Below are 279796 nucleotides of genomic sequence, written 5' to 3' on the forward strand. Positions count from 1 at the left end.
TTCATTAGCACCGGTGACAGGTGACTCACGGTCTGCTTCCTGGCGACCGCACTTTTCCAGGCTTTACCTGGAAAAACGCCTGACTCATTATGGAGTTTTGGGATGCTTCTAAAAGCTCCCAAAACCAGTTTGGCCTTCACGCGGTGGGCCCTGACGCGCCCTTCACCCTCACAACAACCTCGTGGCGTGTGTGACCGCAGCACGCACGACACGCCTGTAGGAAAGAAAAACACGGACATGTGGCTTTAATGTGGGGGAGGCCTGCAGCACGGACCTCCCTGCTGCATGGAAACATTGAAAACACACCTCAGGATGGAACACACAGGCATGCGCGCACACACGCACACATTCCTCCAGCCAGGAAATCCCAGCTATGCACTGGGGCTGGTCTGCTGCTGCTGCATGCATGCGGCTGAGGTAGTGGGCCAAACCTCTGCAGGTCTGATAATGGCTCCAACATGGCTGCTTTCAGATCGGCATTGAACTGCTTGTGCGAGCCTTTTAAGGGAGAGCAGAGAGGGGCCGTCCCAGGCCCCCGGTGCACGTCGGCACCTAAACGGCTGCCAGACCGCTCCGACCGCATAAATCCGAGAGGTGACGCTGCAGATAAAAGCAAATGGATGCGGCAGTGAATCCCACACAGCAGGACTCTAAGTAGACGTTCTTTATGGTCTCCAGAGAAAACCCCGATAACAGGAAAAAGCAGAGACGGACGGAAGATTTAGTGGGGGGGGGGGGGTGCGTTGTTCCAAAAGTAAATATGGAGGATTACGGTCATAATTGGGCTGGATTGGGCGCAGAGATGGGTGATTCACGCCTCTCCGACCTGTCTGTGTGTGGAATCACAGAAAAGAGAGCGCTAACGTGCAGGCACATTAGCTGCCGCTGCTGTTAGCGACGGTGTGCACGGTGCCATTAAGACAAGGTCAGCGTGACCGCAGGTGATCGCAGATTAGCCTGCCTGCAATTAACTGGCTGCTTTCACAGGCAAGCATGGCGAGCACGAACGGCTCGGCTGGCCTCCGGATGGACATCTGACATGCAAAAGCTGTTGTGGACCGTGATTTCAGTAGTCAATTTTCAGGTGAGAGGTGTTTTCAGGTGCCATCAAATCTCATTTATTGTGTCTTTGGTCCTTTTCCCTTCGCCATAGCGTTATGCTAACGTGAACTGAACCTCTGCTGTACTACGGATGGTAATGGCAGGAGCTTTTTATTTATTTACTGTACTCTCTGATGGGAATGTTGCTGCACTCACCTTCAACACAGCTGGAATTTCTGTATCAGATAAAGACTTTATCCGAAACAGGTGAAGGATTTTTGCTTCTACGACTTTAGAGAAATACGGCTGAAGTCGAATGGATCCCACCTTTAACCCTCACAAATCTCAGAGTTAAAAACACGGCACGGGCACAAAAGCTGATCTGTCCCCGCTTTTATGCTTGGGATGTGTTTTATAGCGTATTTGTCCACTCTTTTGACAAAGCGATTTAGTGTGGTGTGTGTCTGAACTCGAGTCCTTGGAGTTTCTTTTCTGAGGAGTTTCCAGCCAGTAAGAAGCAGCCTGGTTTGTAAAGTCCCAGTTAGTTCCACGGCTCCAGTTTTCCCTCCCAGCTCAGTTGGTCGGAGAAGAACCAGGACCAGGTGAAGCCAATATTCACACATGTTTAAGTCATCCTCTGTAGGTGGTAAAGGTTCCTTTACACACACACACACACACACACACACACGGTGCAGATTTCTCTGTCCAGCTGGAGATTATTAGTTTTTCTCCCAGCCCACAGGAAGTCAGTCATCATTCCAGGCTGACAGGTACATGGAAGAATCTCACCGGCTCTGTTCTGTTCACAGATCGGCTCCGTAATACTTTACAGCATCCTGGCAGTCGCAGCAATCATCCGGCTGATTGGCTGCAGGGGGAAATCTCGTTTAATATACTCGTTTGTGCCAAGATGAGACCGACTTTACCCGGGTTTAACTGGTGGTTGCATCCGGGTGGGTGTGAAACAGGAGGAGCCGAAGCTGGAGAAACCCAGTCATTGGAGCTTTCGAGAAGTATTTCACCATCACACACCACTTTAACCATTAATGCGTTCAGTTGTGCTGACCGGAGAGCTTGGTTCTGACAGGTTCTGGCAGGTTCCGAGAGGTTCTGACTGAATCTTTATTTCTTAATCTTTCTTTTTTCTCCATTTCTCAGCCTGTGTGAGTCATGCAACAGTTAGAAATGTGAATTTCTACCGTCTTGGTTGTGAAATATTGCAGCATGTTTGGCCCAAGATTTCCTGTTTTAAATGCAATAAATCCCAGCCAGTGAAAAGTAAAACGAGTTATTTTAATTTTGATTTGGTTTTGTTTCTTTCCCGTCGGCCAAGCAGAAATTGCACATTTTAGAAATGAATGTTTAGCATAAAAAAACTGATTTTCTGCCCCATCTTTATAAAGTGAGGTGTGTGTGTGTGTGTGTGTGTGTGTGTGTGTGCGTGTGTGTGGGTGTGTGTGCACTCAATTGTGTCATCACACTACCATCCTGACACCACAGATGGCCTAATGAAAACAGCTGGTGAGTCGCACACACACACACACACACACACACACTCACACACACACACACACACACGCGGAAGGTCAGGTCTGTCTCTCTGTGTAAACATCAGTGCTGATACAGAAAATCTTGTTCAACTCATTAACCCCCCCCCAAGTGTTTGCATGAATGACATCATTAACGGGGATTCTTCAGCTCACGTGTTCACACATGCGCACGTTTGCCTGAGATGCTCCTCTGTCTCCTACCTGGACCGACGCTGAGCGAGCGCCCACCAGCAGCCCAGAGCAGATTAGAAACATCTGCTGCTGATGCAGGAGGGGAAGGGGGGGGATTGGATTTCATCCTTGAGTGGGGTCACACAGGAATATTGTGTTACCTCTATTTTCAGCGCACGTGCGCTCTCGGGCCTTCGCTATTGTCGGGTATTATATTCCAGAGTCCAGCTGGTGCCCAGTAAGAACCATCACCGGTTTAACCCACCGCAGCACTGTCCAGCTTTTCCCTCCCCAGTCAGGGATTAAACAAGGCTCCATCGCTGCGACTCTGCTCCCTGTTGCCCAACCACACGGCAGCCGTCATCAATCACCTGAGGAGCGGCCGGACGTGCACGTTCCAGGAGGGGACAAACTGAAGGACGGGCGGTGACGTGCAGCTTCCCGGGGAACGCCGGCGCGACCACCGCGCCGGGAAGTCACGCCTGTTAGCGCAGAAGCAGCCCCGATGTGGCATTTAAACCCGGAGGAGGGTGTGACGGCGTTCCCATCCACGTTCCCGCTCTTCCTGAGCGTCTTTAGACGGAGGCGATAAAGGTGAGGTGGCAACTATGATTTCCCCATTTCATTAAAAATGCCAGCGTGAGACGGGGCCTTAAAAGCACCGCCAGTGCAATTATCTGCAAATTAAGTGTGCTGTCATGCTATTATCACAACCTTTTCCTTCCGCCTGGCCGCAGCCACATTCATAATTTAATCTTTTATGCACTTCCCTGTTCTAGGTGTTGCCGGCGCTCCTGCCAAGGTAGGCAGAGAGGAGACCTCCTGCAGGGGGGGGGGGGGGGCTGACCTGCTTCTGGGTCAATTAGCCGCTAAAGGGCTCGTTCTTGTTGCCCTGTTTACATGTGGGTCAAGACAGAACCCGGAGCGGAGCTGCTGGGGGTTTGGCCCTGATTCAGTGCGACTGGGTGACCTCTGACCTTTGGACGGTGTCAACGGGGGCTGCAAGGCCTGTTTGGGTTTGTTGTTCCGTGTAGCTCACGGCGACAAACTGTTCGAGAGTTCGGTTTTCACGTCGGATTAAAGCGAAGCTGCCGGTCGTTTTGTGGCAGAAGTTAATTTCCACGGGGTGAAATATTGTGAAGCGACATCAGAGAAAAGGGGTTTTCAGCTATTACCCACGTTGAGGCAGAGCTGACAGGCTGTTGAGGGTTGGGTGTGTGGGGGGGGGGGGCAGTCTGAATATTAAATCTGGCTTTTATCACTTCGTAGGCGATGCGAGACTGATGTGAGATATGAAGCCTCTTTCATTGACCGTCAAGTGTCGGAGCGGATTTGGAGGTGATGGAGGAATAAAGCGCGAGGCGGTTTGATCTGTGCAAAGTGCAATTAGTGTCAAAACAGGGAGAGCGGAGCCGATCGGAGGGGGGGGGGGGCTCACCTGCGTGGTGGTGGAGATCCTGTACTTCACACGAGCCAGATTTGGATATCGCGGATTCTTGGATGTAGCAACAAACACTGAAGTTTACCAATTCCAGTTGCTCAACATCTGCCAAAGCCAAATGAAAGGACCAAACCAGCCCCGTCGCTGCACGGTCTTTGTTGACCTCCAGGGGGCGCTGGTGAAAACGACCCACGCTGGATGTCCAAGCTGCCTCAGGTTTGACAGCAGCCCTCATCGATCATCTGAAGGTCAAAGGTTACCTTCGTGCTGCACCTGACTGCTTTAATGCTTTTTCTTGCTAAAGTCACAGTTATGAAATGGGATGCTTTCGCCTTTGATCCTCATCGTAAGTGACATTGGGTGCTCTTGGGGAACGTGAGTCTGCAGTATTTAAATCATCCCAGTGGTTCTAACATCCATTTCATTAGTTTTTATCGTGGCTCTCTTTTCCCGTCTTCTCCCTTCCTCCTCCAGTTGTTGGTGGGGGGATGACGAGCGCCGCGTCTGACTTTCACCCTGAATAATGTCAGGCAGGATGACTCACTCGGATGTCTTCGCCATGACTTACCCTCCTCTCGCACACAGGGCGCTGCTCCTTTTCCCATCATGCACCGCGGCTGAGGCAGAGTGAGGTCATCTCTTCGGGGGGATGTCAGACCACGGGGGACGTGTCGGGAACAATATCGCCTTCTGTGGTCGACAAGGACCAACACGGACCGTCAGAGCCGTGCTGTAATTAGCCACAGTTCTTTTTAACTGCGTGAAACACGCGCGGACGGAAAAATAGCGGCAGTGTGTGTATTTTTTATAGGTCTGTTCAATGCAAGCCTGCGTGCATTAGCGCCTCCCACGCACACACCTGCAGGAAGTGAAAGCAGGTTAATGCTGCAGAACCTGGTCCAACACCTGGACCTTCCCAGATGCTGACACAAGGCTGCAGCAGGCTGGGGAAGCAGGCGGCGTCACAGGGCTAAACGCTGACGTCCTGTGGGAAACGGCTCAGGTCTCATTTCAATATCAGAGTGAGGATTCACATGTTGACTCCCGGGAGCGCGAAAAGCTCGGTTTTCAGTGCCGTATTTCTGAGAGGAACGGGTTTTATTTAAGTGCTCAGCAGCCATTTAACTCGTACCAGGAAGGAGGTCAGTCCATCAGTTCCCCTCTAACCTTGTTTGCTGTGTTGGCTGATGTCATGTGACTGTAGAAGGAGAGGAAAAGGCAAATGTGAGAGTTCCGTCACATCGTCGGCTCCATCAGCTGACCTGGAAGGCCACATCACCTGACGGGTCGGATGATTTTCCATTTAACTGCTGAAGCTCACACCCTGACCTGACAGCTCGTCCTGCTGCCTGTGTGAGCCACAACCTCCACTCAGCCGCCGCCCCAGCGCCTCCTTTTAAGCTGAGACTTAATTACAGTCATTTCTACCTTGTCCTGTTACCAGGACTTACTGGCAGCTACCTTTCTTTCATGTGTCCTGCTCATGAAGGCGCGTCTGTAGGAGCTTTGCTGTAGATGCTAAATCCTCAGGTCAACACACAGTGTCTCATAGATCAGGTCCCAGTTTTCTCATCATCTGTATGTTTTTACCATCAGATCTGCAGATGTATGACTGAAACATGGAGAATACAGGCACATGTGACGCTTTAACCTGCACCTCTTCGGGGATGCCACCATCATGACTGGTTTTTCTAAAACTGTGGTTCCAGAGTTGGTTTGGTCTGCCAGGAAAAGGACCATGCTAAGCTTGCTGTGACTCGGCAGCCATGACGTGTTTACTGCAGTGTACCTTTGTGCCACTGGGGAGAGCTATTTGTCCCAGTCCTCTAAGTCAGTGGTCCCGGATCCACGGCTACAGCCAGAGCAATATTTGGACCGATGACGGTCCAAGAACTCTTGCTTGTTTTCAAAAAGCTGCGCTGAGGTGTTGTCCAAATGCTTCTGCCTGTTTTCCTGAACCTCTTTGCTTTAAACTTGTTCCACAGCGGCCGAAAGCAGATGCGTAGGAGGAAGTTCTGTACAGCAGCGTGCCAACACTGGCTGCTGCCGCGTGCAGAGTTACCTACAGAGTGGATCAGGCACATAAATATAGACCTCACTTTGGTCTATTTTTGACTGAAGCTGCATCAAGCTGGGCAGATGGAGCCAGGCAGGAAGTCAGGCTGAGCAAAGGGGCCTTTCAGAATAGAATAACCTCAGCAGCGTGTTTCAGAAACACCAAGAAAGACCTTCAGTAGCTGATCCATAATCAATAAAATGAAGCTGCGTTGCACAGAGATGCCAAGAATATGCTGAGACGGGATAAATGGGAATAATCCTTCCTATGTGTAACCAGTCTATGCAAAAGGGTCTTAAATTCAAAAGAGGAGTGCACGAAGGAAGAGGAGCTTCTAGGTTAAAAATCGCCCTTTGTTGAGTGCGGTCTGTAGTTAGACTCTCTCCATCCTAGCGGGGCTCAAAGGACTGAGTAATGTGACTTCCATGTGTCTGGAGCTGCAGCGCTGCTGCAAATGAGGTCAGCCTCCAGGTATTGGCTTAAACAGGAGGCAGCGCCTCAGAACGCACACATGCAGAGTACTGTATGCCCACTGGCGTGGAGAGACACACACACACACACACACACACACACAGACATTGTGTCTGTACTCTGTGGAGATGAAGTGATGCACAATGACATCAGTTGCTCCTCTTCCTGCATGTGACTCATTAAGGCTGGCTGATAAAGGCTCGCCATTATCACTGCTGGGATGAGCAAACAGGCCATCACCTGAACTGGACGCGGCTCCATTGATCCCCATTGTGATGCGAAGGGTTGTTACCACAATTAGTTTGCCTTAATTTTACACCATATTCTCCAGAGGCTTGCTTACAACGCGTGTATAACTGGGTTTCTGCCTGGGTGCCTTGCTAGCAAACACTGGAAGATAACAAGACAGCATAACTTGATACAATTTTACAGCCCAAATCAATATTCACCTATTACCTGCTTTCCTGTTTAAACTGTCGGCACTGAAGAGCAAACACCTGATGAGTGGTCAGCCAGCTCACCCCTGCACGGCGTACCTGAGTGGAACCGAAAATGCCTCCGCAGACTTTGTCCCTTCAAACACGCCGCTTATCTCAGGTGACAGGATGTAAGGAAAACCTGAAGCTTGGGTCCAGCTGTCTCAATCGATGGCGAGTCAATAAAACAGTACTTTGTGTTACAGGACGCCCGATAAACATGCAGGACAAACACTGGAGGCTGCCATTACGGGGTTAAAACTGGAGTGCTTCAAAATAAATCCATGATTTAGGTGGTCATGAAAGCAGGCCGACTCTTCCTTTTTGTATTCATGATGCCATTCGGCTCCTCAGCCTTCAGAGCACATCATTAATGAGGAAGAATGACAGGAGGAGAAGGATGAATTCCACATGAGGACCCGCCATTATCAACTCCCCGGCCACTCATCCAGACGAGTGATTTGTGCCCACATTACTCATCCTGGCACAAAAGTACATTATTCATCTGCGAGGTGCCAAACTTATGGCACCGACAACGGCGGAGGTGGTTTCAAAAGTTCCCTTTGGGTTTGTCTGATAAGCCCGACAGACCTCGCCCTTCGTGCAGGGACATCTCCAGCAACAGTCTGAGGTGACGTTCACCTGCCTTTAAATAGGAAGGCCGGAGGGCGTGCTGGACAACAGGCCGTTTGGGGACCAACTCTTTGGTTGCACCAGCAAAATCGGGCTCAGATTTACCAAAGCCTCAACCCCACACCCACGTGTGCTCCACGCTTTGCTGCAGGAGCTTCGGCCTCGAAGGGGTTTGTCATGTAAAAGTGCTGGTGGCTGATTTTAAACAGAGACCCTTTCACCAGTTCTCGCGCCTTTTCACGTGGGCAGTCACCCATACGTCGTCTGAACCGAACTTAAGCGGATATTTGAAAGGGTTCCCCGCCCTCATCGGGGCAGATGGAGCAAAGAAGCAGCACCAGGAGCGTTTCAGAGTTCCATATGCTGCTAGAAGTGAGGCATCAATAATTTAGAGGTGGCCCTGCCTTTTAAACGAACCGCCAAATATCGAAGCCCCCGACAAACCTCCTGCCCGAGTTTGAAAGATGATCCCAGTGCTGGACTCAGACGCATGTTTTAATGCGCGTTTTAATGCGCGGTTGTCCATGATGCAGTCCTGCTTTGATTGCACGCGATCAAAGTTACATGTGTTCTTTGGTTTTTGACACCCAACAACGTCCCGCAGCGAACGCTCCCTCTGCTTGGAGCGACGTTCTTCCCCTCCAGGGATTAAATTTGTCCCCAGCGTGTAGATTCTCCAAGGTAGACCCCTACCTGACGCATCACAAAGGCAGGAGGCTGAGGAAGGGATGAAAAGGCATGTAGCCCGAGGGCTCGCCTCTTCAAAGGACAATGCTCGCACTTTATGGGCTGGCGGCTCATTCAGAGGGATTTTCCTGCAGAATCACAAATGGATTAACTAAACTGGTGGAAAAAAAAAGGACCACATATTCATGTCAATAGCAAATTAGCATTGGATAATGGAATCTATTTCCTCTCTCACATCACAGGCAGCGGATGCCTGTAGAGCCGCTGTAGGACAGAACTCCCTGAATGGGAGAGGTTCCTCCAGCCGTTCACATCCTGTCAGTGGGAGATCAGTTACAGGCGCTGCCGTTGGTGATGGGAAAGAGTTAAAACTGGATTGTTTAGCTAAGCCTGCCGCTGCAGCATCCACAGAGGACACATTCAACATCTGCTGGAGCCATTTTCACAACACACACAACCTTAGAGGAAGCGCCAGATTTAGGGTCCACTTTTACACATATGACATCTTATCTGCTCTAAATATGAAACAAGTTCCCTCAGCCACACGTTAAACGATGTGGCCCCTCACATGTCTGCGGCTGCTAAACCACCTTCCTACTCAAGGAAAGGGATGTGACCCAGTGGAGGCCTCAGACTTACTTATCAACCCACCTAAATCTGGATGACAGTGCCATTGTGGGGGCAAAAACCTGAGCATTAAATAAACTGACAAAGCATGACTTGATGAGTTCACCATTCTCCTCCATTAGAACTAATGGAGGATCATTTTCCAGAATATTGTAGAAGTGTTAGCGTTAGCATGTGAACAACCACCCAAAATGAAGGAAATGGGACCTGAAACGTCTGCCAAAGGCGACGGACAGGTTGTCCTCCACCACTGGAACGACGAAACCAGATCTAAATGCATGATTGGAACAAATGGAGGTGTGACTTATGGTAATTCACGGGAACGTGAGGACGCCCTCCACCCCTGTGACCTGAATCATGTGCTCACCATCATGGATTCATCTCACCAACAAAAGAGGAACCGCCCAGAACATAAAGCATGTCATCAGCCGCACTTCTCTCCGGTGAGTCTCGGTCCGCGTCCTCGGAGGAGGACATCCAGAGGAGCCCTCCCGGTGAGTCCGAAGTGGAAACCCGATCACGGGCATCTACAAGAATAGCTTGACGGAGCTATAAAGGTCATTCCTTTGACCTGCTGTGAACCGACATTGAACTTTCATCCCTGCTGAGGACAACGCCGTCGGTCGGGATGAAAATGATCAGATTTTAAAGCACCTCGTACCTCAACAGCCTTGTTTTCATCTGAGTTTCAGAGGATTGACACATAAAAGAGATGCAAACGGGGTTAGAATAGAATAAAACAATAAAATAGCTTTGCTTTCAGCCCTACAGATTAGCAATCACATGCAAAATAAACAGAGGTTTCTTACCGTTTTATTGAGGAAACATCCAAATAAACACATTTATGAGAATAATCTGACCCCTGAAAGCTACCCCGACGGCCAGAGCGTGCCCTGAGGAGTGTGCATGTGGACGACATGTGTTTAAAGAACCAGAAAGTAGAATCAGTCACATGGAACATTTGAGCTAAAATCAATAACCCTCTTTGTAATTACATTTATAATAACCAGAAGAATGAAATAAAAGGAAAATGTCCAACAGCCACACATCAAATATGTAATAAACTAGTGGGATTGTCCTGTTATACTCCACTGGTGACCATTCAGCTGCTTGTCAGGGACACTTTATTTTCCTTAAACTCCACCTTTTCCAGAATGTTCCACCTGTGGAGGGAATAATTGCTGTTTTACGTGAATATTTTCATGTTTCCTGCCCTCACAGGGGTCGGGACGGCGCTTCCCCTCCGAGAACACACCCACGTGCCTCCAGTAGGAGGGGCCACGTGCTGAGGTGTTTGAGAAGGTGATGCCGTAAACGCGCGCAGCCTGTCGTAAACCAGGTGTTTTTTTTAACGGAGGGGAGGAAGGTGATGTCGTAAAGCGGACAGGGGGGAACGGGAGGGGAGGGTGAGGCGGCAGAATGGGGGAGGCAGGAGGAGGAGGTGGAGGAGGGAGGTAACTTGCGAGCGGCTGCGCTTCAGACTCAGCGAGAGGATCATGGCGGATGGCCCCAGGTGTAAGCGCAGAAAACAGGCGAACCCGAAGCGGAGCAGCGGTAAGTCCCCAGCCGTCCGCGGCCGCCGCCGGGCGGCTTCCAGGCGACTTCATCGCTCGGTAAAGTCCCGTTGAAAGTGTCTGGAAGTGAGTTGGACCACGTTTCGAGGACTTTTGCGGAGTACTTGCGCCTTCATGTCCCAGTGTGCGGGTGTACCGTTATACCTGGCTGGCTGCTCTCTCCGCCTAGCGGCGCATGGGGCCGCCTGGATGGGTGAACCGTTATCCGCTGGTAATAAGAGCCCGAGGAGCGCTCTTTAGCCGCCTCGACTTTGAGTTTTCCCCACTCTTCCTGCCTTTCTTTCGCTACTTTTCTGCCACTTTCCCACACGAAGCAACACTTGACGGCAGGTTGCGGAGCTTTCGCACAACAACGTGGCCTCGTTGCGCGCAGTTTGGAGGATGTTTTTTTTTTTTTTTTTTTTTTTTAGGGCGAGGTTGTTGCGGGGTTAGTTTCGTGTTAAGTTGCAGCTCGCACGGCCCCGGTCGGTGCCTCGGCTCCCTCCCGTTCAGAATCATTCCGACTCTGGCTGTTTCTGTTGTCGGCCGGATGGGAAAGTGTGCGGATGCGGCGATAGATGCGGTTTTCTGCCCGGTTTGGTCGACTAACCGCCGCTGCTGCGGTGATGGCACAGAGATGGGATGTTTGTTTCATTCACCCCTCCCCGCATCAGCTCCCCAAACACACATGTTCGCCTCGTTAAGGTAAGAAGAGAAACTATATTTTTAATCCACTCGGGGTATTTTTATCCTCCGGCAGTTTTGCTCTCTCTTTTATTTTGTTCTTCCTCTTGCTTGCTGCGTGCACTGACTGTTGCTTTGGTGTGCGTTTAAAGTTGGATTTCGCACGTTTACACGTTTACGGGTGCATTTAAAGGCAGCACGGGTCACCTGACGACAGATGGTGGCGAGAAACGTCGGCGTAAAAGCGCCTTTATGAAAATAATGGCAGAATATAAGCGTGTGTTCGGCTGTGGGGGGTTTAATCGGGACGTTTTAGGCAGGAGAGGATGAAATAAATAGAGTATTTTGGTCGTAATAACTTTAAATTGGAGCCCCCGTCCCTCATTGGTCGGATACCTTACCTGTACTTCCCACCCTAATACGCAGCAGCCAATAAAAGGGTAAAAGCATAAAATTATATATTTCTGACTCCGTTATGGTGTGTGCGAGCCGAGGGTGGAAAGCACCTTTTTTTCCTCCTCCTGCTGACGCCACGACGGTGACTCTGCGCGCTCAGGAGCCATCATCAGCACCACCATCATCATCATCACCATCATCATCATCATGTTTACCTGAAGGCGGACAACCAGGATGACAAACGGCCCTGAAACAGACAGAAAATAACACCTGCGGCTCGCCAGCAGGATCTTTTCGCCGTTTGGTACCGCCTCCGCGCGTCCGGAGAACCGCTCCAAATGTCAACTTGTGCAGGTACCGATTTGATTTGCGGGCTAGTTTTTTTTTTTTTTTTCTTTCCCCACCGTGCGGGCTTCGCCTGGATGCTCGCCTCCCCAGGGCGGCTCGCCTGCCTTCATTCTCGCGGGAATTATCTCACCGACGCGCGTTCCTGACCCACTTTCGCGTCTTCTATGTCCCCTTTTATGTAATCTTTTTTTGTGTGTGCAGACTGGTTGATCAATCGAGCGCTGCGTACGTGCGCGTGTGCTGCGCACGGAAAGCGAGCGGTGCGCGAGGTGTTTTTCCACTGTAGCCAACCGTGCAGTGTAACTGCGCTCACAGCAGCCTGTTAAACCCTCCTTTTCCATCTATTGTGCTACGGTAATTCGTCTGAAAGCCTCCTGAGTGGCGTGCACGGGAGAATGGCGGTCGGTACCATCACCGCAGTGAAGGCGGGGCCGCTATTTTTCCTGGACCGGAGACAGCCAGGTACGCAAGGTGATGCAACACCTTTAAAGGTGCATTTTCACCCACTCGACGGCAGAATGTTAAACCTGTGCCCTCGCGGCGCATCCGATCGCCTGATTCGGATTAACGCCGCGTCTTCGCCCTCAGATGAGATTAAAAAACAAAAGCAGCGCGTCCTGGCGGCGCTGATCAAGATGGCACAAGGTACCTTTGGCTCACGCGCGCGCAGATGCGCCTGCGGTGTTGCAGCCTGCTTCAAATCAAAGGTGCGCCAGTCCTCCCTGACGCCCGGAGCCCCTCCAGCCCCTCTGCTCCACAAAAGGAGCTGATATGCGCCAAACATTAGCCCGTGCTAATGCGCCGTGACCTGCCATCGCCGTGATGTGGCTCACAGCTGCTACCATCGCTTACGATTACAAAGGCTTCCCATTGTGCTGAGATCTTTCACATTCTCAACCGCTCTGGCCACTTTGTGCCCCCCCCCCCCATTTACAGTGACAACAAGCGAGGGCCACTCTTACACCTCCCATAAGTGTTTTAGTAGCCAAGTGTAATTCCAGATAAACCCTCTTATTTCTTGCGACGCGAACAAGCTCAGAGCTGCAGAAGTTTTCTTTGAGTCATTGCAGTAGTTGTGATTTCCTCCTCGACTGAGACGGGTGAGTCACCGTGACGCTCAAATGGAATTATCCTCGGTAAATAAACCAACCTTCACCCGCAGGTTGCCTCTGTAAACACGCCGTTGTGCCGCCCAGGAGCAGAGCTGCATCCCAAGTACCTGAGGGTTCTGGTGGGTTTGAACCGCCACGCGTGGCAGGTGTGGGTCCGGCGTGTTGCTGCCGTAGCCTCAGCCCCCCCCCAGTCCGACAGTATGTGCCGGAGTGTGTGCGCAGCTCGGCTGAAATCCAACACTGCAATTTAGGGACTATAGGAATGCGGCCTGGTGTTAACATACCTTGACAGGATAAACAGTGGAGCCTACTCCCAGTACTCCCAGTCCCGGAGCGGGAGCGCTCACATTCACAGGCCTGCTCGCCTGAGAATGAGGCGTCATCGGCATCTGAGATGGATGAGGAGGAGGATCTCTGTTTTTAGCTGCTTTCTGGAGGTTTATCCAATTAATTGTTGCCTTTTCCATCACCCAACCTGCCTTTTGAGCATCACTGGTGTATATATTAACCATTTTCCGAGGATATTTGAGGATATTTTGGCGTTAGCATGCGCCTTTAAGCTACCTGGGCTCAGAAAGTGTATCATCGTGTATCGTGTCCATATGTGATGAGCGTGCTAATCAACCTTACGCAATCCCAGTCACTTTGGATGACCTTGATATTGATTCTTTACATGCAGATATTGTTTTCAGTCTGGAACTGGTTTGATTTTTATTTTTTTTGGCTGTGTGGTTTGATTAATTTAAGATTTGACGGTTTGGATTTTGTCATAATTACTGTCAGATGTTTGGATTGGTTGCGTTGACAGTTTTCAGTTTCGACGGTCTGAGTCAGTCTTGTACTCTCAGATGTGCATTGTTTACTCTCGCTGGCTGCATTTTCCTATGGGGGGGGGGGGTTTCCTGATAAGAAAGTGCTTTGAATACATTTTAAAGGAGAACTAGTGTCATTTTGGTGATCTTTGATCAGCAGGCTGGGGTTTGAAAAAGTGCTGTTTTTTCTCACCGTTTCCCATTTTCTGTCAGTTTTCAGGGGAGTATTACTTTTTTAAGAGGCCTCACTTGTCACACACACCTCCAGCCTTCCGCCGAGCTCGCATCTTCAAATAAATGCGTTTGTGGGGCGGCTGCGTGTTTTCTCTCCTCGACTTGTGCTCATCCTTCAGAACAAATTAACCTGTCTGTGTTTGTAACCTCTGAGATGATCTGGACATATGTGAGGAAAACCTGGCTCACCTGAGGCAAAGCTCATCCCGGTACACTCCTTTAGACTCATTACACATCTGATCCCACGCGTGTTACGATTATTATTATTAGCTGATCTTTTGTAGGCAGCTGCTGGTGGGAAACGGTCCTGTGCTGGTGGCAGGTAACAGCGGTTTCGGCTCCGCCAACACTTGCCATTTGCGATATTTCCTCATTGCAGTTGTGTGCCGTTTCCCTGGCACACACAGGCCTGTGGAATGACAAAGCACTACAGGATGTCTCTGGCAAGTCAGCATTAACCCCTCCTGTAGCCTTTTATGGGCCGGAGGGGGAGGGTGTACGTTCGAGGCTACCGGCGCTGCTTCTGCCACTAATTGAGTTGTGTGTTTGCGAACACATCCCTTTGCGTGGACGAGAGTGGGAGTGAGCAGCTCCTTTCCTTCGGGCCGTGCATAAAAACACAGGCCTGCTTGTTTTTGATTTGCATGCTCTGTTATGTGTGAATGAAAATCAGCAGTTCCCACTGGTGCCGTTGCCGTTGCCGTGCAGACGGCGATGGCGGCTGATAGCTGCGGCGTGACGGACCGGGCAGGAAGGAGCAAACGCTGTCCGTGTGCGTGACCCGGGCGGGATTGATTCGCTGGTTTACGTCTGACAAGCGCTGGTCTGTTTCCAGTTGGGGTGGACAGCCTTGAACTAATCGCATCACGCAGGCCGCGCTGCTCTTTAGCCGGCATGAATGTGAAATATGCGTGGCTTTAAAACAGTTAGCTCCCCGCGTCACCAGGGCCCCCTCCCCTTTAGACCCAACCTCCCTCCATGCAGAGGTCAGAGGTCAGTGGAGCAGCCCTGAAGCTCTGTGACCCCAGAAACCACATGTGAGAAGCTTGAGTTGTAGAAAAGATCTTTCTTTTTTTTTTTTGCCAGCCCTGCCATGTTGAAACAAGATTAGAGCAAAGGTAACTAATCTGAACCTACGTTGCCGTTTAAAATCGACGCCACGAAGGCTGCGTTTGCCGAGCGACGCCTACGCGCCGAACAAAGCCCAAACGTGGAACCAGGACTCAGATTTACCTCCAGCGCCTCGTGTGCGTATAAATCTCAACGGGTCTGCCAGCCCCGCGCGAGTCGCTTTCTCAAAGATGGCCTAAACCTTCTCACGAGGAACCTGCTTTGCTGTTTCTTTTCATCTCCCTCATTAAACCGCCTGAATATTCATGTTTCCCAGTGAATCCCCCAGCAGTTAAAACTCTAATCTTTGTATACTGCGGTGTCAACCGAGGCCGAGCACCCAAAGACAACCCGTCCCGTTTGTTATCTGCGTCAGAACCTCCAGATACGGGCCCGCGCCTGCATTTGCATGAGCTTTAATGCGTTTACATGAGTTTTTGTCCACAAATTTGTGCAAATGTGTGGGCGCTGTGCAGGCCCATGTGTGTCAAAAGAAAGAGTCCCATTCAAAGTCCTGCGAGTGTGTGTGGGAGAGGGGGAGCACTCTTTCACACTCAGCCGGTGGGAAACTCCTCTCCTTTTCCTTTGGAAGGCTCATTTGCATATCCTGCCATCCTCTATTCTCTTTTTTTCCTCCTGCCGCCCGGCAGCAGAGGAGAAACTGGGAGAATCCAGCCCAGGGCTGCTGCCTTCCGGCTCAGCACTGACCTAAAGATTTGGATGATCCATACGGCGCTGTACCCCTGATAGCCTCACTTTCTTGAAATTTGGGACAGACCTCAAAGAAAAGCAGCAAAAAGAAAAAAACAGAGCAGTTTGAATACTGTCCATCAGGCCTATTTTTGTGTAGTTCTCCCAGTTAAGATGTTTGGAATCTGCACCAGTGATTTAGGCAGTAAATCTCATCAAAATCTGCATGTTGCCAAATATGTTTAAAAAAACCCTCCTATTGGAAACGAAAACAAATTTCAGTTCCACACACATGTAAATGTAAAGCTGCACATTTGCATCGATCCCATGAAGCCGCAGGAAAAATGTCTAAACAGCTTCTGTCAGTTTGTGCTATAGCAAATCATTTTAAATGCCGTTTTTTGCATCTTTGAATTCATCTTTTTTTTAAATAAAAGGCTGCAGTGGGAGTGGGGGAGGTGGCCCAGGCTGACATAAATCTTGAGCAGTGGACAGGTGGGTTAGGAGGGGCCTGGCCTCAGTAAAGACCCCCCAGAGACCTCTGTGGGTAGAGCAGCAGCAGGACAGGTGGGAGTGCAGCAGAGAATTAGATTAGAAGCTCAGCACATGGATTTGGCCTCAGTCGCGTCGCTGCCTTCACCACTGTCGCCGGTATTTTGTCAGCTTGTGGTGTGAATGAAAGGAAAGGATGAGACGGGGAGAAAGCAGGCTGCTGCGTTTATACCCCGACCGCACCTCCTCTCGGAGGGACTGTCAGCCCTCACAAATCCCCCGTTTAGTCTTACAGATGTATGAACTCATCGTGAGTCGGTCCAGCTCGTCATAATCCTCAAACCTGTCGGTGTGTCGGTGGTAATCTTTGTACTTCCATCTATTCCAGTTGCCACACAGCAGCTCATCTCTCTGGGGTACGTTTCTGTTCCTTTCACCTAAAGTCTCAGGGGGACGGGTCGTGTTCACCCCACCCGAAGTGTGTGTGTGATACGGAAACAGTGATTCAGCGATTTGACCTGCATTTTTCAGGAATTGCTGCACTTGTGAAATGTGGATTGGAAAATCGGTGTGGAAAATAAAATGTGTGCTAAGACAAACAAGTGAAAACTCCTCACCAATGACACCAGCATGTCTTTATTGCCCTCTAGTGGCTGGCTGCAGTAATTCCACTGCGCAGACGTCTCCTCGTGCTAAAAAAGAAAGATAATAAAAAGCGAAAAATCCCGGATCTGTATTTTTCTTAATGTCTGAGTCATTATTGGACAGACGTCGTCTCGCCATTTTCCACCATTCAATCAAGACGGAGACGAAACACGTAGAATTTGAAGAGAGAATTTGATTAGCGTCTGGGTTAAGAGGCGGTTTTGCCCCTCCACCTTGTGCTTTCCAGGCTCGCTGGAGCCAGAGGAGGTGAAGAAAAGAAATGATTTGGAGGGTCGGAACAAAATCTGCCGGCCCATTCAGAATCCTCAGAAAGCTGCGATTGTACATTTAAATTTGTTGATGTTGGAGGACATTAGCGCTCCCCCTGTTTAATACATGCAACACATTCACGGATGAGTGGAAGAAAGTGCTGGAGAGGCTGAAAGAAAGGTTGTGTTGTTATTGAATTACAGGTGATGGTTGCTAATTGGGCCCTCCAGAGGTTGTGTGTGTGTGTGTTGGTTAAGTGTGTGTGTGGCTCTAGGGATGTGGAGCTGATGAAGCTGTTAGGGTAAAGTGTGGGGCCCAGCATAGTCTCTGAGTGCTGTGCTTCAGAGGCTGTCCTGTCCCTGTGGAGGAGCGCTAATGGAGGCCACCAAGCCCTGATGAATTACACCCATACGGGACGGAGGGAGAGACGACACCGCCCGAGGTGACGCTGCTGTAATTGAGGATGCTGCTGAGCCACATGAGCGTGTGGTTCTCGATCAGCTGTGGGCATCAAGCAACACGTTTGGACCAAAACTGTGACAGCGGCGGCATTATCGCCCACCGTGGCTCTTGGCTCGGTCTCAAAACCACGCCACGCTAGCTTTTTATAAGAACTAATTACATCGGTGACACGACAGCGACTGGACTATCGGGAGTCCCTGACAAAAGAAGTGCTTCAGGTCTAACGTCAGAGGCGGTGATTATTCTGGTCGTTGTTTTTAGTGATCGTGCTCTGTGGTGTTACCAGAGTTTTTATTCTGGCGTGGAAGAAAATAGGCTGGCTGTAGTGCTGAGCAGGGCAGTTCCACGTTGTAACAGTCAGTCAACTGGAAGAAAACAGCAACTTTCAGCAGATAGAAATCAATGAATTGCTCGTCCAACCTGCTGAATAACTGATAATCATAAGCTTTGTTGGATAAACAGTTTCATCTGCACCTCCCCAGTAGGACAGAGCAGGCAGATATCAACCCTGGAATCCAGCCGCTGATGCTACGCTACAGCTGCAATGGAAAATCTTAGCTATCCACACCGAGACCGAACCTCCAGTAAGTAGATTAAAAGTGATGGACAGACAGATGGATTTGGGAACAACTCTTAACTTTTATTATTCATGAAGTGGCAGCACGTCTCGTAAAATCCTGCAGTGTTTCCATTACTCTGACCACGTTGCTACATCAGCCCATACTGTAGTGTTCTCCTTTCTGCTGAGGGTTCGCCGCCTTCGCTGCCACGCGGGACGCCTCAGTCGCTTTGATCAAAGCCCGTCTGGCAACGGTCTCGCAGCTGCAGCGCCGCTGAGGTGTCACCCGTTCACCACAGACCCGAAGGCACAATGCTGCGGGGCTTCTCGTCGTTTTTGGTTGGTTTTTGCTGCTCAGACAGGATTTTCTATTTGTTTTTCCGGTTTATACATGAGAATCTGGCCGCCCGTGTGTGCGGGGAGGATATTGTTTGCTTTGCCACACTTCTTTATTACCGCAGCCACCATAAAAGTGTCAACTTGTGCCACTCTGCAGTGACTGTGCAGTATAAATTTAAATCTGCTGCAGGGAGGTAAAGGCATGTAGGACTTAATCTCACTGCTATAAGGTTGCTGTATGGACGCTCCCCACTCGGTTTAATACTAGTTTTCCTCTGTTTGGGACTTTCCTTCAGCTCCATGTCACTTGCTCAGCACACCTGATGCTGCACCTGATGGAACCATTTTGAAGATGTTGTAGTTGCCACCCCAAACCACTAGTTGGCAGTGTGTTTTGCATGATGCAGCACGTGCGCAGACGCCTCCTCCTTAAGAACAATAATGTGCAAAGCAAATTAAAATTGTCCGCTCGGCCTGATGACTATAGCCGTGGTGCACATGCACAGCTACTTCCTGTTTCAGAAAACTGTTGTTGTTTAGAAGCGTCGCCTGTTTTCAGGGACCGGAAATTTTAAGTGAACGAAAACCGAAACGTGGCAGACGTTTTTCACCTTCTGGGTCGGTTTGTGTTTCAGGTGAAGTGTTTCTGTGTCCCGTCGAGACGGGGGCTGAGCGCGGTGGGTAATGTCACCTTTCTGGGCTGAACCCGCTACCGACAGGTTACGTTGTGGTGCCGAGCTGGTAAAAAGGCAACACAGAGAAGGTAGACAGAGGCCCAAAGCCAAGCCATCAAAAGATCAGGTTAATTATTGTGTTCCAAGCATACCTGGAAACTAACAATTCCCATTTAATTATAGATTAGCAAGTGCATTTGGATAAATAATTATCTTCACCATTCGCTGCTTTTATAAAAAAAAAAGATTATTACATTTAGCCTGCAAACGGAGCTTAAATGTATTTCAAAGCCTGCTTGTGTGTGTTTGCTTGCATGTCTTGATTGTGTTGATGACTCAGTGTGTGTGTGTGTGTGTGTGTGTGTGTGTGTGTGTGTGTGTGTGAGCGTGTGTGCGTGTGTGTGTGTGTGTGTGTTTACATGCAGCCTGGCAGGTGTGCCGGGGTTTCAACCCCAATTATAAGTCTCACAACTACCGCCTGACAACGTTGCAGCAGACAGGCTCCAGCATACAAATGCCCCCCCCAGCTGTGTTGCATAAGCATGCACCCAGAGGAGCACTGTGCTGGGAACACTGGGAACACTGGGAAGAGCAGCTCTGGGAGTTTAACACCTACTTATATCTGTGCATTGTTGTCCAGGATTTGGTCGATGTTTTGGTAAAATGCCTTTGGAAGTTAAGGCCTGTCTGGGTATTCACCTTCCCCTCCTCCCCCTCCTGCATTGTGAGACGCACACCCACACCCACACACGCACGCGTGCGCGTATGTGTGTATCCCCGTAGACATTAAGGGAAATTGCTTTGCACACCTGCTGCAGGCAGGATGAAGTTTTTGTATTTTTCTTCACAAAACAGCTTTAAGTTGTTGATTTTTCATGTTTTCCTGAAGCACAACTGAAAAGAAAAAGTAGGCTAGCAGCTCATTACCCCCCCCCAACAGCCCATTTAAAGGGAGGTTCGTGCTGCTCAGACTTCTTTTTTGCCCAGACGGGTTTTAAATATTTGATTATTAAACAAAAAAGATCATTTGAGCGTTTTCAGAGGATCCTCCAAAGACGAACTCTCCAGGTTTGACTGCCAAACTAAAGAAAAAGTGAGTGCTGCCTTTGGTTGGAGGCTTTCCCCCTGAAAGCATATGGGCCATGTCTGTGCCACGCAGCCATGAAACCCTCCGCCGGGGCTGCCAGCGCTCTCATAATCGGGCACCGGAACAGTCTCGTCTTCCAGCTCGACTTGCCGACGAGCGTTCAAAAGCAGGCTAACTATAACCACCCCAAATTCAATCAGCAGGGGGAACAGGCGTCATTCTGAAGGGCAGAAATGCCAATCCAGCCAAGGCTGTGCACCAGCGAGCTGCCCGCAGACTCACGCCGGCTGCCGCCTGCTCCCGACATACAGTAGACGGCAGATTTGCCCCCGCGGAGCCAAAAACAAGGCGGTCTTGTGGAGTATTGTGATGTAAGCTGGTGGGTTGGCGTGAAGCAGCCTGCTGGGTTTTGAATCAAAGATAGGGAAGTCGGAGGCCGCCGCTCTGTCCGTCCTCCATCTGTGTCCCGATTTATGAAATTAGTCTGCCGACTGGATACACAGTCTCATTCATTAAGGCTTAAACTGTGAGGAAATCTGGACTTTGCCGTCACCCAGGTGGATTATTGAAAGGTTTGGTTCCCAAAGCTGTCGAACCAAAGAAATATGAGAGAAAATGTTGCTGGTTTCTTCGCGCTTTAGTTTACAGACGGAAGAGTCGATAATTAGGCACCAGCCTGGACAAGACCGATGCTAAATGCTCAGATTAGGTCTGACCTGCAGCCAGTTCGGGCTCAGCCTCCAGCGCGCACCTCAGAATGAGAGCAAACATTTGGAAGGATGCTAGCTAAGCTCGCAGCTGACCTCGGCGTGACCAGGCCGCCGACGTCAGCAGTGTTATTCGAGTGCAACTTTGTGATGACACCAGTTGCCTGTCTGTGACTGGGAATGTTTAGGGGCTGCTCGCGGTGATGCGTACCTCCCTCGGGGAGGGGGGGGGGGTTGTGTTTCAGAAGGCATGTTTTCCTTTTTTTACTTTTAGTACGCCCACAAAGTCGAATGAATCTTCGTGGCAGGAAAAGTCACTTCCTGGACAGTTTCCCAAGGAGTTTTTGGGAGGGGGTTTGAATACAAAGCAGATGAGAAGAAGAGCACAGCGAGTGTAGGATCGCTAATGCAGCAGCACCTGAGGGGCTTAAATCAGGCCAACGATCATGATAAGATGGAACTTTCCTTGATGCACATTTTAATAGAATGGAGAGATTAATTCTGCTGGCAGGCCTGAACCACGGAGAGGACAATTTTATTAAAAACAGGTCAAAGTTGGTCCAGGATTAGTGCTCGCTTTCTTTCTCCGCCCCAGCATCCTTTCATGGCTTCACTCCCAACAAGCACAGGCATACGGAGGTCTGACTGGGAGGATGTTAACCTCGTTACCCCCGTCAGACATCAGCCCCTCCCCCACCCACAGCAAAGATGGACACTGACAGGATGGAAAGCAGTGCTGCAGCAACTGTGCATGGAATGCCCCCAACTGCAGCTTCCTCCATTTCAGCCACTCTTTTCCCTTCTAATTAACAAGTCTCGCCGCAGGGCATCGCATTCGCGCGGGGGTCAAAGGTCACGATCGGCCCGAATTTGGGAAAATGTGATCCGCAGCGGAGGACAGGTTGGAAGTCTGGGTTCTCGCGGGATTGAACCCAGCTGTCCAGAAAGCCCAGCAGAGTAATCTGGGCTGTTTTATAACCGTAGAACACAAGGTTGTTCTGTGCTTCGGGGTATTTTACTGTCAGGAACCGCAATTTATGACCTAAACCCGCAGACGATAAGCAAAATAAATAGTGTTAACTTTCAGGTATAATTCCATTTGTGTTGTCCTGACTGACTCCAAGGCGACCTCGCAATTTTTTCTGTTTATCCCAGTTTGATCTGACAAAGTCCCTCAGCTGTTCTATTGGCTGCAATTAGACGGGTTGAATTTGGACTTGTGGGATGGAGAGAGGAGCTCCACACCAGCAGATGCAGGAAAGCCTGAACAGCACTCTGCCGACAGTGGAAAATAACTATAATTTAGAATAAAGCGTTGGCGGTTAACACCGAAAGACCTAATGCAGGCGGCGCGCGGCTGTTCTCCACCTCCGAGACCGGCTGAAAGTGGAACCGAGGTATCACATTTATTTAATTAAACCCCAGCAGGGCAGCAGCAGTCATATATAACGCTCACCATCTCGTTGCACACTGCTGCTGGGTCAGCTTTCATTTTTTCCTCTGTTTTTTTTCCAAACCCACACGGTATTGTTTCTGATTCCGAGGTGCAGCGCGGCGGCTGCGGCCCACTCGCATTCATGCGCATCAGGCCTGGAAAGTGCCCAGTGTAATCAGGCTTTTTCCCCTCGCCGAGAACTCGAGAGTTCTGAAGTCTTTTTGTTGGCGGGGGGAAGGCAGGCGGCTTGGCCCGGCACCAGCGTGGAAGATATCAACCTTTTTCACGGGCGCTTTCCTTGGTTTCGCAAGCTTTGATGATGTCGCGCAGCTGTGAAATGTCACGGAGGGAAGAGGTGGCGCCGTGAACCGACGTTAGCTGCTAAAGCTGGGAGCCCTGGCGGAGCTGATGGCGGAGCTGATGACGGCGCTTTAGCAGGTTGTGACACCAAAGCCACGATGAGGAGGAACGAGAATCACGGTTTTGGCCCAGATTTTCTCCCCCCCCGTAGCTGCCACATCTACAAAACAGTCCCATTTGCCTCGGAGGCTTCAGAAAAGTGTCATGCTTTTCATATCAGCCCGTTTGCCGCCTGTTTTGCTGACGTCGGGATAGCGCCGCGTCCGTCCGTATATGGCTGGGAAAGCGTTGCGTAAGCGCGTTTCACATGAAAACGTTGGCTAATGCCCTGACTTCCAGGTCCAGATGTGCCCCCTGTTTGACACGAGAGTGCTGTGCGTTCGTGTTTATGGAGCATTTAACAAATCCCCGTTTCCTGTTTGAGTTGGTATTGATATCCGTCATGCTGTTTCCAACTTGTGCTTCATAAAAGTCTGATTACTTTTAAATGAACGCGCCAGGATGCCAGACCTCTTAGATTGAGCTCATTAGCAGAGTGGCATCACCTGGTGGAGGACAGGAAAGGTTCCTGGCCACCTAAATCACATTAAGAGGCTCAAAACTGCATCATTTTACAGGAAAGTAGGATCTTTAGGAAGTAAATGAGAACAAATCTGCTGGTCAAGCTGGTTTTATACTTTTGCACCGGTTAAACTGGTAAAAACAAACTGGTGCGGCTCTCACATGAGACCAGGGAAGAGTGTGTTTCATCCCAGGTCAGTTTGATATGCATTGTTGGTTTCTCCTTTCCTACAGTGTGTCATGTGGAGGGAGGCCATGTGCTCAGAGAATCCTCCTCCCCCCTCAGCACAATGGTCTGGTTCCCTCCCCCCCCCCCATGCCGAGGTGGCCTCTGCAGTTTCTCAGTAGTGGCAGCAACCTTTCCAACCTCTTTAGCGCCGATTGGTGAAGCGCAGCCCTTAAGCTGGGCCGCTCTCCCTCCTCCTGGGCTTCTGCTCTTTCACTGAGGCGCTGTGCTTCAGTTTGGGGGGGGGTTGGCTCGTCTCTGTGGTGTTTACCGGCTGCTCGGCGCGTTAATCTGCTATCAATGTCATGTTTGTGCGGCTCAACTGTTTGATTTTGTGCCATCATCTCTCCGGTATGAGTCTCAGTTGCCCGAACGCCATTAAAAAAAAAAGGGTCGAATTTTAATTGCTAGCTTTCGCTGCTTCCGCTGACGGGGACGCCGTCGCTGTCGCATGTGGAGAAGCTGCACTCGCGACTTCATTTCGTACTAACCGAATTCGCCGCAGCTCAATAGCACAGTTGGCCTCCTTTGTGCGTGATCGCAACCCCGTAAAGACGAATCGTAACGGCGCCGAGCGCCGCCCTTTGTGTTTTTTATTATCATCAGATGCTTTAGGAAGTATTTGTGCGTTGGGTTTGACAGTGCAACCAAATGGTTTTCAAGATTTTATCATCATTAATGACTTTTTTCCCCATCTGCTTTAATGTGAACCTTCATTTCCTAGATGGGGGTATGGGGGGGGGCAAACTGGGTGATTTATCGACGTATTCGCTTCGCTAGCAAGCACAGGTAGGCAGGTGGGTAAAGTCCAGGTAAACAGTGAGGTGACAGACAGACCATGAGCACAAAGCCAGCAATCACAGGAACAAAGAGTCCCGGCTGGCGCTGAACCAGCAACCGATGAGAGAAATGAGCCGCAGGTGTGCAGACGCCCAGGTGAGGAGGTCCAGGTTATATGAAGGCACACGGCAACGGGCCTGCGGGGAACTGGAAGTGTGTGTCTCTGGGTTTTTTAAGAGGATTTTGGGGGGGAAGTGATGAGGTTTGATGCTACTTGATGTCTCAAACTGGGCCAGTAAAGCTTGAAGGCATTATCAAATAGTTCAGGGGCCAACAGGGGGCAGATCATGTCAATGAATGAGTGAATGACCCTTTAGCAGCTCTGTGTGGGGTAGCCTGTGCTGTGGGTGCAACGTGCCCTTAAAGGCACCCACAGGTGATGTGTGGCGCTTCCACAGGCCTGGATACGAAGCAGATGAGCACGTGCTTAGTTATTTAGAAAGCTGACAAGATTTAAAGGCACATGCCAAAGGGGAGAACTGCATGAAATGGAATTAGAGAAGGAAAGAAAATGCTAGTGCAGCAGTTCCTGCACACACACACACACACACACACACACACACACACACACACACACACACACACACACACACACACACACACACACACACACACACACACACACACCCTCTGCAACCCTGAGTAATGGCTGGGGTTTTAGGCAAATTGAATCAGTTGCTTCTCTCTCCATTGAGCTCTTGCTTACCTCCTGGCATTGAAACCCAAGCTATGGGATTGATTTTTGCCCTCTCACAGTCGGGCCGCTGCCACGTGCCCCGGGACGTGTTCCGGTTTGGACCGGAGCTGCCGAGGAGAGGCTGGGGGAAGCACCCTTGCTGTGCTTTACTCATCTTGTGCATGAACAGGGTGCATGAACACCAGGTCTGCGCTGGCAGTCAGTTCCTGTGTGACTGTTGCTCTGAATGTGAGGCGGTCTGCTGGGAGTACATCTTATGTAACGTCCCTACTCATCCGTCCCCACGGGTCCACATCAGAGACTTGTAGAAAATAGGGTCAGTCCAGCTCCATTTAATCGTTTATCCCTGCCGAGGCAGCCATGACGCAGCACTCTCTCTCTCTCTGTTTGTCAAAGCGTAATAGAGAGCAGCTCTGACAAGCAGAGCATTATATCCGTGATTAGCCCACGAGCATCCTACTCACTGCTGACTGAAAATAGTCCCGCAGAGGGGACGCCGGCTCCGTGACACGTGGTTTGAAGTCACTGTGGAACATAAAGGAAGGCAGCCTTCATCGGCACGCTGTAGAACGGAGCGTTGAGATGCACAAAAGTTCCGGAGTATGAAACACAACCGGGGCTACGGTCACAGCTCTCCTCTGCAGAGAGAAGGGAAACGCCCTGCTGGATTATTGAGCGTGTGTGTGTGTGTGTGTGTGTGTGTGTGTGTCTTTGAGAATGATCGTGCAGCCTGATTGACCACCTGTCTGCCTTGTTCTCCACACACAGCGACGGGCTTTTAGGTTTTTCAAAGTGGAATATGTGCAGTACTTTAGTCTTGGTTTTGCTCTAAACATCCAAGATTAGAATCACGACGTAGCTGTAATTGAGGTATCAGCTGACCTGAACCGAAGGCTCGGCTGAGACAGACTTTCACCCGAGGCTGAAGCGACGTGAGCGCCAGGCAGCTGGTCTGAGATCTGCCGTGAATTATTGGCGCCGTAATTCTGTTGCCTCGGCGTCAGCAGTTAATCAGCTGATAATCAAAAATGAATTCTTCTGGAGTCGGAAAAATGCAGGGAATTTTCGTGATTTAACTTATTAACTTCCCAGGAGATTCCAGTTGTTACGGGGGATCAAAGCATAATAATCCAACCTGTAAAACGCAGCATCCTGTTGTCAGAGCGCCGCCTGGATGGGCTGATTAGAGTGACTGCTTATTAAGCTGAGCAGGGACTGAACTGAGGTACATAAACAGGAAGTGACCAGTGAAACACCGTTCCCACGCCACATCCTGAAGGTAGAACTATGGGGGGCCTCAGCCGGGGTGTGTGTGTGTGTGTGTATTGTCTCCACTGCCTCCTAGGGCTGTTTGAGGGTTAACACCTGGTTTTAAGGTTTAGGTTGGTCTATTAGTTGCGATGGGAGGGTTAAGGTGAGGGACTGAAGAATGTGTTGTGTGGAAGTCCTCACAAAAATAGAAGTACAAATGTGTGCGTGTGTGTTTTTAAAAGTACCATGTTAGAATATGACCCAGTTGTTGTCATAGTGAGTTAAATCCTGCTGATCCTATACTTGTCAAACAAATACAGTGTGTGTGTGAGTGTGTGTGTGTGTGTGTGTGTGTGTGTGTGTGTGAGTGTGTGTGTGTGTGTGTGTGTGTGCTGTCAGGCAGGTAGCACTAAGCCGTTGTGGCAGCTGAATGTCAAAGATGCATCTAGTTGGCAGCTCATGTTTTACTGACCGTCGGGCTCGGAGGGACGTCGGAAAAACCCACAAAAGTCGACGCCGCTTCGGCTCCAAACTCAACAAACACAAAGCCCTTTTTTTTTTTTCTGTTGTGAGGAAAGGTCAGAGGTCAAAGGGGAAGGCAACTCACAAAGAAAATATCCAGGAGGTGGCAGGAACAGAGACTTTTCAAGGCTTTTCATATTCAAAGTGAGTTCCACACTTCCTGTCCTGCGTGAAACGAAGTGTCCTTCATTCATTTGATTTTCTGTGGTTTTTAATCACACGTGTTTGCACGTCTCGTGCGCTCTCCTTAGAGTGAAACAGGCTTTTTATTGTGCCGTCCCAGCGATAACGCCTCCCAGCCGCGCTTATTTATCTGTCGCGTGTGCAAATTGACACGTATAGAATGAATCCACACAGAAGCTGCCTCATTCTTTAAATAAAAAAGGCATTTTCAGCGCTGTTGAGGTTTTATTTGCAGCTTCGGGGGTTGAGGTTTAGGGTCAGCCTTAATGAGAGTCACCTCCGTGACTCCCCCGAACAGAGTCGGGGGGGAGTTTATGTAATAATCTGCTTTAATCCGCAGCGACGCGAGTGTTTATCTGCCTGTCCGATGAACTCCGGCACCAGACGGATGACGGCGTGGTGCAGAGGTGCACCTCCAATGGCTGATTTTCTTCAGCAGATCTAATAAACCTGAGATCAGAGCGAGCTGAGGGCGTTGCGTAACAGCCCGCGGTACCGCCGCCCCCCCCCCCCCCCCCCCCCGCCCGGCACCACTCATGACACACGGGCGTTGCAGATGACTGATCGACCGCGTCTTCCCGCCGAGTGCAAGGTTGAAAACGCCGTTTCTGACGTGGCAGGTGCTGCTTGATTTCCTCTTTTTCTCTCTGAGGTCATTCTCACCTCACGTGAGGCCACACGTTTCAGGTGTGGCGGCGCCCTCTGACTCACGCCTGGGTCGGTGGCGCTCGCAGCGAACAGGCCGCTTTGGGGAAATGATGTCAGGTGTCAGGTTTGAACCGCTTGTGGGACTTTTTGAAAAAGTTTTCAGAGGCCCCGGACGCGTGAAGTAAATTATTTTGTGAAATCCCACATTCGTCAGAGGCGCTGAGAGGGAATCTTATCACAGTTTCCACGTAACTTCACAAACTCGACTATTTCAGGCGTGTATTAGAAAGTGGAGCGGAAGAGTCAGAACTTTAAAATTTTCCCTCCTGGAGCACAAAGACTTCCTTTTAAACAATAATCACTTCTTTTGATACGGAGCGCTGAGAGATGTGCCTTTTAAAAGAGGATCCTCAATCTCACAGGGACTAACCTAGATTTCATAATCTTCTTACCAGAGACTTCAGGTAGGTAAACTAGGTGTGGGCAGACTCTCAAATTTACCTTTTTGGTAATCTGCTGCTCTTTCATAAAAGCTCAGATGCCGTCGGTGTCGTATTTTACCGCGTTATTGCGAGTATTTAGCTTTAAAATGAGAGTTTTCTGTGCGTCAGCGTTGGTAACAGGCTGACGGAGAGCGTCCATACGTGCTGGTGGTTGTGACGGTATGCTCCTACGAGGACGATGCAGTCTGCCTGCAAACACAAAGGAAGGAGAGGGGAAAAGGGGGGGAGGAAGACAACAAACCTCATTAGAGCTTGAGAATATTAAATTATCCATCTTTGCTCACTGGTGTGCAGCCTGTCTCACCCTCAGGTGTGTTCAAAACACACATTTTCCTGTCAAAGCACACGGGTTCACTCCGTTTCAGCAGCTTATGGTATATTTTGTTTTAATATAGGGCAGATCTGTGGTGGCCCCCTGGTGGCTGCATGGGGAACAACACGTTTGTGCTCCATGATGGAGTCTGTAAGCTTTAATCTGCTTTAAGTTTAAAGTAACAGTAGATTGGTTTCCTGGTGAATATTGCTAAAACCTGATTTTAAGACACTTCCTTCTGTCATGTGTGTGTGTGTGTGTGTGTGTGGGAGAGAGGAGGAGAGAGGTCCAATGGGGTCTGATTGAGCACCTGGGCTGAACAGGAAGCAGCTGGAGAGTCCTGATTACTGTGGACACGCACGTGCACACACACACACACACACACGCGCACACACACACACACACACACACACACACACACACACACACACGGCAGATGCCGTATCCTTGGAGGCAGTGGGAGAGACCCTGACCTATGGATTTCATAGCTGGCTACAGCAGGAGGGGCTTTCCTGCCTTTCTAGCTGTGGAGCGTGTGCTTATCCAGAGGTGGTTGGCGGTACTCCGGCAGGGCCACGCCCCTCCTGCTGTCTGCGCCGCTGCGTCTCAGCCCGACGTCACGTCCACTCCAGCCCAACTCCTCGTGTGGCTCAGTGCTGCAGGCTTTTACACTCGATACAGGTCTAGAAATCTAAAGCAGCGTTTCTATTTAAAGTAAGGATTCAATGATTAAGGTGGATTTTTAAAAGAAATACACCGAAACATCAAAAAGCTTAAGTATCTGGATGGGAGTCAATCAAAGCCCCCAATTATAAAGAAGATTTCACGTAAACGTGTAGTTGTGTCGCATAATCAGGACAAACCAGAGCACAGGTGAGAGCATTTCACTAGTCACCTGGCTGGTGATTAGGTAACAGTCAGATGAGGATGAGAAGGTGTCGCTCCCTTTAACAAGGAGCTCTACAGCTGCTCGCCATGGTAGTGGCAGACAGGCAGACAGACAGGCAGGCAGGCAGGCAGAGAGACAGGCAGAGAGACAGAGAGACAGGCAGACAGAGAGACAGACAGGCAGACAGACAGGCAGGCAGACAGACAGGCAGGCAGCTTTACCGATGTATACATCTGTGTTTGGTCTCTCTCTCACACACACATACACACACACACACACACACACACACACACACACACACACACACACACACACACACACACACACACACACACACAAAAACACAGTGGGTAATTGTCTGTTAGTGTATTGGCAGGGGTCCCACACTGCACAGCTGCACTGGGTCAATACACACACAGACACACACACTTGTACAGAGAGAGAGAGGGAGAGGGAGAGGGAGAGGGAGGGAGAGAGAGAGAGAGGGAGGGAGAGAGCCCAGTCTTGGTGTCTGATTAGTTTTGCTCTTCTTTCTTCATGTCTCCTCTTCGGCCATGCAAAGTTCTACCTGCGCCGTGTGTTCAGCTGCTCCTGGGATCAGTAAATGCCGCCGTGACCACGTCTGTCAGCTGACTCACACTCTTCAGCGTTGTCGCGTGCTCCCGAGGCGGCTGCTGCTCAGGTCTTCACGCCTCAAACATCCCCAACGCCGCTCGACGACTCCACAAGGACCTCGGAGGCACCGCCGGTGTTCCCTGAAAAGTGCCTCCGCAATGTTTCCCACAGCTCCAAAATGAGTTGAACTGGGAAAACTGTGGAAAAACTGTGGAAAAACTGGGTGGCTGCCTGATGTGTTGCAGGTATCAACGTCACTTCAGGCTAAGTTGCAGCGGCGCTGCAGCTGGACACGAGTCGCCGACGTGTCTGGAAGAGCCGATACTCTTCTGAAGCGAATATTCACTCATGACTCGTCTATTTTGGGCTTTTCCTCTTCCTCTCTCTGCCCAGCAGTCTACCTTTGACCCAGATACGGGGACATGTGGTCCATGTAGGGATGTGTTGTGGTTAGCCAGACGCGCGCGCTTCCTCTCCACGCTCACATGTCCTGATGTGGGTCTGCAGCAGCCAGGAAGCTGCTTCCAGGCTGTTCTGGCCGGTTTTCTGCTCATGCGTTTGCCTCGTTTTCATGCTTTTGTCCCGCTAATGCACACCGCTGCGTAGCTTCGCCTCGGGTTTGAGTACCGCCCTGTGATACGCGCATATTTCCTCTGCTATCAACCATCCAGCTGAGGAGGTGAAAGAGGTTTAGCGGTGCGGCTCCAGGCCGCCGCAGCACAACTGATATGTTTGATTAGCTGTTGCCTCCATCGCTCTGGAAACCCTCACAAGCTCCTCTGTGAGGAGAGCGCCGGTCCACCACTGTGACCTCTTGAAGTCCTCCTACAGAGGTATTTTACAGCAGAGTTTGCAGATAACCTCTCACCCAGCTCCTCTGTCTCGTATGCAAACGACTCCAAGTGGCACCTCGGCTTGTTTCGCTTTCAGCAGCGTCTCCAACAAAGGCCTCGCCAGCAGCACCGGCGTGCAGGCCTGCGCAGCAGCGGGCAGCTTTTTCAGTTTGATTTAGAGTTGTTTGCGTTCGTCCTTTTGCTTGTTTCTCCGTTCCTGAGAGATGCAGTGAGCAAAAATGTTGTTTCTGTCAGGAGATGGGAAACGCAGCCCGGAGTTGAATAAAACCTGATTCCTGCCGGTGAAGGAAGGCCTGGATCTGGGCCCTCGGGTCAGAGTTCAGGGGAAAATACCAGGCCAGAAAGTAGTTGGCGGTAATAATGAATTGACATGTTCTCCGCTGGAGACGTGGATGGCAGGAAGGGAGGAGGGCTATTGTCTAGACTGTTCTTTCCCTTTCTTAGTCTCTGCGCCCCAGATGGAGGATTAACAGTTCACTTGACGCATTGTTGTGATGATGTAGACAGGTCTCCCTTTGTGTCTCATTCCCCGTCAGGACGCACACACACACGCACACACACACACACACACACACAGACACACACACACACACACTCAGGGGAAAGTTGTTCCACAACATTAGTCTCATGCTCTGCTGGCTGCTCCCCCTACCGGCTGTTCACGGAACTGCACCCTGGAAGGAACGTTCAATTTTAGACATTTCTCTTTGATTCTGAAGAAAATCAAAGTATTTTATAGACTCATTCTACAGATCAGTTAATTTGAAATACTGATGTCTAAAAAGGGTTGATATGAAAAGAAGTCTAATCACATTATTACCTGCTTCAAAGAACGAATGAAACTGATTCGTTTTGAGAGATGTTGTGGTGCAGATCTGAGCAAGAAAACATTTTAAGGGTAATTAACTGATCATTTATTAATTTCTTTCCTTAACCGGGGGTTTAGATTGATACCAAACGTCTTTGTCTTCGTATTTAGCCGTTCGTGACTAACACTGATTCTATCAGCGCAGACGCGATAAGATACATCCTGTTCCAACATTTGGCAGAGTCTCCGCAGTCAGCAGGGAAGGTGTGTGTGTGTGTGTGTGTGTGTGTGTGTGTGTGTGTGTGTGTGTGTGTGTGTGTGTGTGTGTGTGTGTGTGTGTGTGTGTGTTTCGCAGCATCTTCGTTTTGTGCAGGAGTACATTTAACACACACGCAGAGCTGTCTGTTTGCAGGTGGTGTGTGTGTGTGTGTGTGTGTGTGTGTGTGTGTTCACACAGGCCCGCCACCACAATAACAACCCAAACTTTTCTCCTCATTAGGCGCCACAACACCTCCGCGTTCGTTTCCCTGCAGAGAGCGTCCAAACACACACATGCGTATGCATTAGCACAGACAAGACCGTGGACACACACACACACACACACACACGTGTCCACGGTGAAAGAAGCAATTAAAAAGCTAAACCCTTGTAGTCGCCCTCACTTCCATCCCTTTGTGTCTCTACCATGTGTGAGTTCGGCTCCGTTCAGCTGCTTTCACTGATAAACCGGTGTGTTTTCTGTGCCGCACGGAGGGGGCGAGGACATCTGCACGCTCGCCGCTGGGGCGTTGGGATGTTAGATGTCGTCTCAGGTCCTTTTATTTCCCCCTCTCTTGCTCAATCAGTAGTTTCCCTGTAGAAGCTCCGCGCTAATGTTCTCCTGTGCAGAGATGCTTTGATTAGAAGCTCCGGTCCTCCAGCAGAGGAGGTGAAGATCTGACACATTAGCATGTGTGAACAGAGCTGTTGCCTATTTTAGGGCTGAAGTGTCTCAGCTCGGTGGTCCTTCGTTATTATTTTCATTAAGATGTCGACCTGATGGATCCATCGTTTTCTTGTTTTGGCCTCTTCTTCTAGATTTCTGGCGAGGACGGCGTGACGCTATATTTCCCATTCAGGAGGCACGTTTACACGTTTCGCTGCTTTGCATGATTACAGCCGCGTCTTCTGCCGTCTGGAGTTGCCGTTAACTGCCTTTGTTTTGCCTCCTTGATGTAAATCCGACACTAATTACAGCAGCAGGACGCCGACCTCTCGCTCATCACAATTTAGAGGCTTCTAACAAGCTAGCTGCTGAACTCTGATGATGATGATTTCCCCCCTTTTGCAGTGACAAACTTCAACAATGGCTTGGAGGCCAGCTCAGACTCGGACGACGAGGACAAGCTGCACATTGTGGAGGAGGACAGCCTGCAGGAGCCTGAGGCTGCCGCCGCGGAGGGGCCCCCCCTGCAGGACAGCCACGCCGCCGCCACAGTATTGCCCCACAACGGCGTGAACGGAGGTACGAGGTCGCCGGCAGCCGCGTGACGTGTTGACTGGCAACAGCGTGACGTTTGCTCAGGTGTTCAGACTGTCTGCACAACCTGTTGTCAAGGAAAAGATGCATAGCAACCCAAGTGGGGGGGGGGGGGGGCAGTGTTGGCTGGAGGCACAGGGAGCTGGGAGGCGGGATCAGGTGGACATGAAGGCGGGACAACAGGACCAACGGCTTGGGTCAGGCAGCAGGTATCAGTCAGCCGGCTTCACTCCCGATGGTCACGTCCGTCGGCCATCAGCGGAACGCCGGTATTCCGGTGACAAACGTGGAGAAGCCGTTCCATCACGTCTGATTCCTGCGTGACGCGTCCCACTTCCTGCTGCTGATTAGTGTGTCCGTGCGTCTGTCTGCTCCCCCTTTGATCACATTAGCCGAGGCCTCCTCTTGGCCCGGGGGGAGCGCCCCCTCTCTCTCTCCGACAGATGTTGCGCTCCATCGCTCCTCGCCGATATTCTTCAGAACCTTCTATCCCAAAGGCTGAACGCCGTCTCACTCTGACACGCACACGCGTGCGCTTTGATAGGTGGCAGGAATGAGCTTCACCTCTGTCCTCGCACAGGTGTAAAGCCGCTGCTGCTCGGCTCTGTTTGATATTCCCAAAGAGCGGAGCTGCTAACGATCCCCGATGCTGCCTTTAGGCTGTGATTTATGGCGCCTCCACCTTCACGGCTTTACTGTGAGCATTAACATGCTAACGAGGGAAACGAGCCCCGCCTGGTGTGGGACGGAGGTGAGGTCGGCTCCTCCTCGTCCACGCCAGGCTCCTGGCAGAGGAACGCCGAGCCGTTCCACCCGTGCAGGACTCGTCACAGCTGCGCCTCAACTCATTTTTCGGTTTCCTGTGGTTCTTCCTCTTTCTCGGGGCTTCTGGGGCATCGCCAGCTGTGAGCGCCACCAGAAATAGATGTTTTTCTTTTTCCCGCGCGTTAATTTTGTTTTTCAGATGGTCTGAAGGAAGCTCTTTGAAGAGCATCGCCTTGGGGAGAAAAGCTTTGAGGCTCAGGCCCAGACAGACGAGCGGCTCGACGGGCGGCGCCAAAGCCGCGTCGTGGCCCCAACTGCAGGGCCCGATTGGTTTGTGTTCACTGTTTCAGTGGCGTTTTAATCCCCGATTCCTTCATCTCACAAGGCGGCGGTAGAGGTGAGCAGGAAGTGCTAAAACCATGGAGACGGCGAGAATGTGACACTGAGATAGGACTCGGCGGGCCCGTTTCATTGTTTCTGAATAAAGCCTTACATGGCGAGAGCAGCGCCGCTCTGTTTTCCTCCCCCTCCTCTTTTCTGTGCATTCACTCACTTCTCCTCTTTGTATTCCTCCTCATTCTGCCCTTTTCCTCCTCTACCTTTTGTCTGGCCTGATTCTGCTGCTCCTTCTTTATTCTCTGGCTCAGAACTCAGGTGAAGATGTTTGTAGGAAAGTTTCTCCCGACTGTTTGAAGCTCTGCAACTCTGGATATTATTAGATGTTAATTATCCACAGTGGGTTCTGCTGAGTTGGTAGTTGTTCAGAAAACCTGCCTGTTATTTCTCTTTTTGTTGTTTTTATAGAACTTTGGAGGCCTCCTGCTGCAGCTGCAGGTAGCTGAGAGCAGATGAAGCCTCGAGCAGCACGCTGGTGCTGTCCTTCCTCTTCATGGACATGTAGCTCATCCTTTCTTTGCTGGAGTTTGGCGGTCTCCACTTATCACACTTTGATTTTCAGTTACTCCAGGTGGGAATAATGAGGCGACACCAACGTTTGTGTCCTTTGGTAATGACCAAACGGAGCCGTCAGCAGGTTTTCCTGCTCTTCCTTAATTTGCATCCTTAGATTCCAACCATTCGCCCCTCTTAGGAAAACATGAACAAACCAGCAACCGGAGAAGTCCTGGCAGCTTCTGGACACAGGTCCTGGAAAAGTCTCAATCTTGCGGTGGAACCTTGCAGGAAAGGGACGGATTCTCGATATTTTTGGATTTTCTGATTTACTTTCCTCCTTTCTTGGGGAGCTGGAATGGAAAGCAGGCTTCTCTGGTGAGGGATCAGCGGTCAGTGTAACTCCCCCTGCAGTCTGGGCCCCAGCACAGCCTTATAAATACACCGCAGCCTCACTGTGACAGCTCCTGGCAGGATATTCAACTGCAGCGCTCTGGGTGTGTGTGTGTGTGTGTGTGTGTGTGTGTGTGTGTTGGGCTGGGGCGAACTTGGCAGGTGTGTGTAGCTGTACACCGAGAGTGTAAGCACGCATGTGTGTGTGTGGAGCTGCACACCCCATGGTTTCCTGTTTTCATTCCATCCTGATCTTCCACATGTGTGCGGAGTCCTGGTCATCATTATGACTTGGCTTTTTTGTGTGTGTGAGACATTAAGTGTAATTGGAGTGTGTGGTGGGAAAATATGCAGAGGTGTATGAGTGGAGGAGGAGGAGGAGGAGGAGGAGGGATGGAAACAAAGGACGGAGAGGAAGACTTTAAATGTTCTGGTGCTGCTGCCAGAAACCCCTTGTTTCATTCCAGTGAAATTACAACAACAACTGCACAAAGTGGTTACAAGAATATTCGCTCAGGCCAACTGGCAACCGGTGGTTTATCATGTAACGCAGCTGGATGGATGCTAAACAGAGGGAAGGGGAGAGAGGAGGCGATAACGCAGATAAACCAGCGGCGAGAGGAAGGAGCGGCGTGCAGCCGAGGCGAGCGCATCTCTGAGGTGGAAAGAGATTTGGAAGCCTTCTGGATGAGGTCATGGGAAGCTGAGATCGAGATCTGTGTGTTTAAAATGAGGCTTAACAGCACTCAGCCTGGGCCCGCCTCTTTATGGGCACACACACACACACACACACACTAACACACACACACACACACACAGCTGCACCTGTTGCTGACACAGCTCAGCAGGAAGGGGCGTGGCCTTTGGCACTGGTCCTGGCTGCAGTATAAATCTTCTCCCAGCTCCAGGTTGAGTTTCACCTCACTGCTCGGTCCAAATGGCTGTTTTTAGGCTCAGTGAGGTGTGTGTTTGTAGGGCTCTGTTTGGAATATCATTATGTAATAACAGGAGCTCATAAACAAACATCAAATGAGATCCTCATTCAAGCAGCCCAGTGGGGAATAACACGTTAATATTTATTTATAGCCCTGCTAAATAAGCTTCTAAGGCGCCTTAAACAGGCTTGTGCTGCCCTCTGGTGGTCATGCTTAAGAACAGCACCCCTGTTAAATCTTGACATTTTCTCCTAAAATTGTTCATTTCAGCTTGTCTGTGCCACAAACTGGAAGATTAAATGAACAATCTGAGTGTTTTTTAAACAGATCCAACAGTGTGAACTGTGCTCCTAAAACCTTGTAAACGCGTGTTTCCGTAGTTAAAGAAGAATGCGTCTCGGAGGATGAAGAGGAGGTGAAGGACACACTCGTGGAGGAGATTCTCCAGCAGGGAGACACAGCCATCATCTATCCCGAAGCTCCCGAGGATGAGCAGAGCCCAGCAGAGACGGGAGGCGCCGATGAAAACGGTAACCCGGACAACAGAACCACTCCCATCCGTCCGCTTCTGTCAGCATGGGCTGAACTCCTCCTCTCTGTCTCAGGAACCCCTGATTCCTTCTCCCAACTGCACACCTGCCCCTACTGCTCCCGGGGCTACAAGCGCAACGCCTCGCTGAAGGAGCACATAAAGTATCGGCACGAGACCAGCGAGGACAACTACAGCTGCTCGCACTGCAGCTACACCTTCACCTACCGCTCCCAGCTGGAGAGGCACATGAGCCACCACAAGGGCAGCAGGGAGCAGGTAACACCCGGGGGGGGGGGCAAAAGTGGGGGGCAACAACCCCCATTCTGCGTCTTCTCACTCTAACTCTGTTTCCAACTGTCGCAGCGTCAGATTTCTCAGTCGACGACGGGAGGAATCACCGAAACGGGGGGGACGCGGAAGTTCAAGTGCACCGAATGTTTCAAGGCCTTCAAGTATAAGCACCACCTGAAGGAGCATCTGCGCATCCACAGTGGTGAGCTGTTACCGCGGCGACCGCCACCCTCAGTCACACGCACGCCCCACAGGGCGACCGTTCGGTCGCACCTCAACTTTTGGGTAAATTTATTTGTTTTTGTGGGAGCCGGCGACTTAATTTGGCCTTTTTAAATGTACCAAATCACAACTAGATGCCAACTTTAACCCCCAAAAACTGCGTGGAAAGTGGGTAAAGAGGGTTTGCTCGGAGCACATGGTCCACTCCTGGGGACAAAGGGAGCCACTGGCCCCGCCCCCAGTGCTTCACACCTGGCTGCAGGGTCCACCTCAGGGCTCGCCTCATTGGTCAGTCAGACACTCCTGCGTTCTCCTTCTTCCTCTCCTGGGGAGCTCTAGTGGAGGAGGAGCCACTTACCTGCAGCTCCAGCGTCTGTAGCCTGCAGAGAAATGCTTAACTGGCCTCCAGCCACCACACGGTCTCCAGTCTGAGGCCTGAGATTTAGAGGAAATTAGCCAAAACATGGCGCGAGCTGTTCCGGCCAGTCTGCACCAGCGAGCTCTGACCAGTAAGAACTTCTCTTCTTCTTCTTCTTCTTCTTCTTCTTCTCCAGATTTACTGAACTTCCTCTCAGCCAGGTCGTCTTTACCTTTTTGTATTTGATATTTACAGTAGTTGGAAATTCCCGCTTGAGCCAGAAAGTGAGCAGATGTGTCTGACCTGCGGACCACGTCTGCTCCTGCCCTCGTGCACGTGCACATGGTGTGAGATTAGCAACCTTTAGCTTCAGTTACAACCACACACACGTGAATCGTTGATCCTAGTGTGGTGAAGTCCAGAATGAGACCAAGTCCCAGTTGGTCACCGCGTGTTTGTATCTGGACTTTGTGTTTATTGTTCTGGCGGCTCGGTCTCATGTGGCGACCCGGGTCAGGGGACCATCCAAGTCCTCTGGTTCTAAATGAACCAGTATTAAGAGACCAGAGTGGATGTTTGACCATTGTCATTCAGCCTCCATTCGACATGCGTACTGGTCCTGCTGGGACGCTGCAGCCTATTGTTCTGTGGAAAAGCCTTTTCAGGCCCCCTGAGGCCTTCACACCTGGGCGCAGAGCCCGCCCCTGCGCTCGCCTGATTGGTCGGGGCTGTGGGAGAAGCAGCAGCTTATCGGTGGCTCCGCGCTGCAGTCACATGATCCAGCTGATCATTAACCGGACGTGGGGGCGCTCAGAGAGGGGAGCTGTGATTCCGAGCTCGGCTGAGCTCTGCCGGAGGCCGACCCTCGCCCCCTCGAAAGATCTGATTAGATTCGCTGTGAAGTCGCTGTTAAATCGAGAATAACGCTCATTTTTTTGGCGTCTCGCCACAGGTGAGAAACCGTACGAGTGCTCCAACTGCAAGAAGCGCTTCTCCCACTCCGGCTCCTACAGCTCCCACATCAGCAGCAAGAAGTGCGTGGCGGCGGCGCCGGTCAGCCGCGCCCCTCGGACCCTGATCAAAACCACGGCGAACGCCGCCCAGGTGGCGCAGGTCCTGATCGCTCCCAGCCGCGGCGTCCTGAAGGAGAAGGCGGAGAGCAAGCCCCTGCAGGAGCAGCTCCCCGTCACCCAGATCAAAGCCGAACCTGTGGAATACGAGTGCAAGCCCACCATGGCGGCGGCGGCGGCCACCAGCGGCGGCAGAGTCGTCAACGGAGCCGCCACGCAGCCCGGCGTGGTTCCGGCCGCGGCCGTGCCTCAGGGCGTCGCCATGGTGGTGCCGACGGTGGGACTGATGTCGCCCATCAGCATCAACTTAAATGACTTGCAGAACGTGCTGAAGGTGGCGATGGACGGGAACGTCCTGCGGCAGGTGCTGGGCAGCGCCAACGGCGTGATGACGCCGGGGAAGCAGGGCATCGTGGTCCAGCAGGCCCAGCAGCAGATCATCAGCCTGCCGGCCTTCGTGGACCACGACGGCACCACGAAGATCATCATCAACTACAGCATCGGCCCCGCGGCCGCCACCACCGCCGTCACCCAGCCCACGCCGCTCGTTTCCAAAAACAACGCCGCTCCCACGGCGACGGCCGCGGCGGCGCCGACCCCCACCAGGACCGACCAGGCCGCCACCCCGGAGGCGGCCGACCTCAGCATCGTGAAGACGGAGCCGGAGTCGGTGCCGATCGCGAAGGTGGAGGGGGCGGCGGAAGCGGACGGCGCCCAGGTCCCGGACAGCAACAGCACCTGTTTGCTGTGCGACGACTGTCCGGAGAACCTGGAGGCGCTCCACCTCCTCCAGCACCACAAGGCCGCCAACGGCGAGGCCGTGGACTCCGCCGCTCTGGACCCGTCCTTCGCGGATCTGCTGAGCGAGGCGGGCGTGACCGTGGCGGAGCCGCCCGTGGACGACCTGCTCTCCCTCCTCAAGTCCTACTTCGCCTCCAACGCCAACCCCAACGAGGAGGAGCTGGCCAAGCTCTCCGAGTCCGTCAGTATTCCCATGGAAGTGGTCCGGAAGTGGTTCGTCAAGATGAACTCGCACAAGTACAACAGCGCCGCGGCGGGTCCGGCAAAGACGGGACCCACGACCTCCCTGGACGAACCGTCAGAGGCCGACGGGGGGAAGAACTCGCCCGGAAAAGCGTCCTCGGAACGCGGGAGTCCGGCCGCGGACGCCGCTCCTCTGAGTGCCGACGCCGAGGGCCTGGTCATCGTGAAGAGCGAGCCGGAAGAGGCAGAAATCAGCAACTCTCAGGCGGAGCCGCTGGACCTGTCCCTCCCCAAACATCTGGCAGCTCAGTTGGAGTTAAAGGAGGCCACATCTGCCCCCAAAGGGCAGGAGAAGCCGCTCAACCTGGCCTGCCTGAGGAAGGACGGCCAGACCATCTACGTCACCGCGCCGCAGGCGGGAAACCCCGTCAACATCGTGACGGCGGCGCAGCTGCCCACGCTGGTGGCCATCGCCGGCCAGGGCCCGGTGGGCTGCCTGAGCACCATCAACACCGGAACCAAGCGCACCATCCTCATCCCACAGCTCACCTACACCTACACCACCACCACCGGAGCCAAGACCGTGGTGCTGAACAGCCACAAGGTCGGTACACGCACGCCGCCGCGGGACGGGCGGGACCGGGACGGGCCGGGCCGGGACGGGCCGGGCTCACGGGTGTTCTCTGCTTTCGTAGGAGACGAGTCCGGACAGCGGCTCCGACGGCGTCGCCGTGGCGGAAGAGCAAAGCGAGTCGGAGCTGGCCATCATCAAGAAGAGGCGGCTGGAAAACGGCGTTTACCCCTGTGACCTTTGCTCCAAAGTCTTCCAGAAGGGCAGCTCCCTGCTCCGACACAAATACGAACACACAGGTTTGTGCGCGCACACACACACACACACACACACACACACGCGCCGGGGTGGGGGGGAGCTCAGGAACGCCTGGTCGAGCGGCGGCGTCGGCGTTCCTCTGACTCTCGCTTCTCGTCCGCAGGCAAGCGGCCGCACGAGTGCAGCATCTGCAAGAAGGCCTTCAAACACAAGCACCACCTGATCGAGCACTCGCGGCTGCACTCGGGCGAGAAGCCGTACCAGTGCGACAAGTGCGGCAAGCGCTTCTCCCACTCGGGCTCGTACTCGCAGCACATGAACCACCGCTACTCCTACTGCAAGAAGGACGGCCTGCACGCCGCCCCCAGCCCGGGGCCGCGCGGCGTCCCGCTGGAGCTCAGCAGCCCCGGCGCCGCGCCGCCCTCCGACAGCCCCACCGCCACCCCGCCCTCCCAACTGGACTCAGACGAGAGGGAGAGCGAGGAGGACGAGGACGAGGCCATCTGCATGGACGACATCCGCGTGGTCCAGGTGGACGACGGCGAGTGCGAGATCTACGAGGGCAACTTCGACGACGAGGAGGACGAGGAGGAGGCGGCGGGCGAGGAGGTGGCGAAGGGCGGCGAGGAGGGAGGGGAGATGGAGGAGGGAGAGGTGGTGGGCGAGGTGGTGGAAATCAAGCTGGGGGACGATCACGTGCAGGACGACGAGATGGACGGGGAGGCGGCGGCGAGCGCCGGCTGCGAGGCGGAGAGGGACAGCAGCGTCGGGGAGGGTCCGGACGCCGTCACGCCCACGGAGGAGGCGGAGACGGACGCCAAATGATGGAGGGAATCAAGACTGAACTGCAGGAAATCAAAGATCCTATCGGTCCACTACTGTGTACAAAACCCCGGGTGTGCCTGAACTCAAGAAAAAGGAAAAAAAAAAAAACTGACTTTTTTTTTTTCTTGTAGAAATGAAATATCAGTGTTAAAATTGTTTATAGAATGAGAGATTTTAAAAGCAGACGTCGCCCACGGTTACTGAGACATCCCAGGTTCTTTCCTTTGCTTTTCATTTGCTCAGTGTTACTAAACTCGTTCTCCTCTGGAAGCATTTTAACCTGTAAAGACGAGACATTTGTATACCTTTTTATTGCCAATGAAGTTTCCTAAATCAGTATTTTACTGCGTTCGACGAACAAAAACCTCTGCACTACAGTATTCCTGGTTTACCGACAGTATTCCTGGTTTACCTACGGATACATGCCTCATGCATTGTACGGTTGTCAGTGTTAACATTCGAGCTAGCCACATGTTGTCCGTGTTAGTGTTAGTTCTGTGCTAGCTAGCGTAACTTTTGTTTTCAGTTTGACTGTTAGCCTTAAGGAAAACAACGTATTCTGGGGGAAGTTTGTGGGTGGGTCGGGGAGGGAGGGGGGGGGGGTCCTGGGGGGAGGGGCTTCTGAACGCCATAACCAAATTAGTCCTATCAGGGAATGTGGAGTATCAACCTCAAAGCCAGCACCGGGCGGCTGCGTTTTGGAGCGAATGGGGCGGAGCCTCCTGGAGGAAAAAAAACAAACAAACAAACATGTGAAACTTAGGCTCCGCCCACATCAGCTCAGCCGCAGGCTCCAAAACACAGGCCGCCGTTCTTTACCAAGCTTCTCCTAATTTATCCGACTTGAGTTTCAGGTCAGCGTTTCAGTGTTTTTAGCTTATCGTGCGACTCTTTGTGAAGGAACAGGGTGGTTCCTGCTCCGGCCCGATGCCTCCAGCCTTATGCAAGACCTGTGTGCTGTTAAAGTGCCATTGAACAGTGTTATCATTTCACACATGTAGCCAGTATTATTTCTCCTTGACACCAAACCCACATTTACTAGTGTTTGTCCACTTGCACAGAACAGCCAACGCGTCACTTTGACTCAAACTGAGGACAATTCTGAGGCCTTTGAAGTGTTTTTAACCACAGAAACGATTTTCATCGGTCGAATCTGCGCAACTGTAAATCAAAGCTTAAAAAAAAAAAAAATCATCAAAGCAAAGCGACGAGCAAAAGTTTCGGCCAAAACGAGACGTTTCTGCGGCGTAACCGAGTTGTCGCTTGGGCTTTAACGAGTCGCTGAGAATCATCGTTAACATTGTGAACTTTAACCTGTGGAGATGCGAAAAAAGCCGCCGCCTCGAATCGTCCCCTCGTCCCTTCGACGGGCACCCATTCGGCTTTTGTCTGCTTTGATGTGGAAGATCAAAAGAATTCCAGAAACCGCTCAAAGTTTTCATTCTTAAGATTTTAAACGAAGATCAAGCGGGAGAGAGCGACGGAAGTCGGACGGTCGGCGGTAAATGTGCACTTGTTTTAAAACCAGTAAAAGGTGAGAAGCTGTCTCGCACTTCAGGTAACAAACGTTAGTGAATGTGGTGACCGAGTGATTTCAGTTGCTTTTACCGAACAGTGTTTTTAGTACTAGTGTGTGTTTTTGTTGTTGTTTTTTTTTTTTTTAACAATGGCAGTATTAGAATCCTTTTCACAAAAAAAAAACTGTTTAGTTTTTAGAAAACTTTTATATTTATGTGTCTTATTTTTATATTTTCTTTTACAGTTATTTATTACACATTGTAGTGTACATTATTGTAGTTTGAATTGATACAATAATATATTTTAGTATGAAAAATAATCTTCAAGTCAGACAAAAAAATGTGCTCCTGGGAGATGAAGTTTGTATCAACGCAAAAGAGAAAAAGAGAATTCCGATTTCTGTTTTGACCGAGGAAAAAAAAAACCCACGAATTAAGTGATGAAGGAAACTTACATGTGCATCCCAACTGCGTCGTTATGAAGCTACTGAAACCTGTGATGTTAAACGCATGACTCGTTATGAAGGATATTGCTATGGAAACGTGACTCCTCCCCTTTTTCTTTCATTTCGAAGCCAAATTTCGATCACCCCGCCACCGATTTCTGTTGTGTGCCAACTTGTTAACTTGTACTGTCGAAGGCTGCGAACGGCTCCTTTTTTGTCCTCACCTTTGTAAATTCACTGTCTTTTTTTTTTGTAATGTTTGTATTTTAGTTTTGCTCCATTTTTATGACTCCCATCAAAATAAAATATAAGACGGCGTCTCTGCGTCACATTTGTCTGCTTGTGCATTAAATAAAGATCTGAACATTCTGAGGTTAAAGCTAAAAAAACTACTTTAAAATCTAGATTTCAAGGAAAAACCTTCAATGTCAATAACAGGAGTTTTAGATCATAAATATGGGTAAAACCTGGTAATGTTGGACATTTTTAGGCTACTTTGAGCCACCAGGTGGCGCCAGAACGCCAAACATCTGAGACGCTTGCAGTTATTCCTGAATAATCGATTTCTGAGGCGCGATATTTAATCCAAACCGTGGAGAATCCAGGAAAAATCCAAATGGGGAATCAAAAATTCCAGCCGCTTACAACAAAGATGGATAATGCCCACAAAAATGTTTTTCAACAGCTTAAATTCAAATTAACCACAAAACGTGAGATATTTTACGTAAAAACAAACTTTATTAGAGTCAGGGCGACGTGACGAAAACAGTAAACCTAAATTTGAAGAAGGAAATTAAATTAAAATAAATTAAATTAATCTTTAATGATCTGCGCGATGGCAGTTGCCACTAGGTGGCAGTGTTGGGCCGTGTCAGGAATTAAATGGACGCTATTTCATCAGAAAAAACTTATTTTCTTTTAATTTAACCCTTTTACAGGTGTTCTGCTGTACTGCAACAACACTAAATAAAGGTCATTCATCTAAATTTGGATGCTTCTGCGTGGATTTGAAATGAAACAAACTGCGACTGCTGTTGAGAGCGTCAGATCCCGATTTATCATGGAGGAATTCCCGCTTTTCTTTCTTTCTTTTAATTACCTTCAGGAGTTCTATTTTCCAGGTGTGAATGACACTTGGAGGTTTGATTGTCGCGGCTCTTAGATGAAACACTTCTGGAGCTGATTTCAGGTGTTGGATGATGTCACAGTCGCCCTCAGGGGTGTCGGGGCGGCGGGCTACAGGAGCCGGAAGGTCACATTCAAAGGTCGCCTTTTCAGAGAGGATGGAGGCACCCACGCGGCTCAATCTGGGGGGGCAGGAACGTTCCAGCAGCAGAACCAGCAGCAGAACCAGCAGCAGCTTCAGCTCATCTTCAGCTCATAATGAAGCAGGGAGAGTCTGTGGAGCAAAGCGGAGCACAAACAGCATCACAGCCGCCACAACGGCTGTAATTAAAGCTCATTCCACGCCGCCGCCGCCGCCGCGGGCCGGGTCGGGTCGCACGCGCAGCCGTTTGTCACAATTAGCTGCCGGATCAGGCCTGTCAATCAAATTCAACCTCTGCCCGCAACAATCAGCAGCTCCGGAGTGATTTCACGTTGTTTGGTTGGAGTTTGGGCCGCCTGAAGGAGCCGAAACGGGAGGAAAACCGGCGCAGGGACAAACTGTTCGGAAAATTCTTCCAAATGTAGAAAAATAACACATTGGAAGAGCTCAGAACCCAATTTTTAGGGGTCGTTTTGTGATTTTTTCTTCACTCATCGAAACAGGAAGATGAGGCGCTCCCGTCTTCCTGCTTCCAGCATCGTTTCCTGTGTGTTGCGTCTGCGTCCAGGTCAAAGGTCAAGGGGAAACCCTTCCGACTGCACACGTCCTGTAGCGACAGGCGTTGCATCGGCGCCTTCGTGTTGATGCCAACGGGCTTTACGTCACGCAGCCAAAACCATCCCAGGTGGTCCCAGATGGGGCGGGACTGTTTTCGCTGGGACGTTGTCGAGGCTGAAATTGTCCCGTCGGCCTGGTCGGGTCCAGGTCAGGTCCAGGTCAGGTCCAGGTCGGGCAGGTCGGGCCGCCGCTCCCTCACTATCTCCTCCCTGAAACTTCCAGAACAAAGAAATGCTTTTTTTTTTTAAATCCCCATTTTCCTTCCTTTTGACAACTGACGCGTGCTGGAGATCGAGGTCAATAAAAGCTGAAGAACCCACGTGAGCACGTGGCTGACCTGTCATCCAGCAGCGGCCTGTAGGGGGCGCCAAAGTGCGAAGACCTTCCCTCTCCCGTTTATCTAAATATCTGAGCTCTGCTTAATCCAGCTTCAGTCCGGGTGTGTGTTGACTCCTCAGTCAGGATTTATGCTTAATGAACCGCAGATGTGATGTTAAAGAGTGAAAAGGGGCGGAGCCTTCAGCTCCCGGTGACAGGAAGTCCAGACGGACACAGATACTCGCCTGCAATCAGGTTAATATCGATCTGTAATCCTCAGAGCAAACAACAGATGTAGCAACATCTGAGGGAACGTCGGCCGAGCGGGTCAGAAGGGATGAACCAGGAGGAGTGAAGGTGTAGCTTTAGCCGGGTCCGGTCCTGAAAGGTGACACCCGCCCACCAGGACCTTCACTTGAATGTTCAAGGTCGTTTCAAAGCTCGCCGCTGGTCATTTGGGCGCCGCGTTCTCTTTAGACAGGACTGAGGATGTAAGTAAATACTTCTGAAGTAGCTGGCAAACATCGTTAAAAGGTAATTAGCTATTTTAGAAGATTCCTTTTTAAAAGTCCTTGTGAAGCGTCGTTAGCCGGTTCCTGCGGGAGCCATTAATCCAAATCTGGGGTCAAAGATGCATCTTGGAAAAAAAACGAGCGCGTCTTTCTTTAGTTTAGAGCTCATTAACAGACGAGCCGCCTGTTTTCCCGCCGCCTCGCTCCACCTCATTACGTCCCCCCGTCCCTCGTTCACGCCGCCTCCACCCAACTTCTTCATCGGGGCGTCCGTCCTCGCGTCCCTCTGATGGAGACGTGTGTGTTGGAATCATCAGTTTGCTGCTGCGCTCCGTCTGAAGCTGTTAAAGGGCACAGCAGGTGTGTGTGTGTGTGTGTGTGTGTGTGTGTGTGTCCTTTAAGCAGAGAAAAGAGTGGTTTTTTCACAGTTAAGTGTTGCTGCCTCAATCTGTCTTGTAAATGGAGAGAAGGTCAGGAGAGAAAAGAGGAATAAAAGTTGAGTTCAGCTCCTCCTCCTCCTCCTCTTCCTCCTCTTCCTCGGCTCCTCGTCCCTCGATAAACATTTTAGTCAAACTTAAACATCTGAACCTTGAAATCTCAAACCAATATTTTCCCTTGATGGATTCGGCTGCGCGCAGAATGTGTTGAAGAACCCGGAACGCTCCATTTAGCACAGCAGCTAAAAAGCCGAGAGACCTTTTTAAATTGACTCGAGTGTCACTTTTTACACACACACACACACACACATACACACACACAGAAGCGTGCACGTGCAAGTGGCCTGAAGGTTGAACTCAAAGATTTCCAGAAGGAAGTGACCTCAGAGGTGGAAAACTCTGGTCGATTCCTAAACCCATAATATCCTACCCTGACCTCCGCGACCCCCCTGACCTCCCGGTTCAGCCTCCTCTCTCGTCTTTTACCCTTCATCAGTGTGTCTGGCAGAAAAAAACTTGTGTTGTGGTCGGCTTTGACCTCGAACCGGCTGGTTCTAAACGCACCTGCGGGATTTGGCGCCCTCTTCTGGCAGGAATATCCAATCCGGAGCAACCGGAATTAAATCTATGGACATTTGAGTCCGGAATGATTTAAACGCCAGTTTTTATCAGCAAATTCTGGCTAGTTGGCACTTGTGACTGTGATTAAATCCGCTGCTCCTCGCTAGCTAAATTATACTGGAACCTCTTGTTGTTTTCTGGAGTTTGTCGTGTAACGTTTGTCCTAATAAGCTGCGTGAATGTACGCAGGTTGTATTGAAATGCTAACCGCGGCTAAGTGGGATGCTGTGGCTGAGTTTAATGGGTTTATTGCCTCCTTTTCAGCTCCGCCAGCTCCAGAATGTTGTGCAGGTTCAGTTAAAAAACTCATTCATTAACTTTCTCAACCTAGCCAACATGCTAATCCTACATACACTCCGTATTTTATCCTAAAATTAGCTCAACGAATCAAGCGCTAGCATGAAAGATGGAATATCGTGTGCTTCTTCTATTTATTTTTAGCATTTTCAGCCTTTATTTGCTGGCAACCACAGGTGGGAGGGGGGAAATGAGACATTTCCAAATGTCCGGAAGGGGTGTGAGAGTGTGTTATTTTAAGATTTCCAGTTTTTCTGCTCAGAATTGCTGTGTAAATGACAGGTAGCTGGAACAGCCTGGCAAACTCCTGAGCTCCAGCTCTCCCGTATAATTCCCCCTGTCATTCCCGGCCGTCTCCCCCTCCCTCCGTCCTTTTGTTCTCCCCCCAGAGGCTGCAGCTGGCTGATAACCAGCTTCAGTCGGAGACGACTCGGACGCGTCCATCAGCAGATGGACCAGCGTCCAACAGTGGCCACTCCCACTCCCTCCTTCTTCCATCTTCCTTCTCCTTGTGAATGAGTGAATCCTAACCCCGTCATCAGACAGGCACGTTGAGGTTCTGTCTCCAGGTGAAGCGACCCGAACGTCCCCCAGGGACTTCGGAGTGAGGCCGTAACCGGGACCGTGCTAAGCTAGCGTAAGCTAAGTATCAAATGACTGATGACGCGTGTGCGCGAGCCTCTGGGTTCAAGCTGAGTCATTCACGGAACCACAGGCCATCAGCAAATTGATGGAGTAACAAGCTGCGTTCCTTCAGGGAAGAGCCGGTCAATACAGGCTGCAAATACCGCACGATTAAAGCAGCAGCGGCAGCAGTTTGGGCTAAAAAAATAAATACTACAGCAGCGTCTGGTGGAAGGACAGAAAAATCCGATATTGGGGGCTGTGACGGAGCTTCGGGGGCTTCACGCTGAGCAGAGATTACCTGACAAAAGGTTGTGACGAGGAGCAACGAGGCTCCGGGGAAATCAGCCGGATGGAACCTTCTCACCTGAATCACCTCCTGATTACCATCATTTGGTCGCCCCGGTCGGGTGGGAGAAAAAAGGCAATTGAGAGGAGCATGGAGGCAAATTTTAAGAGGACGAGATCAAATCAGCTCTCTGAACCTTCAGACCAAAGAAACCTTGTTTTTAAAGAGGCGGAAGTTTTACAGCCGGAACATCAGAACGGCAAATGTTTCCTCGGAGGAATCCGTCTCCTCTGGGACCTTCTTACATCCTCGGCGGTTCCTCTACACAGAACCTAAACTGGATCCTGTACTTGTTTTGTCGAGACGGCTGAGGAGCGTTCCAGTGCTCGTCAACCCCCCCGAGACCCCCCAGAGCCCACACATCAGCCGCAGCAGCCCGACCAGGAGATCAGAGGAGGGTTCATTAGCAAACAGCTGAACCGTGACGAACACAGAAGAGGCAAAGCTGTTTTGTTTTCCTTCCCAGGTGATTCCTCGGGGATCTTTGCTGCCTGTTGCAAAGAAAATAGCGTCAGGAGAGCAGCCAGCGGCACTAATAACAGAGGAAATTGATTTTCTTTGTTTCATAAAACAAGACAATGGGGGGGAGGGGGGTTCAGGGAAAGTTGAAACTGTCAACTTCTGGGGCTGCATGATGGAAGGGGAGGGGTTAGGGGAGGGGCCAGAGGTGGGGCTGCAGGTGGGTCTACAAGTGGAGCTATAGGTGGAGCTAGAGGTAGAGGAGGGGATAGAGGTGGAGCTAGAGGTAGAGGTGGGGCTAGAGGTGGAGCTCGAGGTAGAGGTGGGGCTAGAGGTAGAGGTGGGGCTAAAGGTGGAGCTAGAGGTAGAGGAGGAGCTAGAGGTAGAGGTGGGGCTAGAGGTGGAGCTCGAGGTAGAGGTGGGGCTAGAGGTAGAGGTGGGGCTAGAGGTAGAGGAGGGGCTAGAGGTAGAGGTGGGGCTAGAGGTAGAGATGGGGCTAGAGGTAGAGGTGGGGCTAGAGGTAGAGGTGGGGCTAGAGGTGGAGGTGGGGCTAGAGGTGGAGGTGGGGCTAGAGGTAGAGGTGGGGCTAGAGGTAGAGGTGGGGCTAGAGGTGGAGGTGGGGCTAGAGGTGGAGGTGGGGCTAGAGGTAGAGGTGGGGCTAGAGGTAGAGGTGGGGCTAGAGGTGGAGCTCGAGGTAGAGGTGGGGCTAGAGGTAGAGGTGGGGCTAAAGGTGGAGCTAGAGGTAGAGGAGGAGCTAGAGGTAGAGGTGGGGCTAGAGGTGGAGCTCGAGGTAGAGGTGGGGCTAGAGGTAGAGGTGGGGCTAGAGGTAGAGGAGGGGCTAGAGGTAGAGGTGGGGCTAGAGGTAGAGATGGGGCTAGAGGTAGAGGTGGGGCTAGAGGTAGAGGTGGGGCTAGAGGTGGAGGTGGGGCTAGAGGTAGAGGTGGGGCTAGAGGTAGAGGTGGGGCTAGAGGTAGAGATGGGGCTAGAGGTAGAGGTGGGGCTAGAGGTGGAGCTACAGGTGAAGCAGGTCAGGCTGATTACTTAAGGCTGCAATCATCCAATCAGAGGCTCAGGGCGGCCAGACCGGCTGTATATGAGGCATTTCTGACTGCTGCTCCTGTTGGCTGGTGGTTGTCATGGTGGATGTTGTGCTTCTTCATTATTTCAGTCACTGTGAACCTTCACACGCTGTGACGAGCGCGCCGCACATGGCTCAGGTGTTGCTCTTGATGTTGACGATCCAGTTAGCACACGTAGCTGAAACAAGCTAACGTTTCAGGTGTCCCAGCCATAAATTGAAGCCCTTGAATCCTCCGTCTGCCTGGTGTGAAGGGAAACGCGGCGATGAGGTTCAGCTTCAGAGGATCACCACCACCACCACCACCACCACCACCACCACGTCCGTGTGGTGAGGTGTTGCTACGCGACGGTGGTCATTCTGTTTCTGGGGTCTCTTCAGGCTGAGCTGAAGGCCGTGATTAAAATAAACTCCTACAGGAGTCGAGCCCCTAACACTGTTGGTGACCTGCAGAGAGAAATGAGACGACCTGCAGCTGGAAAAGAAGAGTGCAAATGAGCCGGTTGGGCTGAGGATAAATTCTTTTCTCCATCTCCGAATGTCCAAAGTCATTTTCCCAAACCCTCTAAAGTTCAACAGCGATGCAGCCTGAGCTGATATTCTGGCCTTACTTCATTTTTTCCCCGATGTCTCGCTCCTTTTCTGCCTTTCTGAAGTTAAAAGTCTCTGAAAATTGAAAGCAACCGACCGGATGAAGGGGTCAGAGGTCAGGGCTGGGTATCCCCTGCAGCGCCTCTGATGTTCAGTACGAAATGAGTCCAATGTTAACAGAGAGTCCAGCGCTTCCTGACGCTAAGCACATGTTTGCTGTGCTAATCCTTAGCGACAGCGCTGTAGCCTAGCTGCAGGAACCACAAATGCACCTGGTAGATGCAGGAACAGTCAGAGGAAGCTGCCCTTTCCTGGAGATGCTGCTGTGCTCCTGCCCATCAATCAGCTTAATAATACCCATCCAATAATAACCATCCTTCCATTGCGGCCGCTGCTCTTTGACTGCTGCTTTTGTGGCAGGTCGGGTTAGATAAGAGAATCAATACCAGCAAAATTGCCTCTGTACACGTCCATCTTATCAGCCTGCATAACAAAAATCAGGTATCCCATCATTTCGTCCGCTCGGTCTGCATCCACCAGCCCAGATGAGGCCATGCTAACTGCTAACGCTACGAGCTTTGCTAAGTGTCACCATCAAAACGTTAGATTTAGCGGCACCTCGGGGTGATAATGCAGCTGGGGGGACTCAAACATCTGGAGAGGTGATAAACCGCTAACGGACAGAAGCTAATGCGTCGCCCACAACCGTGAAATGACTCCAGTACTCGTCAACGTCACTCTTCAAAAACATTTTATTACAATTATTTATCCTGTAGCCCAACAGCATGGGGGTGGGGGGTTGGGGGTGGGGTAGGGGAGTCTCTATGGCAGGTCACACACACTCACTGACATCATAGTTATCAACCAATCACATCGTTACGTTTACGTTACATCAGGAGTCTCAGACCAGCCGGAGCCAATGACCCCGGCTGCTTATGGGTGTGCACGTGCACGTGCCCGTGCGCCGCTGCTCTTGAGTCTGGGTGGTTGGGACCGGTGGTGGGCTGTCCTGCGTCCTTCAGGGTGTCCAGCAGAGGCAGCGGTTCACGCCGCCGACAGCAGAAGACGACGGCTTTGGTCGTTAAACTCCCACCTGTGTCGTCAACATCGTCCCTGTTTAAGATCAGTAAAAAGCATTTTGGACCCATTCCCGTGGATCTTCCTGTCTCACTGCGACAGGCGGCGGCGGCGGCGGGTGGCTGCTAGCATCGCTAACACGGTCAACTGTGCTGCTCGAAAAAGAGATTTCTCTGACTTTTCAGGCTAAAAATGAGAAAAGGGAAACTCAATTTTTTTTTTTCAAACTAAGAACCCGACATTTGAAACTGAAAATGGTCTAAAGTGACCGGCGCTGCGGTCGTGTCCCACTCCCCACTCGGCCGTCTCTTTAACTCCATTCAGTTTGCATATATATATATATACATATATATATTATTGAGAAACTCGATCGTTTACCCCGTTTTATAGTACAAATACTTAAGTGACGGAGAAATCTGCCCACCAGGGGGCGCACATCAATATTATAGCCACCCACTGAAAAATACTATTTGCAACATTTTCAACATTTTTCAGTATGACAAAGTGACGCTCGATACAAAGACGGTGAAACATTTACAGGTCTGTACAAAGTCCCCCCCCCCCCCCTCCCCCCGGGTCCGGCCCTGTCGGTGTTCAGTCGGTGAGACGGTGTGGAGCGGCACCACCCCGCCTCGGACACCTTCGGTTTTCATGGAGCCACTTCCTGTCAGCCGCGGCTCTGAGCCTGAGGTCCTGAGGCGTGACAGGAAGTCGTCTGCCTCCACCTTCTGCTCAGGAACCCCACCGCTAACCGAGTCGGCGCGTGTCGCTTATATAAAATACTCCTTCGGGTTTTCCTCGGAGGCGTCCTGGGACTCGGCCTGGCTGCTGAAGGGGAAATCCGGCCCGTCTTCCTGTTTGACCCCTTTCACTTCCTGGTTCCGGTAGGTCTCTTTTCTCCTGTAGAGGAACCTGCCAGCTATCGCCAGGCCCGCCACCATCAGGAAGATCGCCACGGCGATGACGCCTGCAGGGCAGAGAAGGTCCAGGTTTAATTCACTTCCACACGAAGCCTCTAAAACCATTTTCGCCTCTCTCAGCTGGATCCTCGGCTCCATTTTCACTGCTTTCATTTAATTTAGACTCCAAACTCAATTCAAACGCGCGATGAAGAGGTTGGCGGCAAAGGTTGGAATTAGCGAGCTGGTCCTGTAAAGGTTTAATTAGGGGACACAGTCGGGCTGCTTTAATGGCCAACCTGAAATGGCTTCTCAGACTCACCTTATCTGTCTTCACCGTCTCAGATTGAACTTTTACAAGCCTCCACTCTGTTGCTCAGCAGATTAAATTAAAGTTTTAAATGAGTTTCCGATGGACTCATCGGTTTTTACGGGCGCCCGGTGTCTGTTTACGCCGACGCCGTTTCCATTTAACCTTTTCAGACTTCACAAAGCGTCCTGGGTCAGTCTGAGACCACGTTTTTCACCTCGGCTCATACGATCGGCCAGATTCTGCAAATGTCACAGCGCGGAAACGGGTCCGAGCTGAGATAAGGCTCAAGAGGAGCTCCTCCAGCAGATCAACGGGGGGGGGGGGGGGAGTTCCAGTACCTCCAATCAGAGCCGAGTCGGTCCTGATGGCATTGACTAAAGGCTGACCTGAACCCGCTGAACCGGACTGGTCTACAGCGGAGAGAAAGGAGGAGAGGTGCAGAAGGGAGGAAGATTAAAGTCCAAAACATGCTCCACAGGGGGAAACAGGAAACAGCTTTAGAGACATTTGTGTCCATTCTGCATGAGAGCGGACAAGGTTAGCACATGCATGCTAAGCTACACCACGTTTAGCTGAGGGGAGCTTCTGTGGACCGCCTCCTACCTGTCAGCAGGTGGGTGTCCTCTGTGGCGGACGGGTTGGCTGAAGCCGAGCCGCAGCCGGACCGGAGCAGAGGTCCGGTGATGGTGACGGGGCTGGTGTCCGGGTGGAGCAGCGCCGCTTTCAGAGGGCTGATGGAGTTAAAGCGGACCACCGAGAGGCAGCCGGCAAAACCCAGAGAGCCCAGCCGGAGCAGGTCTGGGTCCAAGTCATCAGACCCTGAAGAGGGACACAGAACAACAGCCAGATGAGGGAGGTGGAGCATCTGTGGGGGTAGAAGACAGCAGGAAGGTCTACGGGCAAACGGCTGCCTCGGCGTCCGACCTTTAACCGGGTTTCTATGACATCACCAGGATCCTCTTATGTTGGAGCTCCGCCCCCAACACAAAAGCTGCTCGCGCTGCTCATACTCACCGTGGACTTTTCCTAAAACCAGGGACTTTATGGCGTTAAATTCCCCGTCAGACGTCAGGTTGAAGTCCTCTCTGGGGTTCTGGTCGATCTGAAACAACCCAGACGATTGTTCGGAGGGTAAATGTGCGGCGTTGGCGATCCCGTCCGTACCGAGACTCCTTTATGATTGCGTCCTTTCCTCGAAGCTAAACTACACCTTTTCAAGCAATGTAGCTTAGCCTTCCTCATGCTAACTAGCTGAGAATTGGAATGCATTAGCCGGTAAACCCTATTAAAGGAGCATTCTCTCAAACGGGGAGCGGCCCTCCCGCAACAGCCGGAAAAGTAGAGCAACAAAACCAGGTCTGTAAGTAGCCCAGAGTCAATTCAGGCGTAAGTGCCTCATTTTTCCGGTGGACGTGAGCTCGGAGGAGAGCACATTATCCGGTCCACACGCGAGAGCACGCCGGCCATCACCGAACGGCGAGTCGGCGCCCCGAGTTGCTGCAAATGATCGAATGATTCAAGGTGACGGCGAAATGGAACGCTCATTTTTCACCGGAGCCCGGCGGCGCAGGGAAAACAGGAAGACGCGCCCGTGTGGATCGAGGTCGCCTTCAGGAGCGAGGTCGCCTTCAGGGGCGAGGTCGCCTTCAGGAGCGAGGTCGCCTTCAGGGGCGAGGTCGCCTTCAGGAGCGAGGTCGCCTGTCACCTTCAGGAGCGAGGTCGCCTTCAGGATCGAGGTCGCCTTCAGGATCGAGGTCGCCTTCAGGAGCGAGGTCGCCTTCAGGAGCGAGGTCGCCTTCAGGGGCGAGGTCGCCTTCAGGAGCGAGGTCGCCTTCAGGGGCGAGGTCGCCTTCAGGAGCGAGGTCGCCTTCAGGAGCGAGGTCGCCTTTAGGAGCGAGGTCGCCTGTCACCTTCAGGGGCGAGGTCGCTTTCAGGGGCGAGGTCGCTTTCAGGAGCGAGGTCGCCTGTCACCTTCAGGGGCGAGGTCGCCTTCAGGAGCGAGGTCGCCTTCAGGAGCGAGGTCGCCTTTAGGAGCGAGGTCGCCTTCAAGGGCGAGGTCGCCTTCAGGGGCGAGGTCGCCTTCAGGGGCGAGGTCGCCTTCAGGGGCGAGGTCGCCTTCAGGAGCGAGGTCGCCTTCAGGAGCGAGGTCGCCTTTAGGAGCGAGGTCGCCTTCAAGAGCGAGGTCGCCTTCAGGGGCGAGGTCGCCTTCAGGGGCGAGGTCGCCTTCAGGAGCGAGGTCGCCTTCAGGAGCGAGGTCGCCTTCAAGAGCGAGGTCGCCTTCAGGGGCGAGGTGACCGCCACACTGGCGTCCGGTTACGTGACGTTAAGCTCGTGTATCGTCCGCTATTAACGTGATAAGACAAAACCGATGACGCAGATACGCAGACGACGCTCTGAGCTTCGTGACAAGGCTGCGGAAGACAAAGACTCGTTTCAGACAAGAAATTTAATCCTTTTAGACTTTTAGACTTTTGAAGGGAGCCACCGTGTGACCCGAACTTTGGTGTCCCAGGCTATTTTTAACGCTGCCATCTGAAAAATTCCGCGCTCTCTGCGTCCAAATCCAACCGTTTCTAATAATTATTTAAACTTTGCGATAAACCGGTCATCAACATCCTCCGAGAAGGAGAAAGAGAAACAGAGGAATGGAAATGTTCTGTTTGAACAGGCCTCTCTGCTCCTGCTAGAACTTTCTCCACAGACTCGTTTCGGTGATTCGCCTCATTTGCATTTTTTTGGTCGCAACTCCCCGAAATCCTGTTTTCCCCGCGGTTTTGAGGCCGGAGCCATCGGCTGGCAGCAGAACCCTGACAGATCTCGCTGCCAGGGCCCGAGCTGTCAATCAAACCTCACTGGTGCTGGCAGCCTTCCCTGCTGTCACGCTACTGGATCAGAACCAGAGTTTAGATGCAGATCTGCACAAACTCTGCAGCCAATCACAACACGGGAGAAGTTTTCCGGTGCAAGCTTCCAGTCTGTGTGTGTGTGTGTGTGTGTGTGTGTGTGTGTGTGTGTGTGTGTGTGTGTGTGTGTGTGTGTGTCACCTGCACAGACACAGACTCCGACAGCCTCCTGACGCTAACGCTGTGCAGCCGTCCGTTAGCCAGGTGTCTCACCCGGCTCCTCATCACCTCGGCGTCTCTGCTGCTGTCCAGCTTGTATCTCACCTCCAGCTTATCTTTAGACACAGAAACACACATTTTCCCCAGTTTAAACTTTCCTTTTGACGTCCGCCTCCGCTCATCTCTCCTGCGGCTGGTTCGGCGATGTTATCGGAAGTGCTAAAGCGCTCCATATTAGGAGGATTAGGGCCTGATTCCTTATCAATAACACATCGCCAGATCTAATGAATTTTGCTAATAATGAGTGGTTTAAGTGCAGATTTCATGAAAGCCGTCAAATCTAACCTTTAAAGATCGGAATCACGTTGTCCCTCAGAGCTGCAGTTAATCACAGCAGAACCTGACGTCTCATTCATGTCGTTTTGATTTCAAAGCTACTTTTACCAAGACCAAGTTTTTTTTTTTTGTTTAAATAAATGTATGTGTGTTCTTAAATAACAGCCCTCTGGTGGCAGACGACTTGTTTCTGTCTGAGCAGCGGAAAGAAGCGGAGAAACATTAATGAAAGGGGGAAAAACAGCTCTCAAGATTTAATTGGACACAGCAGCATAAGTGCTTTTACTTGACGGCTCCACGCCACAATGAAAGCATCAACGTCCCGCTGTCCATCAGCGTTCTGACTCATTACCAGCAGAAAAGAATCCATTTACAGCTAATCCAGCCACGATGTGCCACTTTTATTGGGCTCCTGAGTGCTGCAGGTGCGCTTCGGAATTCAAAATGCTTCCTCCTGCTCTTAAAAGTCGAATTCCCAACTTAATAATTCCAAATAAACTTAAATGCCGGGTTTTAGCAGGAACTTGAGCGTTTCAATAGCGGCCTCTAAAGACGTCCATCAGGCCTGAGTGAGAAGTTCTCCTCTTCCTCACCGTGTTTGTTGATGAGCACGGCGAGGAACTCTCTGTGGTACGAGCTGACGTAGAAGAGCACGGCTGGACTCTGGAACGTCCTGAAGCTCAGGGTCACGTTCTCTCCTCTCAGCGTCACGTCGGTGTAGATGGAGGACGGAACGGCGCTGCTGTTCCTGACCTGCTCGTACGGCTCTTTGAAGGTGTAGCTGACGGACGTCGCCGGCTTGAAGCTGGCTGAAACCTCTGGAGGCCGAGAACAGGTCAAAGGTCACGAGATGGAGCACAAATATCAGGAGTCAGAGCGAGACGGGGCCGTTACCATGGCGAGACAGACTTGGGAGGGAGACTCAGCAGTGATTGGCTGAAGTTTAAGCCAAGTGAAATCTCATTTTTGACCTTTAGCCTGTTGAACGTCTGGCAAAATGTCAGAAAAGACGCACAAACTACTGTTGCCTGTTCAAAAAGCTGCTAAATTCAGGGCTGAAGGAAAATCTGCAGAGCACAAACAGAAACTCAGCAGGATTAAAATGCTGTTGTAATTTGGGCCAAAGCTGCAGAGCCCCCCCCCCCCCCACACACACACACACATACACTTTATTGCTTTACTGGTCTTATTTATAGATTTCTTTGAGGCGGAACGCATCGACTTTTGCGCCTTGCACAAATGCCATTTGTTTCAATTTGAGCCATCCCTCTTGTTTGGCCCTAAAGCTAAATAATCCGTCAATATAAGCAGGAAGTGAGTAATTCTCTTCCCGGCAGAGCGAAATTCACATATTCACACTCTGCACTCGGAGATTCATAATGAATTGTCGGAGGTTGTGCAGCTCAATTCGAGATTCCCACAGCAGCTACACAGCCGGGAGGATAGGGAATGCTGCGGAATGTTCTCCAGGATGAACTGCTCTCTGATGCCCCCCTGCAGAGGGAGGTGAATTAGCATTGTCACGCTCGCCAACGCTTCCCCGTGTGCTGATACGGACGTGGCGGCCCTGATTTAAGAGGGCAGAGAGTCGTCTCAGTGAGGAACACAGACGCATTAAGAGTGCAATGAATGCAAGATCAAAGGAAGGACTCAAAGAGGCCCCGCAACATCAAACAGGCACGATTAGCACGGCAGCCTTTGATGTGGTAGCTAAGTGCCCGCTGACGAGTGTTTAGTGCGTTAAAAGGTTCAGAGGAGTTGGAACGTGTTAATAGCATGCTAGGAAGTCTTAACGCTGCACGTGCACGTGCACGTGCAGCTGCAGAACTTTGCAACAAGAAGCTCAGGATGTTTTTCATCCACTTTCCCCCTTTTAAAGAGCCAAAACCTTCAACTCGGGTCGAATCCATTAGCTTGAATACGGAGTGAAGGATGGAGCGAGGTGCCGACAGACCAGCAGCTGCAGCTCTAAAGAGCTCTGATACCTGTGTGGCAGAAGACGCCGGCGTGCGCCGAGAGCCCGCAGTCGCAGTGGAAGCCGTTGACTCGCTCCACGCAGCGGCCGTGGTTCTGGCAGAAGGAGCCGTAGCTGCTGCAGTGACCCGGGCAGCCGGGTTGGACCCCCGGTGTGATGCTCGCCCTCTCCTCCAGGTCCAGCGTGACCCCGTTCAGCTGCAGCGAGCGGATGCAGCCCCGGAAGCCCTTCTGCCTGGACGCGGTGCCTCCTGAAAACATGCAGGTCGCAATCAAGACGGCAACAGAAGCACGTTGACGTCAACCGGCCTCCTCTTCCCGACACCCTCGGCACCTCCTGACGGAGCGCCGCTGCACGTTGGATCCTCAGACAGCTCAGCTCCTTCATAGCAGCTCATCAACGCTGAGACTCGTGGTGAGCAGCAGCAGCAGCATCAGTAGTAGCAGCAGCAGCATCAGCAGCATCAGTAGTAGCAGCAGCAGCATCAGTAGTAGCAGCAGCATTAGCATTAGCAGCGACAGCAGCAGTAGTAGCAGCAGCTACAGCAGCAGTAGTAGTAGTAGTAGCAGCAGCAGCTACAGCATCAGTAGTAGCAGCAGCAGCTACAGCATCAGTAGTAGCAGCAGCAGCTACAGCATCAGTAGCAGCAGCAGCAGCTACAGCATCAGTAGTAGCAGCAGCAGCAGCTACAGCATCAGTAGTAGCAGCAGCAGCAGCTACAGCATCCGTAGTAGCAGCAGCAGCAGCTACAGCATCCGTAGTAGCAGCAGCAGCAGCAGCAGCTACAGCATCAGTAGTAGTAGTAGCAGCAGCAGCAGCTACAGCAGCAGCAGCAGCAGCTACAGCATCAGTAGTAGCAGCAGCAGCAGCAGCTACAGCATCAGTAGTAGTAGCAGTAGCAGCAGCTACAGCAGCAGCAGCAGCAGCAGCTACAGCATCAGTAGTAGTAGCAGCAGCAGCACAAACCCACTGGACATTGCTGCAGGAGTCCAAACACTGGTACCGTCACAGACGGCCTGATGTCCTTTTACAGGAACTGAGTGAGGAGGCGGAGGTGAACGGTCCAGAACCACAGAAGGAATCCAAAACAGAAGCGCGGGACCTGATCCAGCAGCACAGCCAGACGTTTGAATGTTAAACAGCAAAGACACCGCTGAGGTACAACGTTTCCAAAAGGCTTCATTGTAGTCAGACGCTCCAGAGTGCAGCAGAGCGCCCCCTGTGCTTCAGATGAAGCGTCGCCGGGACAACAAATGAAAGCTAATCTGAAAACGTCTGCAGGAACCACGGCTGAATGCAGCGGAATCCGCTGAGAGACGCTCTGCAGAACTAAACACAAAGATTGTGTTTTCTGATGCCCTCGCAACACCCAAATATCTCAGCGCGCCAGGCGGGCCGGAGAGTCGGCAGCTTATCTGTCTCCAGCAGGCTGACGCTGCTGCGCGTGGAATTTCATAAATATCGGCAATAATGAAGGAGAACATGAGAGAAATCTGCTCTTCATACTGGGGCCGCTAAACTGGGCCGCTAACGGCGTTCGCTGCTGTGCGGCGTCGCATTAGCAACAATTATTTAAGGTTGGCTGGTTGAGTAAATATGAAAACAGAAGACGGATTTGCTGTGGATGAATATTTTATAGTGTCTCGTAAATCTGTGTAGCTGCCATGAATAGAAGTAATAATGTGTCGGGAACGACTGCGCGGATTAGCAAACGTTTGCATTGTTCCACCACAACTGGCTGGATGGGGATCACGGCCTCGGCTGAAGGTCCGACGCAACCTGAGATTTCTGCCGAGTCACTGTTTTACGGTCAAAGTTCTGGAGCAGAAACGGGTTAAAAAATAATAATTAAAAAAAAAAAAAAGCGCAGCTGCCTCTCGGATGTGCAGACGGTTCTAATTCCGCTGCTCTTTTCCCAGTTAGCTAGTGATGAATCGCAGGTAAACTCTGACCTTGGCGCCGATTTTTGTCTGAGCAAATCCAGCCGATCAATAAACGCCGCTGCTGCTGTTTTCAGCCAAACCCGGTCAATATTTGCCGCTTTCGCCTCCCTCCAGATTATTTTGCTGCTACGAGTGGATGTAAACAACGTTTGTAGAGGAAAGCTCAGGGACGGTGCAGCACTTGACCTTTAGCGGCGCCTCTTTAACCCCACCGCTCCAGAATGGGACCGAGGGAGGAGATTAAATGGGGATCGCGTCGCTTCCACTTGGACATTAAAGACCATCCGTGATGGACGGTTGCTCCCGGCTGCACGCCGCATTTTTTAAACGTGACTGTTGTTCGACGGTCAGAAACCAACGACTCAGCGTTTTCATGCTAACCAGAGGCAGCGCAGCGCCCTGAGGGATCCTCACACATGTGCAGATATCCAGGAATGAAAGAGGATTTAAATCCTGATCACAACATCGGCTGAGTTTGACCGAAACGGACCTATGAACAGCTGGCTGTTGAGCTGCAGGTGGAAGTGTCCCTCGGCCGGAGCTTCCTGCGTGGCGGCGGGGAGGTCGTCCAGCTGAAGCGACGCCTCCTTGATGTTCCGCTCGGCCCGGACTCGGTGCCACCGGTTGTCGTTGAGCGGGACGCTGGAGTCCACGCGGACCTCCAGAGGCCCGTTGCCCACGTCGAAGGAGAAAAGCACCTGAGAGGAGGCTGGAAAATCGGAGGGAAGGAGGTGACGCACAAACATGTTTAGAGGAAGTGAAGGAGAAAATGTCTCCCGGTGATTTGGGCGGAAAAAAGTTTCATCTTCTTCAGCGAAATTTAAACAGTCTCAAATGAATAAAAAGGCACAGAAGATACAAAAGATGTTAGCGAGCGTTCAAATGTAGCCGTGGAGAACGTTGTTGTTAGCATGAGTGTGTTTCTTCCCAGATTTTACTGCTCATCTGAGGCCTTTTCTGTAAACAGCAGCTTTAACTGGACCTGGTTCCACCAAACGAGCCGGGAGGAGGAAGTTCATCAGGAACGTGATCTAATTACCCCTTAACGGCAAAAACAAGACAGCTCCCAACCAGCAGCGTAGCTACAGTTGTCACAGGATAATAAACAGAAGATGTTCTGTCCCGATCCCACGGATGACCTGGGAATGTGTGTGTGTGTGTGTGTGTGGGGGGGGGGGGGGGTCTAAAGGTTTTATTCTGGGCCCCAAACACACGACCATAACTCAGTGGGTGCCGGAATGTCTTCAGGAATTCAACCTGAACCTCTGTCACTTCCCATCGCACCTCCAGATTCCCAAAAGGGCGAAAGAGGCAGGAAAAATGGAAGTAAAATTGTTTCTATTTCCCGTTTCTGAGCGGCGCGGAGCCGAGCGGGGCTGCTGTTCTGCCACGGCGCCGACAAAAGACTGGAGGGGAAGCACCCAATCATCCGTCGGAAGGAGATATATAGGAGAAGATGTATTACTACAGGAGCGCGGAACAAGATGAAACAATATCTCAGCTACCCGCAGTAAGTCAATTTTGGGAAATTGTTCTCCAGCTCGCAGCGGTTCGGAGCGAAGGTGGAAACCTGCAACAGCGAGGCGGTATTCGGAGCAGGAAGGACCACAGCGTGAACGATTTCCCTGAGGAGAGAGGCAGTTAGGGCGCCACCGCTGGTCCCCCTGAAGCCCAGCTTCCTTCGAAATACTCCCGAGGACAACCGGAAAATAGTCGGGAAAAAGCTTAAAGAGGCGCCTCAACCTGAAGATGAGCGTCCGTCAGCGGGTCTCTACTCACAGCTCAGCTCGATCCGGATGAAGTCCTTGATTCCCAGGTTTTCCAGGAAGACCCCGGAGGAGGCCGTGGTTTTGAACAGGAAGGAGATGTCTGCGCTCAGCTCCCCGTGGAAGGTGGGGAAGTGCAGGTACGACGTCTCCCTGTCGAAAAACGCGGCGTTCCAGAAGTTTCCTGAGGGAAAAGGATGAAACGCGGTCGGTGTCAAGGAGGGACGGTTGCACAGGTGGGAATGCCGAACAGGAACAATAGAATTTGATCTCTGCTGCTGGGATAAAAGCCATAAGGTGGAAGATTCCTATCATTGTGTGTAACCAGGCAACTGGACAGCCGGCTGGACTTACTATCTCCATGACAACGGAGCGGGCCCACCCTGTAAGCTGCCTCTGAGCCGGGCCTCTGGATGTCACCCAGCAGCAGAGACCGGACCGGGAGGCTCTCCTTATGGGCGAGGGGACCCGAGTCCTGAGCCCTGCAGATAAAACGGGAGGAGCGGATGAGTGGAAAAGGGCCGTTGATGTAAACATTGTTTAGCTGTCAGACGGGAGCGGCAACGAGCCTCCCGCCGACGTTAGCGCCGCGCCGCTGCTATAGAAACGCCGGATAACCAGCCCGTCAGCTCCGGTGCCCAGAAAAATCAGGTTTAAAAATAAATCCAGGAGTGGAAGTGCTGGGACGGAGGTGCGTGCGCGGCTTTTTGTGAGTGTGATGAAAAATTAAAGAGCGGCGGCGGCGGCGGCATGTAAAAATAGTCGCTGCGGCACAACCGGCAACGGCGGACGGCAGGAAAGGAAGCAGAGGCAGGACGGGTCCATGGAGTCGGGGGACAAACGTCCACCTTCCCCTCAGGGACGCAATCTCAATCTTAACCCCCCCCCCCCCCCCCCCGACTGTGGATAAGGGGAAGGCAGAAGGATGGACTACCACTCTGCACGGTCGGCGTCGCAGTTGCAGTAGTGCTGCGGGTCCACGCAGTCGCCCTGCAGGCCGCAGGCGCACTGCTGGCTGCCCGGCTGAGCTCCGCCCCAGTAGGTCTGCACGCGACCCGGACCGGGACCCCCGACCCACCAGCTGAACGGAGAACCCTCTGAAACGCACAAGTGGAAAATGTAACTGGCCAGTCTACCAACACGGGCGCTCAGGTGCCCCCTCTGGTTACCTGGAGTGTTGAGGAGGCGGGACTTCCTGCAGTGATAGCTCAGCTCCTGCTGGCAGTGCTCTGATTGGCCGATAGCAGCCGCCAGCTGCTCCTCTCCCGCGGCGTAGTCAAAGTAGACGGAGCGCTGGTTGGCGCCCGGAGCCGCTCGTACTCTGGTGAGCTCCGTGTTGTTGTGCGGGACCTCCATCCACGTGTTCCCCTCTGCAGATCGACACTGGGATCAGGCTCAAACCGGACCTGTGGGGACGCTGTACACACGCTGTAAACATCAAACATGTAGGCGGGGGCGAGGGGAAACGGTGACGCCGGCGTCGCTCGTTGCCATTGTGCTAATGTGAATCCCGCGGCGCCGCGGCGGGGCGGCTCTGCGTGTGCGTCACCTGTCATGTTGCAGTAGACCAGCTGCGGCCCGATCGGCCCGCTGCCGTCCACGTCGATGTAGAAGTGTCCCGACGTGCTGCCGGCGTGTTTGTACGCCTCGCAGGAGCGCTCGTACGCAGCTGGGAGGGGAAATAACGAGATCAGCTCAGGCGGGAATCAACATCAGAGAGACAGGAGAGGAGCTGCGGGGGGGGACGAGATTAGAGGCGGCAGAATTCCGGACACACGCGTGACTCCGCGGATAATTCTCAGAGCGGGATCACTCATCACCGGGACGGAGACGACGTGCCCCCCCCTCCCCAAGAGCGCCTTATGAAATAAAGAAGCTTCCAGCTGGACTGAAACGAGCGCTGCAGCGTGTGAGGGACAGGAATTAAAAATGGATCATCAACTCTTCCTCTGCCTCGTTCTCCAGCGTGTCCGTCACGCAAACATCACAATTCTCCGCGGATCTTCTGCTCCCTCGGCTCCGGAGCCAAAGGGCGTCTTCATCTGATGGAAGAGGAGAAGCTGCTGTTTGTTTTAGAACCTGCCTCTTTTAAACTGACGCGGACACAAAAATGGTGTCCAAAACTGGCTTTGCTCTCTGAAACTTCATAAAGATCGGAATGATGTTATTTCTAGTTTAGGAGGAATAAACTCGTGCCGATTTCCATAATCTGAAGCTCCGACATCTTTTCCACACTTCATCCCACTTTACCTCTTTCTTTCCTAAATCTTTCGCTCTTCACCATAAATGTCCACTTTAATGCACCGGGACATCACCTGACAGGTGGTTTCTCATGACGATCACATGACGATCACATGACGAAAACTGGCACTAGCTTGATCTTAACATTTGGTCCAGAATGACTTCCCTTAACCTCGCTAAAGTGCTGCATTTCCGCCGCCTGGCGCCCGCTCGCCTCGTCTCCCCTCATCTTGACTCTACTTGACTCGACTCTTCTGCAGCGCGTTGCCAGGTGAAGCAGCCCACGCTGGCCGTGCACTCTGGAGACGAGTGGCGTCCCACTGTTCCCTCAGGAGGAGGAGGCAAACGCTCCGGCTTTACCATCCTGCTTAAATCAATCTGAAGGCTAATGGCTAATGAGGGGAATTTAGGAGCCGCCTCGGCCGCCAGCGTGTTACCATCGAGCACAGGTGACTCACATGAGCTCATGCGAGTGTCTGTGCCTGTGCAACCAGAGCCTCAGAAACGAAGCAACACTGAGGGAAAATCACACATTAATGCCAGACCCCTCCCCCAGCCCCGCCCCCGCGCCTGTCGGCGTTGACGGACAGGTGACTTACAGCTGTGGCAGGTGGCGCCGCTGTAGCCGCTGTCGGAGCAGTTGCAGTGGAAGCCGGTCCAGGACTGAGTGCAGCGGCCGCCGTGTTCGCAGGGACTGGGGGAACACCTGGGGGGGGGGGGGGGGGGGGGGGGGGGACAGGAAGTTAGCAAAGTTCATGTCAAAGTTTTCAAGGTTTGTTGTAATTCCTCGACGCGCCTCCTCCGCCGCAGCTTCCCCTCCTGTTGTCTCTCCGCTCCTGGAAAGAGACGGATGCATCGTTGGATCCTCTGTGTGCTCGGAGACGTGGGAAAAGGCTTTTATATGGCAGCTCATTTGGAAACGCTAGCGCGGGTCGTGCCAACAATCTTTCAAAGACTCCAACAAAAGAGTTCACTTTTACCACGACAAAGCATCAGAGACCTGTTTCCTATAAATATATTTCCCAGCAGCCGTTATCAGCGCAATACAAAACCGGATGATTTGGATCTCTGCTGAGGGAGGAGCGTGAGCAGAGGCGCGTTTTCATTATGCGGCCATTTGAAAACCGGTTTTCTCCGGTGTGAAATGAGGGTAAAAGCATCTAAAAGTCACATTCTGAAGGGCAGCGCGTGGGCGGCTGTTGAAGAGCAGCAGGAACCATTAAAAAAAGATGAAACACATCCCCCTATATTTAAATACCAACGCACCGACGTGCTCCTCCAACGCGATTCTTGTTTCATATGTTTGATTTTGCTTTATTTGCTGCTGCCTCGCTCCCTCTGACTCTTTAGCATCGAGGAGAAAACAGATGAGTTCACAGAAAACGCCGCTCAGATTAAAGCGCTGACTCGGCAGGCTGTAATCTGGCCGCAGCGTAATTTGAGCCTCATCCGTCTGTGAGCCGGGGATGAGCTGTGATGACCTCTGACCCCAGGAAACAGAGAGGATTCACAACAGTCTGCAAACACACGTTTTTACTATAACATGAGTTTTAATATGGATATCTGGGGTTCCGTGCCCTAACAAAACACACAAGTGCAGACATAGTGTGTTGAATGAACCGTGTGTGTGTGTGTGTGTGTGTGTGCGTACATGTGTGGGTGAGGTTCTGAAGAATAATAATAATGTGATGGATGAAGGAAAACATAAACATGTAAATAAATCTCTTTAATTTGGCAACAACATGCAGAATTGAGTCTTTGGGGCGTGTGTGTGTGTGTGTGTGTGTGTGTGTGTGAGTGTGTGTGCCCTGGAGGGTTGTTTATAATTGCTATAATTGCTTCATTATTTATTCTCTCATTTATTGTGACAGCACAATGGTGAAAAATCATTTCTCGCTCTCTCCGATATTCTTTTAATAATTCATCTTTGAGTCTGGGAAAATCCAGAAAGTTGCTAGTTGGAGGCAGAAATGAAAGTGCCTTTGAGCACCGCTGGGGGCTCACCTGTCGATGACTCCACACATGTCGAGCTGCAGGTTGCCGTAGGTCCCCAGCTGCTTCTGCTGGACCAGGATCAGGTTGACCTTTTGGTCGTCCAGAGTCAGCAGACTCATGCAGCCCTGGAAGACATGAAAGGGGTTCCTGCAGCCCTGCACGTCTCCCTCAGTGGGACAACCTGAATGGACACATCAGAGCCTTCATCTGAGCTTCGGAGGAGCTGTTTCTCTCTAATGAGGACAGTCGAGTGTACAAGTTTTCCTCTTTTACCACCAAAAAAGATGCTGCTTTCAATGGCGACAGGAAGTGAGTGGCTGGCGTGAGCGCTGCTCCTCTCCTCTTTATCCACCACGATGCTCAGGCGGCCTCGCCTGCTCTTCAGCTCCGCCTGATGCCACTGGCCGTCATTTAGAGCCCAACCTGAGAGCACAGCGGCACAAAAGTGGTGAAAAGTGGCGTGAGAGCCGAATTCCTCCTCTCTCTGTCACAGCAGGAGTTCAGCTGTTTAGATCCTCACCTGCACTGAGCTCCAGCAGAACCCTCCCAGCTTTGTGGATCTGCAGCCTCAGTCTGGCCTCGCTCAGGTAGAGCCAGACCACGCCCCCTTCCTGAGGCAGAGCAAAGGTGAGCAGAAGCCCCGCCCTGTTCCACGTCCTGAACTGGAACCCCACCGAAAAGCTTCCCGATGAGGACGCGGGCACCCCCGGCAGCTGGAGGAAGCTCTGGGGGCCGGGGAACGTCACGGCGACGGAGAGCGGCTCGTCACAAGAGAAGGTCACATTGCCCTGAGGGAGAGAGACACAGAGAGAGAGAGAGAGAGAGAGAGAGAGAGAGAGAGAGAGAGAGAGAGAGAGAGGGATGCAAATTAGATGAAGATGAGGAGGGACAGGAAAACTGATTACTGGATAAAACAACATAAAACATGAATATTAATCTGTTGCGGGGGCGTGACAATGTGACCTCTGTCGGGATGATCTCATCAGCGAGTCTCCTTCAGGAGGGCAGCGGCGCTTCAGGGATGGCGAGGGCAGAACGCCCCATCAGATTAGGACAGTAAACCAAAGTCGCTGCGCTCGGAGGGAGCAGAGATAAAGCCGGAGTGTAATGGGGAGCCCAGAGTGGGTCCTGACATCAGACCATTGTTTAGTGGCGGTAATAAGTCCTGTTGCAGCCGGGAGTTATTACAGTCTCCGCAGGAACGATCATTCTGGTCTCTACAAAGCTCCACGAGCAGGATGACATCCAACAGCCTTTTGTGGAGCAGCAGAAATGATGGACAGTCATTTTTGGGTTGGACAGTCGCTTCATACCCCAAATCCTCCTTTTCTCCTTTAATGCTCGGAGCTGCGTTCCCTCTCTGCTCAATCAAGCCACAATCGGGCAGTTCGGTCCTTCAGAGAAGCTCAGCAAACTTCCACTGCTGCATGTAAACAGCTCAAGGTCTCGGTGACCAAGATAAGGAGACGTTATCAGGGGTCCGAACAACGCCTGCGCTGCTCGTCCTGGTCTCATTCATCAAGGGAAGCACGCGGAGCAACAGCAGCGCCGGGAATTCAGGCCGACACACGGAATAATCAATGACATCATTTGAAATAAAATATCCCCCAGATGAAAGGGAAGATATTGGCCTGAGGTTGCATCTGCACCAGGTTATCACAAAGACACGAAAAGAAAGGCTCAACTGAACGGGAACAGAGCTGGAAAACCCAGGAGGACTTTTACAGAGAAACGGTGCCACATTCCGGGTTTCCGGACCGATCACCAGTCTCGGTTCTGTCCTCGGAGCAGCGACTGACTCACCGCAACGGCAACCTGGCGACTCTTCTGCTTGACGAGGTCGATCAGGCTGTGGCCGTTGTACAGCAGGTTCTCCAGGCAGCCGTGGAAGTTCCTCCCGGAGCGCCCTGGTGTCTCCGGACCGAGGCCCGGACCCCCGCCGACGTTCAGCTGCGCGTGGGCGAAACGCACACGGCCTCGTTTCAGCCACAGTGCTTGAAATTTCCCGCCGGCGTCACGTGTTTTACTCCACCTGCTGCACGTCCCAGTGGCCGAACTCCGCCGGCACGCGGACCTTCTCCGTGTGTTTGTCCACCGTCACGTTGAGGTGCGCGCCGCGCCGCTCCACCGCTACACGGTGCCAGTGCTGATCGTCCAGCAGGCTGCCCAGGGAGGCGAGGCGCCGGGGCTCCGCTGAGGAGGCCTGGCCTGCGACGACAAAGAGGAGAGGGAAGTTAGCCGCACGGCGCGGCGGCTAATGAGGACGCGAGAGCGTGACGTCAGCAGGCCGATAAAAGCTTCACTGCTGTGATGAATATTTGAATTCGTCGGTGTCCCACAGAGGTCAGCTGCCTCAGTGCTCGCACCACTGCAGGAACTGTGTGCCCAGAACCGGAGCCAAATATTTGATCATGTCTCATTCCGGAGAAGATAAAGATGAGCACATTATGGGATCCGTTTCCGCTGCGGAGAAACCGGGAGAAGCATCTGGAGAGAGTGGAATATGAAAAATGCAGTGGGTTTTCTTTAGGGAGCACGATTTCAACTTCAAACGGTCTGGAACAGCACGGACAAATGTATTTTTGATATTTCACCCCATTTCCTGTGAGCTGACTGCAGTCGGAGCCGGGACAGGAAAAAAAAAAACCAAAACCAGCCGGAAAGAGTTCGGAAGTTGAACCGATAATGCAGCATGTCCACGGAACACAGGCGCTCCGGTCGTTTGATGGCAGAGAAGAGGAGTGGGAAAGAGACTCAGAGAGGGCCCCAGACACGCTGGACAGATGATCAGAAGGAACCAATAAAGCTCTACGATGTGGAAAAACTATTATCGGAGCAACAAACGGTGTGTGTGTGTGGGGGGGGGGGTTGTAAAGTAGGACGTTCTCAGAACAACAAAAGCAGTTCCTTCCTAATGAGTGTGCAGATCAGCCAGAACAGGATGCAGATGAAAAGCCTCAAAAATGATGGAACTCCTGCTGCAGCAGCATCGTGGCGGCTCGCTGGGATTAAAGGGCCAGAGTTCATCGCTGGCCACAGTCATCAGCTCCAAACTCAATAACCACACTGCAAACACACTCTGCAAAGCAAATATTTGAGCTCCGCGACGACATGCTCGGATTTACGCTGCCAGGGAGGCAAATCTGCCGCCGCTTCCGTCAACGTTCTCGCTCAAACTCTTGTTTTTCTGTCACTTTTGATATTTTCAAATTGGGTTGAGCCCAAAATCCACTGACCCCGACTCATTTCCGGAGTAATGAGCTAATAAATATTCCATAACTGTGAATACAGAGCAGAGTTTTTACGACTGGCAGCAACGATGATGTTGCTTCCTTATTTCTAAAGAACTGGAGTGTGAGAGGACACACACACACACACACACACACACACACACACACACACACACACACACACGCACTCAGCAGCAGATGGGGTTTCATGATGGGAGCCCTGTGATGATTCAGCACACACACACCTACACACACACAGGTGCGGCAGTGAACAGGAAACATCCATCACCGCTGCAACAGGACAAAGATGAAGCCAAGTTCCCCGCGATTCCCAGCAGATGAATCCTTCCACACAAACCTTTGAAAGATGATAAAATATGTGTGTTTCTGGTGGATCTGCTGATCTCGGATGAGTTATTGCTCTGTTGTTCTGGAGGATCCAGGTTGGAGTGAGTGGAGCATGCTGAGCGCCTGGTTTTGGATGCTAACATAAGCTCCTTAATCCTGCTATTTCTGAAGGAATGTTTGATTGGGACCTGCGGCGTTCCCGCCGTCCTTTTGCAGATAATCCTGCTGTTTACAGATAACAAGCAGATGTGCTGAAGCATCCGCCGGGCGGCTTCTCTTTACCTTGTCTGAGCAGCAGCTGTAGCTTCCCCCTCTCCAGCTCCAGGCTGAGGCCCAGGCCGCCTGCTCCTCCCGCGTGCAGCAGCATCCCAGAATTCCTCACCGTCTTGAACTTCAAGGTGACGACATCTCTGAAGGTGCGCTTCAACGCGGGACTCGGCGAGTACGTCAGGCTGCTGCCGCCGTCCAGACTCGCCACATCAGACGCTGAGAGACACGACAGAAATCCAGGGGTTTTAGGCTGAACCGTGTTTCATCACCATGTTCCTGATCCGTGTTTGCCGTCGTTATTGAGAGAGGCAAAGCTAACAAGTGTTGTTCCTGCTACACCCAGACTCATCATCAGAGCTGCCCCATCCTGTCTGGGATGATGCTAACGTGAGCGGCGCCATCAGGTGACGCGAAAAGGCTGCGAGTGAAGACCAAGACTCACTGTAAGGACATCCGTACGCCTCCAGCCGAAGTCCGATCCTCCCGTTGGGGTTCCAGCCCAGAGGAATGAGCCGGAGGAAGCGAGCTACGACCGGCTGCTGCAGCTTGTACTGGACAACGCTGTCGGCGTTACTGTTTCCTGGAAAAGACTGAGAGGACAGAGAAATCACTGAGCCTCCAGACGTCTACGTCAATCATCGAGGTAACTAAAGACAGTGGAGGTGCTTACCCCCCATAATGGTCCCTTAAGGGCAAAAATAAAAGCAGAGATTCAGAATGAGACACTCTTACGCCCCCTTGCTGTGCCAGTCTTACCTCTAGATGTCACCAAATCAGACTGGCTGGTAAGAGCAGGTCCATGATTAAACTGGCTATAAAATGAAGAGACCCAAGCAAATAAGAAGGAAGAAAATCTGCCCTGAATTGTTCCTTCCTGAGCTTTCCCTTCTTCAAACGCCTAATTAACTCTGTGTATCCCCGATATGACCGTAACCTTCTTCGGGTCTTCTGCCTCTGTTGCTCCTCACCACCATAAAATCTAATCAAAGAGCTGTGAGATTGAGACGGTGCTTAAAGGCGCCCCAGGTGTGCTCTAAGTGCTCGGCGCCTGGCTGCACGCCGCCGCTGCCTGTCCGTGCAGCCCTGCATCCTTCTGCAGCAGCGTTTTACGACAGATCTGCACAGTCAGCAGAGCTCTCTCAGGGGCTGATCCATTATTAATGAAGAGTCAAAGGCTTCTGATGGCTGTGATTATCGTCCCCGCTCGCACCCATCCCCGCTGCGCCGCTGCTAGCGCGGAAATCCAGCACCATCCGAAGCCAACCTGGCTCGTCTTTATTTTTCCTTTCAGCAGCAGCTGATTCGTTCATGCTGCGGTGCTGATGTGCAGCTGACGAGACAGTTGACACGAAAAACAACACGTTTCCATGTTAAAATGACAATAAAACTGTTTTTTGATCTCCTTCTTGGCGCCATTTAAACATTTTAAAAAAAAAAAAAAGCAAAATTAGCCTGTCCTGTCTCCAAATATGACAAAAAAAGATTGTTGACACCTTAATAGTGGGATAATGAGAGGGATTACGCCTACGCGAGCAAGCGTCTGACTGGATTTCACAATAAAGGTGCCGCAGGGACTCACCCCTAAACTGTCCTCCTGCCGGTACTGTTTCCAGTTGTGTCCCGTGTCGCTGAACATCAGCAGGTAGGAGGTCAGCCAGTCGGAGCTACCGTAGCGGCCCTGCGTGGCCACCGCCGTGACCTTGGTCCGCTCGCCCAGGTCGGCCTCCAGCCACTGGTACCTGTCGGAGGCGAGAGGAGACCAGCCTCCAGCTCCTGCAGGGGGAGGGGGGGGAGGTTAAGAGCCAGGCTGGCTTATTAAATGTCAAGCTGGCAGTAAAATGTGATAAGGTCCGGAGTCGCTGCTGTGTTTGCACGTGCGTGTTTGTCAGAGGAATGGAGCACTTGACCTTTCGCTGTGGGCTCCTGAATAACTCCAAAGCGTCTCGGCTTTTATTTGCTCTGCTAGAACAGATGATTTCAGTTCAAGAGACGCCGCCGAGGAAGGAAGAGGGTGTTGGATGGGAAGTTGTTTTAAACCCATTTCAGTTCATTTCGTCCCCATGAATCCAAAACGGGACAGGCAGCTGCGGGAACGGAACCGTCCGGAACCTTCTCGCTTCAGACGACCATCAACGAGTGAGCTAATAACAGTTGGCTCCATCTGGAGGTTATTGAAATGTTGTTTTACTCACAGATCAGAGGCAGATTATTATTACCTACGTCCACAACATCAGAAAACATTAATAGACGGCTGCCGTGCATCGATTTGTTGTGCAGAACGCCGGATATTTGCATCTTTTCCAAAGGTGCTCGCAGTCATAGGAATGAATTATCGATCGCTGGGCTCGCTTGCAGGTCTGGATCCTTATATAATAACATCAATGAAAGGTTGCAGCGCCGCGCATCGATTTGCTTTACAGTTCTGGAGAAGGTTGGAGTATTTCGCCGCCCTGCATATCACCAAAGGAGAGCGGTGCAACATAAGCTGCAGTCAATAAACGTTATCTGTGCAGGTGTCACATGGGTTAGGTTTTATTCCATAGACATCATAATTAACAAGACTCCTTACGGTGACCAAAGCTTTTGACCACATTGACCCCATTTAACTCCTGATGCCCAAGAGAGAAAATCAGTGACGTTCTTTGAACGAATGCTTCTCTTCCTGTAGAAAGATTAGGAGGCTGATCTTATATAGTCTATAAACACACACCGGCGTTTCCCTGTTCCAGCTTTGCTAAGGCCACAACTCTCCTGGTAGGAAGCCCGCGGTTCCTTCAGCTGGACCACCAAGAGCTCAAGGTCAACCCTTCCAAACAGAATGACTGATCATAGAACCTGTCGGCGGGTTTGAGGAACAGAACTCTGAGCTGAGCTAAATGTCCAGAGGAGCGAGAGACCTCCGCAAACACAAATTAGCATCTTAATCATTTGTAGCACAAATGTACATTTCGTGTTCTGCCTTGCTGCTGTCAGGCAGACGCGCGTCAGGTGCTGGAACGAGGCCGAGCTGGAGCTCAGCGGTCCGACCCAATCGTTGCCAGTCTGGTGGTGGATGGAGCCTGATGCTCAGATAGGCTGACGCTAATAAGCAGCTGGGCTAACAGCAGCGGAGGAAGTGGAAGCAGCAGCAAGTGTAGTCATGACGACTTGGACACGGACGAGATCAGAGGGCAAAAGACAGAGGAGCACGGGGGGGCTCAGTTTTGTCCACCCTGTCAGGCGTAATTGAAAATGGCGGGCTGATGGCTGATGGGCGGCACGCTGCCTGCCACAGCTGTCACTTTAATTCTCCCGGCTCCTCCGGCGTCCAGCAGGGCTGCATGTGCGCCCATCTACTGCACAACTTCAGTCGGGAGTGTGATGTCACTGCCGCAACGGCCAATTACGCCGACAACCCCCATCAGGCTTCTACTTTAATAATCATTTTTAAAACATCAAAGAGTGTAAAAATGGGAAGTAGTCGTGTGGCTCAAGAGTTTACAGAGAGGAGCAGGACTGTTCTGTCATCCCTGTGTGGAAGCTTCATTCTGACCCTTTAGATACAAGAACAACAGATGTGTAATGAAGAGGGTTTGTAGTTAAACTCCTCTCTTTGCTTCACCTGCTGTCGCAGGTGTCATACCCCACCTGTCCACTAGAGGTCATCGCAGCTTCTTTCTCATCTCTCGTTCAGCTTTGTTAGCATCTGTTCTGTTTTTGTGTAAAGATCATCCCTCCGTCCCAGTCCAGACCTTCAACATCTGGCTTCTATACTGAACTGTTGCAGATGTAGGAGACACGGTGCCCCACCTCTGGACGGGCCTGACAGCGTAGTTTTTCTCCTGTTCAATAAATTAACGCAAATATTAAGGATCAGTGTGGTTCTACAGCCAATGGATGGATGATCCAAGGATGGCCTGGTAGATCCCTGTAACAAGAGCCCTTCTCCGTTACTGAAACGTTCTTTAAATTCTGCTCTGTTTAAGTGGAGAAATTCACGCTTAACCAGACTTTTAACTTATCGAGTGCAGCACTTCATCTCAGCCACTCTGACACATTAAAACTCAAAGGCTTCGTGTTACTGAAGCGGCGGCAGTGAGAGTTCCCGGCGAGGACGGGAGCCGCTCAGGCTGAACGGCTTCACCTTTGAAGGGAAACCGAGCTTGACGAGTCGTCTTTCTCCATCCTCTGGATGTATGGATGAGGAGAGAAAGGGCTGCTGAATCACCATTAATAATGCACAGATATTCCACCTGATGGGCGCTCAGACACCGACAGGAACACGCACGCGAGGAGATGTGAGCAAAATGAAAAGTCGAGTGCAGAGAGGCAGAGACAAGGGTCCAGGTAGCAGGCAGCCTCTCTACCGTGGCCCCCGACCGTCCGCGTGTCATTTGCATGAAAATAAAGCCTCTAACAGGTCATTTTAGCAGCCTGACAGGATGTCAGGTGGCTTAATGGGCCCAGTGAAGCGCCTGGGCAGGAGACCAGACGTACCGGAGCTCTTTTACTTGAGTTCTGCAGACGAGAAAGCCTGGAGATTCGTTCTGCTGCTGGTTTAATTACAGCAGCAACAGCAGCAGCAGCAGCAGCAGCAGAGCAGCAGCAGCAGCAGCAGCAACAGCAACAGCAACAGCAGCAGCAGCAGAGCAGCAGCAGCAGCAGCAGCAGCAGCAGCAGCAGCAACAGCAGCAGCAGCAGCAGCAGAGCAGCAGCAGCAGCAGCAGCACAGCAGCAGCAGCAGCAGCAGCAGCAGCAGCAGCAGCAGCAGCAGCAGCAGCAGCAGCAGCAGCAGCAGCACAGCAGCAGCAGCAGCAGCAGCAGCAGCAGCAGCAGCAGCAGCAGAGCAGCACAGCAGCAGCAGCAGAGCAGCAGCAGAGCAGCAGCAGCAGCTACAGCAGCAGCTACAGCAGCAGAGCAGCAGCAGAGCAGCAGCAGCAGCAGCAGAGCAGCAGCAGCAGCAGAAGCAGCAGCAGCAGAAGCAGCAGCAGAGCAGCAGCAGCAGCTACAGCAGCAGCTACAGCAGCAGAGCAGCAGAAGCAGCAGCAGCAGAGCAGCAGCAGCAGAAGCAGCAACAGCAACAGCAACAGCAGCAGCAGCAGAGCAGCAGCAGCAGCAGCAGCAGCAGCAGCAGCAGCAGCAGCAACAGCAGCAGCAGCAGCAGCAGAGCAGCAGCAGCAGCAGCAGCACAGCAGCAGCAGCAGCAGAGCAGCAGCAGCAGCAGCAGCAGCAGCAGCAGAGCAGCAGCAGCAGCAGCAGCAGCAGCAGAGCAGCAGCAGCAGCAACAGCAGCAGCAGCAGCACAGCAGCAGCAGCAGCTACAGCAGCAGCAGCAGCAGCAGAGCAGCAGCACAGCAGCAGCAGCAGCTACAGCAGCAGAGCAGCAGCAGAGCAGCAGCAGCAGCTACAGCAGCAGCTACAGCAGCAGAGCAGCAGCAGAGCAGCAGCAGAAGCAGAAGCAGCAGCAGCAGAAGCAGCAGCAGAGCAGCAGCAGCAGCAGAAGCAGCAGCAGCAGCAGCAGCAGAGCAGCAGCAGCAGCAGCAGCAGCATTAACAGTGAAGCCGTCAGTAGTTTCTGACCAAGGGAAAACTGCTGGGGAAGAAAAAAGCCGGCTAATTAGTTCTTACCGGAGAAAACGTAATGAGGGGAACTGATGATTGCGAAGGAGCAAACAGCATTTTAAGCTGATCGTTTAAAGCAGGTGTTACAGACGGGGGGAGGGAAAGTGAAGAATAACAATAAAAACAGGCCAGCGAGACCGACACAGTGAATCATTTATCCTGCTGAGACGTTTCGTCTCAAATTGGCTGCTGACGGAGCATTTCATCCCATTTCTGAGCCTCGAGCTGCCGCCCCCTCCCCCCCAGGAACCTGCACACGCCACCTTACAGCAGCCGTGTTGTACACACTGATATATTTATACGCTGGGCAGCCCCACATGCGTCATGGGGACACGTTCATCAGGGCAGAGCTGCCTGATGAAGCAGTGGGACAGAGGAAACAACAGCACGGAGAGTTTGTGGATGAAGGCTCCATCAGCTCAGCAGGATCTGGGTCACCTGCAGTTACAATCAAATACGCTATCAACTAGCCTGCCTAGCATGATGATAATAATTACTGGCTCGGGAGCTGCCAGCGTCTTTGGCAGTTTGAGTTGTTCCTGTTGGAACTAACAGAAAATAATCTCGTGTTTCTTTTGCAGCATGAAAACTCCAGTCGGGAGTTCTAAATTTATCTTTCAGATGGAGGTCCGCGCTGGAAATCTGTGGATTCAGTCGTGTAAAAATCCATTTTGTTCCCTGGCAACCGCTGTAGCTCCTCCAACACTCTTGAGAGGAGGATCTTCTTATTTCACGGCTGTATTCTCACCCTGAATCCCGTTGTCTCACGGTTGATCAGCTCTTTAAGAATAAGTCCAAAAGCAGAGTCGCTCAGGATGATCTCTGCCTGCCTGACTCCACCCTCCAGCCTTTCCATTAAAAAGACAACAGCTGGCTCTCTTTAACGTCTTTAACTTGAAATTACCCCTCTAAATTAGCCTATCATTGCTGCTGTTGCTAAAACCGGCAACGCTCTGGTGAGAAACGCTGTTTTTTTTTTGTGTTGCTAGCGGCTTCGCTGAGCTGCAGCTCTGAGAACAACTGGAGAAGGCAGAGAATTTGCTCTCACAGCAGGGGGGACACAAACACAAGGAGGGGTTGGTTTATTCACGGCGCTCCTCTGAGTCTGTTCTGGGAAGAACACCTGAATCCTGTCACATCCCAGTCGGACTCAACAACCAAGCGTGCAGCAGATCAGAGCCCAAAGGCTGGTGTTTGCTTTAAGGCCGCATCCATTAGAGGAAGCGAGGTTCTGCACGGCGCTCTGCAGCCTCCCGGGTGCTGAAAATCCTTCCGAACTTAGATGAACCCCCCCGCTGGTTCTGTTCTTTGATGCTGGGATAAAACCGCGATCTTCCGTCTGTTGCCTCCACCCCCCCTCCCCACCGCTGTTTACAGCGTCTGTGCAGAAAAGACAACAAATCTGCCAATTTGTTTTATTTTAGCATCTTTGTGAGGATCCCTGGAGGCGACTCCCCGAAGATGGAGGAGAAACAACCTGGAGTTCTCTCGAGCAGACGCTCTCTCCAACAACAACTGCTGCCCATGACCTCCTAAACGAACTTTAACGGACACACAACCCCATCCAGGCGACCTTGAACGCTCCTGAAAGACATCCAGTCTGGCATTACCGCAGATGGACGCTGGCGTGACCTTTGTTTATGGTCCAAACAAGCTCCATATTCAGGCTTTACAACCACGAGCTTTGTGGATTTCTTCCCCGGTCACGCACATCACAAGGTTCTCATATTTCTGCCACATAAATCAACAAACATTAACGCTTCTGAAGTGAGTCAGAAGGGTTTTTAAAGCCTCTTCTACTCTAATTGGTTTGGGATGACATGCAAATGTTGCGGAGGTGGATGGAGAGAAGGTGTAGGAGGGCTTCTCCAGCACGGCTCGCTCAGGCGGGGGGAGGAACTCATCCTTACCGTCCCTGCGGTTGAGTTTGGCGAAGCTCGGCGCGTGACTGCCGGACAGCTGGGAGGAGCTCCTGAAGGACGACGGCGGCAGACTGGAAACCAGCGCGGCGTCGCACACCTCTGTCGACCAATCACAGAGGAGGAAGGGAGAACGGTTAAAAACGGGCCTTTAGCGTCAAACAAGTGATGCAATAAACCACAGCCAGCAGAGGTTTTCAGCCTTTAAATTTTGTCTTTCATCCAAGCCAAACCATCATCTGGTCGTGACGATATATTGTTACCATGGAGACCGTGACCTGACCCAGGAAGTGGGTTTTAGCGTGCGTGAAGCTTCTGTGAGAGCCACCAAACAGCCTTCAGACGTTGGTGTGGCCCCTCACCCCTCACGTATGCGTTCAAATGTTTCTAACATTCACCCTTTCATTGGTAAAAACACGCAGGGTAAATAATCCCGCCAGCATCCGAGGCGCAGAGCACCATAAAAATAACCGGGCGTGAGCAGGTTAATGGGAGACCCTGACAGAAAACCTGCATGCGCGGGGACATATAAATGCAGTTATTACGCACTCACATGGAAAAAAGGTCCATCGTTGTGCCCATTAAGGCTGTGAATTAACACGAGTGTCGGTATAAATCCCAATCAATGCCACACGGTTGTGTTGGGCAGGTGTGAATGACTCTCTGCTGTAATGGCGCCATGTTCCAGCAATAATGTCCACTCAGTGGAATGAATGGTGTAATTTTGCAGAGAGGGATAAATGAATGCCGTAATCATGTCGCATTGTGGAGATGGATGCCGCTCCGGCTGCCTCATTACGGGCGGGATGCAGATGGAATGCCAGAACGAAGCCAAGCGCTTCGCACCGACGTGGATGAACACAAAATAGGGACATTAAACAAAGACCAGCACTTTCGCTCCGTTTCTCCCCCAAATCACCGAAGAATTAAAAGAAGGCAAAGTGTTGGTGGAATCAGATTAGGCGCGAGAGGACGGACGCGGCAGACGTGTCGCCGTTCAGGTTGTTTATTGTCTCAATATCGTTACGCTAACGAGTGTCTCCGAGTCTTTTAAGAGCCTTCGAGAGGCTTTCCCCAGCTCTGTTTAGCTTACAAGAATTTCTAATTGAGGGTAACGCGTGGCTGCCGCAGAGGAAGAGAGGGGGCAGGAAATGATCCGTGGAGCCGCTGCTGTGACAGATGATACAAGAGGGAAAAAAAGAAATGAGAAAGGAAGCTGACAGGCTCAGGAAATAATAGACTCCCTCTTTTAAGAGCTGAGAGCCTGAACGTGTCTGAGAGACAGGTGGGAAACTGGAAGATGGGACCAAAAAAGACGGATGAAGCATCAACAGAGAAGCCCAGACGCACCCGGAGTCTCACGTCATCGGCCCAGGCGGGAGGGTTTGGGTTATTCCGGTGCCCACCAGCAGGGGGAGAGATCAGAAGTGAACCACACCCACAAAGTATCTGAAGTAAAGAGTCAAAAATGGACGTTATTGTTATTAAGTTAGATTTCCTCTGGTGTTTTTCCTGCTGCTGTATAAAATGACATCGTTTTGATGAACAAACATGATTATTTTCAGGTCTTAAACATCTTTTATGCTCCTCAGTACGTTTTTCTTCACTTTTTGCTGATTCCTCCTGTTAGCTTCTCAACGCTAGCGCCAATATGTCTGCTGCTACGACTGATTACAAATACAGTTGTACTGTATTCACACTATTTTTACTCCAACTGCTTTAGGAAAGATTCTTATATTTATTAAACTAAAGTTTGTGCCGTTGTCGCACTTTTTTCCCCACAGGCAAATATGCTGACTCATCCATATAAAGGAAAAGTGTAAAGAAAGAGTTCTTTGAGACACAGTTGTTTGATAAAAATGTGTTTTTTTTCTCCATTAAAGGTCAAATTCTCTCCAGGCCATGAACGAATTCAACCCATCTGGAATTTTTTTATAAAATGTCTCTGTCGACGTTTCTTCTTGAATTTTAAACATTACTGGAATTCAACCGAGTTTGTAGGCATGAAGCCGCGTTGGACAGTGTTAAAACAGCTTAACTCTAAAATTTGAACGATGCCTGGAGGGACTTCTGCCTTTGAAATGGTAAAATAAAAACATAATTTGCTCTTTCCCCCCACAAACAGCAAGAAATGTAACTGCAAAAAGTAAAAAAAAAAAAAAAAAAGTGTAAACCGCACGGAGTTTTTCTGTAAACAGATCATCCGAAGAAAACGTGTTATTTGCTTCCGAAGACTCCTAATGAACGTTCTCCACTTCTGAGACAAGAACCCATTACTGCAACATCGCTGTGGTTTAATTCCCAGATCACGACGCCCCTAACGAAGCGTCAGTGTGGATTAATCTGTCGACACCAGGGTAATTCAGGAACTTTTACCAGTTTAGGATGCAGAAATACCGGAATTGTTGGTAATTTGTAACATTGTGTTTCTGTTTCTGTTTATACAGGGACTCGACCCATCTACTTCCTGTTTTTGTTCAATTTCCCTCCATTTTGTGAACACACCTGTTTCCTGTTTGTGGTGATTAGTTGGTGGATATTTAAGTCCGTCTGCCTTTCAGCCCACGCCGGATCGTGCCATTAAGCTCCCCACGTCTTGCTAGCGCCTTTGTGAGTGAGCCGTTTGGTTTTTTTTGTCGAGGGTTTTTTGTTAACGAGGCCACCGCTTGAGCCAATTGGTTAAGAAAGAGTTCATTTCTCGAAGCTTCGTGTGCACACGAAAGCACCTAGTGGCCAAGTGTATAATCACAGGCAGCAGTGTCTGAACTACAGAATATGAGATGTATTGAACTTTTTGGTCCTGGTCTCAATAGTTTTAAACAATTTCTCTTTTTTGACACACCCTCCCTTGGAGGAGCCCCCCCTTCACAAGGCACAGATGATGCCGAGCTGCACAAAGAGACCAGTGCAAGCGAACGCAGCCTGAAGGGTTTCTATAGCTATGAAACCACTTCCTGAACAACGTGGTACAGCCGGGCAGCGGGGCTTCGCACGTCATCGTTTTTGGCTCCTCCCCTAAATGAAGCAAGCCTCGATACGCGCTTTGTAGCCTCGGCACATCTTGTGACATCACTAGTTTTTGTCTTCTGCTTGTGTGAATTAAAGAAGAGACACAAGATCCGTCCGCATTGTCGAATGTTCATCCCACCTCGGTTTCCTGCTGATCAGTGGATGAAGACCTTAATCTTCTTTAATCTGCCTAATCATCAAATATTCCAGTCTTACTCTGTGCCTGCTTGTGGGTCCTTCTGTCCCCGAAACCGTAACAGCAACCCCGACGAGTCAGAGCCAGCGTAGCAAGTCGTACAACCCAATACTCTCGCCTCCTTGTTCTGGGAACCCACTTGTGCTTCAAACATCCAGCGGAACCTCGGCTGTAGGTTGGGGGGGGGTTTAGTGGTGATAGTTCGGGTCAGGTCTCTGTGGACATCCTTACAATGATAGTAGTATGAGGGAGTGTGTGTGTGTGTGTGTGTGTGGGGGGGGGGGGGTCATTTGCATTGATGTGCGTCTTTGAAAATGCAGAAAAAAACGCCAGTGTTTTAACTCAGAGGAACTTCGGCATTTGAGCGAGGGCGTTTGTGACACCAGAACCATCCGAGCGCGACTACAGGGAGGATCCAAATGTTGAACACCTGCTGGACTCGGCAGTCGCTGAACCGCGGCTGTGACCGCGTCTGGGAGGGAGTCCCGCTGAACGACGTCCTCTGTGGACAGGAAATGAGTCCAGCAGCGAGGATTCGAGGAAACAAAGCTGTAAAATGGGGCCGCAGGCGCCACCTACAGGAAGCTGCCTCACACACCCAAACCCGTGTCTCTTGTCGCCACTGACAGTTGCTAATCGGGATCAAATGACCATCATGTTATCCCACCATTGTCCAGGACTTTCATTTCGACCTTCTGGTGGTTCCAACTGAACGATTTATCAACCCCGATCAAATGAGCGATCAATGTTTTCCGGCCCCCTCAGGAGAAGCTCCGAGTGTTCATCCATCAACTCCCAGTCACATTCATCATTGAGGGTGAATAAACCGTGCGTCGGGCTGAAAAAACTCTTTTTTTAAATCTCTGGATGGGGGGGACCTTGGACCTGTCAGACACAATAAATCCCTTCTGACATCAGAAGGAGGGTGGGGGGGGCTCATTCAGCTGCTTTGTTTGCTGCTTCACTGTGTGGTTGAATAGCAAAGCAACCACAGAGTTTTTCACTGAATCCCAATGAGCTCCATCCATCACGTGAACAAACAGCGGCGAGTAGAAGGTCGAGCTCTCGGAGCCCTCGGAATCTCGGAGCCCTCGGAGTTCTCTTGGAGCCTCACACAGCCGGACATCAGCGCCGCTCGGCGTGAGTCGAGCCTCATTCAGTCATTCAGCGCACGCGTCAGTCAGCAGAATAATGAGGCTCCAGAGCGCTGACAATCATCCACAGGCAGAAACGGACACAGTCGACGTGCTAACAGCACTATCAGCGATCCACAGGAGGAAAAAAGCTTCCTTTTAACATCAGAGAAATTCACTGTACGGAATATCTGACCCTCGCTGACCTGCCTCTCAACTCAAAAATGACCAGTTTCTTATTTACATTCTTGGGCTGATCGGAAAAGCTGATTAAAAGTGCTGAATTATTCATCAGGATCTATTGCAAAGCTGCCTGTGGTCGGCTTGTTAATTGATTAATTGAAATGCAGAGCAGCATGGCGTGCTAACTAATATCCTGAAGGTAAGGACATGGCGGGGGGCTCTCCACTGCTACTTTAATTAGCATTGCTTTGACACATAATTAATAGTGCAGGATGAGAGAATCTGATGGGGCTTCACAGCAGCATATGGCACCTGCTGACTACAGCCGGCAACAACTTGCTTCAAACGTGAAATTCTCGCATTTATCTGTGAACAAACTCCCGATTTTCGATGTAAAACCTGGTGCTGAAACTGCTCGTCATCGTGCACGTCCTCCTGTGGTCTCGGAGATCCAACCAGATTGTCTCCAGGGCCCAGGTGAGTCGACCCTCAGCCCCTCCCTATATCTGTTTTCTCTCCGTTTATTCCCCCAATTACATGATTATTGTTTGGGAGCTGCCGGCTGTAACAGCCATAATCTCTCCGGGTGGGACGTGAATCATCCAGAATCTACTCACTTAGCAGCTGCAGCGACTGCGGATGAAACATCATCTGTATCATCCGTCTTCTGCTAACCACCACTTATTCCTAGCATGGGTTAGAGGGGGTGGAGCCTAAGGCAGCCGCACCTGAGAGCCAGGAAGACTCCGCTACGGCTAAACTGGTATCCGATGCTAACGAGGAGACAAACCTAATACAAGCTAATTAAATGACGCCAGTATTTATACTGATACTTGGACCGAAGTGACGAATTAGCGTCAGGATGACAGATAATGTGATATTAACACAATGAAAGCAGCAGGTGCAGAACACCTCCAACGTCTAAAAATTCATTTCTTTTTTGGAAATATATTAATAATGTCAGAAAAATCTAGCAAAATCCCTGGACTTGCAGGCATTCAAACACGCACACACGCACACGCACACACACACACACACACACACACACGTGCGACTGCAGGGAAACAGAAATCTGTAAAAGTCTCATCTCCTCATTCTGCCTACAAACCCCAACACTTATCTTCCTGCAGGTTTCTCCTTCTTTATCACTTCTCTTGCCGCTCTCCTTCATACCTGCATCCTCGCCCCCCCCCCCCCCACCTCTTCCCCCAGTTTAGGAAAAGTCAAACTTCCTCTCAGATGTCAGACCTTCAGAATGCAGATGTGGCCTGTGCACGTACAGTGGAGCCACCGAGGGATAAAATGGCAGGAGAAAATGTCACTGCAGCCGGGGGAGCACTTTATCCTCTCCCCCTTTTTCATTGTCTTTCTCTCCCACTCCTCTCCTCCTCCTCAGTCTCACTTCAGTGTCTTTAATTCCATTTAATAATCTCCAGAGCTGAAACTCAGCCTCCCGACTCCGCTCCGTCCTCCTCCTCCTCGGCTCTGCGGTCACGCTAGTGCGATTTCATAAAAGCGGCGCAGCGGTCGGGTCAGTTAGCATCTGCAGCAGAGAGCGTCTGAGCTGACTGATGCCCCCACAGATGCCCCCTGACGTTGAAGGCCGATATCAGCCGAGCCTGCGAAGGATCAGACTTTTCAAGGTGAAACTGCTCATTCTGAAACAAAGACATGAAAATGTGACATTAAAAGTCCACCCCCCCCCCCCCAACAGCACCACCACCATCAGTGCTTGAAATCCGTGATCTTGTATACAGTGTTAAAATCGTGTGTGTGTGTGCAGCAGGACAAACACACAGCAGGGTAATTAGAGGAGCCACATCTGGCGGAGGAGCTGGAATAACCTGAGGAGACCCCTGAAGCTGCTGTTTATGCCCCTGCACGTTAGTGGAGCCTGACTCCTGCAGCATCACACCAGGAGCGTCAGCTGCAGATTCTGGACGCCCGTGGCCAGCGGGCTGCTGGAGGGGGGGGCCTCCTCCCCGCTCCGTCTGTCGGTGACGGAGTGTCGTAACCTCCGCGGATGAAAGCGGACCCACAACCGGCTCCGACAACAAGTCATCTCAAATGATGCCGGCGTCACATGACAAATGGCTTTACTTGCAGGCAGCCAGGCGCGTCCGGGCTCGGCCTTGAGGGAGCGGGGCAGCAGGGCCGCAGACGGCCCCGCTTAACCACCCGTTCCGGGGTTAATAAACCCAGATTCACGAGCTGTGGCTGCACCTACGCTCAGTAACCTTGACTTCATCAGATCCCATTCATGGCCCCGCTTTATCCACACGCATTTCCATAAACGACACAGAGGAAGAAATATGGTGGCGATTTATCGTCCACGAGCGGCTCATGAATCATAAAGGGCTCGGAGGTTTACATTTCACCGTATTCACGCCGAACGCCGCCGCACACCTGAAGCAGCGGCTCCCTGAAAGGTGATAAATCCACCAGACACCTGAAACAGGCTGTTGGAGTTGCAGCCAGCTCAGCGTTTTCTCTGCCAGATTAATCCCAGAAAAGTTGAGGAAAACTTGATTAGAAGCTTGATTAGAGGGGGGCGGAGTCAAACGGAGTCAAACGTTCCCATCAGTTGGAATCCCGTCTGTCTCCAGCTGACAGAACTCTGGTTTCTGTCACCTTCTAATGGAGTTTCTATTTAGTGGCTTTTAAGATAATTCCGTCTCTGTTCCTCCCAGCAGGCAGTAGAAATAAAGGGAGCACTCTTGGAAACTTTAGTGTCGAAACTTTTGCAGCCGAAGATGAACCTTTGCGCCGCCTTCGCCTTAACAGCCGGTAATAATGATGAAAATGCAAATCAGCAAACACAAACCGGCGGGAGTGCAGCGGTATTATCTGTCATTAGGGCTGGATTAAAGTCATTTAGTGTTCTCCAGATTATCTGTCATTAGGCTGTGATTATAGCGCAGACTCCAGTGGTTTTAAATCAGCCGAGGGGGAGACGAACCCCCCCGGGGGAGACGGACGGAGGAGGAGCCAGATGGAAGGAAAGAGCGGGGACGCCCGACGACAGCACGACCGCCGACCCGTCATGAGCAGGGGCCGAAATTCAAGTAAAAACACTGACAATCAACGACCAAAACACCTTTGGGTTTTTTGTTCTGACATCCTCTTAACTCACATGATATGATCCATTCTGAATTTAACGACTTCAGTTGGTGCTGAACATGCTGAACTTGCATTTAGAGGAATGTATCAATATTAGCTCATATTTAGGAACATGAAACCCTCCAAATGTCCTTCTACATCACAATGTAATCTCTCATCTTGAGCTAATTGGAACATTTTAGCCACTTCGGGAGCAAACGTCTGCCGCTCCTGTTTCCGGCTGGTTGCAGAGCCTCTGTAAACATCACAGCCATTGAGCGCTTTTGCCTCCTGGTAACGAGCAACAAATGTGATTTTGATTCCATATTATGAGTCCTGGTAATGGTGAAAGCTGCACAGACGCAGTGATTATTGAAAAAAAAATCAAAAAGCAAACACGGGGAAGACAAGTCACAGTTGATGATGTCATCAATGATGAAGAACAGGGAGCCATTTGGACTCAGTTTGAGCCTTTAACGACCAACTCCAGAGCAACAAGCTGCTCGTCAGGTTGATCAGAGGCTCCAAACTGCCCCCCCCCCCCGGAGAGAGTGGATGGTGTGTGTCCTGTTGGACTGGGGACCTGCCCAGCGTCTCAACTAGGAGGACTCAGCTTCTTTTTCCACATGGAAGGTTTGATGAACATGAAAAATGACTTCAGACGTCGGTAAAGAATCCCCCGACCTGATTTTACCCCCCTGTACTGTTCCTGCACAAACACGCTCACATGCATGAAACCCTCGCATCTCTAATTTACAGCCGGAGCCCGGGGAGGAGCCAGAAAGGGCCGAGCCAGACTTCCCCACAGAGATATATTCACTGCTGCGTGGAAGCAGGTCGGGTGTCTCTTTCACCTACGGCAGCTGTATCTTCATGGTAATGTGCTTACCTAAACTTTAACCTCCTGTCTGCCTCAACCACCCGAGGCCGCTCCAATTAATTTAAGTCCACGGCGGAAAAAGGAACATAAATTAATTTATTACAGCTGCACACCCACTCACACATGTGAACCCCCAGCTCTGCTTTAATATGTTAAAATGTGCAAATATCGGAAATATTCATTCCCATCAGCCTCATTACTCTGTGTACATATGCATCCCATATTCCCTATAATGAGCTAATCTCGGTGAGCATTTATGGCTCATTGCGCATCAGTGTGAGGCTTTAATAATTAAAATATGATAGAAATGTGATCGGGATTTGGTCTGAAAGCGACACAGAAGCACAGTTTCACTCCACGGCCGATGAGATCATCTCCAAACCACCAGGAAAATAGGAGGGACGAGCAGAAATTTACAAAGCACTTTTGGAGCCGCGTCAAGCCGAGCAAGAACAACGGCACTCGGAGAAAAACTGCAGTTTGTACAGGCAAAATTAAGCACCGCTGGGGTAGAATCACCGTGGAGAGGAAGCAAGCCCAAAAGGTCTAGAGGTCTCGCTTCAGCCACGTTTTACCACTTCAGAGACACCTGAGCCTAACTTCACAAAGTACTTCTGGATATCTCAAGAATCCATTTGGTAAACCACAGGATGAGCTGCATCTCCACCAAACTGCTGCTGTCAGCCGGACGGCCTCTAGGTGGCAGCGCTGCGCTCCCCCGTCAAACGCTTTAGACAATAGGAGAGCGTAAATGCTGCTAGTTCCATTATCAGACATGTTCCCTCTCTTCCACCTTCCCCATCGTAATAACGCGGTTACAACTCAGATTAACAATATTTGAGTCATTATGGAAACTCTCTAGGAGAATGGCTCCATTCTACTCTTCAGTTTTATTATTCTCCCCTAATTAGGCCGCATCATTTTGAAGCATTTACGCCCTCGCAGGCCTCGATTGTTGCTTTCAATAAAAGAGCATATGGCGGCGTAAACAAGTGTCCTTTGAATATCTCGTTTCCGAGACAACTCGTGCTTTATTCAGAGCTCTGTGTGTCCTGAGGCGTCGGTGGGCTCTGCTGTGTTTTCCTGAGGGGAATATAAGCTAAAACCTTCATCCTATGAGCGTCAGATCATGTGAAACCGTTTAATTGGCAGAATCTGAGGCACAACGCAGTGATGAGACCACGCTGAAGAACCTGACTTCAGTGACCTCCAGCTCACACACCAGCCCCCACATCTGCCTCAGCATCTGTCAGGTGAGGCTGCGTCTTCTTAGAGGATCCTGCTACTCCGTCGGCCCCACATCTGCCCGTTAAAGCGGGCGACAGGTGCACATCTGACTGGTTAACTCTTTGGATCCTGTAAATCTGTCTTGGTTTTACACCCCAGTGGACAGATTTCTCTGATGGACGCGTCCCCCCCGCGTGATGGCACCTTTCATTTGGATCAGCGTCTGTTCCCGCGGCGTCCTCCTCCCATCAGCATCAGTGGGAGATTGAACGCTGCGACTTTGCTGCCCCGCCGGGTTTTCGCGCCGACTTCCTTGAATCTCATTAGACGGAGTGGCAGAGATACGCGGCAGCTTATCGGAGCAGCTGGTAAAATATGCATTTACCCCGTTATCGTTCAGCACCTCCTACATAACAAACAGCGCGGCGTCTCCGAGAGCAGGAATTATCTCCCGGCTTTCCTTCTGATGGGCTGGACATGATGTGTGCTGCCGGTCAAATTACACAAGATAAACAGATGCAGTGGGTCTCAGGCGCCCTCTGGTGGTGAGCTGCAGTAATGGATGAAGCCACACCTTCCTCCTATTACTTTAGGTAGCTGAAATTCCGGATCCTCCTCATGTATAAGTCTAATTTCACGGACTCACTGCAGGGATTCAGCACCCCACCCTGGTCCAGACGCTGCCCCCCAGAGGCGTCCACACCCTGATGGGCGCAGAGCAGCGTTAGCATCGCGCTCAGCGCTGAAGTTTAGCTCAGAGCGGCTGCACAGAAGGAGGCAATGACAGAAAAATCGAGGCAGGAGGAGAACAGCAAAACAACAGATGCAGCGGGAGGGCAGGGAGGCCGGACGGGGGGGGGGAGATGATGGTCAACTAACGTGGGGTCAGAGAGAAGGCACCGCTGGGGGGGGGGGCAGAATTTCAGCTGTTTTGGTGAAGCTGCAGGAAGGTGGAATCATTTTATGATCTCCTCCCTCCTCCCTGCACAGATCCATCTCCATCTCCTGGATTTTACAGGCAGCCGCGGAGGAGACCAGCAGACCCCAATCATCACCGTGCACCTTGCTGCACGTGACATCCTCCTGGTGAAGAAGCGCGCGTCACTGAGGGGAGAATGTGAAGCAGAATGGAACCGCGGAGCCACAAAAGGAAGGGCTGTCAGATCGGCTCAGGCGGGAGGGAGACGGGAGAGGGGGGAGGGGGGGTCACAAGCGCGAGGAGGGAACCCGCGCAAGAGTGTCGGGACAACTCATGATGCAGAGACAATCGCGCACGCTCAGAGCTCGGATCAAAGTTTCGACAGAAAAAACTTATTATCCGAAAATCCAACACTCTCTCTCTGTCACAGATACACACAAACAGACACGCACAAACACAAACGCACGCACGCACGCACGCTTTCCTCTGGAGTCCGTGAACGCAAACATCCTCGCGCTGCGCTGAGCACCAAATTGACCAGAAAACGCACCGACAACGTTCGTTTAGGCGACTTTTCTGACACGTTTGGGTGACTTGCTGGTTATTTTAGGATCTGTCGTTTTTAAAGACGCACTTTTTAGTGCTCAACTTCCGCCGAATGAGGATTCAACCACAGGTTGACCCCCCCCCCCCCTTCCCCAAAAAAGAGAAATTTGACAAACCGCAGCTAAACACATTAAAGCCACTTAATCCGACCAAACATCAAACACACTGATTAAGCTTCTGACATTAATAAAACCGGACATTTGCGTCGCTCACCTTCTCCTGCTGCCCTGAACGAGCTGGACAGAACCAGGACGACCAGAACCATAATCCCAGCGACCCCGCTGGTCCACAGATCCATGATGAAGCGGCGCGAAGATGCACAGAGGAGAGAGACGGCAGAGCAACCTCTCCTCTCCAGCTCCAAGAGAGGTCTCCTCTGCTCTCCAGACCGGAGGGAGGGAGAGAGGGGGGGGGGAGGGAGAGAGAGGGAGAGATAGGGAGGGAGAGAGAGAGAGATAGGGAGGGAGGGAGAGAGAGAGAGAGCGGGAGAGGGGGGGAGGGAGGGAGAGAGAGATACTGAGGGAGAAAGAGAGGGAGAGAGAGAGAGAGATAGGGAGAGCGGGAGAGGGGGGGAGGGAGGGAGGGAGAGAGAGATACTGAGGGAGAAAGAGAGGGAGAGAGAGAGAGAGATAGGGAGGGAGAGAGAGAGAGAGCGGGAGAGGGGGAGGGAGAGAGATGGGGAGGGAGAGAGAGGGGGGGGGGGAGGGATGGAGAGATAGGGAGGGAGAGAGAGAGAGAGACAGAGCGGGAGAGGGGGGAGGGAGGGAGAGAGAGAGAGAGATAGGGAGGGAGAGAGAGAGCGAGAGGGGGAGGGAGAGAGGGAGAGAGATTGGGGGGGAGGGAGAGAGAGAGAGGGAGAGAGAGAGAGGGAGAGAGAGAGAGCGGGAGAGGGGGAGGGAGGGAGGGAAAGAGAGATAGGGAGAGAGGGAGGGAGAGAGAGGGGGGAGGGAGAGATAGGGAGGGAGAGAGAGAGAGAACGGGAGAGAGATGGGGAGAGAGGGAGGGAGAGATAGGGAGGGAGAGAGAGAGAGAGAGCGGGAGAGGGGGAGGGAGGGAGGGAAAGAGAGATAGGGAGAGAGGGAGGGAGAGAGAGGGAGAGATAGGGAGGGAGAGAGAGAGAGATGGGGAGGGAGGGAGAGAGAGATAGGGAGAGAGGGAGAGAGAGAGAGTGGGAGAGGGGGAGGGAGGGAGGGAGAGAGATTGGGGGGGAGGGAGGGAGGGAGAGAGACAGAGGGAGAGAGAGATAGGGAGAGAGGGAGAGAGAGAGAGCGGGAGAGGGGGAGGGAGGGAGGGAGAGAGAGAGGAAGGTAGAGAGAGGGAGAAGTTGTCTCGAGCGCACTGTTGCTGTATCATCAAAAATTCACCTTTTTCCAGGTTTAACGTGCAAAATGCGCGTAATAAAGCTGCGTCCATCTGTGGGCGGAGCTTGTGCTTCGCATCACCGGGGTCTGCTGGAGGTTTATTCCTGATAGAGGCAAACGTTGCCGTGTCTCTCTGACCATTTTTGGTCCAAATAAACTCATTTTAACTGGTAATTTACCAGCGACGCGAATTATAAATATGGTAAATATAATAATTCACAAATTACATAAAGTATTTATCAGACAGACTTCCTGGAACCCGAGACAGCAGCTCCAGGTCCTCCCATCACGTTTGACTTGAACCTCCTATTATCTTTGTGCCTCCAGTTAAAAATAAAGACATTTTTGGGACGAGATTCCGTATAATCCACACGCTCCTCAGCAGGAGCCCGAAGTGCTTCAGTCTCCCAACGCCGAGGCGGGAGGACACGAAACATTTGGGAAGCAAAAGTTTAAAGACGCTTCAGATTTGTCACCTTGAGCTGAAATAAATGAGACGAAAAGACGAGAGAAAAGAAGTCAAAGGAAAACAGGAAATTAGCCCAGAATGAAGGAGGAAAAGATGGAACCACGCCACCAGAGGGTCTCCCACAGGTGAGCGTCACACACGCATGTTGCTGGCGGTTCCCATGGTAACGCCTGGTGTCGGCCACCGGCCAGAGCCCACTTCTGTGACTTCTGATCTTCAGACACTGATGATGGGGCGAGATCGGGTTCCCCTAAGTTTCTAATGAGCCAGGAAACCCAGATCCATCATCCCTCCATCATCCCTCCATCCATCCATCCATCCATCCATCCATCCATCATCAATCCATCATCCATCCATCCATCCATCATCAATCCATCCATCATCCCTCCATCATCCATCCATCCATCCATCCATCATCCCTCCATCCATCCATCCATCCTCCATCATCCATCCATCATCCCTCCATCCATCATCCCTCCATCATCCATCCATCATCCCTCCATCATCCCTCCATCCATCCATCCATCCATCCTCCATCATCCATCCATCATCCCTCCATCCATCATCCCTCCATCATCCATCCATCCATCCATCATCCCTCCATCATCCCTCCATCCATCCATGCATCCATCCATCCATCCATCCCTCCATCATCCCTCCATCCATCCATGCATCCATCCATCCCTCCATCATCCATCCATCATCCCTCCATCCATCCATCATCCCTCCATCATCCATCCATCATCCATCATCCCTCCATCATCCATCATCCCTCCATCATCCATCCACCCATCCATCATCCCTCCATCCATCCATCCATCCATCCATCCATCCATCCATTATCCATCCATCCATCCTCATCCATCATCCATCCATCCATCATCCCTCCCTCCATCCATCTATCCATCCATCCATCCATCCCTCCACCATCCATCCATCCATCCATCCATCCATCCATCCATCCATCCATCCATCCATCCATCCATCCATCCATCCAGTCCCCAGGAAATGTGAGAACACTCTTTCATCAGTCGATGCCTCCTGGTCTTCATGCAGCTCACGTCGTCGTCCGTGAAAAGTTCTCTGTTGGCTCAGACGAGCATTCCTGTTTGTGGACAAGAGAGGTTCTGTCAGGCTTTGTGTTGAAGAGAGTCCTGAAGTGAGAGAGGGAGTCGTGGGGGGGGCATTTGATAATGACAGCCCACTGAGACGAAGGGGGAGGGGTTTAGAAAAGAGACGAGGTCAGAGGTCACATATAATGCTGAGAGACCTGTGTTTACATCAGAGCGGGGGGCTTCTGAGCAGGTCCAACCCGTCTTGGTGTGTTAATGGGCACATCGGCCTCTGCAGTGAGGGCTGATTTGTCGCCCCCTGGTGGTGTTCTGCAACACATGCTAACGTGCGTCAGCTGAGACTGAACATAAAAACACATCTAGTCCATTTGTATTGCTAATCTCTGCTATAAGTGCGGTCTGATTGCTGTTGTAAGTTTGAATGAGTCATTTATTATTGATGTAAAAAGGAGAAATCTGACTTTGAAGAGCTTAATTTGCCCTGAAGGAACTGGCTGATGTTCCACAGGAGGAAGACAAGGAACAGGACAAAACCCAGGCCCGGGTCAACGGTTCCCGCAGGGTGTTGCTAACCGAGAAGATGATGCTGCTGAAGCCAAATTACTTCTGATCCACTCCAAATCAGCTCGGAACTCAGGTTTTAATCATTTATTTCCCCCTCTAATTGACTCCTAACAGCTGAAGCAAACGCGCAGGGCACGGCGTGCTTGATATCATCATCTGGTCAGCGCGTAATTAGGAATTTACCCCAGTTCCATTTTTCATCTGGTTTCCTTCAGTCTGAATTTATTACCACACAGCCGCTGCAACATTCTTCGGTTACTTTGGGAGCCCTTATTATGAGGAAGAGTTAATAATTTATGTGCAAACATTGTGAACATTTAGCCGTGGGTTTGCTAATTATTCTGTTTGATTCTGTGGTTAAATATTGAAACGAAACAGGCGAATTATCCCATTAATCAGTTTAACTCCTCTGTCAGAGGCAGTGACAGGTTTCGCACCACTACCTGAATCATTCTTCTTCATTTTTCTTCTCCTGATTGATGTCTGGAATTCTTTGTGTCATCCATCAATAAAATCTCCGCGTGGCTCCGTCCTGATGACAGAACCTGGTGGTGGACGCTCCTGCCGGAGTGCTCCATGTTCACAGCAGAGTCTGAGGCATCAGGATGGTTCTTCTTCTGTAGTTTTATCCTTCCTCGGCTGTAGGTGGCGCTGTCTGTCCCACCATTCCGGAATTTAAGCCCACTGGCCAGGAACTGGTTGAATTCCAATCACCCCAGTGGGTTTATTGATATAAAAACAGATCTATATTATTCATGAGGAGCAGAAAAGGACATCAGAGCTCTTAGAACAACGCAGTCGTGTTTGTCTGCTGGATTCTGGTTTCATTTCTCAGCTGCTCTGTCAGATCTGGCCGCCGCCGCCGCCGCGGCCGCCGCCACCGCGGAGGCTTTTATGCCTGCAATTAAATATGAATCACAGAGATGGACCTCCAAAGGTTCTCCTCCGGAGAGCATTCACAGACGCTTTCAAAGCAGCAGGTACGAAATGATAACAACAGGCCATCAAACATACAAACGGCGTGACAAAGGCAAGTATTGACGTGCGTGCGTGTGGGTGGAAGGCAGATGTCAGGAAAACACAGAGTTGAATAATTAAATATTCTGAAGGTCCTTATGTGCGACTTTCTGTAACTCCAGACTGTCCTCCGTTCGAATGATGGAGAACGAACTTCAGAAGTTTCCTTCTGTAGGCTAGACGTTAGCATGTCGGTGCAATGCCCGTCTCCGCCAGCAGGGGCGCCAATAGGTGATTTATTGCTGCCTGAAAATGCGACTTCAGGCTAAGATTATTTAAAATTCAACTTTTTGGAAGCTTCAGAACTAACTGTGGTTGACTGGACCCTGTTTCTGTGCTCATTCCCTTCATCACTGAGTTGATTTAAATCATTCTGACATCATCACCTGCTAATAAATCACCAGTCAGTGCTGAATTCAGCTGCATCTGCTGACGGAACCACGAGGAAACTGTTGAGGGCTGCATAAACTAAATGTAGACATACTTTAAAGCTTTAATTACATTTGAATCTCATCATCGATTTCCTGAAACTGACTGAAAACACATTTATCAGCTGTTTTTCCTGCTTTCTGGGGCATTTTCATTGTCCTTGTGATCAGATCTTTGGACTGAGATCCAACTCTGGTTCCTCCAGCTTCACAATCGATAATTAATCCCATTTCAGGGCCTTTATTAAACTCATTCTTTTCATTAAATTAATGTTGGAAATGTTGAGAGGAAATTAATCAGAGCCCAAATCCTCTCCAGCTGTGAGGAAATTAATCACGCAGATAAAGATTATAATGCAGGAATCAGAATTAAAGGGATTTTTGTCTAATCGTGAAGCAGAACAGTCAAAACAATGTTTTTCTCTCTTTTTTAAAATAAAAAAACAACTAATGGCAGTGTTGAGAACTTTGAGAGGTGAGTAAGAAGGTTTGGAGCTTCAGCTCAGTTCCTGTCCTGATCCTGCAGCAAACCTTCAATCCAACAACATTCCGGGATGTTCGGAACGCCCCCCCCCCCCCCCACCTCCGGGACCCCCTGCAGAGGCCCCAGCAGGTGACTGATGCACGCGGCACCGGCGCCAATCATGGCGGCGTTGATGAAGAGTCCGACCCGTGACGGCTGGTCCAGGAGCGCAGGAGCAGCTGTGGGGACACGACTCTCATCAGGACCAGGGATCATCTATTTTATGACCCCTGGTGGTGATGAATTCCTCAATTTGCTCCCGTTTATGGGGCGACTGAGCAGCCGACCCAGACTTTTACTGGTGCCTCATGCTGTCGCTGCTGCCAGCTCGCTTCCACCCGACAATATGTCCACTTATCCGGGACAGTTTCTCCTCCGTGGTCACAGCTTCGGTCGTCTCGCCCCGGTTTCCCACTGCTGACAGCACTTCCTGTCCTTCTCCGGTCGTCGAGGTCGGCTGTACTCAGAGCTCTTTAGGATTCTTAATTCTCCCGCTGCGACGCTCAGGGTCCAATATCACGCTTCACCACTCTCCTGGGGGCTCAACAGCTGGACGCAAACATCAGAAAAATCAGCCAGTCACGGGCTCTGGAGCGTCCAGTCGTTCAGGCCGTCCCGCCGCGCAGCCCTGGGCCGTCGTCATGCTCCACGATACCATCGGCGCCCCGCTGTCCTGACGATAGTGAGCTAATCAGGCAGGAAATGGAGATGGCGATGGAGTTGTGCGGGAGGAATCGACCCCCCACCCCGAGTGTCAGACGCCACCTCTCCGCTCAGGTTTACGCACAAACGTGGCGCCACGATGCTAACACGCTTATTTAACCCACCGTCGATCGCCTTTGTGTGATTAAAAGGAATAAATGTGTCACGCCGCTCCATGTCGTCGAGCAGATGGGATGCATCCTCGCAGCGCCGCACAATAGCCGTAATGTCGCTACAGCACAATTCCTAAAACGGCGCCGGCCGGCTGCCCATCCGGCGTGATTCCCAGAGACGGAAACAGTCCAACTTGTCCAGCATCCTAATTAACGACAGTTTAAAGAGGCTCTCTGGACTCAGCTCTTCTGTTGCATTCAGGCTCCTCTGGGTTTTTTTCCTACCCCGCCGCTGCGGCAGAAACGCACGGAGTGGATGAAATCTGGGAACGAGGAGCGCCGCTGGCGCCACTGGCGCCGCGGACGTTGTTAAAAAAAGCTCTGTGTGGTTTATGCGGCTGTTTGGATTGAATTTGTCTATATTCAGATGCTGTTTGTCTCCCTGAAGGGGACCCAAATGGACCCACAGCTACTTCCTGTTCCTGTAATTAGCTCTGAAAATGTCCCTTCTGGGCTACAGTAGTGGCAGACCAGCACCCGTGGAGGGTCAGCTTCAGAGACAGCTGATTGGGCGGATTTTAGTTTAAAGGGTGATTTTATCGGCCCAACATTTTGAGAAGGGAATTGGCCAAATGTGCAGCTTTAATAAGCCCAACTTCTCCTTTATTGTTGCCTCTGGCTGCAGGGTCGCCCCCCCCCCCCCCCCCCTCCACATCTGTCTGTCCATCAGATAATCACCCCCTCTCTCTCTCTGGTCAACGACCAACATGGAGTTTGGACCTGTTTATGACGGCTCCATTAGCACCGAGTTAGCACCCCGCCTGCTAACAGCCCAGCTCTACTGCCACAAACAGGCTGTAAACTAGTGGTCAGACTGTTTTAGCCTCTGTTTTTTGACATTTCCCATCAACACAATCCCACGCGGGATTAAACCTCGGAGAACATTTTACTGCCCGCTGACGGCTGAATGTCAGAGCGTCCTGTTTTTACCTGACGTCAGACTCCTCCTCATTCCCGTCAAAGGTCAGACTCGATCTACTCTGACAGTAATGGCGAGGCCGTCCGAGGATGAAGGTAAAACACCTCATTTCCCTCCAGGCTTGTGCAGCAAAGGTCAGCCGACGGCGTGATGTTTGTGCCAGAGACTCGCCTCAGACTGTTGGGTGGCGCTCATCAGGTGTGTCTGGGGACGGTTGTCTGCAGCGGCCCGAGTGATGAGCCTGGAATTAAGACTCACAACGAGCCTCCTGAGCCCCGGCCCAGACGTCCGGGTCTGGACGGCTGCGGGGTCAAAGGCTGTGGGGTCAAAGGTCACCCAGAGGTGGGTGAACAATGAACAATGTCAGTCTAAGTTTGTGTGTGTGTGTGTGTGTGTGTGTGTGTGTGTGTGTGTGTGAGAGAGAGAGAGAGACAGGTAGAGAGAGAAATTTACAGACAGTTCTCTTGGTTTATGTTTATTTTTAGCACTAATTAGATTTTAAATTTCTGCTTTTCGCTGCATTTGCAAGATTAATCAGTTAGATTTTCCACATTCGATTCCTAGAGTTTCGTCAGCTCGTCTTAAATTTCCGCCTCATGCGTTTCTCTCTGCGTTCAACATCAACGGGTTTCACCTGTGTCCCGTTATTGGCCCCGCCCACACCTGTCTGATCACCGCCAACCTCTCGGTCTATTTAAAGGCTGCGCTCGTGTCTCGCGGGTTCCGTCGTGTTTGGGGCTTCAGTCCAGCTGCTCCTGTCTTTGCGTTCAGAACTACTACGGTTTTGTGGCGTGCACGCATGCCCACGTGCGTGCCCACGTGCACGCCCCCTGTGGTTCTGTCCAGGTTCTGCCTGCTCAAACCAGCAAAAGTTATTTTTGGACATGATATAACGTCCCAGTAGAGAAGTGTGACGCTTCTGTTTGACCAGTATTCCCATCAGTGGGTCTGGACTGGCCGTGCGAGCAGGACGCTCTCGGCGCCGTCATCATCACCGTTTGCCGCCACGGCGCCGCCGCCTCGTCCAGAATGTCAATGAGGAGCCAAATCCTTCCACCTGAATGAATTATCAACGCCTCGATTCTCATCAAAGTCCTCGCTGAGCCTTTGCTAACACACTATTATCTCATTTGTGGCCACTTTGCTTCCTCACATGCTCAGACTGGTAATGTCCCGGGGGTGGGGGGGGGGGTCACAGATGATTCTGTGGTCAATCACATGGGTTTCAGAGAGACGAAGGCAATTTGTCAGCACTTCCTGTTTACTCACCTTTGTTTTGAGCAAGTTTGAAAGTTCCCTGCGGGAACCTTGACGCCCCCCCCACATTCTGGACCACACAAAGGTGTCCTTGTAGCTTAAATCCACCCTTTAATTTCAGCCCCCTCAGATGGTTGATGTGACAAAGGGAACCAAAGCGCCTCTCATGCCCCTGATGGGGAGCGTTTTAATTGCTGGGACTGTTTTGGCTCCGAGGGACAGAAGCAACGTCCTAAAAAATGGTTTGGATCCCTCTAACTTCCAGCTGGTCAGCTGGGACTGACGGGATCTTTGAAGACCTTTTCAGGAGGGTGACTTCTCGCCGTCGTGTCGGAGATGATTCCGTCATTTCTGGCCAGCGTTTCAAAGAAGTCGTCTGGTTTTCTCACGTCCGCCGAGCTGCCCTCTGCTTTGAGGAGCCTCATTAGATCCCCTGAGGATGGTCCCTTCAAAGCCTGACTGACAGGCTAACGTGCTAACGACCACACCGGTTAATTATAACTCCTGAGCTCTTCCTCCTCCCGATGCTCAAACATTCAAGTCACATCCAATTGGAAAAAGCCCCAAAATAAACCAAATTATGAGTGAGTTCTACTGGCGGGATGGTTTCCTAACATGCTAACTTTAGCCAATTTGTTTAAATATTTGCAATCGGCAGGACTCCAGCTTCTCACCTGCAACATTATCATCGAGGCCTTTGGGTGTGACAATTACGTGCATGTTCGTCCTCAATTATCAGGTGGAGGAGTAATTAATTCCCTCCCCCAAACATGCAGATTAGCCTGCCTGGACATGCTAATTCCCCCCTCTCGCCCGGTGACCGCTGTGACAGACGCCAGCACCTCCTGCGACCCTGATTAGGAGCAAACGTTTTGTTGTCAGCTGTGATCATTAAAACAGAACTAAAATAAGCGGAGGAAAATGACGAGATTGCGGCAGGAGCATCTCTCATCTCAGTCGTGACCTTTCTGCAACACGTCTGTCTCAGGGATCATAGCAACAGCGCTCCCGTGCCAACATAAATAGCACGCCGCCATTGTCCCTGCGTGGTTGGCGTCTCTGTTTCCAACCCACGGCAACCATCTGTAATATAGAGCATCGATGTGCTCAGGCAGGCAGATGAAGTGATGATCAGAGGCTCCGTTACAGGATGCAACAACAGGACATCAGTTTGGTGTTGGGGGGGGGGGAATGACGCCTCTGTTTGTGGGGCGCATCGACCTGGACGTGATGGCGAGAGCAGGTTTCTGTGGTTTCCAGTAGGTCAGTGAACTGGGACAGGACAGTGGGGCCGTGTGTTCAGCTGCTGAATGGAGAGTCCCGGGGGGACACCGTCCTCCTACGTTTGTCCCATCGTCTCTCATTTATCGAGGTCAACCCCCCCCTCCCCGATGGATCCAGGAGATCATTGTGTCAGGATGAAAACCTGAGATCGAGACGGTTCCAAAGCCCCTAAAACTACGACGTTGATGAGAAGCAGGTTCGATTATTGGATTTGAACCAAATTAAAACTCCACACCTGCTGGAGAAAAGCCCTCTCGTGCAGGTCACCATGGTTACCGCGGCGATCAAATGAGGGACTCCTGTGATTGATCGATATCTTGTCACAATATTTGAGCTGTGAGCCCTCACGTGTCCGTCTGGGTGGTCGGACTCCGGCGCTTCTTTGTGCTCAGACTTCAAAACGACGTCAGAAGTGTCTAAAACTGCAGCAGCTGAGGATCTAAAACGCTGCAGCCTGGCACTCAAACAGCCTCATTTTCGTACCAGCAAACGCACGTGATGAGCACTAATTGGAAGGTTTATGTCTATTTGCTCAGGTTTATAACAAAAAGGTGACAAAGCGGAACATTTTCTCATCAGGTTGATGTTCAGAAGAGAATTTCCATCCACAGCACTGATCTCATCCTCACAAATACTGATTAAGCTCTCGCTTTAAACTAGCATCCACGTCAAGACGGACGCCTCAAACCAACACTTCAGTATTCAAATGTTGCTAAAACTACTTGAAGCCCACGCTTTCCTGCAGACAGTGAAGGCATCATCCAGGTTGTGTCCTGACTGAGCTGTTTCAGCAACAGTTGTAGAAGAAGTTCTCTTTCCAGGGAAGACCAGGTTTCTGGTTAAACGACAGTAATTTCCCAGATCAGTAATGATCACACAGGTGAGTTTAACCGGAGGACCGTCTGAGCTTAGCCGAGCCAGAGGAGGAGACGCCAGCGTGTGTCGGCCTTCCGGCTCCCACATAATATAATCCTAATTATCGCTAAATACAGGAAAAATGTTCCAGATACACTCCGCCTGCATCCTCAGGAGGGAAATGAAAGCGAAAGCATCAATCGCTGCACCAGATCAAAGGGATCCTAAAGCTTTGTTTCTGCCATCTATCATTTTTCTTTCCTCTGCTGTTGATCCTGGCTGAAAGAGACTTGGAACATCAGCAAGACAATGTGGTGAAAAGAGGCCGTGGGCCGATGGCGCCCATGGTGAAATAGAAGCTCTGCGCGTCGGGAGACGGCGGCGTTCCGATCAAATAGATGACAGGTCGCATTCATCAGTGAGGCTGCACTATAAAAGCGTGACCACGCAGAGAACAGAAGACCTGGTCCTGCAGGCGGAGCGCTGTAGAGAAGGTCAAAGCAATTCCAGAGCATTTTAATTGTAAAATGGCTTTTGCTGTTCCAACGCTTCGGCGCCGAGAACAAGATGGCGGCCAGATAACCTGAGTTCAGAGGAACCTGGCTGCAGAGACGGGAAGAGCATCAGACACGCACGGGCCGGAGGAGCCGCAGCGTGTGGAGGAGAAGCTTGTTAAAGGTGGACGGCAGAGGCGGAGGATGCTGGGCGGTCCTTCACAACGGCGGCGCCGCATCTGGTTCTGAGACCAAAGAGCAACGATCTCTTCAAGGAAAAGGCAGAGGACACCCCATGTCCCGTCTCGTGTTCACCTTCAACACACTCATCTTGGAACACTTTGCGTGCACTCTCGGGCCACCAGCAGCTAGCCCATCCGCGGCTAATCTCGTTTAGCTGCGGACTTTTCCCTCTTCCTGCCGGTTTTTCCTGGCAGGTGTGCGAGCGTCTGTTTGGAAGCCTTTTCGTCCTTTAGCGCTGCTGCTGAACTTTACAGCTAATCTGTGTTTGCTGTCTGGTTCCACGCGTGAATACACACCACGCTCCCGGAGGGCTCCTTCAACGCTCGCATCGCCGACTTCAGCTCCCATTTGCCCAAATTGACCCCCACAAAGGTTCAAATGTGGTCAGGTGACGCTTCAAACCGAACCCCAGGAGTGACGGGCTTAACGAAGAGTTTGCCCCTTTAAACGCAGCCTCATTTTCTTGCCGCTCAGACCTCTGTCGCGGTCCAGCGGTCCCCTGAATTACCCCCCCCCCCCCCCCCCCCCCACACACACACACACACACACACACATCTGCCCCTTTTATCAGCATCTGCAGGAGAACTGTGTGGGCGCCGGCTCGGCTCGTTGCGTCTCCTCCCGCCAAGATTCACTGAAACCCATCCAACACAATCCTGCCAAGTTTCAAATCCCCACTATTGTTTTTTAATTATGAGCCCTGGTGCAAAGTGGTTTTCATGCAACAAATGCAGCAAAATGACTCAAATTATTATGATAATTGAGATATAAAGTTAGCTGCAGAGTTTTAGGGTCTTTGTGAATGATTATCGAGCGCTTTGTTTTATTAAAGTCTGTGTGCGCGTCGGTCCAGACGACCTCGAGGCCATCGGGGAGGAGGAGGAACAGGAAGAGGTGCGAGCGGACGAGGTCAGAGGTCAGTACCAGCACCAACCCTGCGGATCCAGCAGATCCCCGCCAATAACCGCCATCATGCTTGGCGCCGTCTCGTCCTCGCCGAGACTCCGATCGGGCTCAGTCACAAGTTAACTCTGTTTCATGTCCATAAAAACTCCCCCATCTGAAATGATTCATTACTCTTCAGGCTGCTCAGCGGCTCCAGGCAATTTCACAGCTATTATAACTGTTAGCTTTAGCGTCGGAGACGCGTTCCCTCAGAAAAGACACGCTATCAGCCGGACAGAGGCCGCCTTTCTTGATTTGAGCTCATGAATGAGCAGAACGTCCTTTTTCTCCGTTATCTGAGTCTGGGAAAAGCAAATTCAGCAGCGGAACCCGGTTTCTTCCCGTCAGTGTCAACAGCACAACGTGAACAAAGGCACGAGACGAGCGCTAATGTTTATCATCTTTCGCAGCACGTCGCCGCCACGGTGCCGCGTTTGTGCCTCGGGCGGCTTCGAGCTCGTCAGCCTCATTGCCGACGACGTCGGTGCCAGTTCAACTTTTTTTTGCTCCGATCTCATAAATAGTTTTGAAATCTCTTATCCGGTATCGCTAATGGCTTCTCCTCCATTATTCAGACAACATTAGACTGCCTGGATGGGAAATGTGGCTCCAATATTTCTCATAGAAAACTCTTAATATTAGGTGGAATTTATCCCTGAACTGTGAGTAAGCAGGTTCATCTCCATCTGTTTGTGGTTAAAAGCATCAGCCTGAGGTGCTGAAAGAGTCGAAACCCCCCAAACTGTTGTTTCCTGCTCAGCCGGCGTTCAGCAAACTCTTTCGAGGGGTTTAAACCTGCGTTGTTGGGCCCTCGTCCCCTCAGGGTCAGTGAATAATGAAATAACGATGTTTGTTTCAGTGTAATTAAAAGTTTATCACAGGTTTGTGCAACAGAACTTTGTGGATGACTAAATTAGGTTCATGCAGGGGAAAAGACATCTGTTGCATGTTGAACGGTACCCTGGGAAATCTCGTTTTCGAGGTTTTGATTGACGGGTGATCCTGGTTGACATGACAACCCCTCCCTGGGCTTCTAACACCGGGACAAGATGAGGTGAATTATTTATCATCTGAGTCTTGCAGGTTAATAATAAAATACAGATGTAAAGTCGATATCAGACACATCAGCACTCATTTTTGCTGTCGGGCGTCTCCGTCGTCCCACTTTAACCGTTTACAGCTAATTTTGCTCCTCAGCAGCTCAGCCAGTCTTTTACGGAACATTTACCGTCTTTATCTCCTTTCTGCAGGAAAACTGAACCAGAGTCGAGACTAAAGGCAAACAAAGGAGGGAAGAAGGGAGCGTAGAGGACCCGGCGCCGTGTCGCCTTTGATGCTGGAGTCTATTCTTCACAGTATTGATCAGTGTGGATGATCCCGGGTCAGGTGTGCTCGAGAGCAATCAGCCGAAGGGATGAGTGCAGCGTTGGAACATCTGAGTCTGACCCGGGAGTCGATGTCTCTGCTCCGGCGGCTATGCTAAAGTGATTACAGGAAGCTGCGACTCTCTGAGCGTCTATGGGATGGAACCGATTCAGCTGCACCTAATCCAACACCCGAGGAGCTGGGGGGAACGCCGGGATCCCGGAGCCGCCGTGTCGCTCAGCTTCCAGTCGGATTAGTGACGGAAACATGGAGAAAACATCCAAAGAGGCCGGAAAAACATCCGTGCCGGCACCGCGCCGCCGTCGGTGCAGGATCATCAGAAATGAAGACGATTCGGGAGGCGCTTTCCTCTGGAGGCTCGAGGGGGCGCCGCCACGTGAATGATCCTAATATCAAAGCGTGGGATGTTTTCAAGCGGAACCTGTTGACAGCGCATGAGGAGGAGCGGAACTTGTTGGGAGTAATCAGGCGAGACGGCCGACAGGGTGGCCAGACGTGAGAATCACCACCAGCCGGCTCCCAGAATGCTGTTCTCCAGTTCCTGCTCCAGCTCACTGATTCAACGCCGCTGTTTCCTGTGAATGAATTAACCGGAGACGGCGTGGGGACTCATCCCGGCAGCGTTTCGGTGCGGCGTGCTAATCTGCCCCATCGTGTGGCCTTTATGGAGGCAGCTGCGCCCTCAAGCACCAGGCAGAAACTTCAGTATTGATCCGACGCTGCGCCTTTGAGCACCGATCCACATCAGAGGAGCAGTTAGCAGATGCTTATGAGCTCCGCCAGCCAGAGCAGCACGGTGACGGGCTGGTGGACGGACGCCATCATCGCCGCCGCCACTCCAGCATCAAAGATCTGGAGCGTTCTTCCTGGTTTTCACAGCTGCCAGGTGAGAAGGGGCCCAAAGCTGGCGATGGTGTGTGTGTGTGTGTGTGTGTGTGTGTGTGTGTGTGTGTGTGGTCATTAATATCACTCCCGCTCTCCATCCTCCTGTTGCTGCATCAGCTCAGGAAACGCCTGAATTAGGACGTGGCGCCAGCATCGCTGAACACAACATTCTTTTGAAACGGCTGAGAATTTTGATCCTCGATGATCAGAAGACAAACTACAAAATCTGCTTTTTGTCGGGTAAAATCTCCAGTTTCTGTTTGTTTAGTGATGATTCCTCCTCAACTGCTGCCCCACGATGTTTTTACAGTAGTAAATAGAGCCGCAGCGTTAAGTAGCTACCTGCTAACGTGAGTGTAGCATTAGACCTGTTGTCATAACGACTGCAAAGGTTGTTTGTTTTTTTTTAAACGTGGCTGCTAAACTAAAGCTGCGAGATGAATGTTGAAGGGTCAAAATGTGTCTCACTTGCTTTCAAATAGACGCCTGGAAATGAGACACCAGCGAGGCCGCGGAGCGCGGCGGAGACTCCGACGGTGAAATCGAAGGTCGGCAGATTTCACGGTGAAGCGAGTTCGGTTATCAAAGGCAGGAGAACGAAGCTTGGCCGAGCATTAAATTACCATTTATTAAACAGTGAAATGAGAGCATGGATTTCAAAAGGCTCGGGGTCACTTTAGTCAGGGTCAATTTAGCCTTTATTAATCCCTTCAGAAAATGAATATTGCAATTTGCAAACTGCATTTAGCGCTAAATGTTTGTAATATTGTGTGGAAAGAAGCCTGAAGGGGCGTAGAACTACAGAACTTAACTACACATCATTTCTGACCTTTTGTTCATTTGCTTTTATCTTTACTCTGCTAAATTCAGGGCGGCTCGTTATCGGTTCCAACATCTTGAGACGAATATCGGCGCCGCAGGACTCAAACCCGTCATTACCCTCCAGCCTGCAGGATGCCGGTTCCACATCAGAGGACGCTGCAGGATGGGGCTGCACTCGCCCCCCCGTGGTGCTGTGTGGCAGCAGCGCGAGGCGGCCGCTGCTGCGCTGCGCGGCGAGCAGGCAGAGCCGACTATCACATCCAGACAGTTGTGCTGTTTTTTGTTTGATGATGCCTCAGGATGAACTGGCAGCGGCGTGAGTGTGCGGGGTGTTGACTCAGCTCGCAGCGGGGAGCACAGAGCTCCGGTGGGAGGGGGGGGGTTCCCTGATTAATGGCGGTAGGGTTCACCATATGGGATGTGCAGAAAATGGCAACATGCATGAGGAGGACGGAGACTCTACGAATCTGAAAGGGGAGTTTGGAGGATGAAGAGTGCTGCAGTGCTTATTGTCACCACTAGAGGTCAGCAAATCTGACACATTTAGATGACTCAGTCCAGGTGGAAACCGTTTTTTTGGGGGATTTAGTGCCGCTTTTGCAGCCACAAAGTCAATCTTTCACCCCCACCCTTCCTTCCCGGAGCATGACAACAGCCCGCTGGCCACATTCCGTCCCTTTGGACAGCGGCTTGGCTCCTGTTTGTCATTTCCCGAGCGGCCGGCGAGCCAGCAGGTATTAGCTCTGCGTTATCAGCAGGCGCCACAAAGAGCTGAGAGGTGCTGGGAGGGGAGCTGCTTCTCAGGGAGGCAGGTAGCGACGGGGCCCTGATGACGGGGCCCGACACCGATCCAGGAGGACGGACTGTCGGCAGCTTACCTGTGGCAGCCAAACGCAGCGTGCTTCAAAAAGTAGCGCAGAAACCGACCGACCTTTGTTTGCATTGTTGCAGCCGCGAGCGCTGCGATTGGCCAGAGGTCGCCCACAGGGTGGGAACGTGTCTGGAGAACAAGCACTTCTCAGTTATAATTGGGGTTCTTCTTGCTTGTGTGGCTCAGGAAGAGCCAGGAGAAGCAGCTTTCAAAGGCCAGGGGAGATGTTTCCAGCACAGAACCAAATAAAACATTTAATTACCAGCTAAACCCTGATGGATTCAGCTTTTTAAAGCAGATCGGTGCCAAAATGGTTTGATCCAAACTACACAAGCGCTCGTTTCAGTCGTTTAAATTCACTCACTGATAAATCATTTGGCTTTTGCACAGAAAAAGACCCTCTGTTCTTCACATCAATTATGTTTAAAGTTAGTTTCAAACTGAATCTGCGGCTGTTTTAGATTTCTATTTAAGACTTATTTGAAGCCCCTCACACTTGCTCCTGAGGTGGAAAAAGACATCAGGAAGCCATTAAAATCTCACTTTGAACTTACAATCACCACCTTTAAAAGAGAATCAGAGCTCAATCAATTCAAACTGGTTCATCAGAGTCTAACAGACACATCAGAAAGGAATCTGAAAATCTCAGTGACAACAGAAACGTGAGCCCAGTTTGAACTTTTCCGACAGCTTTCATTTATCCATTTGGCCAAATAATGGATTTATTCTCAGGTTTCAGGTTGATATGAACAACCGAGAGACTTTAAAGCAATACTGGATCTGCAGGAAAGTCCGTGCATCCGTGTGTGAACAGGCGCCGAGGTGATATTATTCTGCATATTTTATTCTCTCGCGTCTATTTTCAGAAGTTGCAAATGTAAATGTGATGAAAAGAAACATCGCAGTGGCGCCTTTTCACTGCGTCAGACGCCCTGAACCACCACTCTTGCTTTTTCTCCTGCTTTTCTCTTTCCTGTTTCCATCAGAAGTTGTTTTTGTGTGGATAAAACACTATAAAGTGCTGCAGAGTTAAACATTCGTGGGGGGTTTTTCCGCGTGTGTAAATTGGTGACGGATCCACTGCTGAGCCATCGATGCTAAGGAGAGACCTTTTCATTCCACTTCAATTTTACAGTAACTGCATTATTGTTTTGCCGAAGAAATGCAGGTGGAGGATATGAACTTCCCTGTGGAGCAATCAATGCTATGCTACGGTTGAAAGGGTGGCTGTTCTTCTTCTTCTTCTTATATGATTGAAGTTTAAAAGGTTATTACATTTTCCAGGAATCAAGCTGTGACCTCCTGGTGGTTCTTTTTCTCTTATTATTTGCTGTAATGGTAGCCACCATTCACCCTGAATACTCTGACCTCAATTATATATTAATACATTTGCAAGAGATGTCTAAAAAATGAGTCCTATTTTAAATAGAATTAAAATTATTGACATACATTTATGTATAAAAACTCTAGCTTCTTTGCACCTCATATTTGGTTTTTCATGGCGTCATTAGTGTAGATCTCTCATCTACCTGTAGGGGGCAGGCTACACAACAGTCGCACGTCCCACCGGAAGCAAGTGCAGTCACGTGACCTTTACAGGAAGTAAATAAACCTTCCCGCGTAGTAAAATCAATTTACCGAGACGTTTACGTTCACGGATTATTGAGATGGACGATCTGTATTTGGATAATATCGACGAATTTGTCAACGATCACAATAAAATAGTGAGTGTGCACTCTAATGGGCATTTTTGTGCTGCTTTTGTCGACATCAGGGGTTAGATAATGCTGTCTTACTGACGCTGGTAGCACGATTGAGTGCGTTCATGTGTATTAAATATGCATTCATTTACAATGAAACATCAGGGGTACTACAATGATATTTAATGTGGCTTACGGTTTGGTTTACGTAATATTTACGTCTGGCATGCTTTTAGATACATTAGGGTTGATTGTGTTCTTAAACCTGCCAGCGTGGTGATAAAATAAAACTTTAAATATCATTACGGAAGCAGAATAGAATCGTATTTACACAGTAGCAAATGACGGTGATTAAAGTAAACACAGTATTCGCTTGGAAAATAGTTAAACTATTTTTTTTCTGTTTGCCAGGTGACTTACAAATGGCTGAGTCTCACCCTGGGAGTCCATGTCAACACCGCAAAACAGTGAGTTCCATTATTGTTCTCAAAGCTCATATTCTGAAAACAATTAATTATGTTATGTTATGATTCCAGATTATTTAATCTTTTCTTGGTTCCAGTCACCGTTTACCAAGAGGAAACATAAATGTGAATAAAAAGGTCAATGATAACAAGAACGCGTGTGTGTCGTGTTCAGGATGCTTTATCATTACTTGGATCACAAGAGGAAAGAAAGTTCAGCTCAGGTCCATGCAACTTATCTCGTGTCTGGAAAGTTTGTGGATAATGGGCAAACGGTAAGAACCGTCCTCGACAATAATCTTAATGCAACCCTGTGTTTGTGCTGATGATGTTGCTCCTCAGGGTCACCGGGTGTCTGTTGTCAGAGAAGACCAGTTGGAAGGTGTGTAACCATGCATCTGCTGTCGTGCTGCACACAAAAGTTCGGTCCATCTTTTCCCCTGGCTGAAGAAATGTGTGGCTGCTGGTTTGTTTTGCAGACGTTAAATCCAGGATGAGCCCGATCGTCAGTGTCCATATTTACAGCGTGCAGAAAGCCTTACTGAAGGACAGCGGTCCGCTCTACAGCGTCGATTATGATGCCGTGAAGGACAATCTGCAGAACTGCAGCAGGTTGCGGTTTCACTCGGCCACATCTGCGTCGCATTAAGGTCCCAGCGACATTCTGACACTTTATGCCACTTCCTATTAGCAGATACGGAGCCGTCCGCTGCTCCAGTGCTGTTCCCATGTCCTCTCTGGAGCTGCAGCAGGCCAGAGGGGCCCGTCAAGCTCTTCCACCTGAACCCGAACAAAAAAAGTCCTCGGCGAACACCGACACTAACGTGGTTTCAAAACCTCCTAGTAAGCCTCAGAAAGGCATCATGGGAATGTTTGCCAGTAAGGCTGCTCCGAAGGCCCAGGAGAGCAGCAGAGACAATAAGTCAGAACAGGAGGAAGCTGCTCGGGTATGAGTCTGTCATCATTGGGTTCTTAAAGGTATATTAAGAGGAGCAGTTCTGTTCAGTCAACTTTTTTAAAATTTGCATTACAGGTTGATCCTGTCCAAAGTAAACCAGCGAGAAAGCCAAACCCCGGGGCAAATTTCTTTAGGGTTCAAACATCAAGTGAGTACAGCTGATTTTGGATGTTGTGGATCACAAGGAACCCCAGGGAACAGATCAGATTTTAATCACTGATGTTTTTAAATGCTGATCTGAACATCTGTAGATGGTTTCCTGTCTCTAGAACAACGAAGAATTAAACATTAAGACCTCCCAATTTTTTTTTTAGTTATTTAAGATTAAGATGTACTTTATTCATCCCCGTAGGGAAATTGAATTGTAGTAGCAACCTATACGAAGTATAGACACAGAATAAATGAATACAAATAAGATTAGAATGTTATAAGCATATATACAGCATATATTATAAGCATATATATATATATACATACATAATATAATATATACATATTATAAGCATTTTTCTGTTTTTGTAGAAAAACCGGCAGAAGAAAAAACCTCTTCATCGCCTCCCCCAGCAGAACAGAATCTTCTGCCTTCAAAACCACAGACAAAGCAGGAAGCTGCAGCAGTGGAGGCTCCGAAAGACGCAAAGAGAGAGTCCAGAAGGTGGGACATGTTCACCGGCTTTGACTGTGGAGCAAATGAATGTTTCTCATTTTCCATCCGACACATTAAAGGGATTTCATTGATTCGTGTCCTTTAAAACTGAAGCGTCCACTCTGACGTCATTTGACTTTGGTCCTGAATGTGAATCTAATGAAATATATTTTCTCCCTCTGGAAGCAAAACCAAACGAGTCGAGTCCGACAGCGAGGAGGACAAAACCGAGAAGAAAAAGAGGCGCCGGATTAAGAAGCCTGACCCAGACAGCAGCGACGAAGATGGCGAGTTTCTGTTACTCTCGTTGAACGTTTCTCAGAAAAATCAACAAATGGGAGAAAAAAAAATAACTTTTTATTGACGTTTTCAGTCATTCCGGATTCTCCACCGAGGATGGAAACAAGACGACTGTCACCCAGTCCCGAGAAGGAAATTCCGCCTGTTACTCGTTCACAGGTTGGCGGTTTCACTCTTCCCCTCCTTTCAGTCTGAAAAAAATAAACCCTATATTGTTTTTTTTACAGTGCGGAAACATTGAGGGGAAGGTGAGGAAGAGGAGACGCGTCCTGAAAAGTCGTGCCTTCATTGACGATGAAGGATGCATCGGTACGGAATCCAGACGGGCGGTTTTAACACTTTAATCTGCAGCTGCAGAAATCACAGATTTCTCTCTGTCCTGTTCAACAGTGACGGTAAAAGACTACGAAAGTGAATCGTACTCTGAAACTGAAGACGACGTTCAGGCCACCAGACAAGCTGGGAAAGACCCGGTCCCAGCAAAACCAGCAGTCAGCAACAAACAGGAGGACAAGAAAGGCCACAAGAAGAGTTCAGCTAATGCCAACAAAGGAGCCAAGCAGGCGTCAATCATGGGGTTTTTCCATAAGAAATGATCTCTGAAGGAATACGAGAACACTTGGAGGACTTTGGTTTCATGTACCCCAACCTTTCATTGATGTACTTAATAAATATTTCAATACTTCAAGTCGCTTTTCTTCTATGTTGAAGCCTTTCTTTTTTAAAAAAGAAGCTGAGTCAGACAACTCTGGATTAGCCTTTATTGAGCACAATTATTAGCAAAATTAACAGAGCATGAATAATTCAGCATCTGCAAAACCGGTTTGGCCTGGTCAGCGTATCCGTTCCCTGATAATGATCTGCTCAGACATTACTGGGGATGATCAGCAGACCCCTGCTGGGGACCATAGCGACAGCCCACAGGAGGATGCTGGGGAGAAGCAAGGAGCGTTCATGCAAACTGGGGTTTAATCCACAGAGGGCAGCATGTGACAGGTCAGCTGACCGTAATTTGGGTAGCTCGAAGTCTCCCTGAACAAGCTCCACGGGCTTCACATCGTTCAAGCTTTTACTGCAGATGCCATCAGCTCAACATTGGCTCCATCCAATTCCTCTGGGATCTTCTTCCAGCCTGGATCTTCAACTGCACGACAACCAACAGCCAAACGCTGCAGCCAGCAAAGTCACAACAAACCATCAAGACACGTTCATCTATGTGACTGGTGGTTCAGGTGGACACGCACCTCTCTGAAGCTTCCTGTTGTGGAGCAAAGGTGTATGATGACCCACAGCGGCACTGGGATGGCAGTGGAGAACGTCATCATCCATCCCAGCACATACGCCCAGTTGGGGTAAACGTACCAGTCGTTAATCTTCAAGTCTCGGTAGTCACTCAGGTAGAGGACGTAGGAGATCTGAAAAGTGTTGAGATGGTTTGAGTGGTCTCGGGAGCTTTGGTGGACTCCCAGGCTCGTTTCCTTGAGTTCAGGACAGCACATATTACCAGCGGTTAAAAATGCAGCCCTGTCTGCACCTTCAAATCTAAATGGTGCCGGAACCCAGTTCAGTCAGAACTGGACTTTGGTGCTCACTGTTCTCGACAGGGTTCAGAGTCAACTTGAAATGGCTCTGTTAGCAGACGGCTACTGTAGTCCTAAAGCTACTGATTGTAGCATTATTTGGTTGTGTGGAGACGTATACCTGAGTGTCATCTGGGTATTTGCAAACTCTCGTCGTGCTGTGTTTGGAATCAAATTCAAACTCCCCAAAAAGGGGTTTCAGACTGACCAGTGACAACCCGGGAGTGACATATTTCCAGCAGATTTTGAAGAAAACTGGCGGCCTCTGTCCAGTGTTGTTACCGATGATGTCAAGCAGACGGTCGGCCCCTGAAATATGTCATACTTAAACGTCAGATGGATCGTGTCTTTTCACCACAGGACAACATTGCGAACGAGATCAAGAAAAAGGCACCCACCAAAAATCCAGCCCACTGCCACAGTTGCACCGATTGTCAAAAAGTTTTGACAAACTCCGTATCGATTATTACGTAACACCGTAATAATCGATAAGATAGAAAATGTAAATTCCTCCCTAAAGACAGAAGAAAATGTGAAATACCAAATCAACATTGCATGTAAGCTGTGCTAGAAATGGATTCACTGACCTCAGTTACGAACAAAATATCAAACAGGAAGTTGGCCAAACAGACGACCAGGACAAAGAGCTCGTGTCTTATGGGGGCGTGCAACACCTTGGGAAACAAGTCGCTCACTGTGGTGATGAAGCTCTCCACCGCCATGAACTGAGGACAGAAACAAATTTGACTTATGCGTGAAGACTTTCAACAGGTATCCCGACAGTTGTCATTACTTGTGTATCGACAGCCAGCAGAACGAGCATCAAGAAGAAACAGGCAGTCCAGAACTGTGGCAACGGCATCAGAGCCGTCGCCTGAGGGTAAGCGATGAAGGCCAGACCTGGACCTGAGCGCTCAGAGGAGAGACCATTCAAACACTACCAGATTTAATCTCCTTGTGTAAAACATTTGACATTTGAGCGCCTTACCTGAATCAGCCACGGCGTCGATTGTGACGCCCTGTTTCTCAGCCATGAATCCCAGAACGGAGAAAACAACGAATCCCGCAACAAAACTGGTGCAACTGTTGAGCAGACAGATCCACAGGCAGTCCCTGGAGGACACACACAGGAAATGATGTCCAACCTTCTGATGAGAACTAGGTCTTTTCCCCTTTTCCACCTTGTACTCACTTATAACAGTTGTTGTTGTGTTTATTGTAGCTGCCCAACACGATCAGACTTCCGATAGCCAGACTGTACGAGAAGCAGATCTGAGATCCTGCCTCGATCCAGACCTGCCAGGACACAAAATTGTCTTCAGTGTGCAGGTCTTCACCCTCCCCTCCCCGTCATGTATGTCATGTATTCTGGAACGTATCAGTCATACGAAGGACACGGGTTCAAGTCCTCTGCAGTCTATACCTTGAGTAAACTGTACTGTGTGGCTTGAAATACCTCAAGGTTGGCGAGGTCTTGTAAGCTTGGATAAAGGTAGAAGTAGACCCCGACAAAGGCTCCGGGCAGAGTCAGCCCTCTGACAAGTAAGATCAGCAGCATCACATATGGGAACGTGGCCGTGAAGTACGCCACCTTCGAGAAAAGTAACAGAAAACACTTAGAAACAGGCGTTGGCTGTCAGAGGTTCGATGTTTCTACTGACCTTTCCAGTGGATCTGACACCTTTCCAGATGCTGAAGTAGCAGAAAACCCAGCTGACCAGAAGACACAAGGTCAGCTCCCAACTCACGCCGCCCACCTCCTCGATGCCTCCGGACATGCGGAGCATCCTCCGTCTTAAGAGACGGGAGATTTAAGTTTGAAATTACCCCAGCAGACTTGGGTCTAGGCACTATTTCTGTACTCACTCCCAGAACTCGGTGGCAGCAGAGGTGGCGTTTGGGGCCGCCGTCTCATTTGTTGTCAGGTTGACTAAATCCCAAAGACTCACACAGTTGGCTGGTTCACAGGAAGAACATATAACAGTTGATGGCTGAACGTAACAGAACTCTCATCTAGGTCTGTTCCAGTAACACTAGGCCCGCGAGAAGAGACAGTAATGTAAAATCATTGATCAGAAACAATAAATGACGATGGGATCGTCAACATTAAGCATGGATCTCCAGCTACCTCACCGACAGGCCGCAGTTCGTCAGGATGAAGGACATCACGTCTGACACTGTGGTCAGCAGCATCGGTGCTCCACAGGGGACTGTGCTGTCCCCCATCCTCTTCACTCTGTACACCTCGGACTTCTGTTACAACTCTGAATTGTGTCACATTCAGAAGTTCGCTGATGACACAGCCATCGTTGGGTGTATCAGAGACGACCAAGAGGAGGAGTACCGGTGCCTGGTGAGGGACTTTGTTGCCTGGTGCCACAACAACGGCCTGCAGCTCAACACCTCCAAAACTAAAGAACTGGTCATTGACTTTGGGAGGGACCGACCGAGACCTAGACCAGTTCAGATAGGAACGGAGGAGGTGGAGGGCGTGCAGACCTATAAATATCTTGGGCTGTGGCTGGACAACAGGCTGGACCGGACAAGCAACACGAGGCAGCTGTATAAGAAGACCCAGAGCAGGATGTACTTCCTGAGGAGACTCAGATCGTTCAACATCTGCAGGAAACTCCTCTGGATGTTCTATCAGTCTGTGGTCGCCAGAGTCCTGTGGTCTGCTGGGGGGGGAGTGCAACAAAAGCAGACCTCTCCAGGCTGGAGAAGCTGATCAGGCGGGCCGGCTCGGTGGTGGGGATGAAGCTGGAACCTCTGGCGACAGTGGCAGAGAGGAGAACTATCGACAAACTGCGGAGCATCATGGACAATGTCCGCCACCCTCTGCACACTGTCATCCACAGCCAGAGAAGCCTGATCAGCCAGAGGCTGCGCCTCCCCAAGTTCAGGACCAACAGACTGGGGAACTCATTCATCCCCCGAGCCATCAGGCTGTTCAACTCATCACTGGGGGGGAGGAGGGCCAACAGGAGAACCGGAACACTTTTATAGTTTTATATTTATATTGTTATATTCATATTCTATTTTTAATTTATTCTATTTTATTTTATTTCTTATTTTCTTATATTCTATTATCTTTAATAGGTTTGATGGGGGGAATGGTGGTGGGAAATTTTGTAGATGCTGTAGATCTTTGGAGATGCTAATTTCCCTGGTGGACACCCCCTAAAGGGATCAATAAAGTTATCTTGAATCTTGAATCTTTAAACACTAAAACGTCATCAATTCAGTTTATGACATTTATGAAAGAGTGTTTGTCATCCATACAAGCAGATTATTGGTAATTATCAGTGTCTTCAAATGTGGCTGCTGGCATTATTTTACTGCAGCAGGGCCTCAGGCTTCAACTGTTTCAGCATTTCTTTATTATAATGACATTTTTATAAGGCAAATTTGCCTTATAAGTGCACAGTACAAAGCCACTTTATTTGCATTAAATGATGTAAAACTCTGGCTGCAACCCCTGAAAACCATTAGTGATGCATGCAAAAAACTTCCTGTGAGCGAGTTTCCCAACATTTAATATAATATATAAGTTAAAAAATCAAGTGTCATGACACAGGTGTTAACAATTAAAGGTTCAAATACAGCATCCGTGTCAAATGCTGATGGATTTACAGATGAAGATAACCCCTCAGAGGCGGACTGTCTGACCTGCATTTCTGACTTAGTTTTCAGAGTAAAAGAACTTCAGATTGATTGTCTCACCTGTGTTCCAGGTGTTGTTACAGGTGGCCCAGGGTAGCTCTGATCTGAAGGAGAACACCAGGTAGAACAGAGCCCAGGCTTGGATGATGATGTATACAAACTCATAAACCTTTAGAACCAAATATCCATATCCAACCCCTGGAATAAAGAATGTCATTCTCTTCAGATTTATAGACCACAAAGGGTTTCTGTTCTGCTTCTTGCATGTCCTGTCCCACCTTGAGCCAGAGGACAGACCTTCCTCCAGCAGGTGACGAATCCTTCCTGGGTGAACTGACCCAGTGAGGTCTCGAGTAAGAACAGAGGGATCCCAAAGACCACAGCCAGCAGACAGTAGGGGATCAGGAAGGCACCTAGAAACCACTGGGATGCTTACATGAGGGAATAAAGAATGAAATAAAATCCTTTTGTGAAATACATTAAAATAACTCACCTCCACCATGTCTGTAGCACAGGTACGGAAACCTCCACACGTTGCCCAACCCAACAACGTTTCCTGCAACCACCAGGATGTATTCTGTCTTACTGGCCCACTGGCCTCTGGCTCCCACACTGCTCTGATCTTCTCTTTCTCTTCTCTCCATCCAGACTTCAGTAACTTCACTCTTGTAGGTTCAGTAAACCAGCAAAATTCTTCTGCTCGTGATGAAGTGGACTGTTGTTCTCATGTACTTTGAAGCCACCAATGTTGTCTTGTATAAATATGCAGACTTTCTTTCTGCCCAGGGTCATGTGACTCAACAAACAAACCTGTTTTTTACAGTCTGCCCTGGCTTCTTGTTACTGTTTGATTTCCATCCTCCTAAACTCATCTCATCAGTCAGTCGCATCTCCTTCCTTCCTGCTCTTCATCTCTATTCACTTCAGTAGACAAGCAGCCCTGATTCACCTCATCTCCCTGATGGACTATCCTGCAGTCTTTCTTGGATGGATTTCATGGTTTACTTGACTCTTGGTGAATGACCCTGGTGAATACAGCAGCCTGCTGTCCTTGGCAAGTGTTGCTGTTGTTTTCCTGATTCTGGTCTGTCTGGGGCTGCTTTGTCCTCTCCTGTCATCATATCAGTCAGAAGAAGATTCTTTGAATCTTCTGCCAAAGTGATCCTACTCTGCCTCACACAACCTGCTGGTTTTACTTCTTGTTTCTGGTCCACAGCCAGTACAAAGGTGATTCACTTCTCCTCTGGTGGGTTTGTGGTGTGAGTCAAGTCACCACCCATTATGACTGGTGGTTTTCAGAAACGCTGTTTCTATTATAGTTCCCCCTACTGTGTACATTTATATCCTCAAGTTTGTGTGACTGAAAAAAATGCCAGTCAACAACTGGCTTTTATTGATACTGTTTAATATCGTGGCACTCAATTTCATCACCTGCGAATCGGCACATGTGCATCAACAGTCTCATTTAGCTTTTGTTTTCACACTTTTGAACCAGGTTTACAGATTAAACATGGCACGCAGTTCATCCTCCTTTAGAAAGGCTAAAGTTCTGTTTCTACAGATGGTGTCTGTCTGTCAGTCACCCTCTCGATTTTTGTCATTTGCTGGATTAGATCTTCAGAAGGCCGACAGAGGACAGTCAGGCGCTGGAACACACAAACATAAGCAAGTTTTCAAATCATCCACATTTCTTGAGGTAGTTAAGATCATTTCTAATTAAAACCTACTGTAAACTCATGGCCTTTCTGACCTTTCTGAAGGTTCCTGCTGTCGTACACATTTGTCCAGCTGCTTTTATTGGCACCATGGTAACCGAAGAGAGTGTCATAGCCCAGCCAAGTGTGTACGCCCAGTCAGGGTAAACGTAGGAGTTGTTGACCAAGAGAGGTTTGTAATAAACCATGTACAGAATCAAGGAACTCTGTGGCAATATAAACACAAGAAAACACAAAGTCTGGTAAAGTGCTCAATGGTTTTTCCATTGTAGCTGCCCATTTCCTGTCAGTAGAACAAATTCTGACCAGTGAGAGCAGAGGACTGATGAACTTCCAGCACTGTTTGAAGAAAGTGGACGGCACCTGTCCCGTCATGTCTTCAATGAAGATGATCACATTGTCGGCACCTGATGAAAATCCAGTTCAGTTACCTTTTAGCATGTTGTCTTAGAATGATGATGTTTGTTTTTAGAGGAAAACCTCTTAATTATCCATCCAAAGTGCATATTTATGTCTGAAGAGCACTTTGCAAAAGATTTTAAAAAATGCAAGTGAGGAATATGTTGATTTATCAGGCTGCCTAAAGCTAATGACAAATCAAAACATTCTTTGTTCTAAGTTTCTTTTTATTTATTCTGTTTTAGGTCTTCTCCTTCCTCGTGTTCATTGATCATCTCAGAGCAGATCAGGAATGAACATTCCTGATCTGCTCTGATCTTTGGATCCACTTTGGTCCCTGGACTGAATTTTTCACCTGACATATGAAATGTCAAATAAGATTCCAGGTTTACTGAGGTGACAGATGTTAGCAGCATCTTCCTTAAACCATCCTACCATCTTAAACCACCTGAAACCTAATAATTACTAATTACTTCTGCACCATCAAAGCCATTATGCATCCACGGTTTATACAAATGAGGTTTTGAGGGTCGTTTGAGTTGAGATTATGACACCATCATTCTTCCCAATGAATAGTAAAAGAAGGGAGGTTAATTATGTGATACTTACTTTAACTTCCATTTGTCACCACAGAGAAAGTAAATATTGTATAGAAACCTGCTTACCAAATATCCAGCCCATGGCAACACATTCACAAATAGCCATAAAATTTTGACACACCCTGGTGGCACCATAAAAGTCAACGAGCAAGAATATGTAGAGCCCCGCCTGCAGCAGAAAGAGAGACGATTAGGCCTCCATGTCAATCAAGATGAACTTTAACACATTTAGATTTTGGCTAACCCGGGTAACTAAAGTAAGGTGCACGAGGAAGCTGGATGCACAGATGATGAGAACAAAGATCTGGTGTTTCCCTGGGACGCGTAACACCCTTGGGAACAAGTCGGTCAAGGCAGTGATGAAGCTCTCCACGATGACAAACTGGGTAAAAACCACTCTTGGTTCAATTCCCTGTTGGAAGGTACCAGTTATAACTGTTGAGATAATGTGACTATTGTAATTACGTGCGTGTCGACAGTCAGAAGAATCAGCATCAGAAAGAAGCAAACGCTCCAGAACTGCGGAAGCGGCATCATAGCTGTCGCCTGGGGATACGCAATGAAGGCCAAACCCGGACCTGTGAGATCAAGCAGGAGACCCAGATCAGTAGAGGAACACTTGTAAACCAGTCATTTTTCTTTGGTGATCATAGTTTACCCGATTCAACCACATTGTCGACACTAACGCCTTGTTCTTTGGCCATGAATCCCAGTATGGAAAAGACAACAAAACCAGCAACAAAACTGGTCCCACTGTTGAGCAGACAGAGCCAGAAACAGTCCCTGGAGGACATGGAAATTTAAAAACTCATTTTCATTTTAATAACTTTGGCTCTGATTACACCACTTACTTATAACAGTTGTTGTTATATTTGTTATAGCTGCCCATGACGGTCAGAGCACCGGCGTTCAGGCTGTAGGAGAAACATATCTGAGATCCTGCATCGATCCATACCTGCAATATTTTTAAAAATATGGTTAGAAATGTTGGGACCGACACTGACTGAATGAAGAAGAAGAAAAACACCTCAATGCTGGCCAGGCGGTTCAAGTCTGGAGACAGGTAGTAGTAAATCCCATCCATGGCTCCAGGTAAAGTCACTCCTCTGATAAAGAGGATCAGCAGCATCGCGTAGGGGAATGTCGCTGTGAAATATGCTACCTTTAAGAAGAAGTTACAGTCATAATTTAGAGACACCATCAGACTTCTACTTATAAATTTGAACATGTAAGCAATAATTGCATCAAGAATAAGGAAATATAACTTTATTTATCTTGGTTCTAACATAACTCATCATGAACAGTCATGGGTGTTCATGGTGATCAGCAGTGGGCCGAGTACGTAGCCATGTGGTGTCCCAAGAAGACATCAAGATTGCAACAAATAACCAAATTCTCAGAGGAGGAAGTTAAAATTGGAACAGATATTATAGTCGTATTGTTACTTTACAAAAACATCTAAAGCTAAAGCTGTCCTCTGACCTTTCCGGAGGATTTGACACCTTTCCAGATGCTGAAGTAGCAGAAGATCCAGCAAGCCAGAAGACTCAAAGCCAGTTCCCATCTCACACTGCCCAGCTCCTCAATGCCTCCAGACATGCCCAGCATCCGCCGTCTAAATTATAGAGACATTCAGATATTAAAACAAACAATAAATAACAAACATGTTTGTTAATAAGATGTCTGCCATCCTCATTCATTAATGACACACAGGCAATAAGCTGAGTCCGAGAGGTTTGCTGAAGGAGCTTGTAAAGTACACATGTTGTTGGTCAGGTTCTGTCAGGAGGACAAAATCTCTCAACTGGTAGTTTGACCAATTTTGTTACTTTGCGATTTGGCCCATGCATAATTTTCACCTTTTTGGGGTTTGTGAACAATTTTTTTTCCTCATCTACAGTATATCAGGACCTGAGGACCATTTGGTTGCAGTATTTATTGTAATGAGCATTAATTTATTCGTATTCAAACAAAATGATAATAAAAAAGCCAATGTAATGGAAGAAGAGGCTCACTCCCAGAATTCCACAGCAGCAGGGGTGAAGTTTTGTGGCGACGTCACATTAGTTGATGCGTTCAAAATCTGAAGACCCACACAGTTTCCTGATTTAAACCAAACTCAGATGTATTACACTCCATCAAATAACGGTTAACATGTTAACAAATAGGGAAAAGAAAAGTTAAATGATCTAAATAAGACCTGTGTTCCAGGTGTTCTCACAAGTGGCCCAAGGAAGTGGCCATCTAAAGGAGAACATCAGGTAGAAGACCGCCCAAACTTCGATTAAAATGTACGAAAAATCGTAAAATTTCATCACCAGATGTCCGTAACCGATTCCTTAAACACAACACAAAATATGTTCAGAAGTATTTTAAAAGTAAACAAGCAAAAAATATCTTATCGTATCCTCTCACCCTGAGCCAGTGGACACAATTTCCTCCAGCAAGTGACAAATCCTTCCTGGGTGAACTGACCAACTGAGGTCTCCAGCAAGAACATAGGAATTCCATATAACATGGCGATCAAACCATATGGGATGAGAAAGGCACCTGAAGGGATACGAATTATTATAATGGAGGATGACCACTGCTGTCATCATGATCAAGGTCCTTTGACTTCCTAAAAACATCAAGATTCCTGACTGAAATCACAGAGTTCTTTACTCACCTCCTCCATTTTTGTAGCACAGGTAAGGAAACCGCCACACATTTCCCAGCCCGACCACATATCCTGCTACAACCAGGACGTACTCTGTTTTACTGGCCCACTGACCGCGTTCTGACCCGTTCTGGTCCATGTTGGAAGCAGAGTTGCTGTTGGAAAGAGATACATGAAATGTCACACCTACCTACAGTACAATACAGTAGGCCAGCCAGTTATGCTGATGGTAGCAGGTTTGGTTCTCTTGGCTTTTCCACACATCAGTTTGATTTACAGGAAGACAAGATTAGACCGAATCGTGCGTTCATAGCAGCTGGGTTGAAACAGACTAGTCTGAGAGGACTTGATAAAACTTTATCTTGACTTTACCATCTTTGAGCCAAAGTCAGGGTAGAGTTTTATATACGGAGTGAGTGTCTTAGGTTGGGGTGTTGGGTAACAATTTGAGCTGCTTCCACAAAGCTGATATTTCACCTGCAAAGTAACTGCATACATACAGTTGGGTTGTTAAATTTAGATGAGTGTCAGTTACACATACACTCAACCAGTTTCATGATGACCATTGCTTTTTAATTTTCACAATTAAGTTCACCAAAGTTAGGCACACACATACACAGAAGCACATGGACGTCAAAAGGGCCATTAAAATGTCCTGACAATACAAAGACATCCTCACTTTTCAGATGAAAAGTTTTTTCAGATGGTCCTCACTATGTACCACACACACACACACACACACACACACACACACACACCAGATTATATGAAATTTTCATTTCAAATCATTTCATAATTTAAATCCGGTTTTGGATGCCTTAAAATGAACCACTTGTTGCCTTAAAATGAACCACAGTTTTACCATTACGATGACACCATTCAGACACCTAATAGTTGTTGCCGGGCAACCATAAACATTCAGTTTTGCCATTTGAATCCAAGATAAGCTATAAGTTGTCATGTTTTAACTCACATGTTCAACAGGTTGCAGCGACAGCACAAAGGTGGAGCAGAAGGGCAGAGGTACTGGGCTAATGGGGTCTAATGTAGCTGGAATAATAACTGGGCTAATGGGGTCTAATGTTACAGATGGATGATCCGTAGTGTTATTCCAAGAGAAGTTCCTAGCATTGAAGTATAAATAGAAATAAACCTCCATCCATGTGGTTACTTGTACATGCTTACTTAATTCATAATCTTTATTATCCTGAGTCCAGCCTTTTGTGTTCATATAGTCAAACTTCTGCCCAGCAAATAGTAAAGTCTTTTTTAATGCATCTGTCATGTTGATGTTTTAATTTGGCTTGAAGAGAACCAGGAAACACTGGTGAACAGGGAAAACTAAGGAAGACCAACGAAATGGAGCTTCAGATACAATTTCTTTACAGAAACCCAAAAGCTGGGAATCATGTAACTAAGCAGAGCAGCGACTACTGTAGATCCATGCCGTGGAACATGGAGATGAACCTTTTATGGTCAAGATATGTTGAAACTGCAGATGCAGTCAATTCAACAGTGGTTCGATCCACTTAACATCCAGGATGGTAACAAATACAGAGAGGCAGAGTCATAGTTTTAGCAACTCGGAGTCAGAATAGGTGGGCCCGGGTCTGTGTGATGTCTGATAATCCATTACATTATATCTGAATCAAAGAGAAAATCTGAATGGACCAAAATTAAATAAAAGCAAACTTGTTGGGGTTCAGGGGTTGTGTCTGGCTTTGTCCTACAGGGGGTGCTTTGGAGCACAATTGGCAGCAGCTGGCACTGCAGGCAGGTGCACCTGTAGGCAATTTACATCTTGCCGCCTATTTAAGAAGGTTGTGCCTGCCTGTCAGTGTCAGGGAGTTTGTTCAGCGGCCCTCATTGTGTGTTGGTGTGGTTAGATTTTCCCTAGTTGTGTGTTTGGTTTCCGTAGCCAGAGTGTGGTGGGTTATGCCTCTGGTTTGAGTTTCCTGCAGTCCAGGAGGACTGCTTCTGTTCCCTGGTGTTCTGCGGTTCTGGAGGGCCGCTCCTGTTCCCGAGTTTCCGGTTTCCTGTGCCCTGGAGGGCTGTTTCTGTTCCCGAGTGCTATGCAGTCCTGGGGGGCTGCATGGATTCCGGTGTTCCTTCGGCGGTCCTGGAGGACTGCTTCTGTTCCCTGGTGCTCAGCAGTCCCGGAGGACTGCCCTCGTGTTCCTTGTGTTGCTCCCCCTTCCTGTAAATAAAAACCTTTTGACCATTTTACCACTGTGTCCTGGCCTGCGTTCGGGTTCTGTTATAAACCCACGTTCTGTAACACAAACTAACAGAAAAGCTCGTCAAAACAAAGCAATTGGTATTGTTAATAAAGGTTAACACCTTCTTTCAACTTGAATTGATGGTCAGATAATATGATTTGGTGTAGAAAATCAAAAAATGCAAAACATTTTGGGTTTTTTGCTTTAATCCCTTCATCCATCAGTAAAGTTGAAGAAAATATTATAGGATTAAAGGTTCACTTATAGTTGAAATGCACCAGCTGATTATGCTGAAGTGTCACGTCAGCTGTCAGTGCAACATCCGTTCCCTCGTCTCCAGTCGCTCTCTTCAGATCTTCATCGGGGCGACAAAGCACGGACAGACGCTGGAACAAACAAGACAAAATCGTTTCCATAATCAGCAGGACAGGTGCCAAAGAGGACGTGGTGTCTTTAATATGTGGCCATTCAAACCAACTGATAAATAATTGAATCCCCCATTCCAGGCAGACCTCTCTGAAGGTTCCTGCTGTCCTGCACATCTGAATGACGGCCCACAGTGGCACCATGATGACAGTGGAGATCGTCATCATCCATCCCAGTGCGTACGCCCAGTCGGGGTAAACATACCAGTCATTAATCTTCAGGTGTTTGAAGTTAACGATGAACAGAATGAGAGAAATCTGCAAAAATGGTATGAGTTATGTGTTTCCTGTGGTGGCCTCCGACCCTGTCCACCCATGACTCACATTAGGAAAGGTCTGAATTAAATTCATTTATCTTTAAGATTTCTACTCCAGGTTAATGGTTCAGGTTGCAAACAAGTCTGGAGAGTTGTGACAGTAGAGATCGCAAGAAAAAAGGCTTCTTTAACTCACCAGTGACACTAGAGGAATGATGTATTTCCAGAGCAGTTTGAATATAATGAATGGTTTAGCTCCTGTCATATCTTTTATGATTTTCATGAAATGGTCAACCCCTGAAAAGATGATTACTGAATGAGTCAGGTCTTATAATCAAACAAGATGGAGGATATCTTTGTAATTTTTTGCACTTTTTCAATGAAAAAATAAATAAATTATAATATAAGATCCACATACATAGTGATTCAAGCTCTTGCAGAACCACATCTGCTCCAAATTCCCTAAAAATTTCATATTTCATCAACAGTCACACTATACACCTGAGAGCTGGACCTCCTCCTGACAGTTTTCTCCATCTCAAATCTTTCACATCTCAACCCTATCATGTCATTTCGACAATAATTGTTGCAATTACAATATCAAATTTCACTGTTACGCAGATGACACCCTACTATATCTCTACCATTTACACAAATCACTCCATGAACTTTAACTGGCGAAAAATTCAACTGTCCAAATCATCACTCGAACCTCCTCCATCCAACACATCACTTCCATTCTAAAACACCTTCACTTTTTCCTGGTAAAGTTCTGAAGATAAGCTGAGTTTAAAATCGTTACATACCAAAAATCCAGCTGATAACCAAACATTCACAAGGAGCCATAAAATAGTGAAAGAATCTGGTTGCACCATAGTAGTCGATGAGCTGGAACATGTAAATTCCTCCCTAAACCAGGAAGATAAAAGAGATTTCTATTCAATGGCCTTGTTTACAAAAAATACCTTCTCAGTAAAGTTGTCACAGTAAAGACTTGCTCACCTCAGTAACCAACATGAGCTGAAACAGGAAGTTGCATAAACAGAAAACAAGGACAAAGAGCTCGTGTCTTATAGGGGCATGCAACACCTTGGGAAACAAGTCGCTCACTGTGGTGATGAAGCTCTCGACAACTGTGAACTGTGGACAGTCAAACCAGATCAACTTTACCTTTGGCCATAAATATTGTCAAACGTCAAAGGGACGGTTATTTTTACATGAGTATCAACAGCCAGCAAAAGGAGCATCAAGAAGAAACAGACAGTCCAGAACTGTGGCAACGGCATCAGAGCTGCTGCCTGAGGATAAGTGATGAAGGCCAGACCTGGACCTGAAAATGAGGAGGATTTAAGTTAGGTGGTTACCTTCAATACTATCTGAAAACTTTAAACATGATTGAATGTAAAAGACCTGAATCAGCCACGGCATCGACGGTAACACCCTGCTGTTGAGCCATGAATCCAAGGATGGAGAAAACGACAAATCCCGCAAGAAAACTGGTGCAACTGTTGAGCAGACAGAGGAAGAAACAGTCCCTGGAGGACAAACAACTTCATTATTATGGTGCTATTTTGTGTGAAATTATCCCGTGTGCAAGAGGTTTTTCAAACAAAGCTGAAAGGCGAAACAAGACATCAATGTACTATGATACCGTCTGTTGTTGTACTCACCTATAACAGTTGTTGTTGTATTTATTGTAGCTGCTCAGAACAATCAGATTTCCTGTAACCAGGCTGTATGAGAAGAAAATTTGAGATCCTGCCTCGATCCAAATCTACAATGACACAAAAATGGTTCCTAGTCAAATATTTATTTATTTTTTTCAAAACACTGTTGACACAAAGATATGTGTTACACCAGCAGGTCTCACTGAACGTGAACCCTTGGATGCCTCAAAAGTTTACTCTTAAATCTCTAACCTTTGTTTTGACCAACATATCAAACAACATATACATCGTTTTCCAATTCAAAAAACCTTTAATTATAATTAATCTAATTATACATGTAATCTTCAAAGTACAGGAGTAAGGGTAGAGGTAATTTTTTAAGAAGAGGAACATTTTGTTTTGAAGTCTTTGAAGAGTTGCCTGCAACACCTCGAGGTTGGCGAGGTCTTCTATGCTAGGATAAAGGTAGAAGTAGATCCCATTGAAGGCTCCGGGCAGAGTCAGCCCCCGGATCAGTAATATCAGCAGCATCACATATGGGAACGTGGCCGTGAAGTATGCCACCTTTGAGAAAAGGAAAGAGATATTCTTTTGGAATCCTTTTGGTTTTAATGTGAAGATTTCTAAAAAGGTTTCTTCGTAGAAGGTAGAATGTATCGCCCGTTTCATCTGACCTTTCCAGAGGATCTGACACCTTTCCAGATACTGAAGAAGCAGAAGACCCAGCAGGCAAGAAGACACAAAACCAGCTCCCATCTCACACTGCCCAGGTGCTCAATGCCTCCAGACATACCGAGCATCCGCCGCCTGAGAAGATGTGAAATTTCACCCTGACACCAATTTTTTACTGTTTTATTCACTAACTGATGGTCACGAGATTCTTGGTTACTTTCACTCTGTGAAGAAACGTGTGAGTTAAACATGTGAAACTCACTGCCAGAATTCAACAGCAGCAGAGGTGGTGTTTGTCATCGTGGTCTGATTCCCCGTCACATTTGTAACATCATGGACACCCACACAGTTGCCTGATTCAGAGAAAGGACAAACAAATAAAGAATTCTGACTATGACAAATGTAAATGAGCCCCAAGAATCTTCCTGTCAGTGGTTGGCCCACAGGAAGATGAAGACATGTCCCTGTTTTGGCCTGAAGCCACCAGCCACCAAGGGATCATGCTCTTCACTGTACTAAGGCTCTATAGAGGGGAGTTTATTCATCAGGTCAGTCCAGGTTCAATAGGAAAAAATTGTAGATTTCGTCCTGAATGAGGAACATTTGACTGGCTCCATACCTGCTAAAGGGTGCTGCAGCTGAGGGCAGCTTGGTCATCTATATTCATGCTTTACAGACTACAAAAGGCTGATGATCATGTCCCTCCATATGTTTTGTAGAGGATCCTCAGTGATTATGGGTTGAATTGATGAAGTCTTATGGAACTTTAATTTCAGGTCAAGGCAGTAGCCTAGCTGGTAGGACAGAAAACAATGCTGGACTGTGGCTCTTGTAAGATTGGGACCAACCTTGTCCTATTTGCTTGATCATATGGTGACCTTCACCACTCAGTAGAATTAGAATTTTTGTGTACATAATAATCATGTTAACAGGCTGAAATTTACTCAGTAAATGCCTGCTGGGACATATAATAACCATGATCATTATGTAACTACAATAATTATGCCTCTGCTCTGAGATGAACAAATGCAGATGTTATCACCTTTCTTAGTCAACATTTGTTGTCAGACTCTCACCTGTGTTCCATCCATTGTTACAGTTGGCCCAAGGAAGCTGGGATTTAAATGAGAACACCAGGTAGAAAAGAGCCCAGACTTGGACGACGATGTAGCAGAAGTCATAAAGTTTTAGCATTAAATACGCATATCCAATCCCTGCAATGAGGAGGAAATTTCATAGTCAGAAAAATTCATAGAGAATAATAGGACAGATTTTCTCTGCTTATCTCACCTTGAGCCAGAGGACAGACCTTCCTCCAGCAGGTGATGAATCCTTCTCGGGTGAACTGACCCAGTGAGGTCTCGAGTAAGAACAGAGGGATCCCAAAGATCACAGCCAGCAGACAGTAGGGGATCAGGAAGGCACCTAGAAACCACTGGGATGCTTACATGAGGAAGTAAAGAATGAAATAAAATCCTTTTGTGAAATAACTCACCTCCACCATATCTGTAGCACAGGTACGGAAACCTCCACACGTTGCCCAACCCAACAACGTTTCCTGCAACCACGAGGATGTATTCTGTCTTACTGGCCCACTGGCCTCTGGCTCCCACACTGCTCTGATCTTCTCTTTCTCTTCTCTCCATCCAGACTTCAGTAACTTCACTCTTGTAGGTTCAGTAAACCAGCAAAATTCTTCTGCTCGTGATGAAGTGGACTGTTGTTCTCATGTACTTTGAAGCCACCAAGGTTGTCTTGTATAAATATGCAGACTTTCTTTCTGCCCAGGGTCATGTGACTCATCAAACAAACCTGTTTTTTACAGTCTGCCCTGCCTTCTTGTTACTGTTTGATTTCCATCCTCCTAAACTCATCTCATCATTCAATCGCATCTCCCTCCTTCCTGCTCTTCATCTCTATTCACTTCAGTAGACAAGCAGCCCTGATTCACCTCATCTCCCTGATGGACTATCCTGCAGTCTTTCCTGGATGGATTTCATGGTTTACTTGACTCTTGGTGAATGACCCTGGTGAATACAGCAGCCTGCTGTCCTTGGCAAGTGTTGCTGTTGTTTTCCTGATTCTGGTCTGTCTGGGGCTGCTTTGTCCTCTCCTGTCATCATATCAGTCAGAAGAAGATTCTCTGAACCTTCTGCCAAAGTGATCCTACTCTGCCTCACACAACCTGCTGGTTCCACTTCTTGTTTCTGGTCCACAGCCAGTACAAAGGTGATTCACTTCTCCTCTGGTGGGTTTGTGGTGTGAGTCAAGTCACCACCCATTATGACTTTGGTGGTTTTCAGAAACTTTGAAGCCACCATAAAATCTGCTTCTCATTATTGTTGGGGAGAAAAGGATCAGTTTTCTCCCCATGCCGTTGCCTTCAGAGGAATGAGACGGAAGCTTCTGTTTTACTTGCTGCAAGGGCAACCACACGTCTGCAGTGTGAGCTACAAAGTGTGAGCCTTGACCAGGTTTATTTTTATATTAGCACACAAACATGTAAGATTACAATAGACGTAAGCGTAAGCGTCACATGATAAAGCGTAAGTGTCACATGATAAAAGCAAAGCATGACATATACAAAAAGAACATATAAGAGAATGGGGAACTTAGTGTCAGGCTGTCCTCTGCTATCTCGAAGCAAAAGAACATCATTTAATAACAATGTTGCTCTGACGCAAGTAATTAAAGTAGGCTTCAGGGCTTCTGCACATGAGTGATAATAAGTTACAACAGGTCTATATGAACAGTTTGAACCTAACAATTATAAATTCAACAGTCATTTGTAGAAATGTGCCGACATTTTTTGTGGCCAATGTCATGTGACTCAATGAAAAACCTGACTTTTTTTGGTGTTCATCTTCTCATCAGCCAGTTGCACCTCCACTAAGAGTTCTCTCTCCTGCTTTTCATCTCCTCTCACCTCAGTGTATAAGTGGACCTGATACACTCCGTCTTCTCCTCTGGTGTGTTTTTGCTGTCATGGAGAACCAGTCACCATCCATTGTGACTTTGCTGGTTTCCAGGATCCTGATTATACTGTAAAGTTTCACATCTTCATCAGAAACTCTGTTGAATCCACAAGAACCACAAAAGTTGAAAGTGTGAGAGTGACATAGCACAGCCTTCTGGATTTATTTATAACCTGGAATGAACACAAACATCAGCAAGTGGTCAAATGATCCGCATTTCTGGGGGTATTTCAGGTCATTTCTAATTAAAACTGACTCTCAAATCACGGTCCCTGACCTTTCTGAAGGTTCAAGGAACTCTGTGGCAATATAAACACAAGAAAACACGTCTGGTAAAGCGTCAGTGGTTTTTTCCATTGTAGCTGCCCATTTCCTGTCAGTAGAACAAATTCTGATCATTGAGAGCAGAGGACTGATGAACTTCCAGCACTGTTTGCAGAAAGTGGACGGCACCTGTCCCATCATGTCTTCAATGAAGATGATCACATTGTCGGCACCTGATAAAAATCCAGTTCAGTTACTTTTTAGCATGTTGTCTTATTATGATTAGAGAATTTAGAGAAAGCCTCTTAATTATCTACCCCAGGAGCATTTTATCTTTGAAGAGCACTTGGTAACAGTTAAATAACTCAAATGAGGAACCTGTCGGTTTATGAGGTTGCCTGAAGCTAATGACACATGAAAATGTTATTGGGATCTTTTTTTCTAGATTTCATTTTATTATTATTTCCTGTGACCTGGAGGGCCGCTTCTGTTCCCGAGTTTCCTGTTTCCTGGAGGGCTGTTTCTGTTCCCGAGTGCTATGCAGTCCTGGGGGGCTGCATCGGTTCTGGTGTTCCCTCAGCGGTCCTGGAGGACTGCTTCTGTTTCCTGGAAGACTGCTTCTGTTCCCTGGTGCTCGGCAGCCCTCGAGGACTGCCCTCATGTTCCTTGTGTTGCCCCCCCCCCCCCCCCCCCCCCCCCCCGTAAATAGAAACCTTTTGACCATTTTACCACTGTGTCCTGGCCTGCGTTCGGGTTCTGTTATAAACCCACGTTCCGTAACACAAACTAACAGAAAAGCTCTTCAAAACTAAAACAACTGGTATTGATAATAAAGGTTAACACCTTCTTTCAACTTGAATTGATGGTCAGATGATATGATTTGGTGTAGAAAATCAATTAATGCAAAACATTTTGGGTTTTTTACTTTAATCCCTTCATCCATCAGTAAAGTTGAAGAAAATATTAGTGGATTAAAGGTTCACTTATGGTTGAAATGCACCAGCTGATTATGCTAAAGTGTCACGTCAGCTGTCAGTGCAACATCCGTTCCCTCGTCTCCAGTCGCTCTCTTCAGCCTGACTGGATCTTCATCGGGGCGACAAAGCACGGACAGACGCTGGAACAAACAAGACAAAATCATTTCCATAATCAGCAGGACAGGTGGCATAATGAGGATGTGGTGTCTTTAACATGTGTCCATTCAAACCAACTGATAAATAATTGAATCCCCCATTCCAGGCAGACCTCTCTGAAGGTTCCTGCTGTCCTGCACATCTGAATGACGGCCCACAGTGGCACCATGATGACAGTGGAGATCGTCATCATCCATCCCAGTGCGTACGCCCAGTCGGGGTAAACGTACCAGTCATTAATCTTCAGGTGTTTGAAGTTAACGATGAACAGAATGAGAGAAATCTGCAAAAATGGTATGAGTTATGTGTTTCCTGTGGTGGCCTCCGACCCTGTCCACCCATGACTCACATTAGGAAAGGTCTGAATTAAATTCATTTATCTTTAAGATTTCTACTCCAGGTTAATGGTCCAGGTTGCAAACAAGTCTGGAGAGTGGTGACAGTAGAGATCGCAAGAAAAAAGGCTTTTTTAACTCACCAGTGACACCAGAGGAATGATGTATTTCCAGAGCAGTTTGAACATAATGAATGGTTTAGCTCCTGTCATATCTTTTATGATTTTCATGAAACGGTCAACCCCTGAAAAGATGATTACTGAATTAATCAGGTCTTATAATCAAACTAGATGGAAGATATCTTCATAGTTTTTTTTTTTTTTTGCTCTTTTTCAATGAAGATCCACATACATACTGAATCAAGCTCCTGCAGAACCACATCTGCTCTAAACTCCAAAAAGCCTCCTCCTGACAGTTTTCTCCATCTCAAATCTTTCACTTCTTAACCCTCTCTTGTTGTTTTAACAATAATTGTTGCAAATACGATATCAAATTTCAGTGTTACGCAGATGACACCTTACTATATCTCTACCACTTACACAAATCACTCCATGAACTTTAACTGGCAAAGAATTCAACTGCCCAAATCATCACTCAAACCTCCTCCATCTAACACATCACTTCCATTCTAAAACACCTTCACTTTTTCCAGGTAAAGTTCTGAAGGTAAGTTGAGTTTAAAATCGTTCTGTTCACATTCAAGGCGAACAACATACCGTATTTTCATGACTATAAGGCGCACCTAAAACACTGAGATTTTCTCAGAAATCGACGGTGCGCCTTATAATATGGAGCGCCTTGTGTGTGAACTGAGTTCCAAAATCTGCTGTGCGTCTTTGGTGGGTGCACTACGGTAAACGCTCCGCCAATCGATTAGCGGCACACCTCCACGTAAGGATCCCCTAAAATGGCGCCGGTCAAGCGAGACACGTATGAATGAGGCTTACTTTAAACTGCAGGCAATCGAATATGCGGCTGAAAAATGGCAATCGCGCAATCTTAGTGTTTTCGCTTTATGAGGAGGCAGCATCTCTCCATACGCGCGAGGAAAACTGTTGCGCAGCGGCTGCCCGCGGATTACCAGGAGAGGGCGGCCATCTTCCGCGACAAGATAACCGCGCCCAGCCACATCACCAACATGGATGAGATCCCTCTGACTTTTAACATCCCTTTGACCCACAAAGTGGAGAAAAAGGGACCAGCACGGTGGCGATACGCACAACGGGGCACGAGAAGTCGTTGTTCACCGTGGTTCTTGGCTGCCACGGAAACGGACAGAGCGCTGGATGACGGAAGGCGAACACTCCTTCACAAAGACTATGAGGCAGCGGCGGGCAAGTTATGCCACCATATGCGGCATGGGCTATGATACCGTCTTCATGTATTGGAAGAGCTTTCACAAAATCAACGCTGAACCGGAACCGGTCGGTGAGTCCGATTCAGATGATTAAGAAGAGGAATTTGGGATGTTGGACATTGAAATAGTGCAACTGTTTAATTCAGATACAGAAGATGAAAACTTTGATGGTTTTGTGGCAGAAGAATGAATATTTTGTTCAATAAATATGTCGAAACTCACTGTTTTACTTCCGTTGTCATTTTTTACTGTATGTTTCAGCATGCGCCTAATAATATGGTGTACCTTGTGTATGTTTTAAATACAGAAATAGCACCCATAACTGAGACTGCGCCTTTTAATACAGTGCGCCTTATGGTCGTGAAAATACGGTACTTTCCCGTCCATAACGTGACCTCCTTTCTATTGTCATTCCCCTCTCACAATCTTCTTCCTCCTCCTATGTGACTCTGTGCTCTGCCCATCTTAGTTCTATTCTAAAACTTTTTTTACTGGATTATGCACAGGTTAATATTTAATAATGGAGGCATATTTGAATGGAAAATAATTTTACATACCAAAAATCCAGCTGATAACCAAACATTCACAAGGAGCCAAAAAATAGTCACAGAATCTGCTGACACCATAGTAGTCGATGAGCTGGAACATGTAAATTCCTCCCTGAACCAGGAAGATAAAAGAGATTTCACTTCAATGGCCTTGTTTACAAAAAGTACCTTCTCAGTAAAGTTGTCACAATAAAGATTTGCTCACCTCAGTAACCAACATGAGCTGAAACAGGAAGTTGCAAAAACAGAAAACGAGGACAAAGAGCTCGTGTCTTATAGGGGCATGCAACACCTTGGGAAACAAGTCGCTCACTGTGGTGATGAAGCTCTCCACCACTGTGAACTGTGGACAGAGGCAAACCAAATCAACTTTTCCTTTGGCCATAAATATTGTCAAACGTCAAAGGGACGGTTATTTTTACATGAGTATCAACAGCCAGCAAAAGGAGCATCAAGAAGAAACAGACAGTCCAGAACTGTGGCAACGGCATCAGAGCTGCTGCCTGAGGATAAGTGATGAAGGCCAGACCTGGACCTAAAATTGAGGAGGATCTAAGTTAGTTGGTTACTTTCAATACTATCTGAAAACTTTAAACATGATTGAATGTAAATGACCTGAATCAGCCACGGCATCGACGGTAACACCCTGCTGTTGAGCCATGAATCCAAGGATGGAGAAAACGACAAATCCCGCAAGAAAACTGGTGCAACTGTTGAGCAGACAGAGGAAGAAACAGTCCCTGGAGGACAAACAACTTCATTATTATGGTGCTATTTTGTGTGAAATTATCCCGTGTGCAAGAGGTTTTTCAAACAAAGAGTCAATGGGACTTAAATCAAAAGGTGATCTGAGCTGAAAGGTGAAACAAGACATCAATGTACTATGATACCGTCTCTTGTTGTACTCACCTATAACAGTTGTTGTTGTATTTATTGTAGCTGCTCAGAGCAATCAGATTTCCTCTAACCAGGCTGTATGAGAAGCAAATTTGAGATCCTGCCTCAATCCAAACCTACGACAAAACGACAAAAAATGGATCCTAGAACAGTGGTCAAGAAATAGTTAAACTCGTCAAGTTCTTAAAATTCTGAAAATTCCTCCAAAAGATTTTATCATATCAATAACGTCAACAATGTCGTACTATAAAAATTCTAACCTTTGTTTTGACCAACATATCAAACAACATATACATAGTTTTCCAATTCAAAAAACCTTTAGTCTGATTATACATGTAATCTTCAAAGTACAGGAGTAAGGGTAGAGGTAATTTTTTAAGAAGAGGAACATTTTGTTTTGAAGTCTTTGAAGAGTTGCCTGCAACACCTTAAGGTTGGTGAGGTCTTCTATGCTAGGATAAAGGTAGAAGTAGATCCCATTGAAGGCTCCGGGCAGAGTCAGCCCCCGGATCAGTAATATCAGCAGCATCACATACGGGAACGTGGCCGTGAAGTATGCCACCTTTGAGAAAAGGAAAGAGATATTCTTTTGGAATCCTTTTGGTTTTAATGTAAAGGTTTCTAAAAAGGTTTCTTCGTAGAAGGTAGAATGTATCGCCCGTTTCATCTGACCTTTCCAGAGGATCTGACACCTTTCCAGATACTGAAGAAGCAGAAGACCCAGCAGGCAAGAAGACACAAAACCAGCTCCCATCTCACACTGCCCAGGTGCTCAATGCCTCCAGACATACCGAGCATCCGCCGCCTGAGAAGATGTGAAATTTCACCCTGACACCAATTTTTTACTGTTTTATTCACTAACTGATGGTCAAGAGATTCTTGGTTACTTTCACTCTGAAGAAAAGTGTGAGTTAAACATCTAAAACTCACTGCCAGAATTCAACAGCAGCAGAGGTGGTGTTTGTCATCGTGGTCTGATTCCCCGTCACATTTGTAACATCATGGACACCCACACAGTTGCCTGATTCAGAGAAAGGACAAACAAATGAAGAATTCTGACTATGACAAATGTAATTGAGCCCCAAGAATCTTCCTGTCAGTGGTTGGCCCACAGGAAGATGAAGACATGTCCCTGTTTTGGCCTGAAGCCACCAGCCACCAAGTGATCACGCTCTTCACTGTACTAAGGCTCTATAGAGGGGAGTTTATCCATCAGGTCAGTCCAGGTTCAATAGAAAAAAGATGCAGATTTCGTCCTGGATGTGGAACATTTGACTGGCTCCATACCTGCTAAAGGGTGCTGCAGCTGAGGGCAGCTTGGTCATCTACAGTATATTCATGCTTTACAGACTACAAAAGGCTGATGATCATGTCCCTCCATATGTTTTGTAGAGGATCCTCAGTGATTATGGGTTGAATTGATGAAGTCTTATGGAACTTTAATTTCAGGTCAAGGCAGTAGCCTAGCTGGTGAAGAGAATTGTCTTTATTTTATTAGCATGTGTTGTACCATATGTTTCTGTTTAGAAGTTAGGAATGGTAGAATGTTTAGTCAGTGGAATAAAGATAAGCAGTCAGTTGACCCTTCCTTGACATGAATGTTGTTTAGACAGTTGGAGCCAGGAGGAGACAGTCAGACGGAAAGTGGTAGACCCCCATCATAAAACGTGACAGCATAGTTTACTGGTGTGGATAAGTTTCTCGGCAGGAATGACCTCTGACATGGCTATCTGGGAAGATAATGGAGAAAAAGGGCCTCACCAACACCAAAGGAGGCTGGAAGAAGAAGATGAGGTCATCCAAGAAGAAGGACTGGATTGGACTGAATTAGCATCAATAATTTACATATGTTGTTCTATAAAAGACTGGGCCAAGGGATAGTTAGGTTGTCAGACTTCATGGCCTGACAATTGACTCTGTTGTTGGTCGGGTTATGAACTGGCCCAGAGCTCTGTATATTTGTATCTTGAATTGATTCTATTTGCTAAATACATTCTGAAATTGGCATTTGTTTACTTGAAGTCTTCATTTAAAGAACACGCGGATTGGCAGTGACACATGAGAGGCATTGCAAACCAACACTGGTAGGACAGAAAACAATGCTGGACTGTGGCTCTTGTAAGGCTGGGACCAACCTTGTCCTATTTGCTTGATCATATGGTGACCTTCACCACTCAGTAGAATTAGAATTTTGTGTACATAATAATGATGTTAACAGGCTGAAATTTACTCAGTAAATGCCTGCTGGGACATATAATAACCATGATCATTATGTAACTAGAATAATTATGCCTCTGCTCTGACATGACCAAATGCGGATGTTATCACCTTTCTTATTAAACATTTGTTGTCAGACTCTCACCTGTGTTCCATCCATTGTTACAGTTGGCCCAAGGAAGCTGGGATTTAAATGAGGACACAAGGTAGAAAAGAGCCCAGACTTGGACAAGGATGTAGCAAAAGTCATAAAGTTTTAGTATTAAATACGCATATCCAATCCCTGCAATGAGGAGGAAATTTCATAATCAGAAAAATTCATAGAGAAAAATAGGACAGATTTCCTCTGCTTATCTCACCTTGAGCCAGAGGACAGACCTTCCTCCAGCAGGTGACAAATCCTTCCTGGGTGAACTGACCCAGTGAGGTCTCGAGTAAGAACAGAGGGATCCCAAAGATCACAGCCAGCAGACAGTAGGGGATCAGGAAGGCACCTAGAAACCACTGGGATGCTTAAATGAGGAAATAAAGAATGAAGTAAAATCCTTTTGTGAAATAACTCACCTCCACCATATCTGTAGCACAGGTACGGAAACCTCCACACGTTGCCCAACCCAACAACATTTCCTGCAACCACCAGGATGTATTCTGTCTTACTGGCCCACTGGCCTCTGGCTCCCACACTGCTCTGATCTTCTCTTTCTCTTCTCTCCATCCAGCCTTCAGTAACTTCACCCTTGCAGGATCAGTAAATCAGCAAAATTCTTCTCCTCGTGATGAAGTGGACTATTGTTCTCACGTAATACGAGGACACCAATGTAGTCTTGTATAAATATGCCAACTTTCTTTCTGTCCAGTGTCATGTGACTCAAAAAAACAAACCTGTTTTTTACACTCTGCCCTACTTTGCTACGCCTCTCTTCCACACCCACCTGATTAGCCTCTACTATTCTCACCTGTTGCTCTTACTCAGCCTGTATTTAAGCCACTGCAGTTAATTCACGCGTTACCAGATTGTTCATTGCTTCATTCCTTGCTTTCCAATTCTTTACTTTGTACAGCTTAACTGGTCTTGACCCTGCCTTCCTTGGACTTCTTCCTTTCGTCCGCAATTAAGAGTTTTTACCTCCATGTTTGTTTGGGCCCACATCCTCCTGTAGTCCAAGGTAGTTTTCTCTGTTAACTGGACTGTGTTTCTTCTCTGTGAAGACGTTTCGCCTTGTAACCAGAAGGCTTCTTCAGTTCTGAACTCGCTGGGGACCGAGCTTGAAAATATAGCCCCTGTGGACCATTGTCATGTTAATGATCTGAGTGGTTACCTGAGAGTCATTGGCAGGGTCGTTGGTAGGGTCGATCACCTAGTTTCAGTTGAGGCGTCTCCCCTTTGTTTCCACCACACTCAGTCAATCTGCTGATGTTCCTGCAGATGATCCTGCTACTGCTTTAGCTCCTGTTCTGCGGACATCTGTAGACCCCCTTATGATGTACCTTCCTAACTTCTAAAGAGAAGCAGTGATGACACAAGGCCAATCTCTGCCTCTATTGTGGAGAAGCTGGACATTTTTGTTTTCAGATGCCCAGTAAATGCCAAGGCTCACCAGTAAGATGGAAGATACTGATAATTCCTACCTCTGCTTCTTCCCAACTACAAAAACCCCAACTTCAGACCTGCCTGCTTCTGCCTGAATTCCCTCAGACTTTGGCAACCTTGATTGACTATGGATCCGATGTTAGATTCATTGATGTGGAAGTGGCCTATTAGCCAGGGCTCAGGCGGGCGCTTTTATTCCAGCCCGGACTTTGGATGGACATGTCCTGGGCAATGTTACACACCAGACCTCTCCAGTTCATTTGATGATCTCAGGCAAGGACCATGAGATTATCCAGTTTCACATCCTGGATTCTATCCATCCACCACTACGTAATCCTGGAGTACCCCTGGCTCCGATTTAACAATTGGCACATTCACTGGTCCACTGCAGCTATTCAAGAGTGGAGCCCCTGTTGTCAGCAAGGATGTCTGCAGCAAGCCTCTTCACCTTCCCCGCTCCAGTGAGTTACCTGATCTCGCCATTGCACCACCTGAGTATCAGGATTTCTGCCAGTTCTTTCACAAAGCCACGGCTACATCAGTGGCTGCCATGACATCCATCTTACTTCCTCTCTTGCAGGGGGCGGATTTTTTTTACGTCAGCAAGGACAGGGCACTGAGACCCCGCATCGACTACCTTGGGCTAAACTGCATTACTGTCAAGAATTGGTCCCTCTCATTTCTTCTGCTTTGAACTGCTCCAGGAATCCACCATTTTCACCAAACTTGACCTATGCAACACCTACCATCTTGTCCACAACAGAGTGGGAGATGAGTGGTAGACAGCATTCAACACACCCACAGGACACTATGAGTACCTCAACATGTCTTTTGGTGTCACCAATGCTCCAGCTGTATTCCAACCTTTAATGACTGGCATACTCCAAGGTACCCTTCTGATGGACTCCCATGGCAGAGGACGCCTTCCAGACTTTCAAGGCCAGATTCACTTCCTCATCCATTCTCCACATGCCTGACCCCACTTGGATGCCTCGGATGTGGGGGTAGAAGCTGACTTGTCCCATAGACCAGAAATTCCACTCACCTCATCACGTCTTCTTAACCACTTTGTCCCTTTCGGGGCATGTAAAAACTCCTGACTCCACAAGCAGGACTAAAGCCAAATTAACACCCTCGCTATTTTTCAGGTCTTGATTTATGATTAACATTTTTTTGAACAAATATGTTTTCATCTCCCTAGATTTGTGTTTGTTGAAACAATAAAACTGACAGAAATCTGAACCTGAACCCAATTCTGACCTTTAGCTCACAACAGTCTTTTTCAAATGACCGTTAAAAGTTGTGCCCTTGCATTACTCTCCTCACTTTGGAGATGAAAAGTTGGCCCTTCCTATGTACCACCTAGAACCACACACATTACATTACATTTTTAGTTTTAATCTGTTTATGTAAGTCCTTGACATGTAGATCAATCCACTATATTAATAATTTAAATCAGGTTTTGGATACCTTGAAAATAAAGCACTTGTATTGACCTTATTTAGTCAAATAAAAACAATAAAATACAGTTTTACACCATTCAGACACCTAATATGTGTTACCTGGCAACCATAAACATTCAGTCTTGCCATTTGAACACAAGATAAGCTATAAGTGGTTTTATCTCACATGCTCATCAGGTCGCAGCTACACAACGAAAGGTGGAGCAGAAGGGCAGAGGTACTGGGCTAATGGGGTATAATGTAGCTGGAATAACAACTGGGCTAATGGGGTCTAATGTTACAGATGGATGGTCCGTAGTGCTCTTCCAAGAGGAGTTCCTAGTATTGAAGTATTAACAGAAATAAACCTCCGTCCATGTGGTTACTTGTACATATTCCTGTTAATTCATATTCTTTATTATCCTGAGTCCAGCCTTTTGTGTCCGTATAGTCAGACTTCTGCCCAGCAAAGAGTAAAGTCTTTTTTAATGCATCTATCATGTTCTATTAACGCTGGTAAGAAGTAGATAACTAGTAACCATTGGTGAACAAAGGACTCTCGAGGACGCTGGGGAACTAGAGAAACTTGCAGGCCCCTCTGAAGCCTTGTCTCTTCATTGGTAAACCTTTACAAGCCAGACAGGATCCCAACCTGAGGGTGACTGGTCTGTGCAGCACTGCAGCAAAGAAAGCTGATAAGCACTGGCATCAGAGAAAAAGGGTGTTTTATTAAATGGCTTGTAATTAAATAAAAGCCAATTAACAGAAATGCTGTTCAAAAACAGCCACTCCCTTCACAATGCAATTGGTCTTGATAATGTAGGTTAACACCTTTCAACTTGATGACAGAACAGTTAACTCTGTAAATACCCCTGGGCTGAGGGCATTTACACTCTTAACTGGTTTTTGCAGGGGTCTGACTGATAGGCCTATAAAAGACTTTAAAGTATGTGGCCTGGAGAGTTGATGGTCAAGAGTTATGATTTGGTGCAGACTAATTTATGCACAAATTCATCTTTTTTGTGTTCTTATTTTGTTTTAATCCATTCATCTGTTCACTGAAGTTGAAAAGACTATTATAGTGTTAACAGTTCTTAGAAATAAGTCATCTACCATAAATGACCCAAGTCATGACAAAAATTCATGTCAGTGAATTTCGTCATGTGAGAAAATTCAAATCACATTAACTGTATATATCTTTTCTAATAACCTGTCTAACCAGATATAGAATCACATCTTCATTCTTTTTCAGTTCACTTATAGTTGAAATGCTGATTATGCTAAAGTGTCACGTCAGCTGTCAGTGCAACATCCGTTCCCTCGTCTCCAGTCGCTCTCTTCAGCCTGACTGGATCTTCATCGGGGCGACAAAGCACGGACAGACGCTGGAACAAACAAGACAAAATCGTTTCCATAATCAATTTAGTAAAATCGTTTCCATAATCAGCAGGACAGGTGACATAATGAGGATGTGGTGTCTTTAACATGTGTCCATTCAAACCAATTGATAAATAATTGAATCCCCCATTCCAGGCTGACCTCTCTGAAGGTTCCTGCTGTCCAGCACATCTGAATGACGGCCCACAGTGGCACCATGATGACAGTGGAGATCGTCATCATCCATCCCAGTGCGTACGCCCAGTCGGGGTAAACGTACCAGTCATTAATCTTCAGGTGTTTGAAGTTAACAATGAACAGAATGAGAGAAATCTGCAAAAATGGTATGAGTTATGTGTTTCCTGTGGTGGCCTCCTACCCTGTCCACCCATGACTCACATTAGGAAAGGCCTGAATTAAATTAATTTATCTTTAAGATTTCTACTCCAGGTTAATGGTTCAGGTTGCAAACAAGTCTGGAGAGTGGTTAGAGAAGAGATTGCAAGAAAAAAGGCTTTTTTAACTCACCAGTGACACCAGAGGAATGATGTATTTCCAGAGCAGTTTGAATATAATGAATGGTTTAGCTCCTGTCATATCTTTTATGATTTCCATGAAACGGTCAACCCCTGAAAAGATGATTACTGAATGAATCAGGTCTTATAATCAAACTAGATGGAGGATATCTTCATAATTTTTTGCACTTTTTCAATGAAAAAATTATATAAGATCCACATACATACTGATTCAAGCTCTTGCAGAACCACATCTGCTCCACACTATCCACCTGAGAGCTGGACCTCCTCCTGACAGTTTTCTCCATCTCAAATCTTTCACATCTCAACCCTATCATGTCATTTCAACAATAATTGTTGCAAATGCAATGTCAAATTTCACTGTTACGCAGATGACACCTTACTATATCTCTACCATTTACACGAATCACTCCATGAACTTCAACTGGCAAAGAATTCAACTGCCCAAATCATCACTCGAACCTCCTCCATCTAACACACCACTTCCATTCTAAAACACCTTCACTTTTTCCTGGTAAGGTTCTGAAGGTAAGCTGAGTTTAAAATCGTTACATACCAAAAATCCAGCTGATAACCAAACATTCACAAGGAGCCATAAAATAGTCATAGAATCTGGATGCACTATAGTTGTCGATGAGCTGGAAGATGTAAATTCCTCCCTAAACCAGGAAGATAAAAGAGATTTCACTTCAATGGCCTTGTTTACAAAAAGTACCTTCTCAATAAAGTTGTCACGGTAAAGATTTGCTCACCTCAGTAACCAACATGAGCTGAAACAGGAAGCTTCATAAACAGACCATCAGGACAAAGAGCTCGTGTCTTATAGGGGCATGCAACACCTTGGGAAACAAGTCGCTCACTGTGGTGATGAAGCTCTCCACCTCTGTGAACTGTGGACAGAGTCAAACCAAACCAACTTTACCTGTGGTCATAAATATTGTCAAATGTCAAAGGGACAACTATTACATGAGTATCAACTGCCAGTAAAAGGAGCATCAAGAAGAAACAGACAGTCCAGAACTGTGGCAACGGCATCAGAGCTGCTGCCTGAGGATAAGTGATGAAGGCCAGACCTGGACCTGAAAATGAGGAGGATCTAAGTTAGTTGGTTACTTTCAATACTATCTGAAAACTTTAAACACGATAGAATGTAAATGACCTGAATCAGCCACGGCATCGACGGTAACACCCTGCTGTTGAGCCATGAATCCAAGGACGGAGAAAACGACAAATCCCGCAAGAAAACTGGTGCAACTGTTGAGCAGACAGAGGAAGAAACAGTCCCTGGAGGACAAACAACTTCATTATTATGGTGCTATTTTGTGTGAAATTATCCCGTGTGCAAGAGGTTTTTCAAACAAAGAGTCAATGGGACTTAAATCAAAAGGTGATCTGAGCTGAAAGGCGAAACAAGACTCTCCAAGAGACATCAACGAACTATAATACCGTCTGTTGTTGCACTCACCTATAACAGTTGTTGTTGTATTTATTGTAGCTGCTCAGAACAATCAGATTTCCTGTAACCAGGCTGTATGAGAAGAAAATTTGAGATCCTGCCTCAATCCAAATCTACGACACAAAAATGGATCCTAGTCAAAAAAAAAATTTTTTTTTCAAAACACTGTTGACACAAAGATATGTGTTACACCAGCAGGTCTCACTGAACGTGAACCTTTGGATGCCTCAAAAGTTTACTCTTAAATCTATAACCTTTGTTTTGACCAACATATCAAACAACATATACATCGTTTTCCAATTCAAAAAACCTTTAGTCTGATTATACATGTAATCTTCAAAGTACAGGAGTAAGGGTAGAGGTAATTTTTTAAGAAGAGGAACATTTTGTTTTGAAGTCTTTGAAGAGTTGCCTGCAACACCTTAAGGTTGGTGAGGTCTTCTATGCTAGGATAAAGGTAGAAGTAGATCCCATTGAAGGCTCCCGGCAGAGTCAGCCCCCGGATCAGTAATATCAGCAGCATCACATACGGGAACGTGGCCGTGAAGTATGCCACCTTTGAGAAAAGGAAAGAGATATTCTTTTGGAATCCTTTTGGTTTTAATGTAAAGGTTTCTTCATAGAAGGTAGAATGTATCGCCCGTTTCATCAGACCTTTCCAGAGGATCTGACACCTTTCCAGATACTGAAGAAGCAGAAGACCCAGCAGACAAGAAGACACAAAACCAGCTCCCATCTCACACTGCCCAGGTGCTCAATGCCTCCAGACATACCGAGCATCCGCCGCCTGAGAAGATGTGAAATTTCACCCTGACACCAATTTTTTACTGTTTTATTCACTAACTGATGGTCACGAGATTCTTGGTTACTTTCACTCTGAAGAAAAGTGTGAGTTAAACATGTAAAACTCACTGCCAGAATTCAACAGCAGCAGAGGTGGTGTTTGTCATCGTGGTCTGATTCCCCGTCACATTTGTAACATCATGGACACCCACACAGTTGCCTGATTCAGAGAAAGGACAAACAAATAAAGAATTCTGACTATGACAAATGTAAATGAGCCCCAAGAATCTTCCTGTTGGTGGTTGGCCCACAGGAAGATGAAGACACGTCCCTGTTTTGGCCTGAAGCCACCAGCCACCAAGGGATCATGCTCTTCACTGTACTAAGGCTCTATAGAGGGGAGTTTATTCATCAGGTCAGTCCAGGTTCAATAGGAAAAAATTGTAGATTTCGTCCTGAATGAGGAACATTTGACTGGCTCCATACCTGCTAAAGGGTGCTGCAGCTGAGGGCAGCTTGGTCATCTATATTCATGCTTTACAGACTACAAAAGGCTGATGATCATGTCCCTCCATATGTTTTGTAGAGGATCCTCAGTGATTATGGGTTGAATTGATGAAGTCTTATGGAACTTTAATTTCAGGTCAAGGCAGTAGCCTAGCTGGTAGGACAGAAAACAATGCTGGACTGTGGCTCTTGTAAGATTGGGACCAACCTTGTCCTATTTGCTTGATCATATGGTGACCTTCACCACTCAGTAGAATTAGAATTTTTTTGTACATAATAATCATGTTAACAGGCTGAAATTTACTCAGTAAATGCCTGCTGGGACATATAATAACCATGATCATTATGTAACTACAATAATTATGCCTCTGCTCTGAGATGAACAAATGCAGATGTTATCACCTTTCTTAGTCAACATTTGTTGTCAGACTCTCACCTGTGTTCCATCCATTGTTACAGTTGGCCCAAGGAAGCTGGGATTTAAATGAGAACACCAGGTAGAAAAGAGCCCAGACTTGGACGACGATGTAGCAGAAGTCATAAAGTTTTAGCATTAAATACGCATATCCAATCCCTGCAATGAGGAGGAAATTTCATAGTCAGAAAAATTCATAGAGAAGAATAGGACAGATTTTCTCTGCTTATCTCACCTTGAGCCAGAGGACAGACCTTCCTCCAGCAAGTGACGAATCCTTCCTGGGTGAACTGACCCAGTGAGGTCTCGAGTAAGAACAGAGGGATCCCAAAGACCACAGCCAGCAGACAGTAGGGGATCAGGAAGGCACCTAGAAACCACTGGGATGCTTAAATTAGGAAATAAAGAATGAAATAAAATCCTTTTGTGAAATACATTAAAATAACTCACCTCCACCATATCTGTAGCACAGGTACGGAAACCTCCACACGTTGCCCAACCCAACAACATTTCCTGCAATCACCAGGATGTATTCTGTCTTACTGGCCCATTGTCCTCTGGCTCCCACACTGCTCTGATCTTCTCTTTCTCTTCTCTCCATCCAGACTTCAGTAACTTCACTCTTGTAGGTTCAGTAAACCAGCAAAATTCTTCTGCTCGTGATGAAGTGGACTGTTGTTCTCATGTACTTTGAAGCCACCAAGGTTGTCTTGTATAAATATGCAGACTTTCTTTCTGCCCAGGGTCATGTGACTCATCAAACAAACCTGTTTTTTACAGTCTGCCCTGCCTTCTTGTTACTGTTTGATTTCCATCCTCCTAAACTCATCTCATCATTCAATCGCATCTCCCTCCTTCCTGCTCTTCATCTCTATTCACTTCAGTAGACAAGCAGCCCTGATTCACCTCATCTCCCTGATGGACTATCCTGCAGTCTTTCCTGGATGGATTTCATGGTTTACTTGACTCTTGGTGAATGACCCTGGTGAATACAGCAGCCTGCTGTCCTTGGCAGGTGTTGCTGTTGTTTTCCTGATTCTGGTCTGTCTGGGGCTGCTTTGTCCTCTCCTGTCATCATATCAGTCAGAAGAAGATTCTCTGAACCTTCTGCCAAAGTGATCCTACTCTGCCTCACACAACCTGCTGGTTCCACTTCTTGTTTCTGGTCCACAGCCAGTACAAAGGTGATTCACTTCTCCTCTGGTGGGTTTGTGGTGTGAGTCAAGTCACCACCCATTATGACTTTGGTGGTTTTCAGAAACTTTGAAGCCACCATAAAATCTGCTTCTCATTATTGTTGGGGAGAAAAGGATCAGTTTTCTCCCCATGCCGTTGCCTTCAGAGGAATGAGACGGAAGCTTCTGTTTTACTTGCTGCAAGGGCAACCACACGTCTGCAGTGTGAGCTACAAAGTGTGAGCCTTGACCAGGTTTATTTTTATATTAGCACACAAACATGTAAGATTACAATAGACGTAAGCGTAAGCGTCACATGATAAAGCGTAAGTGTCACATGATAAAAGCAAAGCATGACATATACAAAAAGAACATATAAGAGAATGGGGAACTTAGTGTCAGGCTGTCCTCTGCTATCTCGAAGCAAAAGAACATCATTTAATAACAATGTTGCTCTGACGCAAGTAATTAAAGTAGGCTTCAGGGCTTCTGCACATGAGTGATAATAAGTTACAACAGGTCTATATGAACAGTTTGAACCTAACAATTATAAATTCAACAGTCATTTGTAGAAATGTGCCGACATTTTTTGTGGCCAATGTCATGTGACTCAATGAAAAACCTGACTTTTCATCTCCTCTCACCTCAGTGTATAAGTGGACCTGATACACTCCGTCTTCTCCTCTGGTGTGTTTTTGCTGTCATGGAGAACCAGTCACCATCCATTGTGACTTTGCTGGTTTCCAGGATCCTGATTATACTGTAAAGTTTCACATCTTCATCAGAAACTCTGTTGAATCCACAAGAACCACAAAAGTTGAAAGTGTGAGAGTGACATAGCACACCCTTCTGGATTTATTTATAACCTGGAATGAACACAAACATCAGCAAGTGGTCAAATGATCCGCATTTCTGGAGGTATTTCAGGTCATTTCTAATTAAAACTGACTCTCAAATCATGCTCCCTGACCTTTCTGAAGGTTCAAGGAACTCTGTGGCAATATAAACACAAGAAAACACGTCTGGTAAAGCGTCAGTGGTTTTTTCCATTGTAGCTGCCCATTTCCTGTCAGTAGAACAAATTCTGATCATTGAGAGCAGAGGACTGATGAACTTCCCGCACTGTTTGCAGAAAGTGGACGGCACCTGTCCCATCATGTCTTCAATGAAGATGATCACATTGTCGGCACCTGATAAAAATCCAGTTCAGTTACCTTTTAGCATGTTGTCTTATTATCATTAGAGAATTTAGAGAAAGCCTCTTAATTATCTACCCCAGGAGCATTTTATCTTTGAAGAGCACTTGGTAATAGTTAAATAACTCAAATGAGGAACCTGTCGGTTTATGAGGTTGCCTGAAGCTAATGACACATTTTTTTTGTCTGCGCCTGCCTGGTGTTTCTGGATCATTGTATCAGATATATTCTGCATCGTAGCTGTAACCTGCAGATACCCAATCAGACCAAACCTGGACCTGGGAGATCAAGCAGGAGAGCCTGCTCAGTCAAGGAACAGTTGAAAACCAATGACTTTTCTTTCATCAAACATAAATCATCCTTCATGCTAAAGTCTCTTGGTAATAACAAAGGTCACATTTGAAATTCTTTCCTTTTATTCTTTACAGTGAATTAAGGATTACATATATGATGCCCAGCGTTGTCGTCGGTGTTGAGTTCTTATATAAGTATTAATAAAAACGAACATTGATCCATGTGGTTGCTCCTTCATATTACTCTACTTTTATAATCTATGTGGATGTTTAATTTAACTTTGAGCAGTGGCAACAGGAGGAGAACTAGGAATCACTGGTGAGCAAGGAACCCTCAGGCAGAGCAACTAGAACTGTGGACACCAGAGGTCTCTGGGTTATGCTACCACTAGATGACATTGAGGAACTGAAGAAACTTGGAGAATCATGGACATTAGTACCTGAAGGGTATTACCAACCAACAAGAAGCCCTACGGACCTGCTGTAACCGTATAGCTTCATTGGTAAACACGTAGAAGCCAGACAGGATTCCCAACCTCAGGGTGAGCATTGAAAAACTGATAAGCCCCTCTAGCAAAAGAATATCTGAGGGGGTTAGAGGGTCTATGGTGGTCAAATTCAAATGTTGTGGATCAGAAGATCCACACTGAGGCAGAGTTGGAACACATACAGACCAACGGGCAGATCGAGCTTAAGACGCAATTTAATTTCAGAGAACAAAAAAGCTGGGAGCAAAGCAAAACATTAAAATACAATTTACAGGCCACTTCAACTGTCATTATCATCAACAGCTTTTCTTTAAGTATGCAAAAATTGCAAAGTACATTCTTATTTAGGCAATACGCTGTTTGGAGGCAAAGAGAACCCTCTTCGTGGTGGGAAAATGGGGCATAAATGCATAGAGATGAACAACAATTTCATTGTTATATATATATATATATATATATATATATATATATATATATATATATGCATGATATGCACAAACTAAACTGGGAACAGAAACTTATGCAGGAGCTTACATCTAAGCACAAGCCCATTGACACATTCACATGATCCTCTGTAAGTCTTTGTGATCCACTGTTCAGTCGTGAACAATGTTGGGCACCGCTGCTTTAGTTCCACGCTGTGGAACATGGACATGATCTCTGGGTGGTCCAGTTATGTCGAAACTGCAGCTGATGCCAATTCAACAGTAGTTCCATCATCGTTCTTCTGCCAGGACGGATCTTTAACAGGGGTACAAAGGACAGAGAAGCGCTGGAACGATACACACCACAGTACCAGAATTACCATGATAAATGGACACATTTTCAGCAGTTTTTGAAGAGAATCTGAGATATTGGTCCAGGAACAGGTGAGACAATGTCGTCATGTTTATAATGTGTGTACATTATGCCCATTTAGGTGTCATATTTAAAGTTGTACTGACCTCTCTGATGGTCCCTGGTGTCATACAAATTTGTATAACTGCCCACAGCGGCACTAGAAGAACGGAGAAGAGCGTAATGGCGCAACCTAGCACGTTCGCCCAGACGGGGTAAACGTACGAACCTATTCGGAGATGTTTAAAATCCAACAGGTAAACTATGAAGCAAGTCTGTGTGAACAAGGAGAAAACAAGCAAATGCTTAAACACACTTCTGCCTCAATACAACTGACAACAGAGCTTCATTGAATACAGGCATTTCAGATTTGGCATCATAGAATGACCAGGTGCCCCACAGATGGTCCTGATCCCGCTCTAGGTTAGGTCACTGTTGCATAGTCAGGGGTCAGGCCTTGGGTTTCTGTAAACCACCTAGAGACAAGTTGGATTGTGCTGCCGATAAAAAAGGTACTTAATATCTTACTAATGACACAGGAGGGATGACATATTTCCAGCAGAGTCTGAAGAAAACCGATGGTTTATTTCCTGTCATGTCCTTGATGATGGTGCAGACACGATCGGCTCCTGTAGAAAATACGCCGAAAAAAACATGCATTCTTCCCAACTGCAAGAAATATGCGCAATCCTTTTTGCAACAGGAATTGAGTGAGTGGGTTAATTAACCTCACCAAACATCCAGCCCAGAGCCAAACATTCACAAACGGCAATAAAATTTCCACAGATTCTGCTGGAGCCATAGTAATCAAAGAATTGGAAGATGTAAATTCCTCCCTGAAAAAGACACGAATGGACAAAACCCATCGTGCGGATCAAGACAAGATCTGTTTTCTGAGTAGTAAAGATGGTCAACGTTGCTGTTGAAACTCACCTCAGTTATAAGCAAGAGATGTACGAGGAATGCTGATGCACAGACAACCAGGACAAAGATCTCCTGCCTCAATGGTTTGTGAAACCACTTTGGAAACATGTCGCTCACTGTGGTGATAAAACTCTCCACATCCACAAACTGGTGAGGAAGTCAAAGACCTTTTTCATGGCATTCAAAAGACAACTTATGCTCTCAATCAGCAGAGTGATTACTGTTATTACATGTGAGTCAACAGCCAGCAGGAAAAGCATCAAGAAGAAACAAACAGTCCAAAACTGGGGCAGTGGCATTAGAGCTGTAGCCTGAGGGTAGGCGATGAAGGCCAGACCTGGACCTGAGGGAACCTTCAGACTGTTAAACTCAACACATCTGGATAAAGAACAAACATCTTGAAGGAAACTTGATGAATACTGAACCTGAGTCAGCCACAGTGTCAACTGTAACACCCTGTTTATGAGCCATGAATCCCAGAACAGAGAAGACAACAAATCCGGCGACGAAACTGGTGCAACTGTTGAGCAGACAGATCCAGAAACAGTCCCTGGAGCACACGGAAACCCCTGGTTTTACACTGCCATGTCCTCCACTTCCATTTTCGAACACATAAACATCAATATGCGAGCTTCCACTTCTCACTTGTAACAGTTGTTGTTGTATTTGCTGTGGCTGCCCAGGACAGACAGAGTCCCCTGGGTCAGGCTGTAAGAGAAGAATATTTGAGATCCTGCTTCAATCCAGACCTGCAAGGGAAGGATCTACAGTAAATGATCCCTTAACTCCTCTCTGGTATGATGTCCTCCAAAATACCCTTCCTTGTGATGCCACTCACATTTTAATTGGAGTTTGAATTAAGTTAGTCAACCAATCAGGTTGTTTCTGTGCTTTTGAAATCAAATACTGTAGATTATACCTCAAAGTGAGCCAAGCGGCTGAGATCTGGATGCAGGTAGTAGTAGATTCCTTCTCCAGCTCCAGGCAGAGTTGCACCTCTGATAAGTAAGATGAGCAACATCACATAAGGGAAGGTGGCCGTGAAGTAGGCTACCTTTAAAGCAGAGGCAAGGGGGGACTGTGAGAACTCTTCTAAAGATGTGAATATGCTCTCTTCTGTTCAAGACGGTAGTTTGTCAGGTCAGCAACTGGAGTGACTGACCAATACCAGTAGGCTGCACAGGCAAAAACTAACCTTTCCACTGGATCTGACACCCTTCCAGATGCTGAAGAAGCAGAAGACCCAGCAGGCCAGAAGACACAAAACCAGCTCCCAACTCACACTACCCAGCTCCTCGATCCCCCCAGACATGCGCAACATTCGTCGCCTGAGATGGGAAACATTGCTTTAGGCTGGTTCACAGCAATGTTTTAAAAAACGATTCTTGAGTGAGCAGAAGTGTGGCCAATGACGCCGTAGCTTTGGATCTTTATGCTTCATTTTTCATACATAAGAAACCTTTTGAAATAAAGACTCACTCCCAAAACTCAGTGGCAGCAGAAGTGGTGTTTAGCTGCATGGACTCATTTCCTGTCACATTGTTGGGAAGAGAATCCAAATTCTGCAGATCTCCACAGTTATCTAGACACAAATACAGACATCAGACAGGGAACAAATACATGCTAATCAGTTTCATATTAACCTAGTTTCCCACAGAACTTCTATGGACCAAAAATTCTCTGGATAGATGACTTCTCAAGCTTGAAAGAACCATAAAACTAAGCATTACCTGTGTTCCAGGTGTTGTTACAGGTGGCCCAGGGGAGCTGGGCTCTGAACGAGAACACCAGGTAGAACAGAGACCACGCTTGGATGATGATGTAATTGAACCCAGATAGTTTAACCATCAGTTGCGCATATCCGATTCCTAAACGTCCAGGTTATGATTTTATATCTATCTAAAGTACAAAATCAGATTTCCTCTGCTTATCTCACCTTGAGCCAGAGGACAGACCTTCCTCCAGCAGGTGATGAATCCTTCCTGGGTGAACTGACCCAGTGAGGTCTCCAGGAGGAACAGAGGGACCCCAAAGACCACAGCCAGCAGACAGTAGGGGATCAGGAAGGCACCTGTAGTTGTATGAACACCAAGTTGTTTCATGTTTTCACACAAATTAAGTTCAGAGTGATACCCAAGTACATCAAGCAGCTCATTACCAATGAGACTGGAATATTTACCTCCTCCATTCTTGTAGCACAGGTACGGAAACCTCCACAAGTTGCCCAAACCAACAGCATGTCCAGCAACAACCAGTATGAATTCTGCTTTACTGGCCCACTGGCCTCTGGCTCCCACACTGCTCTGATCTTCTTTTTCTCTTCTCTCCATCCAGACTTCAGTAACTTCAGTCTTGTAGGTTCAGTAAACCAGCAGAATTCTTCTGCTCGTGATGAAGTGGACTATTGTTCTCATGTACTTTGAAGCCACCAATGTTGTCTTGTATAAATATGCAGACTTTCTTTCTGCCCAGGGTCATGTGACTCAACAAACAAACCTGTTTTTTACAGTCTGCCCTGCCTTCTTGTTACTGTTTGATTTCCATCCTCCTAAACTCATCTCATCAGTCAGTCGCATCTCCCTCCTTCCTGCTCTTCATCTCTATTCACTTCAAAAGACAAGCAGCCCTGATCCACCTCATCTCCCTGATGGACTATCCTGCAGTCTTTCTTGGATGGATTTCATGGTTTACTTGACTCTTGGTGAATGACCCTGGTGAATACAGCAGCCTGCTGTCCTTGGCAAGTGTTGCTGTTGTTTTCCTGATTCTGGTCTGTCTGGGGCTGCTTTGTCCTCTCCTGTCATCATATCAGTCAGAAGAAGATTCTCTGCACCTTCTGCCAAAGTGATCCTACTCTGCCTCACACAACCTGCTGGTTCCACTTCTTGTTTCTGGTCCACAGCCAGTACAAAGGTGATTCACTTCTCCTCTGGTGGGTTTGTGGTGTGAGTCAAGTCACCACCCATTATGACTTTGGTGGTTTTCAGAAACTTTGAAACCACCATAAAATCTCCAAGGTAGTTTTCTCTGTCAACTGGACTGGGTTTCTTCTCTTGAAGACGTTTCGCCTTCTATCCAGAAGGCTTCTTCAGTTCTGAAATCGCTGGGGAGAGAGCTTGAAAATATATAGCCCCTGTGGACCATTAGCGTGCCTCAGGCACTTCCTGTCACCCACATACAATGCAGTCCTCCACTCCTTCCAACAGCAAAACAAACATTCACACCATTCCAAGAGACCCAGTGACTCATCACCATGTGATCCAGCAGACAAAGGGGAGACACCTCAACAGAAACTAGGTGAACGACCCGACCAACGACCCTGCTAACGACTCTCAGGTGACCACCCAGATCATTAGCATGCTAATGGTCCACAGGGGCTATATATTTTCAAGCTCTCTCCCCAGCAATTTCAGAACTGAAGAAACCTTCTGGATAGAAGGCGAAACGTCTTCAAGAGAAGAAACCCAGTCCAGTTGACAGAGAAAACTACCTTGGATACAATGACCTGGATGACTGGGAATTTACACAGACACCATAAAATCTGCTTCTCATTATTGTTGGGGAGAAAAGGATCAGTTTTCTCCCCATGCCGTTGCCTTCAGAGGAATGAGACGGAAGCTTCTGTTTTACTTGCTGCAAGGGCAACCACACATCTGCAGTGTGAGCTACAAAGTGTGAGCCTTGACCAGGTTTATTTTTATATTAGCACACAAACATGTAAGATTACAATAGACGTAAGCGTAAGCGTCACATGATAAAGCGTAAGCGTCACATGATAAAATCAAAGCATGACATATACAAAAAGAACATATAAGAGAATGGGGAATGGAGTGTCAGGCTGTCCTCTGCTATCTCGAAGCAAAAGAACATCATTTAATAACAATGTTGCTCTGACGCAAGTAATTAAAGTAGGTCTCAGGGCTTCTGCACATGAGTGATAATAAGCAGTTACAACAGGTCTATATGAACAGTTTGAACCTAACAATTATAAATTCAACAGTCATTTGTTCTTGTTGTTTGACTTTGAAGCCAAAATTTAGATACAAGTGGTGTCTTCTAGAAATGTGCCGACATTCTTTGTGGCCAATGTCATGTGACTCAATGAAAAACATGACTTTTTTTTGGTGTTCATCTTCTCATCAGCCAGTTGCACCTCCACTAAGAGCTCTCTCTCCTGCTTTTCATCTCCTTTCACCTCAGTGTAAAAGTGGACCTGTCTTCTCCTCTGGTGTGTTTTTGCTGTCATGGAGAACCAGTCACCATCCATTGTGACTTTCCTGGTTTCCAGGATCCTGATTATACTGTAAAGTTTCACAGCTTCATCAGAAACTCTGTTGAATCCACAAGAACCACAAAAATTGAAAGCGTGAGAGTGACATAGCACAGCCTTCTGGATTTATTTATAACCTGGAATGAACACAAACATCAGCAAGTGGTCAAATGATCCGCGTTTCTGGAGGTATTTCAGGTCATTTCTAATTAAAACTGACTCTCAAATCACGGTCCCTGACCTTTCTGAAGGTTCAAGGAACTCTGTGGCAATATAAACACAAGAAAACACGTCTGGTAAAGCGTCAATGGTTTTTCCATTGTAGCTGCCCATTTCCTGTTTGTAGAACAAATTCTGATCATTGAGAGCAGAGGACTGATGAACTTCCAGCACTGTTTGCAGAAAGTGGACGGCACCTGTCCCATCATGTCTTCAATGAAGATGATCACATTGTCGGCACCTGATGAAAATCCAGTTCAGTTACCTTTTAGCATGTTGTCTTATTATCATTAGAGAATTTAGAGAAAGCCTCTTAATTATTTACCCCAGGAGCATTTTATCTTTGAAGAGCACTTGGTAATAGTTAAATAACTCAAATGAGGAACCTGTCGGTTTATGAGGTTGCCTGAAGCTAATGACACATGAAAATGTTGTTGGGATCTTTTTTTCTAGATTTCATTTTATTATTATTTCCTGTGACCTGGAGGGCCGCTTCTGTTCCCGAGTTTCCTGTTTCCTGGAGGGCTGTTTCTGTTCCCGAGTGCTATGCAGTCCTGGGGGGCTGCATCGGTTCTGGTGTTCCCTCAGCGGTCCTGGAGGACTGCTTCTGTCTCCTGGAAGACTGCTTCTGTTTCCTGGAAGACTGCTTCTGTTCCCTGGTGCTCGGCAGTCCTGGAGGACTGCCCTCATGTTCCTTGTGTTGCTCCCCCCCCCGTAAATAGAAACCTTTTGACCATTTTACCACTGTGTCCTGGCCTGCGTTCGGGTTCTGTTACAAACCCACGTTCCGTAACACAAACTAACAGAAAAGCTCTTCAAAACTAAAACAACTGGGATTGATAATAAAGGTTAACACCTTCTTTCAACTTGAATTGATGGTCAGATGATATGATTTGGTGTAGAAAATCAATTAATGCAAAACATTTCGGGTTTTTTACTTTAATCCCTTCATCCATCAGTAAAGTTGAAGAAAATATTATCGGATTAAAGGTTCACTTATGGTTGAAATGCACCAGCTGATTATGCTAAAGTGTCACGTCAGCTGTCAGTGCAACATCCGTTCCCTCGTCTCCAGTCGCTCTCTTCAGCCTGACTGGATCTTCATCGGGGCGACAAAGCACGGACAGACGCTGGAACAAACAAGACAAAATCATTTCCATAATCAGCAGGACAGGTGACATAATGAGGATGTGGTGTCTTTAACATGTGGCCATTCAAACCAACTGATAAATAATTGAATCCCCCATTCCAGGCAGACCTCTCTGAAGGTTCCTGCTGTCCTGCACATCTGAATGACGGCCCACAGTGGCACCATGATGACAGTGGAGATCGTCATCATCCATCCCAGTGCGTACGCCCAGTCGGGGTAAACGTACCAGTCATTAATCTTCAGGTGTTTGAAGTTAACGATGAACAGAATGAGAGAAATCTGCAAAAATGGTATGAGTTATGTGTTTCCTGTGGTGGCCTCCGACCCTGTCCACCCATGACTCACATTAGGAAAGGCCTGAATTAAATTAATTTATCTTTAAGATTTCTACTCCAGGTTAATGGTCCAGGTTGCAAACAAGTCTGGAGAGTGGTGACAGTAGAGATCGCAAGAAAAAAGGCTTCTTTAACTCACCAGTGACAACAGAGGAATGATGTATTTCCAGAGCAGTTTGAATATAATGAATGGTTTAGCTCCTGTCATATCTTTTATGATTTTCATGAAACGGTCAACCCCTGAAAAGATGATTACTGAATTAATCAGGTCTTATAATCAAACTAGATGGAAGATATCTTCATAGTTTGTTTTTTTTTTGCTCTTTTTCAATGAAGATCCACATACATACTGAATCAAGCTCCTGCAGAACCACATCTGCTCTAAACTCCAAAAAGCCTCCTCCTGACAGTTTTCTCCATCTCAAATCTTTCACTTCTTAACCCTCTCTTGTTGTTTTAACAATAATTGTTGCAAATACGATATCAAATTTCAGTGTTACGCAGATGACACCTTACTATATCTCTACCACTTACACAAATCACTCCATGAACTTAAACTGGCAAAGAATTCAACTGCCCAAATCATCACTCAAACCTCCTCCATCTAACACACCACTTCCATTCTAAAACACCTTCACTTTTTCCAGGTAAAGTTCTGAAGGTAAGTTGAGTTTAAAATCGTTCTGTTCACATTCAAGGCGAACAACATACCGTATTTTCACGACTATAAGGCGCACCTAAAACACTGAGATTTTCTCAGAAATCAACGGTGCGCCTTATAATATGGAGTGCCTTGTGTGTGGACTGAGTTCCAAAATCTGCTGTGCGTCTTTGGTGGGTGAACTACGGTAAACGCTCCGCCAATCGATTAGCGGCACACCTCAGCGTAAGGATCCCCTAAAATGGCGCCGGTCAAGCGAGACGTGTATGAATGAGGCTTACTTTAAACTGCAGGCCATCGAATATGCAGCTGAAAAATGGCAATCGAGCAATCTTAGTGTTTTCGCTTTATGCGCGAGGAAAATTGTTGCGCAGCGGCTGCCCGCGGATTACCAGGATTATTGGAAGAGCTTTCACAAAATCAACGCTGAACCGGAACCGGTCGGTGAGTCCGATTCAGATGATTAGGAAGAGGAATTTGGGACGTTGGACACTGAAATAGTGCAGCTGTTTAATTCAGATACAGAAGATGAAAACTTTGATGGTTTTGTGGCGGAAGAATGAATATTTTGTTCAATAAAAGTGTCGAAACTCACTGTTTTACTTCCGTTGTCATTTTTTACTGTATGTTTCAGCATGCGCCTAATAATACGGTGCACCTTGTGTATGTTTTAAATACAGAAATAGCACCCACAACTGAGACTGCACCTTTTAATACAGTGCGCCTTATGGTCGTGAAAATACGGTACTCTCCCGTCCATAGCGTGACCTCCTTTATATTGTCATTCCCCTCTCACAATCTTCTTCTTCCTATGTGACTCTGTGCTCTGCCCATCTTAGTTCTATTCTAAAACTTTTTTAACTGGATTATGTACAGTTTAATATTTAATAATGGAGGCATATTTGAATGGAAAATAATTTTACATACCAAAAATCCAGCTGATAACCAAACATTCACAAGGAGCCAAAAAATAGTCACAGAATCTGCTTGCACCATAGTAGTCGATGAGCTGGAAAATGTATATTCCTCCCTAAACCAGGAAGATAAATGAGATTTCACTGCAATGGCCTTGTTTACAAAAAGTACCTTCTCAATAAAGTTGTCAAGGTAAAGATTTGCTCACCTCAGTAACCAACATGAGCTGAAACAGGAAGTTGCATAAACAGACCATCAGGACAAAGAGCTCATGTCTTATCGGGGCATGCAACACCTTGGGAAACAAGTCGCTCACTGTGGTGATGAAGCTCTCGACAATTGTGAACTGTGGACAGAGGCAAACCAAATCAACTTTACCATTGGCCAAACATATTGTCACACATCAAAGGGACTGTTATTTTTACATGAGTATCAACTGCCAGCAAAAGGAGCATCAAGAAGAAACAGACAGTCCAGAACTGTGGCAACGGCATCAGAGCTGCTGCCTGAGGATAAGTGATGAAGGCCAGACCTGGACCTGAAAATGAGGAGGATTTAAGTAAGTTGGTTACTTTCAATACTATCTGAAAACTTTAAACATGATTGAATGTAAATGACCTGAATCAGCCACGGCATCGACGGTAACACCCTGCTGTTGAGCCATGAATCCAAGGACGGAGAAAACGACAAATCCCGCAAGAAAACTGGTGCAACTGTTGAGCAGACAGAGGAAGAAACAGTCCCTGGAGGACAAACAACTTCATTAATATGGTGCTATTTTGTGTGAAATTATCCCGTGTGCAAGAGGTTTTTCAAACAAAGAGTCAATGGGACTTAAATCAAAAGGTCTCTGAGCTGAAAGGCGAAACAAGACTCTCCAAGAGACATCAACGTACTATAATACCGTCTGTTGTTGCACTCACCTATAACAGTTGTTGTTGTATTTATTGTAGCTGCTCAGAACAATCAGATTTCCTGTAACCAGGCTGTATGAGAAGCAAATTTGAGATCCTGCCTCGATCCAAACCTACAACACAAAAAAACTGATCCTAGTCAAATTGTTTTTTTTTTGGTTTTTCTCAAAAACACTGTTGATACAAAGATAAGTGTTACACCAGCAGGTCTCACTGAACGTGAACCCTTGGATGCCTCAAAAGTTTACTCTTAAATCTATAACCTTTGTTTTGACCAACATATCAAACAACATCTACATAGTTTTCCAAATCAAAAAAACCTTTAGTTTTATTATACATGTAATCTCAAAGTACAGGAGAAAGGGTAGAGGTAGAGTTTTAAGAAAAGGAACATTTTGTTTTGAAGTCTTTGAAGAGTCGCCTGCAACACCTTAAGGTTGGTGAGGTCTTCTATGCTTGGAAAAAGGTAGAAGTAGATCCCATTGAAGGCTCCGGGCAGAGTCAGCCCCCGGATCAGTAATATCAGCAGCATCACATACGGGAACGTGGCCGTGAAGTATGCCACCTTTGAGAAAAGGAAAGAGATATTCTTTTGGAATCCTTTTGGTTTTAATGTAAAGGTTTCTAAAAAGGGTTCTTCGTAGAAGGTAGAATGTATCGCCCGTTTCATCAGACCTTTCCAGAGGATCTGACACCTTTCCAGATACTGAAGAAGCAGAAGACCCAGCAGGCAAGAAGACACAAAACCAGCTCCCATCTCACACTGCCCAGGTGCTCAATGCCTCCAGACATACCGAGCATCCGCCGCCTGAGAAGATGTGAAATTTCACCCTGACACCAATTTTTTACTGTTTTATTCACTAACTGATGGTTACGAGATTCTTGGTTACTTTCACTCTGTGAAGAAACGTGTGAGTTAAACATCTAAAACTCACTGCCAGAATTCAACAGCAGCAGAGGTGGTGTTTGTCATCGTGGTCTGATTCCCCGTCACATTTGTAACATCATGGACACCCACACAGTTGCCTGATTCAGAGAAAGGACAAACAAATGAAGAATTCTGACTATGACAAAAGTAATTGAGCCCCACGAATCTTCCTGTCGGTGGTTGGCCCACAGGAAGATGAAGACGTGTCTCTGTTTTGGCCTGAAGCCACCAGCCACCAAGGGATCATGCTCTTCACTGTACTAAGGCTCTATAGAGGGGAGTTTATTCATCAGGTCAGTCCAGGTTCAATAGAAAAAAATTGTAGATTTCGTCCTGAATGAGGAACATTTGACTGGCTCCATATCTGCTAAAGGGTGCTGCAGCTGAGGGCAGCTTGGTCATCTATATTCATGCTTTACAGACTACAAAAGGCTGATGATCATGTCCCTCCATATGTTTTGTAGAGGATCCTCAGTGATTATGGGTTGAATTGATGAAGTCTTATGGAACTTTAATTTCAGGTCAAGGCAGTAGCCTAGCTGGTAGGACAGAAAACAATGCTGGACTGTGGCTCTTGTAAGACTAGGACTAAAATAATTATGCCTCTGCTCTGAGATGAACAAATGCGGATGTTATCGCCTTTCTTATTCAACATTTGTTGTCAGACTCTCACCTGTGTTCCATCCATTGTTACAGTTGGCCCAAGGAAGCTGGGATTTAAATGAGAACACCAGGTAGAAAAGAGCCCAGACTTGGACAAGGATGTAGCAGAAGCCATTAAGTTTTTGTATTAAATACGCGTATCCAATCCCTGCAATGAGGAGGAAATTTCATAGTCAGAAAAATTTATAGAGAATAATAGGACAGGTTTTCTCTGCTTATCTCACCTTGAGCCAGAGGACAGACCTTCCTCCAGCAAGTGACGAATCCTTCCTGGGTGAACTGACCCAGTGAGGTCTCGAGTAAGAACAGAGGGATCCCAAAGACCACAGCCAGCAGACAGTAGGGGATCAGGAAGGCACCTAGAAACCACTGGGATGCTTAAATGAGGAAATAAAGAATGAAGTAAAATCCTTTTGTGAAATAACTCACCTCCACCATATCTGTAGCACAGGTACGGAAACCTCCACACGTTGCCCAACCCAACAACATTTCCTGCAACCACCAGGATGTATTCTGTCTTACTGGCCCACTGTCCTCTGGCTCCCACACTGCTCTGATCTTCTCTTTCTCTTCTCTCCATCCAGCCTTCAGTAACTTCACCCTTGCAGGATCAGTGAATCAGCAAAATTCTTCTGCTTGTGGTGTAGTGGATTTTTGTTCTCAGGTAATACGAGGACACCAATGTAGTCTTGTATAAATATGCGGACTTTCTTTCTGTCCAGTGTCATGTGACTCAAAAAACAAAGCTGTTTTTTACAGTCTGCCCTGCCTTCTCATTACTGTGTGATTTCCATTCTGATCTCTTGCCTTGGTGGAAAATTCTACTCACTTTGCTTCGCCTCTCTTCCACACCCACCTGATTAGCTTCTACTATTCTTACCTGTTGTTTTTACTCAGCCTGTATTTAAGCCACTGCAGTTCATTCACGTGTTACTAGATTGTTCATTGCTTCATTCCTTGCTTTCCAATTCCTTACTTTGTACAGCTTAACTGGTCTCGACCCTGCCTTCCTTGGACTTCTTCCTTCTTCGTCATAAACACGACAACCTTTCATCCCCGATTAAGAGTTTTTGCCTCCGTGTTTGTTTGGGCCCACATCCTCCTGTAGCTATGTGGGTGTTTTTAGCCTTCCACTTTGCCTGGCTTCGTGATTAACTATTGTGCTGTTCTCCACAAGTCACCAGAAAAGTTCCTTATTAACTATTCTTTGCTGTGCAGCTTCTGGATCCTACCACACACGTCAGTACAATCTGACCAAGAATGGACCCAGCACACACTCTTTCACCAATGGCTCACTTCAAAAGGATTGAGGAGGTTCTGCAGCAGCAAAAGACTATGATGACTGCAGCCACAGCAGAGGCCAGTCAAGCAGTATAGTCCCACGAACTCTCGCTAGCTGGGCTAGTAGGACAGCTACAGCAATTTTCCACCACACTTGAATGATAACAGACAACTTTGCATTACATTTATCAAACTCATGGAAATTTAAGGTATTCCATACAGTTCAGTGTTCAATGTTATCTGACTTTCCAGATGTGAATTAAAGGCAGAATTGTGTTTTCAGAGTTATTCGCGTCTGCCTGAGTGGCTTATATTTGGTTACACTGCCATTTGAAAAATAAAGAGAATTGTGACAATGAAAATTGTTTTATAATCGTGTACATTTGCATGTAACGTTTCTGGTTAAAAAAAACATCAGAAGGATCTACTGGCCCCCGGGCATCTTCACGTTATCAAATCTGGCCCTCTTTGCAAAAAGTTTGGACACCCCTGATCTAAAACTCACTGCCAGAATTCAACAGCAGCAGAGGTGGTGTTTGTCATCGTGGTCTGATTCCCCGTCACATTTGTAACATCATGGACACCCACACAGTTGCCTGATTCAGAGAAAGGATAAACAAATGAAGAATTCTGACTATGACAAATGTAAATGAGCCCCAAGAATCTTCCTGTTGGTGGTTGGCCCACAGGAAGATGAAGACACGTCCCTGTTTTGGCCTGAAGCCACCAGCCACCAAGTGATCACGCTCTTCACTGTACTAAGGCTCTATAGAGGGGAGTTTATCCATCAGGTCAGTCCAGGTTCAATAGAAAAAAATTGCAGATTTTGTCCTGGATGAGGAACATTTGACTGGCTCCATACCTGCTAAAGGGTGCTGCAGCTGAGGGCAGCTTGGTCATCTATATTCATGCTTTACAGACTACAAAAGGCTGATGATCATGTCCCTCCATATGTTTTGTAGAGGATCCTCAGTGATTATGGGTTGAATTGATGAAGTCTTATGGAACTTTAATTTCAGGTCAAGGCAGTAGCCTAGCTGGTAGGACAGAAAACAATGCTGGACTGTGTCTCTTGTAAGATTGGGACCAAACTTGTCCTATTTGCTTGATCACATGGTGACCTTCACCACTCAGTAGAATTGGAATCTTTGTACATAATAATCATGTTAACAGGCTGAAATTTACTCAGTAAATGCCTGCTGGGAAATATAATAACCATAATTATTATGTAACGACAATAATTATGCCTCTGCTCTGAGATGAACAAATGCGGATGTTATCACCTTTCTTATTAAACATTTGTTGTCAGACTCTCACCTGTGTTCCATCCATTGTTACAGTTGGCCCAAGGAAGCTGGGATTTAAATGAGAACACCAGGTAGAAAAGAGCCCAGACTTGGACGACGATGTAGCAGAAGTCATAAAGTTTTAGTATTAAATACGCATATCCAATCCCTGCAATGAGGAGGAAATTTCATAGTCAGAAAAATTCATAGAGAATAATAGGACAGATTTCCTCTGCTTATCTCACCTTGAGCCAGAGGACAGACCTTCCTCCAGCAGGTGATGAATCCTTCTCGGGTGAACTGACCCAGTGAGGTCTCGAGTAAGAACAGAGGGATCCCAAAGACCACAGCCAGCAGACAGTAGGGGATCAGGAAGGCACCTAGAAACCACTGGGATGCTTACATGAGGAAGTAAAGAATGAAATAAAATCCTTTTGTGAAATAACTCACCTCCACCATATCTGTAGCACAGGTACGGAAACCTCCACACGTTGCCCAACCCAACAACGTTTCCTGCAACCACCAGGATGTATTCTGTCTTACTGGCCCACTGTCCTCTGGCTCCCACACTGCTCTGATCTTCTCTTTCTCTTCTCTCCATCCAGACTTCAGTAACTTCACCCTTGCAGGATCAGTAAATCAGCAAAATTCTTCTGCTCGTGATGAAGTGGACTATTGTTCTCATGTACTTTGAAGCCACCATAAAATCTGCTTCTCATTATAAATTCAACAGCCATTTGTTTTTGTTATTTGACTTTGAAGCAAAATTTAAATACAAGTCGTGTCTTGTAGAAATGTGCCGACATTCTTTGTGGCCAATGTCATGTGACTCAATGAAAAACCTGACTTTTTTTGGTGTTCATCTTCTCATCAGCCAGTTGCACCTCCACTAAGAGTTCTCTCTCCTGCTTTTCATCTCCTCTCACCTCAGTGTATAAGTGGACCTGATACACTCCGTCTTCTCCTCTGGTGTGTTTTTGCTGTAATGGAGAACCATTCACCATCCATTGTGACTTTGCTGGTTTCCAGGATCCTGATTATACTGTAAAGTTTCACATCTTCATCAGAAACTCTTGAATCCACAAGAACCACAAAAATTGAAAGCGTGAGAGTGACATAGCACAGCCTTCTGGATTTATTTATAACCTGGAATGAACACAAACATCAGCAAGTGGTCAAATGATCCACGTTTCTGGAGGTATTTCAGGTCATTTCTAATTCAAACTGACTCTCAAATCACGGTCCCTGACCTTTCTGAAGGTACTCAAGGAACTCTGTGGCAATATAAACACAAGAAAACACGTCTGGTAAAGCGTCGATGGTTTTTCCATTGTAGCTGCCCATTTCCTGTCAGTAGAACAAATTCTGACCAGAGAGCAGAGGACTGATGAACTTCCAGCACTGTTTGCAGAAAGTGGACGGCACCTGTCCCATCATGTCTTCAATGAAGATGATCACATTGTCGGCACCTGAAGAAAATCCAGTTCAGTTACCTTTTAGCATGTTGTCTTATTATCATTAGAGAATTTAGAGAAAGCCTCTTAATTATCTTCCCCAGGTGCATATTTATCTTTGAAGAGCACTTGGTAACAGTTAAATAACTCAAATGAGGAACCTGTCGGTTTATGAGGTTGCCTGAAGCTAATGACACATGAAAATGTTGTTGGGGTCTTTTTTTCTAGATTTCATTTTATTATTCTATTCTATTCTTTTTTCTTTCTTTTATTTTGTCTACGCCTGCCTGGTGTTTCTGGATCATTGTATCAGATATATTCTGCATCATAGCTGTAACCTGCTGATCCCCAATCAGACCAAACCTGGACCTGGGAGATCAAGCAGGAGAGCCCGCTCAGTCAAGGAACAGTTGAAAACCAATGACTTTTCTTCCATCAAACATAAATCATCCTTCATGCTAAAGTCCCTTGGTAATAACAAAGGTCACATTTGAAATTCTTTCCTTTTATTCTTTACAGTGAATTAAGGATTAAATATATGATGCCCAGCGTTGTCGTCGGTGTTGAGTTCTTATATAAGTATTAATAAAAACGAACATTGATCTATGTGGTTGCTCCTTCATATTACTCTACTTTTATAATCTATGTGGATGTTTAATTTAACTTTGAGCAGTGGCAACAGGAGGAGAACTAGGAATCACTGGTGAGCAAGGAACCCTCAGGCAGAGCAACTAGAACTGTGGACACCAGAGGTCTCTGGGTTATGGTACCACTAGAGGACATTGAGGAACTAAAGAAACTTGGAGAATCATGGACATTAGTACCTGAAGGGTATTACCAACCAACAAGAAGCCCTACGGACCTGCTGTAACCGTATAGCTTCATTGGCAAACACGTAGAAGCCAGACAGGATTCCCAACCTCAGGGTGAGCATTGAAAAACTGATAAGCCCCTCTAGCAAAAGAATATCTGAGGGGGTTAGAGGGTCTATGGTGGTCAGATTCAATTGTTGTGGATCAGAAGATCCACACTGAGGCAGAGTTGGAACACATACAGACCAACGGGCAGATCGAGCTTAAGACGCAATTTAATTTCAGAGAACCAAAAGCTGGGAGCAAAGCAAAACATTAAAATACAATTTACAGGCCACTTCAACTGTCATTATCATCAACAGCTTTTCTTTAAGTATGCAAAAATTGCAAAGTACATTCTTATTTAGGCAATACGCTGTTTGGAGGCAAAGAGAACCCTCTTCGTGGTGGGAAAATGGGGCATAAATGCATAGAGATGAACAACAATTTCATTGTTATACTATATATATATATATATATACTGTATATGCATGATATGCACAAACTAAACTGGGAACAGAAACTTACGCAGGAGCTTACATCTAAGCACAAGCCCATTGACACATTCACATGATCCTCTGTAAGTCTTTGTGATCCACTGTTCAGTCGTGAACAATGTTGGGCACCGCTGCTTTAGTTCCACGCTGTGGAACATGGACATGATCTCTGGGTGGTCCAGTTATGTTGAAACTGCAGCTGATGCCAATTCAACAGTAGTTCCATCATCGTTCTTCTGCCAGGACGGATCTTTAACAGGGGTACAAAGGACGGAGAAGCGCTGGAACGATACACACCACAGTACCAGAATTACCATGATAAATGGACACATTTTCAGCAGTTTTGAAGAGAATCTGAGATATTGGTCCAGGAACAGGTGAGACAATGTAGTCATGTTTATAATGTGTGTACATTATGCCCATTTAGGTGTCATATTTAAAGTTGTACTGACCTCTCTGATGGTCCCTGGTGTCATACAAATTTGTATAACTGCCCACAGCGGCACTAGAAGAACGGAGAAGAGCGTAATGGCGCAACCTAGCACGTTCGCCCAGACGGGGTAAACGTACGAACCTATTCGGAGATGTTTAAAATCCAACAGGTAAACTATGAAGCAAGTCTGTGTGAACAAGGAGAAAACAAGCAAATGCTTAAACACACTTCTGCCTCAATACAACTGACAACAGAGCTTCATTGAATACAGGCATTTCAGATTTGGCATCATAGAATGACCAGGTGCCCCACAGATGGTCCTGATCCCGCTCTAGGTTAGGTCACTGTTGCATAGTCAGGGGTCAGGCCTTGGGTTTCTGTAAACCACCTAGAGACAAGTTGGATTGTGCTGCCAATAAAAAAGGTACTTAATATCTTACTAATGACACAGGAGGGATGACATATTTCCAGCAGAGTCTGAAGAAAACCGATGGTTTATTTCCTGTCATGTCCTTGATGATGGTGCAGACACGATCGGCTCCTGTAAAAAATACGCCGAAAAAAACATGCATTCTTCCCAACTGCAAGAAATATGCGCAACCCTTTTTGCAACAGGAATTGAGTGAGTGGGTTAATTAACCTCACCAAACATCCAGCCCAGAGCCAAACATTCACAAACGGCAATAAAATTTCCACAGATTCTGCTGGAGCCATAGTAATCAAAGAATTGGAAGATGTAAATTCCTCCCTGAAAAAGACACGAATGGACAAAACCCATTGTGTGGATCAAGACAAGATCTGTTTTCTGAGTAGTAAAGTTGGTCAACGTTGCTGTTGAAACTCACCTCAGTTATAAGCAAGAGATGTACGAGGAATGCTGATGCACAGACAACCAGGACAAAGATCTCCTGCCTCAATGGTTTGTGAAACCACTTTGGAAACATATCGCTCACTGTGGTGATAAAACTCTCCACATCCACAAACTGGTGAGGGAGTCAAAGACCTTTTTCATGGCATTCAAAAGACAACTTATGCTCTCAATCAGCAGAGTGATTACTGTTATTACATGTGAGTCAACAGCCAGCAGGAAAAGCATCAAGAAGAAACAAACAGTCCAAAACTGGGGCAGTGGCATTAGAGCTGTAGCCTGAGGGTAGGCGATGAAGGCCAGACCTGGACCTGAGGGAACCTTCAGACTGTTAAACTCAACACATCTGGATAAAGAACAAACATCTTGAAGGAAACTTGATGAATACTGAACCTGAGTCAGCCACAGTGTCAACTGTAACACCCTGTTTATGAGCCATGAATCCCAGAACAGAGAAGACAACAAATCCGGCAACGAAACTGGTGCAACTGTTGAGCAGACAGATCCAGAAACAGTCCCTGGAGCACACGGAAACCCCTGGTTTTACACTGCCATGTCCTCCACTTCCATTTTCGAACACATAAACATCAATATGCGAGCTTCCACTTCTCACTTGTAACAGTTGTTGTTGTATTTGCTGTGGCTGCCCAGGACAGACAGAGTCCCCTGGGTCAGGCTGTAAGAGAAGAATATTTGAGATCCTGCTTCAATCCAGACCTGCAAGGGAAGGATCTACAGTAAATGATCCCTTAACTCCTCTCTGGTATGATGTCCTCCAAAATACCCTTCCTTGTGATGCCACTCACATTTTAATTGGAGTTTGAATTAAGTTAGTCAACCAATCAGGTTGTTTCTGTGCTTTTGAAATCAAATACTGTAGATTATACCTCAAAGTGAGCCAAGCGGCTGAGATCTGGATGCAGGTAGTAGTAGATTCCTTCTCCAGCTCCAGGCAGAGTTGCACCTCTGATAAGTAAGATGAGCAACATCACATAAGGGAAGGTGGCCGTGAAGTAGGCTACCTTTAAAGCAGAGGCAAGGGGGGACTGTGAGAACTCTTCTAAAGATGTGAATATGCTCTCTTCTGTTCAAGACGGTAGTTTGTCAGGTCAGCAACTGGAGTGACTGACCAATACCAGTAGGCTGCACAGGCAAAAACTAACCTTTCCACTGGATCTGACACCCTTCCAGATACTGAAGAAGCAGAAGACCCAGCAGGCCAGAAGACACAAAACCAGCTCCCAACTCACACTACCCAGCTCCTCGATCCCCCCAGACATGCGCAACATTCGTCGCCTGAGATGGGAAACATTGCTTTAGGCTGGTTCACAGCAATGTTTTAAAAAACGATTCTTGAGTGAGCAGAAGTGTGGCCAATGACGCCGTAGCTTTGGATCTTTATGCTTCATTTTTCATACATAAGAAACCTTTTGAAATAAAGACTCACTCCCAAAACTCAGTGGCAGCAGAAGTGGTGTTTAGCTGCATGGACTCATTTCCTGTCACATTGTTGGGAAGAGAATCCAAATTCTGCAGATCTCCACAGTTATCTAGACACAAATACAGACATCAGACAGGGAACAAATACATGCTAATCAGTTTCATATTAACCTAGTTTCTCACAGAACTTCTATGGACCAAAAATTCTCTGGATAGATGACTTCTCAAGCTTGAAAGAACCATAAAACTAAGCATTACCTGTGTTCCAGGTGTTGTTACAGGTGGCCCAGGGGAGCTGGGCTCTGAACGAGAACACCAGGTAGAACAGAGACCACGCTTGGATGATGATGTAATTGAACCCAAATAGTTTAACCATCAGCTGCGCATATCCGATTCCTAAACGTCCAGGTTATGATTTTATATCTATCTAAAGTACAAAATCATATTTTATGTAGAAATATTGATTTTCTCTCACCTTCAGCCAGAGGACAGACCTTCCTCCAGCAGGTGATGAATCCTTCCTGGGTGAACTGACCCAGTGAGGTCTCCAGGAGGAACAGAGGGACCCCAAAGACCACAGCCAGCAGACAGTAGGGGATCAGGAAGGCACCTGTAGTTGTATGAACAAGTTGTTTCATGTTTTCACACAAATTAAGTTCAGAGTGATACCCAAGTACATCACACAGCTCATTACCAATGAGACTGGAATATTTACCTCCTCCATTTTTGTAGCACAGGTACGGAAACCTCCACACGTTGCCCAAACCAACAACATTTCCTGCAACCACCAGGATGTATTCTGTCTTGCTGGTCCACTGTTCTCTGGCTCCCACACTGCTCTGATCTTCTCTTTCTCTTCTTCTCATCCTGAGATATCACCCTTCTAGGCTGTTTCTACTCTTGAAGCCAATGTGCATTTAATTTGTGTTAATTTGTAGTATAGATTCCAGACTCCTCCTTGCTGGTGTCATCCGATCCAACTGTCACACCTGAATGTTTGCTGAAACATGATTATTCTCTAAAGTCAACATAAAAGATGAAAAATGCAAAATACTAGTACATTTAACAGAGAAAAATCCATATTTATTCAGGCTGCGCAGATGTGAGCGTCAATCCAGCTTTGCAAGACAGCCAGAGATGAATTAGGTGGAGTTTAATGTACTCTGTGGGGCCATTGTGCAGATTGCTTACATTTAAATTTACATACCAGCAGGTATCTGTGGGGTTTTCATGCATTAACCTTGATGTCTTTCAATGTTGGATTAAATGTTGACCTATGGCTGACCATAGTGCTCCATGGAATGTGTCATGTGTCATTAATCTACATAAAAATCCAAAATAAAGGAAGAAAATGAAAGGAATCTCTTTCTTCTCCATGTGGAGTCCAGCCAAAGGCTGTGCAGATTGACTATTTCCTCCTAAATGTGGTGACGCTACACATAAAAGCTGACAATGGAAGCAACTGAGGCAAATAAAACTATCTCTGGTCGGAGCTGTGCCAGACCCAGTCACTCAAATCAGACGCTGACCAGAAGAAGAAACTTGGTAAGGAGCTTAATCACAGCTCAAACACCAAACCTGTCAAGAAGAGAGCTGCCAGATCTGAGATCATGAGGGGCCAGAACTGCACAACTGGAGGAACTGGAACCGATTAAAGAAAGGGACACGAGTGTGGCTACTTTTAATTGTATTTATTTAGATAACAGGTAAAAGGACACATTTATTAACATCTAAGCATTTAGCTACAGTGTCATATATTCATTATCAGGTTAAATATTTATTTTTCTGCCTGTGATTTTGGTAGGAGCTAGGAGTGACTTTAAACATCAAAGACTTTGACTTTTGTCACATTCAGCAGGTTTGGCTTGAGTATTAAGATGTTTCTGTTTTTAGGTCATCAGTGCAGATGACAATTCAGCTCTTCCAGGATCAGCTTTTGTTCTTCCCTTCTGCCAGGCTGGATGGTCAGCGGGCCGACAAAGAGTGGACAGACGCTGAAAAGGAGTTTAGGAAGCTTTCCAGTTGTGACCCATTTCACTGATACACCAGGTGTAGAACAGAAGCAGTCCAGCAGACTAATACCGACCTGTCTGAAGGGCCCTGCTGTCAGAGACACGTGCCCGATTATCCACAGTGGTACCAAAATGACAGGGGACATCAACATGAACCAACCCAGGCCAGGCACCCAGCCAGGGTAAACGTACCGGTCCAGATGGAGGGGTTTGTAGTAAACCAGGTACAGAAGGAAGCAAACCTGTAGCACAGAAGACAAGAGCGTTTCAGGGAGAAAAACCCCTAATGGGTCAAGATTAATCTCAATTACCCCTGAAAACGCAGGAATGAAGATTTTCCAGCAAAGTTTGAAGAAAATGGATGGTTTGTGTCCTGTCATGTCGTCGATGATGAGGACCAGCCGATCCGCCCCTGATGAGAGATCAGATCACAAAAGGTTCCATCACACTTGTTAAAGCAACCCGACTGATCTACTGGGTTTAGTTGGCTGATCATCATTAATCTCACCAAAAATCCAGCCCACAGCCAGACATTCACAAATAGCCATGAAGTTATCACAGAATCTGGTTACGCCATAATAATCAATGAGTTGGAATATGTAATTTCCTCCCTAAAAAGAAGGGACCAGATGATTTGTTTTTCACCGATTTATTGAAAATGAATTTGTAAACTGATATTCTTTACTGACCTGAGTAGCCAGAATGAGATGTACGAGGAAGGAGGACACACAGAGAAGAAAGGAGATGATCTCGTGTTTCACTGGGGAGCGAAGCAACTTTGGGAATAAGTCGCTGAATGAGGTGATCACAGCCTCCACACAGACAAACTGTTGGAAAAACAAAATCAGCCAACTGCCGTCTGGCCTCAAAAAGATTCTTATTCCAACCCAAAGGTTGTTACGTGAGTGTCAGCAGCCAGCAGAATCAGCATCAGGAAGAAACAAATGCTCCAGAACTGAGGCAACGGCATCAGAGCAGCGGCCTGAGGAAAGGCGATGAAGACCAGACCTGGACCTGCGAGGTCAGGTAGGAAAAGGAGATCAAATTGATTCAGACCCGTTCAGAGGGTTCAGTCTGATGCAGTACCTGACTCAGCCACGGCGTCGATGCTAACACTGTAGACCTGAGCCAAGAATCCAAGAATGGAGAAGACAATGAATCCAGCAACAAAACTGGTCCCACTGGTTAGAGCGCAGATCCAGAAAGCGTCCCTGGAGGACAGAGATAGCACCAGACTGATGACATACTGATGGATACACCATCCTGTCAACTCAGAATTGTTCCTTCACTTGTAACAGTTGTTGTTGTATGGGTTGTAGCTGCCCAGGACAATGAGGATTCCTGAAGTCAGGCTGTAGGAGGACAGTATTTCAGAACCTGCCTCTGTCCAGACCTGCAAGAAGTTGGAGTGACTCCAGTTTACACTGGACTGTCAACTGGAATGTCAGGACAAACATTCGCAAACCTTTGTGACTAATTAAACTCAGTCTCTTTCTGCAGTCATGGTGTTGTCAAGCCCTGTTAGCCAATGTGTGGGGTTTGGCCCCATCTAGTGGTAGAAGAACACACTGCAAGAACTTCTCCTCCTCGACCTTAGAACACTGGAGGAATTTGAAATTTAGTTTATCCTGTTGGGACATGGACCCGTGGTTGAGCAATGGATGCTCACCAAAAATAACCAAGTTCACCACATTACTATCTTTGTCTTGGACACAAAGGAAAGCACCGGAACACAAATGACCCATAATTCCTCAGGTGTGAAGACCTGATCCAGCAGCTGACACTGGCTGACTGTGGCATGTGACTCTGAGGTCATGGGGTCATATAAAGGCTCGGCTCTACTCTTATCTCTTACATCTGCCCTCGTCAATATGCAGCCTTTCTTCACAGCAGCGATGTGAGAACCAGCAGAGGATTTTACCAAGAAACTGCAAGTTCAATTAGCCACCAAGTACAAGGTTTACGTTCTAAGGAGCATCTCTCCCTCTGGGACTGGTGACACCAACTGGGTCTAGCCAAACAAAGCTAAGCTAAGGTAAGCAAAATATAAGTTTGATTAGATGCTGTATTTGTGTTGTCCTGAGTTGTTGTGTTCAGTTTGAGTCAGGTTACGGTTTAGTTGCCTTTGCCACATTGTTAAATCCATAGACTCGAGCTTGCTTGCATCATTAAATAACCATCCTTCCTCCAACCTCGAACTGAATGAAACTCGCATACACACGTGTGCACACGCTTATGGCTCACTCTAGAATTAACAGCAACATTTTTTTGACTTTTAACTTCAAACCATGTTGTAAAAAGTTGTAATTTTGTTTTTAAAAAAAATTGTTTTCAGGATGTTTACAACAAGATTTGCCATCTTACAAATACATTTACTAGCCAAGTCTAAACATTAAATGTATTACCGGTACGTGTTAAATGTTAAATCTAAATGTTAAATGAAATTAAATATTTAGAAAATGTTAACAACGTTGCATTGCCTGTAACAGGAAGTACCGGAATGAAAGCCCGGGAGCGTGTGCTCACAGAAGCAAATAAAGGAAACCCAACGTATTAGGGACATTAACATTCGTCTACTATCAGGACAACTATCTCAAATAAGAAAATACGTTTTAATGTCCGTTTAATTGTGCGTGCCTGACTTGGGATCAGCCAGCCACGAGGGAGCTCACTGTGCCTGGGCTATCATATCTGGCTTCCCAGGGGCCTGGTCACTCCCGAATCTATCCCAGTTACACTGTACCTCTACTGTAGGGTTGCCAAACGTCCCTTAAAACAGAATCCTCTCATAGTTAGAAACCAAAATACTTTGTCCTGTATTATGAGAGTCAATGAAATTAATGAATGATGGGTGCAGCCATCCTAGCCTGAAAATAAGGAATAATCATTAAAAGATGTGTCTCTTTTGAATCTGATTCTTAAAAATCCTTGTTGGATGATTTTTATTAGAAAGAATCAGGGCGGTTCTGACTGCTGCTGTTCTGGAACAGGCTTCTCGTTGACCACCCCCAGCCAGTTACTGGTCATTTACACTGAAAAAAGGACTGGTTAAAATAATCGTTGAAGACAGTCAAAATTTAGGATCAAGTACCTCTATGTTTGCCAGCCGACCCAGCTGTGGAATCAGGTACTGTTTGATCCCGTCTGAAGCTCCTGGGAGCGTTGCAGCTCTGGCGAATAAGAACACCAGCAGCACAAACGGGAATATGGCTGTGAGGTACGCAACCTTCAAAAAGATGACAGTGATTATTTCATATCAACTCATTCCAGCTGAACTGTGCTTTCACTGAGACAACCTTGCCCATGGATTTGACACCTTTCCTGATACTGAAGAAGCAGAAGAGCCAGCAGAGCAGAAGACACAGAGCCAGCTCTGATCTGACGCTGCCCAGCTCCTCCACACCTCCAGACAGTCCCAGGAGCCGCCATCTGAGGAGACAGAATATTTCATTCTGTTTCCTTCCTGATTTCATTGATTTTTGAATCAAAACGTGATTTTGGATTGTTTCATTTACACAAAGGCAGCATTTACTCACTCCCAGAACTGAGTGGCAGCAGATGTGGGGTCTAATATCCTGGTTTCATTTGCTGTCTGATTGGCTGCATCAAAGTCCCAAACATCCCGACAGTTATCTGAGATAAAATTCCACTGTAAATTCATTTTCCCAAACGTTGACTCCATTATCAAAAAGCCATCTTCACTATAACCTGTTTTATTTATTATTACTTTTGTTTAAATGTTTGTCTATTCTCGCTGGCTCAAAAATTGGCTAAATTTCACCTGTGTTCCAGGCGTTGCCGCAGGTGGCCCAGGGGAGCTCGGATCTGAAGGAGAACACCAGATAGAAGAGAGCCCAGACTTGGACCATGATGTAGGTGAAGCTGGCCAGTTTCACCATCAGCTGTGCGTATCCTATTCCTGAAAATCCAGTTAATAATGTTCTTTGTTTTTCAAAACAATTTTGAATGTCTGTAGAATCATAAACTACCATCATTTTGATCCTCTCACCTTGAGCCAGAGGACAGACCTTCCTCCAGCAGGTGATGAATCCTTCCTGGGTGAACTGACCCAGTGAGGTCTCCAGGAGGAACAGAGGGACCCCAAAGACCACAGCCAGCAGACAGTAGGGGATCAGGAAGGCACCTAGTGGGTGTGTGAAAGCATCAAAACAGGCATTTCTCAATATTTGATTCAAATATTGATATTAATCTGATAGTCGTATGCAAATAAAAATGACCTCCTCCGTTCTTGTAGCACAGGTACGGAAACCTCCACACATTGCCCAAACTGACCACATTTCCAGCAACAACCAGTATGAATTCTGCTTTACTGGTCCACTGTCCTCTGGCTCCACCAGCTTTTGGCTTCTTTGCTTTTTTCCTGGGTCTGTCCATCCAAGCGTTATGTGTCCAGTCAGGAAAGAATGAAACGTGTCGGATCTGTTCTGGTCCACCTGTGTCCTCGTCTAAATTTCCATAATTAAATGCTGAAGCCGTTCAGTCTGAAGGTGCTTTTCTGCCTGTTCTGAGTGCCAGAGGGCATCTGATAAAGTCATGACCCCAAAATGCAAAATTACATTCAAATTTCAATGGCAAACATTTGTGATAATTAAGATCCCTGACACTGTTTTTTTCTGTCTGTTTTTCATTAGAATTGAGCTGCAGTGACTGCTGAGCTGATCATTACTTAGATGATAACAATGAAAAAATAAGGGAATTGTATTAATAATCAGTTCTGCTGGAGGCTCTCCCCATCTTTGGCCCCAGTCATTTTCATGTTTCTGGGTTTTTTTTCATTTCATGCTCCTCATGCCACTAATCTCCTTTTAATCCACAAGTTTATTCACAATTTAAAATCTAGTGTAATATCAAAAATTACACTGGATTCCCATGATTCAAAATTTGACTATTTTCATATTGGATTTGAGAGCTTGAAAATTTACCTCCTCCATTTTTGTAGCACGGGTACGGAAACCTCCAAACGTTGCCCAACCCGACAACATTTCCTGCAACCACCAGGACATATTCTGCCTTACTGGACCACTGTCCTCTGGCTCCCACACTGCTCTGCTTCTTTGTTTTTCTCTCTTCTCTCCAGAAGCATCTAAATCTTAGTTCATCTGAGTTCAGTAAACTTGCAAAATCCTTCAAATTCAAACTTCTTTCTTTCACTTCAAAGTCTTTTGATGGATTCTTAAGTTAGTTTATACATATATATTTCCTTACCATAAAGCCTGTGGCTGGAAAACAGGAAACTGATGTAAGGCTTTGTTTATCTTCGGGGTTAGGTTGAATTTTCAGTGTCTCTCTCCTAGAGACTGGGCTATCACTGGCCACAGGGATGACACCTCTCTGTGTTTGGTGAACTGTTAGTTGACAAATATCTGCTATTGAGTTGTCGCTTCGGGTTGGCCACCACCAGGAGGACTGTGGACACTCTCACCAATTGAAATGCTTCATTCAGAGACTGCTGAAGGTATGAGGAAAGAGGCTAAAGCTTTTTTGCCAGCAATGTCCAAATACCCATTGAGGAATGGCTAATATGTACACTTGTGCTACCATCCTGGACCATTCCACTGTTGGGGTTAGGACATTTACTTCATTCCTGCTGAGCGACTGATTATGAAAGTAAACCTACATGCAACAAGACAATAATAACCAGGATGCAGCTGTCAGCTAATAGGCTTAGCTGGAGCGTGAGTCCTTTGGTGCACAGTCGCTGGGTCGATGGTACGGCCTGCAGGTACAGTAAATATGTAACTTTGTAAATGCCCCAGACTGTTTTTGTCATTATGAGGCATAATGGGTGAAAAGTGGAAAAGTGGTACAAATCCAGGCCCGTATTACTGAGTCCTCCTTTTGTTCTGACGGATAAAGAACAGACAGCAAAATATTCTTTGGGGACTTGTTGCTCGGTGACATTCAAACCTGTTAGCTCACACAGCTCCAACTTCCGCTGTGAGTGCAGACTGGCCAGTAGAACTGGTATTTGGACTAGCTCAACCCTCCAGCATGAAAAAGGATATCCTTTGCTGTCACAGGGCGTGGCCAGAAACTGTGCTCAGCCGCGGTTTCTTTTTGCTCCATTACAGCATCTGTCGGATGAGATCAGGCATTTCTCTTGAGGAGGAAAACTCGCAGCTGCAGCTCCCAAACAGACGTGAGGACAGCTGAGCTAGAAGCTGCGCCTGTGTCTCCAGCAGGGTGGGACAGTGGAACCAGTGTTGATTTCATTTCCCCTACAGTTTGCTTCAAGCAGCTCAAATAAAAGGCTTTTCAAGTTGTGGTTTTTCTTATCTCACATCCCGGAAAACCACTGAGTAAATGGGTTTTTGTTCCTGTATCACATCAAAGGATTTTACTCACCCTGTTTATTTTATTTCATACACTTTAACAAAACAGTTATGTCTCTTGAAGCTCCAATTTCAGTAGAGTTTTTTTTTTTTTTTTTTTAAAGAGTTACTTTCGATCAAATAAAGGATTGGGTCCTTTATTAAAGTTCTCCAAAACTGCAGGTACACCAAAGGCCAGAATTCCATTTGGCTAACCACAAAATGGTCAACACTGTCTGCGCTAAACAAAGGTGCATAATGGAGGAGATCCAGCGATTGATCTCTGTATGGGATATTTAAACATTTCACATTTGTCCTCTGCAGAGACCTTAGCATGGACTGCAGCTTTCACAATCAACATGTAACATGTGCTCGGCCTATAAAAAGCTCAGAATTATTGGCATCCTTTTAGTAAACTGCGAATCATCTGTGGCACATTCTACACTGCTTCATAATTCAGGATAACAAGAACAAACTAATCTGAAGTGCTAACATTTTAGCGCGGCTGGCCTGGTTGAGATCTTGAGGCCACGGTAGTCATATGGACCACCAATCCCACACAAGGTTTGCCATTCCAAACGTTATTTTGTCATTTTTGTGGGTTTAAGAGAACATCCCGGGGTTTGTGTGTTCTGCGGGAGGTGTGCGGGTATTTCTGTTCCACGTGACAACAGCGGCGGCGGCGGGAGCGGCGGGGTGACGTCATTGGGATCCACATCCACGACGGCGGCGGGCGGGGCGAGGCGCCGCTCATCCACCGGTATCATGGCTTCGTAGCTGGAGGGGGAAGCGATCGTGAGGAAAACAAGGACTTTTGTTCAGTAACCGACGGTCGATCGCCCTTTCCGGAGCCTGACATCGGTACAGTGGGGCTCGGCCTCCCTCTTCGCCCCCACGGCCGCTCCTGGCATCCAGGATACACTTTTGGTTTTTTTTTTTTTTTTTTAATCGGTGAATTTCCATCCGTAAACCGTGGAAGATGGCCGACCCGGCGGAGTGCACCATCAAAGTGATGTGCCGTTTTAGGCCCCTGAACAGCTCCGAGGTGACCAGGGGCGACAGATACATTCCCAAGTTCCAGGGGGAAGATACTATTGTTATCGGGGTAAGTTAATTCTGGGTGCGAGCACCTGTTTGGCTCGCCCTCTGGCGTGGCCAATAGTACGCCATTTTTGATTGTCTAGCTAAGGTAGTTAGCCCCCTAGCATGCTAGCTAAGGCTAGCGCACAACTGACCTGCTGTTGCTCCGCTGGCCTTAGCTGCGGTGCGGCTAGACAAGGTTTTTGTTTTGTGCGTTAATTATTCGTTGCATGTTCGGTAACACCCGGCACTTGTCGTTTTAAAAGCCCGGTCGCCCTTGGCTAGCTTTGCCCTGTCATGGCTAGCGAGCTGTCATTCAACAAAGCCACAACAGCGGCTGACACAGTTTAAAATGTCGCCAACGTTAGCCTGCCGCCCCGCCGTCGCCGCATAAATGAACTCTTTTCGGGGCCTCTGCAGACACAAAGCTGCTAACTGAGCAGTTTATTTCAGCATGAAGCGTGAGACCGTTGTGATTTACAGGTGATGAGGGGAGGCTAGGCCAGCTGGTGGTTGACAGATTAGCCGGCCTGGGCTAGCTGGCTAGGTTTAATATTGATGCTTAAGCTAAAATGTGTTCGCCGCTTGCTCGACTAATCGTTGTTCAGCTTAAGCCGAGGTCATGTGTGGACCAAATAGCCTCGATACAAGAAGAAAAAGCAGGCGATGACAGTTGAGATGGCAGTTTAAATGCAGGCTGGTGACGTTCCTGATACCCGTTGACCTTCTATAGGAAGGCAGTTTCCCACCCTGCCTAATGAGTGATTAAGGTTCTTTCTTGAGATTATTCCATCTGGGAATAAACTGGAGCTTCTTCTTCCCACTGTGCTCATCATGAGGGTGGCATGTTTTATTTCCAGAGTTTGATGGAAACATGGCAGAAGTGGCAGATTTAAATAGACAGGAGGTCTGAGGCTTTAATACGTGTGCCCCCCTCCCAGATATGTCACTTCTTTAAAAAGTTAAAGATTACTTTTCTGGAGTCACACATTGTCACGTTGTGGACTTTGACGCCTGAGTCTTTGTCCCGTTTATGGACTTTACAAGGCCATAGAACCACATCCAGAAGGGCTTGTGTGCGATTGTGCTCCTTGTTCCGGTTTCTGTCATTCACATCCGCTGGTTTGGGGGTCCAATGTGTGAGGTCGGGGGTTTCGCAGGTCCGGTTTTGGGTGGGTTCAGCCTGGTGCTGCTGCTGTCATCTTCTTGGCTTGGAGTCACTTCAGCAGGCGTAACGTCGGTGTTCCTGCGTTCTCGCTGCCCCTGAGGCCTCCTGGGTAATCCCCCTGTGTTTTCTGTCCTGGTTACCAGCTGTTTGACCAATCAGGGCAGGCGGGATGGGCGCTGGGCAATCTCTCCGGTCGGGGGGGTAATTATCGTGTTGATGCCGTACGTCCACGGCCGCACCCAGCCTGTGGGGAAGCTGCTGACACCAGACGCTGTACAGCTGATGGCAGAGTCGATGGAGGGGCGCCCACATCGGGAGCGCCTTGTTTCAGACACGCCTGATCAAACATCAGCGCGTCAATATCACCGACGAGGGGGAAAAGTCAGCCTGGGATGGAAAGTTCAAGAAATATTGTCCCTTCCGCTCAAACATGAGTGCATCACAGGACATTTTAGGGCACTTAAAGGTTACCTGTGTGTGTGTGTGTGTGCGTGCTGCAGAATAACCCCAGGTTGTGTACGGAGCACCTCTTTCTATGATCACGGTGCTGTAATTACACTTTCAGAGAGTAATCCCATTAGACAGACGTGTCTAACGAGGACTCCGGCACCGGCGTGGACTCTAAACTGGGGCTTTGCTGCTGTTTGCTGACACAGTCTGGCGAGACCGATACTGCTTTATTACACCGTATTGACAGGTTTCACTGCCAGCATGTAAAAGGAACAGCTGAAGTGCTGCAGGTCTGCAGAGCTGTGCAGTAAAATGACCACCGGGGGGGTGGAAATGCCCCGCCGTACCATCGTCACACTGCTGCCGGGGGGTTTATTGCTTTATTGGAAGCAGTGTAGTTCAACATTATACTGCATTTAGGCCCAGAGGTCTGAAGCGAGTGATGTAGCAGCCAATCAGGTGGGAGCGTGAAAAACCTACAGATATTTCCTCCGTTGAATGATGGTGTCAATGCTTCGAGGTTAAAAGCCTCAGACGTGAACAGCGTGGATCGTTGTGATAGCGAGGCCTGTTATTCAGAGGCCCGCATCCGCGTTTAATCTCGCAGGGACATCAGGAGCGGACTTTCCTGCCCGGTAATGTTGACTGGAGGCAGATTAGACTTCCTGATTACATCCTGGTGGAGAGTTGGGAGACGCAGAGGCTGTTGACGGACACACAGCCGCCTTCTAACGCCCCCTCTTTTGGTTTTTCCAGGGGAAACCGTACATGTTTGACAGAGTTCTGCAGCCAAATACATCACAGGAACAAGTGTACAACACTTGCGCCCAGAGAATTGTTAAAGGTCTGGGAGTCAAACAGAATCAAAGAAATAAACCAAAGCCTCTTTTTCTGAACCCTTACAAGCTCTCTGGTGCCTTGCAGATGTCTTGGACGGATACAACGGGACGATTTTTGCGTATGGTCAGACATCATCGGGGAAAACACACACCATGGAGGTAAGAGCGGCCCCCCGGGGCCTCGGTCTACGTTTACCCGACGAGCTGCTGACGTTTGTCTCCGTCTGCGTAGGGGAACCTCCATGACACAGACTCGATGGGAATCATCCCCAGGATAGTGCAAGACATCTTTAACTACATATATTCTATGGACGAAAACCTGGAGTTTCATATCAAAGTGAGTGAGGCCGAGCCCGCAGAGATGGCTGGAACAAGGTTCTCAGGCTGGGGACACTAATGGGGCTTTTTTATTGGCTCACAGGTTTCCTATTTTGAAATTTACTTGGACAAGATCCGGGATCTTCTGGACGGTAGGTTGTCTTGTTTGTTCCGGAGGCGTTGGTTATAATTAGGTGTTATTTCTTGATTATGCTAAGCTAAGAAGGCTGCTAAACTTGTTACTTTCCTCTCGTTTTCAGTGTCGAAGACCAACCTGTCAGTGCACGAAGATAAAAACAGAGTTCCCTACGTCAAGGTGAGGACTGACCTCCAGCCAGGGCTGGTATCTGTCGCCTAAGAACCCTTCAAACAGGCTGTGCTTGCTTTATTTTCAAGGGTTGCACTGAGAGGTTTGTCTGCAGCCCCGAGGAGGTCATGGATACGATTGATGAGGGCAAATCAAACAGACACGTAGCGGTTACAAGTAAGAGGCCGTCCTCCTTCCTGCAGTTTCTAGGCCTCCTCAGGCGGGTGCGTTCTGAGCGCGTCTGTGTCGTCTCTCCCCCAGACATGAACGAGCACAGCTCCAGGAGTCACAGTATCTTCCTGATAAATGTCAAACAGGAAAACACGATGACGGAGCATAAACTCAGCGGCAAACTTTACCTGGTGGACCTGGCTGGCAGCGAAAAGGTAGGAAGATCCACCGGCTATTGCTTCGTTATTACGCAGATGGTAGTGCTTGTCGACGTGCTTGTCAGTGTTTAATCGGTTTCTTTGTGTCTTTGTGATGAACAGGTCAGCAAAACTGGAGCAGAAGGAGCCGTGCTGGACGAAGCCAAGAACATCAACAAGTCTCTGTCGTCCCTGGGAAACGTCATCTCGGCTCTGGCCGAAGGAACGGTCAGTTGCTCCGACTATTTATCCCACGCGGATGGAGATCTGTGACGTGCCGGTCAGGAGATGAGCCGATTCAACACAGCAAACGTTCCCCACGCCGCTGTTTAAAACCAGCAACTGAAGCCACGTGGTTGGAAAATGGCGCTTTTATCCATCTGCAGGCCGGCTCGCTGCAGAGGCGACACTTGGCTCCGTGCGGCGTTGAGTGTAACGCCGCACATTGTCCTTAATAAACCAATATTTTCTACTGTGGGTAAACAACCTGAGGGAGGCTGCGGCTGATGTGTCTGCGGTGTTGTGAAACAACTGCGCTCTTGTCTTTCACTCCCCCCAGACCAGCGTGTTTAATAGAATGAAGGATGCTCAGAGCTGCCGCGGCTTTGTGGCTGGGATCAATACCCGCTTGTATCAGGATATTTCTTAGTTTATACCAGCTGAACCATATGAGACGGAACACATCTATCTATGCGCTACATGGTTGAGGAGCTGGGATTTGTTCGCAATGTCAAGTCTTTTCACATTCTTTTTTTCCTGTTTCTTCACGTGTGTGTCTGTGTCTGTGTCTGTGTCTGTGTCTGTGTCTGTCTCAGGCTTACATCCCCTACAGAGACAGCAAGATGACCCGGATTCTGCAGGACTCGCTGGGTGGTAACTGTCGAACCACCATTGTCATCTGCTGCTCGCCCTCCTCCTACAATGAGGCTGAAACCAAATCTACCCTTATGTTTGGACAAAGGTTCGTAGGCCAGCAGCAAGAAGACAGACGCGCTGCTCTCAGCATTTGATCGGTTTCAGTGTCGTCGTTGGTACGTTTAGACATTGTTGGAATAATCACACCTTGCTTTGTCATTTCCCCCCACCCACCTTCAGAGCAAAGACCATCAAGAACACTGTCACTGTGAACATTGAGCTGACAGCAGAACAGTGGAAGCAGAAGTATGAGAGAGAGAAGGAGAAGAATAAGACCCTGAGGAACACCGTCACCTGGCTGGAGAACGAGCTCAACCGCTGGAGGAATGGTGAGGAAGACTCCTCAAAAACGTTCCCAACGGTTCACGTTGAGGAATGTGGTGTTCGTCATTCTCACCAAACCTTGCTTTGCGAGCAGGCGAGAGCGTGCCAGTGGAGGAGCAGTTTGATAAGGAGAAGGCCAAGGAGGAGGTGCTGGCTCTGGACAACATCATCAATGACAAGTCTGCGTCCACTCCCAACATGCTGGGCATCCGCCTCACTGATGTGGAGAAGGACAAGTGTGAGGCCGAGCTGGCCAAGCTCTACAAGCAGCTGGACGATAAAGTGAGTGTGTGTGTGCGTGTGTGTGTGTGTGAGTCAGCATCTTCTGTGTTTACATACAGGTTTGTGGTCTCAGAAACGAGCTTCCAATAAGATGGTTTCCGAAATGTAAACAGAAATGCTCATCTTATTGGTTTCATGGCTCTTCACAGGATGAAGAGATTAACCAGCAGAGTCAGCTGGCCGAGAAGCTGAAGCAGCAGATGCTGGATCAGGAGGAGGTAAGTGCTGGAGGTCTGATGACAGTATATGTCTAAGATCTTTAATAAGCAGATTTTTTATTGCTCGCACCGGATTTCTGCCAACATCAAAAAACTGCTTGACGCTTTTGTGCAACATCTCCAGCTCCTGGCCTCCTCTCGCCGCGATCACGAGAACCTCCAGGCAGAGCTGAACCGCCTGCAGGCGGAGAACGAGGCCTCCAAGGATGAAGTGAAGGAGGTCCTCCAGGCTCTGGAGGAGCTGGCTGTGAACTACGACCAGAAGAGTCAGGAGGTGGAAGACAAGACCAAGGAGTTTGAGACCATCAGCGAGGAGCTCAACCAGAAATCAGTGAGCTGACTGTCTCTTCCAAACATTTATTGCAGTATTAGTGATGGTCCATGTCGAAAAAGAAAGATTGAACCATCTCTCTCCCTGCAGTGTCTCCTGTCATCTTTGGACTCTGAGCTCCAGAAGCTGAAGGAGATGTCCAACCACCAGAGGAAGAGGGTGACTGAGATGATGTCCTCGCTGCTCAAAGACCTGGCTGAGATCGGCATCGCCGTGGGCAGTAACGACATCAAGGTAGAGGACGGTCGATGTGGAGGAGGTGCTGTTGAGCGTTGCTCAGAGATTCACCTTTTCTTCTCCTGCTCAGCAGCAGCACGAGGGCGGCAGCGGCATGATTGATGAGGAGTTCACAGTGGCCCGTCTGTACATCAGCAAGATGAAGTCAGAAGTGAAGACCATGGTGAAACGCTGCAAACAGCTGGAGGGCACCCAGGCCGAGAGCAACAAGAAGATGGACGAGAACGAGAAGGAGCTGGCTGCTTGTCAGCTCCGCATCTCCCAGGTGTGTGGGCACCAACAGCGAGGGGCAATGAAAAGGAAGCCATCGGCGTCTGCGTGTGAGGACGCTGTCAGCATCTAAAACTCCTGCTTCTCCTCTGTTTGCCAGCATGAAGCTAAGATCAAGTCACTGACCGAGTACCTGCAGAACGTGGAGCAGAAGAAGCGGCAGCTGGAGGAGAACGTGGACTCTCTCAATGAGGAGCTGGTCAAACTGAGCGCTCAGGGTAGGTCACCGCTCACCTGCAGGAGAGGCACGAAGGATGAGATGATTATCTGGAGCAGGATGTAGTTGGTGGGTGTCAGTATTTTAGAACCACACTGCGTCCTCTGTGTTTTATAGAAAAGGTCCACGCGATGGAGAAGGAGAATGAGATCCAGACAGCTAATGAAGTCAAAGTGAGTTCCTCAGATCCACCCATTTACTTTAAACTCCATTTTTGTCTGGAAGTGTGAAATTTCCCTCCTTTGCCCGTCCAGGAAGCGGTGGAGAAGCAGATCCACTCTCACCGCGAAGCTCATCACAAGCAGATCAGCAGCCTGAGGGACGAGCTGGACAACAAGGAGAAACTCATCACCGACCTGCAGGAGTAAGACTGAACCTCAACTCCAGCCGCTCAAACTCCCTCTGCCTGATGTTCCCCTCTCATATTCTGGAGGGTTTAAACCTACTTTTCTGTTCCAGCCTGAACCAGAAGCTCATGCTGGAGCAGGAGAGGCTCCGGGTGGAGCACGAGAAGCTCAAATCGGCCGACCAGGAGAAGAGTCGCAAGCTGCACGAGCTCACGTATGTTTCACGCTGACGTTTGTTGGGGCGTCGCACCGTCTCCTGTTTGAGCGTTTGAATGTTGCTTTGCAGCGTGATGCAGGACAGACGAGAGCAGGCCCGGCAGGACCTGAAGGGACTGGAAGAGACAGTGGTGAGTTCATCTGCAGCTGCTGGTGCCCTCGCCTGGGCGCTGGATGACTCCTGGGTGACTCCTGGGTGACTCCTGGGTGACTCCCCTTTTCCTTTCTCTTTATTCTCTTCCTGACTTTTCAGGCCAAAGAGCTGCAGACTCTGCACAACCTGAGGAAGCTGTTCGTCCAGGACCTGGCAACCAGAGTGAAAAAAGTAAACACTCGCCACAAAATGGCTGATGGGACGGCCAGCGTCCTTGAGATGGAGTGAGTGGTCTTTAATGCTTTGGGTTGTGCCCGGTACAGAGTGCAGAGATGGACTCGGATGACACTGGGGGCAGCGCGGCACAGAAGCAGAAAATTTCCTTTCTTGAGAACAATCTTGAGCAGCTCACCAAGGTTCACAAACAGGTAGGAAGCTCACCTGAAGAAGGCAGCCCGGTTTAAAGTCTACGCATTTAGAAGTGAACAGGGCCTGAACTCTCCCGCAGCTGGTGCGTGATAATGCAGACCTGCGCTGTGAGCTTCCAAAACTGGAAAAGCGTCTTCGCGCTACGGCTGAGCGGGTCAAGGCCCTGGAGTCTGCTCTGAAGGAGGCCAAGGAGAACGCCGCGCGTGACCGCAAGCGCTACCAGCAGGAGGTGGACCGCATCAAGGAGGCCGTCAGGGCCAAGAACATGGCCAGGAGGGGCCATTCGGCCCAGATCGGTGAGGAGAGCACACTGGGGGAGGGGGGGGGGGGGGGGGGGGGGGGCAGGAAGCGCAGGATAAAACCACAGTGATGATTCTTTTCATCCTCCCCACAGCCAAGCCCATCCGGCCCGGGCAGCAGCCGGTGGCGTCTCCCACCCACCCCAACATCAACCGCAGCGGAGGGAGCTTCTACCAGAACAGCCAGACGGTGTCCATCAGAGGAGGAGGCAGCACGAAACCAGAGAAGAAGTACGTTTCCCTCCCGTCCTGTCAGGGCTGGGCAGGAACACACGCGTGTGTTGGGGTCGGGGGCCGTCCTCCCCATGATGTAGTGTTCCCGAAGCTGCGTTTTAAGGCTGCGTGTCAACCTCATGTCTTTGTCTTTGCAGCTGAATCCAACGGGATCGAAGGACGACGCCATTGAAGGAGTCCAAACTCACCCCCTCCCTTCCTCCTCCCCCCCTCCCCCTCCCCCTCCCCCACCCATCTCAACAACCTGTCATTCCATTACAGCCAAGAGTCTCCACCTTAATGGAGGAGTTTCTGAATTATAAATATATATAAATATTCCTGGCCTGTACAGCTCCACGCCCCACTCCTCCACCCCCCCACCCCCACCCCCGGCCTGTCATCATGACTTATCTCTTTCTCTCTTACTGGATGTAATGATAATGATATAACAATTAAAAAAAAAAAAAAAAGACAGCAGAATTACTTTACCCACCAAACCAAACAGTCTTGAGCGCAGCCTCGGCAAGCGAAACCACGCACACCTCAAAATTGTGGCTTTGGTTTTGTTTCTTTTTTCTCTTCTTGTTTTATTTTTCTCCTCTTTCCTTTTGCACAGCCAGTCGTCATCTGTCGTCGTCGTGCGAGTAGTTCTGCACTGTGCCAAGCTGAATGTAAGGGTAGCAAAAATCTGAATAAAATTTTTTAAAACGACCAAAAAAAAAGACCCTACCGTGAGAAATAGGTCGATCCTGTAGGCTAACCTCTGTACACGTCATGGTGTTGATTGTTAACCACACTTTTCTCTGGGTAGATTTTACAGCTTCTTTCACATGGTAAACTAAAGGGTTTGAATCGGCTAGATGGCGCATTACTGTACAGATCTCGTTAAATTGGCACTATTCACACACTTCCCCACTGTGACGGGGGAAATCGGCTGCGAAGAAGGATTTATCGGCGAAACGCCGGGCCGTGTGACGGTGTTCTCTAGGTGTATTTAATGGCATTTCCTGTGGAGGCCGATTGTTTTTATCGCTAAGTTAAAAATCGTCTATACACGTCGTTGGTGACCACAGGAGGGATGCAGACTGTAGAAAGGAAGAGAATCATCTCCAGCTAACACGACAGACTTCCACCTTTTAGCCTAGTCTGTGCTGCGTCGCTAAATGTCCCGTTTTTACTTCTCTCGGTGGTTAATAACGCTTTGCTAATGGACGCTAACTATTACTGCACATCGGGAGCACGTCACGCGGCGACGCTCGTCCTGTCCTCGTGGGGGCGCAGTCGCTCACTCTTGTTGGGGTGTGTCGTCGACGTTTTAAGTTATAAACCGTTGTGTTTCCTGGTCTGCTAAGGGTTCTCCGCAGGGGGAGGGGCTTACTCGGACGCTTCTCGCCCGTCTTCGTTGTCGCGTTTTGATTTAGGAGCTGCAGCTGTTTGTGTCCCCATTTGTGGTTATAAATTTGCAGAAAGCAACTTGTCATGCTGGGTTTTATGTACTGTATCTATTTTCGTCGTTCTGTAGCTGCATATTTGAAGTTTTTGGGGGCGGGGTCAAAATGGCGTGCTGGTGTCAGCTGATGGTACAGACCCGTGCGGCTGATCAGCCAGTCGGCGAGCGGGGGTCTAACATTGCACAACAATCTTCTGGCATCACGCGGGGGTTTATTTATCAAATCTAGTCAGTGGTGTAGGATTTATTTCTGTCATTTTTTCTTGTTACTTTAGTGTCTTTTCATGATTTCATTATTTTATTTTATTTTTACATATCCGAGTTTGTTTTTGCTTCTTTGAACCCTGTGACGAGGCCCCAGTACATTTGGCAGAGAGCTTGTAGTGATTGTAACTCCCAGCATGAGAACACTAACATCTCGTGCAAGTGCAATATACTGTAAAATACACTGTACATCAGTCGGGTGGCGGTTGTGATCCGGGTGGGAGCGGAGCGGCGGCCCTGCTGCGCGGCGTCAACGTCCCGCCGCCGACCTCTCGTTTGCTCGGCGGCCTGACGTTTTGTTCCCGTAGTTCTGAAAAATGATTTTGCTCTGAGATGACGCGTCCGTTCGGAGATGCAGCCAGTGGGGCGTTGGATAGCACTTCTTCACGTCGTTGGTAGAAACACTCCACGTGTCTGTGAGGTCTGTCATGATGTGTCCAAAGCCCCGAGAACGGACGTCCCAGCGTCCCCCGCGGTGTGTCCAGGTGGTTTCTTCCCTCTGTGTAATCTAGATTTAGTACAAACTGGGCAGCATGTACCTCAAAAATGTATAGCCTTCAACTTTTCACCAAAACTGGATATGAACCCGAGGGGAAAGTAGTTGACTAAAAGGGGCAGAGAATATTTGTGGTGTTTACCTAAAATTGAATTTTGAATTCTGAATAAAATAAAGTGTAGCCACTTTTTTTATTACTGTGTAATAGTTGGTCAATTTTTAATGGGCAGTCTTGAGGATCCATCAGTGGAAGAAGGTACTGGATCATTCCTGGAGAACCGGGGCACATAGCAGGGCTCTGACATGGACAGAAACGGGATGTTCAAGAGATCACAGATATGGATTGATTGCATGATGTAAATGTATGTGTGATTAAATAATTATGAGAAAATGCTTGATTTCTGCTGTCATTTGTCTCAAATGAATCCGCTTTCAATCTTTGACATCTGAGACAAAAGAGAATAGCTAATATCTAGTTATGGCTTATTTGAGAACATGTCTCTCAATTACAGCTAAATTGGAAATACTGGTTATTTTACTGCAGATAAAAACTGAAATTACCAAATAATAGAATCATGTGGAGATGGATGAAGAAGCGAGTCGTAATTATGGTATTTGTCTTTAATCTAAGGCTGATGCGTTACAGTTGATTATAAAATGGTAAGATTGTAGCAAAGTTTACATTATTAATCTATATAATACCATTATCATTATTTGTAGTTTCTCAGCCAACCGTTGGGAGGCGCTAATTCCCCGCTTGCGTCACGAACACCTGAGGGCACGGACAACAGCGCAATGGGGATCGCGAACACTCACTCCTACAGGGTTGAGGGTGCAAAACCCGAATTCCTTTACTGCAGTTAAAAAAAAATACAACACGGCACAAGAAGCGACTCTTACCGTGAATTTGCGTCAGAAAAAGACTGCGGTAAAGTTGATCTGGGCGCCCACAGCAGGGCCTGAAAAGGCCTGTTAGTGGCGCATCGTCTCCATAGACGATCTTTTCCACTGAAGGTATTGCCAAAGTTGGCTGGGCAGCGGAGTCCACAGCCCAGCGACGCTGCTGCGGATTACACCGGGACGGAGCGCCGCTCTCACAAACCTGACAAGTAACCAGCGACTTTGACTCGGTGGCCGGTCGGCAGGGAGATAAACGGCAACCTAACCGCACCTGGGGCACCTGGAGGGCGTCTCTCTTCCCTCCGAGAACTGCTTCGCACCGGGAGAGAAGGTAGGTCCGGTCCGACTGCGGAGGTGTTCGGGACACGGTGGAATGTTTAGCCAGGAAGCTAATTAGCCCGCTAACGTTAGCAGCAGCCCCGCGACGAGACAGGTGCTTAAAAGTGAGCTTTTGTGCGAGGTGCGAGCTGTAACCATCGACCCGAGCTTCACCACACGCCCGGTTCGGTTCACGAAGCCACCGGGAGTGTCCTTCAGAGCCTCCGCAGGTGGGGGATCTCCGGACGGACCGGAGCTGTCAAAGTTGGCAAAACCAACAATTTCGCCATTTTGACAGGCGTTTCTCAACGTTTGGGTCCTGCGGGGTTGTTGTTAATCAACTCATTTATTCATTAGTTTGGACCTTAACCCCCATAGATGCGGCGGAGCTGCAAATATGAAGCAGATTTGAGACCTCCGCAGGTGAGTTGTTTTAACCTCGCGGCGTGATTCACCTGAACTTTGCGCCGTTTTTCAGAGGCGTTTTTCGTGCACCTGCGCGACGTTGTCGACGCGAAACGATCCTGCCGATGTCAACACCGACCAACAGTTTGTGGCTGACAGTTTACGTTCCAAAAATTCCACTAAATGTTCCCAGCGTTGGGATTATATCATCTCTGGAGGCTGCAGTTGCACAACGTGGACAACCAGGAAAAGTGACCGTAATGTGTGCTCCTATTTATATATATAGACACACAGTGTCTATATTTAAAATCAAATCCCTTCCCAGGGCTTCGACCCTCCGTGGTAAATCTGACCTCTGCGCAGAGCAACATGCGTGAATACGCCAGGTGAGTGTGACGTCAGACCTCCGCTCCCTGGCTGTGCTGTAACTCGGGTGCCGCCATAAAGAGGCGATTTATGGGCTGCTGACTCTTCCTGGGGAACGGCACCCGCCACCACCTGCTCGCCATCGCCGCGGCAACTGCGCCGGTGCGGTTTGTCAGGTTCAAGGCCGCCGTGGCTGTGCCGGTTGTGACGGACCCTGGGGAGTTGGGTTTCACGGAAAGAGACGGGCCGAGAGGTGCTTAAGTGGGCCAGGCTGTGCCGAGGCCGGGCTATGAAAGGAAACAGGCCTACTTTCGCTCTGCTCGCTTCCCCAGGACATCGTCGGCCTGCTTCACCCCACAGATCACTTCATCCACCCTGAGAGGCTCAGAGAGGCTCCTCTCACGGCCACACAGAAACTGCTGTCGGTGGATCTCTGAGGGATTGTTGTGTTGAAAGAAAGTAGATCCCTCGGGCAGGGATCCATTGCTCCTTCCGTGTGGGTTATTGGCTCAGCCGGCTTGATAATTGCTCTGAAAAGCTGCTTCTGCTTCCTTAACGAGTTCCTCTCTCTGTTGTCGGCCCCCATCGCTGCCGCTCGGTCGCGTCCTGGCGAAAACATCGTGCACCCGCTGAGATCCTCCCTCCAAAGGTGCCGCTTGGTGTTTTGCTGAGTCAGTAGAAGTGGGGAGGGTGTGTCTGGACATGTGCTGACGGCAGCAGAGGCTCCCAGCTCGCCTCGGCTCTTCCTCGGCTCTTCCTCGGCTCTTCTTCAGCTCTTCCTCGGCTCTTCTTCAGCTCTTCCTCGGCTCTTCCTCAGCTCTTCCTTGGGTCTTCCTCTTCTCTTCCTCAGCTCTTCCTCTGCTCTTCCTCGGCTCTTCCTCAGCTCTTCCTCGGCTCTTCCTCAGCTCTTCCTTGGGTCTTCCTCTTCTCTTCCTCAGCTCTTCCTCAGCTCTTCCTTGGGTCTTCCTCTTCTCTTCCTCAGCTCTTCCTCTGCTCTTCCTCGGCTCTTCCTCGGCTCTTCCTTGGGTCTTCCTCGGCTCTTTCTCGGCTCTTCCTTGGCTCTTCCTTGGGTCTTCCTCGGCTCTTCCTTGGGTCTTCCTCGGCTCTTTCTCGGCTCTTCCTTGGGTCTTCCTCAGCTCTTCCTTGGGTCTTCCTCGGCTCTTCCTTGGGTCTTCCTCGGCTCTTTCTCGGCTCTTCCTCGGCTCTTTCTCGGCTCTTCCTCGGCTCTTCCTCAGCTCTTCCTTGGGTCTTCCTCTTCTCTTCCACATTTCTTCCTCGGCTCTTCCTCGGCTCTTCCTCGGCTCTTCCTCGGCTCTTTCTCGGCTCTTCCTTGGGTCTTCCTCTTCTCTTCCTCTTCTCTTCCTCTTCTCTTCCTCTTCTCTTCCTCTTCTCTTCCTCGGCTCTTCCTTGGGTCTTCCTCGGCTCTTCCTCGGCTCTTCCTCGGCTCTTCCTCGGCTCTTCCTCGGCTCTTCCTCTTCTCTTCCTCGGCTCTTCCTTGGCTCTTCCTCGGCTCTTCCTCAGGGCTCTGGCCCCCCATCAGGGCTCCACCTTCGTGTCTTCCAGCCCACCCGTCCACCTTCAAGCTCATTAACCTCACATCAAATTAAGGGCTGATTAGGCTCTGAGGAGATTTGTGCTGAGGGATTAATCGGAGCCCATCGGACAACAGGCCGACCGGCGCCGCCTGCGTCTGACATCCAGAAGGAGCTCTCGTCGCTGGTTGGGGTTTTTGTAACCATAGTAACCTGTGGGGAGAAAAAGTGTCGATGTTTGTAATGTTTACCTGTTTATTTTGAAGGCTTCGGACTTCCTCTTTGTTCTTTAGCATTAGCATGGATGTTAGCTGGGCTCTAGCTTAGCGGACTCGGGTCTGTTGTGCAACTCTGGCTTCTGCCCATCTGCAATCAATGAGTTTTATTGATCAGCCGGCGTTTGTGGTCGATATCGGCCGAGTTATTGCAAAGAGTCGGCGATATCTGAGGGTGAAAGCTGCTCATTTATCAGTCCAGGAGAGATTATTTATTCCTGCGGTCGCTCTATCAGGATTGATCCAGGGGTTGAGACCTAATTGTCCTCTAACCAGGACCGGCTCATAATGACCCTTCCTGATATATTTATATATATACACACAGTGTGGAACGCCACAATGGCAGCAGAGGTTATGCTTCGTGTCTGAGATCTGGAGTTAGCGTGACAAAGCTAGCGTGTTGCATGTTTACCATCTTGGCATGTCGGTTTGAGGCCACGCTGGCTTCCACTCTCTGCAGATAAAAGACATTTTTGGCTCTGTTTTACCGGCATTCCAGGAATATCCCAAACTCAGAAGCTGGTGTTGTCATGCATCTGCAGCCTGTAGCAGCAGAGGTGAGACTCCTACAGCCGTACGCGGTGTAGGAGTTGTTTTTCTTCAGCTAGCTTTAGCGTTAGCTTCACTGTCCTCCTTTATTTATGGAACAGAAGGAGCCTGAGGCTATCGCAGAAGAGCTCATCCTGCCTCTGGGCAAACCTTCACCTCAGACTTTATAAAGCTTAGTTTGATATCAAAGAAAGTTACAATTCCATGCTAACGTCTGGCTACATTACCTGCAAACACTCTTAGCATCAGCTGAGTAATGAGAATTATTAAAAAGAGCTTCGTGGACTCACTGTAGCGCTCATGTGGTTGAAGGTGTGTGTGTACAACATGTGACCTCAGCGGGAAACTATGTGTGTGTGTGTGTCTGTCTCTGTGTGTGTGTGTGTGTGTGTGAGACGGTGTGATTCAGCTAATCTCAGCTTGCTTCACTTGCAGCTTGACTGATCTTCATTAGCAAACGGAGGATCAGAGGAGTGTTGGTGCTCTTTAACCGCCCTTGTTTGCTCCTCCAGCTCTTCTGATGAAGCCATGCTGGTGAACGTCTTCCTGCGGTGGTGAGCAGCCCTGTGGACACTCCTGAGGCGTCATGGCGGACCTGCCCATCGCCCCGGGCGAGGTCTACATCGAGGTGGAGTACGACTACGAGTACAAGGCCAAGAACCGCGTCATTACCATCCACCAGGGGGAGTGTTACATGCTGGTCAAGAAGACCAACGAGGACTGGTGGCAGGTGAGGAAGGAGGAGGGCTCCAAAGCCTTTTACGTCCCTGCCCAGTATGTACGGGAGGTCCGCAAAGCTCTCATGCCGCCCCCTAAGCCCCTCCCACATCCTCCTGCTGCCTCCGGGAACCCGCCTCCACATAACGCCTCCGCGGTCAAGGGAAAGCCCACCAGTCTGGACCTGGGGCTGCAAAACCAGCCTGCAGAGAACCTTCACAGGCAGGAGTCCAGCTACCGGCGCTCGCCGTCCGCACAGACGGCCGCCACCGACCGCTTCAGCCCCCCCATCCACCGCAGGGACAGCAACAACCATCGGACCCCCGGCTCCCCCACCGACCACGACCGGGCCCTGGCAGAGGGCCCCCACCCCGACACCAGAGGCAAGTCCAGCACGTTACCTCGCGCCAGAGCCCGGTCCCCCGAGCTGGTCCGGGCGCCGTTGGACGTGGACAGTACCCAGGGCTGCGACTCTGCGGGCGAAGAGAGACGCACCAACGACTCGGAGTCGGGAGACGAAATGAGCAGCAGCTCCACCGAACAGCTCCAGGTAAAGGCACCCCGACAGAAGCCTGATCTGAAGGTGGCGCCAGAGCGCCCCCCGGTGGCCGAGTGCAGTACTTCCCATTATTCCAGGTGTGGCTGCAGCTGGTGCATCCGTGTGGTTTGAACTTCCTCTTTCAGTGGCACCATATCTGGTTTAACTGCGGGTGCGGATGTTCCGGCTCTAATCTCTCCCACATTTCTCATTTAAATCCCTTTATTTGCTCACACGTCAGCTGTCGGTCCTGGTTTAGTGACCTGACCTGACCCCCCCCCCGGGTCAGAGACTTGTGTGTAAGGGAGAACGAGGCCTCGGGAGTGTTTGGTCACGGAGTCAGAGGGTCAGTCTGGGGGGGGGGGGGGGGCTTCTCAGGCCCCTTTCCAGTGTAAATGAGTTGGGCTGTTTCGATGCACTGACCTCGGATCACTGACCCCCCCCGACTCCTATAATGTGCTTTAAAGGTCAGCTGACAGCAAGCGTGTACAGTTTCAGAGCCACAGTGGACTTCCTTCCTGTAACAGGGCTGTGGTTTCAGGTGGTGTCGGTACCGTTGTGGGTTATCAGCAGTTTTAGCCCCCCCCCCTCCCAGCAGGTCCAGGAGTGCCACCGCGTCTCCGACTTCCCATTGACCTTTTCCAGGTTTTTCCCACATCGCTGTGAAAGAGTGAAATTACAGCTTTTACGCCCGTGTGAAGGTTCTGGTCTGACCCAGCTCCTCCTCCGGCTGCAGCCAAGCTTTAATTCTAAGTTGCCGTCTTTTGTTTACCGGCTGTTTTTGTCTGGCTGCCGAATCGGAGGTGTGCGGATTCAGCTGACGGGCTGGAAAGTTCTGCTCGGATTCTGACGCGAGGCGGCCACGGCGGGCTGCCCCCCCCCTCCCCCCCCGGAGCAGAGGTCCCCTGTAGCTGCAGAATGATGGCTGCCAGGTTGTCGGGGTTTTAATTTGCTGCTTGACTGCACCTCCTCAGCCTGATGTTCGTCACCGCTCTGTCTTCAGGCTCCTAACGACCCGGCAGCCAGAACAATAAACGCTGTTGGCACCGACGTCCCATTATCGTCTCCGCACATTAAAACTGGGCTGCTGCCCCCAACATGTTGGAGTGGAGGGGGGGGTCGAACGCCCATGACCTTCCCCTGGACCCCGAGTGTGAAGGGTTAGGTGTTAGGTGTGTGTGTGTGTGTGTGTGTGTTTCCTGGACAGGGAAATCATCCAAATTAGATGGTTTTAGGTTGGTTTCTTGGGTTCTCTACCATCTTGCTGACAGATTCCAGATCACAGCTGGTGACCTCCTGTCACAAACACCCACGACTCCTCTCATCTGGGTCACCGTGGATCCGACCAGATGGCGGCCTTGATTAGGATTCTGTCTCCCCCCGTTCTGGAATGACCGGCGTGGCTTCGGGAACGTGCTGTTTTTGTCACGGGCCGGCGAAGTCTCCGTCTTGAGCGCCGTGGCGAAACGCTTCCCCCCGTGGGTTCTGTTGTGTTTGCGGATCGGAGCGTCCCAGATGTCTCCTTGTTAAACAAAAGTGACGCAGCAAACGGGACTCCGCTGGGAATGAGCGGGAACGTCCCAGCGGAGTCGTGCAGACGGCTCGGTTTTCTGGCTCGTCGTTGAGTCCCGAAGGCTTTTGCAACACGTTCGGACCCAAACAGCCAAGAAAAGCTCAGGATTCAACGCTGGGATTCTCCCACTGGCCCGTGTTCCGTTTCCTGGATCTCCTCAGCCGCGATTGAACGGATCATCCGGTGCAAAGTGTAAAGGCAGATGTGCTTTATCGACCCTGCGCAGCTTTTCCTAATCCCAGATTTGTGTGTTTCCAGCTCCTGCCGCTCCGTCCTGCTTCGTGTGCCGCTCCGAGCGGCAGGTCAAGCTGTGGTGGCAGCTCGGAGAGAGAGAGCGTCACTGACGGGTCACTCTGTTTATGTAAGGACCTGTGGGGGGGGACCGGCGTCTGCTGGAGTGGCCCCCCCACGGAGGCTTTATCTGCTTATCACAGTGACATGTCAGTCAGCCAGAGAGTGTGTGGATAGCAGATAGCTGCTGCGTTTCTCCGCATCCTCCCTGTCAGCGGCGCGGCTCCGTCACAATCCCTCTGTAGCGGCGGCGCCGCCGGCGGCGTGGCTACAGGACAGGATGTACCCCGACGGGAATGAGACGGTAAGACGCTCCAGCACGGAGCGACGTCATCACAGGGCCGTCGGCAACCTGTGTCGTCGTGGAGGGGAGATTCCCCGACACACTCGCACCGGCGTGTTTGGATCCCAGACGGGTTCAGACGGCCGATCGGGCAGCTTTTTCCAGCCGCCGCGCCGTGACAAAGCGACTCTGCTGCGGGAGCGCACGGGTGGTGCGACGGGACGGTGGGGGGGGGTGGATGAGAGGGCGCGCTCGCCACGCTTGGTTTCATAAGCTCCGGCTACGTAACACTTGTTTGGACGGCTGGTTGGTGAGACGAGCTCGGGGCAGACGGAGGGAGGCTAGCGGGTGAACCTCTGTTTGTAGCTGCTGATGGCGGCGGAGGGCACAGGCGGGAGTCGGAGGAGCTCTGGGGGGAGCGAGCAGGTTCTGGCTGCCTTTGGAGGACTCTTCCCTGTCTTCAGACACAGCTTTCTGTCTGTTCTGGGCTCAAACCTCCACCAGAAATCTGAGCTGCCACTTAATGACCGAGAGCCGCCTGAACCGTATAATCTGCCGGCCTCAGTGTAAATAAAGGATTGTTTCTGTGCCCTGCCCCTGTGTGTGTGTGTGTGTGTGTGTGTGTGTGTGTGTGTGTGTGTGTGTGTGTGTGTGTGTGTGTGTGTGTGTGTGTGTGTGTGTGTGTGTGTGTGTGTGTGTGTGTGTGTGAGAAACTGAATGTAGCCTTTAAACTATTCAAACACACTGCTATTAGCTTAGCCGTAGCGGGCAGGTCCGTATGGTCATCGGCGCTCTTGCAGGCCACCGCCGGGTCACCTGACCTGATGTCTGCCCCTCCCCCCCCCCCCCCCCACACACACACACACACACACAGACACACAAACCACGCCCACAGTAACGAATTTGGCCTCGTGTGCAGCTGGAAGCGATTAAATTAACGGGGTTTTATGGAGGCAGATCTTTTTAAACCTTTTCCGTTGTGCAGCTCGATCAGTGATGTCAGCTGGTTTTGCTCCAGGTCAAAGGTCAGAGGATGAAGAAACCAGGATGGTCGCATGAACAGATGCTCCCCTCTCTGGTCTCAGAATATGACATGTCACCACCGATCTGGTGTTTCGGTGCCGAATTATTTACCCGCCAGCTTCACTAACATGCTTTAAACGCACGCTGGCGTGCACGTGCATCACCTGCTCTTCCTCTTTAAACGCACGCTGGCGTGCACGTGCATCGCCTGCTCTTCCTCTTTAAACGCACGCTGGCGTGCACGTGCATCGCCTGCTCTTCCTCTGGTGTCCTGTAGGCTGGAAGCTCCTTAACTGCAACTCTAGATTAGATTAGCGCCCTATTTTAGCCTCTCCTTCCTACCTCATCTCCTGCTGCCTATTTTGTTTGCATCAAACATAAAATTCCACATTTGTTATTTTCTGTGCAAAGTGCCCCCCCCCATCCCCTCCGTCACCCCTCTGTCACCCCCCGCGTCACCCCCCCCCCATCATGTTGAACTGGTTTCATGCAAGCAGGTTCAAATCCAGACTCCTCATTTGTATCCAGGACCAGAAATACAGGCCTGGTGGCTGCTGGGCTGCGGCCGTTTCCAGAGCACTTTCTGATGCTGGCTGAATCACGGCGGGAGGAACAAAGCGCCTGTTGTTGTCTGGCACTTTCACACGCGCTCCTCTTCGCTCTGGCCTCTTGTTTTACAAGTCATTTCAATTATTGAAGTGTGATGAGCTGGATTTCACGTCAGTTTAAAGTTGGCACAACAAGGTGCAGCATTTAGCCATGGGGGTTAGCATTTTAGCACTCAGCTCCTCTGAGGACCAAGAAAAGACGAGGATTGTTTTTATCTTTCTGGATGATGCCGTATTTACTGTCGGCCTCCAGATGTTAAGGCCAGTCTTAGCATGGCTCTAGTCTTAGCATGGCTCTAGTCTTAGCATGGCTCTAGTCTTAGCATGGCTCTAGTCTTAGCCTGGCTCTAGTCTTAGCCTGGCTCTAGTCTTAGCCTGGCTCTAGTCTTAGCCTGGCTCTAGTCTTAGCCTGGCTCTATTTTTCTAACCATATCAACTATGTGTTTCTCTGGAGCTCATATTTGAAGTTTTAACCTGACTCAATGGAGGCGTTGTGACATGAGCCGGCAGCATCATCCTGGAGCGTTGCCTCTTCCTCATAGCTGCTCTTTAATTGCCCCGCCGCCGCCTCCTCCAGCAGGTCGAGGCACGTGGACTCTTCCTGGTCGGTAGCGGAGCAGAAAGGTTGTCCTCCCTTCCCTCCTCCACATTCATTAAAGCGTGCAGACGTGTTGCTGCACGATCCCGCTGGTGGAAAGAATGTGGAGCCAGTGACCAAACTACCAAACTACCAACCCCGGTAGTTCCAGTCAAGTCTCGCAGGTTTGCCTCAAGTGTAAGCAGCATTTGAAATGTGCTCATTAGCTTCCAGTGATTTAAATACTGGTAACGCCGTCGTAGCGCCGTTAATGAGCGCCGACAGAGTTTTGAGGGATGTCTGAGCACATTGTCAAGTTTAATTGCGCTCCATGCTCGTCTAATTGCCTTCTTAGCCTGCTTTTAATTGCCGTGTCATTTATTGTTCGCGTGCTGCTGCTCAATCTCCCCACATTGCCGTTATTGTGCCCCTTCGTGCTGTTTAACTGTGTTTTAACGGCACTCTGGACCCGACGGCGTGAAAACCTCCTTTTTCTGTTGTTTTCCAGCCCGTTAAGTTTGACTGTGGGTCTGTTTTTTTTTAATTTGATGTATCGTAAAAGAGGCGCCGATATATCAGGATTAGGGAACCGTGGAAAGGTCACAGAGAGCTTCTGCTCCGTTGGAGTGGTGCCGTCTGTTGTTCTGTAGACACGCGGTGCTGCTGACGGCGTGGGCGTGTGAGCGCTCTCACCTGCCCGCGCACGTCGTCCTTGACATTTGGCCGAAGGGGCCAATATTTGCAGGGGAACGGCGTCGGCTCAGTCATGCTAACAAGTGGTCTCGCGGTCATCAACGGTGGATTGGAGCAGCTAAGAATGCGCGTGGCTCCGGCCGTGAGTGCTCCGAACATGGCTGAAACGGACCGGGACCGGTCGGGGTTGCCTGTATCTTGATCCTCAGACGCGTGAGGACGCAAACATCCATCAGCAGTGATCAAGATTCCATCGGAAGGCTGGTGGTGCAGTTGCGTAATCCTGATGGAGAATATGGATCCGGGTTTGGAGTTCAAGCCTCCTCAGAACCCGACTCAGATGAGAGAGGACCCATTAGTGCACGTCAACACATCCCCTGTCCCAGCACTGACGCCACCCCACTCCTCTTATGTAATCACACACACACACACACACTCATTAGCTCCTGCGTGCTAAGCACCGTGCAGTCACCCGTCATTAGCTGCAGCTATTCAGGTAAAACGACCTTTAGGGGTTATTCAGCCAATCAAAGCTGCCTCCCTCCATCGCTCCTCCTCACGACTCTCCCAGGACAGAGTGTTCCGCTCGTGGCAGGAGAGGGAGAGCGAGTCAGCGGGTGGCCCGATGCCCCCCCCCCCCCGCTCAGCGGTTCCTTCAGATCTCGGATGGGAATCTTTCCTTCCGTCTTTTGAGGAAGTGACACTGTTTGTGCATGATGTCTGCGGGGAATGAGTGCGTCCCCTGTGGAGAGGGCAGGGTATCCTGACAGCTGCTGATTCAGACTCGCAAGCATATGGTCACACGCACACACACACACACACACACACACGCGCACACAAAGAGTGAGAGTTCATTTCCTCCCACACTAATCACTCCTCGCTCTCGTGAACTCGCGCCTTTTGACACATTTTGTCACGCAATTCTCGATCAACGACATCATCCCGGGAGCGGAGCCGCCGCGCTGGACCCGGGTTGAAAAGTGACGCTGGCTGACTGGACCCACGGCCTCTCCGGGGCGCAGAAAGACCCTGTTCCATGTAGATAACGGCTCCGTATTGTTACGCTGGTTATCTGGTGAAGCGTCCAGCTCATGCCTGCTAACTCCAGCAGCTCTTAACTTAAACATCCTTTACATTCTCCACTTCAGGTTTTCTAGCCTCCAATTTAGCGTAAATGCTCTGATGTTGCGTAACGGCCTTGGGTGTTGCCAGCACTTTGAGGTCTGTTGTGTTGCCAACAGAGAGTGTGTGTGTGTGTGTGTTGTGTGTGTGTGTGTGTGTGTGTGTGTGTGTGTTTTCTATTTCCTCCCACTTCTTTATTTCGACCATTTTCGGAGTCTGAGTTGAATCTTTTATTTTCTTTGTTGCTGGAGTTTTGTGGAATTTCTGACACATCACAACAGCCTGAGGAGTTTCTGTTTGCGCCGCTGGGCCACGTTATTTCCCGTGCTTCCGGTTTCAGTCCGACTCTGGTTTCAGTTGTCCAACATCCAGCCGGGATCCAGCCTGGTTCTCCCAGTAACCTCTTCATCTAACTCACATTTGTGAATCACTTCTCCGGATGTTAAAGTGTGATAAATATAGGTGGGTCGTGTGTGACTCAGAGGAAAAACCTCCACCGTCGGAAAGCAAATGTCACCTGCGCTGGAGCCGTTCCCATGGATACCAAAACTGCTAAATACTTCCCATTACCATTACGCAACGGTTTCCACTCATGTCCGGTGTGAGCGTGCTGAGCCGTCCTCGCCACGATGGAAGCAGCAATGGCGGCGGCGTTGACGGGCGAGCACACTTTTCCTGCTGTTCGCCGTTGATTTTCCCCACAGTCAGAACTGGGAATGTTCCCGCGCGGCATGCAGCCGAGCAGGTTCGTCCGTGTCCGACGGCGATAGAGGCGAGGACGGCTCATCCCGCCGCTCCGCCCCCTCCCGCGTCCACACGTTGTTGTCAGGCTGCCCCCTAATGGACGCCGCGTGGAATATATCTACAGGGACGCTCCGGTTCAGGGCCGTTTCCTCTCCCACTTCAGATTTAATACAAGTTAATGTGCGAAAGGTCCTCCAGGCTGCTGCGGAACTGCTGATAACGGCCACATAAATGAGGAACTCCTCAGCACCTTCCAGGCAGCAGGAACTCTCAGCGGTGGTGAAATACGGCCGCCATCCGTCCACCATCAGGACCGCCCCCTGGGCTCTGCATCACATGCTCACGCCGCCTTATACGGGAATTCACCGCAGACACCCCTGGGAACGATGGCAGCGGTCCGCTCGAGACGAAGTTTGTGCAGGTGGGATCAGGAGGAGGACGACGAGGTGTTCGCCTGCTCGCCCCCGGAGGTAACGGAGATGGTGGAAGGAACTTGGAAATGAGGTTTATCGGCAGTCAACTGCAGCAGGTGCTGCTGTCCCGGGACCGCTTCTGGTCCGCTTTATATTGGATCTTTGTGGGGGTTTCCAGCGGTTTCATGCATATTTCATCCTCACTGATCTGTGTGCAGCACATCGCCGGTGTTGCTATGCCTGACATGACTTCAGCCCTCTCCGGCCCCACATGCTGGGAAGCTGCTTCTATTTTTTGATTTAGTTTTGGATCATCGAGCATGAAATAATCTCGCTGATTCTGCCCTCGACGGGAGCGGCAGCGATGCTGCAGATGCTAAATTCCCCTTTCAGACTGGATAACTGTGTCCTGTCACGTGCCAGTGTTGAAACTTTTTCAGCGTTCTGTGTTCAGGTTCCTGCGTCCTGTTCCACGGGAACTTTTCTGCAGGCTTTCAGTACCGGCTGAGCCCATTTAACCGGGCTCCATTTAAACGTTGCGCCGTGTCTCTAATCACAAGATAACGCTTCCTGTCCTTGAAAGCTTCTCCGTCTTAGTGTGTGGTGCTGAATTTGGACAAATTGTTCCATCAGTGTTCGGGCTGCGTCAGTTTCTGTTCCTCGTTTCAAACCGACGTGCGCGCCAGTGGCTCCGTTACGCAACGTCTGCTGTATGAGTTCATTAAATTCCTCGGCTCCGTGTCAAAGCGAGCGCTCTCAAGCCGTTCCCAGAGCCATTTTTGCCGCATCATTTGATGTTAAAGGCTTTTCCTTTGTGCTGCAGTGGCGTCCAGGGTTCAGCGGGGTGAGCGGGATGTGATGGCTCCGCGTGGAGCTCAGTGGAAACGGCCATGGAGGTTTTTAACGTGTAACTGGGGTCAGACGGTCCCTGTGCTGACGTGCAGCTGATGCTTTCTCTCCTCAGACCGTGTCTTCGTCAGGCCAGGGCCGCTCAGAGTCCCCCGTCTACACCAACCTCCAGGAGCTGAAGATCACCCAGAGCACCCTGCCCCCCGCCCCCGCCGGCTCCCCCCTTCACGTCCTGGGTGACTGGGAGACCTACAAGGATCAAAACGGCAGGCACTTTTATTACAACCGCTCCACGCAGGAGAGGACCTGGAAACCGCCGCGAGCAAAGGACGTGAGCACGGGGAGCTCCAGGCACGACAGCCAGAGCACGGGCGAGAGCTCCGAGGTACAAACGCTCAACCTTCCCTCAGTCAACATCCCATCATGGCTCCGCACACTCGTTCATTTAGCAGTCGCTGTCGGCCAGGGTTGAAAATAGATCCCGCTCCTGACGGCGGTGGAGGGTCATCGAAAACATTTTAGCTGTTATGGTGAAAGCTAAACGCAAACACGCGCTAACGTAGGAGTAAACCTGACCTACACGGGAGTTTAAAAACGTCTCCATGGTTACCGGTGCGGCTCAGAAGATGCAGGACTGCTGCCGACAGTTCGGAGTGCTCACTTTAATCAAACACACAGAATTATCCCACAATGGAACGTCTGGGCGGCGTGCACACCCTCTCCCCCCTTAACAAGAACACCGAGCCAGCATCCGGCACGAGTGGGAGCAGCATGTGCAGAATTATGACAACCGTTCCACATTTGATTTGCCAGACACAAGCCTTCATCTGAAGCTATGTGAAACACAAAAACAGCCCTCAGAGCCTTTCCAAGGGGAGAAATGAGTGTTTGTGGCGAACAATGAACGGGTGGCTATTTACTGCACAACACTGCCACCTACAGTCAGAGGGGCGTCACTGTCAGTACAGTCTCGGAATAATCGCCAGGGGTTCTTTACTTTTCTGGGGCTTTATGGTTCCTTTTAGCGTATTAAACTGGTTTGGGGCAGTTCTGTTTTGGGGTGCATGGTTGTCTTTCCTCTCTTTACTGTGTGGTGATTTCTCTCTCTCTCTCCTCCCTCTCTCTCTTCACCGATGATAGATGGCTCCTTTCTCTCTCTCTCCCTCTATCCTTCCCTTCCTCTCGCTCTCCGTCGGTCACCTCCAGCCTCTGTCTTCAGAGGACACCTGCTTCAGTACCTACTCTAGCCAGTCGGACAGTCAGTATGGCTCGCCACCTCGCGGCTGGTCCGAAGAGATGGATGAGCACGGACACACGCTGTACATCAGCGACTTTACTAACGAGAAGGTACCGGCCACACGGGGGTTCATCTGCTGCTTCTTCACTGGTGACTCGGGGTGATTTATGCTGGGTATTACACTAGTGCATGACTCAGATGTTTCCTCTGTGATCATTAAATAGACCTCTGGTCTCAGCGTAGCACACATCACCACTGCAGAAGTCTTATTTCTGATATAAAACGTGTTTCTGACACCAGGACAGAAGCAACGTTAACAATTAACACTGGAAATAATTAACGTACAAGTGCAATTGTTTATAATCCAGGCTGGCATCAAAGGAAGGGTTGCCGTTTATTCCTGATGCCTTCCTGTGGGTTTAGCGCTCACGTTAGCTGGCTAGCGTGTTGTCTAACGGTCCTCCACTGTCTGTCTGTGCGTCATTAGTGGCTAAAGCACGTCGACGAGCAGGGACGACCCTATTACTACAGCGCCGACGGCTCAAGGTCAGAGTGGGAGCTTCCCAAGGTGAGAATCAAAGGAGTAAGTCTACAATCTGTCTAATGATGCCAGACGATGGAGGGGAGGAGGAAGCTTTTGAGTCACTGCTCAGCCTGATAAATGTGAAGTGTGGAGCCTCCAGAGTCCCACAGCTGCTGTTGTCTCCTCCCAGTACAACCACTCCCCTCCTCAGCTCTCGGGAGACGCTCCCAAGACGCGCAGCTTGGACAGGCGGCAGGTGGAGCCCATCGTCCTGACCAAGTGGAGACACAGCACCTTTGTGTCCGAGCCCGGCGACAAGGTCTGACTCGCACCTCTGCAAACGACACTACATGTGGGGAAAAGCGCGTTTCCAGAGCCCGTGGGGTCATCTAACCTCTGTGTGGTTGTTCACTGTGTGTTGCTGCCATGAGTTTCAGTACTAGACTGGTTTGCTTTGCAGCGGCTGTTAAAAACCCGGCGTTTCCGCCCAGGCTCCGCCCGCCCGCACTCCTTCAAACACCAAGTCAGTAGGTCGTCGGCCCGAGCCGCCCGGCGCCGCGGACCATGAGATTGCATGTCCTAAATGTCCAGGAGTAACAATCACACCCCCCCCTCCTTCCTCCAGCTGATTGAGTCCCTTCATCCGAACCTCCGATCACCAGTGATTTGTCTGGAGGAGTTTCAGAGATGCAGCATGATGAGAATCTGCCTGCAGTTTTAATTGAGGACAGTTTAGTTGATCATCGCTCCACTAATCACCCTCCCTCCCCCCCATCCGTCTCCGTCACCGCTCACTCCTCCTCCGGTTGTTGTTGAATGTTTCATCCCTGTCTCCCCAGCAGGACGCTCCTCTGGGCCCACAGCCCCCCTCTCCCGACTCTGACTCCTGCCCTTCGTCTCCCCCCACCTCTGTTAGTACACCTTTTATTTCCTCTCTTTTCCTCCTTTGCTTTGTGTCCGGCCTTCCAAATCATCTGCTTTTCCTAATATTTGACGCTTTGAAGATTTTTATCTGGATGTTAAAGGAAGTAGCGGTTGGTTTTAATCGGAGTTCCGCATCCACTCTGTCATGTTTGGGCGAGTTGAGCGGGATTAAGGAAGGCAGACGTGATTGCTCTGGTGGCGGGGTGGATGGTGCTTCAGCGCCATGTGTTTTCCTCCTCCTCGCCGTCGAGTGTTTGTGGAGAATGTGACGCGTGTGCTGATGACTTTATGTCCTCTTCCAGCCGTCTCAGAAGTGCGGCCTCCTGAACATGACAAAGATCACTGAGCACGGAAAGAAAGTCAGGTGAGCGGAGGAACTCGGGTGCTCATTCTGCTGTTTTCACCCGTCTGATATTCCGACATTCCCTCTTCGTGCTGCAGGAAAAACTGGACTTCCTCCTGGACCGTGCTTCAAGGTTCCGCTTTGCTGTTTACCAAGAGTCAAGGAGGCGGCACCAGCTGGGTTAGTGACACAAAACAGATCCCAGCCAGATCCCGAGGCAGGAAGAGCCCGAGGTCCTTCAGGGGCCCGACCGCCGGCCTCACCTCTCTCTCTCCTCCATGTTTCATCCCCTCTCCTGTGGTTTCCCTCCCCACAACCCTTCCTCGTCCCTCCATTTTCCCTGTCCTGTCCCGCTCCGTCCACCCATGTAGCCGTACCACAACGGCGCCTCCCTTCCTGAATTTCTCCTGTCGCTGTTGAGTAGCTGGAAGCCGGCTGCTAAGAAACACCCCGCTGTCTCCTCTGAGCTCCACAGATCCTCCTCTGTATGTGCTTCCTCCTTCCTCCTCTCTGCTCCTCTTCCTCCTCTGCATGTGGCCTCCCCGCCTGTGTCACGCTCTGACAGGCGGCCGCTCGTCAGCATGTCGCAGGACTGTGCTGACATGACGGATGTGTGTGTTTGGCCCGAGATGGCTCAGGAAAAAACCGACTGGTGGAGGCCTGCAGGGGTGTGTTGGTGAGCTCAGGGCTGGGCCACAACACGCTTCCGTTCTTTTAGGCACCATGAATGCGCTTCTACACAGCGGGCTTGTACGGACGCACTTCCACGCTAGCACACGGGACCATACGGAGTCGGCTCTGTGGAATCGAAGCACCCTTTCACTTAGCTTAACGCGCAGCGTCGACAGCGGCCCCACCTGAGCCCCACCTGAGCCCCACCTGAGCCCCACCTGAGCCCCACCTGAGCCCCACCTGAGCCCCACCTCGACTCTGGGCGCTACAGGCTCCTCACTTGTGGTTCCCGTGACCACGCTGCCAGTCACCAGCACGTCTAAACAGATTTCCATCAAGCATGCAGCATGTTTAGTAGCTCCCTACGGAGCTTCCTTTATTGAAGCCGGCAGCCGGCCGGATGATGAACCAGAGCGCCATGACAGAGCGCTGCTAACGTCCCCGAGCAGGTTCTCCACGCCTTCGCATACCTCAGGGGTCCATTTGTTCTTCTTCTGTCCAGTTCGGAGCCAGTCAGTCCAAACCAGAGTTCACCGTGGACCTGAGAGGGGGCGCCGTGGAATGGGCGTCCAAGGACAAGTCCAGCAAGAAGCACGTTCTCGAGGTGAGGCGTCGACGGCAGGAACACCTAAAAGCTTTGATCTCCAGGGTCTTTTCACACGGCCAGTGTTTTTAACACCAGCGGTTTCTCCTGCAGCTGAAGACTCGGCAGGGCACCGAGCTTCTGATCCAGTCGGATAACGATGGCGTCATCAACGAATGGTTCCGAGCGCTGCAGGACTCCATCAGCACCCACGTGAGTTCCACTAGGACTCCTGCCAGTCCAGGCCTTTAGGTCTGTCCTCAGTCCGCTTCACACCGAGGTCGCCGACGGTTCCGATGTTTGTGTTTGTGCGCATCAGGCCTGGGAGTCTGACGAGGCCATCGAGGAGGACATGCCCGAGTCTCCTGTGGAGAAACACGACAAGGACAAAGAACACAGAGACTCCAAGAAGAACAGAGGTCTGTGTGGGCTTGAATGCAAAGGGAAACCTCAGTTGTGTTGAGGCGAGCGGTGGACAACGCTGTCCTGTCTCTGTCCTGTCTCTGTCCTGCAGCCATGAAGAGCTCCACCAGCATGGACTCCTCCGACAACAAGAAAACCCGACACAAGCTGAAGAAGTTCCTGACCCGCCGGCCAACCCTGCAGGCCGTCAGAGACAAGGGCTACATCAAAGGTGCTGGGCCGGCCCCCTGGCGTCGCCCCCCTGTGGCGTCCCCCTCGTCTGACCCCCCCCTCCTGTGTTTGCGTCCCTCAGATCAGGTGTTCGGCTGCAGCCTGTCCGATCTGTGTCACAGGGAGAGCGCCACGGTGCCCGCCTTCGTGAAGATGTGCATCGACCACGTGGAGAACAGCTGTAGGTGCTGGTAAAAAGGCGGCGGACTCTGCTCCCCCTGCAGGTCCCTGCTCATCGACACCTTCTCCCCTCGTCCCCTGCAGGTCTCTGCGTTGACGGGCTGTACAGAGTTAGCGGGAACCTGGCCGTCATACAGAAGCTGCGCTACGCCGTCGATCACGGTGAGTTCCCGTCCAGATCCTCCGATTCCGGGCCGCAATCCAGGCTGAGCGGAGCCTTTGTGTCCAGATGAGAAGGTCAACCTGCAGGACGGGAAGTGGGAGGACATCCACGTGACCACCGGAGCGTTGAAGATGTACTTCAGGGAGCTCCCGGAGCCGCTCTTCACCTACGCTCTGTTCCACGACTTCGTCAGCGCCATCAGTGAGTCCTGCGCTTTCTACACAAACCAGAACCAGAACCTCCCTGCACTTCTGGATCTGCTGAGGTCCGGCAGAAGGACCGGTGCCTTCTCCAGCCTGGGTCTTCGCCACCAGGAAGTAACATTCAGTTAGAATATTAATGATCCTCCAAAAAAAACAGTCGATCTTCGCTGATATGATGAAAGATTTTGGGGTAAAATTTTAAACCTTAAATATTACCCAGAATCCATCTGTACAGGCGTACCTGTCGCTCTCCTGGCCACTGGGGAAAAGCCCCATAATCCCATTAATCCCCCGTGTAATCGTCTCCCAACGCAACAACGGTTGGATGTTCCTTCAGCCTTTGGTCTCCTCTGTCCTGCAGAGATCACAGATTACAAGCATCGAGTTCAGGCCATCAAGGATCTGGTCAAGCAGCTGCCGAGGCCGAACCACGACACCATGCAGGCGCTCTTCAAACACCTCCGCAAGTAAGACGCGCATCAAAGCGCCGTACTCATGATCAAAGAGTTATGGCTGCCTGGGTGAAAACACCTGTATCAGTTAGTCTGCCATCATTTATTATCAGGCACTAGAGAACTACAACTCCCACAATCCCCCTCTCCTCCCCATCAGAAGTCACATCTTTTAATGTCCCTCTAGGGTGATCGACCACGGGGAGGAAAACCGCATGACCACCCAGAGCGTGGCCATCGTGTTCGGCCCCACGCTGCTGCGGCCCGAGACCGAGACCTTCAACATGGCGGTCCACATGGTCTACCCGAACCAGATCGTGGAGCTCATACTGCATGAGTACGAGAACATCTTCGGCAGGTAGAGAGAGGCGCCGGAGGACGAGGCTCCGACGCGCTCCCCCTGACCCGGCGCCGACCCCGGGCCGGGCCGGGCCGGGGCCGGCGGCGCCAGCATGTTCGTCACACCCCCAACCTTTCGGACCAACGCGGATACGACCACAATGTCGTGACCACACAAAAGCTCCTCGTTTCCTCCCGTTTGTGCATCGCGCTCCTGTCGCGGCGGCGCCCTCGGACCAGGGCGGAACCCTGTCGGTACCGAACCGCCACCTTTGGATCCTAAACGTTCAGACACTGAAGAGAGGAGGAGGATCGGGCATTTACCCTCCGCTGCTCCTTTCCTTTGTTCTTCTTCCTTTGTTCCTTCATCTCCTCTGTCCTTGAACGACGGCCCGGCTGTCGTCCAAACTCGAGGTCATCGCTGCTAACGCACGCCTGCACGCCTGCACGCCGCCCTCGGAACAAATCGCCCCGCAGCGCTTCCTTTAGACTACAGCTCACCTCCTCTCTGGCGTGAGAGGCGGAGCCTGTCCACCCTGTCCACGACTCTGAACGCCGTCGGTGGGCGTGGACGCGGCGAGGGTGACGTCATGACGACCTATTGTACAAATGGTGTGCCTGGACTGAGAATGTGAAAGGAGGGGGGGGGGTGGGGGGGGCTGGTGTTTAATAAATGACCTGGGGGGGGGGGGGGTTACCTGAGCAGCAGGTAAATGGAAAAATGTAACTTTACCAAACTGGAATAAAGAGCTGGAAGAGACTCTAAACAAGACTTCTGGTTTTTGATTCAATATTCAGACTCCAACAGTTGTGGAACGTTCCAAATGAACCACTTTGGTACTCACTAATGTTATTGGTCTCACTGGTCTCACTGGTGTTACAGGTCTCACTGTTGTTACTGGTCTCACTGGTGTTACTGGTCTCACTGGTGTTACTGGTCTCACTGGTGTTACTGGTCTCACTGGTGTTACAGGTCTCACTGTTGTTACTGGTCTCACTGGTGTTACAGGTCTCACTGTTGTTACAGGTCTCACTGGTGTTACAGGTCTCACTGGTGTTACAGGTCTCACTGTTGTTACTGGTCTCACTGGTGTTACTGGTCTCACTGTTGTTACTGGTCTCACTGGTGTTACAGGTCTCACTGTTGTTACAGGTCTCACTGGTGTTACTGGTCTCACTGGTGTTACTGGTCTCACTGTTGTTACTGGTCTCACTGGTGTTACTGGTCTCACTAGTGTTACTGGTGTTACTGGTCTCACTAATGTTACTGGTCTCACTGGTGTTACTGGTCTGGTTATAGTGGGGCAGTTAGACTTCCTGTCCTGGCTATAGTGGGACAGAGGGGCTAACTGGACTGGGTTTAATGGAAAACACGGGCTAATTGGACTGGTTCTATTGGAGCAGAAGGGTAACTGGGCTGTGGCGTATTTAATTGACATTTTGATCTGACGTCGTCTGGCCGCGTTAGCGAGTTAATGAGATCTGCGGTGAAAGGCCGACGTGCTGCTCCTCGGAGACGCTGTGACATTTCTGTTGGAGATGATCGATAAGTGAGCCGACCTCAGAACAGTCTGGTCCAAACAGAACTTTAACTTCAGGAGACGCCTCAGGATGAAGTCTGGCCGAGCAAGCGGCTAACGGGCCAGATTAGCTTCACCTCTCTGGATTTGTTGCTGCTCCTCGCTAACTTTATCCCCTCGCTACATCAAAGCCAAACGTTTCCCTTTAGTTTGGTGGTTTCCTTAACGCTGCTGAGCGGGGAAATCTTGTAGATCCCTTTGGATCCGGGGGCTTCCAGTTCCGCAGGGAAACGGCATCTTCACATCCGTGTGGCCCGTCCGGTCACTCCGAACAGGCTGCCGACAGCTTCTGTCCATCGCTTTGATATCTGGGAGCGTTTCCATCATGGCCGCCGTCTCCAGGGCAACCATCCCCCGTCTTTCATCCGTCCTAGAGGTGTTTTGCTGGAGGAGTCGTGCTGGCAGATGTTCGGATGCAGAAGTTTCCACCACTAATCCGGCCGTGGCGAAGTGATGCTACGGCCTTTTTTCCCACTCCACGGGTTCAAACGCGGTCGGCGCTCCGGAGCCGCTTGTTGCTCCTGTCGGCGGCTGATAAACCTCCGGAGGAAGCTGCTCTCGGCTGGATCCAGTCAGACGGCCCCAGCAGGTACCAGAACAGCAGCTCGTCCTCTTTGTGACGGCAGCAGACAGACGGACGTTGGCGCCTCAGGAGCGTCGTATCCATCAATGGGACGGATGATGGGGGGGGGGGGTGGTTCCTGAACCTGTGGTGAAGCAGGTCTGTGTTGGACCCCTGGGAAACCACCCAGGCGCTGAGTGCTGCCCCCTCGTGGATGAAGGCGGTATTGCGCCACCATATTCGGTGCATTTTTCCTTGAAACGTCGCCTTCTGCAGCAGGTTAATCCTCGGGGAGCCGCGGCTCCAGGCTCCGGAGACGGAAGCATTTCCAGGACCTGCTGTTTGCCCGGAGGAAGCCACAGGCTCAGCGTTCACCGCCAGCAGGCGCCGTTGTGGTCACATGACCCATGTTTCCCAGAGTCTGAAGCGCTCTTTGTGGTTTGATGCCAGTAATGTAAAAATGGACGTTGTGTTGGTTCCCTCCCAGTTCGCAAAAACATGGAGCTCATCATCACCATCACCTTCATCACCATCATCACCATCATCACCATCATCACCATCATCACCATCACCTTCATCACCATGATCACCATCACCATCTTCATCATCACCATCATCCTCCAGGATCCAGGAGTCTCTCCAGGTTCTGTTTTCAGGTCTCACAGCATTATTGTTCTGATCCTGACCCGCTGACCTTCCCTTTTATTACTCGACCTGGGGGGGAACTCTGATCAGACCGGCTGGCCAAAATGCTGCATTCCATTCTGTCACCATGGTAACTGTTTTCTGTTCATGTTTCTTTGACAAGAACACAGGAGGTCAATGTGGGCGGAGCTTGTTAGCTTGCTTGTGCTGTCCAACCTGCGGTTCGTGGCCCCTCTGAGGTCCATGCAGATGTTGGAAGTGGTTCCAGACCCGAACATCAGCATCAGATGTTCTAAGCTAGGTCACGCAAACATGCAATTTAAGGCTAGCGTCTCTGGTCTGTCCTAGCCTGGATTCTGTGGCTGGTTATGTAAATGTAGAAATATTTACATGATCCAGATTTCAAACGTCTACAAAAGATCTAAACACGGTGAAGAAGAACAGAGAGAAGACGAGTGGACAGAAGAAGTCCCCAGTTCTCTAATTATAGAAGGAATTAGCATTTCTACTCCTCTGGGTGCTGATTAACATCATCGTTAAGATCAAAAGATCACTTAACGCAACATCAGTGTTGTAATTTAAAGAAAACAAGGTCAGACAGAGTTGGGGGCATTCCAGACACACTTTTGTAAACTGCAGAAGGTTTCGTAACAGGACGAGCTTGGCTTTAGCTCAATGTAGCTGTTGCGTCGAAGATACTCGTGGTTCCACTCGGAGAATCGCTTCTGACCTCTCCACAACTCCATAATCCGGTTTCCTCTGGTCCCTCTGTCTAATTTCATAAACCCGCCAGCAGACCTGGCTTTGGATCGCCAGTGCACCTGGATCAGTTTGAATTTTAATCTTCCAGCAGACGTCATTGCATCTGTAATTGTCCCCGTTTCTTCGGGGGTCGGCTTTGCCGTTTGACTGCTAATGACCGCAGAGGTTCCACAGAGGCCACGACGCAGGTTGCAGAGAAGAAGATGGTGTTCTGATGCATTTGTGTCCCCCTCAGATCAAAGAAACATCAAAGAATTGCGATAGTTGAGTGGAGGATGAAGCTAAATCAGACCGGAAATAGAGGTTCTCAAAGTTTGTTCAGGCGGTTTTTCAGAGCGTTTGGAGGAAACTCGGGTGACCTGGGAGGTGAATTACTGTGGGTGCCCGGAGCTGTTCTGGTCCACGAGGTTCCTCCCTTGAAGTTTCATTAAGAGTGGAGGCAGCCGCTCATGACAGGAACCTGAAACTGGTCCGGAACATTAGAGCAGAGGTCAGGTGTCATTAGCATCCCGGTTAACGAGCATATACCAACAATTGGGATGTTGCATACCGGTCAGAATCTTGTGGAAAAGGAGGAGGGGCTTATGATCGTCGCCCGCCACATATTAGCGCCCAGAACTGTTCCGCCTGCTGTACTGATGGAAAAGAGCATCCCTGTCTGTTCTAGCGTGCAATGAGATGTCTCCTAGCAAGCAAATCTTTAAACTCATTAGCTTTAATGCTAAGAAGGTTCACATCGATAGCACAGTTGGGATTTGTACCTTGCAGCTTTCACAAGCTGCAGAAATTCACCTCTCAGACGTTGTAAATTACCAGTCTGAGCATGTGAGCAGCTAAAGTAGCCACAAATTAGATAATTGTGTGTTAGCAAAGGCTCAGCGAGGACTTTGATGAGAATCGAGTTAGTATTGTTAATTTGTTCAGGTGGAAGAATCTGGTTCGCTGGGTTTTTATCTCCCTTATTGATATTCCGGACGAGGCGCTAGCGGCGCAACAAATGGGTGATAATTACTGAGCCGAGAGCGTCCCGCTCACACGGCCATGTGACTGTGGCCAGTCCAGTTCCACTGATGGGATTACTGGCCAGCCCTTAATGGTCCTCATCCCAGTGAGTGGTGATTTTTTTAAAATTCTGTGTGGATGCGGAGCAGCTGGAGAACTTTTATCAGTCTGGATCGTTTCCACTCAGAGACATGAGCAAAAACAATGGATAATTGTTCTCGTTAAATAACATTAGCACAGTTGGCTAAGGAAGGCTAATACTGTTGCTGCGGCAACATGACAGTCGGGAGGAATAAAACTATGCAAAAACAAAAGATTTGGACTTCTGGAGTGTGTGAAATACACATATCAAGGTTACCGTACGGACTTCAAAGGGCAACGCTAACAACATAAAATTAGCTAGCTAGTTGTTATTTTACACGGGTAAACGCAGGTGTTGTCATCTTGTGAAAATTATTCTACAAACTTGTGTCGGAACACGTTGACGTTTGAGACCTGACGGCTAAATGAAACCTTAATTACTGTAAATGGAGGTCCATTCAATCATGCTAACGATCCCGCAGGAGCTGAGCTCCCCGCAGCGGCGTCTTTCATTCTGTGTTTATCGTGACCGTTCCAGTTGTGCGGCGTTTCCTTTCCTCTCCGTCTGGATCCAGACAATCATTCCTCTCATTGGGACGGAGGAAATTCGCTCGTTAGCCGAGACGGAACCTAAATTAGTTCCAGCTGTGAACAAACGACCTGCTGACTCACGTTCTGATGAGGAAGAGCAACATTCCTATTAAACGAGCTTGATCGTTAGCACCTCACTTGGGGGGAGATCCCTGCTAATGCCGGACGGAAGGTCAAATGTTTGGAGATTCAACGGCCGCAGCCCCCTGCGGACGGTCCGAGCTCGCCGGCGTTGCCGTTTGATTGGCTGACCTTCGTAAGGTGTTAATTCTGTCTGGTCATTAGTGTCAGCGGAGAATGAAGCTGACCTTTGGGAGGGCGGCGGGCATGACAAGAGCGTCTGGGAGAACGTTAGCCGCTACGCATGCAACAGGAAGTGGACGCTCTGATGAGAAACCCTCATTTTCCCACTGTTTCCATCGTGGAATTGAGTTTGTCGGCGTGTTTCTCCTTCTGCCTGTAATGGCTGTTTCCAGAGGACTCATTTCACAGGTAGACGGGCGGGAAGATGAAGGGGGGGCAATTAGTGGAGTTCCTGATCAGGATGGTGCCGTTCCTGAGCAGATTCCTGAGGAAACAGACCTTCAGCTCATTTTCCACTCAGAACTTTGGATTCTTTTCTCTGAGGTTTGGTTGTTTTTTTCTGTCAGGTGTGTGAGTGGTGGGGGGGGGGGAAGGTCGGCGTGTTTCCAGACTGTGAGATGAGTCTCAGCGGGACACCTCAGACTGTTTCCTCTCGGCCTGCTGTCGCTCTGCTCTGGGGGGTTTTCACCAGCACAACTTCCTACACTGACAGTCGCTGCACTTTCAAACCAATTACAAAACCAATCAGCGGTGTCAGCACACCCCCTCATGAGGAAAAGCCAATTAAAATGTTTTCCCAGGAAGCAAAATTAGTCTCCGCTTTAAATTAAAATCTGAGCCATAAAGCGAGAAGCTCGTTCGAATCATAAATAATGCAGATCAACTCCAAAACATCCCAGAATTCACTGTTTGATTACCTCGCCTCTGTCCGCCGCTACTTGAATTAGCAAACCCGCGCGTTCCTGCGATGCTACACGAGAGCGTCCGAGCTGCTTTATGAGCGCTAATTGAATTCCATTGGGTTGGACAATTTAATTTTGCATTTGTTCATCCAAACATCAATTAATACGGCTCCCCGGTACCACCGGGCTCTAATTTACTGTGGCTCTAAGTGATGACTTCGGCTCCTCACCATTAGTTTTTTCCCGCAAATTAGCAATTCTATTAAGCGACGGTGCTACAGCCACAAAACTGATTAAAAAAAACAACTCATAAAATATATAATAAAATCTCTTAATTGAAAGTCCGAATTGTCTCTGTAACAGTCGTTTCTGTTGTCAAGGAAACGACCTTCTCGGACACAAACGATCTTGATGTGGTAAGAGGCAGAGCCTGGTATCAAGGAAGAAACAAACAAAATTAGCTAAAAAAAGATCTTTTAGGGGCACGTGTTGATGCCGCGAGGCTGGTCCGGGCCAGAGCCACAGAACCAATCAGAGGACGGATGAATGTAAAGCGTCTCTGGGATTAACGAGTCTCCCTCTGGACTCCACTTTCAGATATTCTCAGACGAGTTTCCCGACATGAAACGAGCGCCGCGGCTTCACGGTTTCCTCCTCCTGGAAACTCTGAAAGTTTTCTCCTGAAAAGTTTTTCACCTCCTTCCGGTTCGATGATCCGCTCGTGACCCAGGAAACATGAACTTTTCCCAAAATCCTGGAAGGAACAAAGGTTAATTTCCAAAACACCTACAAATGTTTCTATGTCCCTCATTTTTATGTTTTCAGCCCAGGTGTGAGTCAACATTGTCACCATGGCGACAGGGTTGCTACTTATCTCCGATAATCCGCCATTCCTCGCTGTAATTTCAGTCATTTGAACCAGTTTAGTTCCAGGCGAGAGCAGCTGTCAGTCACGGCTGATTAGTCAGAGATCCCGGGGTCGGCGGGAGGCTCCTGCCGGACGGTTCGGACGCTAATGTCACGCTTCACCACTCCATCGTTGCTGGATACAAACCTGCAACATTCCATCCGTTGAGCTGCTGTTTAAAGCAACTTTTTCCACCTCAGGATCCATTTAAGAAAATCTGGAACCGTGAAAATACTTCTGATAATGCATCAGATTGTGTTTTCATTCATTAGCTCCTGCTAGCGACATCAGTGTCATCAGGAGGAAACGAAAGTAGCCTCACCATCGTATTTCTTTACGTTAGCAGAGTTTCCTAAAACCAGTGAGATTTGCCGAGAATTGAAGATTAAACTGGGTGAAGGAAGACATTAGCCCCTCGGTGAAGGTTTGTAACTAAAATGTTGCCAGACTGATGCAGCTAACGCTAACGCCGTGGGTCAATTTTAACCATTTTTAACTGATGGAGACGCTCGATGCACAAAAGACACAAAACTCTAAAGGGTCCTGAGACTATTTGAATAATTAGCTTTTCCGTCATCCTCCTGCTTTTTGCAGTTGAAACGTCACCAAAGAGCATAAAATTTGTATTTCTTAGTCCTGCTCAAGCGTCACCTTCTCCTCCGTCTCTGCCTTGCGCCCCCTCCCCACGCGGGCGTAATTACCGCCGTATATTTCAGCTTCTTTCTATTAACCTCACTCCATTTCTCTCTCACGCTTCAACACTCCCACGTTTTGCGGCGCGTCTCTGGTTCTCTGTGGAGGAGAGAACATAATCATGGCCCTTCAGTCTCGGGGAAGACCTGGGAAGAGGGTTTCAGCGCCCCACCCGCGATAAGAGGACGTTTCAAAAGGCGCAACACTTCCCGCGCTCCAGGTGAGGGAAACAAACGCACCCTCGTCACCGCCACGTCCCGCCATCGATTAAACGCCTTAAAATGGCGTTAAAACAGATGTTAGCCGCTAACATAACCACAGGAATTTCTTTTAACGTGTTTTGGGAGTTTAGTTACGTCACGGTGAAACGGATCGTCAAACAAAAAAGAAACCAGTTCACAGAGATGCTGGTTGGATAAACTGCTGTTATCGAAGCTAACTTTGCTAATGCTCGCTTGTCTTTGATACATTTACAGTGAAAGTTCAGGCAGACGTAACTTTAAGGAATATTTGTCATTTTTTTCCCTGTGAAATTATGTGTTGTTACAGATTTTTATCACTCGAATGTTTTTTTCCCTTGTCATCAACATTAGCGTCTGAGAACTCGCCCGTCTTTAGCGCTGCTGTCAGTCGCTCTTCAAACAGCGGGATCGCCGCCACAAGCGACTTTTATTCTCTAATTAGCATTTTGTCATCACAACAAAAGTCATGGCAGCGCCGCCGGCTGGCTTCATTTACGTTGGAAACACAGTAAAACAGCAGGAAGATGTTCCAGCGAGCTAATTTATGATGGGATGGGATGGAAACGTGAACATGAACTCCACCGCTGACCCCACAAATGTTCATCTGTGGGACTTTTTAAGGTTAATTTAATAATTTCTGATTTATGTGTGAAGATGGGGGCTGCGGCGACAGCAGGGATGTTGCCGTTGGTAACCGAATAAAGGCTCTCATTGGCTTTTGCACCCCAGAATAAATGTTGTGGACATTTTCACGGCTGCAGGTATGAAACCGGAGGAGAAGCAACAGTTTTAGCTGGAAAAGTAGCAGCTGATTCCTGTAAGTGGCCCCGGAGCCGCCGCGGCAGGCGCCCCCGCGGTCATCCAGCTGGTTTGAACAAGGCGAGCACATCATTATTTCCCCGCTCCCCCTCCTCTTCTCTCCCTCCTTTTTAAGTGTCTTCACAACGAGGGAGCCGCCAGCAAGAAGCAGGAATTTGGTAAGAAATTAAGCTGCATAACAATGAGTCCCCCAAACACACACTGCATGCAGTCATACATCATCCATCCATCCATCCATCCATCCATCCATCACACGTCCATCCATCATCCATCCATCCATCCACCCATCATCCACCCATCCATCCACTCATCCGTCCATCCATCCATCCACCCACTCATCCATCCATCCATCCACTCATCCATCATCCATCCACCCATCATCCATCCATCCACCCATCCATCATCCACCCATCATCCATCCATCACCTGTCCATCCATCCATCCATCCACTCATCCATCCATCCATCCATCCACCCACTCATCCATCCATCCATCCATCCACTCATCATCCATCCATACATCTATCCACTCATCCATCTTCTCACTGATTTACTTCCTCTGTGTGTCCAGTTACAGCGGAAGATTAAAACTCTCAGATTTCCGTGTTTAATTAATTAAATTTGGGAACGTCTTGATGAATCTCGTCTCCACAATGCCCTTAATGAAGAAGCCGGAATGAAAATGCTATTTTGGGCTTAAATTAAAGCCACCTTCTCTCCCTTTGATGAGGCTGTGTGGAACCGTGATGGTTCCAGTTACCTTCAGGCAGGAGAGAAGAACCCGCCGGGCTTCCTGTTCACATTTTGTGTTGATGCTAAATATAAAGCAGCCGATGTGTTGAAGCTCAGTTTACCTGGTCGATCTGTTAGCCACAGAGATATTCCTGGATTATTGACTCAATAATGATGCTAACGTAGCAGCTAATCGCTGCCAAATAACCTGTAGACAGCGTCTGCCCCAGAGCCGTAGCAGAGCCTTGAGAGCTGGATGATTCCTGGAAGAGACGAGATTTCCCTACTGGCACCTTCCAGGATTTCGTTTGTTTTTTTCCAAAACATGGGGAATGAACCCGTCAGGATGAGGGAACACTGTTGTCTGGAATCATTGTTTCAGGATGAAGCCACTCAGACTTTTGTCCTCAGTCTCTGCTGCCACAAATCCAGGATTAATCACCCTTTTTGGGTAGAAACCTCCATGAAGCTCCGAACCTTCAACCATCTGACAGGATGGTTGAAGGTTCAGAGCGGGCCGAGCCGTGTTTATACTTACACGATGATCCTTTCATTAGGATTAAACAATTCAGAGATGTGTGGAACCTTCACTTCCTTCCTCCCAGGATCTTTTGGGGATCATTAGCGGCAACGTTTTTCCTTTTTTTCCTCTGCTTTTTTCCAGTGATTAATTTGTTAAGTTCATTAGATCCAGACAGAGGAGGTAATTACAGCCGTTAAAGTTCACATCAGCCGGCTGCTTTTACCCTGAATCCCTGATTAATCTGTCATATTCTGTGATTAGATCTGCGCAGCTCCCGCCCTGACCGGGTCATCTTTCAGTGCACATCTGAGGTCAACAAGGAAAACTGACCCCGGTGTTGATTTGAACTCCTCCACTGTGTTCCTAGCCTTTAGCTTTAATGTCATGTGACCAGTTTAAATTCCCAGGGGTTTTTCCTCTTCACATCCTGTGATCCTGCTGCTCTAGAGCGTCAAACCAACATCCTGCTGCCGAATCGGTTTGGTTGCGATGTCGAGCTCTGCCTGCCTCCTCTGGCCTCCCTGATGAAGCTCAGCGCTGTTCGGCCTCTGTCTACCCACAATGCACCACACCAGCAGAGAGCTTTGAGAAAAGTTGAGGGAAAATTTCTGTGTTGGCCTCCCACAGCCTTGTCTCCACTGGGCTCTTGGTAAAGCTCCGTCCTGTTTGATTTGGGGGGCTGCTGGCGGGACCACAGGGCCACTAAAGGCCTTCAGCTGTCACAATGAATGTAGAGCAGCGACGAGCATTTTGCTCCATCTGCTCCTCCGAAAAACAGCAGCCTGGAAGGAGGAAAACTGGAACCAGTGGCTCCAGTTTATAAGAAATGAAGACGCATTGCGGTATTTAGCCTAGCAAAGAAGAACATTTATGGCCTTAAATGTGCCTTTAATGGTGACATTAAAATAAACAAATAAATGCAAAAAATTCGTACTGCAGTTCCTAACAAGCATCACTGAACTGAAGTTCTCCAAAGTGACTTGGTTTAGTCAGACATTTTGTTCTGTCAAACTGCCGATAGACCGTCTTTGGACAACACGCACAACGTTTAATTGCACCATCCAAAAGGAGGAAAAATATGTGTCCAGCGTGACGCTGCTCCAGACAGCAGACAGGGCATTTAAATTCCAGACTGTCCCGGCGACACTGGACGCAGGTGAGTCCAAGGGCTTTGGGAGCTCTGGAATTGTTGTTTACTTCATCTTTTTCCAGAACCTCATCTTTTTCCAGATCCATCTACAGAAGCATTTTTTCTTCTGCTTCTTTGAGAGATTGTGTTTTAGATTTCACTGAACATCATCTGAAATCTTCTGGAAGAGGAACAAAGGCGAAAGCATCTCACCTGAAGTTGGAGGATTGCTTCAGAGAGCCTCTGGAGCTCCTCTTTGGTCTTCTCCTCCTCCTCTTCCCTCAACCGTTGGCTCTCCTGCTCCAGCTCTTCCCTCATCTGGACCCATTTTTGAGCTGTGCTCTCCCACCGCTGATGAACATCAGCCAGCATCTTGTTAAACTTCTCTTCTTTAGCCAACAGCTGCTGCTTCATCAACTCCTCTTTTTCCAAGATCTTCTCATTATATTTTTGTTTCTCTTCATCAAGCAGTTTCTTGAACTTATCTTCTTGAAAAAAGAGCTGCTGCCTCAATGCCTCTTTCTCTTCATTAAATCTTTGCTTCTCTTTCTCCAGCTTCCTCTCAAATTCCTCCTGGATCACAAGGAGCTTCTGGTTCAGGCCTTCCTCCTGCTCCATCAGCTCTCTCCTGTGTCGCTCCTCTATCTCCTGCTGCTGACTGTGGAAGGTTTCCTCCAGAGAAGCACATTTGAGGTTGCTCTCCTTCAGAGCAGCTTGTGTGCTGTTCAGCTGGGTCAGGGTCTCCACATGGGCCACAGTCCTCAGCTGTCGCCTCTTCACTGCCCTGCTGAGCTGCTCCTCCTTCTCTGCCAGGGCTTCTCTAAGGTGCTGGACCTCTTCCCTCCAAGTATACATTGATGCTTCTTGCTCTGCCTTCAGCTGCTGGGTTCCTCTCTGTGCCATTGATGCGTCTGCTGGTCACCAGTGTGGGACAAGAGTGTTGAGCTCCTCAGGCATGTGCTGAAAGAGGTAGAGCTGATGTGTTTGATCTCCCACTTCTGATTTCTCCTTTAATCTTTCAGGTCATGACACCAAAGCCATAAAGGAGATCAAAGACAAACCAAAGACACACACTTATCTAAAGTAACTGTGGTAATCATGGTAACTGCATGCAATGTCCATGTAGATCTTCTTTAAGAGCAAAAGTGAAGCAGAAATCAAATCTGTGTTGCTTAAACCAAGATTGTAATTTTCTGGACTCATTTTAATGCTCTGTTTCATTAAAATACAAATGCTAAAAATACAGAGGGTACATGTTCTTCATATTTTAGTGATAGGTGAAAATCAGGTGCTAAATGCTGCATCAGAGGTGGTTTATTATGATTCTAGCTCTTCTGGATTGACGCTTTCTTCACCTTGGTTTTCTGGACACTTTTCCTAGTAATAAAATACCAGAAAGCCAACATGGAGTTCAGGTCCCGAAACGACAACTGGCACATGAATTACTGTGAAGGGCTTCTGACTGAAGACTCGATTCAAGTTGAATGTTCTCCCTCCTGCTATGTTGCAAACATTCAAGCGTCACTCATCTTTAACAGAAATGCTTTCTTTAGATAAATAAAGCTGGTTTCTGTTCTACAACCCTTGGCTTCACTCAAACACACGCATCTTCATTCAGATGTTTTCCTTGTTGCTTCCTGGCCCATCCTGCTAAGCTTCCCTCTCAATTCTCTGTTCCTGAACATTGCTCTGTTTGAGATTCTGGGTGGATCGAGTCTCAGATTCCCACTGCTTCTTCCTCTCTGCGTGTTTCTGCATCTGAAGCCAGATCAGCTGTGAACATCTCAGCGGGAGGGGCATCCTGGGGCAGCTGATGCTCATGTGGAGCAAATGTGCCTGCATGATTTCTCATTTCTGCAGGATTCTGGATTCAGTATTGTCTCTCCCTCCATGCTGTCTTTACTCTCAACAGGTTTTGCCACCTGTTTCTGCTGCTGTTGATCCTCTCGGTAGGTTTCCCATCAGACACTTCATGCTGTCTCTCTACTTTTTGTTTTTAAGAGCATCTTCTTGGCAGAAATCCCCTCTCATTAAGGCCCACTCAGCCATAAACACTGACAAGTGAAGGGAAACACACCTTCCATCATCATCATCATCGTCATCATCATCATCATTTCAGATGGTTCCAATAATACAGCAGTATCATCTGCATCTCCAAGCCAAACCATAAATCATCTAATAAATGGGTAGCAAATATTACATTTACATATCAGAAACATGATATGGCTTCTAGGGATGATAACGTATCTCCAAAAATGGTCAAGGAATGTTTGAAGAACAAGACCAGTTCATGCTTCTCCAGATCTCAGTGTCAGCTGACCTTTTGTGAGATGTTCCTGATGACCCATCTTCTTAATCTGCTGTTTATCTATAATTGGGGTGCAGGCCTGCTGGAGAGGCAGGAAGACCCCCTGGATAGGTAGCTCACACAGTTTCCACTCATCTTTGGCTGTTTTTAGACAGGGAGGAACCTGTAGAAAACAACCTGCATTTCTAGTGGATGTTTAGGAGAGCAGTTGATGAAGCTACATCTTCATCCCCAGGTGAGCGTCTGTGCTACAGAAACTGGTTATTAATCATTCACTCAGCGCAGCTCTGAAACTACAATGATAATTAAACGTTGCATTATGCTTCCCTTTTTCAGGATTATAATTAACAGATTAATTATTATCGGGGGGTGGTAGCCCAGTCTTTTGAGGACTGGGTGGGAAAGTCGAAGGGTTTTTTTTGTTGAAGACCCGGATCGGACAAAAACATGGAAGGTAATCTGGTAGGGGAAGGTGCCAGAACACCTTCAGAGCGATGCTGAGGTACCCTTGAGCAAGATACTGAACCCACAACTCATCCAGGGGTGACTCCTACCTTCACCCTGGAGGATAGGCTCCAGGACCCTCCCCATAAGCCTTAAAAGGGTAAAACGGCAAGTTTTATTTTTAGTTTAGTTTCAGCTCATTATTCCCAAGTAGCCAGTGGTTTACAGCAACTGTGAAATAGCTCAAGAGGTGAAGACAAACAACTCAAATGATAAAACGCTGTTTCCACCAGAAAACACATATATATTCACACATTTCTTGTCCAATGATTCTTTCCTTAGCATTCTGCAATTGTTCATGTATGGCTGCGATTCAAATCACGAGAAATAAAACCATGAAAAACTGGTTTGCTTCAAAATTATTACAATCAAAATTGTAGACTGGCATCTTTTATTTGTCCAAGGTATGTTTTCTGTGTCAACTGGACTGTTTTTCTTCTCTTGAAGACGTTTCGCCTTCTATCCAGAAGCCTTCTTCAGTTCAGTTTCACTGGCTGGAGCTCAGCGTTTAACAAATATTGCAGAAAATGCGAATACTCCCGAAAAGTACTTTAAAATTGCAGTACATGAGTAAATTACACGAATTAGCTATATTTTCTGCCACTTAATTCCTGGTTATACGACTAATCCGGACGTGATTGGACAAACGTCTCCTATAGTGACCAGTATTCGCTTCGAAGAAGTTAGCAAACTAGCAAATCTAGCCGATCTGCGAGGATATTGTAAGAAGCGTATAAACATTTGTCGTACAGAGACCAAGACGCATTTAACGTTCACAGACATAGACTAAATTGTGTGAATATTCCATTCAATTATCCGCAAATATTAGCGCTTGCTAGTAAATTTGACATCGCCGAGGACGCAAAGGATGATGGGAAATTGGCGGGTTCGCCGAAGTTGGAGGCGTCACCCCCCCCCCCCCCCCCCCCCCCCTTCCCCCCCTCCCAGCCTCGCTCCAGCCAGGGTGGGACAGACCTCTCTCGGAGCTGGAGAAGAGAGGTTGTCTTCCCGCCTCTCTCCTCCGGCAGACCCCGGCGCTCTCCCTGCTGCATCACCATGGTTCTATGGACTAAAACAGCCGCTGGGATTATCCTTACGGCCGCCCTGCTTCTCTCCAGGACAACCTCGGAAGGTAAGCGGAGCTTTTCAGCATTTTCACTTTTTCGTCCTCCCGGAGGAGGCGGCGTGAGTCCCGGCTGCGCAGACCCGGAGAGGGTCGCGGTTACCGGGGCGGTCTGTACGACACAGAACCCCCGTTTCTGTCGTTTTTCTGGCACTATTCTGAAAGTTTGGCTTTCTGTCTCGTTAAAATTGGCTAATCGCTGCTCGGTGAATGAATATTTAAGGACATCAAAGTTTTCTGTCAGCCAAAAATCCGAGTTGAGGTTGTTAATTGTGTAGAATCAATATTTAATTCGAATCATCGTCCGGGAAACTTTATTTTCGACTCCTGCATTTGTGAAAGGTTTTAGGCACCAAAGTGGCCTCTGTGTTTTGCTGTGAAGCCGCTATAAAAAGCTGAAACGTGAAATGAGGTTATTTCTCTCCTGCTGGAGCAGAGAACATCTTCAGGATCAGCCTGGGATCAGCTGATACTGGGAGCGGAGCAGGTAGGAGAGGTTGTGCTTCCCAGTCCTCCCCTGACACCGCAGCTTCCAGGTCTGCAAAGGCGGGATTGGGCTGATGGTGGTGCCCCAGGGTGGAGGAGAAGCCTCTCCGTCCTGGGTGGAGGAGAAGCCTCTCCGTCCTGGGTGGAGGAGAAGCCTCTCCGTCCTGGGTGGAGGAGAAGCCTCTCCGTCCTGGGTGGAGGCAGGGTTTGGAGAAGTCTTCATTTAATCCCTCATTCTTCCTTCGTCTTACCTGTTCCACGTTGGAGCCTCAGCTCTCCCTCCTTCCGTCTCCTCCTCCCGACGCTCCCATCTGTCGTGTGTTTAGATGTCACTGTTGCCGCAGCACAAACTGGATACCCGCGCTCCGTTTCAAGGCGTGCACGTTTCAAGGCGTGCACGTTTAAACCCAAAGGTCCGGGAATATCCAGCCGTCTCTGAGAACCTCAGCTGCTCTCGTCGTTGGGCTTCTCCGAGACGCACTTTTTCTTTAAAATCTGAATTTCTGATTCTCTTCCCTCTCAGATTTTCTCAGGCTGGGTTTTGCAGGAGCTTTGTTGTAGCGTTGCAGTGGCTTCGAGGGCAGGTGGAAGCCAAAGAGAGACTTTTTCTGCAATTAGTCAACAAAAGCAAAGGTAATCGTGCTGGAAAGACTCAGGATTGCCAAAGAAAACCACGCAATTGGCATTTGGACCGCAACGTGCGCACAAAGCATTGAACTGTGCTGTGCTCTTTCAGTCTTTTGTTTGGACTATTATTTGGTGGTTTGGCGTCCTTTGTCCCCGCTGCTGTTTTGTCTCCTGTTCGGTGCCTTTTTGCCTGTCCTTTAACACGTGGAAACGTCGATTTTCCTGTGACCGGTGTGAGAAGTTTTTTTCTCGTGCGGCGCCACCGACGGCGAGAGAAGCTGCGATGATAAGTGGGGGGACCTGAAGTGAGCACCTCGCTCGGTCGCTCGCCACCACTCCGTGCGAGGGCTCCAGGAAGGTGCCCCCAGTCTCGTGTTGCTGCACTTTAGTTCCGTTGTGTCTTTCTCTGTCCTGGAATCCACCTTCTTCTCTCCCATCAGGCCCAGCAGCGCGTCCATCATGCACGCTTCATAAACCACAGCTCCTTAATAAGCGAAGACTGCAGACTGGAGGGATCCCAGCTGCTGGTGTCAGTAAGAGCCCCCCCCCCCACCCCCCAGCCTGGTTGACTGTTCATTACAGAGGTCAGAATAAATGACAACAGTTGAAATACATAAACCGTGTGCACAGATGGCGCTCTGATGACTTGTTAGCCTGAGAGTCCCTGATGGCGATGGTGCCTAAAACAGTCCCCAACAGACTCATTTCAATGTTTTACCCTCCGACATTCGGCAAAGTCAGAGTGCTGGATGACTCTGACGTCGCCTTTGCTCCGGCGCCACCTACTGGACGGGCAGGTATGAAGGCAGTAGTGTGTGGTTCAGCTTCAGCTACCGTCACACCACGTGATGACTGTGCTATCATTATGGGATGGGTGTCCTCCTGGTGGTTCATCCTGAGCTGTACGTGAGAGGCAGAACCAGAGGATCTGTTTCTTTTGGGCCGCTGCTGCTTTAATCAGGCTCTCGGAAGGTTTTGTTGACCTGTGGCTTGTTGAGTTGTGATTTATTTCGGTTCCTCTGAGCACCGCGGTGCTTGGACTTCACGTCTGTGTTCATTGCACGACTTAATTAGCTTGATTGGCTTTATTGTTGGTTGTGCTTTTTAAGAGCCTGTTTCTCAGTTTGGGAAATTGCAGTTGTCAGGTTGTTGTTGTTGTGGTTTACACGCATTCATCTGAAGGGAAAGTTGTTAAACTAAGAACATTCAGAAATGTGCATTTTGCAGCTGTGCAGATCCACCAAGATCCATCGCCTCCGTAGCCGTACAGCCACCACCAGTGGGCGCTACCACCCAGCTACTGCTGACGCTTGACTTTCTTTAGGATTGAAAGATGCAAATGTAAAATGTTACTTGCTCGTAGGTTGAGAAAAGCTTCATCCGGGTGTCCGAAACGATCCGAAGCCACCGATGTGTTCCATCAACTACACATTTGCACATAGTTTTGCTACAGTTGCCCCACAGACACACACTGTACGTCACACTCCACCAAGAGGCCTACTGGCACAGTCTCCTGTTCCCTCCTTTTACTGCACGTTCATTTATATTTAATGTGTAGTTCAAAAACACACACGCGCACCTCCTCGTATTTGTATCTCTGTGAGGACTTTCATATACACATTGTATTACCCACCCCAACCCTAATCACCCCTAACTAACCCCCTGATCCTGACTGTGATCTAAACCCAATTATAACCTCAAACCCATGTCTTAACCTTCAAACACACACACACACACACACACACACACACACACACACACACACACACACACAGAGAACTCTCCGAGGTGCTGAAATGACTCCTGCCCACGTTCTTTCACTGAACACTATTGTGGCAAAATATAGGCCGAATAATCTGATTGTTCCAAACCAAATAAGCCACAATGGGCTCAAACTGACAGACTTATCCTCCATCGATGCCCACGTGCACGTTTGCTCTCGTAGTTGTGAGCTGGCAGGTCCCCGGGGACTGCAGGTTCTGGGCTGGTCCATGAATGCCTCCAGACATGAATGCACACACAAATACGTGTGCATTGATCAGAATCATTCAGTACTGCTGTCACGTATTACACAAGGGTTCAATAAAAGTGTTGGGATTAAGTTACAACGGGAGAAACAGGTCACAGATGTGTAGAAAGATAAATATGGCTAAAAATATCACTTAAATTGAGAGTGGGAATACTGTAGTTTGAGATGTGAGCTCAGTGTTTCTGCCTGTGATGGTGGTAATTTAACAAATATGAGATGGATGAGAGATCCAAATGGCAGCATTAGATGATGGATTTGTAGCATTTCTGGGTTTGGAATAAATGCATCCATATCCAAACATTAGCTTAAATGAGCCAACAGCTTCTCTCTGAAATCTGTTAAATGAGTCTGCCAAATGTCCGTCTGGAGAAAAGCTCAGTTTTCAGGACAATCAATCGTCTCTGCTGGCAACAGGACACCTTTTGTCCTCAGTTGTTGTGGAAACTGTCTGTAGGTCTTAGAGGTCCAGCTGTTCCCTTATAATCTCACAGAATCGTCCTTATGTTGGATTAAACAGGCGCCCAAACACCTCTAAAGCCTCTTATCCTCCCATCTCGCTGTCAGGAAACCTTAAAATGTCCTTAAATAACAAGTAAAATGGTCAACAATGGACAACAATTCATCAATTTTGTGCTTTTCCCACATTGAGCGTTTGACAATCTAGAAGCTTTTAGCTACACTTACAGCAGATCCACAGCGTTTGAATAAGAGTCATCGCACACTCAATTATTCATCCCTACTGCCTTTCCAGCCATTATCTTCACGTATATTTTCCCTGGGTCTCATCAGTCCTCTCAGAGGTATTTATCCTTCACTCGGAGCTGATTTAGAGCCACTGGAGAGCCAGTTGTAATCACGAACTAATGACAGATAATCTCAAGAATGCTAAGTGACTTAAATTCTGCCTAATGACAGATAACACCATTACTCTCCTGCTGCGTCTGCGTGCGCTGATATGCTGATTTTCAGATATTTAATGCCCGCTCACTTTACTCCACTTAGTCACGGGCTTCACTGCAAGTGTAAAACTTTGTCTTTAAACTAACTTTAAAAAGTCGGAGAGGCTTGACGGGAGACTGGTGGTGGGGGGGCGGTGGAGGTGAAATTGGTTCATATTCTGCCCCGTTGTTCTGTGATTAAACTGTATGAGGCCTGACATGATGGACAGGTAATGGGATTTCCTCTGCCTTGAACTTACCGACCAGTGACCTCACTAATTAGGCTGTAAAACACACGTGGCGTTCAAGAAGGTTTGATTATTCAGGGGCTGCAGGCGGTGCAAGGATTCAGAATGAGTGCCATTAAATTATTGAGATGCTGGGGGCTGAATGGTGAATTCAGAGTGGTTTTAGTCTCCCAGTGAAGGATTCTGGGGGCTTGAAGGCAGGGCAGGTTATTTAAGGTGTGGGTGCTCCAGGGTGATGTTAAGAGTTTGGGATTAAGCCCTCTGGAACCAGCAGAAGAAGCAGATCTCCTGTCAGCGTTGACAGATGCGTTCAAGATGAGTTCAGTGTCATCGTGAACATATGGAGACATTTCCAGCAAACCTCTGCCAGAAATACCTGCGGGCTAACTCGCGCTCGCGTTCCACCTTTGGTTTTATCCACCGGGAAGCGGGAGCTGGTGTCCGTCCATGTGAGACCTGCTGGACGGCCCTCGAAGGCCACCCCTGGAACAAATCTGACCCCCTCCAAATGGGGCCATTTGTCAAATCCAGCTGTTGTCATTGAAGATGACGCGTTGCCGTTTCAAAAATTGGCTTTTATGCGCTGAGGTGGTGACCCGCGGTCGCTTTGACGGCGGACTCTTGCGGCCCGTCTTAGTTACGACTGTCGTAATCAGACGCTCTGCTGGCGGCGTCGAACTCATCACCAAGGTCGCCGCGCTTTCCGCTGGCTCCCCACAGAAGGAACATCGCTGCTGCAGCTGCCAAAGCAAGATAATAACATCATTTGTCCCAATAATCCTGAGAATGTTTTTAATTTGGGCGCTCTGACAGTGTGTTTGCAGATCTGGGGGCCTCGGCGACGTTCCGAGACGTCACCCTGGCGTTTTGCTCGCTCTCCGTCAGGGTTTTTTTCCCCCCGAACCGGGCGACCACGGAGCTGCAGAGACTGTTGATGAGAGGCAATCAGCTGGTATTAGAGAGGAGGACAAAGCTGAGTCAGTGAAGAGAGAGGCTGGATTGTAACGCCGCAGGACAGAGCTTAATTAGAGGCAAACACAGTGAGGTGAAGCGGGAGGAAGAGATGGATGGCAGGATTAAAGACGGGAAGAGGAGTGGAAACTATGAGAAAAGCCTCCCGCCTTTATTTAATCCCTCACTGACTCTCCTCTGTACGTGCAGCAGCCTCCGTCTGTTTTCTGGATTCTCCGCCTCACTTCTCCTTGTGATGATATGTCAACGCGGGGGGGGGGGGGGGGCAGAAGGGGCAGACAGGAAGAAGACAGCGGGGATGAAGAGGAGCTGGAGAGCTGAAATTAAAAAGAAAGGAAGGTGAAGAGAGGAGGGATTGGGTTAAAAGGAGGGGAGGAAAACAGAAAAGAAGGATAATGAAAAACTTTGTCCTGCTAATCGTCCCCCCTGTCAGCAGTCCCCCCCACCCCCCCACCCCCCGCAATATTCTCAACAGCCTCCACAATTTCACCCCTGTTGGCTTTTACGGGCTTGCGAGTGCTCAGCCTTCAGGTTTCCAGACCCCCCCAGAGCACCAGCGAGACCGAGCTGGCATAAATATTAATGACCGACTGGAAAAAGGGACGTTTTTACACTTTGGACTGGATGCGCGTGTCTTCCTCTCCGGGACAAGCGGAGACTCAAATCAGCGGAATAATCTGGGGTTTACATGCTTATTTCCTGTAAGCCTGCGACCTTGGCTGTAGGCAGGGGGAAATATTGGCTTTACAATAACAAAGGCCAGTATCGATATCTGAGGAAAAAAGTGAGAGAAACGCATAAAAAATGAGATTTCTGCCCGAGCGGCTTGTGTTTGAAAGGGTTTTAGCCTCAGGCGGGTTTGGACAGTGCTTCATTACAGTTTCCTCACAGTTTCTGTTTAATCCACTCATTAATTGTAATTGGGATTTTAAATGTGGCCATATTTTTGGGCATCTGTTGTCTTCGTGTGGCATCAGGTGTAATCGCACCGGTCTGGGGGACGCGGCAGCGCACGTTTCTCGGGAGATCTTGGTCAGACCACACTGCTGCAGCTCTGCAGCACGCCGCCACACCGACACAAAGGCAGCAGCGCGCCAGCGTGTGAACAGATTTCCAATGCAGCGTTTGTTATTTCCAATATCTGAGGCGGTCGCGGGTCCTCGGGGAGCAGAGAGCAGCTGCTCCGCCTGGCACCTCACATCCTCCCTGGGCCGCGTTACGCACGGATGATAAATTCTAAACCCAGAGAAACCAACAACAAATTGAATTCCTGCAGAGTTTATTATCAACTTGGAGATAAAACTGACCTCGAGCTTTGGCGAAAGATTGAATTAAAGGCAGGCGGAGGACGGATGAGAGTGGCGCCAGCCTGCAGCGGCACCACCTACACCACTCTTTTGCAGGCACCAGCGGTCCCGCCCGGACACGGGGGCTCTCCTTAGTGCGATGAGCACTTTTATTTATCAATGAACCCTCGCGCATTCTTCAGCCAGCTGGTGTTTATGACGTCTTTGCTCTGAATGTGCAGGACCTCGCCTGTTTGCTCCAGTCAGACAGGGATTAAACCTCCTGCAGAGGTTAGACTCCGGGGAGGCAGCAGAAATTAGCATCAGCTGGCGAGAATACAGGACTGGACGTTCACGAGGCCAGCGGCAGCATCCTCTCCCCTCCTGTGGGTGAACCTTTATGTACGTTTTACTTGTCAGCAATTTGCAAAATAGATGACTTACTGTGACTATTTGATCTAACGAGGGGGAGAGGAACCGACTCGCTGTCTGTCTCTATTATACTGCATCCAATTTCTGCCCGCAGTGTCTATAAAATCATCTTTACATACAGTTGCTGCTCGGCCGCTCATTTGCATTAAAATAGCTTGTACCCTAGCGTAAGCTGCTCCCATGGTGCACTGCAGGGTCTCATTTTCGCTCCCCAGTGTACAATACAGCTTCATTTTTCCTAAATACATCTGCAGAGGTTGGTGAGCGATATGTTTGCGCTGTGTATTTTACTTGAACGGCAGAATTAAATTGTATTTTTTTCCCCCCCTACCGTAGTGGCTCCGTGCTCGGCTGCTTCCCATCAAGACACCTTTAGATTAAACCGTTTATCGGCGTGGCTGCCGAAGAAACCGGCGTTCTATTACGCCACGCTTCTCTGCGAAACATCGGCGGGAGGTGAGGCGAGGACCTCCGGGGCCTCGGCGGCGTTTGAAGTCAAACCTGTCGACATGCCTCGCTGCCATTTTGATCGCTTCGTTTGCCTGCTGCCCGCCGAGCGCTGACGTGGGCGGGCGATAAATCTCATTGAGGACGATGGTCGTGCTGAGTTTAACGAGCGCCGTTTGCGTTTGGCTGCGCCGATGTCGCTCCAGTGCACGAGGAGTTGTGGATAAAGGCTGAGGGCCGGAAGGAAATCTGCATCCAGCGGTCAGGCAGAGCGAAGGTGCCGAGCTGCTGGGGTCTGTAGCTGCCACAGGCGCTGGCAGCTTTCATCGTGAGGACAGGAAATTAGTCCGTCACCTGTGGCACCAACAGAACAGGTGTTCTCAGGTGGTACCGCAGACGGACGAGGATGTTTCCTTTCATATGTAAAAGCCTGTCTAGATATTCAGATCTTGGCCGACCAGCTCAATGTGTGACCGGTGCATCCCCATAAATCCCTGAAGCACAAATATGGTCATGCACTCCGTGCTCACGACTACTTCCTGCTTGTTGCTTGAGTAGAATCAACCCTCTTCAGCTCGTGCACAAGCACAGGAAGAAAATAATAGCAGGATGTTGATCTGTTTGGGTTGCTGCCATGGCTTTTAGCAGAACTCTGCGCTGAAGGTCGGCTGGATTATGGAAATGCACATTGACGTTTTCTGCATGAGGATGATTGTTAGCGCTCTGCAGCAAACAAGCGTTGCCGGGGCCTCATTAATCCTGCTTACCGCTGTGTGCTCTGAATGGTTAGATAAGTCAATTCAGCGTGTACCGAGCGGCACCCAAGTCCGGGCTCGGAGAGCTGCGAGAGCAGGACCTTCTGCTCGCTGCTGTTTGTTCAGGTGATGGATGGAGCTCATTGGGATTCAGGGTCTTCGGCTCAGTCGCCAACTCTGTGGGTTACGTCGCTGTTCAACAACCTGAATTAGAGCGGCCGGGTGAGTTGATTAGGAGATATTATCTTTACAGGAATCGGTCCGATGTCATCATAATTGCCTCCTGAGTTTTCCGAAACGTCATTACGTTATTGGGGCTAATGGATAAACCTTTAAACCAGGATGACAGCATCTATGCTGTTATTCTGTGCATAAAACAGCACTAAAGTGGACTCTGACCCTGAGGAGGGGCTCCAGTGGGTCTTCAGGATCCTGCGTCCCCCCCGGGGTCACTGCTGAGACCAGCAGCTTTTCCATATTCAGGTCCAGTCCTCTCTGAACCAGCCGCAGTTGCGCTCGCCTGGTTCCGGTGTCACAAACGTGCTCGTTCAAGTTTCACAGTTGCACTGAAGAAAAGCTGTCAGGGTGTCTCGTCCCCCCCTCCCCGAACAAGGATGCGCTCTCACCGCACATCGTCTTTGTCCCTCTGGGATTAGAGCACACGGCCCACGTTTAACCTTTCCAGGCTCCAGCGTCTCGCGTGCCTTTCACGGCGAGGGCTGCCCTCCACCCGGAGGCACAAGCTGCTGCCAGTCTGGCGCCTGCAGGGATAAAAAGTTTGCCTGCAGGGATAACAACTCTCAAAGATCCTCAGAGACCCAACCTTTTGGTGGTTGCTGAGGATCCACGCCACATTCAGACCAGTGCACATTTGGAAGAAAAAAACCTGGAGGAGAGCTGTATCAAGAGAGGGCAAAGCTGGAGGCGGTGTGATGTCCGCATGCAGCCCAGCTAGGACCAGAGTAATTAGTCATCAAACTTTGCCTTTTTCTTCAGAATATAAACGACTATTTGTCTGGTAAGTTGTGCGTGCCTCAGTGAAAGATTGTGGGGGTGAACATCGTTGATCCGACAGATATGGGCAGCCATTGTGCATCTGTGACCCTGTAGATTAGCTCTTCCTCCTCTTCTTTAGGCTCAGTTTGGGTTCAATAGAGATCCAATTCAGTATTTACAGTCACTCAAACAAAACAGCAGCCCTGATCGAACGTACTGACCTGGAGAAGCAGGAGGGAGGAGCGTGTACAGATGTTAGCGGCTAGCATGATAATGTTCCTCCTCAGGCGCTAACGTGAGCAGGCTGCGCTGGATTCCAGGCAGCTGCCGAGGCTCCCGGCGCTGTAGAGATGTAGCAGTGACGGATTAGCGCTAATGTTCTGTTTTAGGGGTTGTGGGCTGCGATCGGACCGCAGCGTGAATCGTTTTGCGTCTCTGGGGCGGAGAATGTCATTAATAAAGATGTTGCTGATGGAGGCGCGTCGGTCTGACTCCAGAGGACAGCTATGAATATTTATCGGCGTTCAACATTATGATTTGTTGTCTTTGTTCTGTCATTTGTTTCTGATGACGCAGTTTGAGCAGAACCGTTGAGCGCCGGCCTTTTACGGCGGTTTATTTGCAGTCACACCCTGTAAACCATGAAAGTAACATCTTCAAGAAGTGTCTTGAAGGTGCGCCGGTAGCCGTGTGAGGTGCCAGGACACCTTCAGAGCACCGCTGAAGTACCCTTGAGCAAGGTACCGAATCCCTAAATGCTCAGATAAGGCTGGCGACCCATCCAGAGGAGACTCCGGCACCCTCCCGTGACCCCACGAGGGAAAAATAGCAGCCCAGAAAAACATGGGGGTGTTTTTCCTGATGGCGCTCATTCATCTCCATCTGAGTCCAGCCTGGAACGAGCCGGTCAGGAGGCCCTTTATCTCCCCAGCACGACAGGATCCAGCAGGAGGACGCCGTTTGTCCGGTGCCAGAAGAGCAACATTAACTCTGCAGGTCTCTGTAACCAACAGCCAACGCTGCTGAAGTGCTGCTGAGCAACCATTCATTCCTCTGTTTTTGACAACCATTCTGAAGGTGGAGGAACTCTGCGGTTGTGATTTGTGGCATCTTTTCTGTCTTTTTTCCGTCGATGATCTCCTCTCTCATCCATTCAGTCGCTCTGTTTCACTTTAAAGAACTTTTTAATGCTTCTTTCCAGCCACTTGATGATGAACCACATCACAGCGTGTACACATGCTGTCAAAAGAGACGACCCTGTCTCAACCCGCCGCGCCGCCACTGCCATAAAACCCTGAATTTATCTCGGCTTCAGAAGTGATGCTTGGGATTTTTGGGACCTCTAAGTGCTCCATCACGCCGGATAAGTGCTGTAGTTCTGTTTCTCCACCAACAATACACTAACTTACTGTTTTAAGGGTGGTTTTTTTTATTGTTTCGGTGGGTTACGTGCAGAGTTTCTGTGGGTTACGTGTAGAGTTTCTGTGTTATGTATGTAAAACTTTAGTAATTGTCAATGATTTTAATCATTCTGTGCATTGTTAGACGCGCCTCCATGACAGACGATGCTGATGTTGACGTAATTACCATTTTTCTTCATATTTCAGCCCTTCCTCCTGGTCTGTGTAGGTTTTGCCGAGAATCATAACTTTGACCATGATCGACACCGCTGACGCTCGTCTCGGTGCACGCCCGAACGCTAGCGTCTGTGCTGAATGTAAATACGCTGCCGTGGAGACGGGACTGAGGGACTTCCTGCTTTGTGATTGTTAACAGAGGAGTGTGACGGCGCGCTGTTGGCCAACCTACCGCCGTCGTCCTTCAGGAGCTCCTCCCAGCTGTCCAGCAGCCACGCGCCGAGCTTCGCCAGACTCAACAGGAGAGACGGTGAGTGAGGACTTCTTGCTTTGGCCCAGCTTTTATTCTCTGCAGGTTGTGCTGATGCTTTGTGGCAGAAATGTAAATGTGAGGACGGAGGATCTGCTGGAGGCTGACGGGGAACTCTGACAAGATGGTGCTCGTTGTGGAGCTTCTCCAAAGAAGAAGCGCCAGCATCAGAGGAGTGAACAAGCGTGAGGTCTGAGACAGATTTAATCTGAATCAGAATGATTCTCACCACCTGGGAGGCTTCACGGTCCTGGGTTCAAGTCTGAAAAGCCCCCGACTGTTACCTTTTCCCACCAAATTCTGGGAAACAGCTTGCTGTTGTGGGAATGATCAAAAATGCTCACACGTGCTGTGAACAAAAAAAAGACTCTGCATTCTAAGTCTGGGCCATGGAGAACCAGGCATTACACAAAAATGACCTCTGACTGACTTTATTTCCAGAATCCTTAGCTTCCAGGGCATTTCTTTAAATCTGGCCTCCTAGTGTCCCAGTTAAGCACCGATGCTAACAGTTTGCTTGCTTGTTTCCTTCCCTCTCGGTTGGGTTTGATGCCTCTGATGCCTTCTGAGATTGAGAGCTCCTACAACAGTTTAAAACACTTAATCTCCTTTTAAGAACACAAACTGTAGCTGTTCCCAGCTGTTGTGATTCTGTCGGGTCCATCTTCCTCCTCCAGTTACTGAGTTCTGTAGTTAACAAGAACCACCTTGTAGATATAAACAGATTTTACAAGGAGGACCTGCTGTTCAAGACTCTAACGACAGTGATCAGTCTCAGTTTGAGACACTTTTTAAACCCTCCTTTGTACAGCAGGAATGTAAAAATTCTCCACCTGCAAAGAAAGCGTCTGAAAAAGAGAAACCTGCGTCACTTTTCCTGCCCGGCAGCGGCGATGCTGCAGCTTTCCACAGTTCCATCTGCTCGCTGAGGGGATGAATGAATAAGCATCTCATCTCATTTCCATCTCCTGGTGCTGCTGCAACCCCTCCAGTTGTTCTCTGAGGAGCAGCTTTCCGCTCAATTCATTTAAGCGCTAAGTGAGCAGAGACCATCACAGCGTTGGGAGGCCACCTATACGGAAGCTTGAGGAGGTCACTGTGAGACAGGTAACACACAGCTCACGACACCACCACCTGAATCTTGTATCAAGCCACGTAGCTAATATTGCTAACAGGGATTACCGGGCTTAAACTGCGCCGGGCCGCTGGAAGGATCATTGTTAAAGACTCTCCTGGCGGCTGAGCTCCATCCAGCTGTGGGACCAGTTGTCCTCTTCTCTAAATCTATAAAGTTGCAGTTGGGGATTCATGAATTATTAACTGCAGAAGAAAGTGAAGCCTTCATCAGCTTTGGCACCGAAGCGAAATTTGAGCATGTTTCCTTATAGCTGATGTTCCGCCTCAGACTTTGACCCGGTGGATCCCAGTCAAGGCCTAATGTGTCTGAGTCCAACAGCAGCAGTCAATAAAAGGCCCTGATAGCCTATTGATTGGAAATTAATGGCCTTCTCACAGGGACCTTGACTATTTTCAGTCCATGCAAAGGCGTCTCTTATAGTCTTCATTTTAATTTTCTCTCTTTCTATCTTTCTCCACCATCTTTCCTCCCACTTTTAAATTGTCCCTGTCCATCATCCACTCCTCCTCCCCGTCTCTCCGTTGTAATCATTAGCTTCCCTCTTTCATTCTAATTCAGCTCCGTCTTTGTGCCAGTATTAAACTTTAAACATGTTCTGTCTTCATGACACGTTCGGGCTGTCGTTTTGGTGTCGCCGCCGCAATCATGGACCTGAAAATTACATTTCCGGCTCATGATTTTATTGCGAAATAACATTTGAAATGTAAACATGGAAATTTGGGCAGCTTCGGCTTCTGAGTCCAGCTCCTGAGTCCAGCTGGGTGAAAACATGCAGTTTTCCCTCAACGGCTGCCTTTTCCTGTTGTTTCCTGTCAGGTAATGACTCTCATTGTGATGTTATATCATTTATCCTTCTTAAAGCGGCCTCGCTATGTAAATCTGTCCTGCTTTACCTGCAGACAGCGTTTTGCTGCATGGTGCCCATTAGCATCCTGTTGGACTCTCTTTCACAGCGACATGTTAGCAGTCTGCTGAAATTATCCTCCAGACTTTGAATTGTCATGCAAATGGGCCGTGCTGGTGCTGGACGTGTGCTGCTTGGCTTTCTGCTCCTTCCTTTTCAGTCCCTAGTCCCTCAACCCGTGTGCATTATTGATGATGAACCAGGTTTGGGTTTTATTAGTGTGTGGGGGGGTGAATCAGGGATTGTTAAGTGTTTTCCCCGATGAGGTCGTGGAGCAGGAACCCTCCGTTCTGGCTTCTTGTTCTCGGTTCTGGCCTGAGCAGCAGGACTCAGCCAGGACAAGAGGGCCTTTGGCTTCACCTCCTGTCAATTCACCCTCAAAAAAATAGCCCTCCACATTTTGCAGCTTTGCGTAGATGTTCTTCAGGGTGGACGTCTGAGAACTCACAGCAGGAGAAACTCATTTTTCACCAGTTGGAAAGTGAAAGGGGAACCAATTAAATGTAGGTGGTCTTGAGCCGTTGACCCTTTAAACACAGTAATGGAAGTACAGGATTCTGATAATGAAGCCAGACGATCGCTGTCAATTACTCTGATTTTAAGGAGCATTTACTGATTTTAATGGTAGAACTCACAGGACAGACATTAAGTTCTGTCAACAATGGCTGCTCGGTGAAAGCAGGTGTCTCTGTTGACAGCGCTATATTCCAACCTGTTCTGTAATGCCAGCCTCTAACAATATTCCTCCATCCCACAGTAATCCCAGTTTTCAGAGGGTTTCCTGGTCTGCTGCCTCCACAGATGTCATTAAGAGAGTTCTCCTTGATTTAAGCTGACAGCTCTGACACAAGTCTGTGGACCAGCCGCCATCACTTCTCCTGTTATATTAGCTTTAGTGGCGCCAGCAGTGTTGACACAGTAAATCTTTGTGGAGCCTCTCCTCTTCCTTCTTCTCCTCCTCCTGCTTTGTTTAGTCTTCACCGGTGAAGGTCAGAACATCTGCTGGTTATTCAAGTGCTAATTAGCATTTAGCTCCGTGAGGATCGTGCTCCGCCGAGCACTTTGTTGTAGAACAGTTTTGCAGGATTGTCATGATAATTATTTCATTTTCATATTTAGATGGTAAATTTTCTAAACACTTAACAGCTTATTTTAATTGATGTTTGTTACCGTGGCGTTTCAGAAGATGTTACTGCAAGAACAAGCTAACTGCATCAGCGTGAACATCATGTGTGGGTGTGTGTGGGTGTGTGTGTGTGTGTGATCAGTGTCACCGTGCCAAGCTGCCATCTTCCTCATCTCCTCCATCTGTTGTTGGATCTCTGAGTGGCTGCTTTGGTCTGTTGGAAGCATTTCACACGCAGACTCATGAACCAGTGCGTCAGTTCAGTCTGCTTGGGTGTGAACCAGTGTTCCCAGTCAAGTGGGACGGCTCCAAATCCTCCGTCCAGTGGGAATATGACAGAGAGGATTCGTACCAAGAGCACTTCACAAGGAAATGGCTAAAGTGATGATTTAATTGTCATTATCTTGATTTACTTGAAGATCCTTTTGGAAATCAGGAAATTCAAGTGATCCCCTCTGATGTCTGTCTGATGGCTCTGGTTTCCTCCCACACTGCAGCAACGTGACCATCAGGCATCTGGGCGCCCTTTATTGCCCGTGTGTGTTCTCTTGTATATTCTACAGGCTTTATCATTTTTGTTTCATTAGTGTTGTGAAAGCTGTGTTTTTACCTCGCTGGAAAGTTGCTCTTTATAGCTGTGTAGCTGCTTCTTTATAGCTCGTTTCTGCTCCAGTTTGAGCTTCTCCAGCTCCTCCTGGGACACCCGCGGAGTAACAACACTGTGGCTAAAACAAATTTGTCAGCTAACTCCATCTAAGATGTTCTATTTCAATTACAATATTAATAACTAGTGTTAGTTTTTCAATAAAGATGTGTCACAAGGAAACAATTAGATATGCCGATGTATCTTTAGGTGCTTTGAGATGTAAATAATGCTGCAATTTTAACGCATTATTGGAAAGTTCAGACGATCTAAAGCCCTAAAGTGTGATTTCTTTTTTTTTAATGCGCCGCTGTGGCTTCATAACAGTTTGTGAGATGAGAGGAATTTTCTTCTATTCCCACATGGATGAATAACTGGTTCCGCTGGTCTTTCTCCCCCTGCAGGAGCCGGAGGCTGGTCTCCTCTTGCCTCCGACAGGTACCAGTGGCTGGAGGTGAGCCTGGGCGAGCGGACCAAGGTCACGGCGGTGGCCACGCAGGGCCGCTACGGCAGCTCCGACTGGCTGACCTCCTACCTGCTGATGTTCAGCGACACGGGACACAACTGGAAACAGTACAGGCAGGAGGACAGTTTAGGGGTGAGTGTGTCGCGTGTGTACATGTTGTAGCGCTGTTTGACCTTCAAACGGTGGTAAACTAAAGCAACAAGCTCTCGGAAGAATGATGAATCCTGAACGATCAAAGCGACATAAATGTCATTCCAAACTTAATGAGGGGATCAAGAAGATTAATCTCCAATTAGGGGCAACCAGCTTCCACTGGATGAGTGTTAAATGTTAGCTTAATGGCATGTGCCTGTTGACCTCTGACCTGTTCAATCCTGCTCTCTGTCCAGCAAGGCTCCAGCCTCCCTTGCTTTATTTGTGTCTCTTTTCTATTCTGGATTGTGTTGCCTCGTGTGTGTCGGGGACACGCTACAGTCCTCCGGTATCGATTCAGTTGCTAGACATGACGGAGGTGCACAGTGCTGACACACCATTGTCAGAGCAAATAGAGTCTTACAGGATTTTGTGGCTCATTGGAGTTAATACATAGCTCTCGCAGAGCTAATGCTGACCCGTCACAGCTGCTGTGAGGTCTTTTCGGGTCTACAACATTTTGATTTCATCCGGCAGCTTCGTTACATCAGTGCACCACTGATGGTCCTTTCACAGCTTCCTGAACCTTTTTCCATCACTGATTGAGTAACAACCTGGTAGAAGAAGCGTTCCTATGGGGGAAGGAAGTGATAAAGCTTCTGCTCAGGGTTGACTAATGAAGAAATCAGTCAGATGGACAGCAGAAGCAGCGGAGCATCACCTCCCACCTCCTGGTAGACGCCGCACTATTCCTCAGTCGTTTCCTGTCACGCTGTTGCGGCGTTTGTCCCGGTGCGGTGATGGTACATGGTTCAGCACGGAGCTCCTGGAATACTAAGTGGGTTTGACCTTTTTTGTGCAGCCAGCAAACACAGTGATGGATTCTCAGCAGGAAAAAAAAATCCAGTTTGAAGTATCTAAGAACACGCGAGCCTGGAAGTCTTTCCCACTGTTTGCAGCTTTATGCACGATAAATTAGCATTTATGATGCAGAGAGGAGGGAATCCAGCTAATCTCTGCCCTGAGGATCTTCTCAGAGAGCAGCCTCGCAGCTTAAGAAGAGGCTGAGCTGAGACTTCACATAAACTGAGCACAAGCCCACATTAATTCTTCTCTGACTGTCTCCATTTGTCGGCTCAGAGTCTGTTGAAGGAGAGCGTCGGAGTCGTCACGTCCTCGGAGTCTCTCGGAGTCTGTGGTATGAGGACAGAAGTCCAGAGGAGGTCTTCCATTCGTTCTCTTTCAGCCTCATTTCCAAAAGCCCATTTGGCCCGTCTGATTTTGTAGAATGACTCTCCTTCCATCTGGCTCTTGTGTCCCGCCCTCAGTGCCGTGTTTGGGAGCGAAATCCTGTCGTGGGCGGGTAGCTTCCAGAACTCACCGTTATTATTTTATTGGTCGCGGTGAGTCAACTGTGTGATGATTTATACTCTGTAGCGTGAGCAGTTTAATTCAAGTAACGGTCTCAGACAGTGGAGCCAAAAGAGTCGAGGGCCAAATGCTCCTGGGGATCTGTAGCCGAGAGGATTAGCGCTGTGGAAGGATGAAGTAAAACCAAAGTCACCACTTTGACGCATCCACTCGTAAAATTAGCTCTTCCTCTTCAAGAGACCTGTGACGGCTTCAGATACGGCTGCTTGAATTACTCAGAAATGGACATTGTGCAGAAGCAAGAGGTTATTTTACGGATAAATTCATATTAGCACTGAGAGAAACTGCAGGCAGTGCAGGACTGGGCTGGACGGAGATGGGAATCCCTGGATACTGGTTTAATGCATTCAGAGGCTGGTGAGCCTCTTCCTCTTCCTCATCATCGCTGTGTTTGTTGTCCTCTCAGTCTTTTCCAGGAAACAGTAACGCCGACAGCGTTGTCCAGTACAAGCTGCAGCAGCCGGTCATAGCTCGCTTCCTCCGGCTCATTCCTCTGGGCTGGAACCCCAACGGGAGGATCGGACTTCGGCTGGAGGCGTACGGATGTCCTTACAGTGAGTCCCACCTCCGGCTGTCAGCACATTCTGGAGTTTGTTTTCCAGGATCGGCTGGGGAAAATGCGAGTTCAGTCATCCGTCAGTCACACAGAGTTAAATCTTCACCAGCCGGTGTGATAATGACATTTTGTTGGGATTATCCACAATGACACAAAACAGCAAAGCTTTTATGGCGGCTTTAATTTATTTTGATGTTTCGCAGCTTCCTCCTTGGCACAGAGCGTGTTTTGTTGACGCTTTTCTTCGTTGCTCATTAATTCCCAACGTTCACAAAAGTGGCCCTGGCAGCAAATCAAGAAACAAAAGGAAACAGCACAGCGCGGCGTCTTTTTTCCCTAAAAGCCTCCCGTCTCTCATCAATAACAGAGCCGTCCTGAGAACAACACGTGTTTGTGGAGGTTTGAATCGGTGGTAAGAAGCCGACCCTCACTGATGGTCTCCAACACGGATGGAGCATCATTCAGGGATCAATATCCACTATCATAAACGTTCCGCCTCGCGTGTAGCCAGATACACAGCTGATAACACGCCGACCTCTGAGCGCTGATTCATTACCTTATTTCACCAACTGGAACCTTGATTTACGATGGAAAAGCACATTTTCCCAGTAAAAACGTCTTTTCCAGAAGGAGATGGATTATGCAGAATATTTTAAGAGTGATTTTGACGAACGATCTGTCGAGGTTTGGAAATATTGTGTCAGGTAGTTTAAAGACACAGCAGATACATTTGTGTGATGTTTACCAGCCGGTGTGAAGCATGGCAGAAGAATCCGGGTTTTCCTGGTGCTGAACTAATGTGGCGTGCACGGCAGAATCCTCCCCGGGAAAAACAAATGTGATATAGAGGAGGTGGCTGATAGTTGCAAACAGTTTACCACAGTATAAAGAATTCATTGTGAGTATTAGCCTGTCACTGAGGCGACACAACACAACATTTCATAATGTGTTTTGACAGGTAACAAAATGAAATTCCAGGCCGAGACCCAAAGAGAACAGCCGAGTCGGTGAACGCCGGCGCTCCCAGCCAAATCAAATCTATACAAATGAATAAAAACGCAATTTGCCTTCTGCCTAAACAAGGGTTTTATCACAACTGTGCAAACACGAGAAAACTGGCAACTGCGTCCACACGCGTGTGTTGAAGCAGTGTGTTAACACACACACACACGCTTCCCCTGGCGACACCAGAACTGAGAAAAGATGATTCAGAACAAGAGTCGAAGCTTCTGGGCTTCGACCTCTGGAACCCAAGTGTCCTCGGAACAGTCTCAGCTTCAGACCCTCCCTCTGTGTCTCTCAGCCTCCGACCTCGTCAGTCTGGAGGGCGGCGGCCTGGCGTACAGGCTGAATCCTGAGCCGAGGCTGGCGCACGGAGACGCCGTCTCTGTCAAGTTTAAAACCGTGAGGAATTCTGGGATACTGCTGCACGCAGAGGGAGAGGGAGGACCCGGCCTCAGCCTGGAGCTACACAGAGGACGACTGCAGCTGCTGCTCACACAAGGTACCGGCACACACGCGTGTGTGTGTGTGTGTGTGTGTGTGTTCTCATACAGGCTGCGTAGTGAGGACCAGAATATGGGTTTTACTACCCTAGTGAGGACATTTGGGCTAGCATAGACATGTGTGTTATGGACATAAACCAGCATCTGTTAAATAAGTTGTGTTTTTTTTTTAGTTTTTACCTTTTAATAGATTTATCATTATGGATTCTGATATAAAATGTGATGTACATATTTTTCTTATCTCTTTATTCTTTCCTCATCCCGGCCCTCACACACACACACACACACACACACACAGAGCCTTTTGGCTGACCACATCTCATTTCGCTTTTGTGTAATGCATCCTTGTTTTTTCTGTACGTCAGCACGTTTATTCGCTCCTTCGTCTCTTTCAGAGTTGCTTTGAGGCTTCTGTAGTTTAACGTCCTTCAGATTTTCCGCCTTATGTTTCACGCCTCGCAGATGCTCTGAGCAGATCGTGTAATTTAGGTCATCTGCCGAGGTCACGCAGGAGCTGCTTTGTTCTGTTGGTGCTAACAATAGTGTGGGTTCCCACAGGGGTCCAATTCTCTTTATGAGCCAACTCTGAGTAACAACCAGGCTCAGAAAGAGAAACTTTATCCTCAAGTATGCAGGAAATCTGTCAGCATTTTTAATATTGTCATTGGTACAAGCCAAGTTTTTAGACCTGACATGTTTCTGGAGTCCACGGTTGAGGGTTGAGGTCAGATTCTGTGACTGCAGCGGTCAACAACCGGGTCAAGTGGCGCTGGAATGAGATGATGGACCAAGCCTGAACTCTGAGACCCCCCTCCCAGCACGAGATCATGCTCATCTGACAAGTCTCAATGACAAAAAACAGCAGCGCTCTCCACCGGTGGCGGGAAATTAAGCTGAATTATTCTGATATGTTGAGCAGTTTAATTAGCTGTCTGCAGTTCCAGTCACGTCACCATCCGAATGCTTCCCGCAGCTCTCTGATTAGTTTTGGTGAGCCATCTCCTGACATTGTGGAGCAGGACATAAGGACTTTTGTGAGTCTAATTGGCCAATTTTCCATGAAATAACAGTGTTGTCAATGCTGTGACCTCTGCCCGCAGTAACAAATTGAACTTTTTAATATCACGAAACAGATAACTGTAAATTAGAGCAGAAGAAGAAGAAAGTCTGCTTATTTTGGTGAATGTTAATCAGCATGTTTGTTCCACCGGCGATATTCAACAATCAACCTGCTTTGATTCTTCCCTCATATCGACGTCAGTGCCTCGTGCACGCCCCCTGGTGACAGCCAAACCCATCTCAGCCATTCTCAGCCCTGATTAAGTTGTTTTCCCCACCCAAAGCAGTCAATCACACGGACATAAATACATCTGCTCATCATGTCTCAATCTGGTTCTGGTCCCTCTCTTTGAAGTCTGAATTGTCTTCCCCTAAAGAATGTCTGATAAATAATTGATGCGGCGTCTCCGTCTCAACAGAAAAGCAAAGTTTCTCTCAATGCACACGGGCAGGATGGAGACACTGGTGTAGACCAGTTGGGGCTCATCTATCATTAATGATGTTTGTCTTTGCGCTTCGACGCGATGGCGGAGTTTGGTCCCCGGTGGAAGCTCGCAGGCTTCCTGTAGTCCCTGCTGACGGCTGACCTCGCTGTGATCCTCTCAGTGGAGCGCAGGAAAATGACACTTGTAGGCCCATTATGGAGGCTGACATGTTGTAGCTGTCAGCGTTGTTGACACCGGGTCGTAACTTTAGAGAGGAGCAGACTTTTGGGTCAAGTGATGAAGGGAACAAACAGAGAAAGCAACAGAAGAGAAGGAGGAACCATTTAAATGCGGCGACTTTGCAGTCTTGACCTTCTCTGCTTCTCGTCTCCACGCTGCCTGATCACCAGCCTCACAGACTCTCTCTTCCAGAAAGGACGCCATCCTCAGAACCCCGACGCCTGGCTTCCCTGGGGAGCCTGCTGGACGACCAGCACTGGCACCATTTGGTGATGGTGTGGCACAACTCTCGCCTGAACCTCACTGTCGATAAACACACAGAAGCGGTTCACATCCCCGCAGAGTTCAGCCACCGGAAGCTCCTGGAGGTGGGATTCACACACACACCGATGAATCCTGCAAACACGGACGCAAACCTGTTTTGTTTTTGTCGCAGCTGAATGTTGGAGCGATCCAGGAATCTCAGAAACCAAAGAGGGGCTTTCACGGGTGTCTGGAAAACCTGCTTTACAACAACCTCAACCTGATAGAACTGGCCAAACGTAGAGCTCCCCAGGTCTCCATGGTGGTGAGTACAGGAAGCGGCAGCTTTATTCATTAAAACATCCGCTAATGACGTTGAGGGGCAAGTTGTAGTTCTGAAGTTCTAGCTGTGGCCCTACTTTTCTCATACCGTCTCAAATCACCCCGAGCCTTAATATTGAGTGAAAATATCACAGGGGAGCCAGATCTGTAATTATCTCCTCAGCAGAACACTGACACAGAGGTACACGTAGCCCTGCTATTCAGCACAGCTTTGACTTGTTATCTTAACGTGCAGGCTTTAAGGTAGCAGCTCAATAGGCTGCATATGCAGAAGGACACCTTATTCTTCAGGTGTGTTGATGACAAGGCTGATAAATTCCTTTTGGGAAAAAAAGGATGAAAGCATGAAAAAGGATCCAACAAAGTGAAAATTCCGTTGCGGCTGATTCTTGCTGACGGAATATTTAACCCACGTCTCCACCGCCGCCACCTCACGGCGGTTCGGTTAATGTGCCTTCGATGCCGAGACGTCCATCACACGTCCATATGAAAATGTTGACAAGCTCGGAGCGCCGCTAGGGGGTCACATGACCACTGTTAGGCGTTAACGAGTCACTAGCGGTTTAATGAGGGCACGAATGAGAGGAGAGGAAGTTAGCTTTTCAGGGAGCCCTCCTGCATCTGCTCTGACTTTTCCCCCACTTACAGATGGCGTTTGGGGGAGGGGGTGGCATTAGCCAATGGCTTTTGTGGGACTTTATAGCTCGTGTTTGACCATCTATTTTTCCACCGGTGCTGCATCATCCTCATTGCACTTCCATACATCACTTTAACACCTCACCAAAGGACTTTTAGATGTCATCTGTGGTTCCGGAGCATTATAAAGATAGCAGAATGATATTCCCGGGAGAGCGCCGGCGCTATAATGTATTACCACCAGCACAGCCCTTCAATAGACCCCCTGTCATTACCACTCTTCAAAACAATGGACCGCAACTGAGATCTCTATATGGCTCACTTACACGCCCACGCTGCGGTGCTTCATCACTGGCTGACATCCGTGTTTGCAGTTTGCATTTATCCCATATCAGGGCTTTCTGATGAGATCATTGTGACAAAGGTCGAAACTGATTAATATTCATGATTTGTGTTCGTTTATCTCTGTAGTTATCTCTCTATCGTGTTGCCCCCCCCCCCCTCTCTCTTTCAGGGCAATGTGACCTTCTCTTGTGAAGAGCCGGTTTCCGTTGCCGTGACGTTCCCCGGCCCCCAGAGCTTCCTCCAGTTGCCCAGAGGGACGACGTCTTCCACGGACAGCACGACGGTGGGGTTCCAGTTCAGGACGTGGAACAGGGCGGGGCTTCTGCTCACCTTTGCGCTGCGTCAGGATGGGGGCGTGGTCTGGCTGTACCTGAGCGAGGCCAGACTGAGGCTGCAGATCCACAAAGCTGGGAGGGTTCTGCTGGAGCTCAGTGCAGGTGAGGCTGAAGAAGTATCAAGAGAGAATCCTACTGTAGTGTGAGAGGATAATGATACCTGGGGAACATTTTCAGGGACTGACCGGTGTGTTTTTTAGGTTCTGCCCTGAGTGATGGACAGTGGCATCCTGTAGAGCTGAGCTCAAGACGAGGACGTCTGACCGTCTTTGTGGATAATGACGAAGGCGGCGCGGCTCACGCCAGCGTCTCCATTGCAGCAGGAAGTCAGCTCTTCTTTGGTGGTGAGACCTGTGTCATTGTGGAGCCAGGACTGATGTCCTCACACACATCCTCTGCAGCGGTTTCTTTACCCTCTGGTGCAGGTTGTCCTGAAGGTGAATCTGAGGACTGTAAAAACACCTTCAGCAGGTTTCAGGGCTGCATGCGCCTCCTGAGTATTGACAGCCAGCCGGTCGACTTCATGATGGTGCAGCAGAGGCTGCTGGGAAATTACAGCCACCTGCAAATGGACATGTGCGGCATCACTGACAGGTCAGACCCGCAGACGTTACTTTTTCATTATATTCCACTGGAGAGCATTTTCCAAACAGCGTGTTTGAACCCACTGGTAAAACAGGAATACCAGGAGCGGGGCTCGAACCCACGCGGACAATTGTCCATTGGATCTTAAGTCCAACGCCTTAACCACTCGGCCATCCTGGTCTGTGTAGCTTTGTTTTCCATCTGTCAGTGCAGCCAATATGTGGACTGTGACTGCAGTCACGCTCGTCTTTTTAGTGGAGCGGGTCGACTCCACCGAGCATTTCCCTGCCTGGGTTTAATCCCCCACTACTCATAATATTAGTATCGCTGTTCGTACTCACTGTATGGGATTTGTTATAAAATTAACAAAATATACAGCCGTAGTCGCGTAACTCCCACCATGGAAAGGATTTAGAGGAATACCAGGAGTGGGGCTCGAACCCACGTGGACAATTGTCCATTGGATCTTAAGTCCAACGCCTTAACCACTCGGCCATCCTGGTTGGGTTTATGTGCTCTAATCCAGCTCCAGATCACAAAACAACCCAATCAAATCTACAGCTGAAGTTCATTTCTATTCTAAAGAGGTGAACAGTCATCCTCCTCACCGTTCACGTCCCTCCAGCCACATCCAGAGAATGTTCAATGGTCGAGTGCGTCGTCGGAGGTGGAGGACTCCGCCCTACTCATCATTCAGCGTGCCCCCCCCCATATCAGCATGGTTCTGATCAAGGTTTCGTCCTGTTACAGGGAGTTTTTTCCCTGAAATTCCAGGGTTCCAGCTCTACAATAGTGTTTTCAGACCATATCTAACATATAACCTAGAAATAAAGTTGGAGAGTCTGATTCAACACAGTAGGTGGTCGTTTTAGACCCCACGGTTTAGTTTATCATTAAGATGCATAGCACCTACCTGGAGAGGGGTTTGAAACCCAGATCAGGTAAAGAAAATCCTTCCACTATCACCTTTGGAGAGGTAATCCATCTCCCCTCCAGGGACCTGTTGGGCTGCTGGCCAATGGCTACCTTTAGCTAAGAGTGACTTTAAAACAACAAAAGTTAATCAATCACACAGCTGCAGATACATGGTGGTTACCATGGAGACCCGCTGATCTGCTAGACGACAGCTGATTATTGCGCAGTCATTACAGCCTTAACAGTTTAAATTAAGTGTGTTGTCCCTCACACACACACTCAATAAGTGCTGTATGTAGGATAAAGAAGTACACGGAGTCGTGACTTAAATCAACGCCAAAGGCGGCGCTTTATCTGCGAGGCTCTTTAACTCTTAGATTAAACAGGATAGAGGTAAATGGAAAAAGGACTGCAGGTTGCAGAGTCAGGGTTTCTATTCAGAAAGAGAAGAAGTCGCCAGTTCAGTTCTGATTTCTTCTCAGTCCTCAAACACACCAGTGTGGAAATAAAGAAACACTGGGTGTCGTTCTGAATAGATGATTAAAAGAGACCAGATAGTTCCCACAGCCAAGACTCAAACCTGTGTGTGTGTGTGTGTGTGTGTGTGTGTGTGTGTGTGTGTGTGTGTGTGTGTGTGTGTGTGTGTGTGTGTGTGTGTGTGAGAGTGAGAGTGAGAGACCTCCTGAAGGTGCCAGCCGGTCTAATAACAGATGGAAAGCAACCGGTGCTGATTAAAAACACGGTTACTCATCATTTCCCATCATCCTCTCTGTCTCCTTTTCCCGGCTTTCAGTCAACACCACTGAGGCCTGAATGGGACTCAACGCTGCATCAGGCCAGTTTGGCTACAGGGAATCCGCTGCCATACTGGTTTTCTTGGGGCTTTGTGATTATTCAGGATTTGAATTGGGAACCTGCATAAATTACATCGATGCTTCATCTTCTGTTACCAAACTGCTGTTGGATCAGATGTAAATCTGTGTAAAGACTCTGCTCACATCTGTTTGCTGATTTTTAATGGATTTGAGGATGAATTTGTGTCTTTTCGGCTTCAGGAACTCTTAGTTCCATCTCTCGTTTGTTTGAAGAGGATTCTGCCTGAGATAAATTTACTTCAGAATTCTAAAACACTGTGTGTGTATAGAACTGTGTGAGTGACGGCCTCAGGCCTCCAGTATAGATCTGACATATGCAGAGAAACTTCCTTGGACCAGGACTCCCTCCCTCCTCCCTCAGATCTCATGATGTTATAGCAATATGATATTTATCTATAAATAACACCGAGAGCTTCAGCGGCATCTCCTGGGAGCTGGATTCATTTAAAGAGCATCTTCAAAGAGTGTGGGAACCCTTCAGACCATCGGTTCAATCTGACAAGAGCTTCTTATATTCAGCTTTTTACCTTTCACATAAAAGTGAAATAATAAAGAAGAAAAGTGAAATTATTCTTTTTATCTGTCTGAGCGGGACTGAAAGTGTTTCAGATCATCTCTAAATCCACTTTTTCAGCTCATCACAGGGACCTTATTTGTTTTTCAGCGCAGCGATAATCCAAACTTTAACAAATATAAAGCATTTCCACTTGTTTTTCCTCCTAATTAGCTTTAACATGCTGATGAATATTTTGGAATTAGCTCCATCCAGACAGAGATGGAGTGTTAATCACTCTCTTTCTTCAGTGACAGTATTTTATAATGAAAAACCCTGGAAATACCAAGTTTCCCCCACTTGCTTTCACTGTAATCTCTTGTCTTAATTAATCATTGATTAATAAACCAAACATCTCTGCCCCCCAGGTGTTCCCCCAGTCCCTGCGAACACGGCGGCCGCTGCACTCAGTCCTGGACCGGCTTCCACTGCAACTGCTCCGACAGCGGCTACAGCGGCGCCACCTGCCACAGCTGTAAGTCACCTGTCAGTCACCTCAAGAAATTGGAGCGGAGCAGCCCATTAAAGCCCTGTTAACGCATCATTGTCAATTAAGAACGCTGAAGAACCTAACCGGGCCGTTCGCGTTGCACATCTTTACTGCTGATTCATAAGGGAGCAATGATCCTGCTTCTTTCCCGGCTGGACCCGGGCCCGTACAGGGGGCCGTCCCACTCAGCCTGGTTTGACAGCATCCTTTCTTCTCTGTATTTTATATCCCGTTTGTACGTGACGGAGACCGTAGCTGCGTCTAAATCGCCCAAATCATCGACTACAAAGTGAGATTTAACAGTAGCCCAGTGAATCATCCGCGCCAGACCCAAACACCCACCCTGCTCGCAGTGTTATCAGCGATGGGCTCTGCAGAAGCCTCTGTAGCTGCTCCGCGGAGGGCGTGTGACGAATGCAACGCTGCAAAAGAGCGAGCAGGCGAGGCAGATTTATGGAGACGGGCAGGAAGACGCAGAGCCGATGAGGCTCAGAAGTTTTATTTATTGACTCGTAATGCTCCCATCAGTCATCACTGTCCTCTTCAGCTGGTTTCGTCCCTACTTTATGGGACGCTGCGGCAGGAATCTAACCACAGGCGAGAGGCAGCTCGTGAGATGCTGGTGCGGCGGCGATGCATACGTTTGAGGCCGTACCTGTAACCCTCAGCCTGTGATCTTCGTCCTCCTCACACTTCCTTTCCTGCCTCTCTGAGAGCTGATCTCGTTATTTCCCCTCCCAGCTGCGTACGAGCGCTCCTGCGAGGCGTACAAACACGCCGGCAGCACGTCGGGACACTTCTACATCGACGTGGACGGCAGCGGGCCGATCGGGCCGCAGCTGGTCTACTGCAACATGACGGGTGAGGAAAAACACGACAAACGCACCGAAGATGACAACAAAACTACCAAAGCCATTTTTAGCCAGGCGAGAGCAAAAGAGACCGATCAATAATGGATGTCCGTCTGCTGATCTAGAAGAGAACACGTGGATGATAATCCAGCACAACAACACGGCGCTCACCAAGCTGCGGCCGTCTCCGGGTCTGAACCACCTTTCGGTTCACTTTGACTTCCTCACTGAAGAGGAGCAGCTGTCGGCTGCCATCGGCCAGTCGGAGCACTGTGAGCAAGAGCTGTCCTACCGCTGCAGGAAGTCCCGCCTCCTCAACACCCCAGGTGAGGGCTTTGATGTGTTCCCTCAGATTGTCTTTGATAATCCCAGTCTTGTATAACTGCATCTGTGGGGGCCGATATGTGTTTGTCTGAATTGGATAAAGACAACTTGGCTCCAACAGCAGCATCATTTTACTGTTTGTTTCAAACTTCTTCAGAATTCAGGAATTTTTCATCTCTCCCTCAGCGGCCCAGACTGGTCGATTTCTCTGGATTAGTTCAATACCTCCTCTCGGGATTAGTGTGGATTGAGATCAGTGTGTCCTTTGTTAAGTCGTGTGTTTTCTTGCTCTTGTATTGACTCAGATGTGCTGAGTATCAGTAAAAGACGCCGCATCGCTTTGATCCGGGATTCTCATCGGCTCTCTTTGCAGAGCTTCATCCGGAGACTCCGCTCTCATCCATAAGCATGAAACCTCGTCTGTGTCTGTGAATATCTGAACGTCTGTGTGAGAAACATTTGTCCTTTTATCCATGTTTGTTAGCCTCTAACCTCATGACCACACGGAGAATCACGACAGATCCGGGTCAATTTGGGACTGAAACCCATCCAACACCAGCGTGTTAGCATTGCTTGTTCATCAATTCCCTTTTCCCCGCTGAAAATAGTGAAAGCCATCAAAAACACACAGATAAATAGGATTTCCGCCAGGCGCTCCCTCCTGGTTGCTCTTTGGGAAAACCTCCTCGCTGACTCAGCAGGGCCCTTTCCAATCACCTCCTCGCCACCAGCTCACTTACAGGAGGTGAAACACAGCAGATTTTTCACTGTGAAATATGGCTCGCCATCCAAAAATAACACAATCAGTGTTCGGGGAAGGAGCCGGGATGTAAAACACGACCCCCGGGGCTTCTGCTAACTCGAACACTCCTCACTTTTCATGCTAAGAGAGAAACCTGGGAGCATTTGTGGTTGTAATCAGCTTTCCTGCCTTTTCATGAGACAGGTGTGCCAAAAGTACCAGCGATCTCTTCGGTCAGGTAACAACGAAGCAGTAAAATCACCCTCACGTTCTTCAGCTTTGTGCCTTGCAGAGGGTTCTCCGTTCAGCTGGTGGGTCGGGGGTCCCGGTCCTGGTCGGCTGCAGTCTTACTGGGGCGGCGCCCAGCCGGGCAGCCAGCAGTGCGCCTGCGGCCTGCAGGGCGACTGCGTGGACCCGCAGCACTACTGCAACTGCGACGCCAACAGAGCGGAGTGGTACTGAACACACTGACGCAGCGATGAAGCTTCAGGGGGAACATGCGTACTCATTCATTGAATTCTTCTCCAGGGCCGAAGACTCGGGCCTGCTCACCCATAAGGAGAGTCTCCCAGTGCGCTCGCTGGTTCTGGGTGACATCCACAGGCCGGAGTCAGAGGCCGCCTACAGGGTGGGACCGCTGCGTTGTCACGGAGACAGTAAGTCTGGCTCTGATCCCTCAGAACTCCTAATAAATCAGAGAATAAACATCTCACTCCCTCAACGCTCCTTCATTGGGGTTTGTTGTCGTCATGGAAATTATATATGAAAATGCAGGATTATGGGATTAACGTTTAATTTCTTCCGTCAATGATGCGATAGTTATTTGTTCACCCTTCACAACCTCGGCTTTTACAAGCTAATTATCAGCAGATGAATTGTTTAGCCTGCATATTTCCAGATTGACTCACACCTGTAATAAAGTCACCTTAACGCCGACCTCAGCCTTCACATCTGTCCTTCACATCTGTTTGTTCGGGGCTTTTTATCAGAAGGCCGTTTTTCTTTCACCATGTCCCCAGAGAACTTCTGGAACGCCGCGTTTTTCGACAGGGAGACGTCGTACCTGCACTTCCCCACCTTCCACGGGGAGCTGAGCGCAGACATCTCCTTCCTGTTCAAAACCACGGCCTCCTCCGGAGTCTTCCTGGAAAACCTGGGAATCAAGGACTTCATCCGGATCGAGCTGAGCTGTGAGTAGAAGTGAGGGTGAGAGTTAATCCGGATTAGAGTGACGCCTCAGAGAAACCTGCAAGTCCATGAAAATATGGAAAACCCACAGTTAAGACTTAATCTGTATGAAGCTGCCCTGATTGGAAATTCTTCGTTTTTAGCAGAACTGGCCTGATTTGACCTTCTCGTCCTTGTATCGCCTAACAAAGAGTGTTTCCGTCTCTTCCTCCGCCTCCGTCAGCCTCCTCTCAGGTGCTTTTCTCCTTCGACGTGGGCAACGGTCCTCTGGAGGTCCGCGTCAGCTCGACGGTCCCGCTCAACGACAACCGGTGGCACCGAGTCCGGGCCGAGAGGAACATCAAGGAGGCGTCGCTTCGACTGGACGACCTGGCTCCGGCCACACAGGAAGCTCCCGCTGACGGGCACTTCCACCTGCAGCTCAACAGCCAGCTGTTCATAGGTGGGGAGGCGTGCGCAGGTGGACACCTGTCCGGTCCATCGTTGACAGACGCTCCCGTGGTTCTTTAAGTAGCTCTTCTCAGCAGAGAGTCTAGCCAGGCTGCGGTTTTACATCTGTGTGTGACATTTATCTTATTCCTTCTACTTAATAATTCATGCTGGTGTGTGCGGCTCAGACCCCGACAGCTCCCCACAATATTGCTACCTTATTCATGGTCCCTGCATAATAACCACGACATCCTCGGTGAATACTAATTAGCAGAGCCTCTCTGTTTCTGCTGGATCCCATCTGGAAAACTCTGGAAGAAGAAAGTAAACATTTGTTGATCTGCTCTTTGCCAAATCAGCAGTATTGACCTGGAAGTGCTGAGTCCCACTTTCCTGACCACAGAGCGCTAATCATGTCAGAAATAAAGCACGCGTGAGCGAGTCTGACATGTTCTCCATCTGGAAATGGAGCCGAACCTGGAAACCGTCTCCAGCTCCATCAATACGGCACCCCTGATCCATAAATGACCTCATCGGTTCTCTGCTCCGCAGAGTCTCAGAATCCATAAGTTATTAGCAGCCGTAATCATCCCGCAGATATTGGGTTCATATCTGTAAACACACGGAGGGAAAATAAACAAGTCCAGATAGAAGCTGCAGCAGCTGGAGGGAAACTGAGGAGAATATTGATCAGGCAAATGTGTTTAACTGATCCGCTGCTCCGGGGTCAGCAGCAGCTCCACGCAGCATGTTTAGCTGGAAGTTACATCGTCTACAGAATAAACCCCTTTATGTATCGATGTGCTTCTCATGATGCAGCTGGTACAGTGTTGTCAGGCTGGGGAGGCACCCAAGTAAACAACATTAATACGTAAAGGCGAAACCCCGGCGACGGTTCTGTGCATCATCACCGTGGCGACGAATGGAATGTATTCAGGATCTGTCCCTCCTCTTCAACAGGCCGTATTTCCCAGATTTATTTGGATTAACGGCCTCAGCGCTGACTTGTTTACTCTCATAAATCCCTCGTGGATTGTTTATGAGTCTGGATTTGTGAAGCAAACTGTTTCCATTGTTTGAATTCTAAGTTACTGTGTGGCGGCGTATAAATCCATAAGCCATATTTCAATGGGCTGTATTTACGGCCTGTAATCCCGCCTTGTTTTATGAGCCAGGGAAGTCCATTGTTATGATTAGTAAGCCGTGTTATTGCTTTGTGTGGTCTAATAATCTGCGCCATTGTTCCCCCTCCAGCTCCGTAACGGCATCGTGGGGTTTTTAAGAATGCACATGCGGCAAAAATCTATATTTGTAAAAGCTTTAAGGAAATTGTTTTTGCACCTCGGCTGCTCCTCTCTGCCACCGCGTGTGGAAGCAGCAGCTGTTAAGAGGATTTAGAGGAGCGCTTTGATCACGGCTTCACACATTCCTGGAAAAGCAGCGGCATTGATTTCAGATCATCCTAATGTAAGCTCTGTTCAGAGCAGCCGGGGCTGCTGCTGATCTACGTGGGTGTTATTTTGCTAAATTCTGCTCTCCCAACAGCCACATTCTTCACGGAGATGCACCGTGTCCTTGAAGGGACCCACAGAGGACCGGGGAAAAGATCGTTTACTCCAGGCGGCGTCATTTCAGTAATCTGATTAGATAGTTGAATCGGTTTATCATGGTGAAAGTTCAGTGTTGAACACTCGCGGTGGTATTTGTGGGATGAGAGGAAGCAACAGGGGGAATTAAAGCACCACACAGATTTTAATGAGTTGTTTTCTTAATCCGTCAACCACAGACTCCTCACATTTTACCAGCCCGTTGCTGAGTTTGGCAGAAGCGTCGCCTTTGATCCCAATAATTAGTTTCCCATCACACAGGTGGACGAATGTTTGGATAAATTCATTAAGGTCCTGCTGAGTGTCTCTCCTCCGGTTGGGGTGGAGTTTATCTGGAATGGGGTGCTTTCATCTGTTCTTTGGTCTCCGTGTGGCTGATCCAGCGTTACTCTCCCTGCAGAATTCCCTGTGAGCACATTCGCCCATCTTAAACTCTTCCTGTTAGAGGGTTGTTCTCTTTGATCAGGAGTTCCAGAGGGATCTGATTCTGGAAGTGCAGCTGTTGCAGTGGACGCGAATCCTCTTCCGTCCCTCCATCGTCTACCTGGGCGTTAGCATTAGTTCTTAGCTTTAATGGAGCCGTGATGGTTACTTCCTTGTTTTTTAACGTTCTTTTGTGTTTCAGGAGGCACCGCGTCCAGGCAGAAGGGCTTCCGGGGCTGCATCCGCTCGCTGCAGCTGAACGGGGTCACGCTGGACCTGGAGGAGAGGGCGAGCATCACACCGGGGGTCCGACCCGGCTGCCCGGGTCACTGCAGCAGCTACGGCTCCTTCTGCCAGAACCACGGCCGCTGCGTGGAGCACGAAGCTGGTTTCCACTGTGACTGTGGGCCCTCGGCCTACGCTGGGGTCTTCTGTCAGACAGGTAGGAGTTGAAGTGATTTATTGACTCTCAGAAACCGGTTCCTGTAACGCGCCCCTCTCGATGCAGGGTAGGACCCCGGGGGGGAGGGGGGAGGAGCCTGTTTGACCGTCTGCATGTCAGCAGATGCATTCATGTGCACGTCTGCGCTCCCCAAAATGCTTCTCACCTCAGCAAATTATTGCAGAACATCCAGAGTTCTGGCAGGCTGGCGTTTCTCTCCGGAATGAAAGTGAAATGAAAGTTTTTGGTGAAGACAGGAGCCGGAAAGAGAGAGAAAAGTCCCAGCTCTGTAGGTCTGGAGGAACCGCCTTCGGCCCCAAGGTGTGTTTGATATTCTAAAGGAGGATTTGGAGTGGAGAACACCATCAGTGGTGCCACCTGCAGCGACCTCTCCGTGGGAGAGCTGTCCAGCCATTGATGAGGAGCTGCACTCTGTCACTTCCTGCCTCCGTCCTCTCCTGCTGCTTTGCATCTACTGAGAGTTTGTGGACAATCTCGACCGCAGAGGTTAAAGCCGCCTGTCTCAATCTGTTATTTAGAAGCAAAAAAAAAACACTTCTTCAACTTCAGAGTCAAAACAACTTAAAAAATAGAGGATGCAGAAGTAGGAGGGAGAATTTCAATATTTCTGATGTAGGACTTTCAAGCATCAGTACAATTTATGTCAGATTAATTAGCAAACACGCGTCACCGCTCACCACATCTTAATTCATCCACGTTATGAATTAATCATCATTTACTGGTATCGGCTGAGAAAGTTCTTTATCGTGCGTCCCTAATTTATCTGTTGATAAAAATGAGAAGCTTGTGTGCAGTTTTAGAACAGCCGTGATCGTTATCGCCCAGTTCTGGTACCCAGGAAAGGTGAAGCCGAACACCTCTAGCGCCCCCTAGTGAGAGGCTGTGGGAGATCAATGCGCCCCTCCCTCCCTGTCGGTCACCTCTCCATCACTTTATTTGTATTCCGAACACGTTCCACATTGACAAAGTCGATCTTCTGTCTTTCCAGAGGTCTCAGCCAGCTTCCAGTCAGGAACGTCGGTGAGCTACACCATCCAGGAACCTCCAGAGTTCACGAGGAACAGCAGCATCGCTCCGTCCTCGATCCATTCTGACGTCTCGCTCCGAGGAGAGAACGTGTCCCTGAGCTTCAGGACGTTCCAGAGTCCAGCCGTGCTCTTCTACGTGGGCTCGTTCTACAGGGAGTACCTCGCCGTGCTCGTCCACGCGCACGGTGAGGAGGAGAGCGGCCGGGAAACCTTCATTATTCTGAGGCTTTTAGCGCCTTCTACCCAGAATATAAGACCTGTTTGTTAACCTTTATCCGCTCCTTAATGGTTGGATATATTTAAAGGTTATTGAGCTGTTTTTTAACCTTTTGTGTGACATTATTGGACATCAAATATTTACCATCCAGAAAACGGAATTAACATTTTCTTTCATTCTGCTTGGTTGAGGTTTCCGGCTCCACCTCTGCTTCAGTTAATCTCAAATGTTTAATTAATCTGAGGGATTCTGAGTCTTTAATTCATCAGCATTCAAGGACAGACTGTCATTTCTTTCCCTTTCACACTTAATTTTCTGTATATTAGGAGCAATAATGACAGATTAGTTCCGTTATTGACAGGGAATTAACTCTAAAATCTCAAAAACCCTGAAGGATTAAACGTCTTTACGCTCTTGGTGCAGATTAGAGCAGAATGGAGCATTTGTGACACTGTTTCCTGTGTTTAAAGATAATCTGGAGCTGAGGTACAAACTGGACGGCAGCAGAGACGCGGACGTGTTGAGGAGCCGAGCGAAGAACCTGGCTGACGGACGACTGCACAGCGTCAGCATCAGGAGGCGCTCGGCGTCCGTGTCCCTGCAGGTAAAAAGGCCACAACACACTGGTCACGGGTGGAAACTCACGGACGTTTAACAGGAAATGCAGGCGCCAAACACGTGTAAAGTCGTCAAACATCCGCCTTCTATGGTTATGAAATAAGGTTTCTTTGAGGACAAACGGGGACGATCCATCCAGAACGCGTTCGCCTCACGTCGACCACCTGCGGCCACGAGGAAAGAACACTCACAAAGAGCCTCCGATGAAATACGAAGCCTCTCGATGGTGTCTGAATCTGCTGAATGGCTCATCGTAGCAGCAGCCCGATGGTGCGTGAGGCGAAGCTCGCCTGAACGGGAGCACCCCGACTCTCTGGAACACGGGTCGACCTTTTCCGGGGTGCCGACCTTGAACGCGTGTGGAATCAGGATTCTGCTCCTAAACCCTAATAGGGAAGACGGAAGCCAGATTTTGGTTGGTCGCAGTTTTGGTGACATTAACCTGCAGCTTCTGGGCATTTATGACGGCAGCAATAACGTGTTAAAGCAGTTCGGAAGCATGTTTACCTTCGCTGGTTTAGACATAGAGCTTCATGTGCCCCCCCGACCCCACGAGGGAGAAAGCGGCTGAAGATGGATGCCTGCAGTTTATCATGCAGGGAATATTTCTCCCCTTCCAGGTGGACCAGGAGGCCGTAGAAGAATTCAACCTGACGTCCGATGGAGAATTCAGAGCCGTCAAGTCGCTGGTCCTGGGCAGAGTTGAGGGTAAGAGGAGCCGCGAGCGTGTTCACGTGCTTTGATTAGACGGAGCATCACTCTGCCCGTGACTCCTCATGATGCTGCCAGGATTCAGGTGTAACACACGTCGCCTTCTGTCCTCCAACAGGAGGGCGGCGGATGAACGGGGCGAAACGTGCAGCTCGAACGAGCGTCATGGCTGTTTAGCTCCCACAAACCACCGAGTTTAAAACGGAATTCTGCTGTACGATTATTCAGAGCGCAGATTTTAATCCTCTAAGAGGAACCGTCGCCCCCCCGGGGGGGGCGGATTTGAGACGCGTCCTCATTGATCTCCTGCGCGCGGTTCTGGAAAAGGGCCGGGAAGCACGTCGGGGTGAGGCGCTAATTGGCTCCGTCATGACTTGATGGTGTTCTCTTTGAGTGGCTCCAGCAGAGATGACTGAAACATGAGCGGTAATAACACCAGAGGCTGAGAGGCTGCAGCCGCAGCGCTCTGATATCGCCGTGACGACCGCAGCCTCCATCAGAGCGAGGCCTGAAGAGGAAAACGGCAGCTGCTGCATTCATCCTCGCTCCCCTTTCATTCCGTCTTTAGAACGCTCCTGAAGGAACCAGGGATCTTTGCGTGATACCACGATACGATGGCGGTCTGTTAACGACCTGCAATGCCGCCTCTCTCCTCTAGAGGCACTCGGGAGTTTTCGTGGAACTCGAGCCGCCACAGCCGACGTGCTTCGAGATTTTATATCTGACTCCAGCCGCCGCTTTAACGCGGTCCCGCTCACGTGTCTCGGTAAAGCGCACGTGTTTCCGAGCGGCGCCGCGTCGACCCCATCGTGTCGGAAAGTGACCCGTCAAAGTAGAGCTGGCAGTCGATGGGATCAGGAGCCGCGGAAACGGCGGGAAAGCAGATTTCCTGTCGTTCCCCACCGACCTCGTCATCCATCAGCCCGACTAATGGACCCGCGTTCCTGCCGTCCTCGCCGGCCGTCGTCATGTCAACCGCGCTGAGGTTTACAGCTGTTTCCTCAACATCTGTCAATTATCAATTATTACGTTTCCTCTGCAGAAGCCGATGAGTCGGACCCAGAACTGGCCCGCGTGGCCTCGCTCGGCTTCACCGGCTGCCTCTCTGTTGTCCGCTTTAACTCCATCAACCCGCTGAAAGCGGCGCTGCTCCACCCGGACCGCAGCCCCGTGGTCGTCACCGGGCCTTTGGTGCGGTCCGGCTGCGGCTCCTCGGCTTCAGCCAACACCGACGCAGCGGACGACGCCCCCCTCCTGCCAGGTGGGTCCAGTCTGAACCAGACGTGCTCTAATGTTGCTGTCAGGCGAAGCTAACGTGATGCTAACGCTCAGGTGAGCTACGGGATTCTGCCTCGTCTGTACCAGCTCATCGGTGTTGCTGCGGCAGAACAGAACCCGGTCTCGGCTCTGCTCCCTTTCCTGATCTTTGTCTCCTAAATCTGCTTCCTCCTTTAGTCTCTCCTGACTTTTCCCTTCTCCTCACTGTCTCTGCTGTAGATCAGTCGGGATCTTTGGGTTCGGGTCAGCCTTTAGTCAATGCCGTCAGGACTGACTCGGCTCTGATTGGAGGTACCCAAAGACCTTTTTTTCCACCACTTCCACCTCTCATCTTCTCATCAAACATCAGGGATCGATTAGATTTTGATTGATATTAAAGGTAAAGGTCGTTACACCAGGAAAAGGTGGTTTTATTGATTAGCTGCGTCCGGGCGGAGCTTCTTAAACCTTCTGTGAAATAAGCAGCTAATGAACGAACCCTCACATTCAGACACAAAGTCCAGTAATCCAGTGTGAAATTGTCTTCAGCCATTTTTCAGAATTCCAATTTGGACTAAACTTTGTGTAATGAAATTCGGTGAACACAAGAGTCCGGCCGAGTCACAGCCTGTGAAATTCCAACAATCTGTGGATGTCAGATTAGCAGCACAAGGCCGATTTTGGGTAGGAGGAATTTAGCGTAGCCGCAGGAGGGAGCGATACGCACAAATCGTGTTTGGACTTCACAGTCGTTTCACAAAAGTCCGGCACCAGAGATTAACGCCGCAGAAAGCCGGCTGTCATCCAACGAGCGCCGCAGGCTTCCAGCACCGAGAGGTCCATATGTTCGACTGAAAAGGCTAACTTTGGCTAGCTTTTATGGCTAACTGTATAACAAGATAACAAGAGGGTGTCGCTAGCGTAGCCACACGTCGACATATTCGTAGCGTCACTTTAGCAGCTTCTCATCCATCATATTGACGCCAGTGGTTCTGAGACGTGGAGGCTAACCGTGTGGTGTCCCGCAGGCGTCATCGCCGTGGCGATCTTTGTGATGGTGGCGGGCCTGGCGATAGCCGGCCGGTTCCTCTACCGGAGAAAAGAGACGTATCGGAACCAGGAAGTGAAGGCTGTCAAACAGGAAGACAGCCCGGATTTCCCGTTCAGCAGCCGGGCCACATCCCAGAACACCTCAGAGGAAAACACAAAGGAGTATTTTATCTAGCTAAAGGGCGGGGGTCACTTCCTGTCCCGCCCCTGGACACTCGGAGACTGACAGGAAGTAGAAACGTGCACAAACGGGTGGCGTCGTTTCCTAAATGTAAATATTGAACCTATTAATGTGGCGGTTTCGTCCATCTTCTGATCTGTACTTCATGTCAACACGCCTCCTCGCCTTTTGGAAGTGTTCTTTCCGTGCGCGGAGGACGTTTGTCCGAGGATAAAAAGGGCCGTTTGCTTTGGGAAGAGGGAACGTTTGACGGGAGGACTCCTGTTGCTGCTCCTCAGAGGGGTAATGAAGCGCTCATTAAAGGATAGTCCGCCGCTCCGTCAACACGGCACTTTCAGGGAATAGTGAGGAGTTTTTTTGGATGGGATGATGAAATAAAGAATTCCCGTGATCGGGTTTGGTCCAGCTCCCCTCAGAAAAGTGCCCCCCCCCCCCGCAGTGTTCTGCAGCTCCCAGGATTTTTCAGCTTCCTCTCACCCTTTTTTTCCTTCCTTTCGCTGAAACATGAAAGGCTGCAAACAGACTTTGTCCCCGAGCGATTTCCCTCCTGTTCTCAGCGAGTTTTCCATTAAAAGCCTCGCGTCTGTCCATTGTAAAAGTTTCCTCCTCCGCGCCGCCAGCGGCCCGCTGGGAGCTGCTTTAGCTCTCTGAAAGTCTCCCAACAACAAAGCTTCTCCTGCTGATGGCTGTCTCTCACCTCCACGCTAACGCGCCTCTTCTGAAATGCTTCTGATCCAGTCTGGCGGGTCCTTCCTGACCCCACAATCGGGACGAAGCCACCGAGCCGAACACGCCCGGATGTTGGAAAATGTAGCCGATTCCGACGTGTGAAGAGCGTCGCCGGCGGAGCGAGGAAGAGGAGCGGAGGAGGGAGCGACGGCAGCTGTTTATCACTCTGAAAACCCTCAAGCACAGATGGGAATTTAATGACCAAAGTTCCCGAAACTTCAAAGCGCATCATTCTTTCTTGTTTGTGTTTTCTCGTCGGCGATAAAGTAGCTTGACTAAAATCAGCACAGACAACTCCAACTGTAGCCGGTCTAATGGCGCGAGCATGTGGACGGCGAGCTAGCATACGCGATCTGCGCTTGCGCTACGACTTACGCCGACTCCACCCATAATCCGACTAAACTGCTTTGTTGGCAGAAATTCGGTTGCATAACTAATTCAGGCCAAACATTCGATTGGTTGCCCACGGAAACGCCGAGTCACTTTGATTGTCCCGTTCTTTGATCTTGACAGCGACGAAGCAGCGAGATGTTGCCAGTTGGTCGGTGAAGCTAAGAAGCAACAATTCTCCACATCAAATTAGCGCTTCCATGGGGGGAAATTGGAAGCAGTTGCACAGCTGATGCATAAAGCTTTGATGTTTTTTGATGGAATCCAGGCGCCGGATCAATACAAACATTAGCATTGCCGGGTAACAAAAACACATCAGGGTCGCGCACCAGTTTGTCCGGATGCTTCTCGCTTCGGAGCTTTTTTCTTCTTCTTTGTCAGATTCATTTGACCCCCCCCCTCCCGGAAGCACAACCACGACAGGACGATTTACACACATCAGTACGTGTTTTTGCTGCTTCAGACCGAAGCGCAGGAGGACGTGCAGCTGTCAGCACAGGCGTTTCAGTGGAAAAAGGCCCGAGGAGCTAGCATCCACTTAGCAAAAGCTGGTTTAAATCTTCCAGTTGTCGCCTGTGATCAGAGGCGCGCTGATGACTGACGTGTCGGATCACCTTTGATGTACAGGACCAACACGTTTGATCTTCCTGGGGAGCCGAGTTTGTGTGAGCGCCTCCTCCCGAAGCGTAATGAATTTCCTCACACGAATCTTCCCAGTAACGAAGCTTGTTAGACTCAAACTCAAGCCGTTCCTCCATGTTTCCACCAAACAGACGGCGAAATGAAGTGTTGAATATTGATAAACACAATCACCCGCTGCTGCGTCACCCGTCAGATTGAAACCTCCACTCAGGTCAGAGGTCATCACGCTAACACGTGCAGCATTAACGGCCGAAGCCAACGCGGACACGTTAACGGAAAGAAAAGCTATTGGAAATGTGGGCCGTATCGGCAGGATCATCATTTAGCGTTAGCTACTGCTTCGTCGTTAGCGTGAATGTTTTCCAGGTTTCGTCGCGTTCCGGCTGCTTCGCTTTGATAAACGTAATGACTGAGCGGCGAGGTCAGTCCGATCCAGGCGCCACGTTAGCAGGAAACCGACGCCCGACCTGATAAAATGGTGAGCCGTAAAGCTTGGAGCAACCTGGTCATCCATCATCCTTTCCCTCCATCATTACGCTTGAATTAATCCTGCTTTCCCCCACATTTATAGAGAAGAGTGTAATTTAATCTTAAAACTAGCTGAAATATTCTGATCCTCGAGTCCTGGTCATGTGGCTGGAATAACAACTGGACTGAACTCCTACTGGAAACACTGGTCCCAGTCTCCTCCTCAGAGACAGGAAGTCCAGAGGTCAGAGGTCATCACAGAGAGAACACCCTCAGCACGGGAAGACATTCAAACTTGGGATTTGCACCAGCAACCTTTGAGGCAACTGGCAACTCAACAGTCCCTGTTCAAAAAAAAGGAACATTGGTATATTATAGCTGCTGAACCGCCGTTAGCTCGATGTCAGGGGAGACGTTTTCTGAGCGTTTCCTCGCACCGTGCACCCCCCCCCAGCAGGCGGCGAGTAATTATCTCGCCCACCCACGGTTTGTAATCCGAGTGGTGTTGGAGATGTGAGTCACTGCCGAGTTTGAGTTCAAACACATGAGTAATGAGCGTGTACTCTGCAATTGTCAGCCCACCCGCCGCCCCTAGGAGAGTCCGACCCCCCCCCCCCCAGATCTGATGGATGTTGTTCCGCGTTAATTGCGAGGAGAGACGAGTGAAACAAGCAAACGGCTCATTACGGACAATTAACGCCCCGTTTTAGCGCTTTCAGAGGCTAATCTAAAAGCCGTCTTGTTATCTTTGTTCCTCCGTCATAGTTACAAATGTTAATTACAACTGTATTAATGTGTACGTGCCAGCTGTGATGTACAGGTGATTCAATCATCAGGTCGCGTTTCAATAAAAGCCTCAACTTCCTGTTTTTAGTCCTGTGATGTGGTTGTGGGCGAATATATCTGTTGAAGGCCGCTATTTTTAACAGTCTTACTCTCACTGATGCCTTTTTTGCATTTTCCCATCAGGAATGAGATTAGCGAGAGGACGTAATTTCCTATCTCATCTTACTCTGTCCATCATCATCAGTGTGTTAGCCCGAGGTTAGCTAACATGCGAATGGCTAAACCCTCAAACATCGCTGTCTTTTCCATGTTTAACAAGGCTTTCACAACCTTCAGGTGACCTTCAGAGCAACACGCAACACAAACGATGTTTAATGTCACGATGGAATTACAAGTCCTGCCGACAACGTGTGCTTTGATAGCCTTTATTATTTTGCTCTTCTTTATTGCATCTTGGTCTTTCTTGTGCTGTGATGTTCTCGAGAGTGCTTTGATCCTCTTTGTGATGCCTCATCTTTTTTGTGCTGTGTTCCATTGGACTCGATCATTCCCATAAGTAGCTCAGTTCGGATGCCCCATCGATGGGGGCTTCTTCCAGCGGGAGCCCCTCATCTGCTGTGTGATGCACCTCCCACCTCACACATCCGACACCTACAGAAGCCTCCCGCTCGTTATCGCTAATGCTAAAGCTACCTTCTGCGCCGCCAGAGTCCTTCTATCTTAAGGTGACACCTCAGATTGAAACCTGTCGATTTAATGGCCACATTCTCTTATTTAGCTCTTTAACTTCATTCTCTCTCATTTTGAAACGATTCTGTCAACTTGAAACGTTGTTTCCTGCTTTAGCTGCCCGGCGCCTCCTGGCGGCGGGAACCTGTAATAGCATCCTGACGTTACCGAACCTACGATCCCAGATCCGGAGGGTAAACACACGTTTATTTATTGATGTCGTCTGAGCAGGTCGTAAATGTCACACGCAGGCGGGTAAATGTGAGGAATCACCTGTGGATGCTTCCCTGTTTCCAGCAAACAGAAATGCTTTCAGGAAGTCGATGAATAATGTATTTTCTGAGCGGATCTCTTTAACCAAATCAAATGTTTGTTCCTTTGTTCACGCGTGTAGCAGCGGAGCGTAGATGGAGCTGGCGCCCTCATTTCCCCAGCAGGTGGAATTTGACTTTCTCGCTATCCGTCTCTTTCATTTTAGCTTTGATAAAGTGGGAATTTTCCGACCGGGCGAGGCCGCGGCGCTGATTAAAGCCGCAAATGAAACCGACTCGGCACATAAAGGAAAGCCTAAATCAAAGCTCGGCGGCGAGATGCATCCAGTCCCGTAAACCGTTAGAATTCCGGAGGTCGAACACACAGGGCGGGAAGCGCTCGATTGAATGTTCTGTCTGGAATGTAAATGGAAACGTTTGCAGCATATACGGCCATCCCAGGTGCAACACCAAGAGCATCTAGGCTCCGCCCACTCAGGCTTCCAGCGACACAGGTTTATCACAGGTCAGGTATATTAGCAGACGCACGGTTAGAGGCCTCGGAGGTGGAGGCGGTTCTGGAATCAGGCGAGAACTGGTCCTTGTGTTCGATACTGCTGACGTCCTTGGTCCAGATCTTCTTGAGTCAAGTAACCACGGTAACAGGCGACATCAGTCCAATGTTTTCTGACCTGGCGGAGGTGTACGACTTTTGTGTGTCAGGTGAGTAACGCTAATGTTGACGCTGATCTTAGCAGAGCAACGTTTGTGCCACCTGAAGTCAGGTTCTTCTCCTTCGCTGTGACACACCTGTGTCGACGTGATGCAGAGACAAAGGTCTTTGTGATTCGGTATCTGCGTGTCGACGCTAATCCAGCAATCTTCCCATCGTCTCCATGGAGACGGTGCTGGTATTCTAGTCCCGCCCACTTTTAATTGCTGGCTGAATAATTCATGCGTTGGGTTCAGCTTGACTTTCCCAGCCGTGTCGCCCCTGCGCCGCTCCTCGGGATGCTAAAGAGCCAAAAACAGGTGTGACACGAAGACAATGTCTCCACATGTTTGATGGCAACCACGAGAGCAACCAGAGGGGATAAGCCCCGCCTCCACCGTTACTTAAGGTGCGACTGCCTCAAAGTGAGGTTAATCACAGATCATCTGGTCGCCAGTCTGGGCTTTAAGCGCCCTCAGCTTGGGTTTGTGCTTCATTCCGCTGGATGATTGTTTGTTCTATTTATGGTCCCACACGACTCTGCTGGGATTTTCCCGTTCCAGGCGAGCGAACCGGCGGCCGATGACTTCCTGTCGTTTACTGTTCTTGTTTTGTTATATCTTATATCCCTTTTAAAGTCAGATTATCGTTGCCGACGGCGAGTTTAGCAAAATTCTGTTTTGTTAATAACATCAATTACCCTCTGGGTTAATTTAGCAGCTAAATCCGCCCCTTTTTTCCGGCCTCTCAACCACCCAGAAGTCTTCCTGCTGCTGCAGCTCAGCAGAATCCGCCACATTTGTGACATCGTGAGTTCCAGACCCAGTTTAATGCTGCAGGTGGTCGCAGCTACAGGCTCACAGAGCAAACCACCCACCTCTGTCTGTTAGCAGAGCCAACCCTGTGCCAGGGCCCCAGAGGCTCCTGGGTAATTGTGTTACATGGGGGACATGATAAATCAGTCAAATATGCAATTTACCGGACTGATATCATCTGAAACTCCTTTATTCAGAAGTATAGTTAGCATAATTAGCCTTGTTATTGCCGATGTCACTTATTTCAGGGGTGTTTAAAACACCTTTGAACCATTATTTTAATACCACTGGCAAATCATCAAATCATTCTTAATTTTTTAAATATATTTCTGGACTTTTTCAGGGGTTTTTCTCCATTTACATACGCTGCTCCATCTCTGGATGCTAACTGTGATTAGCGATTCAGATTCCTGTAGAAATGAGCCAGGAGGAAGATAAGAAGCTCATTATTTATGTGTGGGAGGGTTTGACCTTCAGATCATGAGCGTGTTTATTTTTAATCGCCTTTTATTTACATGTTAAAACGCAGCCGGAGTGAATTTTAACCGCTGGTTGTGGAGCTCGGAGAGGTCGTTTAGTCGACCTTCAAATGCGAAAACTCCACCGTGTCTCCTCTTTTGGCTCCATTTTTCAAGCTGCAGCCGGCTGATAGGCTTTTAATGAGGAAGACCGGTGCTTCTCTCAACCCCTCCTGCCCTCCTTCATCACTCCTGTCGGCTCTTCTTCGTCCACGCGTCTTCCTGCTCTCGTCACCAGAAACTTTTCCTTCATCAGCATCTTCATCGTTCTTCTATTCCTGCAGCCGCAAATCCGCAAATGGGAGCGCACACTGGCAGGATCAGCAGCTCCACCAGCTGCTCAGCTCCGCTTGTACGGAGCAACAACACTCGACTCGCTCACGTCCGTTCTGTCCTTGGTTCTCGCAGTGTTCCGGAGCACGAAAAGGTGACGAGATGACGAGGAGGCGATGGCGTATGAGAGGCAGGGAAAACCAGCCATGCCCCTCTCAGCAGGAGGTTGGTCGTGTGAAAAACAGGTTGGTTGACCTGTATCAGAAAATATTGCATCAACGGGCTAATTTCAGCGTGAAAACAGTAATATTGTTGCGACAAAACAGTTACCTACACTGCCCTACCTTACCTTACACTACACTACCTTACCCCACACTGCCCTGCCCTGCCCTACCCTACACTACTCTACCCCACACTGCCCTGCCCTACCTTACCCTACACTACAATGCCCCGCCCTGCCCTGCCCTGCCCCTACCCTACACTACCCTACCCTACCCTACTCTACCCCACCATACACTACCCTACAGGCAAAGCCTTGGTCAAATGGAAGAATGAAGAAGGCAGGGTCAAAACCAGGAAATCAGAATAACGCTGGGGATCCCAAACAATCTGACAGGGACCGAGTGCCAGGGAGGGGGTTTAAATAAATGAGATCTGAACAGGTGTGCTAGATTGGGCTGACGAGCAAAGGGAAGACACAGGTATGCAAGAGTGTTCTGATTAGCTTGGAGCAGACTGTGACTCTAGAGGAATTACAGAGAGTAAAAAGAGGAAAGTGCCTTTCATGGGGGAAATTAACGTTAATATATTAACTGATATGTTTAAAGAGGCTTTAATGTATGCTATGGTGAATTGGCTTTGAAGTACTAAACATTTGGTGCTTTGATACAACAATATAATCATACATTTTAAATGTATGTTGGCTAAAATAAACAACTGAATATTTAATAGATTCACAAGCAGTCCAACAAATATGAGCTACACACCAAATGCAAATGAATTTGCCATGGACAATGTTCATCCACTTATTCGCTCCTTCCTTGAAGGAACAACCGTAGAACAGTGGGAGTCCTTTATTCAGGGTCGTCCTGACGATGCTACAACAATTTTAGTGGCAGAGTTGATTCTAGAAATCATTGCAGCTCTGTACAACTCCGTTGTATCAACTTTGGCGTCTCACACACCCACATCTGAGGAGAGTGTCCTGACCAAGCTGGAAGAAAATCTTTCTCAGACAATAACAGGAGCTTTGGGAATTCAAGATGAAGTCGACACTGATGAAATTATGACCTTGACGGACATCATTCAAAAGGAGGTGAAAGCTAACCTGAACCATTCACATTCCAGCAGTGAAAAAGTAACCAGCCAGCGAATCACCCCGACCTCCAGAATCAATGCCATGATTGTCCAGTTTGTGGAGATTTTCAAAAAGTTTTCAGCTGAGATCAAGACTTCTATTGGCCCTCGTCCACATAAAATTAGTGAATGCACACTAAGTTCAAGAGATCTTTTACTGGACGAGGACATAAAATCACCCATTGCAGAGGGGATCAGGAAGGAAATCAATTATGAGTTTAGGGATATCTTCAGTCCTCTGATGGTAGATCTTCCAGAAGATGAATGTAAGGACTTGCATCGTGAAATATCGGAGGAAATTAAAATAGTAGCTGAAGAAATACGCACCTTCTCTGAGACAAGATCAGAAACATTAGCTGTCAAACCTGTTGTGAAAAAAATCAAGTCGTTTTTCGCAAAGAGTTTTGCCAAAGTTTGCCTAATGCGCATATTTGCTAAGCTGAAGAAGAAACATTCCAAGCAGGCCGAAGCCAAGAGTGACTCAGTAGAGACAATACTGGAGAAACTTTCATCCCAGTTTCTGGATCAGGAAGATCACAATACTGAATGTGAGGATGCCTTAGTCCAGGTGTTCACAGACTTGTGTGGGAACAAAGTCTTGGATTTCAACCAAGAACTGAGTAATGAAATTTACCATCACTCAGTACCAGAAGGTCCTTCTCCCACAGTTGAGAGGGAAGATCAGAGTGAAGTCCATGCAGACATTAGGAGCAAAGCATGGGTCTTTATCGGTTTAATGAAGTGGTACCTGAAGACTCAGGTAAACTGGGTCATTGACAGGGTGACGGTGCCTTATGTGAACCGCTCTGGGATGAACAAGTTGCCAGCACCAGTCAGAAGTGATGAAAACATAGCTCGCCAAGAGGCACTGCGAGCTAAAAACAGATTGTATGTGAAGTTTGTCATCGAGAAGGTAGTTTTCACGGTGTGCTCGGATGCAAAGATGCTGCCAATGACAGCCTATGATCTAATCAACAACCTGGTAGAAATAGTGTGGGAAAGAGTCAAAGAAGAGCAGTTTTACACAGACTCTGAAGTCTTTGAGAATCTGGAGAAGAACATTAAGAAGCTGCTCTACAAAGTGTTGGGCTCTCCAGACAATGTTATGTTTTCAATCATCTGTGAAGAGCCAGTAGTTGTTGATCAAATCATGTTGATCATTAACAAACAGTTGTTAATGCCAAGAAAAAAGAAAAGTGTGATCACCAGGTTCTTCTCCTCACTGGGCAAATCCCTTTCCAAGGTTTTCAAATGCACTAACTACTGAGTGCACGAGGACCAACTAAAACTTAGCCTGAACACCAGGACATATGTATTTAGAATCTTTGGATTACGCGCTTCTTGTGAGGAACTTGCCAGCACCACCGTGATGATTATATGGATGGTAAATCTGGTGATGGTAGGGTGTGTCACACTGAGGGGTAGACAATTTCATGGGCTGCAAGAGCGAGCAGGAAACTTCTGGTCTTTCTGAGGATGCGACAGATGTGTCCAAATGTACACTAGCGAGTACCATGAATACCGGGGTATAAGCTCACCTGAAAAAATTACAGTTACCTGGATAAGCTGCCAGAGGCTTTGTGTGAATTGTGAATATGTAAATTGCATACTGGATATCATTGTGTGTCGTTATACATCTTGTCAACCCATGTATGATGAACTTTTGAAGATAAATTAAAACAATACATTTATTGGACTCCCTGATTCTTTTGAAGATGAAAAGTTTCCACTTTAAACAAATTTCCCCCCCAAAAAGGCTTTTTTTCTTGAAAGGTTTTGAAGATGCTGTTGCTGTGTCATTCTGACACCTTGGCCAGAACCATTCAGATTGAGATCCATTGTGCCTTAGCACCGCAGTCCTGACGTTTACTTTCCTACAATATATTAAAAAAACTAAAATAAAAAATAAATCCTTCCCAGAAAAGCTCTCTACTACACCGACATACAAAAACATGGAGGTATACCGGCCTATCCTCTCCTCCCCCCACTTCCCACCTCCTTAAGGCAAATGGAAACGGGCAGAGAGCAGGCACAGTCTTGGTCAAATGGAAGAATGAGTAGTTTACCAGGACAGGCAGGGTCAAAACCAAGAAATCGGCCCGAAAAATAACGCTAGAGAATCGGGCACGGGATCGCAAACAATCTACAAGCGCTGTGTCTGAAACCACCCCCTATACCCTCATAGTGCACTCAAGAGTGTGTACGCCATTTTGAAATTATGTCCGAATTATTCGTGAACATTTGCTCGACCCGATGCAGTGCACTCAATGTATCCCACAATGCACTGGAAAAAGTAGTGTACAACCGATGTACCCTAACTCAGAAATGTATCCCATCAGCCTTGACGGTATCACATGACCTTTTTTTTTTTTAAAGGTAATTTCCACTGTGCAGTTTGATATATGAAATTTTTGGGAAATAAGAACTCAATGTGTAGTTTACAATTGTTTTCTTTCAGTAGGGGTCCAATATTATCATCTTAAAATATTACAACATAAATGTGAAAAAAAAAAAAAAATCAACCTACACTGTTTCCCCCCCCCCTCCCTCACTTTAAATTGTTCTTCAAAATTGTCTGTTCCTCACCAGGCGACAGGATCTCAGTAAAAGAATATTTACAAAGATGAAAAGTAGCTCTGGATCCATTTCTTGATGAAAAATTGCTTTATTAAATGTTTTTACAACAGCGGAATATAACTTGAGAAAGTGCCATCACGTCTTGGCTTGAAAATGTCAAGGGACACTAATTATTTCACGTATTAAGTAATTGTTATTTTATCATTATGGACATTGATATTTTATTTTACTATCTAAAGTTAATTTTAGCGTAAAATATTGCATTTCTAAAAAACGGCCGCTGAATGTATTGGGGTGTGTTAAAAATAATTAAATGGACTTGGCCATTTTTACCTTCGACCGGGATCATAATTATTATGCGACACCATGACGTTATTTTACGTGTGCCATAGTGTCCGAAAGATCATTTTAAATTCAGTGCGCTACGTAGTTCACTCAATCCAAGTCCCCCATGTGGCGAGTAGTGAATAGGGAGGGGGTTTAGATAATTGAGATCTGAACAGGTGTGCTAGATTGGGCTGACGAGCAAAGGGAAGACACAGGTATGCAAGAGTGTTCTGATTAGCTTGGAGCAGACTGTAACTCTAGAGGAATGACAGAGAATGAAAGGAGGAAAGTGCCTTTCATGGGGGAAATTAACGTTAGTATATTAACTGATATGTTTAAAGAGGCTTTAATGTATGCTATGGTGAATTGGCTTTGAAGTACTAAACATTTGGTGCTTTGATACAACAATACAATCGTACATTTTAAATGTATGTTGGCTAAAATAAACAACTGAATATTTAATAGATTCACAAGCAGTCCAACAAATATGAGCTACACACCACATGCAAATGAATTTGCCATGGACAATGTTCATCCACTGATTCGCTCCTTCCTGGAAAGAACAACCGTAGAACAGTGGGAGTCCTTTATTCAGGGTCGTCCTGACGATGCTACAACAATTTTAGTGGCAGAGTTGATTCTAGAAATCATTGCAGCTCTGTACAACTCCGTTGTATCAACTTTGGCGTCTCACACACCCACATCTGAGGAGAGTGTCCTGACCAAGCTGGAAGAAAATCTTTCTCAGACAATAACAGGAGCTTTGGGAATTCAAGATGAAGTCGACACTGATGAAATTAAGAGCTTGACGGACATCATTCAAAAGGAGGTGAAAGCTAACCTGAACCATTCACATTCCAGCAGTGAAAAAGTAACCAGCCAGCGAATCACCCCGATCTCCAGAATCAATGCCATGATTGTCCAGTTTGTGGAGATTTTCAAAAAGTTTTCAGCTGAGATCAAGACTTCTATTGGCCCTCGTCCACATAAAATTAGTGAATGCACACTAAGTTCAAGAGATCTTTTACTGGACGAGGACATAAAATCACCCATCGCAGAGGGGATCAGGAAGGAAATCAATTATGAGTTTAGGGATATCTTCAGTCCTCTGATGGTAGATCTTCCAGAAGATGAATGTAAGGACTTGCATCGTGAAATATCGGAGGAAATTAAAATAGTAGCTGAAGAAATAAGCACCTTCTCTGAGACAAGATCAGAAACATTAGCTGTCAAACCTGTTGTGAAAAAAATCAAGTCGTTTTTCGCAAAGAGTTTTGCCAAAGTTTGCCTAATGCGCATATTTGCTAAGCTGAAGAAGAAACATTCCAAGCAGGCCGAAGCCAAGAGTGACTCAGTAGAGACAATACTGGAGAAACTTTCATCCCAGTTTCTGGATCAGGAAGATCACAATACTGAATGTGAGGATGCCTTAGTCCAGGTGTTCACAGACTTGTGTGGGAACAAAGTCTTGGATTTCAACCAAGAACTGAGTAATGAAATTTACCATCACTCAGTACCAGAAGGTCCTTCTCCCACAGTTGAGAGGGAAGATCAGAGTGAAGTCCATGCAGACATTAGGAGCAAAGCATGGGTCTTTATCGGTTTAATGAAGTGGTACCTGAAGACTCAGGTAAACTGGGTCATTGACAGGGTGACGGTGCCTTATGTGAACTGCTCTGGGATGAACAAGTTGCCAGCACCAGTCAGAAGTGATGAAAACATAGCTCGCCAAGAGGCACTGCGAGCTAAAAACAGATTGTATGTGAAGTTTGTCATCGAGAAGGTAGTTTTCACGGTGTGCTCGGATGCAAAGATGCTGCCAATGACAGCCTATGATCTAATCAACAACCTGGTAGAAATAGTGTGGGAAAGAGTCAAAGAAGAGCAGTTTTACACAGACTCTGAAGTCTTTGAGAATCTGGAGAAGAACATTAAGAAGCTGCTCTACAAAGTGTTGGGCTCTCCAGACAATGTTATGTTTTCAATCATCTGTGAAGAGCCAGTAGTTGTTGATCAAATCATGTTGATCATTAACAAACAGTTGTTAATGCCAAGAAAAAAGAAAAGTGTGATCACCAGGTTCTTCTCCTCACTGGGCAAATCCCTTTCCAAGGTTTTCAAATGCACTAACTACTGAGTGCACGAGGACCAACTAAAACTCAGCCTGAACACCAGGACATATGTATTTAGAATCTTTGGATTACGCGCTTCTTGTGAGGAACTTGCCAGCACCACCGTGATGATTATATGGATGGTAAATCTGGTGATGGTAGGGTGTGTCACACTGAGGGGTAGACAATTTCATGGGCTGCAAGAGCGAGCAGGAAACTTCTGGTCTTTCTGAGGATGCGACAGATGTGTCCAAATGTACACTAGCGAGTACCATGAATACCGGGGTATAAGCTCACCTGAAAAAATTACAGTTACCTGGATAAGCTGCCAGAGGCTTTGTGTGAATTGTGAATATGTAAATTGCATACTGGATATCATTGTGTGTCGTTATACATCTTGTCAACCCATGTATGATGAACTTTTGAAGATAAATTAAAACAATACATTTATTGGACTCCCTGATTCTTTTGAAGATGAAAAGTTTCCACTTTAAACAAATTTCCCCCCCAAAAAGGCTTTTTTTCTTGAAAGGTTTTGAAGATGCTGTTGCTGTGTCATTCTGACACCTTGGCCAGAACCATTCAGATTGAGATCCATTGTGCCTTAGCACCGCAGTCCTGACGTTTACTTTCCTACAATATATTAAAAAAAACTAAAATAAAAAATAAATCCTTCCCAGAAAAGCTCTCTACTACACCGACATACAAAAACATGGAGGTATACCGGCCTATCCTCTCCTCCCCCCACTTCCCACCTCCTTAAGGCAAATGGAAACGGGCAGAGAGCAGGCACAGTCTTGGTCAAATGGAAGAATGAGTAGTTTACCAGGACAGGCAGGGTCAAAACCAAGAAATTGGCCCGAAAAATAACGCTAGAGAATCGGGCACGGGATCGCAAACAATCTACAAGCGCTGTGTCTGAAACCACCCCCTATACCCTCATAGTGCACTCAAGAGTGTGTACGCCATTTTGAAATTATGTCCGAATTATTCGTGAACATTTGCTCGACCCGATGCAGTGCACTCAATGTATCCCACAATGCACTGGAAAAAGTAGTGTACAACCGATGTACCCTAACTCAGAAATGTATCCCATCAGCCTTGACGGTATCACATGACCTTTTTTTTTTTTAAAGGTAATTTCCACTGTGCAGTTTGATATATGAAATTTTTGGGAAATAAGAACTCAATGTGTAGTTTACAATTGTTTTCTTTCAGTAGGGGTCCAATATTATCATCTTAAAATATTACAACATAAATGTGAAAAAAAAAAAAAAAATCAACCTACACTGTTTCCCCCCCCCCTCCCTCACTTTAAATTGTTCTTCAAAATTGTCTGTTCCTCACCAGGCGACAGGATCTCAGTAAAAGAATATTTACAAAGATGAAAAGTAGCTCTGGATCCATTTCTTGATGAAAATTGCTTTATTAAATGTTTTTACAACAGCGGAATATAACTTGAGAATGTGCCATCACGTCTTGGCTTGAAAATGTCAAGGGACACTAATTATTTCACGTATTAAGTAATTGTTATTTTATCATTATGGACATTGATATTTTATTTTACTATCTAAAGTTAATTTTAGCGTAAAATATTGCATTTCTAAAAAACGGCCGCTGAATGTATTGGGGTGTGTTAAAAATAATTAAATGGACTTGGCCATTTTTACCTTCGACCGGGATCATAATTATTATGCGACACCATGACGTTATTTTACGTGTGCCATAGTGTCCGAAAGATCATTTTAAATTCAGTGCGCTACGTAGTTCACTCAATCCAAGTCCCCCATGTGGCGAGTAGTGAATAGGGAGGGGGTTTAGATAATTGAGATCTGAACAGGTGTGCTAGATTGGGCTGACGAGCAAAGGGAAGACACAGGTATGCAAGAGTGTTCTGATTAGCTTGGAGCAGACTGTAACTCTAGAGGAATGACAGAGAATGAAAGGAGGAAAGTGCCTTTCATGGGGGAAATTATCGTTAATATATTAACTGACATGTTTAAAGAGGCTTTAATGTATGCTATGGTGAATTGGCTTTGAAGTACTAAACATTTGGTGCTTTGATACAACAATACAATCGTACATTTTAAATGTATGTTGGCTAAAATAAACAACTGAATATTTAATAGATTCACAAGCAGTCCAACAAATATGAGCTACACACCACATGCAAATGAATTTGCCATGGACAATGTTCATCCACTGATTCGCTCCTTCCTGGAAAGAACAACCGTAGAACAGTGGGAGTCCTTTATTCAGGGTCGTCCTGACGATGCTACAACAATTTTAGTGGCAGAGTTGATTCTAGAAATCATTGCAGCTCTGTACAACTCCGTTGTATCAACTTTGGCGTCTCACACACCCACATCTGAGGAGAGTGTCCTGACCAAGCTGGAAGAAAATCTTTCTCAGACAATAACAGGAGCTTTGGGAATTCAAGATGAAGTAGACACTGATGGAATTAAGACCTTGACGGACATCATTCAAAAGGAGGTGAAAGCTAACCTGAACCATTCACATTCCAGCAGTGAAAAAGTAACCAGCCAGCGAATCACCCCGACCTCCAAAATCAATGCCATGATTGTAGAGTTTGTGGAGATTTTCAAAAAGTTTTCAGCTGAGATCAAGACTTCTATTGGCCCTCGTCCACATAAAATTAGTGAATGCACACTAAGTTCAAGAGATCTTTTACTGGACGAGGACATAAAATCACCCATCGCAGAGGGGATCAGGAAGGAAATCAATTATGAGTTTAGGGATATCTTCAGTCCTCTGATGGTAGATCTTCCAGAAGATGAATGTAAGGACTTGCATCGTGAAATATCGGAGGAAATTAAAATAGTAGCTGAAGAAATACGCACCTTCTCTGAGACAAGATCAGAAACATTAGCTGTCAAACCTGTTGTGAAAAAAATCAAGTCGTTTTTCGCAAAGAGTTTTGCCAAAGTTTGCCTAATGCGCATATTTGCTAAGCTGAAGAAGAAACATTCCAAGCAGGCCGAAGCCAAGAGTGACTCAGTAGAGACGATCCTGGAGAAACTTTCATCCCAATTTCTGGATCAGGAAGATCACAATACTGAATGTGAGGATGCCTTAGTCCAGGTGTTCACAGACTTGTGTGGGAACAAAGTCTTGGATTTCAACCAAGAACTGAGTAATGAAATTTACCATCACTCAGTACCAGAAGGTCCTTCTCCCACAGTTGAGAGGGAAGATCAGAGTGAAGTCCATGCAGACATTAGGAGCAAAGCATGGGTCTTTATCGGTTTAATGAAGTGGTACCTGAAGACTCAGGTAAACTGGGTCATTGACAGGGTGACGGTGCCTTATGTGAACCGCTCTGGGATGAACAAGTTGCCAGCACCAGTCAGAAGTGATGAAAACATAGCTCGCCAAGAGGCACTGCGAGCTAAAAACAGATTGTATGTGAAGTTTGTCATCGAGAAGGTAGTTTTCACGGTGTGCTCGGATGCAAAGATGCTGCCAATGACAGCCTATGATCTAATCAACAACCTGGTAGAAATAGTGTGGGAAAGAGTCAAAGAAGAGCAGTTTTACACAGACTCTGAAGTCTTTGAGAATCTGGAGAAGAACATTAAGAAGCTGCTCTACAAAGTGTTGGGCTCTCCAGACAATGTTATGTTTTCAATCATCTGTGAAGAGCCAGTAGTTGTTGATCAAATCATGTTGATCATTAACAAACAGTTGTTAATGCCAAGAAAAAAGAAAAGTGTGATCACCAGGTTCTTCTCCTCACTGGGCAAATCCCTTTCCAAGGTTTTCAAATGCACTAACTACTGAGTGCACGAGGACCAACTAAAACTCAGCCTGAACACCAGGACATATGTATTTAGAATCTTTGGATTACGCGCTTCTTGTGAGGAACTTGCCAGCACCACCGTGATGATTATATGGATGGTAAATCTGGTGATGGTAGGGTGTGTCACACTGAGGGGTAGACAATTTCATGGGCTGCAAGAGCGAGCAGGAAACTTCTGGTCTTTCTGAGGATGCGACAGATGTGTCCAAATGTACACTAGCGAGTACCATGAATACCGGGGTATAAGCTCACCTGAAAAAATTACAGTTACCTGGATAAGCTGCCAGAGGCTTTGTGTGAATTGTGAATATGTAAATTGCATACTGGATATCATTGTGTGTCGTTATACATCTTGTCAACCCATGTATGATGAACTTTTGAAGATAAATTAAAACAATACATTTATTGGACTCCCTGATTCTTTTGAAGATGAAAAGTTTCCACTTTAAACAAATTTCCCCCCCAAAAAGGCTTTTTTTCTTGAAAGGTTTTGAAGATGCTGTTGCTGTGTCATTCTGACACCTTGGCCAGAACCATTCAGATTGAGATCCATTGTGCCTTAGCACCGCAGTCCTGACATTTACTTTCCTACAATATATTAAAAAAAACTAAAATAAAAAATAAATCCTTCCCAGAAAAGCTCTCTACTACACCGACATACAAAAACATGGAGGTATACCGGCCTATCCTCTCCTCCCCCCACTTCCCACCTCCTTAAGGCAAATGGAAACGGGCAGAGAGCAGGCACAGTCTTGGTCAAATGGAAGAATGAGTAGTTTACCAGGACAGGCAGGGTCAAAACCAAGAAATTGGCCCGAAAAATAACGCTAGAGAATCGGGCACGGGATCGCAAACAATCTACAAGCGCTGTGTCTGAAACCACCCCCTATACCCTCATAGTGCACTCAAGAGTGTGTACGCCATTTTGAAATTATGTCCGAATTATTCGTGAACATTTGCTCGACCCGATGCAGTGCACTCAATGTATCCCACAATGCACTGGAAAAAGTAGTGTACAACCGATGTACCCTAACTCAGAAATGTATCCCATCAGCCTTGACGGTATCACATGACCTTTTTTTTTTTAAAGGTAATTTCCACTGTGCAGTTTGATATATGAAATTTTTGGGAAATAAGAACTCAATGTGTAGTTTACAATTGTTTTCTTTCAGTAGGGGTCCAATATTATCATCTTAAAATATTACAACATAAATGTGAAAAAAAAAAAAAAATCAACCTACACTGTTTCCCCCCCCCCTCCCTCACTTTAAATTGTTCTTCAAAATTGTCTGTTCCTCACCAGGCGACAGGATCTCAGTAAAAGAATATTTACAAAGATGAAAAGTAGCTCTGGATCCATTTCTTGATGAAAAATTGCTTTATTAAATGTTTTTACAACAGCGGAATATAACTTGAGAAAGTGCCATCACGTCTTGGCTTGAAAATGTCAAGGGACACTAATTATTTCACGTATTAAGTAATTGTTATTTTATCATTATGGACATTGATATTTTATTTTACTATCTAAAGTTAATCTTAGCGTAAAATATTGCATTTCTAAAAAACGGCCGCTGAATGTATTGGGGTGTGTTAAAAATAATTAAATGGACTTGGCCATTTTTACCTTCGACCGGGATCATAATTATTATGCGACACCATGACGTTATTTTACGTGTGCCATAGTGTCCGAAAGATCATTTTAAATTCAGTGCGCTACGTAGTTCACTCAATCCAAGTCCCCCATGTGGCGAGTAGTGAATAGGGAGGGGGTTTAGATAATTGAGATCTGAACAGGTGTGCTAGATTGGGCTGACGAGCAAAGGGAAGACACAGGTATGCAAGAGTGTTCTGATTAGCTTGGAGCAGACTGTAACTCTAGAGGAATGACAGAGAATGAAAGGAGGAAAGTGCCTTTCATGGGGGAAATTATCGTTAATATATTAACTGACATGTTTAAAGAGGCTTTAATGTATGCTATGGTGAATTGGCTTTGAAGTACTAAACATTTGGTGCTTTGATACAACAATACAATCGTACATTTTAAATGTATGTTGGCTAAAATAAACAACTGAATATTTAATAGATTCACAAGCAGTCCAACAAATATGAGCTACACACCAAATGCAAATGAATTTGCCATGGACAATGTTCATCCACTGATTCGCTCCTTCCTGGAAAGAACAACCGTAGAACAGTGGGAGTCCTTTATTCAGGGTCGTCCTGACGATGCTACAACAATTTTAGTGGCAGAGTTGATTCTAGAAATCATTGCAGCTCTGTACAACTCCGTTGTATCAACTTTGGCGTCTCACACACCCACATCTGAGGAGAGTGTCCTGACCAAGCTGGAAGAAAATCTTTCTCAGACAATAACAGGAGCTTTGGGAATTCAAGATGAAGTCGACACTGATGAAATTAAGACCTTGACGGACATCATTCAAAAGGAGGTGAAAGCTAACCTGAACCATTCACATTCCAGCAGTGAAAAAGTAACCAGCCAGCGAATCACCCCGATCTCCAGAATCAATGCCATGATTGTCCAGTTTGTGGAGATTTTCAAAAAGTTTTCAGCTGAGATCAAGACTTCTATTGGCCCTCGTCCACATAAAATTAGTGAATGCACACTAAGTTCAAGAGATCTTTTACTGGACGAGGACATAAAATCACCCATCGCAGAGGGGATCAGGAAGGAAATCAATTATGAGTTTAGGGATATCTTCAGTCCTCTGATGGTAGATCTTCCAGAAGATGAATGTAAGGACTTGCATCGTGAAATATCGGAGGAAATTAAAATAGTAGCTGAAGAAATAAGCACCTTCTCTGAGACAAGATCAGAAACATTAGCTGTCAAACCTGTTGTGAAAAAAATCAAGTCGTTTTTCGCAAAGAGTTTTGCCAAAGTTTGCCTAATGCGCATATTTGCTAAGCTGAAGAAGAAACATTCCAAGCAGGCCGAAGCCAAGAGTGACTCAGTAGAGACAATACTGGAGAAACTTTCATCCCAGTTTCTGGATCAGGAAGATCACAATACTGAATGTGAGGATGCCTTAGTCCAGGTGTTCACAGACTTGTGTGGGAACAAAGTCTTGGATTTCAACCAAGAACTGAGTAATGAAATTTACCATCACTCAGTACCAGAAGGTCCTTCTCCCACAGTTGAGAGGGAAGATCAGAGTGAAGTCCATGCAGACATTAGGAGCAAAGCATGGGTCTTTATCGGTTTAATGAAGTGGTACCTGAAGACTCAGGTAAACTGGGTCATTGACAGGGTGACGGTGCCTTATGTGAACCGCTCTGGGATGAACAAGTTGCCAGCACCAGTCAGAAGTGATGAAAACATAGCTCGCCAAGAGGCACTGCGAGCTAAAAACAGATTGTATGTGAAGTTTGTCATCGAGAAGGTAGTTTTCACGGTGTGCTCGGATGCAAAGATGCTGCCAATGACAGCCTATGATCTAATCAACAACCTGGTAGAAATAGTGTGGGAAAGAGTCAAAGAAGAGCAGTTTTACACAGACTCTGAAGTCTTTGAGAATCTGGAGAAGAACATTAAGAAGCTGCTCTACAAAGTGTTGGGCTCTCCAGACAATGTTATGTTTTCAATCATCTGTGAAGAGCCAGTAGTTGTTGATCAAATCATGTTGATCATTAACAAACAGTTGTTAATGCCAAGAAAAAAGAAAAGTGTGATCACCAGGTTCTTCTCCTCACTGGGCAAATCCCTTTCCAAGGTTTTCAAATGCACTAACTACTGAGTGCACGAGGACCAACTAAAACTCAGCCTGAACACCAGGACATATGTATTTAGAATCTTTGGATTACGCGCTTCTTGTGAGGAACTTGCCAGCACCACCGTGATGATTATATGGATGGTAAATCTGGTGATGGTAGGGTGTGTCACACTGAGGGGTAGACAATTTCATGGGCTGCAAGAGCGAGCAGGAAACTTCTGGTCTTTCTGAGGATGCGACAGATGTGTCCAAATGTACACTAGCGAGTACCATGAATACCGGGGTATAAGCTCACCTGAAAAAATTACAGTTACCTGGATAAGCTGCCAGAGGCTTTGTGTGAATTGTGAATATGTAAATTGCATACTGGATATCATTGTGTGTCGTTATACATCTTGTCAACCCATGTATGATGAACTTTTGAAGATAAATTAAAACAATACATTTATTGGACTCCCTGATTCTTTTGAAGATGAAAAGTTTCCACTTTAAACAAATTTCCCCCCCAAAAAGGCTTTTTTTTCTTGAAAGGTTTTGAAGATGCTGTTGCTGTGTCATTCTGACACCTTGGCCAGAACCATTCAGATTGAGATCCATTGTGCCTTAGCACCGCAGTCCTGACATTTACTTTCCTACAATATATTAAAAAAAACTAAAATAAAAAATAAATCCTTCCCAGAAAAGCTCTCTACTACACCGACATACAAAAACATGGAGGTATACCGGCCTATCCTCTCCTCCCCCCACTTCCCACCTCCTTAAGGCAAATGGAAACGGGCAGAGAGCAGGCACAGTCTTGGTCAAATGGAAGAATGAGTAGTTTACCAGGACAGGCAGGGTCAAAACCAAGAAATTGGCCCGAAAAATAACGCTAGAGAATCGGGCACGGGATCGCAAACAATCTACAAGCGCTGTGTCTGAAACCACCCCCTATACCCTCATAGTGCACTCAAGAGTGTGTACGCCATTTTGAAATTATGTCCGAATTATTCGTGAACATTTGCTCGACCCGATGCAGTGCACTCAATGTATCCCACAATGCACTGGAAAAAGTAGTGTACAACCGATGTACCCTAACTCAGAAATGTATCCCATCAGCCTTGACGGTATCACATGACCTTTTTTTTTTTTAAAGGTAATTTCCACTGTGCAGTTTGATATATGAAATTTTTGGGAAATAAGAACTCAATGTGTAGTTTACAATTGTTTTCTTTCAGTAGGGGTCCAATATTATCATCTTAAAATATTACAACATAAATGTGAAAAAAAAAAAAAAAATCAACCTACACTGTTTCCCCCCCCCCCTCCCTCACTTTAAATTGTTCTTCAAAATTGTCTGTTCCTCACCAGGCGACAGGATCTCAGTAAAAGAATATTTACAAAGATGAAAAGTAGCTCTGGATCCATTTCTTGATGAAAAATTGCTTTATTAAATGTTTTTACAACAGCGGAATATAACTTGAGAATGTGCCATCACGTCTTGGCTTGAAAATGTCAAGGGACACTAATTATTTCACGTATTAAGTAATTGTTATTTTATCATTATGGACATTGATATTTTATTTTACTATCTAAAGTTAATTTTAGCGTAAAATATTGCATTTCTAAAAAACGGCCGCTGAA

General features: G+C 48.3%; 13 protein-coding genes, 2 long non-coding RNA genes, 2 other non-coding genes and 2 pseudogenes across 44 annotated transcripts; 7 read left to right on the plus strand and 12 right to left on the minus strand.

Annotated features, from left to right (window-relative positions):
• Positions 1-3082: 3082 nt before the first annotated feature.
• Positions 3083-7508, plus strand: LOC115248034 (uncharacterized). 2 transcript variants are annotated; one of them, XR_003887064.1, is made up of 3 exons: positions 3083-3356; positions 7219-7327; positions 7413-7508. It is a non-coding gene; the product is annotated as an uncharacterized lncRNA (long non-coding RNA). The 2 variants fall into 2 exon arrangements; XR_003887063.1 differs by having other exon boundaries at positions 7219-7337; positions 7413-7473.
• Positions 7509-9971: 2463 nt separating this feature from the next.
• Positions 9972-41646, plus strand: LOC115247970 (zinc finger E-box-binding homeobox 1-like). Its single transcript, XM_029831156.1, has 8 exons — positions 9972-10707; positions 33363-33536; positions 36916-37065; positions 37141-37343; positions 37431-37560; positions 38891-40596; positions 40688-40862; positions 40985-41646. Exons 1-8 carry the CDS (start codon positions 10650-10652, stop codon positions 41644-41646), a joined length of 3258 nt encoding a protein of 1085 aa, XP_029687016.1. The 5' UTR covers positions 9972-10649.
• Positions 41647-51520: 9874 nt separating this feature from the next.
• LOC101079782 (contactin-associated protein-like 4) lies at positions 51521-89374 on the minus strand. Of its 2 annotated transcripts, XM_029831457.1 has the most exons (24): positions 89219-89374; positions 77745-77855; positions 71815-72008; positions 70678-70825; positions 70248-70451; positions 68420-68595; positions 68191-68337; positions 66908-67175; positions 66661-66810; positions 66397-66568; positions 64992-65098; positions 63701-63820; positions 63321-63521; positions 63086-63248; positions 62506-62633; positions 62165-62335; positions 60876-61094; positions 58453-58692; positions 57061-57285; positions 56114-56247; positions 54084-54171; positions 53673-53888; positions 53408-53479; positions 51521-52824 (listed from the first exon to the last, which is right to left on the minus strand). In XM_029831457.1, exons 1-24 carry the CDS (start codon positions 89301-89303, stop codon positions 52628-52630), a joined length of 3936 nt encoding a protein of 1311 aa, XP_029687317.1. In that variant the 5' UTR covers positions 89304-89374; the 3' UTR covers positions 51521-52627. The 2 variants fall into 2 exon arrangements, with proteins under 2 accessions (XP_029687317.1, XP_029687318.1); XM_029831458.1 differs by lacking the exon at positions 53408-53479.
• Positions 89375-106848: 17474 nt separating this feature from the next.
• On the plus strand, positions 106849-110032 carry pold3 (polymerase (DNA-directed), delta 3, accessory subunit). 2 transcript variants are annotated; one of them, XM_029831522.1, is made up of 12 exons: positions 106849-107000; positions 107388-107443; positions 107616-107715; positions 107783-107822; positions 107920-108052; positions 108132-108387; positions 108474-108546; positions 108921-109053; positions 109231-109331; positions 109418-109503; positions 109572-109653; positions 109735-110032. In XM_029831522.1, the coding sequence occupies exons 1-12, from the start codon at positions 106944-106946 to the stop codon at positions 109938-109940; spliced, it is 1323 nt and encodes a 440-aa protein (XP_029687382.1). In that variant the 5' UTR covers positions 106849-106943; the 3' UTR covers positions 109941-110032. The 2 variants fall into 2 exon arrangements, with proteins under 2 accessions (XP_029687382.1, XP_029687383.1); XM_029831523.1 differs by having other exon boundaries at positions 108135-108387.
• Positions 110033-110299: 267 nt separating this feature from the next.
• Positions 110300-115565, minus strand: LOC101080235 (sodium- and chloride-dependent betaine transporter-like; annotated as a pseudogene).
• A 413-nt stretch (positions 115566-115978) lies between these two features.
• Positions 115979-120974, minus strand: LOC101064156 (sodium- and chloride-dependent betaine transporter-like). 2 transcript variants are annotated; one of them, XM_029831189.1, is made up of 15 exons: positions 120933-120974; positions 119969-120114; positions 119716-119850; positions 119501-119638; positions 119316-119403; positions 118783-118915; positions 118328-118462; positions 118152-118255; positions 117959-118083; positions 117766-117878; positions 117545-117682; positions 117367-117469; positions 116609-116709; positions 116338-116508; positions 115979-116233 (listed from the first exon to the last, which is right to left on the minus strand). In XM_029831189.1, the coding sequence occupies exons 2-15, from the start codon at positions 120096-120098 to the stop codon at positions 116129-116131; spliced, it is 1719 nt and encodes a 572-aa protein (XP_029687049.1). In that variant the 5' UTR covers positions 120099-120114; positions 120933-120974; the 3' UTR covers positions 115979-116128. The 2 variants fall into 2 exon arrangements, with proteins under 2 accessions (XP_029687049.1, XP_029687050.1); XM_029831190.1 differs by lacking the exons at positions 119316-119403; positions 119501-119638; positions 119969-120114; positions 120933-120974 and having other exon boundaries at positions 119716-119935.
• On the minus strand, positions 120511-127164 carry LOC105419954 (sodium- and chloride-dependent GABA transporter 2-like). The gene is made up of 15 exons (XM_029831187.1): positions 126695-127164; positions 126490-126624; positions 126276-126413; positions 125462-125552; positions 125202-125334; positions 124957-125091; positions 124531-124634; positions 124271-124395; positions 124078-124190; positions 123863-124000; positions 123667-123769; positions 123057-123157; positions 122691-122861; positions 122457-122564; positions 120511-122156 (listed from the first exon to the last, which is right to left on the minus strand). The coding sequence occupies exons 1-15, from the start codon at positions 126843-126845 to the stop codon at positions 121893-121895; spliced, it is 2010 nt and encodes a 669-aa protein (XP_029687047.1). The 5' UTR covers positions 126846-127164; the 3' UTR covers positions 120511-121892.
• A 2191-nt stretch (positions 127165-129355) lies between these two features.
• LOC101065262 (sodium- and chloride-dependent betaine transporter-like) lies at positions 129356-135852 on the minus strand. 2 transcript variants are annotated; one of them, XM_029831192.1, is made up of 14 exons: positions 135490-135841; positions 135285-135419; positions 135071-135208; positions 133639-133729; positions 133381-133513; positions 133136-133270; positions 132721-132824; positions 132427-132551; positions 132234-132346; positions 132017-132154; positions 131821-131923; positions 130050-130150; positions 129684-129854; positions 129356-129555 (listed from the first exon to the last, which is right to left on the minus strand). In XM_029831192.1, the coding sequence occupies exons 1-14, from the start codon at positions 135638-135640 to the stop codon at positions 129451-129453; spliced, it is 1743 nt and encodes a 580-aa protein (XP_029687052.1). In that variant the 5' UTR covers positions 135641-135841; the 3' UTR covers positions 129356-129450. The 2 variants fall into 2 exon arrangements, with proteins under 2 accessions (XP_029687052.1, XP_029687053.1); XM_029831193.1 differs by lacking the exons at positions 129356-129555; positions 130050-130150 and having other exon boundaries at positions 129690-129854; positions 135490-135852.
• Positions 135853-138545: 2693 nt separating this feature from the next.
• Positions 138546-143963, minus strand: LOC101067823 (sodium- and chloride-dependent GABA transporter 3-like; annotated as a pseudogene).
• Positions 143964-146694: 2731 nt separating this feature from the next.
• LOC115247981 (sodium- and chloride-dependent GABA transporter 3-like) lies at positions 146695-150503 on the minus strand. Its single transcript, XM_029831188.1, has 15 exons — positions 150125-150503; positions 149882-150016; positions 149676-149813; positions 149425-149527; positions 149141-149273; positions 148865-148999; positions 148591-148694; positions 148371-148495; positions 148176-148288; positions 147955-148092; positions 147755-147857; positions 147550-147650; positions 147251-147296; positions 147129-147181; positions 146695-146956 (listed from the first exon to the last, which is right to left on the minus strand). The coding sequence occupies exons 1-15, from the start codon at positions 150273-150275 to the stop codon at positions 146858-146860; spliced, it is 1677 nt and encodes a 558-aa protein (XP_029687048.1). The 5' UTR covers positions 150276-150503; the 3' UTR covers positions 146695-146857.
• A 2863-nt stretch (positions 150504-153366) lies between these two features.
• On the minus strand, positions 153367-161187 carry LOC101061225 (sodium- and chloride-dependent betaine transporter-like). 2 transcript variants are annotated; one of them, XM_029831195.1, is made up of 14 exons: positions 161018-161187; positions 160813-160947; positions 160599-160736; positions 159787-159877; positions 157085-157217; positions 156840-156974; positions 156419-156522; positions 156114-156238; positions 155921-156033; positions 155704-155841; positions 155508-155610; positions 154059-154159; positions 153693-153863; positions 153367-153564 (listed from the first exon to the last, which is right to left on the minus strand). In XM_029831195.1, exons 1-14 carry the CDS (start codon positions 161166-161168, stop codon positions 153460-153462), a joined length of 1743 nt encoding a protein of 580 aa, XP_029687055.1. In that variant the 5' UTR covers positions 161169-161187; the 3' UTR covers positions 153367-153459. The 2 variants fall into 2 exon arrangements, with proteins under 2 accessions (XP_029687055.1, XP_029687054.1); XM_029831194.1 differs by lacking the exons at positions 159787-159877; positions 160599-160736; positions 160813-160947; positions 161018-161187 and adding exons at positions 157345-157435; positions 158011-158148; positions 158225-158359; positions 158430-158879.
• A 2218-nt stretch (positions 161188-163405) lies between these two features.
• LOC115247982 (sodium- and chloride-dependent GABA transporter 3-like) lies at positions 163406-166976 on the minus strand. The gene is made up of 14 exons (XM_029831196.1): positions 166826-166976; positions 166586-166720; positions 166369-166506; positions 166118-166220; positions 165834-165966; positions 165558-165692; positions 165284-165387; positions 165064-165188; positions 164869-164981; positions 164648-164785; positions 164448-164550; positions 164243-164343; positions 163822-163989; positions 163406-163619 (listed from the first exon to the last, which is right to left on the minus strand). Exons 1-14 carry the CDS (start codon positions 166974-166976, stop codon positions 163506-163508), a joined length of 1761 nt encoding a protein of 586 aa, XP_029687056.1. The 3' UTR covers positions 163406-163505.
• An 861-nt stretch (positions 166977-167837) lies between these two features.
• LOC101062499 (sodium- and chloride-dependent GABA transporter 3-like) lies at positions 167838-172526 on the minus strand. Its single transcript, XM_029831191.1, has 14 exons — positions 172361-172526; positions 172132-172266; positions 171904-172041; positions 171659-171755; positions 171419-171551; positions 171214-171348; positions 169412-169515; positions 169209-169333; positions 169024-169136; positions 168812-168949; positions 168631-168733; positions 168434-168534; positions 168197-168364; positions 167838-168104 (listed from the first exon to the last, which is right to left on the minus strand). The coding sequence occupies exons 1-14, from the start codon at positions 172515-172517 to the stop codon at positions 168000-168002; spliced, it is 1752 nt and encodes a 583-aa protein (XP_029687051.1). The 5' UTR covers positions 172518-172526; the 3' UTR covers positions 167838-167999.
• Positions 169958-172511, plus strand: LOC115247983 (uncharacterized). Its single transcript, XR_003887021.1, has 4 exons — positions 169958-170157; positions 171915-172026; positions 172142-172273; positions 172378-172511. It is a non-coding gene; the product is annotated as an uncharacterized lncRNA (long non-coding RNA).
• A 2651-nt stretch (positions 172527-175177) lies between the features above and the next one.
• Positions 175178-185977, plus strand: LOC101062718 (kinesin-1 heavy chain). Of its 2 annotated transcripts, none has more exons than XM_029830436.1 (26): positions 175178-175559; positions 177909-177996; positions 178077-178150; positions 178224-178328; positions 178413-178461; positions 178570-178625; positions 178706-178793; positions 178878-179002; positions 179108-179212; positions 179800-179945; positions 180080-180228; positions 180318-180505; positions 180655-180723; positions 180848-181054; positions 181145-181288; positions 181362-181556; positions 181662-181779; positions 181896-181951; positions 182033-182142; positions 182238-182339; positions 182412-182472; positions 182595-182666; positions 182759-182863; positions 182944-183160; positions 183259-183394; positions 183535-185977. In XM_029830436.1, the coding sequence occupies exons 1-26, from the start codon at positions 175434-175436 to the stop codon at positions 183536-183538; spliced, it is 2895 nt and encodes a 964-aa protein (XP_029686296.1). In that variant the 5' UTR covers positions 175178-175433; the 3' UTR covers positions 183539-185977. The 2 variants fall into 2 exon arrangements, with proteins under 2 accessions (XP_029686296.1, XP_029686297.1); XM_029830437.1 differs by having other exon boundaries at positions 181365-181556.
• A 549-nt stretch (positions 185978-186526) lies between these two features.
• LOC101062938 (rho GTPase-activating protein 12) lies at positions 186527-206255 on the plus strand. Of its 18 annotated transcripts, none has more exons than XM_029830438.1 (19): positions 186528-186817; positions 190444-191198; positions 199478-199747; positions 200503-200709; positions 201087-201182; positions 201313-201441; positions 201583-201645; positions 201962-202033; positions 202349-202410; positions 202488-202569; positions 203564-203665; positions 203759-203857; positions 203964-204063; positions 204159-204278; positions 204360-204458; positions 204542-204619; positions 204687-204821; positions 205185-205290; positions 205463-206255. In XM_029830438.1, the coding sequence occupies exons 2-19, from the start codon at positions 190518-190520 to the stop codon at positions 205635-205637; spliced, it is 2676 nt and encodes an 891-aa protein (XP_029686298.1). In that variant the 5' UTR covers positions 186528-186817; positions 190444-190517; the 3' UTR covers positions 205638-206255. The 18 variants fall into 18 exon arrangements, with proteins under 18 accessions (XP_029686314.1, XP_029686298.1, XP_029686299.1 ...); XM_029830439.1 differs by having other exon boundaries at positions 201965-202033; XM_029830440.1 differs by having other exon boundaries at positions 186533-186817; positions 201087-201167.
• Positions 206256-220655: 14400 nt separating this feature from the next.
• Positions 220656-261263, plus strand: LOC101063165 (contactin-associated protein-like 4). Of its 4 annotated transcripts, none has more exons than XM_029831442.1 (24): positions 220656-220811; positions 231795-231905; positions 236121-236314; positions 238152-238299; positions 239605-239805; positions 241723-241898; positions 241967-242098; positions 243266-243533; positions 243632-243775; positions 243857-244025; positions 246728-246834; positions 247591-247710; positions 247826-248026; positions 249044-249221; positions 249295-249422; positions 249786-249956; positions 250178-250396; positions 252616-252855; positions 253865-254089; positions 254592-254725; positions 255360-255447; positions 256493-256711; positions 256948-257019; positions 257736-261262. In XM_029831442.1, the coding sequence occupies exons 1-24, from the start codon at positions 220736-220738 to the stop codon at positions 257930-257932; spliced, it is 3918 nt and encodes a 1305-aa protein (XP_029687302.1). In that variant the 5' UTR covers positions 220656-220735; the 3' UTR covers positions 257933-261262. The 4 variants fall into 4 exon arrangements, with proteins under 4 accessions (XP_029687302.1, XP_029687303.1, XP_029687304.1 ...); XM_029831443.1 differs by having other exon boundaries at positions 249059-249221; XM_029831445.1 differs by lacking the exon at positions 220656-220811 and adding an exon at positions 232720-233012 and having other exon boundaries at positions 231796-231905.
• trnal-uaa (transfer RNA leucine (anticodon UAA)) lies at positions 244114-244196 on the minus strand. Its single transcript has one exon. It is a non-coding gene; the product is annotated as a tRNA-Leu (tRNA).
• trnal-uaa (transfer RNA leucine (anticodon UAA)) lies at positions 244437-244519 on the minus strand. Its single transcript has one exon. It is a non-coding gene; the product is annotated as a tRNA-Leu (tRNA).
• Positions 261264-279796: the final 18533 nt, after the last annotated feature.

Source organism: Takifugu rubripes, chromosome 22 (genome assembly GCF_901000725.2).
Source record: "Takifugu rubripes chromosome 22, fTakRub1.2, whole genome shotgun sequence".
Classification (NCBI taxonomy): Eukaryota; Metazoa; Chordata; class Actinopteri; order Tetraodontiformes; family Tetraodontidae; genus Takifugu; species Takifugu rubripes.

Coding starts and splice junctions, on each gene's coding strand:
- LOC115247970 (XM_029831156.1), top strand. CDS start 10,650: ATGGCGGATGGCCCCAGGTGTAAGCGCAGAAAACAGGCGAACCCGAAG. Junction 10,708..33,362: donor GAACCCGAAGCGGAGCAGCG/GTAAGTCCCCAG, acceptor CCCCTTTTGCAG/TGACAAACTTCAACAATGGC. Junction 37,561..38,890: donor GCATCTGCGCATCCACAGTG/GTGAGCTGTTAC, acceptor GTCTCGCCACAG/GTGAGAAACCGTACGAGTGC.
- LOC101079782 (XM_029831457.1), bottom strand. CDS start 89,303: ATGGATCTGTGGACCAGCGGGGTCGCTGGGATTATGGTTCTGGTCGTC. Junction 65,099..66,396: donor ATGTGTGGAGTCATCGACAG/GTGAGCCCCCAG, acceptor CCCCCCCCCCAG/GTGTTCCCCCAGTCCCTGCG. Junction 62,336..62,505: donor GCTCCGTTGTCATGGAGATA/GTAAGTCCAGCC, acceptor CTTTTCCCTCAG/GAAACTTCTGGAACGCCGCG.
- pold3 (XM_029831522.1), top strand. CDS start 106,944: ATGGACGATCTGTATTTGGATAATATCGACGAATTTGTCAACGATCAC. Junction 108,053..108,131: donor AATCTGCAGAACTGCAGCAG/GTTGCGGTTTCA, acceptor ACTTCCTATTAG/CAGATACGGAGCCGTCCGCT. Junction 109,332..109,417: donor AGACAGCAGCGACGAAGATG/GCGAGTTTCTGT, acceptor TGACGTTTTCAG/TCATTCCGGATTCTCCACCG.
- LOC101064156 (XM_029831189.1), bottom strand. CDS start 120,098: ATGGACCAGAACGGGTCAGAACGCGGTCAGTGGGCCAGTAAAACAGAG. Junction 118,463..118,782: donor GTGTCAAATCCTCCGGAAAG/GTCAGAGGACAG, acceptor TTCTTCTTAAAG/GTAGCATATTTCACAGCGAC. Junction 118,084..118,151: donor TATAACAACAACTGTTATAA/GTAAGTGGTGTA, acceptor CATGTCCTCCAG/GGACTGTTTCTGGCTCTGTC.
- LOC105419954 (XM_029831187.1), bottom strand. CDS start 126,845: ATGGAGAGAAGAGAAAGAGAAGATCAGAGCAGTGTGGGAGCCAGAGGC. Junction 126,625..126,694: donor GTGCTACAGATATGGTGGAG/GTGAGTTATTTC, acceptor AGTGGTTTCTAG/GTGCCTTCCTGATCCCCTAC. Junction 124,001..124,077: donor TGCTGGCTGTTGATACTCAT/GTAAAAATAACC, acceptor GACTGTCCACAG/TTCACAGTTGTCGAGAGCTT.
- LOC101065262 (XM_029831192.1), bottom strand. CDS start 135,640: ATGGAGAGAAGAGAAAGAGAAGATCAGAGCAGTGTGGGAGCCAGAGGC. Junction 132,347..132,426: donor CGATGCCGTGGCTGATTCAG/GTCATTTACATT, acceptor CCTCAATTTTAG/GTCCAGGTCTGGCCTTCATC. Junction 131,924..132,016: donor AGCTCATGTTGGTTACTGAG/GTGAGCAAATCT, acceptor TTCCTGGTTCAG/GGAGGAATTTACATGTTCCA.
- LOC115247981 (XM_029831188.1), bottom strand. CDS start 150,275: ATGGAGAGAAGAGAAAAAGAAGATCAGAGCAGTGTGGGAGCCAGAGGC. Junction 149,528..149,675: donor TAACAACACCTGGAACACAG/GTAATGCTTAGT, acceptor ATTTGTGTCTAG/ATAACTGTGGAGATCTGCAG. Junction 149,000..149,140: donor GTGTCAGATCCAGTGGAAAG/GTTAGTTTTTGC, acceptor TCTGCTTTAAAG/GTAGCCTACTTCACGGCCAC.
- LOC101061225 (XM_029831195.1), bottom strand. CDS start 161,168: ATGGAGAGAAGAGAAAGAGAAGATCAGAGCAGTGTGGGAGCCAGAGGA. Junction 156,239..156,418: donor TACAACAACAACTGTTATAG/GTGAGTGCAACA, acceptor TTTGTCCTCCAG/GGACTGTTTCTTCCTCTGTC. Junction 155,611..155,703: donor AGCTCATGTTGGTTACTGAG/GTGAGCAAATCT, acceptor TTCCTGGTTTAG/GGAGGAATATACATTTTCCA.
- LOC115247982 (XM_029831196.1), bottom strand. CDS start 166,976: ATGAGAAGAAGAGAAAGAGAAGATCAGAGCAGTGTGGGAGCCAGAGAA. Junction 165,693..165,833: donor GTGTCAGATCCAGTGGAAAG/GTTAGTTTTTGC, acceptor TCTGCTTTAAAG/GTAGCCTACTTCACGGCCAC. Junction 164,344..164,447: donor GGCTCTGGGCTGGATGTTTG/GTGAGGTTAATT, acceptor TATTTTTTACAG/GAGCCGATCGTGTCTGCACC.
- LOC101062499 (XM_029831191.1), bottom strand. CDS start 172,517: ATGGACAGACCCAGGAAAAAAGCAAAGAAGCCAAAAGCTGGTGGAGCC. Junction 169,334..169,411: donor TACAACAACAACTGTTACAA/GTGAAGGAACAA, acceptor TCTGTCCTCCAG/GGACGCTTTCTGGATCTGCG. Junction 168,950..169,023: donor TGCTGGCTGCTGACACTCAC/GTAACAACCTTT, acceptor TTTTTCCAACAG/TTTGTCTGTGTGGAGGCTGT.
- LOC101062718 (XM_029830436.1), top strand. CDS start 175,434: ATGGCCGACCCGGCGGAGTGCACCATCAAAGTGATGTGCCGTTTTAGG. Junction 177,997..178,076: donor CGCCCAGAGAATTGTTAAAG/GTCTGGGAGTCA, acceptor GGTGCCTTGCAG/ATGTCTTGGACGGATACAAC. Junction 179,946..180,079: donor ACCCTTATGTTTGGACAAAG/GTTCGTAGGCCA, acceptor ACCCACCTTCAG/AGCAAAGACCATCAAGAACA.
- LOC101062938 (XM_029830438.1), top strand. CDS start 190,518: ATGGCGGACCTGCCCATCGCCCCGGGCGAGGTCTACATCGAGGTGGAG. Junction 203,858..203,963: donor AGGACTCCATCAGCACCCAC/GTGAGTTCCACT, acceptor TGTGCGCATCAG/GCCTGGGAGTCTGACGAGGC. Junction 205,291..205,462: donor CTCTTCAAACACCTCCGCAA/GTAAGACGCGCA, acceptor ATGTCCCTCTAG/GGTGATCGACCACGGGGAGG.
- LOC101063165 (XM_029831442.1), top strand. CDS start 220,736: ATGGTTCTATGGACTAAAACAGCCGCTGGGATTATCCTTACGGCCGCC. Junction 241,899..241,966: donor GCCACCGGAAGCTCCTGGAG/GTGGGATTCACA, acceptor TTTTTGTCGCAG/CTGAATGTTGGAGCGATCCA. Junction 254,726..255,359: donor CGGCGTCCGTGTCCCTGCAG/GTAAAAAGGCCA, acceptor CTCCCCTTCCAG/GTGGACCAGGAGGCCGTAGA.